The sequence below is a fragment of the Podarcis muralis genome, chromosome 10 (genome assembly GCF_964188315.1).
Source record: "Podarcis muralis chromosome 10, rPodMur119.hap1.1, whole genome shotgun sequence".
In the NCBI taxonomy this organism is placed as follows: Eukaryota; Metazoa; Chordata; class Lepidosauria; order Squamata; family Lacertidae; genus Podarcis; species Podarcis muralis.
This window is the reverse complement of record NC_135664.1, coordinates 52131116-52333955: the sequence shown is the minus strand read 5'-3', so window position 1 is coordinate 52333955 and position 202840 is coordinate 52131116. Positions and strand designations below refer to the sequence as shown.

Here is a 202840-nt window from a genome sequence, read left to right as displayed (position 1 = left end):
TCTTCAGCATCAAAAGGATGAATAAAATAACCTTGAAGGTCTTAGGGAGATTGCTGGGTATGGTTCATTTATCAGTGGTCTCTCTGATCTCATGTGATTATGTTGTATGCTATTCTGGGCACTTTTAGTATTAAGCGTCAGCCACACCCAGCATTCAGTACCAAATGAAAGACCTAATATCTCTAGCTAACAGCAATTGCAGATGAAACACGCTGCTTCTACTGCTTTCCTCAAGACATGCAGGGACCTTCAGACCACCGTTGCACACATCCCCATTCCTGTCCTACTCAGGTCCTCCTTTGGATATGTGGTCATAACTGGGAACAAGAATGAACCTATCAGTTGTCACACTAACTGAGCCAAGCTTGTGCGTTTGTGGAAGAGGTTAGTGGCAGAAAAGAAGTCCCAACCTTTGCATCTTATCCTTCTTCTGCAGGGCACCAGCAAGCTGTAAAATAACTATTAGAGAACTTTAGGGCTCTAATATAAAGGGAACTTTACAGTAAGTACAATATGGCCAAATCAAGTCCTTGCATGAGTCTTTTAAAAGGTATTCTTTGCATTAATGTTCTACCTGAAAACCCACCTCACACATAGTGGTACATTTAATGGCAGTGGTGGCCAAACTTTTTCCAAAGAGGGCCAGATATAATAATAATAATAATAATAATAATAATAATAATAATAATAATAATAATAATAATAATAATAATATATTATTATTTATACCCGGCCCATCTGGGCGGCTCACTTCATTTGATGAAGTGAAGGGCTGTGAGGGCCGACCAAAGTCGTTAACCTCTTTTTAGGATTGAAGTTTTTGAGCTTTTTTATGATTTTACCCCAAACTTGTTGAGCTTTTCTTTAGGATTGATGTTGTTGAGATATTTTTAGGAATTTACCGTACCTCGGGAAATAAACTGCCACAGGGGCCGGATTAAACCGACCAGCAGGCCGGATTAGGCCTCTGAAACGGACTTTGGAGACGGCTGGTTTAGAGGTTGCTGGTGCTGCCACACACACGTCCCCTGGCAATTACTGCTTACCTTCCCTTCTTTCCTTATATTTCAGGTTAAGTAGTACGACAGAATGTTATTCTGGTCTGGTATATTGAGTACATCTTAGGCACCGGCATATACAAATCTTGAGCCCTAAACAAATTAAAGTACCACACATACACTAAATGGATAGTGATATATTAAAAACAGAATAAATTTTATTTGTATTTTTCTCAGAAGCTATGTGGGTTTGGTTCCAAAAACTTTAAAATTCCATAGCCTCTTCAAACATTAAAATATTTTTCATCAGACCATAATTCCACATAAAGGTAGCTCAACCAGAATTAAGCTTAATTGCTTCTAGATCTATATCCCCAAATAAAAGGATTCTGAGTTATCTCCAACTGCTTTTTAAAACAAAATGAATAGGAGTGCTATCTACAGTACTACAGACAATGTACCATTCTGATTAATGCTAATACAGACTAAGGGGAACAAGGGAACCTAGAGGACAGTCCAATTTTCCTTCACAATTCTGAAATATTATTTTATGTGCTAGCCTTGCAATTCCAGCAGCAAAGCAGTCCGGTCATAATTATGCAAAAGCTTTTAATGCTTTTAATGTGTGGGGAAAGTTATTCATGTAAGGTTTCAATTAGAAAGTCAAACAGCTGCCAGCATCTTGAACTTCTTTGAAGATGAGGGTACTCAGCGAGCAACTAGGCCTATGAAGTTTTTTTTGGCTATATCAATAAAAGTCAGCATGTGAAAACTGGGGTCTCGTACATAACTTTCACTGCCTAATTTGCATATCCACATTTGAAATAAATCAACTGGATGTAACTTGGATATCTGAAAAGGGATCCACCTTGTGCAAATTCCATTGATACTAATGGGAAGTGCAAAATGCCCATTCATTACAATTAAACTTGTGTGGCCACATTTGTGGTTTGTGGAGGGGGGAGTGGTTGCATTGCCATGGTTTAAAAAGTTATTTGCTTCGTTTATAGAACACCCAAGGCAGCACACAAAGCTGCCTTTGTGGGTAATCTGGGTAATCTTCCCACCAAACCCCCACATTCCAATTACATAAATAGCGATAAGGCCTGTAAAGTTGGGGATATAACATATAATGCTGCAGAGCTGCATTACACAAATGAATTTCAGGACTGCAACCTGCCTGAAAGTTCCCGTACTACAATGGGGAAATGTGTTGTTGTTTTTTAACAGATATTTTGAAACACAAAACCTGAAATGGTGCAGACACGATGGGAGCTATTCATTTCTTTATCAGTGTGCCACAGGCACTAGTTAACAGGTACCTGTGATACTCACACAATCACATTCTACAAAGCACTAATTGTATCACACAACTGACATACCGGGCGTGGGCAATGACATTTCATTTTCTCAGACCAAACTATTCTGCTTTATTTCATTATCAGTTATGAAATTCCCCCAGTTTGAGTGCTGGGGAAATCTATTTCTTTAGAATAGCACTGTTCTGATTTGAAAGATGCCTGAATCCTCCAGAATGCAACCCCAATCATTTTCGCAGTAAGGCTACGAACCTATTATCCCTGCGAGGTTATTCCAGGAACTATAGGACATTGCAGACCTGAGCAGAGGAGGACCATCCTGAGAGGCTTCCTCGTTGCAGATGTAGAAACCTCCACAGCTAGTGCTCTGATAGGGGCAGGGAGGGATGGGAGATGTTAGGGATGGATCTGGGATCTCTGGGATCCAAATTCCTTCTATCTCCTGACATTACTCACCCTGCCAACAATGGAGTGAAAATACACCAGCTCTGGAACTGGCTTATTTTCTCTCTGACCTCCTGTCCTTGCTGGTATAAACCCAGTAGAAATTTCAGAGACCATATCTGCCAGAGATTCTTAAAGACTAGATCTCCTTAAAGGCTAGAAACTTCTTAAAGAATAGATCTGCCAGAGATTTTCCCTCCCCCGCCTCCATAGGATTGCTCTTTCCAGTGATAATTGGGGGAAAAGCCCTGAGCAATCTCACACATTTTTACTCAGAAGCAAGTCCAGTGGGGCTTCCCCCCAAAAGTAAGAGCATACAGGACTGCAGACTAAAATTCCAGCTGCCACTTGCTGGATGGAATTGTGTGGCAGAACTACTTGGCTGAATATGTCCACGGTTTCTTTCTCTTCGACTATTTCTTAAATTAAAAAACCCACACCCTTCCACCAATTCTCTCTCTTCAGGATCCATATTGCCGTTCCCCCATAATTACATATCAAAAGCCCCACTTTTTTCTTCTTAATTTCCAATACTTTACAATAAACCGCAAAAGACAAAACTGAACATTTTGAAACTGTGCCATTGAACCTTTTAAAATACAATCATTAATACAACATTAACGTCCATGCATGATAGTACTGAGTTATCTCTGTTAGAAACTTCTTTCCCACTTTCAGCTGATTAAACAAGTTTTTGGAATAGAAGCTGCTTTATTCTGTCTCACCTGCGACTAAAAAGGAGTGTCGAATACCCTGTAGAATGTCCTGCTCGAACTTTTCTTTATTACATGCACAAATCATCTGTTTTACTTATTTAGCAAATGGTGTCTGATTCCAGAAGATTTAACTATAACTGTGAACCCATTCTAAGTTGAAATGCCGTCAGGCTGTTCACTGAAAAGTAAATTTGTGATGAAGAGACACATCAGTGGTTAAGTCACATCTTTCTGCTACTAATTGCCCATAAACTACGTTTCTGGACTTTGTTTCTTGGTACAATACTGGCTGGCCTTTCTCTTTCTGTGGCCAGCAAGAAACAGCCACACTCCCCTGCAGTGTAAAAAATATTTAAAGCCTATTTTCACACTTCCACGTATCCCCCCCCCCTTTTAAAATTAAGGCGATTTGATATCAGTGCCACCTTTAAGTTACCATAATATCCGAATTCAACCACTGTTTTGAAGTCCTCTTCAGATGAAATGGTAAGCCAAGTGGTTGTCTCCTGTTTGTCATCTTCATCTAATGGGATCAGCTGTGTGCTTGTCTGCATTATTAGTCTCCTACATCTCCATCTCTATCACCAATGAGCCACAGAAAGTGAAAACTCATGGCAAGTAAGGCAGTTCCAAGAAGATCACCAAGAGCAGTAAGGTAAGGGATAGAAAAACTGTCCGGATCTTTCCCTTTTTTCCAGAAGTGGTGAACCATCCAGTCAGCGATCCATAGCAATGTAAACACCTATGGCAAAATGAAAAAATATACAAATCACATTGACATGATATCTATGGCAGCACCTGAAATCCACTATTTCTACTAACTTATTTGAATAGAAAGGTTGAGCTCATGGTTCTTTATGTATTTTGCAAAGATTGCCTGTAGGCTAAAAAATAGACAAGATTAAGATTTAAATCAATTTAGACCTTCAGGAAATAAAGACTTATAACCCTAGCTGTTCCTGTATCAAAACACACAAAAGATTTCCTGAGTCCAAAACAATTTAAAAAGCGGGCACGTACACTGTGATTTTTGGTATACAGACTCAATGTTTCAAATACCATTTTGAAAGCGTGCGTTTTCTTAAATATTATTTAAACAGCTAAAATGGAAAATTAGATGTTACAGTATTAGGCACACTGAAATAATTTAATACTTCTAAGAGAATCCCTACCTTTGATTTGTACTACAAAAGAATTTTTAAGATGTAACCATATGGTTTTCAAATTAGCAATTTTCTGTCCCTTTTTCCATTATGAAATATGTATAAGTTATTCAGATACATCTCCCTGCTGAAAAGGCGGCTCTGTGGCCTCAGCTAATTATGCATGTGCTAGGTGTGCTCCTCTCTGCAAACCAAACAAATATATTTGAAAGCACATGTTTTCTTTGGAAGAGACTGTCAGATTCTTTGAGGCAGCTCCTCTTTTACCAAAGCAGGCAGAAAGCGAGACTAGGGACAGTGAAGCCAGCCTTTCACATCCCCATCCCGCAGAAACTGTCCATCTCTGGGCTCCAAGACATAAACGTGACCAGTACCATGGAAGGTGACGTTACATGGGGAATTGTTATAATTTGGGTCTCTTATTTCAGTTGGCCAGCACCACAACATTAGCAAGGCGATCAAAGGCAAATCTGTCCCCCTCTGCCAAGACCGAAGTTGTGCAGGTTGTGGAGGACCAGAGTGGGTGGGAAAGAGTCTGGAAACAGATGTGACAAGTGGGAACATGCGGTGGCATTTGGGCAGAGATTGCATTACTTGAGGGGGGGGGATAATTATTAGAAATTCTGATAAAGAGGAGTCTAAGCTAACTAAAGCACATGCCATTGTGTCGTTTATCTAAAAATGCTTTCGAAACTGAAGTTTCACATTCAAATAAATTCCTGACTGCTCAGGACATTTGAGAAACAGCTATGTGGGGTATGAAAAGAGAAATACTGGAGGCAAGGTGATTGATATGTTGCTTGTCCTTGGGTAGAAAAGGAAAGCAAACTTGAAGGGAAGCAAATATTTATATCACAACAAAATGTAGGTTTTTCTACCTTCCTATTGTTGTAAAGAACCAAAAACCTTATAAGCCACATTTGAACATTATGTTAAACCATGGTTTAGCATAATACAAACCACAATGAGCAGTGCCCCTTCCTCTCCCCCTCCCTTGCATGGCTTCCACCTCTGATTAACAGTGCTTTGTTGTGCTGTCCAGACTAACAAATAATAATATTAATATTGCCTAGTTTAAAACAAGGCAACATCAAAGCATGGTTTCTGAAGCTGTCTGGTTTAAGTTAACCATAGTTAATGTTAACCACAGTTCTGGGTCCAGGCAACGCAGCAAACAGTGATGAATTAGAAGTAGAAGCAAAGTTTTGAACTCCTTTCAGCAACATGAGGGGAGGGGAGGTGGCGTGTGGGAGCCCGAGGTTTGCTGTGGCTTGTTCACACACACTACACTATGGTTTAGCACAATATGTAAGGAGACAGCACAAATATACTTCCTTATATTTTCCAACCCCAAAACCCAATGAAGTGAGTCTGTGTGTATACAACTCACACTTCTGCCTTGCCTTAAGCTTCCATTTATAATATATGCACCAATTTGGTACCAATATTAATAAGCAGTTCTAAATTTTTTGTTTTGACTGCAGTCACGCACAATTCTATTCCCTGGTGGGAAAAGAGAACTGGCACAATTACTAGCAGAAACCCACTGGAACTCTGCCCAGTTCTGGTCTCCCTTATGTTCCGTGCTTTTCTATTCCTGTTATGAATATCAGTTTGTTATCTCACGTAACATCTCCACTGCCTCTAAAACTAGTGATGCTGTGGTCTAATGTGGTTCATTCGTCCTTCACACTGAGTAACACTCTGGACCAATGGTCCGTTTATCTAGGTTTTCCCATTATTTCACTTTTCATCAAAAATATATCAGATCTGTACTTCTCTATTCTAAAAACATGAACAAGAACCAAACCTGGGTTGTTGAGTAACTAATGTAGTCCAGAACTGGAATTAGATTTAAACTGCAGCTCAGTCTTAAGATTGAGTCAGATAGTAGTTCATTAACATACAGTTAGTCTTCAGAAACTGAGTTTAAACAGTGGATTTCTACACATTAAATCGGCTTTGCAAATGGTAAAACTGGTTCTCACGACACAGTCAGTCAGACCATGCAGAGTTTGGGTTGCCATGTGGTCCAAACTGGGACTCATGGCTAAGTCCTCTTCTCCCTAACTAGGAATCCTAGGCAAGGTTTGCCAAATATCCTAGCTCAGCTGACTTGCAGAAAAATATTCAGGACATGAAGAGTTAGAGCTTATCCACACTTATCTTTTGCCCTGCTCTTTCCACGCACAGGTCCATGCTTAAAAGCTCTGTGTCCAAGCATTTCCTCCACAAAAACCTGCTCTTCGGTGCTCAATCTGTGCAAATGTCAATTCAGGTTTTCTGCAGACTGTCGTTTGCTCCAATCGAGCTTCAAAAAGTGGGTTTTCACAGGGAAAACTCTGGAGCAAAAAATAGGCTGCTTGGACACTGAGCTTTAATGTGCAGATGGTGCCTGGAAAATTGTGGAGGAAAAGTAAGTGTGGCCCTCACTTGTCAGGATACTAGAACAGTCTCATTAGGGCAATAAACATAGAGATAATAGGCTGTCTTTATAAAGCTGAAGCAACAACGGTCAACACAAATGTGCTCTTATTATGCTTTTGTTAATTTTTCTTCTCAAAATGTATCACCATCTGCTTTTCGAATTTTGCTTTAAGCCAATTTAAGGGATAAATGTTCCCAAATGATATTTAACTGCCAGGGGTCTAAACAGAGTGTTGTTTTTAACAGAGAAGGGCTGGCAACTAATCTAATGAATTCTCTGACATACAAGAGAAGAAATATTCAAAACGTGCTGTTTTGCAGGGCAACAACAATTTTGATTCTTAGTGGATACAATCAATTTTATTTTACCCTGCCAAATTTATTGGGCAATAATGTCTAGAGTTTCCCATTACTTGTTTATTCCCAGAGCCCTTAACACAACTGTGTTCTGAGATTTGCCTCGGAGGTGTGAAAATTCCAGAGCGCTCTTTACTGGCTCAGCAGGAACCCGAAGTACAGAGGCTGCCTTTGAAAGTCACAAACCCTGAATCACAAAACTGACGGCTTCCTTACTCCAGTCTGGCCTTCAGTCTGATGATGGCTGACAAGTCTGAAAACGAAGCCTTTTTCTTTATACCCAGCTGAATATAGTTCAAGCAGGCTGTATTTTATTATTATTTTCTCTAAAAAAAAGTATCGTTCAATCATATATACAGCTGTCTCAGAGAAGTTTGTCCTTTTTATAAAGAATACATCAATCACTTGAACGTATAACGTTTTTTGAGAATAGTTTGTATTCCACTCCAGCATTGCAGATGGATCCAAGTTAATTCAACAAATAGGGACTTCAGCAGAACATATTGTTTAACCATGCCAAGAATATATGCCATATGAAGTAATAGATATTTTATGCCACCTAAATTATAAAAATCTTCAGGGTACCTCTGAACTCATCTTGTGATGCAAACACATTTTGTGAGGGAATCGTGCATTGTACCTGGGGCCGCAGTGTTCCGTTACTAAAATTGGTACAGCTGTTTTTTTGATATCGTGCCAAGTATCTAATATTCTTCTAAAATAGTCAGGCTCTTAGCCAGGAAAAAAAAATAGTTGTACATAAGTTCCACTGAAATCCACAGAAAATTTATTTTTCTGTTCAGGAATGTAGGAAGTTGCTTTATATGTAGGAAGCTGAGGACCCAGAATGTAAAGGTAAAAGGCAAAGGACCCCTGGACGGTTAAGTCCAGTCAAAGGCGACTATGGGGTTGCGGTACTCATCCCACTTTCAGGCTGAGGGAGCAGGCATTTGTCCACAGACAGCTTTCCAGGTCATGTGGCCAGCATGACTAAAGCACTTCCGGTGCAATGGAACACTGTGACGGAAGCCAGAGCGCATGGAAACGCCATTTACCTTCTCGCCGCAGTGGAACCTATTCATCTACTTGCACTGGTGTGCTTTCCAACTGCTAGGTTGGCAGAAGCTGGGACAGAGCAACAGGAGCTCACTCTGTTGTGGGGATTCGATCCGCCATCCTTCTGATCAGCAAGCCCAAGAGGCTCAGTGGTTTAGCCCACAGCGCCACCCGCGTCCCAGACCTGGAATGTAGTACTCATTCCACAGTTTTACGAAATCCATGTTTTAGCATGGCAGCTTCTACACTTTGGAACTGCCTGCCTGTTTATATGAGGTAGGCATATAAACTGTACTCTTTGCTGTACTCTTTTGGGCAGGTACAAGACTAATGCCTGGAGGCTTCAATGGGCTAGATAAGGACCAGAAAATTGAGACTGAATCCTGATAACACATGAGTACTTTAAGAAGGCAGTTCTTTTGTCTGGAAACTGGGAAGATGATCTGTCCTTGACAGTCACACTTCCCTGAAGGAGCAGGTGTGTAGGCTGGGGGTACTCTGAGGTCCAGTTTCACCATTTGGGGCTCAGGTGGTTTCAGTGGTTAGGAAGCACCTATTTCTAAGCTTAGGTTGGTTTGCCGGTGACAACCTTCCTAGTCAGACATAGCCTGGACCATGAGTGACCACATTCTGCTAACCTCCTGCCTGGACTACTGCAATCTGCTCTACATGGAGCTATCCTTGGGAACATTTCAGAAGCTAGAGCTGCACATGTTGCGAGAGGTGTGGCAAGAAGGGATCACGTAACACAAGTCCTGTGCAACCTGCATGGGCTGCTGATTCGCAAACAAACCTCATTTGAGGTCTGGACTTTAACACACAAAACCCTAAGCTGATCAAGACTCATTGTCTTGATGCAATGCCTCTCTCTTCAATTTCCAGTGGAGGCCCATCTCATGGTCCCTTCAACAAACGTGGGTTCATTTGTGGCAATGGGGGAACAGAGCCTTCTCTGTGGTTTCCCCACATTGTGGAACTTCCTCCCTACAATCATAGGGCTGTCCCCCTCACTAGATGACAGCCGAAAACACATCTGTTCATGCAGGATTTAGGGGAGGACTGTGAGTGGTGTGAATGTTTTTGACACTGTTTTTTTTTAATTTTCACTGGGATTTTTTAATGATTGTAGTAATGTTTAAATTAAGCATTTAAGGATTTTATTATGTGTGTTCACCACCCTGGGATCCTATAGAATGTGGGCTAGTTTATAAATGTAAACAAAGAAACAAAGCGTTGGCCTTAACTGAGCCCTAATAGTGAACAGTGGTCTGGAGAAATGTCTGGCTGGCTGGAACCCTGAACAGGAGCACTTCTGTTAGACAGTGTGGATGTACGGAAACATTTGGTTGCAGGTTCCACTTGTTCCCTTTAATAGTAATGTGGGCAGTCCTGTGCCAACCAGTAGGATAGCAAACCAGGGTCAAACACTGATCAAAACAGTATTTTACTATATATAGAATAGAGAGTGGTAGGTTTGGCAGCTCTAAAACAGCTGCTTGGGGAAAGGACTTCTCTCAACAATTCTGCCCTCCAGTGTGATATCATAGGCCTTCAACTTGTTTACTATTTCAGAGTTACTTACAAAGATCAGAATGAGACAAGAGAAATTTATTGACTGCATTAATTCTACTGTTATTTTGTAACTGTGTCTGATAGGTTAGGTCAATTCACTAGGAAACACTTTTTTAAAAGAAAAATGAACATATTAATGCCTACTTTCAAGTCTAGAAAGTCACACGTTTTCCTTAATGAAGCAATTTTAACCTAACACAAAGAACAGGTTCAGAATGCTGCCATAATCATTACAACGGAAGGAAAATGCAAATACAGAACTGCAGAGGTTTGCCCTAAAATCAATTGAATGAATAATGAATTAGACAGGACAAAGCAATGCTATATCAAATCAACTTACATTGGGGGAAGTTCATAACTGATTGTTGCTTTGGGGCATATATTTATTCTGCCTTTCTGGAAAAATTAATTTCAATTTCAAACACAGAATGCTTTCAGCTTACTTGCTAAAATGCAGGTGGTGTAAGATACAGATTGTGGCCTCAATATGAAGATGAAAAAAACAAACAATAATGCTGTACTAATGGAGCTATGTTGGAAACCTTTATTGCTGAAGGTGTTGACATGCAACTCATTTGCTTGATAATTAAAATGAGAGTAATTTTCATAAGGTACTGAACAGGAGTAGGGTGGTGCTGCTGGTTAAACCACAGAGCCTAGGACTTGCCGATCAGAAGGTCGGCAGTTCGAATCCCCGTGACGGGATGAGCTCCCGTTGCTCGGTCCCTGCTCCTGCCAACCTAGCAGTTCGAAAGCACGTCAAAGTGCAAGTAGATAAATAGGTACCATTCCGGCGGGAAGGTAATCGGCGTTTCTGTGCGCCTACTCTTGTTCGCCAAAAGTGGCTTAGTCATGCTGGCCACATGACCCAGAAGCTGTACGCCGGCTCCCTTGGCCAATAAAGTGAGATGAGCGCCGCAATCCCAGAGTTGGCCACGACTGGACCTAATGGTCAGGGGTCCCTTTACCTTTTTACTGAACAGGAGTGATTGGTGAGGAAGGGTATTGCCACATACCTGACCTCCTAGCAGCAGCATTACTACTTAGCGAGAGGGGCAGGGGCAAGGAAGCAGAGTCAGCACTGTGCGAGAACCAGATTGGTTCTGCCCATGCGTCTGCACAGCACTGACCTCCCTGCCAACCTTCCCATCCTGGGAAGGGGCAGTGACTCTGCTGCCGGAAGGCCAGGTGTGCCCACTGCCCCTCCTCACTGACCACTCCTGTTAGTCACAAGTCTTACAAAAGTCATAGCACCTTCAAAAATGCTAGTCTTACAAGTGATTGCCAAAGCGCTTAGGAGTGGTAGCCCAATAATTCCCTGAGAACATACGTGGATAAACCAAGTAATATCTGTTGTTGAATTTCAAAATGATCCTCTCTGACTGGCCCTATAGGGGCTTAAGACTGGGAAGTGAGGGTTTTTTCCCCAGAGCCCACAACTTTCAAAAGATGTTTAAGCAACCAAATTGTTTGTACAATGATTTCACTCCGGACTCTTGGACTATAATTGCTTGTGAGATTTCCCAGTCATGCTAGATAAAGAAAAAGGGTGTGTGTGTATCAACGAGATTATATATGTGAGAAGAAGGTAGGGGGAAAAAACCTAATAATGAGGATATTGTATTAAGTGTGTGTTTGTGTTCTAAGCTGCAAGTAAGGAACCTAACTGAACCAAACAGGACTTAGGTCTGAGTAAACATGCATGAGATTGCCCTGCCAGACCTTGGAGAAAATCTAATTCAGTTAAATGGAACTTACTTCTGAGTAGACATGCTTCTGATGACTGCAAGACTTGCAGCCTAGTATATAACCTCAGCATGTTTCGGCAGACATACCACTCGGTTGTGCAGGCAGTTATTTAGGCACACACACAAAATTAGGATTGGGGTGCAAATTAACCCTGAACTATACATATCATCTTAATAAATGAGTAATGAATCAGAGGACTCAAATGCCAAGCTATCCTCATCATTGCTACCAAGGTCTGCTGGTGCAAGGGGCTGACACAGTTGCCGCAAAACAACATATATGAAAAGTGAAAGATGGAGAGTTAAAAGAGCCATTGTGTGCACAGCTTACAGTTTTTCAGTGCCTGACTGGCAATGCAATGAGGTTTGTGAATGCTAGTACAGCTAATAAAACAATAATGACAGAAATGTCATTTTAAAAGACAGAAGACTGCTCTGTTGATATCAGAAAAAGAATGAAAAATAAAAAGAACCTGATGGAATATTTTCATACAATATGATTCCTGCCATAATGCTACACAGATTCCTGATACAACCTAAGTAAAAAAGAATTGCAGTTCAGGTGCTAAATAATTGTAACAAAAAACATGTTTGTCTTGACCAAAAGATGCAAGTATCATAAAAAAGCAAAAGGAAGTAAGGCAGTTGGAGGTGTGGGGAGAAAACAATAGCTCAAGAATCCTTCAAACTAAAGATGTAAAAGTTGATGTGTGCCATAGCAACTTATTACACCCAAGATGGATTAATCATGAAAAAAGATATTGGCTTGTTCTTTCTCAAATGTTTTGAAACCAAACTTTAAATGTAACAGTCTTTGGACATTAATAATAATATTTTCAGATATTTTTATCCTTACCTGTAAAAGGGCTGTGAACAAATATACCACTATGAAGATTGGAGTCAAGGATGTGTGACCACTCTTCATTAAATGAATAGTATATAAGAAAATTAAATGCCCAGGAATCACCAAGAGTAGAAGAACCTGGGCTGATTTATTATTTACTCCTGAAAATAAGAATAAATAATAACATGGTCAGCTTAGTGCTTTAGAAAAAATCACTTTTTTGACAAGTACTAATATGCATACAATATGTTAACCTTTCTTTGGTAGTAATACCATTAGGATTAGATTTAACCAGGGGCCAGCAAACTTTTTCAGCAGGGGGCCAGTCCACTGTCCCTCAGACTTTGTGGGGGGCTATATTTTGAAAAATAATGAGAGAAATCCTATGCCCCACAAATAACCCCGAGATGCATTTTAAATAAAAGGACACATTCTAATCATGTAAAAACACCAGGCAGGCCCAGAGATACATTTTAAGTAAAAAGACACGTTCTATTCATGTAAAAAACATGCTGATTCCCAGATTGTCCACAGGCTGGATTTAGAAGGCGATTGAGCCAGATCCGGCCCCTGGGCCTTAGTTTGCCTACCTATGGTTTTAACCAATCAGCTCCTACAAGTTCCAGAAAGCTATTAAAAAATAATTATTAAAAAAATATGTAAGAAGCAGAATTTTAAAATTCTTACTCCTCTATAGTTAACTGCCTTCTAGCAAGCATCAGAATCTTACAATGCTTCTAAAAATACTAAGGGTGGCATTCAACCAAGCTTTACTGAGAATAAACATATTAAAACTAACTTGATCATGTTCATTAATTTCAATGAGTCTAAGGCTACAATCTTAACCCCATTTACCTGGGAATAAGCCCCGATAAATTCAACAGGACTTTCTTCTGAGAAGACATGGTTAGGACCATACTTTTAAGTCTCCACGTGGTCAGAAAATTTCAGAGTTGCTGCTCAAACACTAAGAATGACTACCTATGTATGTTATGGCTAACTTTTCAGTGATGGAATTATTAACCAGACCGGATTTGAAAAGGAGGAGGAGGAGGAGGAGGAAATTCTGACTTCCTTAGGAATGTTGGGTCCACTGATGGCAAGTAATTTCATCCCTATCAAATACTAAGGTCTGAAAAGGTTCCAGAAATTCCTAATAAATGCTTTCTAGACAAACTTCTGAGACTAATTGTCTCTTAAATCTCAAGCATTTCTTCATTTGGCAGCCATCTAATTATGGGATTATGCATTAAAGGGAGATGCGTAACACATACCTGTACCGCAATATGTCCGGCATGGATAATAGCAACCCTTGGCTTCTTCTGGTAATTCTCCAGGAACACTATGTAAATGTAAATATGTAGAAATTCTGCTTGCTTGAATTGCCACTAGATTACCACCAATACCTATATAATACAGAGGGGAAAAACAAATTTAACTGTTTATTAATAATTAGGTAACAATGACGCATAACAAATCTAGCATTAAAGATCCTCATATCTCTATCGGACTGCTTTATGCCTGACACACAGCAGGCAAGATATACATACAAACAGCAGCCTCTCATTTCATGATGGTCAACTCAGCTGAGGTCTTACTACTGCTGCTAATGCATTTATGATAGGAGCTACATGGAAAAAAGAGGGGTGCAATGCCAACTGAGGCAGTTTAAAATCTGATGAGACTTACAGAACAGGTCTTACACTAGTAAGTGTCAAAAGCCAGAGATCAAGAGCCTATGTAATGTGAACTTCAAATCATCTATGAAGCTTTTTAAGTCGTTTTAGGCATATTTCTCTCTTTCTCATCTAAGCACTTGGAAAAAGGACACCCTTACCAACCAGCTATACGTGCAATTAATGTATGTGTTGGCACATATTAACCGCTTCCTTCCAATCAAGTAACGAGGAGGCAATCATTACCTTTGTTTTTACTTTTTGTTCAATGGCTCTCCAACCATTCAATCCAAAGGAGTACTGAACTGTAAGTACTACCATTCCATAACACAAATGCAATCTATTTCAACATATCTTGTGAAAGCGATAAGGAGAGGCTTTGAAAAATGGCTCAAGACTCCTAAGTTCCATTTATGTAACACATTCTAGAATCGTGTTGTGCTTGTAGGAATGAGTCCTCTGCAACGGAGGGGCTGAGCAGGTGGTGGTTCAGACCACTCAGTTACTCTGGGGAATAAAGCCATTTGCATTCCAGATTCTGTCGGTGAAAGCCTCGCGGAGGGGATGGGGTGGCTAAGGGTTGAGGAGGAAGGGGAGCTGAGGAACATAGAGCCCTGAGGCAGGGGGACTGGAGAAAGGATGCAGAGCAGGCAATAATAATAATAATAATAATAATAATAATAATAATAATAATAATAATAATTTATTATTTATACCCCGCCCAAGGGGAAAACTAAGACAACACATAAGCCAAGAGAGAGGATGAGCTGTGCTGTGTCAGCTCAAGGTTTGGGAGGGTCCTTGGGCAAGACATCTCCATGGGCCCCTCTACCTTAGGACTTATCCACTTTTCCCTTTTGCCCTGTTCCTTCCAGGGACAGCTACTCACTTAAAAGATCTGTGTCTCAGTGTGGGGTTTGGTTGGTTGCCCCCCCCCAAGCTTACCCTGTGAAAACCTGTTCCTTAGCACTCAATCAGAGCAAATGCCAATTTGGGTTTTCCACAGACTGCTGTTTGCTCTGATTGAGCTTTAAAGAGCAGGTTTTCACGGGGGGGGGGGGCTCAGATGCAGAGCTTTGCAGTTTGGATCGTTCCTAGAAAGAGCATAAGAAAGGTAAGTGTGGATAGGCCCTTAGTGACTCTATCTCCTTGCAGGAGCAGGCCCAGGACCCTGGAGTGTGGACCCTTGGCAAATACTTGACCACGGTGACCCCTGACCCAGGCCTATGCACAGTTCACACAAAAGGAGTGGACAGGCCAAAGAGCCCATGAGAGCCCTGTCTAGCTCTCAACAGTGGATTTCTGCCCTTTGTGTCACTCCAGCCTTGTGATTTGGCAATGATCAAGAAGTGGTGAGTTTATACAGGAGCTGAATTTCGCTTTTTCTCTTGGTGCAGGCTTACAGAAACACCTTAAAGCCCTTAAAACCAGTCGTAGGGATTTCTTACAAGTTCTTGAATGGTGTGCAGCTCACTGTGATGTTAGAGACATGCCGTGTGCCTCCTATTTTCTTTACTGCAACCATCAGGGGCTCTGGAGTTGATTGGAATGGGGAGGCAGGAGGACAAGGTGCTTAACTCTTTTCTCTCAGGCCATTTCCCCCAACAAAATTGCCTCAGCCAACTGCTCTTCTTCCTATGAGGAAAATGATACATGGAGCTGGTGCCCCCCTTCCCCATACTACCAAGGGAGAAAAAGCAGTTTAAAAAAAGGCAATTTTGATCACAGAAGTAGCCTGAGAGGAAAGATTTAAGCCCCCGCAAACTACTGTTCTGATTAAATTTGAAGCCCCCATGAAGCTACAGTAAAGTTTAAAATATAAACAAAAACTGTGAGAATGCACATTAAAAAAAATTGAACTGTTCTTTGCCCAACAGATTCCTTGGTGGCATACCAGTTCTTAAAAAACAAAAACAAAAAAGCCCGTAATATCCTTAATACAACAACATAAGCACAAGGCAATGAACTACAAAACTATTAAGCAAAATGGGGTCATGTCTAGTCTGACCCTTATTAGTAAGTCAAAAAAGAGAAACCATTGCCTTTTGCCATTGGTGTACAGCATGCTGACTATTTGTTAATTGGTTCTCTCAAATCTTGTTATTAGTTCTTAAAGGACTTGTGTGTTACAAGTTTAAAACTATTCTATATTATTTTGAACTTTTAATTTGATCTTGTTTCCTTCAAGAAGAAGGGGGTTTCTTGGGGTTGTTTGTTTTGTTTTTACATAATGGACAATTTGTTTTAGCTTCTAATAGCTTCTCTGCTAACATGCCTGTTGAATTACCTGACTTGTTCAACAGACTAATTACCTCAAGAAGAGTAGTAGAAAGCTATTAAATAGGTACATGTGGTAGAGATTAGCTTGTGAACACAACAGCTTGTCCATATACCAAATTATTAGCACAAATCTTTCGCAACTGAATGACCTCTTTTAAACAGGTTTGGCTATAGAAACTCAAAAACTGACCATATGAAGGGGGGAGGGAGTTTCTGAATACAAGCATAAAGTCTTCCCACCGGGGTGGAGAACCTGTGGTCCTCCAGATGTTGTTGGCTGCCACCTCTCATCAGCCTCCACACAACATGGGTAGAGTCCAGCAGCATTCAGAGTTAGTTTCCCAGCCTTGCTTTGCACAGCCCTCAGTGCTCAAAGCACACATTATTCCTATTGAGGTGTATCCCAATATTATAAGGAATGATTTTGCAGGTCTATGGGACTGAGTAGACCTGTATACCATTGCACTGCTGGTTTCTAAACATTCACATGTAAAAACCATGCGCTGCAATTCCAGTTTAATGTCATTTTTCTCTTTAACCGAGCTCATCACAGCTGTGCCTGCAATGCGTAACAAGGTCAGCTTAAGGGTGGTTGGCAAAAACAAGTAAATGTTCATAAAGAACCAGTAGCCTAAATTCTGTCAAAATTCCCCACCTAATGTATTATTTCTTTAAAGACACACTTATTTATTCCTTTAATTCTTATTTCGATTTCTAACCCACCCTTCAACAATTCTTGATCCCAGGGCATTCTTATTATTATTACTGCTATTACAAGACAGGAAAAGGGATATGAAGACATTAAAACATCAGACAGGAGTCACACATTGCTGCACAAAAGCATGGCACCACAATTCTGGACACAGCAACTGGCAGCAAATAGTACATAATAATAGAACAGTTTAAGTATTCTGGGAAGCCAGAGGGTACCAGCCCTTTGACATCTCAAAGGCAAAAATAATTTGTTATGATACTTTTCTGCTTGAAACATGGTGTTCCTCTGCAAGCACACAGAACCACTTTCAGCTTAAGGTCCGGATTCAACCTGGCTAACCTTTCAGGGGCCACATTCTGATGGGAGGAAGGCAAGAGGAAGAAGGAGGCAGAGGTAACAGCGGGCAGGGACAAAACAACTGTGCATTTCTTAAAATGCGTTTTATATATGCATAAATGTTACATACATTTTGCATATTGTACATGCTATTCTTTCTTAATTTTAGTGAGACTTGTATGAAAGATATATATGTTAAAATTTTAATTCTAACCCTAGAAAGTTGCAGAAGGTAGAAGGGCATACTGAAATTATTGAATGGCGGTGTTAAATGATGTTACATGATTGGCATTTTGAGGGGCCTGGCAGGCCAAATTGGGGCCATGGGCTGAAGGTTCTCCACTGATGCCATATAGGCTGACCCTATGCATATTTTCTCAAAAGTAATGTGGTTGGAATGCACTTGAGAAGTGACATTCTGTGACATTGCTCTTATATCCTAGATCAGACTAGTAGGAGTCCTTAGTGAAAAGAAAAATAACTGTGTTTGTTTAAATTACTTTAGTTCTCCACCTCAAAATATGACATATCCCAACAATACTGTAGCTAGTTGTCTCTAAGTGAGGGGGGGGGGAGCTGTCACAGTAAGTCTTTTAAGATGTTTTAAAATTCTATAGCAGGAAAACTCAGTGATGCCAAACATGTGATTTTTGTGTGAGAGGCTTGAGATGGTTGGCATTTTTCTTAAAACCACAGTTCCTGTGCTATGCACATGGGCAAGAAATTCAAGTTTAAATGAAAGCTGCTACACTTGACACTGAAAAGGACAGCTTAGAAACACAAACCTTGAACACGCAAATAGAATGGCAGCAAAATGTGAAGTGCCCCTAAGGCAGCAAGTTTTAAAATCCAGATTTTTAAAGGCAAGCCTTTGGTGGGCTTACCTTGAGGAAAGAAAAAGAAAAACATAGAGTGTGCATGAAGTAATGAAAGGAAGGGAAACTTCTAAAAGGAGAGGGGCAAGAAATCACTCTTCAGACTGCCCAAGTGTGCTTTAATTAATCACATTAAGAAGAACCTGCCTGGCAAGACTGCACACGAAAACACTAAAGAGGAACAGGTAGAAAAATGGCAGCCTCTGACTAAGTTATTTCTTTCCCCTGCCCCAATAATGCAGTACAGTGGTACCTCGGGTTACATATGCTTCAGGTTACGTACGCTTCAGGTTACACACTCCACTAACCCAGAAATAGTGCTTCAGGTTAAGAACTTTGCTTCAGGATAAGAACAGAAATCGTGCAGCGGCGGCGCGGCAGCAGCAGGAGGCCCCATTAGCTAAAGTGGTGCTTCAGGTTAAGAACAGTTTCAGGTTAAGAACGAACCTCCGGAATGAATTAAGTACTTAACCCGAGGTACCACTGTACAGTGCATGTTATATAATGACTTGATATCACTGTGGTAAGTGTTTCCTTGCCCTCATAGGCCAGTTTTGCACAGTGGAGTGGGAAAATATGCAGACTAAGGATATCAGGGCACTAAGGTATATTGTGCTACACATTAGACAGTGGGGTGGAGGAGGACTCAACACAGAGCGGCCCCGATAATCTAGAAGGAAGTTGAAATCTAGTTGGAAAATGATGTGCTCTGTCACGCTAATATATTGCACAGGCTAATCCTGTGGGAAGAGGTCAGTGCAAACACACCGTCTTCAGTCTGAGGAAGTGGGCTTCCAGTAAGAGGCATGGCTAGTCTAATATATTTTATTGATGGCAATTCCCTTTCAAGTTGGAAGCCAAGAATGAACAAATGTCCGTTGGACAAAATGTTCTTTCGAACATTTTTACCTTCTGAAGCATTGACGCAATGCTGCTTGGAGGCCTGTGGAATTCATTAACTGCCAAGATTCCGAAGAAGATCTACATTTAAATAACTGGAAGGTTTCCAATATACTTCTCCATATGCTTTTAAAATGTATGTGCACACACACACAAAAATCAATACTATTTCATTCACTCAACACCACCACTTTGCAAAGCTATTCTAATACCCTGCTGTGCTTTTTCATGCTATTACATATTATCTAATAAACTGTACTTGAAAGGTGTGTGGTATATAATCTCATCTCTATGAACGATTCAGAATAATGGAACATAATTGCTTAGGTGTATTGATGGGGCACATGTAGCAATGTTACAATATTTTGAAGATACTAAAGGCACTTTCTACCTACACAAATGGATACAAGTGTACATTTCTAGGATAATATTTTAAAATCTGTTTTGGGGGTTCTAAATGTATAAACCATGACAGCTTTTTTTTTTAAAAAAAAAATTCATTCTCGCTCACAGTCTGAAGGTATATTTATCTTTTCCTGTGTCGCAACACAAAACCAGGAACTGTTTTTACTCTGAAATTATAGTGTGACCGTACAGTAGTAGATACCCACCCACTTATGTCTCAATTTAGTCTAGAATATTCTTTTATCTCGCCAGCATGCATTGAGCCACAGCAATTTTAAGAAACCCTGTGTCTGCCTTACCATTGATTACTGGAGTATAAACAACAATCCCAACCAAATTGGGATCAGATACAGTTGTGTCCAGAATAAGGCCACCAATACTGAAAAAGAAAGTTCAAGGTTTGAAACACAGTCAGACAGAATGCTAAAAATAATTCCAATTCTAGGAACAATGTTATTTTTTAAAAAAAACCTATTCTGGAAACTCTATATTACTCTACTGTCTGCCAGAGGTTAATTATATTTTTGCTCTACGAAATTATAGAAACAGATCTACCAAAAATATTACGGGTTCTTAGCATTCCTGGAAGAGAAACGATTCATTGATTTGTGGGAGAGCTGCATAAAGGATCACTTAAAACATTAACATAATTATAATTTATTGTAAATTCTTCCCCCCAGACCTGAAAATACAACAAAGTTTGGCCCACAAACCAGTTCCAGCATGCAAGTCAGCAGTTATAGACTTGTTGGTATGAAAAACACAAATAATACATTTAAGTTCCACGGATTTAAAGTGGACAAGATGAAATGCCTTCCCTTGTGAGGTGTGCCTGTCTCCACCATTATTAACTTTCAGGAATCTGAACACATTTTTGTTTACCTAGGTGTTTGGTCTCTGAAGAAAATTGAGCCTAGCAACCACAAAATCGTTGGATGCAAGAATGTTTTAAATTGTAACTACTGTATTTTTCCCATGTATAAGATGATGCTTTTTGCTAAAAAAAATTAGGCAAAAATTGGGTGTCGTCTTATACACAGATAGTGAATACAGAGGGGGGACGTGCGATTAATGGCAGCAGCAAGCAGGAGATTGGCAGCGGTGATTGGGCGGGTGATTGGTGGCTGCGGCAAGGCTTGCTGGCGATTGGCTGTGGCTGTGGCAATTAGGCAGGTGATAGGTGGCTGTGGCGAGGTGGGCAGGCGATTGATGGCTGCGGCAAGTGAGTGGGTGGGCTGTTGATGGCGGGAAGCGGGCAGACAATTGGCGGCTGTGGTGAGGTGTGTGATCAGCAGTGGCTGTGGCAAGTGATCGGCAGTGGCAGGTAGGTGGGTGAGCAACTGGCGGAAGTGACCTCCCCGACCCCCAAAGCTAAACAACTTAATTTCTTAATTTGGGGTTTAAAAAAAGGGGGGGCATCTTATACACGGAAAAATACGGTACTTTTAAATGTTTTTCATTGCAATTGTTTTTAGAATGCTTTAGCTGTTTCAGAATGTTGTTTGCTTTGTTTTTGCTTTGAAATTGTGTTATTTGGGGAGGAAGGGCAGGATATAAATTCAATGAATAATTAATAATAATAATAATAATAATAATAATAATAATAATAATAATAATACAATAAAGTGCAGCTTAATTTTCCCAATGAAATGTACATAAATGTACTTAACTTCAGTTAAGCTCTGCATATTGTTGGGTCCCTTAAAAAATATATCCTGAACTCAGCTATAATGCAATTTACTTACCTGCTTATGACCATAGCAGTTATAACGGGCTCCCACCCTGAATAGAGGACAGTTCTTGTAGCTGGGTGTTTAGCAGCAATTACAATCCACATAGGAGTCAGAGCCAAGAAAAAGGCACCAGCTAAAGGAGATATATAATAATATTTCTCTGCAATAAATAAAAAAACCAGCATGTTTATTTGTATTTTTATTACAGTTTTATATATTATTCTTATACCATATTAGAGAAAATAATACCCTACAATACCTGTCGATTGCAAACCTTTTACTCCTCACACCTAAACAAATTTATTGGGAACAATTCCTATTGTTATCAGTTAGGCCTCAACTCCAAGAAAGAAAGCTTAGGGCAGGCTTCTTCAACCTCAGCCCTCCATATGTTTTTTGGCCTACAACTCCCATGATCCCTAGCTAGCAGGACCAGTGGTTAGGGTTGATGGGAATTGTAGTCTCAAAACATCTGGAGGCCCAAGGTTGAGGAAGCCTGGCTTAGGGTGTCTGTCTCAGGAATCTCTTTTTCTGTTTGAATAATTACAATTTGTGCCACAAACAATTTGTTCTACAAATAGGCATTCTAGTCCTTTGTTGAGACCTAAAGATGGCAGCAGTTTGGGACCGTGCTTGATACATGCACCAGTGGCAAACCTAAAGCATTAATAAGTACTGCCTTTAATACAGAATGGTTAACTTTCAAAACCAATCATATTTTAAATACAGGGTTTTTTGTAAATTTAATTTAGAATTAAAAATGCAAGTGAATATGAAATATTCTGGGCGCAATTGTTCATGCAATTGTAATTTAGCTCTAGCAAAGCTAGAACGCAATTAGCTCTAGTAATAACAAGGATAAGTCTCAAAGCATTTCAGTATTAAAGAAGGCCAAGAGAATATCTGGTGTTAAGGACTGCCTGTTTACTTTGCACAAATCCATTCTCATCCGTTCACTGTGACAACTAAATTAATTGTTTCAGTAAGAGGTACTACAGAATTATTTTTGTATTTTTAGAAGTCTTAAAAGCAGTATGTGCTTGGTTCTTTATTTAATCTCCCAACCTTCTATCTGCGCCTCTTCTTTCTAACTATGCAAGAAGATGAGCTCACACATCACGATTGCCCTGTTTATTCCGGTCCAACACCATATGGCCTTTGAACCACAATCAAGCCCGTTTTCATAACTGTACATTATACTATAACAACAGTGCTGTCCTAGTGAATTATTTTACTCAGCTGGGCCTGTTCACAATTTAGCAAGAATAAAATAACAGCAATGAGATACAACACAGGGAAAAAATGATAGGGACTTGAATGAATGTTTTGACATCAGAGCCCGCAGTGATGCCCATGGCAATCTTCCTCTCCTTCCAGGCAACACAGTGCAGAGGCTGGGCACTGGAGCAAAGCAGTCCAGTAAGCTTAAAACCATTGTGGGAAGAAAAGAAGGTGCAATTGGTTCAAAAGGGTTCTTGAGCTGGGGAAGCAAGTGAATCCTATTGCAAATATTCCTTGTTCATGAACAAATGATCTAGAAGTATGATGCAGTATCAGCAACAACATGTGTAAGTAATCTTATTAATAGCTACAACAACCCAAGGACTAAGACACATCAAATGGCCATATTTGTAATTTAATCCCCTTCAATGAATACAATTACCTATCAGAATGTAAAGGTAGAAATGTTACTTTGCATTCATGGAAAAGTGTTGTTTCCCCCCAAAATACATTCTGCACAAGAATCTCTGCTTCTACTAAAATCAATGACAAAGTGAAAAATATGCACACTTGTCAGGTTTCCCTGTTTTGCTCTCATAGAATCAGACTTTCAGCACTGCTGGCTGATAGTCCCTGGACCTGGTGGGGCAGCCCGTGGCCAAGTAGGTCTTGTAGGCAGGAAGAGAGAGATCAAGGATTATAGCAAGCAAAGATACACACTCCTCACCTCTCCTGCTAGAAACAGATGAGATCTGATGGGAGTGATTATTTGCAAGACTAAGCAGAGGAGATGGGCAGAAACATCTAGGAAAGGTCTTAGTCACGGCAAAATGTATTAATAATGGGGAAAGACTGCAGCACTCATAATCTTGGAATCCCACTGCGCCCAGCAAAGGAACCTCAAGTGGACTTTAATCGAAGACACATTTAACTTGCTAGTTAATTCCATTGATTCTCAAACTAAAACTTCTGCAGCTATCGCTTCAAAAAGATGTCCAAATTATAGCCCAATAGAGCCCTCTAGTGTTCCAAGGGGATAATCACGCAGATTTATACTTTATTAACCAAAAAGAAAAAAAGGATTCTAACATTACTCCAGAATGCAATCAAACTTGTTATACAGAACAGAACGTTTTCAGAAAATTATCTTATCATCTTCAGAGCAGCAAGCCCAATAAAACATGCACTCGCTTCCCAAATGCCAGCCATGATAGATGGATGGAAAATATTTGTTCAAGGCACTGGGACTCAAAACAGAGGACCTCAGCTCTAGGACCAAGGCACTTAATGAAGCACTGTGGCATTTTGTCAGAGGAATGAACTGCTAGCCTGCGGGCTTCAGTACTGCTACTGCAGTGACAAGAAAATGGCTGTATAGCTAGTAGTAGAGGCTGGGAAAGGCAAGTCTCAAACGCATGTGGCTAACCTGTGTCTTTGGACTACAGCTTCCATCATCCCTGACCACAGGCCATTCTGGCTAGGGCTGTTGGGAATGGAGTCCAGCAACATTTGGAGGGCTTTGGTTAGTTACTCCTGGTCTAAAGGGTCCCCCCCTGTCCCAGGAATAAGTTTCCACCATAAACCTACCAAACCTTGACACCTTTGGAGGCTCATCTCTGAATTCCTCCTGTCAGTTGAGGTCTGGGGCATGGAAGGTGTTTTCAGCAGTGGTGGCCCACCAGTGACTCACCTGGCGCAATTGAAATGGTCTCATTCCCATTCCAGTGTCAAACAAAATCCACACATACACAGCCTTTTAAATCTGGTTCCTTTTTTGCTCTTTGTGACTTGTCTGTAAGCTGCATTTTATGCTATTGTTATCACACTTTCAGTTGTTTTATTTCTTGTTGTGAATTGCCCAGGGAATGCTGTTCTACAGTAGCCTATAAATATGGTAAACAAAGCTTCTGACTGTACTGTGGAACCTCTGGTTACGAACTTAATTCGTTCTGGAGGTCCGTTCTTAAGCTGAAACCATTATTGACATGAGGCGTGCTTTCACTAATGGGGGCCTCCCGCTGCTGCCTCGCCACCGGCACACGACTTCTGCTCGCATCCCGGGGCAAAGTTCGCAACCAGGGGCATCTACTTCCGGGTTAGCGGAGCATCTACTTCCGGGTTAGTGGAGCTCGTTACCTGAAGCATTCATAAGGAGAATGGTACATAACCCAAGGTTCCACTGTAGCCTAGTTCCTCAGTTTGAGCAACTCATACTTGGACACAGACTGTACTCCTCTCGTACTCTCTTGCTTACCTGCTTTGGTGCTCTGCCTGCTTCCCCACTGAACTATTTGCCTGTGTGGTACCTCCTTGTCTCCAAACTGCTAACCCTGACAACTGCAAAGAATATTTATTTTTCCAGTTTAGACAAATTCTTAATTGGCATAATAAAGCAAGTGGAGCATTATGGGGAGGTACAAATTAGGATCCAACAGAAAAATAATGTAGCGCACTAAATATATTTCGCTGCAGTGCTTACGCTGTCTGCATTTTGGTTTGTATTGCTTACAATCAATTTGCTTTGCTAGGCAGCCGCTCTTCCTAATCTACCATATCTAATGTGCATTTTCTTTTCTCCCGTATCTGCACGCATTAGGCCACGCTTGGGTAATGGGGATTACCCAATGCTAAATACTTTTCCTCTGCATCTTCCAATCAACACTGCAATATCGGACTCCAAGGAGTTGAGAGAGCTCCCAGTTTAAAAGGGTCTGGGCTAAAAGGGAGGGAGAACTGGTGGGGTGGCAAGGGGAGACAAAGGGGTGGGAAGAGGCCTATCATCTAGTTACAAAGAATGGTCAAGTTCCTTCATGGGATTATCTTCATACACATACTCTGCATGTGGGATGCTGCACAAATATCAATTATGGTAATAAAAACTGCATGTAAAGACTGTCTTACAGTTGTTGTTGTTGTTGCTGCTCCTGTTTTTCTGCAGATAGTTGTGTGCCCTGTACAATACTATGTATCAAATAATAACCCTTTCTGTTATGTACTGATGTTCTCACCCTGGGCCAGCAGGGGGATACTAGAGATAGTTCAGGTCCACATATGCAAATAAGGGATCGAAAGTGACGTTCAATGATTGGAAAGTTACAGAAAGTTGTTACAGTTACGTTGTACTGGAGCTCTATATAAGCAGGCTGGCTGAACCCTTCAGTTCAGTTCAGTTCTGACCTGTGAATAAACAAGAGCTCTTTGGAGAATCGATGTCGTCTGATATGTTCACCCACAACTTAACACTTTCTGTTCCCTTAATAAGATGAAGCATCGTGTGATAAGGATTAAGCGTAAACTGCAATCTTTAAACTTTAGAACAAAAGCTCTGAGCCCTGATGACAAAGCATCAAGCCAAAGTAACAGGTGAGTTAAGCAGCTGAGTTCAGCTGTAGAATGAAGAGGCCAAGGCGGACTACTCTGCACGCCTCCTTTGTGAGCTAACGAATTGCAAGCTCCCAACGAAACTAACTCAATAAACAACAACAAATATGCAGGTAGAAAGCCAGCGGGGGTGTGGGGGATGGATATTCAGCATATTGTTCACATATGCAAATATTTGCCTGTTGGGAGATATTTGCCTTTCAAAAGCACCACAATACTCACCAAGGCAATCATAAAGACCCTGACTTATCCAAGCAAGTATGGCAAGAGTGATAAGGTCTCCAAAGCTCGCTGCAATGGGTGTTGCAACATTGTCAGGATTTATGCCAGTCTTCTTTGACCCAACGATAACTCCAACCATTATTATTCCTAGAGCCAATAGAAGCAGAAAGTTTATCAGTCTCATGCTGCAATTGTAAGAGTGGAAAACGTTAAGAAGTGATCAATTAAAAAAATTGGGTGTTTTTCCAGCTAGAAATTAAACGGTGTAAATTCCAGAATGCATGTTTGAACAACTGGAGCTGAATTTGTAATTATTATTACCTCACATGCTATTCATTCAAATGTTTCCATCAACAATCCACAACTTAACAAACACATGAGATAATTTTGTAAAGACCAGACAAAAAACATTACTTGACTAACACTCAATAGATTTTTTTTTAAAATCCACTTATTAAATGCAAGTTAAGCAGTCTCTGGAAAATACCTTAATTTCTATTCTATTTTTGGCTGGCTAGAACACAGGTAGAATGAAACTGACTATTCATCTAAACGATATGCCTCGTTTACGCTGCAAAACTGTTGTTTATTAGAATTGTTTTTGTATTTAAGTACTTTTTATAACATAATGTTTCTTTTACCCTGTAAAAGCGATGCTATGAAGGCTGTTGCTACACTGCTAGAACACAAGAGGACTGAGTGATCAAGGCGGTATTTGCCTTCAGGAATCCAGCCCAATATCACGGCTGCCACAGCTGCCAAGAAGCCAACCACAGTTGCTTGCACCTAAAGAAGTGAAGATAAAAATGAAAATTGAATTTGCATCACAAGAATTGCCTTTGTATAAACATTCTGCTGCACAAAACATTTACAAATGATGAGGAAATCCAAGCAACTGCCAAGGTCACGGTAGAACACCCATGAGAGATGGGCTCTTTGTTCTAAAACCAATTTCCTCAGCATCAGCTTCCAAAATGGGCAAGGACAGAGCTGCCGTGTGTACAGCCAACTGCTTCATTATAGCATTCATTGATTTCTTTTCTTTCTTTTTACTAAGTTTTATAGACAAGAATAATGTTATACAAATAAGTATACCAAGTTTTCCCATGTCATTTGTATATCACAAAAATAGCATAATAAATGTGGAGATATCTACAACATACGGTTCATTATTAGTGGTCAGTGTATAAGTTCTTGGTTCATGAATTGGTTTAAACAATTAGGAAGGAAAGAGGGGGAAAGGGGGGATGGTATGTGGGGTGGGATCGGGTGGTTGTGCTTCTATTCTTCTACTTAGTGTATGTGTGGGGTTTTGTGTCAGCATTACTTGTATGGGTTTTCTTACTATTCGCTTGTTGTATTTCCTCGGTGGTGAGAGAGGTTGGGGTGGCTTAGGGTGTGGTTGGTAGTCTTTCGTTGGCTGTAGTGAGAATTGTTTTTGTGTGTGTGTGTGTTTTGATTTCTATAGCACATGGAAAACTGGAAGAATACTACAATGCTTCTATTTAGCTATTTACTTGTTTATTTATAGCCTGCCTTATTTCCACCACTGGAACTAAGGCTTCAACATGTCCCAGTTGAAGAAGGCTTGAGTTAATTACCGTTTTCTCTTTAGCAGACACAAAGCTTAAATGAACTGTTCTATTACAAAATTAAAAAAAAAAATCCATGCTTTGGATTCAAGAAGCCTGAAGAACTTCATCATGCTACTGAGTTGCTGAATGTAGGTTATGAAAGGGGAATGGGAGTTGCAAAGGTAAGTAAGATCACAGGGCTAAATTAAAAATAACTGGGGCTCACAGGCATGGAGAAATCTAGGTTGGCATCTATCTGTCTCAAGAGACAGTGGAGTGCGCCTCTGGGGCTGAAGTTAAGGCAATGGAGAATCACAGTGCCTGCTGTGGCTGCAGAGACCTGTAACTCATAACTGCTGCCTCCCACGTTGCTTTTGCAAACCTGGGCAGTGTATATGGAGGTCCTGGGCTGCCCAGACAACAATACTCTCCTCTCGGCCTCACTGATGTGGTCCAAAGGAAAGCAGAGCAATAAGTTTGGCACCAGCTTGGCTGCAGGAGTTGCTGGAAGGATGCGTACAAGGCGCCATCCACCGGTGTTAGGATTTCTCTTCCCCTTGTTTTATAGAGGGATCTGATTCTGATTTGAGTTACTACTGCTTTTCTCTTAATAGACACACAAATCAGCTTTAAAATTAAAAATGCGTGCAGTCCAATCGTAACCATATTCCCTCAGAAGTAAAGCTCACTGAGTTCAATTGGGCCTATTTCCTAACAAGTGTGGTTAAATTGCAGTCTAAACCATTAAAATACAGTGGTACCTCGGGTTACATACGCTTCAGGTTACATACGCTTCAGGTTACAGACTCCACTAACCCAGAAATAGTGCTTCAGGTTAAGAACTTTGCTTCAGGATGAGAACAGAAATTGTGCTCTGGTTCTGAGAATAATTACTCAAATCTGACTACAAGTCCTATTTGAATAGTATGCAAACTCTCAAAATCCTATGAACATTAATCTCATGGGAAACAATGCCCGAGTCATCTGACTGCAACAGCTTTGTACGTGTCAGCAAGTTGGAGTTAACACTTTATTAGCAAGAACACCATGTGTCAGGCCTAATGAGCACAACAGCTCATCCCCAATAGGTCTTGCCCCATGGATCAGTTGCTGACACTGAAAGTCCCTGTCTCCCCACAGCCGTCTAAGCACCCTCCTCTCCAGAGGTTTTTTCCCAAGCAATTGGAGACTGTGCTTGCTTGAAGCTAACATCTCCTCCGCCTTTTTCATGCCTCATCTGGTTCTGCGAGACCAGAGGGGAGAGGAGTTTGTCGCAGCAGAAGCGGGAGACACCTGTGACCCCTCACCTGCTGGACTCATCTATACCTCTTGGCCTCCCTCCTCCCCTGCTTCAGCTTCTGCCTCTGATTCTAGATTCCTCTCTGTCACAGACTCCCCCAGCTCACTAAGCCCTGTTACTTCTTCAGCTTCTGATAGCTCCTTCTCCCAGTCTTCTCCCTTTGACCACTCATTGTCCTCCAACCAGCACTCCCTGGGCTCTGCACCTTCTTCCCTTGGGTTTCCCCAGCTGGTTCCTCCCTCCATTCCTCTGCATCCAACCAGTCCATGACATCTTGTATCTATGACAATGTGCTAATCTGCAATGACTTTTTAAGGCTTTTATGAATCCTTACCTGTTTTAAGGCCAAATTACCAATTATTAAATTCCACTTCTCAATGGGTGAATCCATTTTTCCAACATTTACCTGTAAAAAAGCACAAAATGTGTTTTTAGCAAGTGAAAAATATTGCCTTGGTAGTAATTTGAAGAGTTCATCTATCACTTTCTACCACGAACATGTTGTGTGCCATAACATCATTTAATCTCAAAAGTATATGAGTCGTGTGCATGTTTCTTTAAAATGGAAGCAATGATCAGACTTTAACTGACTGTCAATCCAAAAGTGCTAAGGGAGTGGAGAGCTACATACAGTCTGTATACCATATCTTGTCAAAAACTGCTTTGTGTTTAAAGTAGCATTAATAGCATGGCCATTTATGAAACAGATATAAAAACTGGAATCTTTTTTGAACTGTAAAAATATTTATAATTGTAGGTTATAAAATGTTAATAGTACAGTCGTACCTCAGCTCCCAAACACCTTGGAAGTCAACCGTTCAATGGGGCTTACCTTCAGGTAAGTGAGTGTAGAATTGCAGTTTTTTTATTTGTTTGGCATCAGCTGGTTCATAGGAATTATATGAAAATTATGCTAATTATAAGATTGATGACAAAAGACATAAAGCATGGTTATTCTCCACCCCCCACCCCCCGTGACACTGTTCTGACTGTTGTTTGACTGTTCAGAACCTTCCCTTTAAGTCTCTCTCTCTATTCTTATTGTTTGAAATGTTTAAAGGCAGACTTATGCTTAAATGATGCAAGAGTACTTATTTTGCACAATTATAAAATCATTAAATTATTGCATAAAAGTAAGCAGATGACCCCAAAAATACTTTAATACCTTCCGAACTAAAGAACTGCAGAGTATTTTATTAATTAAATGCACATCAATGCACATTTTGAATAACTAGGTACATAGAGATATGTGAAGATAAGAAAAAGATTGACGCCACCTGACTTCCTCCAACCAACCTGACAAAAGACTGGGTGCAATGCACTATGAAGGGCACAGGACACAGGGGGTGGTTTGGGGAAATACGGTCAGCACACCAGTCTATTCACTTTTCAACTGTCACTTGCCTATGATAATTGATGGTGGATGCTGATCTCAACAAATGTTGCAGATGTCCCTGTGTAACAAGAAACCGCTAATATCAATACCCCAGCCTTATAATGCTTCATATACTTACAGCTGTTGACAGCCGGGATGCCAAAGTCATTTCCAAATTCCCTTTCAAACCAAGCAGTGCAGGAACCAAAATGAAAACTTCAGTAATGTTTTTGAACACTTCCCAATGCTATTTGACAAATGGAAAACATAAAATAGATATATTTTTAAAAAACCAATAAAATAAATGTTTTAAAAATAGTGACACAAAATTACATTTCTGGGAAAGAGTTTTCTATCTAGATATTACCAAGGGCAGAATATACTTGATATTCATGAATCTCAGTAACTAATAAAGCCAAAATCAGTTTGGTATCTAATATATTTCCCCCGGTATCAGTACTATCAACAGTACAGAAACATTCCAATAATGAGTCATGACATATCATAGCTGAATACATAGAGCTGTTGTTTTCCTTCCCAGTATTATGTAACTAGCATATCAAAAGCCCAAATACTGCAACTGAGTAGCTAATCTGCTTTGATATCTCAGTGGGACTTGCAAGAAAAAGAAGTATCATGGCCTTTCTCACTGCCATTAGTTTAGAGGCTCACACTGATATAGAAGAACAGCTCATTCTAGCAATAACATTGTCTAGCACACATTTTACAGGCATCAAAAAGAATATAATGGAGGGCCTTGTGGAAGCCTTGCAGAAATCAATATATACTACATCCATATAACCTTTTTTCCTACCTAGCTAGTAGCTATCCAGATAAAGGTAAACCTGTCATGGCTTGTTATTAAGATCATGCTAGTTCTTTCTAACGAATGTGTTTAATGACTGTGTTCTTTTCCAAATGCTTCCAAACTAACTCCTTAATTATTTGTCCTCAAAGCTTCCCAGTTCTGAACACCAGCTGACCAGCAATCTGTAATCTGGATCTTCTCCCCACACCCCTTTTATAGATCCAATGTACAGTGGTACCTCGGGTTACATACGCTTCAGGTTACATACGCTTCAGGTTACAGATTCCGCTAACCCAGAAATAGTGCTTCAGGTTAAGAACTTTGCTTCAGGATGAGAACAGAAATCGTGCTCCGGCGGCGCAGCGGCAGCAGGAGGCCCCATTAGCTAAAGTGGTGCTTCAGGTTAAGAACAGTTTCAGGTTAAGAACAGACCTCTGGAACGAATTAAGTACTTAACCCAAGGTACCACTGTATATGTGCTGAGTGTCCCAGCACATCCAGTCCCCTGGCACATCTCAAAAATTATAGCCAAAGACTCAGATTGCATCTTCAAGTTCCTTAGGTGTAATTCGTCTTGCCCTAAAGATTAATTCAATAGGACCAGAGTAGTTTAAATAACATACCTTAACTCGATTTCCAACCAGCAAACTGAGGAATTTGAAATATAAATGTGAATATTTTGTAAGATAGTGTTAGGAGTTTGTGGGTGCCAGACCCCTCTAATTAATCCCTGGATTCAGCAAGTGCTCAAATCTGGTCAAGCCAAGCTAGCTTCCCGTGAGGTGTTAACCTGGGTGATGAGCTTTTCAAGGGGACGGGGAACGGGGCCCTCAACAGATAAAAGCCAGAGTTTAGAGTAGAGAGTTTGCTGTGTGGATGTGAGAGCGATGTAAATAATAATAATAATAATAATTTATTATTTATACCCCGCCCATCTGGCTGGGCTTCCCCAGCCACTCTGGGAGGCTTCCAACCAAATATTAAAATACAGTAATACATCAAACATTAAAAGCTTCCCTAAACTTCTCTGTAAATGAGAAGTAAAGTGGCAAGATGGAGAGAAATAACATGATGTGTGATTTCTGTTCAAATCTACGGCCGTGTCCATGGGAGGAAGAAGACCCTTTTGGGGTGTTGATGCTGTCAGCCCCTCCATCGCAGGCTCTGGTTGTATATGTGTGCAAGTAAACCATATATCCTAAAGGCACCACAGTCTCTGCTGAGTCTCATTCCCAAAAAGAAACACAAGCCCTTGGAATCTTGCCCTGCATGGAGACTGGAGTGGCGTCCAGTTGATATTAAAGATCCTGCAAATATAATGGCGCTTGTGGTGTCCCTTTACACAATTTGCCTGGCTTTGAAAATTCTGCCTTTGTGCCAAATGACCTTATTTCCTCCCTACAAATTCTAAAGCAGCGAAAATTGATTTTAGAGGTGGGGGGGGCGGGGAATAAAGCTTCACTCATTGAAGTGGGTAGACTAAGAAAAGGAAACTAGAAGAATGGTGTGACTAATATCTTGTTCAACATGTGCTGAACATAACTTTATTAAAAGGACAATTAACCTCCTGAAACTCATATGAACCTAAGTAACATTTGAGAACTCAAATCACAAACAAAATCCTCATCTCCCTCTTGACTACAGAAGAACCCACTCAGAAGTTGTGTGTGTGTGTAAGTAGCCTTACATAACGAACAAACAACATTACAATAAAACAAAAACACATACTTCAGCCTTAATATAGAGGACCATACTAAATGTCATGATTGAGTGCATCAGAAAAAATCAGAATGTGTACATTTAAAGCCATACTTAGGAAATACCAACCTGGACAATATCCAGAACCATCCCAGCAGATACTGTTCCAAAGCCTGCTAGCAAAAATGGTACAAGTATCTGTAATGCCATAATGCTACTAGATTCCTTTGGCTGTTTTTTGCTGCCTTCCACAATGGTATCTTCTTCACCGTCACTAGATACGTTGTTGTCCTGCAGCATAATATCTGTTTCCGACATGTCCATTCTGTCTGAATAATTATATCCCGCGAAGTTATCATACTTTGGGCTACAGCTCGATGAATTATGTCCATTGCTACCATTATGAAAAGTTGATTCTGAGAAATGATGATAATCCATGTGCTGGTCAGTCCTAACACTGAAGCCATGCCCTGATGGCTGTAATCCATCTTGCCAGAGACCATTCACTTTCTTATGTCTTTCTTCCTGGTTTTTGTGATAAACAATTGGAACCATACTTAACAGCAGGTTCAAGAACTTGTCAGACTGAATTGTATTTAGATTTATAGTCCAATTTACAAAACTTTCTCCATGATAGGCTTTATCATTTGTTTTCTTGCTGACAGATCTTCCTTTACAGTTAGTCATGCTGTTTCAAAAATATTGTTCTGATGATTGCTTCAGATCCCAGAGAAGTTTAAATGATGCATCAAATGGTTATATAGAGATCTTTGATTTGATACAGCCGATCACGTTGTGAAGTTGTCTGTTATGTAGAAAGATTTCTTTTCACTAACTTTTGGTCTTGAGCAATTCCGCAACAAAGCTGGGATCTAAAAAGAACACAGTAAAAATGTTAACACATCTGCCTTTTTTGGCCTCTAAAACTTGATAGCATTTTTGTTCCATTTAAATTTTGTTTATAGATGAATAGTGCAAGTGTATCCTGCTACCAAATTCCCTGCACAGGCATCTACTCCAAGGAAGTTACTACGTTATAGCAATGCTATTATACTGTTTCTTTGTCTTTTTAAAATGTATTTTTATTAAAGATTTTCTGTTGTAATCTTAAATCACTCTCAGTCATATGGTGGCACAAACCCAGCAGCAAAATGGGTGGATTCAGGGGGTGGAATGGGAAAAACCCCAGCTTGGTTCATATATTTTCCTTCTGCAAGATAAAATCCTGATTCTCCTGCATTTTTCTCCCCTTCCCTGAAGCACAACATCAATATTTGTCTCTGACAAAGGGTTTGTCCACAAATGCTTGAGTTTGACCAGGCATAGGCAAACTCGGCCCTCCAGATGCTATGGGACTGCAACTCCCATCATCTCTAGCTAACAGGACCAGTGGTCAGGGATGGTGGGAGTTGTAGTCCCAAAACATCTGGAGGGCCGAGTTTGCCTATGCCTGAGTTTGACTTTGAATCTCTTGCTGTAGAAGTCCTTATGTCCCTCACTCTAAGTATTTGCTTCCTCCCTAACCTGGTGAGACACTTTAAATGCTTTCTGGTAGTTATGCTTGTACCTTCTGTGTGGAAGAAATTATGGAATTGTTGAAATGACTTTCTCATAGTGCTCCTGCTACCACTGCTTGCTTTCTGAGGCCTTCTAAGCATTGGTAAACACGGGGGCATCGTTAGAAGTGATGTGGTGATAAGTTACATGGTGATGATGTTGCCAGATACTCTGTGGAAGTGAACTTTTTCACTACTTTGATAGAGATTTCTTTTCTATTTCTATTACCGTGCTTTTGATGTTCTGTTGAGAAGCACAGGATGCCAATTAGCTACGCAAGTACGGTATAAGCTCTGGTGTAATGGTGGTCATGTTAAACTGGAGCATAAGATCATTCTGCCTAAAACACAACAACAAGGAAATGATGATGATATAACATAATCTGAGTGAGAGCCACAGCATTAGTACAGTACTAAGATACAGGAGTCGGTCAAATCTTCTAAAATGCCAGTTGACACCACAATTGCATATTATTGTCTGAGTCTTTGAAATTATTCATCATTCTGGAATTTAGTCAGAGTTTCTGGGAGTAACCATTTCTATTTTTCATAAGTATTAGTTTCTTGTAATGTGTATTTTTTTGAGAAAAAAATTGAATTAATATCCTCAATTACTACTCCATAAATGTTAGAAGTTAGCAGTACTCTCCTCAACAAATGTTAGAAGTTAGAAGTACTCTCCTCAACATCTACTTAGCTCTCCTTTTGTTTTGTTTTTTAAAGTATTTTTGGCAAATAATAGAAGTCATGAAAACTTGCAGAACCACTTTACAAACTTGTTCATTGGAATGTTCTGCAAATGCAACAATCTATTTTGCCTCTTTAAAACCTCCAACCTAGTAAATAAATACATGGACCTGTAGTTAAAAGATATTTTAAACAGAAATTTTAGCAGTTGGAGTAAGCAATACCAAAGAAATGTGATAATGGAGTCTGATGGCATTATAAAACTGCTCCATGCTAAAAAAAATTGTGCATAGCGTAGTTCAAATGATTTCACACCTACAATGTCTCTTGGCTTATACAGTATATGACTGATAGGTCTTTACTCTTCCTAACTGCCTAACTGGATTATCAATAATCACATTGTCTTCATTAAATATTACTCATAGCTTAGGACACTTAAAGTATTTTGCTTACTCAGAACCTAACAGGCTGCTTTCATACTTGCAAAGATCAGCAAATAGGTACTTAGGATGATGAGGCATAATGGTGTCTGCGTTGATACAGTGTTAGAAGGGTCCTACGGGAAAACCCATTATGCCAGTTTTTACGAAAGGTGTAATGTTTAAGAATGGTAGCTATGTCTACAATGCAGATGATCTTGTTTCACTTTGCTGTATTCCTTGTTCTTTGTTGCCTGCAATATATTTTCCTTCTATTTGCAAAAGTAAAAATAAAATGCAAAAATACAATATATTTTCCTTCAGTTGTTTACACTTTCCCAGCTCCCAAACACGATTCATTGTCCGAACAGCTCATTGCACAACACCTGTGTGTAGAATCAACACATGATGGTGTGGGGGTTGTGCCTTCTGGCTCTACCCATGACCTCTGTACATTGATCTGAGCTTTGCACAACCTGCATTCTTGTATTACAACTTTTCAGAGATGAATTTTGAAATGAAAGTTGGAAATGTTATTGTACTAGGAGCAGCAAAGGAGGGAGGAAAATAAAGGGAACATCTGGGGGAGTAAGAAGTCAGCTTTTAAATTTGTATTCATTTGCATTAATTTGGTGACAAGTTTGTTAAAAATTATGGAAAATCAATAAAAAATAAATGACAACTTTTCAGAGAAACCTAGATAGATTTGCTTAATTGCTTTTGCTCAATGGGTGAAATTCTTCCACGAGAGACAAAGGCTCAATTCAAATTACACCAAATCATAGTTTAGAACATGGGTTGGCAAACTAAGGCCCGTGGGCCGGATCCAGCCCAATCGCCTTCTAAATCCAGCCCGTGGACGGTCCGGGAATCAGTGTGTTCTTACCTGAGTAGAATGTCTCCTTTTATTTAAAATGCATCTCTGGGTTATTTGTGGGGCATAGGAATTTGTTCATTTCCCCCAAAAAAATATAGTCTGGCCCCCCACAAGGTGTGAGGGACAGTGGACCGGCCCCCTGCTGACAAAGTTTGCTGACCCCTGGTTTAGAACTTCCAAGTGTACAATCTATTTTCATTTCCTCTCTGCTGAGCTATCTCCCCCGCCCCCCAGCCATCTTCTTATTTGCAAATAACATCAATCTCTTGAGTGTAGAGCAGCAGGTGGAACTATGGTTTGCAAATTCAGACAGCACACCAAACCAAAGTTGGCATAACTAAAATCAGGCCTTTGGCTGATTAACACTCTATGGCCTTTTAAATGTGCTTGTGCAATGGGGGTTACTGGTTTGTTTTTGGTTTTCCGTGATGTATTTTGTGTTCTCATTTTGTATTTTTATGTTGTGAACTGCCCTGTGATCTTTGCATGAAGGGCAGTATACACATTTAATAATGATTAACAGATTTTGCCTAATGTCTGAATTCAGTCAGTTACTAAAAATCCTGTATCCATACTCCTAACTTGTATTGACTTCAAAGGGACTTGAGAAGCATAACTGTGTGGGAAGTTCAGTCAGAGGGTGTCCGCAGTAAATCATCATCAATGGAATAGCATTAACTATCATAACATTAGCGAAGGAGATCAGACCAAAGGTCTATCTGGTAGCATTCTGTTCTCACAAAGCCCATCCAGATACGTACAGGAAGTCCACAAGCAAGAAGTCCACAATGTGCTCCTGCTCTATACTAACTAGACATAGAGTATCCGCCTTGCTTGTATGCATGCATAAAGTCCCATGTTCAATCCTGGGCATCTCCAGCTGGGGCTGGGACTCTTGCCCCAAGTACTGTACAGTTGCGACCAGTCAATGTAGATGATATGGGGCTAGATGGACCAATGGTTTGACTCAGTGTAGGGCAGCTTCCTATAATAGAGGCGCTCATCACCTTGCCAACAGAGGTCCGTATAGTTAAAGCTATGGTTTTCCCAGTAGTGATATATGGAAGTGAGAGCTGGACCATAAAGAAGGCTGATCAACAAAGAATTGATGCTTTTGAATTATGGTGCTGGAGGAGACTCTTAAGAGTCCCATGGACTGCAAGAAGATCAAACCTATCAATTCTTAAGAAAATCAGCCCTGAGTGCTCACTGGAAGGACTGATCGTGAAGCTGAGGCTCCAGTACTTTGGCCACCTCATGAGAAGACTCCCTGGAAAAGACCCTGATGTTGGGAAAGATGGAGGGCACAAGGAGAAGGGGATGCCAGAGGACGAGATGGTTGGACAGTGTTCTCGAAGCTACCAGCATGAGTTTGACCAAACTGCGGGAGGCAGTGGAAGACAGGAGTGCCTGGCGTGCTCTGGTCCATGGGGTCACGAAGAGTCAGACACGACTAAACAACAACAACAACAAGTCCATTGATAATTTGGAATGCCCCATTCTGCACATTTACAAGCTCTGCAATTTCCTTTAGAGGTACTATAGGTTGTTGTTCTCCTCCCCCCCCCCCCAATTGTTTTGAAACAAAAATGAACTATGTCAACCCTGACCGAGTACAAGTCTGCACGTTTCCAATGTTAGTCCAAATGATATGACCTCAGATTGAGCTCAAAAATCTGAACACTGGTTGAGATGCATATGTAGATAGGAATCAAGCAGACCTTCTTGTCTGTATATACTTGTGGAAATTATGTGGAAATGAAACCGTGACATCTTGTTAGTAGAGAACTCATTCTCCAGGTGCCTATCATTATACAAGTCAAAACAGTACTATCATCTCATAAGAGGGAAGTTGTCAGCAGGCTTGGGGAACCACAATGCTTGCAGAAGTATAAATATCACTTTGCGGGGGGGGGGGGGGGCAAAGCAGGGAGATGGGGAGGCCCCAAAGTGGTTAATGATAAGTGAGTATACTCGGCCGACATGTAATGATAGCTGAGTGTTGAAAAGAAGAAAATGGAAACTGGGGAGGAATGCAAGAGGGAATGCCTGTCTGCCTGGAATCCTGAATAGGATCATGCCACACACACTGCAACCTTTTGTTGCAGGTACAAAGTTACTGATAAAAGGTAGATATGACAAATTGGCATAGCACAAGTAATTAATGCACGCTTGTAGTTTGCTCTTACTGTCTGATATCTCATAGTACATAAGTCACCTGTCACAACCAGAAGCCACCAAAAGCAAGGAACTCATGTGTGCAAGTTTGAAATACTGTCTTAAACATGTTATTATCCTTATTCATAATGAATGTTTGACTTTACAGCAAAGCAGGGACCAAATGTATATTACCTGTCCAAAACAATGAAAAGTAAATCTATTTTCGGATTTAGATAAACCAGGAAAAATATGTAAAGTTTTATTTTATTTTAAGTTTTTATTCATATCAAGTGCAACAATGAATGTTGTGGTGACAATGAATACAGTAGCATCCTGGTTTTGTAAGTTTGATTATCTGCCAAATAATAGTCATGCAGGGTAGTGCAAACATAGTTACAGGGCTAGCTTAACCACTATCTACAGAACTGAAAACTCAGTTAAATAATACTTTGTTAAGATTTAAGCATTTGTGAGCCCCTTCTGCTCAAAATAAATTGTGAACTTAGCAAGATTCCTAAGCATGCTGCTTAGCTTTGACAAAAAAAGCACTATTCCCAACTGCACGAAAATACAACATATTCTAAGGAACTTAACCATTCACAGTGTATGAGTTTCAAGGGTGCAGCAATTAAGGCGGAAGAGCAGCAGGTATATCCCCAAGCTGCCATTCTGTGTACCTGCCTTTGACCCATCATGAAAGTAAGTATTTGTATGTATGAGAGATAATCAGGGGGCACTTAGTATAAGATTTGGCATAAACCTATGTGAGATTTAGGCTGCAATCCTAGGAGGAAACTGCACTGAATTCAATAGGCTTACCTCTGAGTAGACACGTATAGGAATGCACTGTTAGTCAATCCTCCATTAGCTGTCTCTGTTGTGGCTGACATCCCTAAGATGACATGGAGGAGAGCTATCCACTATCTTGCTTCCTTTCCACCTAATTCTGTTGCCCTCACTGATGTGTATACACAACATAGCTCAGGATCTTGGGGCATTACTATTGCACTTCTGGGACTGTCATTACTCACACAGTGCACAATGATAAAATAAATAAAAATGACTGTTTGACAACTTGCTTTTCTGTGTTTGTCTTTTATGGCTGCAAGCTCTCTTGGGAACAATTTATGTGGGTGCTTAATTTAAACAGAAGCTCTTCAAAAATAAGCTCAGCTTGAAAGCTCCCCTGTTTTTCTCTGCCACCCATTATCTAATGATTAACAAAAGACAGCATACCAAAGCTGCTGAATGAGGTGAATTGTTTTTCCAAATTCCTATGTATATGGAGGAATTGGTTAGTTTGGTGTCAAATTCAGGTGAAATTTACCTGGCTAAAAAATTATAGGCATCTGCTTTCCAGTCTATTTGAGGCTGATATCCTGGATTCACATTTACTGACACATCAAACAGGTCCACACACACAAGGTGTACTACGAAGTTAGCTTGGCACAGATCTGGGGCACCAAGTAATAACTGCAAACAAATATTGATGGGATATTGTCGTAGTATTTATTTTGGCTGTTTTTAATGCTTACTCCATATGGCACTGTTTGCTCTATGGAACTCTTGGATATCTACTGTTTTATATTAACAACAGCCAACTATTTCTTCTCTGATTCTCATTTATTTTTTAAAGCATTGGTGTCTCTATAAATAGCCATGTTGTTGTTTGTTTAAATTCTATTTAAATATATAGGTTGAACTTTCTAGACAGTCCGGGATTGCAAGTAATACTTTCTGAATGACCCTAATTTTCACTTTGCATCCTTGAACTCTGCCTTCTGCAGCAACTTCTGGGTGAAATTACAAAGGCAGATCCTACATTTATAGTTATGCACAGCCATCCACTTTGCCTTAACGTCATTAGCATTCACAAACTGAAGCGGTACAACTGAACTGCAAATGACAGCAAAACCAAACACGAAACTAGAAAGGAGAAACGCCCAGCGCCTTGGTAACACCAGCAGATGCAATAATCTTAACATTTAGGTGGTGACCTATTTTTGTAGCACCCCGGGGGGGGGCACTTAGGAGACTTTGCCTTTTCTGCTCAGCTTATTCCACCCCAAACCCTGGGGCTGGAAACAGAAATAAAACCAGAGGACGCAATAGTATTAAAAAATTCTCAGGAGAGTGGAAAGGGGCGGAGGGGAGGGAGCTAGAGGGATGCTCGGGATGAGGAAATGCTATTCCAGTTTAGCCATAATGATTTAACAAGGTGGGGGAGAGAAAGTCAGGTTGGTGAGGAAGGAGCAGCCAGCCTGTCAGCCGGGCCCGGGGCTGCCTCGGAGGCAGATGCCGTTCTTCGTTCACTTCCCCGCGGGGATTCCCTTCCCTCCATCTCCGGGGGTGGAGGAGGAGGCGACGGTGGCGGCGCCTTTCCCGCCCTTCCTCCGCATCTCCTTCCCCACCCTCGGGCCACCCGCTCTCCTACCTGGGCAATGGCGAACCAGGGAGGGGAGCCAGCCACCCGCGGCAGCAGCAGCCGCCTGCTCCTCCGCCGCTCGCCTCCATCCTCGCCGCCGCCCGCTCCTCGCGCACAGGAAGGAACTTGTCAGCGGCCGCCGAGGAGGCAGAAGCAGCTCCTGCGGGCAGAAGAAGCAGCGCCGCCTCCGCCGCCCCACTGAGCACGCGCGGCAGCGGCCGGGGGAGAGCGGGGAGGGGGCGGGCGAGCGCGCAGGCAGGCGGGCGCTGATGTGGCCGGGCGTAGCCGGCGCTCGGGAAACTCCTCAGCGCCTCCACGGCGGGGGCCGCGGGAGCTCCAGGGAACCCCGCTCCGCGCAGGCCGGAGCAGCCGGCCTCGGAGCGCCAGGAAGCGCCGAGGGGCCCGGAATGGTCGCTTGCGGCTTGCACGGGGAGGGCCCACCCTGGAAAGACACGGGTTCCTTCGTTCACACGTTCCTGGTACGCGACGCGCGCCTTGGAGGAGAAGGAGCCGCCTCATATTATATAACTAGTTGGAGGGAAGAGTGCACGGGTGGGTGGGTGGGTGGGATTGCAAGCAGGCAGCATCTCTGAAAGCAGGGCTGGGGGCAGCCGGACGCCCTCCTCCAGCATGGCCAGTGGTCAGGGAGGATTGGGGATGTAGTTAGGCAAGTTCCCCTCAGACAAAAAATGGCACACGTGTCTATACAGTGGCGGACCTTGGTGTCTCAAATTTCAGCGGCGCCCCTCTGCAAAGCTAAAATCCAGCACGCACACACCTACACACCCTACCCCTCCACCTCTCGCCTTCCGTTGGATGTCACAGTTGTGGCGCCCCAGAAGCTCCATACCTTAATTCATTGAGGATTAATGCGTGGCTAATAGTCATGATGGCTTTATATTTGCTCTGGTATCCGAAGCGTTGACTCTCTGAATACCAGTTACTGAGGAGCATGAGAGTGGAAGTGCTGCTGTGCTCATGGGTACATTTTCCCCATTTTCAATCATACTCTGAAAAGGAGAGTACTGTACCGGTTATGAGAAAATCTGGATTGAGGGAGGGGAAGGCAGTGATTTGGAGGAGAACCGTCATATCGGAAGTGGAAAATTAAAGGTGGTTACAGGAAGCCTACTATCCACATTAAAGGACAGTATGAATGGGCCCTTAGATGAAAAGAAGGCAGTAAGCCTTATATATCTCTTAATCACTGGGAAATCATTGGGAAATTTTCACTGCACTCCTGCCAGACGTATGTTTCCTAAACCACTGAGCCTCTTTGGCTTACCAATCGGAAGGTCGGCGGTTTGAATCGCAGTGATGGGGTGAGCTCGCATTGTTATGTCCCAGCTCCTGCCAACCTAGCAGTTCGAAAGCATGTCAGTGCAAGTAGATAAATAGGTACCGCTGTGGCAAGAAGGTAAACAGCTTTTGTCACGGTGTCCCATTGCACCAGAAGCGGTTTAGTCATGCTGGCCACATGACCTGGAAAGCTGTCTTTGGACAAACACCGGCTCTCTCAGCCTGAAAGTGAGATGAGCACCGCAACCCCATAGTCGCCTTTGACTGGACTTAACCGTCCAGGGGTCCTTTACCTTTCTTTCTTTAAAAAGTTCAAGAGAAGTTGAAAGCGAAAAGCTTCATCCCTCTGTTTTGCATCACAACTGCAAAACAGAACAAAAAAGCTGGCACGCGAAGCCAGCAGCAAGTATATATGCTGTTGGCAAACTATAAAGATGCATTTGCTTGCACTCGTGAAAGCTTTATTGGCAACAAAAGACAACAGTCAACAATTTTTTACTTATTTTAGGTTTAGTGTAAAATACACTTCCCTTGGAAACATCAACTGGCATAGCTGAAAATAATAATCTTACAGTGTTTTTGGCTGTGTTAACTGGCCCTGATCCAGAGACTGAACAGCAGTACACCGCGCACCTGCTGCTACTTAGCAGCATTGGAAGAAAGCCTTGCCAGCACCAACAGTGAGATACATCCCCTTCTTAGTGATCAGGTTCACTGCCAGACCACTGGTATTCTATGGGTATGAGTATAATCCCATACCAGTAGAAAAGGTGGTGGAATTACAGTGGTTTTATCTGTATCTTCCACACTTCCATGCAGTTTTCTTGGTATTTTGTGATGTTTCTATAGTATAACATCCGCACTGGTGAATGATATCCTATTAATAGCTCTGACCATTTGTCTTATTCCTGCTATCTCTCGAGTTCCCCTTTTAATTAATTTATTTTTGGGGGTGCGTGTGGAAACTTACAGTGCCATCATGTCACCATGTTGCAATTCCATTTCAGCGTCTTGGGTGATGCATGAGAGCCCAGTGCAATTATTCAGATTGTGAGCTCCTATAACTTGCTAGTTATTGCTGTTTTCGTTTGCATAGTCATAGGGCTGTCGTATTTGCTTTACTATCAGGCGCTTACAAAATAAGACACAACATTTGTGGGTGTCGCTGCACTGTGGATCAGGGACAATGCTAAATGGATGGAACATTTTCACACATCCTGAGCCACCCTTTTTGAAATTGCTGAAATTCTCTCAGACTGTAGTGGTTGGTGCCAATTGTCTAACCGATAGTGAAACATTGTGCACATCCAGTTAGAGATCCAGTGGAATGATCTGTGCATTAAAAAACCAATTTCTATGCCTTTACTACCCCTTACTCTTTTAGAATACTAGACTAATTAAACTTAAAATCATGTCAACATTTCTCTTGTAAAGTTTGCCCCATTTGAAGAACATCCTCACCATTCCTGATTTAAAAAATAAAGCAAAACTCATAGCATATGCATATCAAAAAGTTCTTAGTTCTATAAACACTAAGGACCTTTCTACACAATAAGTCAAAACATAGCTTTCTTCCACCTCCAGTATTTATCTCTCAAGGACCATTCTGTAGAAAGATGCATAGATGTACATTTGCAAGATGGGAAATCTAAAAAACTCTTGTGAGCAGCACCAAATATTTATTTCACCGGGGGGGGGGGGGAATAAGAATGGTCCTAATCTGCTCCTTAAAACAATAGGCAAAACACCCCCCCAATGACACAAAGACCCCACCAAAGCAGGAAACATATTCCCAAATAGTCGATCCTTCAATAGAACAACAAAAAAGGCATACAAAACACCTCTAACAAAAAAGTTTTTTTAAAAAGGAGGGGGAGCAAGAGGGTTGGCAGGTATCAAGGGGGTTGTCTGTGGGTGTTGTGTGACTCATGGGCACCACACTGGGGATTCCAGAGCTCAGCACAGAAATATAGTCAGGTATTTGCACATACTGAGGAAGGAAATCTTGAGTTCACACTGTTGCTTGTTCCTGCCAATTCTAATACAGTGGTACCTTGGTTTACGAACTTAATCCGTTCCGGAAGTCTGTTCTTAAACCAAAGCGTTCTTAAACCAAGGCATGCTTTCCCATAGCAGCGGGGGACTCAATTTACAAATGGAACACAGGAAGCAGAACGTGTTCTGCTTCCAAGGCAAAGTTCACAAACCAAAACACCTACTTCCGGGTTTGCAGCGTTCTTAATCCAAGTTGTTCATAAACTAAGCTCTTCTTAAACCAAGGTACCACTGTAGGCTTTTCCCCCCTGCAATCCGAACATGTCAGAGTTAGAACATCCATGCTAGACATGGATGGATCCATAACTCATGATCTGTCAAATGACAAGTGCCAGGAGTGATGCCTGCTGGGAGCAAAGCTTCAACACCTTCCAAATGCACTGCATCTGGAAGATTTTGGGCATCACATGGCAGGACAGGGTTTCAAACTAAAGTGTGTTCTCCCAAGCCCATATTCCCAGCATGTTTGCACTCCTGTCTCAGTAACGTCTAGCTCATGTCCACAGTGTAGAAGATGGCATGATCCCCAAGGATGTGTTGTATGGGGAGCTGGCTTCGGGCACTAGGCATGTTGGCAGACCAGCTCTGTGTTACAGTTATTTCTGCAAATGTGGCATGAAGGCTGGCAACATTAACCCTGCCATATGGGAATCTCTTGCAGATGGTCACAGCGCCTGGAGACAGTCAGGTTGTGTGTCCACAGCAGTGACTAGAGTAGGAATGATCACTGGGAGGAGTGCAGAAAGAAGACCTGCATCAGCACAACTGGATGCCTTCATCTGCCCCAGCTGCAACAAAACATGTCTTTCCCATATCAGTGTCTACACTCACAGCAGGCGTTGTAACTCTCCAACTGTTTGACTTTGCCCCTAAAGGCACACTCTTCCATCATCTCCCAAGACAGACAGATGCCAACCAAAATGGCAATAAAAAGGTAAAGGAAAAGGATCCCTGACAGTTAAGTCCAGTCATGAATGACTCTGGGGTTGCGGCGCTCATCTCGCTTTACTGCCAAGGGAGCCGATGTTTGTCCACAGACAGTTTTTCCGGGTCATGTGGCCAGCATAACTAAGCCGCTTTTGGCAAAACTAGAGCAGTGCACGGAAACACCGTTTACCTTCCCGCCAGAGTGGTACCTATTTACAGTGGTACCTCGGGTTACAGACGCTTACGGTTACAGACGCTTCAGGTTATAGACTCCGCTAACTCAGAAATAGTACCTCGAGTTAAGAACTTTGCTTCAGGATGAGAACAGAAATCGCACAGTGGTGGTGCGAGGCCCCATTAGCTAAAGTGGTACCTCAGGTTAGGAACAGTTTCAGGTTAAGAACGGATCTCCAGAACAAATTAAGTTCTTAACCTGAGGTACCACTGTATCTACTTGCACTTCGACATGCTTTCGAATGGCTAGGTTGACAGGAGCTGGGACTGAGCAACAGGAGCTCACCCCATCGCAGGGATTCGAAGCGAGACCTTCCGATGATCGGCAAGCCCTAGGCTCAGTGGTTTAGACCACAGCGCCACCCACATCCCTTAAAATGGCAATAGAGAGTGGTAAATGTATTATATCTCAAGTGATATGGACTGGACCTTGTAATGTAGAAGATTCACTTCTTATCATTGCTTCAAATTACCCAATTGTTTTTACTGATTTCAAGGTGCAGTTCATGATAAGCATCTACAGCAATACGAGTAAAGAGCAAATTCTGTTTTGTCAGCTTGAGTCAGCTACACGGGTGTGAGTAATTCTATCAAAAGATAATTTGCATGCCTTAAGGGAAATGTTTTAATCTCAGGGGCACCTGCCAAGCTCTGACAATTAGCGCATTTCAAAAATAGCAGCTAGTCATCTGCTTGCCAGCATTCAAACTTATTACACGTTTGTTTAAATTAATTTAGCACCGCCACTATTTTAAACGCAATGTGTTTTCCATGCCAAAAACGCGGGGGGGGGGGGGAGATTTCTTTGTCTTTATAGGAGGCTTTTTGAATCAGAAGCAAGGGAACTGTGTGCAATTGGTTATGCAGAACTCTGAGAAAAGAACTAACATAGTCCTAGTCTCAAAATTTGGCCAAAATAATACTGTTACAGATTTGGTGTACCAGAATTCGGGGGAGCAAAAGCGCCTGTAATTCTAAGCAGTTAGCAAATGTTAGAAATTACTGAATGCTAGAAATTCGTAAGTGCTTGGAGTCTTCCCCTGGGGGAGAGACAGCTTAGCAGTGTAAAAATGCAGGCTAAGCTTGTTTTTCAGAGTCTCACTTGGGGTGGAAGTCATCAAGCATGGCAAAGGTGCTGATGGCCCATGGAAGGAGGATGCTTGGGTCTGTGAAATGGAGGTTGCCAGGGTAACATGGGTGTGATGTCACACGGGGAAAATGTTGTCATTTTAAAAAACAGGTCTGGAGAAGGGGGTGGTGAGCAGACAGAAGGGGAGGTGTTGCGTTTGGCAAAGTGTTCTGGGAGGAAGGAGAGGAACAAAGAGAGAACTCCATGCAGTGCTGGCTGGAGGAGGCTGCACCGAGAAGTCAGGGGCCATGACTGGCTGCTACTTTGAACCCAAACAAGACAAGCAACAAAAGACACTCTTGGGCTGTAATGTTCTGCACCCTCCTCCACCGAAGGCTTTCAAGGGTAAATAGGTGTAAAGTAAGCCATATTTCTTAAAGAAACTACCAAATTTTTCCGACGATAATTTCCCCTTAGAAATATAGTGGTACCTCGGGTTAAGTACTTAATTCGTTCCAGAGGTCCATTCCTAACCTGAAACTGTTCTTAACCTGAAGCACCACTTTAGCTAATGGGGCCTCCTGCTGCCACTGCGCCACCGCCGCGCGATTTCTGTTCTCATCCTGAAGCAAAGTTCTTAACCCGAGGTACTATTTCTGGGTTAACGGAGTCTGTAACCTGAAGCGTCTGTAACCCGAGGTACCACCATAATAGGCAAAAATTGCTTGTCGTCTTACAGAGGGATAGCAGGGGGTGGGGATGGGTGATTGTTGACAGCAGCCAGCAGGAGATTGGCAGCGGCGACTGGGCATGTGATTGGTTGCTGGGCCAAGGCCTGCTGACGATTTGCTGTGGCTGTGGCAGTTGGGAAGGCTATTTATGGCAGTGGTGAGGTGTGCGTGCAATTGGTGGTGGTTGTGTTGAGTGGCCACGGCGATGCGTGCGATTTTCATTGGAGGGCAGGCTGCAGAGTGATTAGCGGCGGTGACCCCCCAAAGAAAGCTCAACAATTCTTGGCAAATCCCCCAACGGAAAAAATATAGTAGTCTATGCTGTGCCTCAGTTCCCAACACAAACCTGGATGAGCAGCTGGAACCCCCTGGAATCTTGCTACCACTTGGCAGAGATTGGGGGTGGCACGTAACCTTTGTATCAATACTATTAAAGTGTCTGTGTTTTGGTAACTAGATTTAGGTGCCTTCAACTTGTCTCCCAGACAGCGCTTCCACTGCCTCACAGGCAGTAGAAGAATTAAAAGAAAGAAGGTTCCTACTAAACAATAGGAAGAACTTTCTGATGGCAAGAGCTGTTTGACAGTGGGATGGACCACCTCTTAAGGTGATGGACTCTCCTTATTTGGAGGTTTTAAAACAGGCTGTGTTATGTACTGAGCTGATTCCTAGAACAATAGGATCCAGAATGCAGCAGTCTGATTGGTCCGCAGGAGCCACCCAATCCAGCTCCAGGTGGAAGTGAATCAGTGACCTGATTGGCCTGCAGGAGCAGCCAATCAGGCTTCTGGAGGAGGTGAATCCACAAGTTGATTGGCCTACAGGAGCAGCCCGGAATTAGGCAATCACGGGGGGGGGGGCATTTTGTAAATAATGTATATATAGCTAGATGTTTTGGGGAAAGTTTCATTCATTGCTACTATGAGCTGAATAAAGAGCATGAAATTCACACTCGACTCTGAGTATATTTCAGGTTGGATGGCCATCTGTCAGGGATTTTTAGCTGTGCTTCCTGCGTTGCTGGGTGTTTGACTAGATGACCCTTGGGATCCATTCCATTTCTATGAGTCTCAGGTTGCAAGCCATCTACCGTACCCTTGTCACCCCCAGACTGTCAGTATTTTGCAAGAGGGATTCAAGCGCATTATAGAAATTAGGTTTGTGAATTAAAGCACTCTGGTGCCCTGGCAGAACAAATCCACTTTTTGCAATTAGAAAAATGACAGAGAAATTCACCAAAAAGCATGGCATGAGCGAATGACATAAAACTAGCATGAAATCAAGGGGCAAATGGAAGTGTGAGTGGACCCTTAGTTATGCAAGAACTAGTGTGCTGCAGTTACAGATTACAATCCTATAGCCACTAAATTTAGGAGAAAATCAGGTCAGATTGCATTGCTAGAATATCTATATCAGTAATGTTATTTGAACATCGGGGAGTGTTCACCATGTCCTGTTCAAATATTTTTATCTCTACAGTCAACCACAGGAAATACTGGTTCTGTGAGCTGGAAATAAAAGCCACCTGTCTGTCTCTATTGGTAAGGTGGCAACTGCAATATCATCAACTGTGGCACCACTCCAGATTCTGAAACAGCGCTGTATGTCATTTGTTTAAATCCCACTTTTCTATAAAAGCCAAACTTAAGGTGTCTTACACAAATAAAAACATAAAGCACAACAAAATTAAAAGCAAGTGCAAGAAAATGGACAGCAATAGAGAAAGATAATGGTGGCAATGTCCATAAAAATATAACGAACAGTTCTAACAACAGCCCACTGGAAAGTCAATGTAAAAGTGAGCAGTGGGGGGGGGGCTGCTTTTATACTGTAATTGACCTATCCTTCTCTTGTTTTAAAGGTGATGAATGAATGTTTAAATAAATAACTATATATGTAGGAGCCACAATACGTAAGCTAGGGTGAAGGTCATTTCATCCACTAGTCAGTGCTGGTCCTCAGCCCAGTCTAGATGTTACATGCCACCCCAAACTGAGAATTGAGAGACTCTGGGGGTTTGATTTCCTTAGAATGAAAGTCAGCAGAGACCATGGAATCAAGTGCTTTAAATATGCCATGAATGTACTTTAAATTTATTGTGTGGATCCGTCCTAAGCCCCCAGCTTCAATTCCTGGTGATTCTGATTGTGTCTCTGACACTGAATTGAGGATGCTGAAATTGGAATTGATTCCGAGAACATAAAAAGAGTCCATTGGATCAGGCCATTGGTCCATCTAGTCCAGCATCCTTGTTCTCACAGTGGCTGAGCCCAACAAGCAGGCTCTGAGCACAAAAGCACTGGAAGCGGTTGGAGGATGGATGGCGGCTAACAGATTGAGGTTGAAACCTGACAAGACAGAAGTACTGTTCTTGGGGGACAGCAGGCAGGCGGGTGTGGAGGACTCCCTGGTCCTGAATGGGGTAACTGTGCCCCTGAAGGACCAGGTGTGCAGCTTGGGAGTCATTCTGGACTCACAGCTGTCCATGGAGGCACAGGTCAATTCTGTGTCTGGGGCAGCTGTTTACCAGCTCCATCTGGTATGCAGGCTGAGACCCTACCTGCCCACAGACGGTCTCGCCAGAGTGGTGCATGCTCTGGTTATCTCTCGCTTGGACTACTGTAATGCGCTCTACATGGGGCTACCTTTGAAGGTGATCCAGAAACTACAATTAATCCAGAATGCGGCAGCTAGACTGGTGACTGAAGACATCTGAAGGCAGCCCTGTTTAGGGAAGCTTTTAATGTTTAATAGGTTATTGTATTTTAGTGTTTTGTTGGAAGCCGCCCAGAGTGGCTGGGGAAACCCAGCCAGATGGGTGGGGTATAAATAATAATAATAGTAATAATAATAGTAATAATAATAATAGTAATAATAATAATAGTAATAATAATAGTAATAATAATAATAATAATAATAATAATAATAATAATAATAATAATAATAATGTTGTTGTTGTTTTATTATTATTATTATTATTATTCCCTCCTGGGGTTTCCAGTAACTGCTATTCAGAAGCATTACTGCTTCCAGCCATGGAGGCAGAGCAAAGTCATCATGGCTAGCAGCCATCGATAGCCTTATCCTCCATTAATTTGCCTAATCCTTAAAGCCATCCAAGGTGATGCGACCATCCTGTGAGTTTGGCTCTGCGCTGAGTGAATAAGCGCTTGCTTTTCTCTTTCCCGGATCTTCCAACATTCCGCTTCGTTAAAGGAGGGAGAAAAGCTTTTCCTAGCCGCCCTCCGCGCTGTAGGTGGCGCCGTTGCGCTCGCGAGGCCGCTCTGGGCTTCGCCGCTTCCGGTCTTTCGCGCGTGTTCCGGTTTCCCCCGCGGAGGCTGCCGCGCGCGGAAGCAGCGGTTTGCAAAGAGGTGCATGGCGCTGAGCGGAGATGGCGCGGCTCCGGCTGTATCCCGGGAGCTGCTTTCCGCGGGGAGCGGAGGAGGTAATTGGCAAGGAGTTGCCGGAGCAGGCGCTGCCGATATAGGGGGACAACTTTCTGCGCTGCAGGAACAGGGGGAAGTGGGAACACCCGACCCTTTCCCGCTTCCCTGCAGCGGTTAGTTGTTCTTTCCTCGGACCCAGATTTTGCAAGTCTGCGGCCTGAACGCATTTTAGGGATAAGGTGAGGTGTCGTTGCAAACAAAGCGACCCACAAAAATAACCGTAGTATATAATACCTTTAGTAGGGGCGACTAAAAGAAGTGAGCAAGCTTTCAGGCTCAGCACATGTAGTAGGATTTTGCTGAGACCCAAAATCTGCATTTTGTAATAGTAGAACGGGGCCTTTCCCTTCCCTTTCGCTTTGTGTTGTTGTTTGGTTTTAGCATCCAGTTTGATTGAGAATTTGCAGAAACCCGGAAGGCTTGCTCACTTTTCCTTGCATTTATTGGTCCCCAAATGCTAGTTGCTTTGAGGAGGCTTTCTTCCATTCCTGCTGCTACGGATCAACAGTATATTGTTAAGCTAGCTGTTTGGGGAGTTGCCACCCCCCCTCCATTCTTCCGGATCAACAAAGATAACTATCAGTGCTTGTAGCCTGTACAAATATATACAGGAAGCTGTGGTCTGTCCCTCACACACAAATACGCTGCACAAGCACTGCCCTTCGTGCACATCATGAATTACAAGCTTGCATTATATAGATATGGGTTGCTTTTCACATTGCAGCTTCCTGTCATGTGTATCATCATGAGTAGAGTGTATTGTATTGGCTAATCTGTAATGAGTGAAATAGAAAAGGGTGTATTAAAATCAAAATTCTAGCAATGCATTTCTTGATTTAGTTTAAATGTGGCTTGATTTGGGTAACCTGAGATTGGGGTTCTGGGAGAGTGGAAAGGCATATGAAGAGGGCTTGTATATTTTTAAAAATGAGATACGGTTGGATAGGGTAGGTGAAAAATCACATTTGTTATGGACCAATTGTTTTGGAATGCAGTTTCCTCTACTGTACTGTTATATTTGAATAGTGTGAATATTCTATGTGAATAGAAAAGGTTGGTGTGTGACTGCTGAACTGATGTTGGAATTCTGGCTTGTAGGTATTCATGAGACACTATTGCTAAATTCAAAGCATGCTAAGAAGAAAGCCATGAGCTTACAGACGGTCAGGCTTCCAAGGAGCAACCGTAAGTGCTCATCATCTTTAAATATATTGTGTGAACTTCAGTAAGATACAAACTTAAAGAATTGTGTAGAAACATTCCTGACCTAGAATTAGCGTTCAAGCATAAACAGCTTGAGAATTTTCTGTTCCTCCCCTTAGACCTGAAAGTCCATGCAGTGCAATATGACAGAAGCAGAAGAGGGAGGCATTGAAAAGGTGTAGTGAGGGAAAACTGTAACATTCCAAAATAAAGTGTGTCTGTTGTGTTCATGGATTCTGTAAAGCATTTTTGTGTGGCCTGTAGCATCTAGTTATAAATTCAAGTACTAAACTGATAATACAGCGGTACCTCGGGTTACCTATGCTTCAGGTTACATACGCTTCAGGTTACAGACTCCGCTAACCCAGAAATAGTACCTCGGGTTAAGAACTTTGCTTCAGGATAAGAACAGAAATTGCGTGGCGGCAGCGGTAGGCCCCATTAGCTAAAGTGGTGCTCTGCCATACATAGGGTTAATGCTTTTTTCTGGGGGGACGCAGGAGTACCCTTAAACATTTTGTGAATCTAAGTTTGGCCTTATTGAGGGGCAGTATAATATGAGTAGGAAAATGAGAGTACCCCTAAACATTTTTTAAGAAAAAAAGCACTGCATAGGGTGCTGTTCTTACGCTGTATTATTTCTGTGGCAGATGGGAAAGTGCGATACTGCTAGTGACAGTGGAGTAAAGGTAAAGGTACCCCTGCCCGTACGGGCCAGTCTTGCCAGACTCTAGGGTTGTGCGCTCATCTCACTCTATAGGCCGGGAGCCAGTGCTGTCCGCAGACACTTCCGGGTCACGTGGCCAGCGTGACATCGCTGCTCTGGCAAGCCAGAGCCGCACACGGAACACCGTTTACCTTCCCGCTAGTAAGCGGTCCCTATTTATCTACTTGCACCCGAAGGTGCTTTCGAACTGCTAGGTTGGCAGGCGCTGGGACCGAACGACAGGAGCGCACCCCGCCGCAGGGATTCGAACCGCCGACCTTTCGATCGGCAAGTCCTAGGTGCTGAGGCTTTAACCCACAGCGCCACCTGCGTCCCTAGACAGTGGAGTAGCAGCACCCAATACATGCCTTATTGCCTCTCTAGTGTTGTGCAACTTATAAAGCGGCGTCTGTGACAAGCCTAACAGTTTTAAGACTATTTGCAGACAGGAGGGTTGCAGTATGCAGTAAGGGTTAAGATACTGGACATTACTAGGAGTAAAGCCATCCAATGTATTTTATCAAAGTCTTTCGTAGAAGTGCATTAACATCTTGCCTGTTTTCATGTACTAGTTTTGGACAGGGTGCAGAACTTTCTACCACAGATGGCCAACGCAAATGACGAGCTAAGAAGAGAAATGGAAAACACCCCTGTTCAAGAGTTTGATATTGAACATGTGGATGCTTCAGTTGAAAATGTCATTGAAATGGTGAATAATTTCTCTCTCTAAAATTAATGCCTTGGTTTCTAGCATCTTACTCATATTTACAGTGTGCAAAAAGGATGAATGTTCTCCTGGCTCTATTATATGGTTAAGGCCTGATAATTTATGGTCTAAACCAAGCATAGGCAACCTCAGCCCTCCAGATGTTTTTTGAGTACAACTCCCATCATCCCTAGCTAACAGGACCAGTGGTGAGGGATGATGGGAGTTGTAGTCTCAAAACATCTGGAGAGCTGAGGTTGCCTATGCCTGGTCTAAACAGTGTCTCATGCCTTTAGCTTCCTGGTTTATAGCTGAAACAGATTCCTAGGGTGTGGTTTAAAAAAATCATAGGAAATTAAGAATATTCTGGAGAACACCACACCAAAGTGGTCATCCAAATTATCACCATCAGTTAATTTGTATGATTTGTACAAATCATCAGATTATTTGTTATTTCCTGCCAAGATTGTACCCTAAATTACTTGCAGCATATCAGATGAACAGCAATAAATATAACCATTCAAAAAAGAAAAAAATGCTAATAGGAACAATGACAATAGCCATAGTACAGCCTAATGTATTACTTATTTATTATTACATTTCTAACCCACCTTTCCTCAATGAAGATCAAGGCATGCTGCTCTTTATCTTCACATCACTCCTGTAATGTAGGTTAGGCTGAGAGACGATGGCTGGCCCAAGCTGACCCACTGAGCTACATGACTGAGTGGGGATTTGAGCCCTGGTCTCCCAGATCCTATTCCAAGTTTCTAACCACTGCATCACACTGGTTCTTGTGCATAACTGGTTCTTGTGCACCACAAATAACAATGAACTGGTATTCAGAAACAGAACCTAGTTTTCTGCATTTCTATCCTGGCTGCTGAGGAAGTGGGTGGGTGGGTGGGTTTTTTTCCTTTTCTCTGCAGACAGTATGGAAACAAAGGCTACTGGCCTCTTAGCAGGGTGGTATTTTTTTCAGCCTGTTGGCTTTTGTGTGCTTATTTACAAGGTGGAAATTATTGCTAGTGTCAATATGGAAACACATCATTAAAAAAAATCAGTCCATAAACTTCAAATTAAGCAGTATAAATGACTTCAATGGCTTAAAACTAATCAGCAGAATGAATAAAGCATAACACAGAAATTAAAAAAGCAGTGTACAAGCCTGTTCCACAAAGGCAGCGTGATGTTCTCCCCAATTAACCTACACACTGATAGACCCATTCTCAATTTAATTTGTCCAGTCTTTTTTTAAAAGCCATTCGGCCGGTCATCCCCTACATATTATGACAGTGAATTTTATAAAAATCATTTTATCGATATGGCTATTGAGATGTTTGTTCTAAGGCTGTGGTGTTGGCTGTTGAAGCCATGATTTGCCCTGTTCTGTACATCTTCATTTAGAGTTTGAATTGGCCTTCCTTTACAGCTTCAGCAGTGATGTTTTAAAAATAATATGTATTTCTTTTTATTGCAGAATGTGGCTTTGGTTGAACTGAACAGCTCTGATACAGAGGAAGAAGATTCAGGCTCGGAAGATGACTCCGAAAGCGAGGGCAGTTCTGTTTGTGAAGAAGTGACCGTCGACAACATTAAGTTTCCTAAACCGAAAGGAGAAGGCAGAATAGAAATTTTGGACCCTAGAAGTACTGAGTAGATGTTTGCCGTCTCAGATTTCGATTCATGTTACAAGCCATGTATCATAACTTGAAAAAAATTCTCTTGAAAAGCTAGTTTGCTTCCAGGTGTGCTACCTGCAGACTGCATCTCTCATTCCTAAGAGGCATGGAAGATCACTTCAGTCCAAGCCCCAAGATGAAAAAGATTAATAAGGATCGTCAGGAGCTTAATATGGGGGCGGGCAGGGTGGGGGGAGGAAGCACTGAATCAGGCAGACAGAAAATACCCGTCAGGCCAATTGGTGCTTTAAATTGTATTCCTATTTATTGATGGAAGCAATTATTAGGTTATGGTTGCTACATGGAAACTGGCAATGCTTCTGTCATGTGCTGGAAGCATGTAGATTCTTCTAGTTATTGGAGAGTCTTGTTTAGCTGCTACCCTGAATACCTTTCAAATTGGGGTGAGTTGTGATGAGTGACCCTTGCGTGTTACTTTGCAACAGCTTCAGCATGGCAGCTGTAACCTAAGAGCTGATTTTAGGTCTGCTATAAGGGGGAGAGAGAATTGCATTGGCCTCTTAAGGGGAGGTTCCAGCTGTGGATAGGTAGCAGCAGCAGGGCCGGTCAAAACATTTCTTGTACATAGAGGGGATCACAAGGGAAGCCGCTGAAAGTCCTGTAGCCTATTTTTCTGATCCCAAACATATATGTGTAAATGCTCAGATTAAGGACAAACTATCTAGCCTTATATCGGAAATGTTTTCCTCAAAATTCTGCAGGATGGTTGAGTGTTTGGGCAGCAGTCCTGTTACGCATTTGAAATTGGGATATTTCCTATGTTTTCATAAAGATGATGTGGGTTTGTTAAATAAATAACTACTATTTTCAAGGTGTTCTGTATTTGCTTAGATATTAATACACCAACTCACAAGTTTGTACTGTTTTGATCTTGAAAATCAGACATTACATTACAATTTTAATGGATGAACAGCTGTGCAAGCCTGTTAGCTGATGGCTTCCTGGGCACAGATCTTTCTCCTAGGATGCAATCTTTTGCACTTATTTGAGAGTGACCTTGGAATGATTTGCTTTTGAATATGAATGCATAGTATTTGAGCTGCCACTTCTTTGGCAGCAGATTTGGATACAAATTATGTATATCTAGCAAGTGAAGTCATTTAGGCTGAATATTCTGCAGGCAGCAAATGTTCACCAAAATAAAACTTGTCTATGCAGCTGGAAGATCATGTTCCAAACCCCTGCTCTAAAAGGCTTCAGGATGCAACCATTACAATTCTGCTGCTCCTTTGGATATGAAAAGTCGTAGCCAAAGATAAGTGTTTGTTTATATGCTTTTACAGACGTATTTCAGGATTGTAACACTGCATAACACATTCAGCACAAATATGATTTAATAGCATAATTGGAATTCACAACTATGTAGATTTCTCATTGGAGGAAATGTAAACACATTATAAAATAGTTGCTATAGCTTTCATATGCATAGTAGAACACAGACGTTAAGTTCTGCATATCATACGAAAAACACAGTAAGTGCACTTGGATTTATGTACAATATTTATGGCAAATTGGTTCTCTGTGCTGCTTAAAAACTTGCATTGCAGGAAGAAAAGAGGCATAATGCTGGTGTGATGCATTCTGTAGAAACTAAGTACTGTGTGGCTAATTTGGAGAAACAAGGGACATACAGCGCTGAAGAAGGCCATAGCTCAGTGGTAGAGCGTTCGATTTGTATGCATAAGGTCCCAGGTTCGACCCCAGGTCAAACTGGGAACACCTGTCCAAAACTCTTGAAAGCTGCTGCCAGTCAAGACACAATACTGAGCTAGATGAACTAATGCTGTGGCTCAGCATAAGGTAGTTTCCTACGTCCGTTGCTTCTCACTTGGGCAAGATCTCCATTGTAAAGTCCAGGGATCTGAGGTTTCGATCAATAACCACTGGATGGTTCAGTTGCTTTTATAGGTGATGACATTCAGGGTAGCGGAGACCACGGTACAAAAAAGCTGCAGAAGCCGATAATTTCACAGTGAAGTCTATGACTCAGAAGTGATTCCCTACAGAATGCATGCGGAACTCTCCACATCATAAAAGGGTTTGGTTCTGGCTCTGCGTTTTTAAGTGCCAGTGGAAGTTCACAGTTTTGCTGTTGTAATTTTGGAGTCCTGTCTTGTGCTTGGTTTTAAGAACACTCTGCCACCCCAGTCACGATGCTTAATATTCCACGGTTACAGCTTTCGTTCTGAGATACTCATGAAGCGCTTCCTCACCTGAAGAGAACAAGAGCATGGAAACAATTGTAGACTGCATATATTTTCTGAACCATCCACTCCATAAATTTCCAGCACATTTAACACACATTTAAAACTCATGGCTTTCCACAAAGAATCCAGTGAACTAGAGTTTACCCTTCACAGAGCTTCGATTCCGAACACTATTAGTAATTGAAATGTGAGGTAAATGTGTGCTGTCTCAAGTGCTGGGTTTGCCAGAAATAATTAGGCAATCAAACCTATGCTTGTAACATTTATCATGACTTTTTTTTTTTAAAGATGCCTTTCTGGTCACATCCACACAGTATGTTCAAAGTGCATGGCTTCCTCCAAAAAATCCTAGGAACTGCAGTTTATCCCTCATGGAGCTATGATTGCCAGAATGCATAAAGGTAAAGGGACCCCTGACCATCTGGTCCAGTCACGGACGACTCTGGGGTTGCGGCGCTCATCTCGCTTTATTGGCCGAGGGAGCTGGCGTACAACTTCCGGGTCATGTGGCCAGCATGACTAAGCCGCTTCTGGCGAACCAGAGCAGTGCACGGAAACGCCGTTTACCTTCCCGCCAGAGCGGTACCTATTTATCTACTTGCACTTTGATGTGTTTTCGAACTGCTAGGTTACAAACTAAAATTCCCAGGATTCTTTGGGGGAAACTATGCACTTTAAAGTGACAGATGGATAAAATAGATAATTGAAACAGTAAAAAGCCTCAGAGCTACTTGACCCTAAAACAAGTAGTTTTAGGGTTTAAAACAATATACAGTGGTGCCCCGCAAGACGAATGCCTCGCAAGACGAAAAACCCGCTAGACGAAAGGGTTTTCCATTTTTGAGTTGCTTCGCAAGACAAATTTCCCTATGGGCTTGCTTCGCAAGACGAAAACGTCTTGCGAGTCTTGCGATTTTTTCGCTCCTCCCCCCCTTTTTCTAAGCCGCTAAGGGGCTTGCTTCGCAAGACGAAAAAACCGCTAGACGAAGAGACTCGCGGAACGGATTATTTTCGTCTTGCAAGGCACTACTGTAAAACCAGAAAAAGTTAAAACAATTCAAAATGCATAAAATGCTCATCCAGTAAAATGCATAAAATGAGCATCCAGCAAAATGAAACAATTCAAAATGCATATCCAGCAACATTGATAAGGACCAGGTCCTACCCATCCCGCTGAAAGTTGGGCACCACTATAATATTATTATTTAAAGGTGCTTTAAACACATGGTGTGAGTGTGATCTGTTGCTGAAAAGCTGCTAGCAGTAACATATAATGAGATCATAGTATTAAATAACTAATAAACTTTAAAAGGTAAACATAGGTTTCAAACCTCTGACCCAAGGTAGAGACATGGTGACCTGCTGATGTTGTTGGACTTCCAAGTCCCATCAGCCCTAGCCAGCAGCCAGCAGGGATTATAGGGGCTGTAGTCTAGCACTGTCCGCAGGTGCACAGCTTGCCCACCACTGCACTGAGCTTTAGATTTCTGTGTGGATCTTAAGTAAAATGCAACTTACCTAAATCTTTTCCAAAGCCAGACTGCTTGAATCCTCCAAATGGGGCGGCCACATCAGTTTTGTTATAGGTGTTGATGAAAACTGTTCCAGCTTCCAGCCTATCGCTGACATAGAGAGCTTTGCTTATGTCTTTGGTGAAGACCCCTGAAGCCAAGCCATATTCGGTCTGGTTGGCTCGTTCCAACACCCCATCAACATCCCTGCAATATGAGAGAATAATCTGCCGTCAGTGCAGCAACATGGAATGTAGCAGAGACATTAATCCAAGTCATTTTAAGCTGCTTTTCATCAACAGATTTCTCCACGTGCTATTTCGTTCTGCTGCTTCTTTATTATGTGTTTAAAAAGCTTGACTAGAAAGCATCCTCTGCTAAAATAAGTTATCGATATGAAGGCATCCCATACAAGTAGGAATGAAGGTAAAAACGACGACACTTTCCAATCACAGATGCCTGGCTTTATATGCCCTGTTTGGGCACTGGACTCACATGATTAACTATTGCATGGAGAATAAAGAATAACATCATTAACCTATAGCAGGACCTACCCATCTAGGAACTTGGAAATGACCATTATAGGACCAAAAGACTCTTCTTGTGCAATGAACATATGGTCTTCAACATCCGTGAATATGGTAGGTTCCATGAAGAAGCCTGATCAAAGAGAAGATGGTGTGGCATGTGCAAAACTGAAATGATTCCAGACATTTTCTGTCTTGAGAATTATTTTTTAATGCTTTTATTTCATTTTACAGGCATTTTCTGCCTTGATATACCATTGAGGCTATGCTGGATGTGTCTTCTGTAGCACACTCCATAAGGTGGCATTAAAAGTGTTAATTCTTTAATATCTTATCCAGGGCTGCAGCATTTGATTGGTTAATCAGATAAACTGATTTAGAAATCTTCTGAGGAATGTAAAAAGGGTGTACTAATCCACTAAAATTCATATGAGGGGAGAGTGCTGTTGCGCTCATGGCTTCCCAGTGGTATATGGTTGGCCATGGTGAAAACAAGATGGTGGACAAGATGGGCCTTTGGTCTGATCCACAAGGCTATACCTGAGACAAATTCCCCAAATGAAAGCCAAGAATCCAACAATAGGCATGAACAGATTGGACTTACAAATTTGTAGCCCATGTTGCCTCATTAGGTAAGAACTGTGGTGAGGAATCTGTGGCCCGTAGGAGAATATAAATATATCACACACACACAACCCCCCCCCCCCACTAATCTGATTTATGGATTCTACTTAGATCATAGTTTACCTGGTCTACCAACTTGTCTTCCTCCATATACCAGAGTAGCCCCTTCTTTCACGCCAGTTTCACAATATTTCAGAAGCTTATCCAAATGTCCTTTATGGTTTTGTGGACCATGGTCTGTAGATCTGTCAAGTGGGTCACCAATTTTCATCTTTTTGGCTTCTTCCACCTACGGATTCCACCAAAGGAGAGGAAAAAGTATCTGGCAACTACTAAAACCCTTTTGGGCAATAATGTTGGCATCCCATCCGAAGAAGTAGTTTGTAATGAGGAGTTAAAGTTATCTGGAGAAGAAAGGGAAATTGTCCTTTGTCCTGCTTGCTAGAGGACTCTCACAAAATGGAACAGAAGCTCATATTCTTGGCTCCCATGCCAATCAATAAGTAGCCCTTTAGATGGGAGAGCTGTGTGTTCTGCCCCCTGCCCCGGCAAACTTAAATACTGCATGGGCCCCTCAGACATATGATTTGTGCCAGCAATTTATACTAATACACTCATGCCCATAGAATTTGACATACCAGTTTTCCCTTGCACTGGCACCAGGCAGACAGACGAGTCGCTTGGCAAAACTTCCTGGGGTTTCAAACAAAGCAAAAACACTGTGAAACTATTGGGTTTTTAACCAGTGGTCCTCCAGATGTTGCTGAACTACAGTTCCCAGCATCCCTGACTGTTGGTTGTGCTGCCTGGGAGTTGAAGTCCAGCAACATTTAGAAGGCCATAGGTTAGCCACACCGGGCTTAGCCCCATTTCAGCCTTCCCTGACCAGGTGCTCTTCAGATGTTGTGGACTACAACTCCCATCATCCCTGATCACTGGGCCAGGTAGTCTGGGAGTCCAACTACCTCTGGAAGGCACCATGTTGGCTACATATGGTGTGTAGTGGAAAGGCTCCTAAGGAAAAAATCATGTTTAATCTCACGTTTTAAATTTCTTACCACTCTCCTAACAAATTCGTCGTGGACTGATTCTTCCACAAAAAGTCTGCCAGCTGCAATGCAGTTTTCTCCTTTGTTGAAGAAAACAGCTCCCATGCCCTGCATTGGAAGAAAAAACACACGCCTTGAACATGCTTTTTTTGTTATCTTAATCTATTTTTTCCCTCCATTTTCATTTTCTATATGGAAGCCTGTGAACATATAGAACATACAGTGAATATGAGCATTCTTATTTTCTACTAACTATTAATTTAAAATGTTCTTTATCTTACCAGGTAAAGGGCTCGGGTTGTCTATGTTTTTATTTTATGATGGATTTTGTGTTCTTTATATTGTGATTTTACGTTGTGAACCACCCTGAGATCTACGGGTATAGGGCGGTAAGCAAATTTAATAAATAATTCTAATTTCAGAGCAGTGTCACAACCACTGAAGCACAATGTACAATACACTATGGAGCAAGTTCACCAGAGCCTTTTCGAAGCCGGCTTACCATTCTCACAGCTTTGTCAAGTTCACAGTCGTTGAATATGATCAGCGGGGATTTCCCTCCCAGTTCCAAAGAAACCTTCTTCAGATTGCTGACAGCGCAGCTGTAAAAATGATGATGAAAGCATTCAGAATTCAGTCTCATTCCTCCTGATAGCCAGTGAAGGGAAGTTATATAAACTTATATAAGTAAGCATATTCTGTGAAGGGAATAGGGGCCTCTTAACCCAACCCTAACCCTGTGGAAAGCCATCTAATTAGACTTTAATTTGATTTTGACCTGTTTTTAGGAGGTAATTTAATTATTTTTTGATTTTATACTAATGTTATATATCTGATGTTAGCCGTCCTGAGCCCGACTTTGGCCGGGGAGGGCGGGATATACGGTAAATAAAAGTTTATTATTATTATTATTATTATTATTATTATTAGCCTAGCAGTTCAAAAGCATGCCAGTGCAAGTAGATAAATAGGTACAGCTGCAGCGGGGAGGTAAACAGTGTTTTCGTGCACTCTGGTTTCCGTTGCACCAGAAGCGGTTTAGTCATGCTGGCCACATGACCCAGAAAGCTGTTTGTGGACAAACGCCGGCTCTCTCGGCCTGAAAGTGAGATGAGCGCCGCAACCCCATAGTCGCCTTTGACTGGACTTAACTGTCCAGGGGTCCTTTACCTTTACCTTTACAAGTGCTCTGGCAGGGTCCTAGAGCCCTCTCACCTCCTCCCCAAATCTGGCTTTGAGGAGGGAGGGCCTCACACCTCCTTCCCCAAAACACTGCTTTGAGACAGTGCCCAGTGCATGCGCATCAGTTGCACAGCCCTAAATCCACCCCTGCTAACAACATCACCACCCTTAACAGACCACAGAATTCTTGGCAGGAAGCCATGACTGGTACCAAAATAAACCTACTTCTAATTACAGATTGAACATTTACTATGGCTCAGGTCCGAAGTTCCTCCTCCATTCACCTAATGGAGAGAACCATATCCACCAACTCCCTGATCTGCCTGCAGCCCTTGCCCAGCACCATAGCCCATGCTATTTCCAAAGGTCACCCGACTTGCAGCAGCAGAATTTTGTGGGGAGAAAGGAAGGTGGAGGACCTCTTTTCTAGTTATGAAAGGAAAAGTAGCATCCAAATCAATCTCTACATACAGATTCCTCTTTACACCTGAGGCAGGGAAACTGTGGCATGCCAGGTGTTGTTGGACTCCAATTCCTATCAGCCTATTGCCAATGTGGTCAATGGTCAGAGTGATGGGAGTTGTAGTCTAGCGGGATCTTGAAAGCTACAGGTTCTTCCACCCCTACAGTGGTAACTTGGTTCTCGAACGTCTCTGTTGATGAACATTTCGGAACCTAAACTCAGACGTGCCTCAGAAGTCAAACGGCTTCTGCTGTGTGTTTTTCAGTTTTCTCATTTGAATTTGCAGACAGCCCTTTGCGTCTCGGTTTTCTAATGTTTTGGAACTCGAATGATCTTCCAGAATGGATTATGTTTGAGAACCAAGGTACCCCTGTACTTTACATTGTCAGTGTAGGGAGACACATGGCAAAAGCCACGCAGCTCATGGCTGTACGAAAACATCTCCATGTGAAGGCCATGCTCTAAAAATGTACAGCATGCAAAAATGGGGGTGGGGTGGGGAATGAATACCTTACCTCTTCATGATTTGTTTCCCAGTTGGTGTTGAGCCAGTGAACCCAAGTTTACGAATGTCTGGGTGATCGGACAAGCGTTGCCCTGTTGAACCTGTGACATAAGTATAATTAAATGTTGAGCTTTAGTGTCATCGCGGACTTTGTTTATTTCAGTGATTTAGTTGTGCTGCACCCCATTCCCTCCATCCTCTTTGAACAGAAAAGAGAAACCATTGCATCACTGCTTTACCTGAACCAGGTACAATATTGATAACGCCTTTGGGAAATCCTGCTTTCACAGAGAGCTCTGCAAACTTTAAGGCAGTCAGTGGAGTTACCTACATAAAAGCACACACCATGATTTTACCAGACTGCCTGCCTTGGTATGCAGACATACAGGCAAAGAAGGTTCTAACAGAAGACAGTTTAAGCCAATTATAATATTGTGATAACATAAAACCAACACAGATTATCTATGTGTCGTATGGTATAAGGAAAATTGCAATGTTTACAAAATCCTGTAGCATGGTTTAGGGTTTTTTAAAAAAAGGAATTGTATTATTCCCCTGCCCCTTTCTCTCTTTATTGTTCTTGTTTTTATTTAGTTGAGTTATAACACCTTCCTTTGTATTTTTGATGTTGGAGGACAGAATTGTGTGTGACTATGCTGTGGAATACACTGCCCCATCATCACCAGCCATCTTGAAGTAAGAGTCAGTTGCCTGTCTAGTCAGCTTTTGTGCAGGGAAAAGGAGAGAGCACTGCCTTGACTCAGGCGGCAAAGTGTTTTGAGATGGCCCTGGTAGGATTTCCCCCCTCAGAGTGTGAAATGTGATTTCCATTGTTAACCCTCTTCAACAATGGCACATTCTTCCTTTATCTGTGCACTTTCTATCAAGGTCAATCAGTGGATGACTGTGACGTTAACATATGAGAGTGCTGGAGGTGAAATAATTAAACAAGTTACCCAATCAGGACAAGTTACCAAGGGGGGTGGAGTCAGAGGGACTATAAAACCAGCTCTGGGAGGGGCAAAGGGAGGAGTTTGTTGAGAGTTGGGTGGTCGGTTGGAGTGGGAGTGAATAGGGATAGAGTTTGTGGGTAGGTTGAGTTAGTGTAGAGAAATAAGCTAAGTCAGGAACAGTTAGGGGCTAGGAAGACAAGTAAATATCTGAGAGGTGGTTTAGTGAGTGAGAGCAGGTAGCGGAAGTTATAGATCTGGATAGGCACCCCATGATTGTAATTGACCAATACCGTTTATGAAACCACACGCTTGTTAAACTGCAATAAATAAACAGAAGTTTATGTTCCAGTTTAACCCTGACTGGACTCAGTATTGTACCAGGTAGGGCCTGGGTGGTGGCAGCGAGAAATAAAGTGGTGGCACAGGGATCAATAGACGGTGAAACGTCCGGGGACCCTGTATGATCACCACAATGACATCGGTAAAAACTGTCTGGGGCAGGTGGGGGGAAACCTTTAGCCTGAAGCCACATGTCGGTGGTGGGTGGGGTCAGAGGCAAAAGTGGGCAGGGCAATGAACATGAATTTCCTTTAGTACAGCAGGCTTGTTTCTGGATACACATCCCCGACTTGCACATCCCTTTCTTGACTCCCTCCAAGCCTTGTTGGCGTAAACTCCAGTTAGGCAAAAGTGCAAGGTAGGTGGAAAGGAGGGCTGATAAAGGGTGTGGTTTGGGGAGAGAGGTGTGGCTGGGAAGCAGGTGCGGCCTGCAGAGTATCCCAGAATCTCAACAGAGAGACCCGGAAGCCTGCATTTTGCCCCTGGACATGAGGTTCCCTACCCCTACTGTAGACTGGAGGAATGCCATATATCAATACATTATCAGCCTGCTTGATGTTTACCTGTGCTGGTTTCAGAACTAAAGTGTTGCCAGCAGCCAAACACACCGCACTCTTCCACGCGAGCATCATCAATGGGTAGTTCCAGGGAATGACAATTCCACAGACACTTTAAATTGGAAGCAGGGGGGAAAATACAGATATAATACTGGTTTTTCAAAGAAATCTGCTATTAGTAAAACACTGAATCTTATCTAATTCCTTTAGCAGCAGCAGAAGAAAAATTTGTCTTACCCTAATGGTTCCTTCTTGGTGAAAGTTAAGTTATGGTTTGGCCGTGCATGGTTAATTGGAATGGTAGACCCCTAAATGAGAAAGCAATCATTATTATTTTTAAATTAAGGTGGTAAAAGTTGCTCTGTAACTTTGCTTCTCGCAGTGAGGGAACCTCCAGAAGGCCCTTGGCACTGGACCTCAGTGTCCGGGCAGAACGATGGGGGTGGAGACGCTCCTTCAGGTATACTGGACTGAGGCTGTTTAGGGGTTTAAAGGTCAGCACTAACACTTTGAATTGTGCTCGGAAACATACTGGGAGCCAATTTAGGTCTTTCAAGACCGTTGTTATGTGGTGTCGACGGCCGCTCTCAGTCACCAGTCTAGTTGCCACATTCTGGATTAGTTGTAGTTTCCGGGTCACCTTCAAAGGTAGCCCCACATATAGCGCATTGCAGTAGTCCAAGCGAGAGATAACTAGAGCATGCACCACTCTGGCGACACAGTCCGTGGGCAGATAGGCCCACGTACCAGATGGAGCTGGTAAACAGCTGCCCCGGACACAGAATTGACCTGCACCTCCCAGGCTGCACACCTGCTCCTTCAGGGGCACAGTTACCCCATTTAGGACCAGGGAGTCCTCCACACCTGCCCGCCTCCTGTCCCCCTAGAACAGTACTTCTGTCTTGTCAGGATTCAACTTCAATCTGTTAGCCGCCATCCATCCTCCAGCCTAAATCTACACACTTCAGTCCTTCCTGCAAAATACTGACAGTCTGGAGGAATATCAGGTGATGTCCCTCTGGCCTAAAGAGGGAATTCCAGGGTGAACAGTCACATTAATGCTGTTTAGGTGGGACTCCTTAGGTGATAATCTGTGTTGCAAGGAGCCTCTCTTTTTTTCTTCAGCTCATTCCTGGCCATGGATTGCCGCCACCTTCTATAGCAGGGATGGGGGACAATTTACTGCCAGAGAGCAGGCAGAGAGACTTACTGTATGTCTGATCTTAGTACTAACAACCACAGTGCTAACACTGGAGGTACGTTTATCTCCAATCTTAGGGCTGAGAATGGCGATAAGAGATCTCTGCGCCGGACATATGACATCAGGTAACAAAAAGCAGTGTACAGCTTGCTTAAAACGGCCTCGCGGTCTAGCAGGCTTAATAAGCGCCTGTACCGCCACCCCAATTTCCCCCCCCCCCATACATCAAATGAATAGGAAAAATATATCGATGGAATCCCATGCTATTTCTCTGAAAAGGACCAAAGTCTGCAAGAGCATGAATCCCCTTGTTGTTTTCCCAAGGATCAAGGCCAACTCAAATGTTAGCTTGCCTGTATTTTGTCACACCATCCAGCAAAGTATCGGAATGTTTGCACTGACATTCCAATGTGGGTCTTCAAAGCCAGTGTGTAAACAGCTCCCGAATCAATAGCTTCAATGGTTGCCAATTCCTCTTGGTGTTCTTCCATCAAATCTGCAAGTCTTTAAAATGAAAGAATGGCATACAATGTAAAACACTCTTCCCCGTTTCAGGGACAAGGCTGGCGGGTCCCAGGGTAGTGATGGGATGGGGAACCTGTGGACCCCCAGGTGCTGCTTTTTTTTTAAGACTCCAACTCCCATCTTCCCTGCCCGTTTGCCATGCAGGGTGGGCTGATGGGAGTTGGAGTCCAATAGCCTTTGGATGGTCACATGGTCCATATCCCTTGTGTATCTGTGCATCAGATGAACTGGAGTTTCCCCATTCAATGGTGTGTCCGTAATGCCCTATATCCGAATAGCAGAATTTATGCTGCAGATTCGTTAATATTTTGAGTAGAACCAATGGTTTTAGTGAAATGACCAAAGTGTGTGATTTGAGAATCGTGACTTTTATGCTGCAAAAGCACTGAAGATGGGATGGAAAAGCATTCTACATCTCTATGCACACATATAGGAAACCAGAGGGGCAGGAAAGAGAGCCAGGTAAAACTGTGTCAGATTAGGACCGTGAAGCTCACTGGCTGACTTTGAGTCGGGCACTACAGTGGTACCTCTGGATGCGAACGGGAGCCGTTCCGGAGCTCCGTTCGCATCCTGAAGCGAATGCAACCCACGTCTGTGCGTCTGTATGTGCGTGGTTTGCGATTCCCCTCTTCCGCGCATGCATGTGATGCCATTTTCAGCGTCTGCGCATGCGCGAGCGGCGAAACCCGGAAGTAATGCGCTCCGTTACTTCCGAGTCGCTGTGGAGTGTAACCTGAAAACGCTCAACCTGAAGCACATTTAACCCAAGGTATGACTGTATTTCTCAGCTTAACCTACATTGCAGGGTTGTTGTAAGGATAAAATGAGGGAAATATATGTATGTCAGCTTCAGCACCTTGGAGGAAAGACAGAAATCCCCCCCCCCCCAATCCGGATTCTTCTCTGGGTCTTGAAGTTCTGAATTACCAGGTCTTTCTATGAATCAGACAGATATGTAAGAAATCTACATTTCTTCACTTTTTGATTTCTGTGTGCCGTTCAGATTAGTGCACATAGACAAACTTGGTGCAGTTTTTAGTTCACATATATTTTCCTTACAATGTGCTGTTCTGCAAATACACACTGATTAAAACATCCACAAAAATGGAATCTTGATGTAAATGAAACAATCATTTAAAGATTCCCTTTTGAGGGTGATTTGATCAATGCACATAGGAGCATGTGTGCTTATTTGCATTGGTAGCTTGCTGGGGGGTGTGTGGGGGTGTGTGAAAATGGTGGCAAACTGCATGCAAATAAAAGAAAAGAGGGATCTGCCGGAAAAATGCAGCACAGAAAGCCGATTGTCAAGGGCGTTTCCCAGCCAAAGGAATGCACACGGCAGATAGTCATCTATTGTCAAAGCTGACACAATCATTTCTATGGCTCTGAATACGCACACACCCCAGTCTAGCATCTAGGCAGCTATTCTCAGGTCTGCGCTCTATGGAGCAGCTGCAGCAACAGGGAGCCACTCCACCAGTTTATGTACTTCCTCCCAAAGGGATGCACACACGTATCCAGAGACTACATCTGTGTGGAAGCTGCTTTCGCTCTTCCCTCTTCAATCCCCTCCTGGTTCTGGGAAACAGTGGTTCAGGAGAGGGTGGGGAAAGCACTTGGCTCTTCACTTGCCTGAACTGCCTCTTCCTCCTCTTCTTCTGACTCATCCTTTGCTCTACCCTCCAGCTCTGAAGATTCCCCTGCCTCTGACTCTTGCCACCTGACTGGTACAGTTCCCCACAAATCACTGCCCCCCTCTCCCAAGTCAGACTGCAGCCCCCCTTCCCCCAGTGCACACTCATCCATGTCCCGCCAATCCCCAACACCGATTTCGATGCAATAACAAGTCAATGAATAATTATGTGCTCCTAGGGCAGGTGCTGTCGGGACACGGGTGGTGCTGTGGGTTAAACCACAGAGCCTAGGACTTGCCGATCAGTAGGTCGATGGTTCGAATCCCCGCGACGGGGTGAGCTCCTGTTGCTCAGTCCCTGCTCCTGCCAACCTAGCAGTTCGAAAGCACGTCAAAGTGCAAGTAGATAAATAGGTACCACTCCGGAGGGAAGGTAAACGGCGTTTCCATGTGCTGCTCTGGTTCGCCAGAAGTGGCTTAGTCATGCTGGCCACATGACCCGGAAGCTGTACGCTGGCTCCCTTGGCCAATAAAACAAGATGAGCCCTGCAACCCCAGAGTCGGCCACGACTGGACCTAACGGTCAGGGGTCCCTTTGCCTTTAGGGCAGATGCTCATAATCAGAACTCTGCTCCTTTACCAACTCCAGAACCATATATGTGCAAAATTCTTTGCAGAATATCCACAGAATCTGACCTTCTAACATAGGATTATTCATTGCGAATATATATATATATATATATATATATATATATATATATATATGATTACTGCTTTATTCAAATAGGGCATAGCATGATTTTACACAGGCAACAAAGGAGACCTATGAGACATGGAACATACAGAGCTGCAACTGGTTTCTTAGACATGCCATACCTGTACAATATTCTCCCTCTGTCTCTTGCATTCATCTTTCCCCATTCACCATGCTCAAAGGCATTCTTCGCTGCCGCAACTGCTTTGTCAACATCGGCAGCTGTAGCCAGTGACACTTTGGCAATCACCTGCCATAAATATAGAGAGAGGCTTGGTCAGAATTAACCTTGCTGCTGAGCTTCCTTCCTCCAACGCAAATATGCCAGCAGGCAGAGCAATCCCAGGCCTCCCTTTTGGTGGACTGTGCTGGTGGCAGGTGTTTGGACTGAGTGGAGGCATCCTTCCCCTTGGCTGCCCTGGCTGTGCTGGCTTCCCATTGGGCACTGCTATACAAGCTATACACTCTTGAGAGTCCCATGGACTGCAAGAAGATCAAGCCTATCCATTCTGAAGGAAATCAGACCTGAGTGCTCACTGGAAGGACAGATCCTGAAGCTGAGGCTCCAATACTTTGGCCACCTCGTGAGAAGAGAAGACTCTCTGGAAAAGAGCCTGATGTTGGGAAAGATTGAGGGCACAAAGAGAAGGAGACGCCGGAGGACAAGATGGTTGGACAGTGTTCTTGAAGCTACTAACATGAGTTTGACCAAACTGTGGGAGGCAGTGGAAGACAGGAGTGCCCACACCGCCCTAAATCCACAGCATAATCCTCCTGCTCTTGAGAGTGGGACTCAGACCAATGGCTTTAAGATATAAGAAAGGAGATTCCGACTAAACATCAGGAAGAACTTTCTGATGGTAAGAGCTGTTTGACAGTGGAATGGACTCCCTTGGAAGGTGGTGGAATCTCCTTCCTTGGGGGGTTTTAAGCAGAGGTTGGGTGGCCATCTGTCTTGGATGCTTTGGTTGAGATTCCTGCATTGCAGGGGGTTGGACTAGATGACACTTGGGGACCCTTCCAACTCTACAATTCTATGATTCCATCACTCTGTGAAGCCCCACTGGCAAGGAGATGGGAGTTTGCCTTGCACTCTAACACACTACACTACAACAGGGAAGAGAAGGGGTGGAGAATCACTCCACCAGTGTGGCTGAGAGATGAACAACTTTTGGCACCTCCTAATTTAGAACTTTTCCATCCCAGCTGGCCGTACAACTTGTAGACATTGTGACCAGTGGCAGTGTGTTATTGCCTTTTCAACTCAGATTCTCAAACAGGTTGCTTTGGCACAACGGAGGGGATTCCTTGTATAGTATTTACTACATTTTGTAAGAGTTCTGCATAACCCAGATACAAAGAACTCAGAGAAAGACAATGTGGACACTAAGAGTTAACTCACAGATCCATCGGTTGGATTTATAGAGTCGTATGTTCCCCCATCTTCAGCATTCACAAACTTCCCATTAATAAAACACTGATATGGCATCTTCACAGTCATACGGTTGACATCTTTTGAAACCTAATGGCAAAACAAAAATCACAAGCTTCAGTTTGTCCTCTGAACTAGCATGTGTGGACTATAACCAATGAACTTCCTGCATAAAACATTAAGCAGAACAAACATATATTTTGAACGGTTACAATTCATTTGTAGCCCATATTAGGATCCAAATGTAATTTTGAGATCCCATCGATGAGTGTGTGGGATTTAATCTTCAGTTTACTTTCAGACAAGTTATCTATATGTCAGGTGATTTGATTCTAACAGCTACAGTTGTACCTTGGATCCTGAACGCCTTGCGAGTCAAACGTTTTGGCTCCTGAATGCTGCAAACCTGGAAGCGATTGTTCCAGTTTGCGAACCTTCTTTGGAATCTGAACATCCGATGTGGCTTCTGCAGCTTCCAGGAGCTTCCTGAAGCCAATCGGAAGCCATGCCTTGGTTTCGAACGTTTTGGAAGTCGAATGGATTCCATTCGACTTCCAAGGTATGACTGTACTAGAATCAGTATTACTATCCTGGTGCCTTCCAATTGGGACTGATGGGAATTATAGTCCAAAAGCACAGCACACTATGTCAAACTATGGTACACCTCACAGCAGCAGCAGCAGCCGGACTCAACAAAGAGCAGAGTGGCTGCAATTTCCTCTCTGAGAGCCTACATAGTTCTACATTTGTTTGGCTTAGTGTTACATGCAAAATGGGCCAATGTATGCCCAGGGATGCACTATGTTCTACAGAGGGTCCTTGCAATGTAAAATGTCTCCCTTACTACACACATTGTCAATTTACCATACTAGTGTAATGAAAGAAAATGGGGAAAAAAATTAAGCCACTAACATAATCAATTACTAATTCTTTCTCCTTGTCTTCTCCCCTGTGCTTTCTGACAACCATTTGGATGAACTCTCCAAACTTGGGCGCCATATAGACATCTTCATTCTGTAGCTCAAGTTCACCACATTTTTGCTTAATCTCTTCAATCATCCTTGGGAGACAAAGAAGTCAAATAAGTGAAAGTTGACCAAAACAGTGAAATCAATAGAAAACTGAATGGGACGATCGCATGTGGCTGCTTTCATTTCTCTCCCTCTGCCCCTTTTGCACTGACTACATCATGAGTCATTTGAGTCTTCATCTTTCAAATGGCATTTTGGAGCCACACTGTTTTAAATGGGAGACATCAGAGCTGACAGCCTGGAGGTGTACCTCAGCAGAGGTGCAAGAGTGGATTCAGGCTATGTTCAAGCAACTTAGCTTACACTGAGTGACAAATTGCTCAAAGTGAGGAGTTAGGCTAGAGGTAGTAGTAATATAAGGCTAGATGGGACCCTATTGGCTCCCAAGATCACTTGATCCCTTCCTGGGCTTCAAGCTGGGACTGGTGTTATGGTGGTTCTACAGTGCAGCAAAGATCAAGCCGAAATGTCTGTCTGCTTGCAATCTGACCAGAGCTAGCCCAGGACATTTTGTTGCCTGAGGTGAAAAATGAAACAGTGCCCTTTCCGCCACAATTCCATGCACAGAAGCTGACCAGACTGGCAGCTGCATCTTACTTTCAACACTGCTAACACCTGAGGGAAGCAACAGACTAGCTTTAGAAGGTTAGGCTCTTCTTCCAACATCTCTGAGTTGAGACCTTACAGGAGGTTGGCTTACCTAACAACATCCATAGAAGAAGCTCCAGATTTAAAGAAGTCCGTGGTATCCTCAATTACATTCACGTTGCTCAAAATTCCCTTCCAAATGGACTGCAAGATATGGAAAATGTGTGAGACAACGATACAAACAAATCCATCTGCCAATGAAGCAAGTTGGTCTACATATCATGCATTGTAGAAACTAACATCTTTGAACTGGGCCCCACTATGGACTTCCCAACTAGCCTGCAATGTTAAGCCAAAGCCCTGAGGTCCAGCTCTGAGGACCTTCTGGCAGTTCCCTCCCTGTGAGGTTACAGGGAACCAGGCAGAGGGCCTTCTCGGTAGTGGCGCCCACCCTGTGGAATGCCTTCCCATCAGATGTCAAGGAAATAAACAACTATTTGACTTTTGAAAAACATCTGTTTAGGGAAATTTTTTAATGTTTGATGTTTTATTGTGTTTTTAATATTCTGTTGGAAGCCGCCCAGAAGGTATAAGTAAGAAATTATTATTACCCGCTTATTATTATTGGCTATTGCAAATAATTTCATTGGATCTCATGTTGTCAGCTGCCCTACGATCCTTCCGAGATGAAGGCCTAGATATACATTTGATGAATGAATGATATGCATCCTCATGGCCACCTCTCTCTAGTTTTTGAAGTTCCCACACCACTTGTGGTTCTGCTTGGAATAGCCTGGACATGGAACCTGTCAGGGGCTGGCAGGGCTTTGAGGAATGTGTGGCAGGGGCAGGGCCCCCCTCAAGGCTGATGCAGAGGAAGGAGCCAGTGATTTATGGAGTTTTGTGCCACCTCCGACTCTACAATTCTGTGATTCTATGATTATTGTCCACTGAGTTCAAAGAGACTTACTCCCAGGTAAGTGTGTGGAACCTTATTTATTACTTATAGCGCACCAAAAATGTTCTAGGCTTTGTAGAAAGGTTAAAAAACACAGTGTGTGCCTCCAGGCTTTAAAAGCCCACTGCACACGTCCATCGATTTTCTCTCTCAAAACACAGAAATGGTTTACCTTGATATTTTCTGCCATCTCTTTCTCTTCTTCAGTAAGTTCTATGGCAGACAGCTCATCAGCGGAGAAGTATTTAGATGCTGGTATCATTCTTCCATCTTCAAACTGTAGATTTCTTACCAGCAACTACAGAAAAAGAAACAAATATAAAAAGAAGCTAGCAGTGTAAAAAAAAATTGTAATAAACAAAAACCCCATTCTAAGCTTTTATAATTATGAACAACAGCAATACACTTTTTTTTTAACCCACCCTCAACCAGCAGGTTCCATTTAAAAATCCAATACTAAGAATAGTTAAAACAAATCAAATCCACAGAAATAGGGTGGCACATATCTCATGTGTCACAGGGCAGGGTAAAGATGTGAATCTTCAGAATCCTAGAATCACAGTGCCATCACAAAGTCAGTCCTTGTTTTGAATGGCATAATATTCATATTGGAATCATTGGGGTTTTTTCCTTGATGTTATCTTATTCTGATCCAAACTCTATGATTCTATGATCACTTATAATTGCAGTTCATTCTTATGTCCAAACCCCAAGACTGCTTCTGAAATGCTTACCATCTTTCCATCATTGCCAAACAGAACCAGCCCATTCTCCGTTACAAGACCAGGTTTTGCAGCACCTTTTATAGCCAGTTCTTCACCCAGAGGTGGTGAACCATGAAGTAATGATGACCCATAGAAAGTAACCATCTGTATTTAATACATATAAAAAAGATTATTATTTTTTACAAAAAGGAAAAAATTCAGCAAACAGTGGGCAGCAATGCCTGGATTTTACACAACTGGCCAAGTTAGATAGAACCAATCTATTTGGTCTTGCCTTTCAGTGGTAGTTTATGGGGAAATTCCTGTTGTAAACTATATCGTGCTAGAGGAATATTTCGGCACCCATTATAAGTGCATCTAAATCATGGATGAGGAACTTGTGGTCCTCCAGATGTTGTTGGATTGCAACTCCAGCAGCCTCAGCAATAATGGACAATGGCCAGCAGTGTTGAGAGGTGTGTTCCAACAACATCTGGAGGGCCACAGGTTCCCCTCCCTGATCTAAATGAAAGTCCTTGGCAAAAGTATGATTCAAGAGATAAAAGCAAAAGACTATCATTTCTTTGTCATCAATATATTTTACATTAGAAGCACCTACTGGCTATGTTACCAAGGCTGGATCTAGACACATCAAAGAAGTGTTTCAGTTGAAAGCATTGTAAATTTAAACAGGGAAAACAGAGAAAACGGGACTCCACATTGCCACAATGTTCTGTTGCACATACAACGCATATAAATGACTTTTATATAACCACTCTAGCTGAGTCCTAAATCATTATTCTTTCAGCAGTCATGTACTGATCCTCATTCTTGATAAGACCTTGATCTATACTCATTTGGTTATCAAAAGGCAACAGAATATGCTTGTTGTAATGTACATTGTTTACCTTGTCATCAATCATTGCCCAAGCTCCAGGTACTTTATCATGCCCTCGGATCCAGTTGTGCAAAGCTGCAGCTGATTGATCCCAAGAAATCTAGGAAACCAAAATGCACAAGTTACTTGTTCCTACTTCCATACCATATCATACGGTTAAGCCATTCCAAATAAAAAAATTCCTTCCAGTAGCACCTTAGTGACCAGCTAAGTTTGTTATTGGTATGAGCTTTCGTGTGCATGCACACTTCTTCAGATACACACGAAATGTATCTTCAGATACACACAAAAGCTCATACCAATAACAAACTTAGTTGGTCTCTAAGGTGCTACTGGAAGGAATTTTTTAATTTTGTTTTGACTACGGCAGACCAACATGGCTACCTACCTATATCTAAGCCATTCCAAATAATGGTTAATTGGTCAAGGGCTGTGTTTGGACTTCATGATAAACTATGGCTTACTGTGACAGAAGCCCCTACCTCTCTTCCTCCAGTATCTCCACAAGCAGATTGAAAGCTTTCACTTCTTTTTTTTATATATAAAAGTGTTTTTTGGTTTTGTTTTTCAAAAAGAACGTAAGAACAAAACCCCCTTTATCAAACATTTTCTCTCCCCACTCACCCCCATCCCCTGATCACAGAACCCTATGGGGAAATGTTTTTCCAAAGTTTCAAATGTGAGTCTAGAGATGTTCTGTTGAGTATGTGATGAAAGGATACGACGTTTCTATAAAATTGTCCTTCTCTCCTTTTCCAACTAAAGCTTTAACTTCCTTGGTCAGTTGTTTCCCCCCCTGAAAGTGCTATGGTCCAAACTTTTGGTTTCCATTGTGACATTTGCCAAATGTTCAAAGGATTTCCAGTTTGGGGCAACAAGTTATTCATAGAATCATAGAATCATAGAGTTGGAAGAGACCACAAGGGCCATCGAGTCCAACCCCCTGCCAAGCAGGAAACACCATCAGAGCACTCCTGACATATGGCTGTCAAGCCTCTGCTTAAAGACCTCCAAAGAAGGAGACTCCACCACACTCCTTGGCAGCAAATTCCACTGTCGAACAGCTCTTACTGTCAGGAAGTTCTTCCTAATGTTTAGGTGGAATCTTCTTTCTTGTAGTTTGGATCCATTGCTCCGTGTCCGCTTCTCTGGAGCAGCAGAAAACAACCTTTCTCCCTCCTCTATGTGACATCCTTTTATATATTTGAACATGGCTATCATATCACCCCTTAACCCCTTAACCTCCTCTTCTCTTCTCCTCTATTGAGCTGCTACTAACAGAAGAGGAATCAATTCTTTGTATCTCAGATTGACATTTTCATTTTTAACAATTGCTAACAATACTAAAGTTGGGGTACAAGTAACACTTTGTTTGGGGATCAAACTTATTTCCTCCACAGCATTCTTCCAAAATGGTTGTAATTTGTAATGCCCGCCACATATGTATAGTGATTCCAACCTCTTTACACCCTCTCCAGCAAAGAGGAGAGATAGCTTTGTTAATATGACTACACCTCAAAGGTGTTAAATGCCACTTGTGTGAGAGCTTTTTCACTTCTGCTTTTGATTGACTACAGTTCAGTCTAAAATGACCCTAAAATGAGGAACATCTGTTGAAACACACCAACTTCATAGCTCCTGGTTTTAAGTTGACTTGTGTCAAACAAATCATAGTTAAAGTTAACCACAGTTTATTGGGTTTGGACCATATGAGAAGCTGCAGTTAATAAAAAAAATAGAAACAAGAGCTTCTGATTTATTCCTTGCAGTCGCACTGCAGGAAGAAAGAGAAAAGGGAAGCAAATGAGCTCAAGGTTCATCTAGGCTCTTTCCCCTCATGATAAATCATGTTTGATCATGACAATGGCTACAGAGCTGGGAATAATGACAAGCAACATGATATGATGCAGAGAAAGTGAATGCAGCAGAATGTTCATTTAATCCTTGTGCAATGAGGCAAAATACTAATGCTATTAATGTCAGATGTTACTAAGAGTGCTATTTTGTGAGACAGATTGCAACAGTTGTAAAAAAACAGGTAAAGAGAGAATCCTCTGTCTCAGTGTACTGACAAAGTCCTTATGTAGATGGCATTGCAATATGTTTAGGGAAGCTTTTAATGTTTGATGTATTATGGTATTTTAATATTTTTTTGGAAGCCGCCCAGAGTGGCTGGGGGAGCCCAGCCAGATGGGCGGGGTATAAATAATAAATAATAAATAATAAATAATTATTATTATTAGGAATGAACCTTAGCCTAAAATCCTGTAGGATTGCACTGTTAGTCAAGAGGTCTACTTCTGTACAGTTAAAATTGCTTGTCTTTTTCTTCTGTTACCTAGTCCATTACTTGGTATAAACAAGTAAAGGAAACCAGAAGTGGCTGATCTGTGGCACTCTAGATGTTGCTGAACTACGGTATAACTTTTGCCATTCTTGACTGCTGGTCATGGTTCCTGGGGCTGATACAAGTTGTAGCTCAACAACATCTGGAGGGCCACATGTTAACCTGTTCTAAGGAACTGACATGAATTTAGTTTTGTGTGTGTGGTGGTTTTCAATAGTTCATCTGTAACCGCTTATATTCTTCCAAGCAGTGCGTTATGATCCTTGCATTAATAATGACACAGAAACCTTTTTTTCCAGAACAGGTATTCCATAAAAAAGAAAAACTGTTGATTTTTTAAATTTTTTTTTAATAGGCTGAGTTAAAGGGAAGAACAGCTGTTCCATATAAATTGATCTCTCACTGGAGATGCCAGGCAGGTCAGGATGTTTCTAATTATAAATGTCTTCTGTGGAGGCATGTTGCACTTTCTTGGAATTCATTCACGAAAGAGGGTGAGGAGGTTAGCTGTCTTATGACTGTCATAACATAGGCCTACTACAATTAAAAATCAAATCTGGATCGAAAAAGATAAATCATGGATTAATGGACATTTCCTGTTAAAAGCAATTGGGACTGAATTCAAAGAGCAGTAAGGTTCCTTGTTGACATTAATCTGGGGGATTTGGGATGAAGTCACAGTCAGCACAGCAATAAACGTGTGGGTGGAATAAAGTTATAGTCCAGTTATAATGTTGTTGGACTCCAACTCCCATCAGCCCTAGCCTGCATGGCCAATGGTCAGGGATGATGGGAATTGTAGTCTACCTACAGATGTTGGCTACTACCATTTAATAGTTATTTCAATGAATAAATTAGTTATGGAAAGAGGAACATTCTGAGTGTTTCTGAAATGTATGTAGAATGTGCCAAATTTAGCACAGAGGAAGATCCAGAACATTCTTCTAGTTTTTCAAGTAATAGCTTTATAGATTTCTTACATACCATGGTGTTTTAGTCTAAATTGCACATTGATTTGTGCTCACCAGTACGTGAGGTGTTCCAATTCATTTCGTAAATAAATACATTCTACAGGGATGAACATTAGTGGCAAACTTACAACTGACACTTTTGTCTTTTATCATTGGCTGCATTTGAATGTAATGGCAAACCATGGTTTAGTGTGAAGTGAATAGGCCTGACCTCCACCAGGGCTTGTGCAATCCCTGCTATCTCCTTCTCCTGCGTGTCTGAGAAGGAGGAGTTTGGAAGCTTTACCTTTTGCTTTTAGTTAAACACAGTTTGTCATTTTGTCTGAATGGGGAACTTTATTTTACACTAACTATGTTCAGTTTAAATGAACCAGCTTTACAAACCACCGTTTCAAGTTATCTTGTTTTGAAACTAATCATAGTTAATGATTCCCAGTTTGGACAAAGCTAACAAACTAAAGCAAAAGCTCCCAACTCCTTGCTTTAAGAGGAGAGGGAGATTGCAGAATCCCATTCATGTTATGCAAAGCTAAACCATGGTTTAGCATCATGCTCAAATACAGCCATTATATCGTAAACCACAGCCACACCTTGGGCCACAAGCACACTGTTGCCAACACTACCTCTGCATTTTCTTTCTTCTGAATGCCTTCATACGTTGCCCCTTCTTCAGGCTGAGTTATATGAGGAGCTTTACCGTCAGCAATTAACTGTACAGCTTCTACCTAAACAAAAAACAACAACACAGTTTTGATTGCTCTAGGAATCATTTTTACAGCTATTTAAAGGACCAATTCAAGCATGTGTGATAGCTGCTTGAAAATCCTATCGAGGGATCAGCATATCAGTAGCATTTTATTGGTAGTATTTGTTGCCATGTATTGCCTCAGTACATCTGAACTATAGGCACTTCCACACTGTTCTCAGACAGGATTTAATTACATACCAGCAAATTCAGGTTGTGTAGTTATAGTTTATTAGGAAGTCTTCCACAAAAACATGCTTCCTGAGGATTTTTTTTTTTTTTTTGTGATAAAGAAAGTGAATGGGAAGTGTGCGGTAGCACTTTCTTTGACACAGCATCTAACGTCCGCACAAATAAATTGGAATGAAAGCTCATTAAGCAGCCAACACTGCCTAATTTCCATGCAAAAACGAAACCAAACCAGGATGAATTCGCGGTAAATAGGTCTGGAAGTGCCCTATGAAGTTCTAAATTCAACCCTAAAATAACCTTCATTTTATTATATTCAGTTAAATATTCAGTAACTTCCTGGATAGGCCTCAGCCCCATGACCATAACAGAAATACAATAATATTGGTCTGCTTCACTAGATTATTCTGGTAATGTGTAGTGGTTAGAGTGTCAGAAGAGGACCTGTGAGACGAGGGTTCAAATCCCCACACTGGTTGTTTTTATTGTTTATGTAAAGAATCATGCAGAAATTCTGGTTTTAGTATGCTGGCTGTTTGCCGTAATAATAAACATTGACATTGACACTTACCGGGTGACCTCAGGCCAGTCACTGCCTCTCAGCCTAATCTACCTCACAGGGTTGTTATGGGGATTGAATGAGGAGCGGGGAGAACCATGTACACCACATGGAGCTCCTTGGAGAAAAAGGTGGGATATAAATGCAACAAATAATAATATATGTGAAGATTTTTGAGCTGTTAGAAAACTGCTAACTAAACACCAAGTAGTATTATTACCAAATATCTGTCTGACAGTTTGTGCCATATTCTTCTCCTGACCGAAACTCTGATTTTTGAAGCGCCCAGCGACATGGCTTTTTAGCTCAGATTGTCTTACCATAGCTTTTATTCCTTCTGGGAAAAGAAACCGATTGTACAGGTCATCAACAGTATCATTTGGGGCAACATCACATTCCCTCTGTAGGAGAATCGGCCCTGTGTCCAGACCATCATCGGCCCAGAAAATGGTGAAGCCAGCCTTCTTATCCCCTTGGATTAAAGTCCTGAATGTAAGCAAAAAGTGAGGTATGAATGAGATCAAAATGTCTTGATAAAGCAATATCATTTCATTCTTTGCAGCTATGAGACAGGTACATAGATTGCCTTGCAAACTTTGGAAGAGTCTTTTAAAAAACCCTCCCATCTTTCCTGATCTTAAGCCAGTCTGGCTGAAACTGATGGGCACTGGAGTCCAAGCACATCTGGAAGGCCACCAGTTGCCCTTCCCTGTTCTATAGTGGGTAGATGGCCACTCCTTGCCTGCTCCCTCTTCATCCTTCAGCCTCCCACCCTTGCCACCTCCCATGCAAATGGATGCTCAGCTAGGCTTTCATCAAGCCTACTCACCAGTTGATTGCAGAAGCACCTCTATGACGGGGAAGGATCGATGGATGGTAAATAATGGAACCATGCTTCGGACTGTCAATAACATCCATGGGAATGAACTGTGTGCAGTACGGAAGGACGTTCAGCTCTGCTCCAACTGATTTGTAGGCTTCGATAACTTCCTCGATTGGCTTGCCCTTAACTCTCCACCTTGGGAACTTAAAGACAGGGGTTCCATCCTTTTCTGCAGCTGATGCTGGCAAATAAGGGGAAAAGACCACTTGCAAATATTCTTGGTGACTGAAAAACTGACATAGATAGGTAAAATATGTAAGGACAAATCAAGCCCCCTTCTCACCCTGCTTTAGCAGTTGGAGCCAGCCAGGTGTAAACCAGGTATGCAGAACTTCCTGGAAGAGCTTCTAATTTGGCCCACAAAGCAGTTTCCCCCAAGCCACCTGACCCATCCCACCTGACTTCAAGTCCCGCTGGGATTGGCTACACCCCAAAGTTTCCAATTGGGAATTTTATCCACTGACTACCAGTGACTTCAGCCCCAAGGTGATGGGCTAGGAACTTTCTTTGCAGCGCAGCTTGAAGTCAAGGCATGATGGAAAAGAAAAATCGGTTTCCTGACACCATGCTGCGGCTAGGTGCTCGATAGGTGGGAAGCCCCACCCACTTATCAAAGTGGGGAAAATTAAGGATCCAGGCCACTGGGCTGAAAAGGTTCCTCACTCCTGATCTAGACCATGTATGATTTAGGCCTGTGTGTCCTATTTTATGGACAACAGTTCTCGGTTTAACAGACTTTCTTGAAGTTGCCTATCCAGAGTTAGCACTTGGACAGCAAGCTGGGTAGGCACCATCTCAAGATGGTGAGATGGACTGTATTTTTTATTTAATCATAGGCATTATTTCTAAATGTGCATCTATAAGTATAAATTAGCAGGTGTACATATTGTGCAAATTTACATCCACTTTCAGTGATGTGTTTTCTCTTTACTTGAGCAATCCTTGTGGGAGAAGACAAGACATTGTAGGCTGTTGGAGGATGGGTGGCGGCTAGCAGATTGAGGTTGAATCCTGACAAGATAGAAGCACTATTTTTGGGGACAGGGGCAGGCAGGTGTGGAGGACTCCCTGGTCCTGAATGGGGCAACTGCGCCCCTGAAGGAGAAGGTGCGCAGCCTGGGAGTCATTTTGGACTCACAGCTGTCCATGGAGGCACAGGTCAATTCTTTGTCCAGGGCAGCTGTCTGGTATGCAGGCTGAGACCCTACCTGGCAATGGACTGTCTCACCAGAGTGGTGCATGCTCTGGTTATCTCTTGCTTGGGCTTCTGCAATGCGCTCTACGTGGGGCTACCTTTGAAGGTGACCCAGAAAATGCAACTAATCCAGAATGTGGCAGTTAGACTGGTGACTGGGAGTGGCTGCTGAGACCATATAATACCGGTCCTGAAAGACCTACATTGGCTCCCAGTACGTTTCCAAGCACAATTCAAAGTGTTGGTGCTCATCTTTAAAGCCCTAAACAGCCTTGGCCCAGTATACCTGAAGGAGCATCTCCACCCCCATTGTTCAGTCCGGACACTGAGGTCCAGCTCTGAGGGCCTTCTGGTGGTTCCCTCCCTGAGAGAAGTGAGGTTATAGGGAACCAGGCAGAGGGCCCAGCGGCAGAGTGAACTGATCGGGCACCTGGGGCGGGGCCAGCTGGGGCAGGACACTCCGCGGGGCCTCTGAGTAGTCTGCCTGTCTGCCTCCTTCCACTCAGCCACCCTACGGCTGGGGGGAGGCAGTGGGCGGACCATTTGGGCAGCGCGGAGCCTGCATGTGCCAAAGCCACTACATCTCTCCCCGGAGAGATGCATGGCTCAGGTGCGCTGCAGGCCCCGTGGTGAGCGCCGCCCGGCATTTTGTCACACACCCCCTCAGTGGTGACACCTGGGGCGGCCTGCCCCACTCCACCCTGCTTCCTCTGCCCCTGAGAGGGCCTTCTCAGTAGTGGCACCTACACTGTGGAATGCCCTCCCATCAGATGTCAAGGAAATAAATAACTATCTGACTTTTTGAAGATATCTGAAGGCAGCCCTGTTAAGGGAATTTTTTAATGTTTGATGTTTTATTGTGCTTTTAATATTCTGTTGGGAGCTGCTCAGAGTGGCTGGGAAAACCCAGCCAGATGGGTAGAGTATAAATAAATTATGATTATGATTATGATTATTATTATGTCTTCCTACGAATGCTTCAGATCTTACAACAATATTGGAGTGGTGCGGGAAGTGCTTGAATAGTGCTATATTTTGGCGTCTAATGATACAGCCTGTGATTGAATTTGTTCAGCTCAGCACAGGGCAAAACAGCTGTGTGTTTGGTGAAGAAATTGAATGGCTGCTTCACAACAAACCCAGCAGCAACACATCTCAGCACACAGAAAGCAAAATGAGCATGGGTCACTGCATTGTTCCTGTTATAAAAAATGATAGTCACACAAAAAAGGTGGAGTACTTACCCAAAGGGTCGGCCTTTCCATTTTTGTCTGGTACTGTGAACACTCCCACAACTTTGTGGCCTTCCTTTTGCAAGTGCTTGTAGACCTCTTGCCCAAAAAGGCTCTGGCCTATCAAAGCTAGCTTTAGTTTATTTTGGTAATAAGCCTGTCAACAAAAGACCTGAAGAGTTAGCTTGTTCTTCTGTAAATCTTGTATTGCTTCTTGCTCAGTTAAGTTGTCCGACGGACAAGGATAGCAATTCATCATAAGAGGAAATGTGCACATCATGTGTGCTTGGTCACCTTGTCCAGGGGTAGGATAAGTTTGATGGATAAGTTTGCACATGACAGCCCCACATCCTATCTAGCAGCTCTTTGGGGGAACATAGGAACATAGGAAGCTGCCTTCTACAGAATCAGACCATAGAGGCAGATTTAGGGCACCATGACTGGTGCTGCTGCCCTGGGCGCCAAGCAGGGGTGTGGGGTGGGCGGGTGCACTGCAACTCTGACATAGTGAATTGAGCACAACAGAAGGTAAGAGGTGGCAGTGGGGGTGATTTTTGACCTTGCACAGGGTGCTGCTGAAATTTGGAAGACCGAAGCCCACCCCTGCAGACCACGGCATTCATCTAGCTCAGTATTATCTAAAGTGAATGGCAGTTGCTCTCCAGGTTTCAGGCAGGAGTCTCTCCCAGACCTCCTGGTAAGGATGGAAGCAGGGGCCCTGGGAAAGCAGATGCTCTACTTCTGAGCTATGGCATTTTCCTTGGATGATTTTCAGTTCCTAGCAATGCATAGCTGGGCACTAAAATAGCTGCTCCAGGAGGTATCTCTGTAGCTAATTCGTCATATAAAAAAAGCAACAGGATTCCTTTCTGTTTCTATGGTGGGCTCCTTTTCCAGCAAAGAAACTTCTTGTGGCAACCTAAAGCAAAGCCCCTCCCCATCCATATGCAATGTGCTGTCGTCAGCCATTCGTTCTCATATTTAGCATTGCTGATGCAATCCAAGCTGCTCGGCTTAAGCCTTCTTCCTATAGCAATCCCTTGACACAGTTCCCCCTCTCCATTCAAACTACTGCTGACGCTGCACCAGACAGTGTTGTCAAACACAGTGTACCATCCAGGTTTCTGAAAAGCAGCAGTTAGCTGGCAGAGCCTGCGAATTTCACTGTCGAGACTGGAATGCCTCCCTTACATTCACACACATTTTTAAGGAGGAACTAAAGGGCCCCTTTGAGGGACTTGGGTGGCACTGTGGGTTAAACCACAGAGCCTAGGACTTGCCAATCAGAAGGTCAAATCCGCACGACGGGGTGAGCTCCCGTTGCTCGGTCCCAGCTCCTGCCCACCTAGCAGTTCAAAAGCACTTAAAATTGCAAGCAGATAAATAGGTACCACTCCGGCAGGAAGGTAAACGGCGTTTCCGTGCACTGCTCTGGTTCGCCAGAAGCGGCTTAGTCATGCTGGCCACATGACCCGGAAGCTGTACGCCGGCTCCCTTGGCCAATAAAGCGAGATGAGCGCCGCAACCCCAGAGTCGGTCACGACTGGACCTAATGGTCAGGGGTCCCTTTACCTTTAAAGGGCCCCTTTGCCCCCTCTACCTGAAATCCTACCACAAGTGCATTTCAACCATATTTCTAAAATGGACCTTTCAGTGACAACAGCAGATCTCCTGCCTCCAGAAAACAGATGTTGCTATAATGGTGCAGGTGCAGGTATAATTTGGGGTGCTCCATCTGCCCCCCCCCCACTTCCAGCACGTGCAGAAACCGCATACTTGACCGTTGGACCTACTATTGGTCTTGTCCACTCAATCCGCCAGAGAATATCGCAGTGGTCCACAAATATCCATGGCACTCTTGTAATCACGTTCAAACCCAGAAATCACCAAAGCAGCCGCCTTGTCTCTAGGTTTGCAGAAATAGCATACCTGGCTAAGAAATGCATGCCTGGAGTGCCTGGGGTTCCATGCAGGTGAGCAAGCATAGGAGGGATGGAGTGCCTAGAAACCATGGAGATTGCTAGAGGAAGGAAATCCCCTCATCCATGCCCAGAAGAATGACAGCTCTTCTGCCAATCCTGAAGAAGCTAATTCATTATTAAGGAAGGGCCATAGCTCAACTGCTTTGCATGCATAAGGTCTCAGGTTCAGTCCCCAACATTTCCAGGTAAGGCTAGGAATGTCCTCTGTCTGGAATCCCAGAGCGCGCCTGCCTGTCAGTGTAGCTAGATGGACCAACAATCTGAACTGGTATAAGGCAGCTTCTTGTGTCTCTAGTTACAGGCTGGCAACTTGGGGGAGCTTATCTACAATTCTGGTATAATGTTGGAGACCTGGTTCCTGGAAGACTTGGGTTCCAATCCCTGCTTGGCTGTGAAGCCTGGTGGGTGACCTTGACCTATATCTCAGTCCAGTTTACTATGCAGGGTTGTTTTTAAAAATTATCCTGTTATAGCTCTGTGAAAGCTGCCTTTAGGTTTTTGGTTTTTTTTTTTGGAAGAAGACAGCAGGCGTGACACAATTATAGTCTTTGATGACATAAACGTGCCACCCTTGAGTGAGAACGTTGTATTTCCCTGGGGTTTGGGGGCATAAGATGCAACAAGTGCAGCCAAATGCAATCTTGGGAATGAAGATGGGCCCATAAGAAAGGGAAGGGAGCAAGTGCATGCGCGCACGCGCGCACACACACACACACACACACACACGAAAGACTCAAAGCACAACCTTTCCACAAGCAGGGTAACACAACACCAAACTTGTACTGACGATCCCGTTGTGGGGGAGAGGTTTCCCCCCGCCCCCACAGGTGAATATCTTTACCATCCATGGTGCTGTGATTATTATTTTTTAGGGAATAAAAACCTTACCTTTAAGAGCATTCCACACAATATGTCACTTTTCACTACTATCACCAGTGCCCAAATTCCTCTGACAAGTTTGGTTTTTTTTGGTGTGTGTTTTCAAATTGTCCGTTCACATTATGAAAGGCCCAGTGGCCTCCCTCCCCTCCCCTCCAACCCTTTCCCATCTCATTTGCTGCCTCCTGAACCAAAACGCGCCCAAATCCTTGCAAGAACCATCAAAGCGCAAGGGACACCTCTTGGGAAAAAAGCCTCTTTCCCTTCCCGGGGGGGTGGAAGGAGGCAGCGACGACAGCATCCTTCCTATCTGGTCCTGCAGTTCAGTTTTTCTATACTCACCGTGGCGGTGGAGGAAAATTTCCTGAGCAAGTGGTTGGCTTTGGAGAGCATCGCTGCGCCTGAGAGAGCCGGTCCAGAATAATTATAATGGGAGCAGCTTCAAGAGCGAACCATTTCTTGGCCAGCGGAGAGAGAGAGAAATGAAATTCTAGGAGATCGCTTGTCCAGCTTTTGGTACCCAGCAAGCAGCGGCGGCAGCGTCTAGTCTGATGCAACCCAAGCAAGCCGCCTTTGGCCGCCGGCCAGCCAGAAGCGAGCTCCGCGGGGGCGCGCAAATGGGAGGCGCGCCAGCAGCTCCGCCGCGCCAGCAGTGGAGAGGCGGGGGCCCGCCTGGCTGCTTGGCTTCCCCTCGCCCTCAAATTTGAAACAAAACGCCCCCCCACCCAACAAAACAAAAAGAGGCCTCCCTGGTGGGAGATGTACCTTCAAAGCAGGAGGGACCATGCGCTTAGGTTTGGGGGAGAAGTCCCCCTTTTTCTTCCTCCCGCACCCTGTATTTTTCGCCTGGGAACAGGCAGAAATTCAACAGGTAGATGGTTTTCCAGCAGCCACGAGAAGGGAGGGGCCGTAGCTGAGCGGCAGAGCACCTGCTTTGCATGCAGAAGGTCTCAGGTTCAAACCCAAGCATCTCCAGGGAGGGCTGGGAATGTTCCCTGTCTGGCACCCTGGAAAGCTGCTGCCGGTAGACAGTACTGAGCTAAGGGGACCAGTGGGCTGACTAGGTCTAAGGTAGCTTCCTATGTGTCGTAAGAATAGTGAAGATACACTGGTGGGTCCAGCGGTTGGCTTTGGGGTCTCACATTTCAGCAGCACCTTATGCAATTCTAACATTTGGCGCCTCCAGCCTCTCATCTTCCATTCTCCATCATAGTTGCTGTGGCCCTGAGTGCAACCAGACTGGTTGTGCTCCCCTCAATCCCTAAATCTGGTGGGTGAGAGACTGAACCTGAATCCAGATCTACCTGGTTCAAATCCTTGCCTTTGGTGTGCATTCACTAGGTGATCTTGTTAGCTTATTTTGAAGATCTTAAGCCGCCTTTCAGGGTGCACTGCCTTCACAGGTGTTGAATCAGTTGCCAATGGAAATCATTGTATTTCCCCATCCTTCTCTCTCAGGGTGGGCTACAACATTCAAAAAGAGGCAGTGTGGTGTAATGGTTAGAGTGTTGGACCAGGACTTGGGCCAGCACCATCTTTTAGCCTAACCCACCTCACCAGTTGCTCACTGGAAGGACAGATCCTGAAGCTGAGGCTCCAATACTTTGGCCACCTCATGAGAAGAGAAGACTCCCTGGAAAAGACCCTGATGTTGGGAAAGATGGAGGGCACAAGGAGAAGGGGACAACAGAGGATGAGATGGTTGGATAGTGTTCTCGAAGCTACCAGCATGAGTTTGACCAAACTGCGGGAGGAAGTGGAAGACAGGAGTGCCTGGCGTGCTCTGGTCCATGGGGTCACGAAGAGTCGGACACAACTAAAGGACTAAACAACAACACCTCACAAGTTTGTAGTGAGGATGAAATGGGAAGGAGGAGAACCAGGTACACCACCTTGAGCTCCTTGGAATAAAAAAGTGGTATATAAGTTTGATTAAATAAATAAATAAATAAATAAATAAATAAATAAATAAATATACAGTATTAAAAACAGTTCAGAACAACTTAACAATCCCAGAAATTAGAGAAGTGCCCTGCATTTTTATATTTAGGTGGTTATCGGAATTTTTCTTTAATAAGGCTTTCCCTGATGTGTGCGACCCGGTCATTTTATGGAAGAATCATTGTACCATTGTAAAAATGGTTCTGCTTCGTTTTGCCCACCGAGTTCCTCATCTTTTGCATTTTATTTCATTGAATTTCTTCCATAAAATGTATATACTGCTTGATTGTTATTTATTTTCCCACTGAAAAATCTCTTAAAGAGCTTCCAAGGAATTGCAGTCGTAAGAAACCTGTTGCGTTGGGCTGTGATATCCTAAAATCTGACAGGAAGTACCTATTTCCAAATACTGTAAGGGCCATCTAACAGCTCCAGTACAGAATATATACTAAGGAAAAATTCTCTCACAGCAGGACATCTCAGCACCACAAGATGTCAAATAGGGGTATTTTATTTCAAAGAACTCTCTCAGCAGCATTAACACATAAACGGCACACCTCTTTCGTTCCTCTGATTTATAAAATGTTTCTGCCTTGCATGATCAGGTAGGAGGCAAGTGGTTTCATGAAAGACTGAACCCTGCAGGGATTCTTTATGTGGGAAAGTCACAGTGTTCTTTTTACTGGGCACGTATTTCATGCTTTCTTCTCAGCAGGTGTAACTGTGTGTCAAAAGTGGCCATTAATTGCTATATTTTTTTCCCCTTTGCCCCAAAAGGAAGGAGAAACTGGCTGGTAGTCAACCACATTTTTCTTCAGAATAGACCCACTGATATTAATGAACATGATTAAGTTAGGTCCATTAATTATCTGTTTTTATTTTAAATCCCACTATCTATTTTCCAACGACAATCAGGTGGCCTAACCAGCATGGCCGATCAATTTCATAATACTGTGTGGAATTTGAAACTGCTGATACTAGTCCTCCTTATCCGTTGAGTCTTTTCTCGTATTGGCTTTGACCCTTTCCTGCTCGCATGAAGCCATTTCTGAGACTCTGCCTGTACAACATTTATAATTCAGATGGAGTTCTGTTTAAGACATTTCTGCTTTATTGTTCTTATCTCTTTTTATCTTCTTACAAACCAGTGAAGTAGTACTTGTTCCTCTGTAGCCGTTTTTCAAGTTTTACTGTGCTCTGATGCAAGTTTTCACAAGAAAGAAGCCTTTCATGTTTTAGTTTTGATTTTTTGGGGGGGGGGCGGGGGCTTCTGCTTGACTGCTTAGGATACCTTAAAAAGATAATAACTATGGTTGGATTGAATTACTGCCAAAGGGTGTGTCTCCACACACCCCATGCTCTCTGCAAAAAGCAATGGTGAGTCTTTTATTACTGATTTTGCTGCCATCCGTATTGCTGCATGAATTAGAAGGGGTATATTAAGCTCTCTCTTACGCTTCAGGCAAGCTTCTATGACCTGAGCTTTAGTATAGAATTGAAGTTACAGCACCCTTTTCTATGCTGAATTGTATTAGCCCGCTATAGGTTTTATTGTATGAATTGAATTTTAGAAACTTGGACCCCGCCGTCTTTTATTTATTTCAAGGATGGGTAACCTCCTGCAGTGTTCCAGATGTTGTTGGACTAGGTAAAGGTACCCCTGCCCGTACGGGCCAGTCTTGACAGACTCTAGGGTTGTGCGCCCATCTCACTCAAGAGGCCAGGGGCCAGCGCTGTCTGCAGACACTTCCGGGTCACGTGGCCAGCGTGACAAGCTGCATCTGGCGAGCCAGCGCAGCACACGGAACGCCGTTTACCTTCCCGCCGGTAAGCGGTCCCTATTTATCTACTTGCACCTGGTGGTGCTTTCGAACTGCTAGGTTGGCAGGCGCTGGGACCGAACAACGGGAGCGCACCCCGCCGCGGGGATTCGAACCGCCGACCTTTCGATCGGCAAGTCCTAGGCGCTGAGGTTTTACCCACAGCGCCACCCGCGTCCCGTTGTTGGACTAAAATCTGCATTATTCCGGACCATGCTGGCTGGGACTGAGGGCCATATGTTCCCCTATGGCTTCCTCCCCAAAACATTCTGGAAACTATTGTTTGTTACTGGGAATTGTAGTGACAAGTCTCCTATGAACTCTCAGCACCCTTGGCAAACTACAGATCCTAGGATTATTTGGGAGAAGCCATGATTGTTTTTTTTAAAAAGGTGCTGTAAGTGTGCTTTAAGTGGATGGTGCTGATTTGACCTAGGTTCATCAGAAATAAGGAGGAAATGCATCTCCCAAAAAGGATAAAAGAATATACAAGCTTGCATAAAATGTGCATATGCTGAGTTATAGATACATATTTAGAAATCATTACTGGATATTAAATAGAAATGCATTGCATGGTAGTGGCCCAAGTGACCTGGACCTGCTCACTCCAGGCGGTAACTGTTGATGAGCAGTTTCAAGGACCCTATTCTCCCTTCAAATAGTAAAGGTAAAGGTAAAGGGACCCCTGACCATTAGGTCCAGTCGTGACTGACTCTGGGGTTGTGGCACTCATCTCGATTTATTGGCCGAGGGAGCCGGCGTACAGCTTCCAGGTCATGTGGCCAGCATGACTAAGCCGCTTCTGGTAAACCAGAGCAGCACATGGAAACACCGTTTACCTTCCTGCCGGAGCGGTACCTATTTATCTACTTGCAGTTTGACGTGCTTTCGAACTGCTAGGTTGGCAGGAGCTGGGACCGAGCAAAGGGAGCTCACCTCGTCGCGGGGATTTGAACCGCCGACCTTCTGATTGGCAAGTCCTAGGCCCTGTGGTTTAACCCACAGCGCCACCCGCATCCCCCCTTCAGATAGAGGACTCCTTTAAACAGAGAACTCTCCTCTGCAGATTAAGCCACATGGCCAGCATCAATGAGATGCAGGCAGAAGCGGAGAAGCTGTGACTCTTCAACTCCAACTCCCAACGGCCCCAGTCAGCATGACCTATGGTCAGGGATGATGGGAGTTACAGCCCAGCCACCTCTAGAGTAGGCACCCCCAAACTCGGCCCTCCAGCTGTTTTGGGACTACAACTCCCATCATCCCTGACCACTGGTCCTGTTGGCTAGGGATGATGGGAGTTGTAGTCCCAAAACAGCTGGAGGGCTGAGTTTGGGGATGCCTGTTCTAGAGGGCCACAGGTTCCCAGATCCTGACCTAAAGCATTTTAAGAGGAAAACAAAAGTAGTAGAAATGAAGGGCAGAATCCTGGTAGCTGAGGATATAGTGCCACCTTGTGAGAGTACTGGAAAAAGGATTGATTTTAAAATTGTAACCAACACCAGCAGAATTCAAGAGTTACTTAGTACGAACCATCTGCCCAACGAGTGCAAAACAGGGCAATGCAATGGTCCAGCAGAGGCCTTATGATCTAAGGGGTGAAGCCCCGTTGAAATCAATCAGATCTGCTGCTTCATCCTATGCATGTTTGCTCAGAAATAAATGCAGCTGTGTTCAATGAGGATTAAGTCCAGGGTGGAATCTAGACACATATAAAAAAAATTGTGAAAATGTTGTGTTTTTTTTAAAAAGGTTTTGAAAAAATGTATATTGAATTTGCCATAGCTTAGCATCGCCATCTAGTGTCACATTTGTATAATGCACTTTACAACATGCTTAAAGTGTTTCATTTGCAGCTGAGCCCCAGGTATGTTTAAATAGCACTGGAACTTTACAATGGAATCCTATAATGTACTTTTAAAAACCGGGTATAGGATTGTAGCCTTTTTAAAAAAAATAAAAATTAATTGATTTTTACAAATACAATTTTACAGCAAATTATATAATCCTTTTGTGAGATTCTCTGAATCTCTTGACTTCCCCATCCCTTACATGGATCCCAATAACTATTTTTTCCAAATCTACATATCAATGCAGTTTCCATAATTTTCATTTTTCTTAATTATCCATAATGTTCATTACTTTACAAGTGGTTTTTAAAGTCCAGCTAACATTTTAATTTGTTTACAATAGTCTCCTAAATAAGTTATAATTTTTTTCCATTCTTTTTGAAAAATCTTTATCTTCTTGACTCCTGAGTCTTCCAGTTAGTTTTAGCCATTTCGGCATAATCCAGCAATTTGGTTTGCCATTCTTCCTAGTTGGGGTCGTTGCTTCTTTCCACCTTTGAGCTAATAACATCTGCGCAGCTGTTGCCGCATACATAAAAAGTCATTTCTGGTCTTTTGGCATCTCGGCACATATAATTTCTAATAAAAAAACTTCTGTTTGCTAAAATAAATGTTACCTTAAACATTTTTTTCAATTTGTTATATAATATCTCCCAAAATGATTTTGTTGTGTTACATGACCACCACATATGGTAAAAGGTACCATCATTTTCTTTACATTTCCAGCAGGTATTTGAACTGGTTCTATACATTTTAGATAACTTAGTAGGAGTCAAATACCACTGGTACAACATTTCCACATAATTTTCTTTCAGTGTACAACATGCTGTAAATTTTGGATCTGTTTCAACTGTAGCCTTAAAACTGGAGTAGGAATCCTTTTGTCAGCCACATTCTTTTGCCAGACACATAAGTGGGTGGAGCAAGGGATGTGACTCTTGTATTTGTACAAAGACTATGTTTCAGTTATGCAAAAAACAAGGGGTTCTGCACATACACATTCATCTCTCCATCGTCCATCCAGGTAAGGAAGAAGCATCACCACCCTCTCTGAAGACACATTCTAGTCAGACGAAAACACCCAAGGGTGCAGATTAGGGTGAGTGAATGGTGTGACCTGTGGAGTAGGCCTGTGGGGAGTTCTGAGGGCCAAACAGAGAGACCTGGATGCCTGCAATTGGTTCCTGGAGTGCCGGTTTGGTGTAGTGGTTACAGTGTTGGGCTAGGACCTGACACACTAGATCCAAATCCCCATTAAGCCATGAAGCTCCATGGGTCACCTTGGGTCAGTCACTGCCTCTCAACTTGACCTACCTCACAGGGTTGTTGTGGGGATTAAATAAGGAGAGGGAGAGCCATGTACGCCATCTTGAGCTGATTAGAGGAAAAGCGGGGGATATAAATGCAATAAATAAATAATCTATTCTTCTCCCATTGATTTAAATCAAACCAATACAATTTTCTATGGATTATGCCAGACTGAAACACCTGCTCTGGTGCTTCATATACATAGGAGATCACCACAGATCAGAGTTTCCAACTAGCATTTTGCTTCAGATCCAAAGCAGAGCCTCCTTTTGGTTTGTCTTCTGATACTTCAGGTGCCTTTCCTGCCAGTTGTAATGTTTAACCTCATTCGTTGGCAAAAATGGATGAAACTGGTAAGCATCCCTTTCCTGGGGGATGGAACTTTCAGACAATTAGGTGTAGACTTGGACTAAAAGAATCTCCCTCTGCCCCAACATAGGGTTGTCCAGTGCAAACACCACCCCACCTCCGTTGAACGAGAATAAGTTGCCACTGCTCCCTTCTTCTCTCCGGTGGAGTCAAAGATCTCAAAGTGGAAGAGACCAGAACTAAGGCTGGAGAGAGCACATCTCCTTACGGGAGCGAAAGTCCTTTAAGTTAAATTTTTTCCTTAGTATGAACGACTAAAGGAATGAGCATGCATGAGAGAGTAGAAATGTACGGAACTTTCTTATTTCTTCTTTGTCCTGATTTGTCTCTTACCAGCACTGGCAAACAGTAATATGAGAGCAGTTCTCGTACGAAGCAGGAGGAATCCTGCATGTATTAGACATCAATACCCACATGATGTTGCTTCTGGCGAGTCAAAGCCAACAGGCAGTTGGTGTTTATTTTCAAGTTGTCCGAGTTCACATGAGAAGCATCAAGTGAAGCTGTGGATTGACACTTATGGCTTCATGGACAGATTGGCATCCAGTTATGTGGCTGCCAGTAACTAAGACAGAACTTAATATAGTTGCTGCCACTAAGAGGAAAATTAAAAAGACTGCAGTACTCAGTACAGTGTGCAAAGTACTGGTATTCTGCCTCACTTGTTGCCTGAACACATGGAAGTTTGAGGAAAATGTTTCCTGAACTTGATTGTGGACCCACAAGGTCACATCCACACGATACATTTAAAGCACTACTTTAACAGACATGACTTGCCTGGGGTGCCTGCCATCCTCTTGCCACACTGGAGTTATTCACTGCAGTTCATGGGGCTGGCCATAGGCAACCATAACAACTCCAGACCTTGTGGGTCCACAATCAAGTTCAGGAAACATGAAACTGCCTTTTCATTCATACTAAGGAAAAAAATGTAACTTAATCTTAAAGGACTTTTGCTCCCGTAAGGAGATGTGCTCTCTCCAGCCTTAGTTCTATTCTCTTCCACGTCAAGATCTGTGACTCCACCGGGGAAGAGAAGGGAGCAGTGGCAACTTATTCTTGTTCAGCAGACTGGAGTGGTGTTTGCATTGGACAACCCTATGTTGGGGCAGAGGGAGCTTCTTTTAGTCCAAGTCTGCACCTAATCGTCTGAAAGTTTCATCCCCAAGGAAAGGGATGCTTGCCAATTTCATCCATTTTTGCCCATGAATGAGGTTAAACATTACAACTGGCAGGAAAGGCATCTGAGGTATCAAAAGACAAACCAAAAGGAGGCTCTGCTTTGGATCTGAAGCAAAATGCCATGTCAGTCGGAAACTGATCTGTGGTGATCTGCTACTTATATGAAACACCAGAGCAGGTGTTTCAGTCCTGCATAATGCATAGAGTATTGTATTGGTTTTATTTAAATCAATGGGAGAAGAGTAGATTCTTAATTTATTGCATTTATATCCCCCACTTTTCCTCTAATCAGCTCAAGATGGCATACATGGCTCTCCCTCTCCTTATTTAATCCCCACAACAACCCTGTGAGGTAGGTGAAGCTGAGAGGCAGTGATTGACCCCAGGTGACCCATGGAGCTTCATGGCTTAATGGGGATTTGGACCCTAGTGTGTCAGGACCTAGCCCAACACTGTGAACACTACAGCAAACCGGCTCTCCAGGAACCAATTGCAGGCGTCCAGGTCTCTGGAGGCAGAATCTGCTGTCTCTATGGTTCCTGCCACCTGAGGCAGTCGCCTTAACTCGCCTAGCAAGTGCGTCGTCCCTGTCTAACCAGAACCTATTCAGAAGTAAGCACTATTAGGTTGAACTCTCAGCTGAATGGGTCCGGGATTGCAAGGGCTTGATTCTGAGTAGACATTCCTAAGATTGCCCTGCAAATCGGAATATATTTGCTTTCAGTTTTCAGTGCGGGCGTGTCCTTAAACGCTGCCTGTCACGAGCTTCCCTCCCCGGTTGCCAGGCCCGCTTCACCCGGCAGGGGCCGCTGTTTGGGCGCCCCTCTAACCGCCCAAGCGCCGCGGCCATCGGCCCTCCCGCCCCGAGCTCCGGAGACTCCATTTCCCAGCATGCCGCGCGGGCGTGACAGGAAGTCCCGTGTCTTTGGAGTCGGGTGGGAAGGGGCAGGTCTGCTGCTGCTCTTGCTCTTGCTGGCGCCGCCGCTGGGCGCGGGTCCGTCATGGCGCTGGAGACCCTCTCGCCGGACTGGGAGTTCGACCGCCTCGACGACGGTTCTCAGAGTAAGCGCGAGGGAGGCGGGAAGCGTGTCTCATTCTCTGAGGGGACCCAACTGCGGGGTTGGCCGCCCCCCCCCATTTTGGAGGGCGGGGGGGGGTTTGAGTCCTTCTGCTCATGAGGACATCCCGCTCCCCCCTCACCCTCCCGCAGTCAAAACTGCCTCCCCCATGAAAAGCCCCCCCCCTCCCCGCAGCTCCCTTCCCTCTCTGCCCCGCCCCGACTGACCCCTGAGGGAGGCCTTTTGCCTGCCATGCCCCGTCCAGAGCCTGCCTGCCTGCCTGCCTGTCAGCAACCTTGTGCATCTTTTTTGGGGTGTGTGGGGTGGTTTTGGGGGGTGGGGTGGAGAGATGACCAGAGTCAGGCTCCCCCTTTGGGAAGCTGGCACCTTTGGCAGCCACGCTCTTCAGCCACCCATTTGCTCGCGGTCAAGGTGGCTGAAGGGTACAAGGGTGTCATCATCAATACCTGTACAAAAATCACGTCCTTTCTTCCCAGAGGCCAAAAATCAATAGCACACGAATTCCTGCCAGGTTGAGAGGAAGGAGTCTCTATCCCGAAAAGGCAAAGGTCTTCTGGATCTTAACTTCTGAGCAAGCATGCGTGGGATTGTACTGTTAAAAACTTGTTTCTTGTTAAAAGTCTGGTTCCAGTAATTAACAAAGATGACACTCCCCTTTTCTTTCTTTTCTTTTTTCTTTGCATGCTGTCAGTTTTACCATTTCGGCCATGTTACAGATGGGTAGCCGTGTTGGTCTGCCATAGTCAAAACAAAAAAAATTCCTTGCAGTAGCACCTTAAAGACCAACTAAGTTAGTTCTTGGTATGAGCTTTCGTGTGCATGCACACTTCTTCAGATACACTGAAACAGAAGTTGCCAGATCCTTCTATATAGTGAGAAGGTGGGGAGGGGTATTACTCAGAGGGGGGTGGGAATGGGTGATTGGCAGATAGCTGTGATGAGCCTGTTGACGACTATTAACGACTGCAGTAGGTCTTACAGGAAAAAGCAAGGGGTGAGAAGGTGAAAAATGGCTTTGTCATGTATAGTGAGATAAGAATCCAATGTCTTTATTCAGTCCAGGTGTCTCCATGGTTTTAAGTTTGGTAATGATTTGCAATTCAGCAGCTTCTCTTTCCAGTCTATTTCTGAAATTCCTTTGTAGTAAAACAGCTACTTTGAGATCTTGTATAGAATGTCCTGGGAGATTGAAGTGTTCTCCTACTGGTTTCTCTGTCTTGTGATTCTTGATGTCAGATTTATGTCCGTTTATTCTTTGGCGTAAGGTTTGGCCTGTTTGTCCAATATAGAGAGCTGAAGGACACTGTTGGCATTTGATGGCATACACAATGTTAGACGATGAGCAATTAAATAGTCCAGAGATGGTGTGTGTGATGTTGTTGGGGCCAGTAATGGTGTTGTCCGGGTGTATGTGGCAGCAAAGTTGGCATCTGGGTTTATTGCAGGCTCTGGTGCCAGTGTCCGTGTTAAGTCTGGTTGTAGTATTATTGTGGCCATGTTCCATTACCACCTCCCACTTGACTTAATGGTCTAAATTAGAAACTCAGTCCAGATGAGAGTTTGATACAGTATGAGTAACAGTTAACATGTTTGTAATTATTTTATAGTTGCCTTTTTTCTACTATAAACAATTATGCTTTCCTCCCCCTGAATTCATTTGTTGGGGATTACAATGCTACCCTCTGGTTCTATAATGCAGATTAAAGTCCTTCTCCTGCCAATAAACATGCATTGGGAAAGGGGACTAGAATTCAGCTCCTTTTTATAACTCTTTAACCACCCTTCTTGCAAGTTGCGCTGTGCTTCAAAAGTTTCCAAACGTACGTGATTAAGCAATCTCATGTTTGAAGTAAGAGGGAATTCTTTCTGTGCATCATGGTTGTCAATATAAATCTGGAGTGTGGTGGTAGTTCTGGTTTACTCTGGAGCAGTAATGTATAATAAACTCTTCCACATTAGCAGACACCTGTATTCGAGATTCGTTGTGTGGCGGAGATACATACAATCACCAACATTTATCTGCTTTGTTTTTCAACTGACAAGAGTTTGATAGATTTCCCCTGAGTTTTATTGCATCTCTGTGGGTAAAACAGGGAATCTATCTTTTTGTAAGTGATTGTCAATATGGAAGCTTGGGGTAAGGAGATTATTTCAAATGAATACTGAACAAATGATTGTGTACATACCACAGGTTCAACAATGTTGGGTCTAATATAGAACATAACAATAGTCCTGCTGGATTAGACCAAAAGCCTTCCTAGACCAGCAAAGTATTCTCATACTTTATGCCTATGGGAAGCCCACAAATGGGACTGAAGTGAAATAGCACTTTCCCACTTGTGATTTCCAGTGTAGGCAGAACATAGGCATTCTGGCAAGCAGCCATTGATAGGTCCCATATGGAAAGCTATTGGTTATTGTAATGTAACATGCTGTAGGTCAGCTGGCAGTAAGAAACCTCTGTGTTCTGAGTGTTGGGCTGCAGCTTGATTTCTGGGAAGTCCCCTTCCCGCCTTTCAGTTGAGGCTTTGCACTCTTTCTGACAAGCAGCTTCCTTGTTAATATGGTAATAACACTTTCCATTCTCTTTGCCTGTGTCTTTGGGGTTCTGTTTCGCTTTTTTCTTCTAAAATAGCCACTTTATTCCAAATCTTCCCCAAATTTGTGGTTGCCTATTCTTTGCTTTCTCATTAAGTACGTACTTCCTTCTTAAATACAGTTAGGCTTTATTCTTGCAGCTACACTATTCTTTAGCCAGAAAAATTAAGTCATGCTGAAATAATTTAGTTGGGTGGTGTGTGGCTTTCACTCTCTTCACTTTAGTTTGAAGAAACTGGACACTCTTTTCCACTTAGTTTTCACAACCTTCATTTAAAAAACACCATAATAATTGCATGTGGCAATGATTTCATGCTGTTGAAATTTAAACCTTATGTAAATTGTTCTTCCACACGCTTGCATGTACACGTCATATTAGTATGCTGTGCATAATTTGAAATGAATTATCATGCTTTATATATTACACAACCATTACTTGGAGAACGTCGTGAACTGATACATTTTTGTCACAGTGATCTATAGCATATCGATGCCCATTTTTTTGAAGGAAAAACTAAATTTCCCATCTTGACATTCTGTCTACCTGCTCATTCCAGCATATGCAACAGAAATTTATAAAGTAATGTTTTTCACACAGCATTCCGGGTTTGAATATTGAAGTAATTAGATGAAACAAAAAACAGGAAAACTTTGACATTTAACATGTGCCTTTCAAATCACCTTGCAGGTGGGTCAGGAAAGCAAGCTGATGAGGAAAGCAAGATGAAAGTAATCTTATAAAGCTGGTTAAAAATATTTATTCTCTAAATCATTTCATTTAAAACTTCCTGTGTTGCATTTGTGGGATGATGCCTTTGATTGTCTTAAATTATAGCTTCTGAACAGTATATTTGACTCATGTGTGAATTCTTGTATAATTGACTATGTAATGCTGGAATCCGTTATTTTATAGAAATCCAAAGGTGAATATAGTTTAAAATGTAACTTGGATTTTAGGAAAGCTGATTTGAGTAAGCTCAGAGAAATGCTAGGTAGGATTCCATGACTAGATATTACTAAAGAACAATCACAAATGAGAGAAAGAAATAGAAGACCTATAAAAAGTCAGTGTAGCTACACAAAAAAAGCTTAGTAATCAGCTGAAAATAAAAAGGACATGCCTAAGACATGGAAGGGGAGTATGTCACGAAGAATGTGTAGCTCAGTGTCATGAGATCAATCCCATGTCTTGGGATTGTAGTCTATTGCAAGCTGAACATGAGTCAGCACTGTGATGTGTAAGAAAGACTAATGCAATTTTTGGCTGTATTAGTAGAACTGTGGTTTCCAAGTTGCAATAGGCAATGGCTCTGCTTTATTCTGCACTAGTCTAATGTCACCTGGAGTACCGTGTCTTGCTCTGGGTGTCTTACTTTTTGAACAAGTTCAAATGAGGGTGGTCAGGGGTTTGGAAAACAAGCGTTATGAGAAAAAAGTTGAAGAAACTGCGAAAGAGGACTTCTGGCCCTCTTCTGTGTCGTCCAGGTATTTGCAGAGACCTTAGGTTTGTGTTTTGCTTCCTCAGAGAGGACTAGATCTAATGGGCTTAAGTTAGATGAAGGTGGCAACGTTAGATCAGTCCTACTGGATCAGCTCCATGATCCACCTAGTCTTTGAAATCTACAACCAGAGAGCATGAAGGCAACAGCACCACTGTCCCAGAGACACACTGCCTCTGAACATGAAATATGTTTAGCTGGTTCATCACTTTTGAAACCATTTAAGCCAGTAGCCATCACCATGTCTTTGTGGCAGCAAATTCAATAATCTTACCATACACTGTGTGAAGAAGTCTTTTCTTTCTTTTGAATCTGCTCCTAATCAGATTTATTGGTGACCCTGAATTCTAATGTTATGAGAAAGATTTCTCTATCCGCCTAGCATAGAATTTACTTTCCTCACTGCTGTTGCATATTGAGCTGATGTTTTCCTGGAGCTGTCCTTCACAACCATTTCCTGGACAGTTATGAAGTTGAGATATCCCCCCCCCCCATTCCTTTGTACTTACAGTAAATCTCATTTACGTATTTGCTGCTCATTCATCCAGTTTGAGGGGAGCTTCTTGGAGTTCTTCACTGTTTGTTTGACTTACCATATTCTTAATCAGTTTGTGTCATCTACAAACCTGGCTAGCACTGCTACAGTTGACACTCACTACAGTTAATTATAAATTAATTAATAGTAGTTTAAAAACAGTGGACCCTAATGGTTACTTCCCTCAATTGTGAAAACTGACTGTTTCTCCATATCCTCTGCTTCCTGTTCTTCAGTTGGTGTCTAAGAGAATCTGTTCGCCTTAGCTCATGACCTCTAAGATTACTTAGAAACCTTTGGGGGCTTGGTCAAATATTTTTTTGGAAATCTAAGTTTATAATGTGTGCCAGATTACTCCTATCTAAGTGTTTGCTGACACTCATAATTTTTAGAAGGTTGATGAAACATGAGTTCTGGTTGCAGAACCCACAGTGCTTCTTCTTCAACAAGTCTTGTTTTCAATAGTTTAAAAAATTCTAGCTTGAGTAATAACTTCCTACTCATTTAGCTGTACTCCTAGCTTAACAGACCTTTAATATCCTGGTCACGCTATTGATTCCTTTTAAAAAGTTGGAGTTAACATTGATTAAATTCCAAGGCTTCTAATATTAGTGATGTTGCATATTGTTGTTAGTATAGTACTGAAAATATTCATGGAAAAATAGGTGTGACTAGTTGCAGTGGTCTACACTGAGCCTCTTGGGCTTGCCGATCAGAAGGTTGGTGGTTTGAATCCCCATGATGGGGTGAGCTCCTGTTGTTTGCTCCCAGCTCCTGCCAACCTAGCAGTTCGAAAGCACGCCAAAAAGTGCAAGTAGATAAATAGGTACCACTCAGGTGGGAAGGTAACCGGTGTTTCTGTGCACTGCTCTGGTTCGCCAGAAGCGGCTTAGTCATGTTGGCCACATGACCTGGAAAAACTGTCTGCGGACAAATGCTGGCCCCCTCAGCCTGTAAAGCGAGATGAGCGCCGCAACCCCAGAGTCATCTGCGACTGGACTTAACTGTCAGGGGTCCTTTACCTTTTTACATAAATACATGATTCAAACATTCAGAAGTTTGTGTAACGTGATGTAGACTTTGTCTCGTTTAAAATCTTTCTGTTTTGGACAAATAGGTCCCTTGTATGAGGTTAAATTTGCACAGACAGATTGTAAGCAAAACGCCGATAAAATCGCTTATTGTGGAAATAGATCTTTTAAAACAAAAAACAAAAAAGGCACACACAGGACATTCACTTGAACAACAGGTTATTTATCTAGGTCGGGGGGGGGGGGCAACGTTTGGTCTACCAGGTGCTATTGCACTTAACTCTTGTCTGCCCCAGCCAGCATGGCTAATGATGAGGAATTGTGGGAGCTGTAGTTCCGCAACCTTTGGAGGGCTGCAAGTTGGCCACCTGTGATCTAGAGGTTTAGGAAATTTTAGTTTAATGACTATGATAACAAATAACCTGTCCTAACGGAATAAAATTTATTTTTAGAAATTCATGTTGGAGTACAGTTGAAGAATTATGGGAAATTTCTAGAGGCATACACTTCCCAGCTGAAGCGAATTGAAGATGCGTTGGATGACTCTGTAGGAGATGTTTGGGATTTCAATCTTGATCCCATTGCATTAAATGTAAGCTTTTCTTTACTACACACTTGTCTCTGTTCACTTAATTCTGTTGTGTAATCGATATCGGTGAGCTAAAGCTCATTGGAATAGGACTGTAGTGCTTTGCATAGCTATGCACATGTAAATCCCGTGTTAGCAATGACCTGCGTGTGTGACTGGGTACAGGACTGTAGCCTAAATGTCTAGCATTCAGCTGCTTTCAGAAGAGAAGTATTCCGTTTTAAACATTGACCTGCTTTTCATGTCACAATAAACCAAACCATAGCTTAGCACGAATGCGCAAGCATGTGGGCTCTAGGAGAAGAAATCATGGGTACTTTGCTCCTCCTTAGTCATTCTGTTGCAATATTGAGCCATTGCTTGGCTTAATGGGATCCCTTCCAGTCGGGATTCAGGCCTCATCATGGGACTGAAACTGCCTTGGTCGCACTGGTTGATGATCTCCGGCGGGCTAGGGACAAAGGTGAGAGCTGTTTCCTAGTTCTGCTGGATCTCTCAGCGGCGTTTGATACCATCGACCATAGCATCCTTCTGGACCGTCTTGAGGGGCTGGGAGCTGGGGGCACTGTTATACAGTGGTTCCGCTCCTTCCTCCTGGGCCGTGTTCAGAAAGTGGTGGTGGGGGATGAGTGTTCAGACCCCTGGGCTCTCACTTGTGGGGTGCCTCAGGGTTCTGTCCTCTCCCCCATGCTTTTCAACATTTACATGCAGCCGCTGGGAGAGATCATCAGGAGGTTTGGGCTGGGTGTTCATCAGTATGCGGATGATACCCAGCTCTACCTCTCTTTTAAATCAGAACCAGTGAAGGCGGTGAAGGTCCTGTGTGAGTGTCTGGAGGCGGTTGGAGGATGGATGGCGGCTAACAGATTGAGGTTGAATCCTGACAAGACAGAAGTACTGTTTTTGGGGGACAGGAGGCGGGCAGGTGTGGAGGATTCCCTGGTCCTGAATGGGGTAACTGTGCCCCTGAAGGACCAGGTGCGCAGCCTGGGAGTCATTTTGGACTCACAGCTGTCCATGGAGGCACAGGTCAAATCCGTGTCCAGGGCAGCTGTTTACCAGCTCCATCTGGTACGTAGGCTGAGACCCTATCTGCCTGCGGACTGTCTCGCCAGAGTGGTACATGCTCTGGTTATCTCCCGCTTGGACTACTGCAATGCACTCTACGTGGGGCTACCTTTGAAGGTGACTCGGAAACTACAACTAATCCAGAATGCGGCAGCTAGACTGGTGACTGGGAGCGGCCGCCGAGACCATATAACAGCGGTCTTGAAAGACTTGCATTGGCTCCCAGTACGTTTCCGAGCACAATTCAAAGTGTTGGTGCTGACCTTTAAAGCCCTAAACGGCCTCGGTCCAGTATACCTGAAGGAGCGTCTCCACCCCCATCATTCTGCCCGGACGCTGAGGTCCAGCGCCGAGGGCCTTCTGGCGGTTCCCTCATTGCGAGAAGCAAAGCTACAGGGAACCAGGCAGAGGGCCTTCTCGGTAGTGGCGCCCACCCTGTGGAACGCCCTTCCAGCAGATGTCAAAGTGATAAATAACTACCTGACATTCAAGAGACATCTTAAGGCAACCCTGTTCAGGGAAGTTTTTAACATGTGATATTTTATTGTATTTTTGGTTTTTATGGAAGCCGCCCAGAGTGGCTGGGGAGGCCCAGCCAGATGGGCGGGGTATAAATAATAAATTATTATTATTATTATTATTATTATTATTAATGTGTTCTGCAAACCTGGTCTTATGGTTTAGCTCTCTCCAGACTAACCACACACTGTAACCAAGGCTTACCCTATGGGTTATGCCTCGTGGGTTGTTCTGGTCTTGCCCACCACTGGCATGTGGTTCCTGGAATGTTGCCACAAAAGGTTCCCCACCCCTGCAGTAGACCATCCCACTCTCATCCCAGTCAGTGCTGCCCTGCGATGTCTTTGGCACAGAGGAAAGGCAGGAATGGTCCCCTGCTAGAAGCCTTGGAAATTGCCTTATACCTTTGGTCCATCTAGCTCACTGGTGTCTATGCTGTTGGCTTTTGAAGACTTCAGACAGAGGTTTATGTCCCAGCTCTACCTAGAGATGCCAGAATTGAACCTGGTACCTTCTTTGTGTTTTTGTTCAATAGAGCCTTGCACTTGTTTGTCCCGTCCCCCCGAACATATATTGTGTTTCCTAAGCTAAAAGTGGTTTAAAGAAAAATGCAACAAAATTTAAAATTGAAGAAAATATAAAAACACAGGAATTATTGTTGTTGTTAATATTTATATCTTGCCTTTTCTCTTGATAAGGGACTCTAGGCAGCTTACAACTAACACACAAACAGCAAAAAACAGGGGTGGGGAGAAGCAAACATAAAAAACCCAATTAGATATGTGCGTGTGTATCCCATTGAGTTCCACTCCAGGCTCAAAGCTTTTTAAATTTGCTGAGGGGAAGTGGAGGAGCAGGTGCCCCTGTTGAATCCTCTCATCTGTTGGTGGTCTCTTCAGGAGAAGTTTTTATGAGCTGTGTGACTTTAAAAAACAAAACCCTATGCGGTCGTAAGAAATCATTATGGAAAACCTATAGAGTTAAAGCTGATAGATGGGAACATGGACTAGAAATCATGGTTAATTTAGACTGGGAGCCAAAGTTTTCATGATCTTCTGGTGGCAGCTCCTTGTGCATTCCAAAGTCCCTCAAATTTCTGGAACCCTGAAGTAAAAAAACACCTAGGGCTACCATATGCTCTGTGTGTGTTCCTGCACACATGTGCAGAAGTGCTTTGCAAATTGGCTAGTCATATCTAGGGTAAAGTAAGTATTTTAGTAATTATTTACAGTTTGTCCCAGTAGGTGTGGCTCCTTAGTTGATACGAAAAGTACAAATGGGACTTAAGCCTTCCAGGAAACCATATGTTCCTGTTACACTAAAAAACAAAATTATTGTTATTAAAGAAAGTTGCTCTTGAAAATCTCTTGATTTCATTTCTGGCAGAGTACATGAGTCTCTGAAGGCGAGTAAAAGTGCCTAGTGGTATCTAGCTATGGGCCTGTTTAGAAATCATACAAGTCATTGTATGCTAGATCTTTTCCATGCGATAGCTGTTGTTTAGTTAATATGTTTCTAAAAATAACATTTGAAAAAGATCTTGTAGTTCTGCTCTGTGTGGTTCCTCCCCCTCCCCCAGAGGAGTTGAACAGGGTTTGTTTGTTTGTTTGTTCTTTTCTTTTTAAGCAAACAATCTCTGTTACTGCCAGTATCATAATTTAATATATATATAATCCACCTCTATATTTGCACTTAAGATTTTGTTTGAAACAGCTGTGTCAACTGTAATTGGATATTTTAGCCTATTCAGTTATGTGGCAGGTCTCTGGCTTCCTAAAATCACCAGTTATTTTGTTCTATTTTAGCTTTTGCCTTATGAACAGTCTTCCTTACTCGAACTCATAAATACGGAAAACAAGGTAAAGTTCTTAATTTTAAATATGTATTACAAAAACCTTTTTACTCCATTCTTCAGCTGAAAAGGCTTCTAGAGCAGTTTACATAATATCAGCAACAAACAGTAAAGTTCCTGTCTCCAGACTTACAACCAACCTAAAACACACCAAAAAGGAAAACAATTGGAAAGGGAGGAGGAAAAATCAACAATCAGCTTGAATGGAAATATTTTAGGGAGAGAATGTGCTAAATGTAGCTAGCCCTGGCCTGACCCCCTTTGCTGCAGATATAGATAGATAGATGATAGATAGACAGATAGATATTGCTGTACATGTACTAATATTTAGCTTTTCTATTTCATTTATCCAGGTTCTAAACAAAGTAATCACTGTGTATGCTGCCCTTTGCTGTGAAATAAAAAAGTTAAGATATGAGGTAAATATCTCTTCATTTTGCCAACTACAAACTGCTTTCTAGAAACTAGTTTATTCACCTTCTATATAAGGAAGGTATGACTATAGACTTCTTATTCAAGAGAAAAAAATCTTTTCTTTGTTCCTAGGCAGAAACAAAATTTTATAATGGCCTCTTGTTTTATGGAGAAGGAGGTAAGTACTTTACAGTTAAGTCTGCTGTTGGTTGGATTTCTTGCACATCATTTGCCATGAGGTCCCAGGATAGGTTAGAATAGGGTGGATTCTCTCAGGGTTCAGTGGTGCATCTTCAGCCTATGGTGAAAGCTATACAATGGCAATACGAGATTTATCTCTGTGAGTAGGGTGTTCCGCAAGCTAGGAGCTGTTACTAGGTAGGGTGATGGTAGGGCCACATCACCCGCCACTTCCAAACACCTGTTTATTTGTAACGGCCAAGCCAGGAAGTATATGAGAGAGGAGGAATTTCCTCTTCTGCTCCCTATAGCATGGATCATCTTTCTTTCTTCCCCTCCACTGGTTCCATTGCAAAGTGGAATTACTACCCCAAAATCCAAGCTAGCATGATTTTTTTTGAGTGGTGATGAAGCAAACACAGAACCTCATGATCTGACAAAAGAGCCTTGGATCCAGTGTCCTTTGCTCCCCCAGTAATGCCTTATTCAGGGCCTAAAATGTGCTGCTGACGGTGGTAGCTCTATTCAGGAGCATAGCCCTTGCAGTGGATGTGCCCATCTTCTATCAAAACACTTCTCTGCTGGCCAGGGGCTCTGCATGTGAAGGTTGCTGTGCCCATCTTGCTAATACGTGAAAATTCTTCTTTGGTTAGTTTTGAAACCAAATTTGAAGCCACAGAGAACAACTCACCTTACCTTTAACCTGTTTGAGCATTTGGCAGAGTTGCTTAAACAGTTGCAAAAGATAAATGTTTGGCTTCTGTTGATACAGCTCAATGGCAGCGTGATGTGCAAGGTCAGCAGAATTGGTATGTCCTTGGCCAGGATTCAGACAGGTGTGGGCGGCTTTGCCACTCATACACAGAGACTTTTAAGCTGCACTCTTGAAGTAGCTGCTCTCACACAAAAAGCCCATCTCAAGTTAAGGAACCCCCTTTGGATTGGAACTCAGTGAAGTATGAGGGGTTTCTGTCAGATTTTTTCTTTCTCCTGGGTAAACTGCTTCTGCATGGGGATGGTCTGGCAGTAATGAACTGATATATCTAATTGATAAAAGTGCTCAATTCTGAGTAGTTCTATTTGAAGTAAAGCTTAAAGTTAGAGGTGTTCAATGTGTGGTCTGTTAGCTATATGAACGATCACAGGCCATAGGTAAGATAGATTTTGAATACGGTCCGCCAGAATCAAATTGTAATTCTTTAGTGGAAGCTTTAATACCAAGATAGAAATGCTGCTAACCCATAAGAATGGTTTTTGCTAAAATACTGAGGGTGCTTTGAAGAGGAAGTCATGAGGGACCTTGATCCATGCTGCCTTTGTGTTCAAAGAATGTTACTGCCAAAATGGAGAGGATGTTGAGCACAGAAATGGCAGTCACCCGATCACATCCTTTTGGGCAGTTTTGCATAGTTTCTTCTGCTTAGGGAAAAGCCGCTGTCTCCTTTCTTGCATCAGAATGATGAATGAGATCACATTGCTATGAGAATCCTTTGAAGATTGGCTCGTTCATGCTTTGAAGGAGGAAGTGGCCTTCTGAGGTTGTAGGATACAAGTTCCTATAGAACTAGAGTCTAGTAACTGTTTCTAAATTAGATAGCAAAAGGAAAACTTCTAGTATTCATTAGCAGTAATATTCACAAAGCATGAAAACTCTTAATGACCTTTCAGGAAATAAACTTTACCTTAAAACTGAATTCCTGGAAGATGCTGCTTCTCATATGCTGTGCTTGTATTTAAATCCTTTTTGAAAGATACAGTGATGCGCTGCCAAAACTAAAACAAGGCACTTCTGATTTTCTTCCTCACTGGCAGGAAGCAAAGAGTGCTGTAGCAGCTGCGAGACTCACATTTTTATCAGTAATTCCCTGCCCCCTTGACTCTTTGCAGACTAAGCCATTTAGATAGAGCTGGGAAATTTAGTATCAGGCAGAGTACCTCTGAAACTTGTGCTCAGGGAGAATCTGTGTTAGGTGTGTTTCCTTCCACCAGGGGGATGCAGTGGTGGGAAAAGTCAACGTGTGACAAGCTCCCACATGTACTTTGCCATATGAGCATATAACAGCAAGCCCTGATTGGCTCCCCATAACACACAAACAATATGTACAGGGCAGTGAATCTGATATGACATACGCAAAATCCAGTGAAGGTACTCGCAGCACCTGCTGTTGTATACATAAGATGCTTGGGTTTTTCTACACAGAAATAATCTCCACTAAAAAATTTGTCATTTGCTAAATGATTCTTAGGGATTTGGGCCATAAAAAGTATATGATCATTTGGCAAACATCTAGTCAAATAGACCCAGCTCATGCCTGTTTACATGAAATACCTTCTGAAGATTTTTTTGAAAAATTTTCTGCTGTTTCTTCTTTTTTGATAGATAATATTGGTAATTTTTACATGGGGTGATAAAGTAGCATTTAAATATGAAGTGAGCATTTTCTGATGAATCATTCACTTGGAATCCATTGGTGATGCATAGTTTTGTTGTAGTATATTTTTAATTATGACTAAAAAAAACACCCTTTGCCATCTTAAGTGTCATTAATAGGTAAACAATGTGTTTTCTAATATTCCTGTAACTTTCATTTTACCTTTCAAGCTATGGATTCCAGTAAGGTGGAAGGTGATGGCCAAATACAAATGGGAAGATTTATTTCATTTTTACAGGTAACGTCTGGGACATAGTTCTGCAACTTCTATGGTATTTTTTGTGCTTAGCAAAAAATTGTTGTCTACAAGAGAATCATTTGCTTCTAAAATGTTTGCTCTACCACAGGCTTTTAGTGGATTAGAGTCAGTGCTATACAGTTGCCACCAGTTGTGTTGCTTATACTGTCACATGCACTCAAGTCTTTTTGCCCCTGTGTAGTCTTTGGTCATCTCATTTTTTAAAGTTTCAGTAGCAATTCAAGCTGCTGTTAGGAAAAGTCCAGCAGTGCGAGTATAAGTACTTGAGTCCAGCAATGGCACCACCACTTTTTTTTAACATTTTGATGTGACTGTGGACATTCTGTTAAAGAGTGCCCCAAATGACTAAAATGCTCTACTAGCACAAGTTTTGAAGTTGTTATTTTAAAACCATTGAGATGGATCTAGACTACCCATGCCCAGAACTCTGCCCAAAGTACATTCTGCTGAAGGAAGCAGGATGTATTTTCACCATGCCTTTCCCAAAAGCTGTTCCACAGGATTGTGGGACCCACCCAAGTAGTGTGGATGAGAGCAAAGGGAGAATTAGTGAAGATTGGCCCCTTTCACCTGTCAGGAGCCCTTCTGTTCACAAAATAGCAAGTCTGAATAGAATGATGTGAATGCTTGCTTATCTGTGGCCCTTTCATAACCGGGGGGGGGGGGGGGGGATGAAAAGAAAGGGAGTGGATTTTGAGTGGACATACGTATGCCAGGGAAAGAGTTCAGCCGCTGCTCATTTTCAACCCCCTTTCTGCTGGTTCCCTGCTCAAGAATTTAATTTCTTGTGTTTTTGTCCTTAGTGATGGTGGAAGGAAATTGCACAGCCACACACAGTTTGCTTGACCTTCAGATACAGAATAAGACTAGCTGTGTTTCCTGCTAGAAGTATATTGTTTGATATACTGAATTTCAAGAGAAACATTCTTTAAAATAGCTATTCATAAAACTTTGGAAATATTGTTTCTGGTGGAAAGAAACCAACCACCACAGAATATTTTTTTAAAAAACTGAAAGCAGGATCTGAATTGCTCAACTTCCTATGTTTTTTACAAGTCATGTTGTTGTGCCTGGAATAATTTCAACAACTGGTGATTGCGATGGCTCAAACCTTGTCATTTTTCTGTACACAATGTACTTCTCTTAAAATAAGAGGGGAAGAATTGTTTTTGAAAAGTTATGATTCATGCTAAAACAGGCTAGTAGCAGTTTTTTCTGAAAACCCTTTTATACATCTGGTGTCTGTGTTTAGTACAGATACCGTATTTTTCTGCGTATAAGACTAGGTTTTTTTTAACTTAAGGTTAAAAACCTGGGGCATCTTATACATGAATAGTGCATATGCCCATTTTCTAAATTTGGGGTCCCCAAAAGTAGGGGGCGTCTTATACATGGGAAAATACGGTATATTGTGACCTTTTTGTATTGGATCAGATTGTTATTACATGTGTGAACTTTGCTGTCTGTTTTGTTGTTTTTTCAGCTTGTAAACTTTGTGTATAGGAAGGCGGTATATAAATTAAAAGTGAAATGAAACGAGATATCTTTTGTGTTTCGCCACCTTTGATTTTAGAGACACGTAGGTTTAGGTGCTCATTTTTTTGATAGCTCCCTACTGTTTCACCTGATATTGTCAGGAGAATTTCCAGAGAACTTAGATTTTTTTAAAAAAAATTCTCCTGCATACATGAGACTGTTAGTGGTTTCCAGTGGAGAGAAAATGCTGACATAGTAATTGTTAATGTTTCTCTAGTGGGAGTTCTGATTTACTGTTGGTCACTTTCCCGCTACAGAGCCAGTAAAAGTAAGAACTCTTTTGGTACAGCTGTTGCATAACTGATGAGGTCTTATTCACCATTCCAGACATTAATCTGTTTTGAAATTATACTGCCTATTAGTTCTTAATATTGTCTAGACTAATAAGAGCTACAATGGCAGTATTTAGGACCTAAAATACTTTGAATATTTTTTCTCATGTTTGTGATGGTGACAAGTTGGGTTGCTTTTTAATAGGGTGTTCAAGTGTTTCATTACAAGACTGTTTTGCTACATTATCTTCCCCAACTAATTTAGTGTGAAAGGGGTTTCTAATCTGTACAAAATTTGTCATTTCAGGAGTTGTCTTGTTTCGTGACACGCTGCTACGAGGTCGTGATGAATGTAGTTCATCAGTTGGCTGCCCTTTATACCAGTAACAAGTAATTACTGCCAAAAATACTATCCTTTAAATTTACTTGTTGAAAACGCAAATGAAAAAAATACAGCATGTTGATGTGCTTCTTAAATTTTGCAGAGTTGGGGAGGAAATATGGGATGTGTGCCTGAAGTGTCCCTTGCATTGTTAAAAGGACACCTGTCTGTTTTGGGATGTAAACCATGGTTGTTTTGGATTAACGAGTATTTCCATTTGATGTTCCATTTGAAGTCACTAGCCACTTCAGGTGTTCACTTCTGAATAATTAGCTCTTTTACTATCACAGACCTGTACAACTTGTGACCTACCAAACTGAATGCCAGTTTTTAGTGATTGCAGCCTGTAGGGCACTAAATAAATTCATGTTGCTGATGATAGCCTGGCAGAGTGAAAACCCGTGTGTGTAGGACTTGGCATATATGACCGCTGGACTGTGTTCAGGTTTCTAGGCCAAAACTTGGACAGGCCTATTTAGTAATACTTAAAGTGATTTATCGGGGACGCGGGTGGCGCTGTGGGTAAAAGCCTCAGCGCCTAGGGCTTGCTGATCAAAAGGTCGGCGGTTCGAATCCCCGCGGCGGGGTGCGCTCCCGTTGCTCGGTCCCAGCGCCTGCCAACCTAGCAGTTCGAAAGCACCCCCAGGTGCAAGTAGATAAATAGGGACCGCTTACTGGCGGGAAGGTAAACGGCGTTTCCGTGTGCGGCTCTGGCTCGCCAGAGCAGCAATGTCACGCTGGCCACGTGACCCGGAAGTGTCTGCGGACAGCGCTGGCCCCCGGCCTCTTGAGTGAGATGGGCGCACAACCCCAGAGTCTGGCAAGACTGGCCCGTATGGGCAGGGGTACCTTTACCTTTAATGTGATTTATCACTTTGATTCCAGTATTTCGGGTTCTCAAATGATCTTTTTATTTTAAACCTCTTGCATGTTCAAAACTAACTACTGTGTTGGGCTTATTTAAAAGGTCTGGGGACCTTAGGGTAAGGGGAGGGTAATAAATACATTAATAATAAATAAATAATAAAAGCATGAGGCTCTAAAATGTTTTTGTTAAATGGTGTGAAATACAGTATTTTGTGTTTCAGGAATGCACCTAAAGTTATAGAAACATCAGGAGTTCATTTTCAGGTGAGAATTCTGTTGGGATTTTGACTTGTGTTGCTTAACTTTGCAGGTTCTTTACCTGGGAGTTTGATATCTGGATATCTGCCTTACTTGGAAGCATTTTTTAAAAATGAAATAAATCTACAAATATTATAATAAAAATAAATTGTGCTAGGTTCTTTAATAGGCTAAGGACACCTGATTCTTTCAGGGATCTCTTCTTGCTAGCTAGGCCTACAGTACAGCATAGTGCAGTGGTTTTCAACCAGTGTGCCATGTCACCCTGGGGTGCCCTGAATGATGTTCACGGGTGCCGTGGGCAACACTGTTCCTCTTTCCTTCCCTCCCTTCTTGGATGCCCTCTCTCGTCTCTGTCTCCCCAAGGCTTGCACAGCTGTTTGCTGCAGCAGCCCTGGCTACAAGCTCCCCAGGCGAGTGGTGCTTCTGGGGCTGGTCAGGGGGCGCTGGTTGCCAGGAGCTGAGGCAGCCTGGGAGTAAGTAAGCAAGCGGGCAAGGGAGCCCCTGCTGTTAGGAAAGGACAAACAAGTCCCAGGCCCCTGTGAGGAGCCACCTGTCTTTGGGACGGGGTGGGCAGCTCAGAGACCAGGGGCAGCAGCAGTGGCTGCCCAGAGGCCTCTCAAGGAGAGGAGGCTGAGGGAACACTCCACAAGGGAGGGCGTTGGAAAAGGGTGAGGGGCTGCCAGCTCTGCAGGCAAGGGGTGACATAACTGGGCTCCTGAGCCCCACAGGGGTGCCGCAGAAAGAATGGAGTTGGTCAAGGGAGCTGTGGATTGAAAAAAGTTGAAAACCTCTGGCATAGAGAATAAAATATGTAATAAAAACTATTGTTATGGTCCTGTACATCTCAAGCACATCAACTCTATATAATAATTTTCTATCCTATTCTATCCTAATCATATATACTCAGTGGTACGTCACGTTGAGTTCAGTGGGACTTACTTCCAGAAAAGTGGGTATAGGATTTCACTCTAAATCCAGGGTATATACCTTTTCAAACAGGCTATGTATGAGCATCTGGGAGAACTGCTGGCAGTTTTACTTACCCTGGATGAGATAATAGACAACCATGCTACCCTGAAAGAGCACTGGACTATGTACAAAAGGTATGTGGATAAATTCTTACATTTATTTCTACTGGTACTGTAGAAAAATAAAAATAGCATCAATACAGTGGTCACTTAAACAGATGTTGATGCTGCACTGCCCCTTTTCACTGGGCTTGAATAGGTGTGTGTTTTGCAACTCTGGTATTCAGGCCTTAATTTCCTGTATTTTGCCACCAACTGGAGCAACATTAAGCTTTTATTGCATGTTTCTAATTATTCCTACAGTGACCAGCTGGTGTGAACTGTGGTTAAAATGCTCAAGCATGTGATGGTTCAATCAATCAATCAATCAATCAATCAATCAAGGTTAACACCCTTCACCATAATTAGGAAAGCATTTTTCTTCTTCATTAATCCCCTGGGAATAATGGTGATCATGTCATAGTGCAGTCCCAAATGCCTTGTGCGCAGTTAAGGCCACTGATTGAAGTTGTGCCAGGGCTTTTTTGTAAACGAAACAAGCAAAAATCTTAGGTCAGCTCATATTATTCAAATATGAGATTATCCCCCACATCATTCATAAGTGTGTGAATACAAAGTTTGCCCCTCCAGATTATTCCTCCTGAATAATTCCTTCCATCCCGTACACATTTAGGAATGTTGAGTTTCTTTTAAGTAGATTTATTATTTTTTATTGCTTTATTAGGTTACTAAAATCTGTCCATCATAATCCTTCTAAATTTGGAGTGCAGGAAGATAAGCTGAAGCCATTTGAAAAGTTGCTATTAAAACTAGAAAACCAATTACTGGATGGGACGATATTCCAGGTAACATAATAAATAATAGAGCTTATTTCTGAATAGAGTTGAGATGTGGTTTGTAAGATCTATGGAGTAAAATGTTCCTTTTCTGAAAATGTTATCGTTTAATTGGTGTGTTTAAATTTTAAATGGTATGCTGTTGGTATACTCTTCTCAGTTATTCATCTAATATATTCTGACTGGGAGCCAAAGAGCTACTTTAGGTGCACCCAAGAGCTTGCATATACCAAGTGCAATTTTTGATCAGTTTTTTTTAAAAAGCATTCCATATTGCAAATCGCTTGTGAAAGTTCCCTCAGTTTAGAAGCAGCTTGCTAAGTGGGGGTAGAGAGCTACAGTTTGGAAAAAGGAAAAAGTAAAAAGTCAAGGCACACAGAATTAATTGGGAGACATCCATTTATGGACTTTCTCCTGTCCTCTCTTCTCCTTTCTTCTGCAGCCCTCACAAATCTCCTCTAGTGGGTTGGAGGACCCTCCAGACCATATATGAGGGGCTTGTAGGGAGCTATGAAGGTTGAGAGCAGGAGATGTCCATTGCATGAGCAAATGCCCTGTACAGTGGAACCTCGGGTTGTGAACGTGATCCATGCGAGAGGCACATTTGCCATCTGCAGCATTCGCAACCCACAGCGCTGCTTCTACGCACACATGGGTTGCAATTTGGCGCTTCTGCGCATGCGCAAAGCACCGAAACCTGGAAGTATCCTGTTCCGGTACTTCCGGGTTTGACACGGTGCTCAACCCGAAAACGCGTAACCTGAAGGGTGTGTAACCCGAGGTACCACTGTACTATATTTCTAGAATCAGTCAAGTTGCAGCTGAGTCTTTTTTGTGATCCGTAGTAAAAGTATCAAAAGTTTTAGGTGGCTCCTTTGTTGTTACCTTATATATAATTAACAGTAACGTTTCTTATTGCAGAAATAAGCTTTTAATATTTTTCTTATAATAGTATTTACTATGTTAGAAAAGTGTTTGGGTTTTATTTTATTGTACTTTGAAATTAACTGGTACTTGTATTGAAATTAATGGTTACTTGTATTGGTACTTGTACTGGGCTCAGCTGACAATTAACAGTCAATGAATCAATCTTAATCGCCTTTTGATTAGATTTTCAGTATGGTTTCATTTGAACTGAACACTCCCCAAATAAAGCACAACTTGCCAGCTGAATTGTCTCCATCATGGAATTCTGATTGATTTGCAACCATCTATGAATATGTTGTGCTCGTATTCTTCATGGCACTAATATTGTAAATCACTCTTGTTTTTCTTGTCCTCATTCAGGCCTGTATAGAGCAACAATTTGATTGCCTAAATGGTGGAGTGTCAGTGTCGAAGAACAGCACTTTTGCTGAGGAGTTCGCACATAGTATTCGCACAATTTTTGCAAATGTTGAAGCTAAGCTTGGTAATGCAAGATGGATTTTTTTCTTTGCATTGACATTATTGTTTGTAAAAGTTGTTATATTGTTTGTCTAGTGGCAGACTTCAAAACTATTCTTTTCTGTGTGTATTTGTACAAGGTGAACCCTCAGAAATTGACCAGAGAGATAAGTACGTAGGAATTTGTGGGCTGTTTGTACTGCATTTTCAGATTTTTCGGACAGTAGACAAGAAATTTTACAAATCGTTACTGGACATTTGCAAAAAGGTGAAGATTTTGTAATTTTCCTCTAATAATTAAATTTCACAAACAACATAAAAATAAAAACCTCTTATAAAAATATAGTAACAGTATCTAGTTACAAGCTCTCACTAGTAACTCCAGCTTTAAAATAATTTAGCTAGGGTTTTTTTTCTGTTTTCATAGTTTCAATTTGTTGTCCTTTCTGAATAACAATTATGTTTTGTGTATAGCAAAGGAACCGACAACATGTTCTCTTTATAGTACTCAAGTTGCCTTGTCAATGAATGTTGCATTAATTATTTTGTGATCAAAAGCTGCTATTTTTGCCATTAATTGCAAGTGTGTGATTTGGGCAGCTATTGCCTTTGATAATGGTCCTATTCATGTGTTATTCACATGTAGGATATTGCTGTGATTACTTGGAGCAGGGCTGCTTTTAGTTCCACCTCTTAATGCTGAGTCTCCTTCCTCAAACAGCCACACATTTTGTGCAATTGTGTGAAGAAAACCCCTAGCATGTGAACGCCTGCTCACATTTAGGGCCTAGTCACAATTAGGACCCCTGGTTGCACATGTTGGGGGTTTATCTTTGGTCAGCTGCATGGTGGTTTGAGGAAGAAGATGAGGAACTGGAAGTATGGCCTTGCTCTCATTAGTTACTGCAATGTCCTACATGTGAGTAATGCATGGGCTAATAACCACCATAAACAGTCCAATCTTAACCATGTTTACTCAGAAATAAGTGGTGCTTCCTTAAGTGCTTCAAAATAAATTTGCCCAGAATTTCAGCTTAAATGAAACATTGAGAGGTACACCTGTTTCTTTTCATCCTTGCTCTGACATGGGCATAGATGCTGTAAGCCATCTTTTTAAAAAAAGCAACACTGTTCTATCCAGGGATTTAGCAGTGATTGCACTAATCTCTTTTTATGCCCGTTCACTGTTGAAGTAGCATGCACTGAATTGGTGCAGAGTTGTCATACCTGTTCTAGTTGCTCTGGTACTCAAGGAATGAATCCTAAGATGCTATGGACTGTGTGTAGCTTAGTTCAGTCCCGCTACACCTCCTCCTCCTTAATCTCCAAAACATGTTCTGATAATTCTGTTCCCTGTTGGTGCTGCAGAGTGTAGACTCGGCAGCAGAGCCTAAAATCCTACGCAAACATTCATGCGAAATGAAGTGAGATTATTTAAACTGGGCTTAGAACTGGCCTGCTATGTATGTATATCTTGAAATACCTATAGGACAATCCTACATATGTGAATGTGGTGTAGCGGTTTTCAATATCAAGTCTAATATGATATCTTTCTCTCCCCACCCCCTCCATCCTCCATCCAAATGTTACTGTTGCTGCTCCAGGTGCCAGCTATTACACTTACAGCTAATATCATTTGGTTTGCTGACAACTTTCTCATTCAGAAGGTGCCAGCTGCTGCCAAGCTTCTGGACAGGAAGAATTTTCATTCCATTAAAATACACAGAGAAACTTTTCTACAGCAGAAGGCTCAGTCACTTACCAAGTAAGGTTTGAAGAGTAGGGAGCTCTTTCCCCCCCTACCTGTATGGTTCTTACTCTGTAAATCAAAAATATTTGTAAACTGAAAAAATAGGAGCTAATTGACATTCCTGTTCTTTTCCAGTTATGAAAACAGCCAAGCACCCCTCTTTTGGTGGGGATTTTATGTTCCATGGCCGTTGTGTCCAGATAAAAGTATTCAGGAATAGGGTATTAAATTCAAATTCTGAAGACATGTGCATATGTGTGTGTTTAGGAGGCACTTTATTCTCTTGAGTATTCTAACCTATTTTAATATTACATATTTAAATGGTTTTAAGCTGCCCTGTGAAGGGTAGGTAAGAAATCTAAATAATACAAATAATAATAAATTGTTACACTGGCTCAGTTTTGTGTTTTATTTAAAGCCTGATATATTCACCTTGGATTAGGCAAGCTCACCAAGCAGTTAATTTTCAGAATAATTTACACTGGCAGAAATTTGGCATGTCAAATTGTGATTTGCATTAACCATAATTCAAAACCCAAATCATTGTTTGGCTCCTACTTTTCATACAAGCACTCAGCTTCGTAACTTGTCTCCATGGCCCAACAATCCCTTAAAGAAGAGTGATGGCTGAAATTATGTTGGTTGGACATTGTGCCAAATCATAGCATAAACCTGTAACAAACTATGGCATGTCAATTCAGATGTTTCAAACCACAGCTCAGCTTCTTTAACATTGGTTAAAGATGTATCTGACTGAACCATTACATAACCATTCCTTGTTTTCTCTCCAGAGAGATGCAGTCATATTACGTTTTTGTGAGCTCATGGATGATGAAAATGGAATCTATTTTGTCAAAGGAACAACAAATGGATAAGTTTGCAGAAGATCTCACTAATAGGTGCAACGTTTTTATACAGGTATGTGCTAGGTTCCAAAGCAACATGGCTGGAAAATGCTGCTCTCTCTCTCTCTCTATATATATATAGAGTTAACTTTTTATTTCTTGAGTACCATTTACTGAAGAAGAAACTGCTGAATATAGGTCTATTACTACAATTGCTAGGACGCAGGTGGCGCTGTGGGTTAAAGCCTCAGCGTCTAGGACTTGCCAATCGAAAGGTCGGCGGTTCGAATCCCCGCGGCGGGGTGTGCTCCTGTCGTTCGGTCCCAGCACCTGCCAACCTAGCAGTTCGAAAGCACCTTCGGGTGCAAGTAGATAAATAGGGACCGCTTACCAGCGGGAAGGTAAACGGCGTTCCGCGTGCTGCGCTGGCTCGCCAGATGCAGCTTGTCACGCTGGCCACGTGACCCGGAAGTGTCTCCGGACAGCGCTGGCTCCCGGCCTATAGAGTGAGATGAGCGCACAACCCTAGAGTCTGGCAAGACTGGCCCGTACGGGCAGGGGTACCTTTACCTTTACCTTTACTACAATTGCTTACTAATGAATGTAAGGTTAATACATATAGTAATTTCTTTATACAGCCTAAGTGAATATATTTATTTATGCCTGGCATTATCAAATTAAATTTTGCTAGCTCACTCTGCAATTTTCAAACTTTTGTTTCACAGATTAATAGGCTTGGTTCAGATATGATTCCTATCGTTGGCTTGATGTTGTATGGAAAAAGTACTCTTTGTCACCCCACACTGATCACTGCACACACTCACTCATGTGACAAACCATAGTTTGCTGTTATATCTGAACTGGTAAACTATGATATACTTTCCTTGGTTGTAGAATAAGCACAAACCAGAGTTTCCCTTGTTTGGATGTAACAGACAACCATGGTTTCCTACAAGTTAAAGGAGAGAAGCCCTAGGCTCATTCCAGACTCATGCATTTAATCCCAAACAATTCTTCATTGCGATGTCTCAACCAAGCCATCTTCTCAAACAGGGAAATAGGGGTTCTGTTTTGTTTCCCTGTATCAGTAATTATTATTTAACGTATTTATACCCCACTTTCCCCCCAAGTTGAGATTCACTAGCAAAAGCTCAGAGCTTTCCACATTAACTTGTGTGAGAAGCTTTGTCAGGCTTCCCTGCTTGCTGTGTAACAATGGGGAGTGAAGGTTGGTGGAGCCAGCCTTGTGGTATTCTAGAAAAGGGACTACCAAGGAAGGAATAAAATCACTTGCATTGTAGAAATCGGGAAATCGATTACTAGTTCATGTTTCAGTAGGTTGCTGCTTGTTTACTTCTAATTCCATAATGTTTAATTCAATTGTATATTGAACTGCTGTATTTGTGTGTGATAGAACCAATTTTGGACACACAAAAATATTTATCATGCAATAGAGATGTAATGATGATTCACGTTCCCCTCCCAATTTATCTCTAGGGGTTTCTGTATGCTTACAGCCTTAGTAACATCATTAAAACTACAATGAATCTGCACATGTCAATGCAGAAGCCAATGACTAAAACCTCAGTGAAAGCATTGTGCAGGCTTGTGGAACTTCTCAAAGTAAGTTGCAATATTCATCTCCTTGGTGACCCTAACATTTGCAGTAGTCCTTTTGCAGGTGTGTTAAGACCTGCATGCTTTAATTTATGAGCTGGAAAGATGGTATACAAAATTTGTAAACAAAAATTCAGGCAAAGTATACTTATCTAAATGGTTTACATATCTCCAGAGCCATACGTTTTGTGTCTCTAAGTTGTCTTTATTTGCATCTTTTCTGGGTAAAATATATTTACTGTAATTCTGAAACCACTATTGGTCAGGTTCTCAAAATAGGGTGCCTAAGCTGAAGTTCTGTGCTAGTACAATTGATACTCCATTTGTGGAACTCCTGGAGATATGACCACCCCCCTCAGTATTGTCATTTTGGCACCTTTTGAAGACACTTCAGAGATAGTTTAGGTATTAGGACTGAATATGTTTCTCTTACTCCTGTTGTTACTCTTCCTACATAATGCAGTTATCTTTCTGCCTTTGCCTATCCAGTCACAATGGTTGTTTGTTTTGCTATCTGCTGTAAATGGTCCCATGTTCTTTTAGAGGAAGCATGTTTTAGAAATTGATAGATACAATCAGCAGCAATTATGCCTAATTTTAGTTGCACCAGCGGTCTGTTGCCACTAATGGTCTCTTTTAAAATGTCCATTTGACTGTGGTCTAAACCTTCATTATAGCTATCAGTGATGCCAGCATGATTTGTACTTGCTGACATAGCAGCAAATATAGTATACTGCTTTTGACCGGAATATTAACATATAGCTGAAAGTTGATTTTGATGGAACATCCAAGTATAGCTACCTTGTTAAAAATTCAAATTGTATTTCATATCGAATTGAGCTGTTGAAGTTTTGGATAAAGTAGTTCTTTGTATGGAAGAATAGGATAATGTGATTCAAATAACAGAATTGTGATGTTAACTCGTGTTTGGTCAACTGCAGGCAATACAACATACATTTTACAGAAGAAGTATGATTGTCGCTGATTCAGTAACGCACATAATTCAGCATCTACAGCATCAGGCTCTTAATGCTATTGCTATAGCCAAGGTATGCAAAAAGTTTCAGTAAGTCATTTACTGTTCGGTATAGTTAAAATGAGTAGCTTTATAACAGTTGGGGTGCTTCGTTTATGCATTTTTAGTGATAGAAACCAGCTAAAGAGGTCAAATAGTTGGGAGGTAAGCAGTGATGATATCAAAAGGTAAACAATGATGATAGCAGTCATATGTCATTATGTGAACAAGCTCCGGGTTCCTAGTGTGCAACTGTGAGGAGGAGATTTGAAGCTTTCTGTTTTTCAATGGAATTCTGTTTGTCAATGTTATATATCTGAACCTGGACAACCTGGTTAGTCTTAATGATGCTTTACTGAAACAAGCCAGTTGACTAATATAGTAATCATTAACCGCTGTTTAGGAGTCAAACACAACACTACATTGCGGTTAATTGAAAGTGAAAGCAAATGTTTTTGATTGCCCTTCTTATAATTAGTGCCAGAAGAGCCTTGGTGATGGGGCAGACTGGGGATTATTTATATAATATTAAGCCATAGATTATTGCATCTGAATGCAGTCAATGTATGTTTTACATTGCTCAGAAAATATGTATGGAATTTCATACTTACTCACATACTGAACACTTTGGTGAGTTGCCTCAACTGCAAAGTTGATGTTAATATGTGAAGCAGAACATGGGTGAATGATCACCAAAGGAGAGAATGATCACACAGATGATAATAATATGTAGCACTAGGGATGTTTCCAGCTTAAACTCCATTGAGGTTAAAATGAATCTGTGCTCCAGCGGAAGTCCTGCATGTTTCAAAAGGGCTTGTGCTGAAGAGTCTCAGATAGACTAGCATTTTGAAAGCAAAAAGGATATTCCCTAGAGTCTAAGCTAATCCTGAGTAACTTCAGGGTTGCATTAATGTGCCGACTATACAGTACTTAATTTGGGCTAAAGGGGGAGGAGCTACTTTGGGGATAGCTTTTCTTGCCAAGATTTGTGTAAGATTATGGTACATATATTAAATGTGGTTACAGATAGGTAGCCGTGTTGGTCTGCCAGTCAAAACAAAAAAATTCCTTCCAGTAGCACCTTAAAGACCAACTAAGTTAGTTCTTGGTATGAGCTTTCGTGTGCATGCACACTTCTTCAGATACACACGAAAAGTGCATGCACACGAAAGCTCATACCAAGAACTAACTTAGTTGGTCTTTAAGGTGCTACTGGAAGGAATTTTTTTATATTAAATGTGGCTTAGCTCGACCTTGAGACCAAAAATGCAAATAATGTGGTAGGCTCATAAATGCAATACAGAATTTGCTGTTGAATTTTCCATAAATACTAAACCCCAAATGCTCTCTTCTATGCTTTTTTAAATGAAGAAAAGAGTTATTTCAGACAAGAAGTACAGCGAACAGCGCCTTGACGTACTCTCTGCTCTTGTATTGGCTGAGAACACCCTCAACGGTCCTAGCACAAAACAGAGACGACTAATTATTTCCCTCGCTCTCAGTGTGGGCACACAAATGGTAAGCACAACAATTCCTTCCATAATTGCAATATTTATCATTTCTGTTAGCAGCAATCGCATAGGGAATTGCATAGTCAGTGACTAAGGCACAGCCATAAAATTAACTTTTGTTATTATTATTGGATTGATGCTCTTGCATGTCTATCTCCTCCTTTCCTTTCTCCCTTTCAGAAAACATTTAAAGACGAAGAGCTCCTTCCTCTCCAAGTAGTTATGAAGAAGCTGGCCTTAATCAGTGAACTTAAAGAACGGTAGGTAATGCCACAGAACAAAATTCTGTAGACTTTTAGCGCAATACACCACCTTCTTGACTCCTGTAGAGTGCTGTTCATCATCATATGTGATAGACAGGATTTTGTATACTTTGTATGAAACTTGGTTTTAAGCAGAGTTCAGCATCCTGAAGAACGATATTCCATTCTTGTTTCTTAAAAACCATTTTTTCCACCCCTGTTACTTGTGAACATCAGCTTGAAAGTTCTCAGTAGTAACTTTGCTCCTTTTCCCTTCTAGAGTCCAAGCACAATGTGACTGTTGCTTCTTGTATTGGCACAGAACTGTATTTCCAATTTATCTCGATGATGTCTATGAAAATGCAGTGGATGCTGCTAGGTTACATGTAAGTAAAAGAAATATACGAAATGGGAAGGTGGGTTAAACAAAACCATGGTTTGAGATTATGGCTTGCTAATTAACTTTGGTTAGAAGAAAGCACAGTTCCCAAAGGTCTTGCATAATGTGGAGTTGTGGAAGCCTGCAAAGAGGAGAAGGGTGAGCACACAAACCTCTGGTTAATTGTGATCATGAGATTCTGTGAAGCAGTCCAGCGAGTTCTGTGACAACAAAAGTTGTAATGGCAGTCAAGTGCACCCAATGTATTATTTCTACTGAGCAGCAGCCATGGGGATTAAATGCACCTTTCAAGCAGTTGTCTTGAGGATCCCTTCCCCTTCATTCCTTCTCTTGCTGCACTTTCCACGGTTTCAATCAGTAGCAGGGTGGTGCAGGCAGAGCACCGTTGTTTACCTGGCTTCATATATGCTTCTCTTCTAATGTTGACTGAGAGATAAGAGACAAAGCCTTAAGGATGACAAGCAAAGCAAAGCCTTCTCCCATCAGAGGAGATCAGGAGATGGACAGCAAAGTTTTTCAAAATCTCATAGTTCCTTTTAAAAAGTTCAATTCTGACTGTCTCTCACTTGCTCTCCCAATAATCAGCTCCCCTTTAAAAAAAAAGTTTAAAAAAGAATTTACTGTGAGGGTTCTGCCAAAGGTTTTTTTTTTAAGTGAAGGGTTCTACTACTGCAAAAAGTGTGAGAACCACTGACCTAAAGTTTAACTTTATTTTTAATTTTGTTTATTTAACAAAATGTATACACCCCTGTGGTGAAACCTCTAAGCAGTTTACAAGAGTTTGAATGGTTTGTTATTAAGCTTGCTTGTTTCAACTAACCTTAGTTAAGCTTAACCTCAGTTTAGGATTCTGTTGGCATTCTAAACTGTGATTAATCTAGAACTGAAGTGGAAGCTTCCAATTTCTTAGTGCTGTGCTGGAGTTGGGTGGGCAATGAATGCTCAGTGTCCAGGCTCACTGAGTCTTGTTCTGATAAACCATGATTTAGCATTCTATCTGTAGTTTTAGAGATTAATTGATGTTCAGGATCCTGAGTTCTAATTGCTCAGATTCCCTTTTAGCGCACGATGTTGCTTGGGTTCTTTATCAATTTGCAACTTTTTTTTACAGTACATGTTTAGTGCATTGCGCGATTGTGTACCAGCTATGATGCATTCAAGGCACTTGGAGTCCCATGAAATACTTTTGGAAAGCTATGACAAAGAAATCATGGATGTTTTAAACAAGGTGATAGTGCAAGCATTTTATTTACTTTGAATGAAAGCAGTACAGAGCAATCTGAGAATATTTAAATCTGCCACTGTTGAGGATTTCTGTTGGAATTCTCAAAATTCTTAAAGTTAATAGAAACTCACATTCTTTATTGCTCTAGTCTCATTTTTCCTCAATTATTCCTCTGCTTTAGGTTTATGCTAACGTTTGTTGAGTTGTGGTTATGTACTTGTATCACAATGTAGTGTTTATATAACACTGCATATTCTAATTTCCTATTCAGTTGTCTCTTCTCTTTCCCTTTGCATTTTGTGTAGATTTAGCTTCAAAGGCAGGGCTTTAAAACAAACAAACAAATTAACATACATAATTTACTGTTTATATTTTAAGTGACCAACAGTCACCAAACTTTTGGGGAGAATGCCACTATTTAGAGAGAGTGGGTTGTATCCAGTACTGTCATTCTGTTTGTTAAACAGAACTTCCTCCTTCTCTCATCTGCAACCCCTTGTGCACCCTCAAAATCTGCTCCAGAGGGTTAGGGGACACTACTTTGTCTGTGTATCTATACAAGCACAGAGTATATGCAAGAACTCACTTTTTCAGCCTAATGTTGAATTTAAAATAATCCAATTTAGTCCCCCATTGGAGAAGGAAAACCATCTTTTTGGATCTCCCATTTCTTTGTAAAACTACTTTATTGGGGAATAAATGTCTTGTGAATATTAGTTTTTCACCCCATGAAAATAGTGTTTGTTGTGACTTTTATTTGAGCAGCACCTCCTGGACAAACTATGCAAAGAAATAGAAAAGGACCTTCGCCTTTCTGTGCACACACACTTGAAACTAGATGACAGAAATCCCTTCAGAGTCGGAATGAAAGACCTTGCCCACTTCTTCACCTTGAACCCAATTCGTTTTTTCAATCGGTTCATAGATATCAAAGGTAGGCTTTACTTAATGTTCACTTACAAAGCTTAATACTTTTTCTGTGAAGTAAAATTCATCCCTCCTGTCTCTCTATCTCTGTACTTTTTTGAGGAAATCTGTCCTCAATATGCTGATATGATCAGTGTAGCTCCAGCAGGTACTTTTACGCGAAGCATTTCTAATGTTACTTTATTTCTGGAGTTCTAAATAACCTTAGAGTTGGGATGAATATGTTTTCCTTCTCTTTTCCTCTGCCCTTTTCTCCAAGTATTCATTGTGAAAATGACTGTTCCTCCCCCCCCCCCCCTCTTTTTGCAGCCTATGTGACACATTACCTAGACAAGACTTTCTACAACCTTACTACAGTAGCTCTGCATGACTGGGCCACCTATAGCGAGATGAGGAATTTAGCAATGCAGCGCTATGGTTTAACTATGACAGAAGCACATCTTCCTAGTCAGACTTTAGAACAGGTACATCATATTTATGCTAGTGTCTCTGCATTTTAAAAAAAACAGGATTTTGTGACTTGCTGAAGTACGGTACTTAATGCTTCTGGTGTTTTTGCTTTTTAAAAGTTTCAAATAACAGCACTTATTTGGATTATTTCCAGATGTGATGTAGTTAAATTGCCTACTTTTTTTTCAGGGTCTTGATGTTCTGGAAATTATGAGGAATATTCATGTATTTGTATCCCGTTACCTCTACAATCTCAATAATCAGGTGAGGGCAGGGGGTATGTCTACACTTTAAAAAGCAAATCTTATTGCTGCTGATTTCCATTTAGTAGCTATTATAATTATATAGCAATTTTTTAATTGCAGATCTTCATTGAGAGAATCAGCAATAACAAGCATCTGAACACCATAAATATCAGGCACATTGCTAATTCAATTCGAACACATGGCACAGGAATCATGAACACAACTGTGAGTATTTTGTGTTATTCCCAGAACAGCTGCTGAGCTGGCATTTACTGACCTTTTATTTAAAACTGTATTGTGAACGGCACAAGCAATTGGAGGAAAGTGGTTTCACATGCTGTGTTAATTTGAGCACAAAGAGGACATCTGTGTATGTAAGAGGGGCAAATTTTAAAATACTCTGAGAAAAAAGATGAGATTAAACTATGAAACAAGCATTTTCATTTTTCCAAATTATGATAGTTCATAAATTTGTGTGTGCAAGATGCCACTTAACAGTATTTTGCAATGGAGATATAAGTATGCCAACCCAGCTCCTTTCCATCTCACCCTAGTGTGGCAATTTCCAGACAGTAAGCTGAGATGCAGTAGTATGCAGTGAGCGGATAGGAGTAGATTTACATTATCCTTGTTGTCTTCTTCTGCACAATTTTAAGGGGATAGTTATGATGTGTAAGCCCCAATTCCTGATGAGACTTTTCTCTCCCATGTCCTATTTAGGATTCTTTGTCCAGCTAAGAATGCCTTCTGCGGTTCACTTATTCACACAATTAACAAATTCTCAGAGTACCAAAACATATTGACTTGGGTAGGACTGTGACATTATAAGTGAGCTATAACTGGTCTTGGGACCAGTGTCACAAATCACTGGGGAAATGTCTTCTAACGGGGGGCATCAGTCTTCTTCATACTATACTTTTTCCTACTTTTCTTCAGGTAAATTTCACATACCAGTTTCTGAGAAAGAAATTTTATATCTTCAGCCAGTTCATGTATGACGAGCACATCAAATCCAGATTGATCAAAGATATCAGATTCTTTAGGGAAGTTAAAGATCAAAATGACCACAAGGTATGCTGTTTGTGAAACCATTGCTAAGAACTACAAGATTGATAGTTGATTTCAGTCTCTCTTGAGATAAACAATACCCATGTAAATATAATTATAAAAGCCTGGTTTCTATTTTCCTTCAATGCTACTCCTTCTGATAGTGAGTTTGGCAGTGAATTCTGTCAGGATTGTATCAAAAATTGGGCCACTGGGAAACAAGGAGGAATCTTGGGGCTTGGAAAACCCTCAAATAGCCTAATGAATTCATTGAGTAACCACAGAATTACTCAATGATTGGAAAAGAAAAATGGAACATGGGGATAGAATCTGTGCTTGGAGGGAGGATCCAACTATTCACACAAACCTGCTCATGTTAGGAGGGAGGATAAATTGTAGCATTTTGTTGCAGGTTCCATTTAGTGGCCTAAATGCACAGAAACAATGTATCTCTAAAATATAGTTGTGCATCTCTCTTTAGCTGCAAAACTCACATTTTGAATGTTCTAAAATGTTTTGCAAGGTAACAGATCTTACTAAAATGTGGTTCCAAGAGAGATGGATATTTGCTTTCGAACTGTACATTATTTTGGTTTATATAGCATGCTAGGGGTTACTATTTTAGAAGAACAAAAGTGTTCGGGTGTTTGGAAAAATACAATAGGGCTGACAAAGGTATTTCAAGTTACTTACTGCATTTCTTCAATCTTAAAATAATTTTTCTAGTACCCCTTTGAGAGAGCAGAGAAATTCAACCGAGGGATCAGAAAACTTGGAATTACACCTGATGGACAAAGTTACCTTGACCAGTTCAGGCAACTAATAAGTCAGATAGGTATGAAAATATATTGTAAACACTATTTTGAGATATATTGCTAGAATCCAAAAAGCTATCAGGTGGGACTGGGCATACCTAATGGGCTTGTTTACATTTCCCCCCCTTGGAACAGCAGTTCCAATATTCTATCACTTGGGAAGTTCCCTCAGTTTGAAAAGTAGCTGGTCAAAAGTTGGGGCAGGGTAGGTGACCAAAAAACACAAGCTTCCTTTGGCCCAAGAGACAGCAATCAAAGTTGCTGAGCTTTTTTTAGGGAAGAGGAAAGCCCCAATTTTAGGGAGGGTTTTGGGGGAAAGAAGAAGAGCAAACAGCCTCACTCAGTAAGCTCTGTCGTCTGTTCTGCACATCGTGCAACAATGGAGGGTGGAGTGAGGGAGCTAATGAAAGGGACCCAGTGATTGACCACGACCTACCAAAACCTCCCGGGGATCTACCAGTAGATTGTGATCAACCTGTTGGACATCCCTGGTGTAGTTCTTTCAACCCTGAAACCTAACGTTCTGTTCACTTTATTAAATTATAAAAGACAGTGAGCACAACCTGGCTAAAACCAAGTATGTACTTTGAAGTCTAACAAATTGCAATGGACTAAATTAACTACACACATTGGCTATACAGTCCCAATATGCACATTAGTCTTCACTATAACACATTCTGTAAAGGGCACTACTTATGGTTGCCAGTGTATTCTCCCAATATGACTTGTTTATTTACAGATGAAATAGTATTGTGTGGGGGTGGAGAGGAGATGCAGCTTTATCAGATGTCTCCAACAGGTTTTAACTTTCTAAATGGACTTAGTGTCATTAAATTCTGAATGCTCGGTTACTTAATTTCAGGTGCTTACGTTTCTTGTTGCCTATATATTTTATTTTTAAAGGGAATGCCATGGGCTACGTCCGAATGATAAGATCTGGTGGACTTCATTGCTGTAGTAGTGCAATTAGGTATGCAACCAAAGATTTCAGCTTGCTTGTCTATGCTTCTGTAAAGCAAAGTGGGGGGCCTGTATCCCACAGACCACATGCACCTCTAACCTATTTTCATGCCAATCAGAAGCTGCAATTTGGTTTTTGAATGTTTTGGAAGTCGAGCGGGCTTCCGAAACAGATTCCGTTCGACTTCCAAGGTACAACTGTATGTCTTCTCAGATTTGGATAAGAATACAGTTTTATTTCGATCAAATCTGTGTGGGGTTATATATAGATTCAATGTAAAGTATTATGCAAGGCTATCCTCTCTGTAACGGAGCAATCTTGATAGTTTGCATACGCTGTGTAATACTCCCCTCTCCCCCCAAATCATGCTCATCCTTTCCATATTCTTTTTTCCTCTTGGTTAGACTAGAAAGCCATTCCATGGGATTTGTGAGTGAGAGAATCAAGCAGTGTGGAGGTCAGGGTTCTTTTTTAGAAAGCAAACCTTTGGTCATAGTGTAAAAATAAAAGCAAGCTTGTGATAAAGACCTGAACAGAAGTAATGTAAGAAATACGAAGCTTAAGTTAGTGTTTTTATACATGTCATGATATATAATTGTGAATGAATGAATCGCATATGAAACTTGTAGGTTTGTTCCCGATATTGAAGATATCATTAATTTTGAAGAACTTGTGAAAGAGGAAGGTCTTGCTGAAGAAACACAAAAAGCAGCCAGGTAACCTTACTTGATGTATCAACAAAATTATTGCACGAACTGTTCCTTTAAAAACCGCCTCAAAGCATTTTCAAGTGTATCTCTCTTTTATAGGCAACTGGATTCCGTACTTAGTGATCTCACACGCAATTCTGCAGAAGGCACAGAGTATTTCAAAATGCTTGTGGATGTGTTTGCTCCTGAGTTTCGCAGTTCAAAGAACATGCACCTACGCAACTTTTACATAATTGTTCCACCATTGGTTAGTTTTGATCTTTCTCGGTTGGTTTAAACAATAAGCCATTTAGTTACATGTGCAGGATGTGCTTGTGTTGAAACTGGTAATTTTTTGTAAGGTTGTACTAAGTTTAACAAATCACCATATGAACTGCCCCCCTTCACTAGGGTATGGGGGAGGCGTGTTATAAGCCATTGTTGTACTGATATCCATAAAAAGCATGTCCTTTTCATGTAGAAAGTTACAGGCTGAACTGTTACCTGAGAGCCTTTAACAAGGAATACTAACACGGCTGGGAAATACTTGTGTCTGAATGAGCAGATGGACACCAAGTGACTGGCTAGATGAATTGTTAATCAGACTCTGATATTGATATAAATAATCTTGAATAACAAATATTTTTTAAAAAATACTTCTGCTCCCACCCCCCAAAAAAATGCTTGAGGGGATTTGTAATATATATATATATATTTGGAGAATGTTTAAATACTGCTCTAGAAGGGGCTGTAAATCTCCAGACAGCTACCAATTATTGTATGAGAACACCACATTCTGTCATGGGCAACCTTTGCTCTCCCAAACTCCCCATCTGGAAAATCTGGTGAGAAAAGCGGGCTATCAATCTGGCCTGTGGGGGGAAAAAATCATATTTGACTAACGGGTAGGATGTGCTCTGAATTTGAATGAATTCATGAAGACCTCTCCTCAAGTAATGGGATGACAGAAGAGCTGTGTCACCCAATAACACCTGATAACTTACTGCCTTTTGGAGCAACTCCTTGTGTCTTGTTTTTAGGCTCTCAACTTCATAGAGCATTCAATCAGCTGTAAGGAGAAGCTGAATAAGAAGAACAAAGCTGGTGCAGCTTTCACCGATGATGGTTTTGCCATGGGTGAGTTCAGGAACCATATTGAGTCTTCTTGCATGGGTAACTATCATAAATTGCAGGTTTTGAGGTTTTATATGGAAGGGGCCATAGTTCAGTGGTAGAGCACAAGCTGTGCATGCAGAAAGTCCATGTTTAATCCCTGGTTTCTCCAGTCAAAAGGATCTGGGCTAGTGGAATTGTGAAAAGGATATATCTGCTTGAGATCTTGGAGAGTTACTGACAGTCAGAGAACTGTTCCAGGTGGTTCAAAAATCTGACATGTATGAAGTATCTTCATAGGTTATCATATATAGCTCTCAGCTAAGTGTATTCAATGTGCGTCCGACAAGACAGTTATACAGAAAAGATGCATTCTTAGCTAGGTGGTCAGTGTGCAGTGTTGAAGTGGGGGGGGGGGTAGAGAATCGAGTTTTTCCCCATCGAGTTACCTCAGCGGATGATGATTGAGTAGGCTTTGCTTTCTTCAATCTGTAATGGATTTCACAAACATGCAAGTGCTTCTGGCAAATGTTTCACAGGTGAAGTTTCTTCTCTCACAAACAACTGCACTCATTTAAGTGGACCCAAAGCAGATTGGAGAGAGGATTTTGAAAAATTGGCCCCTTGCTACCCTTTTCAAATTTTTACCGTACTCTCTTCCCCTATGAGCAGAGATGCAAGCTTGATTGTGAGCCTTCTGTGGGCAGAAAACCAGCTTTTTAAAAAAATGTAAATGAATAAATATTGACACGTACCACTATGTAAGCCTTGTATAACAAGCATACAACTCTGAAGACTTGTAGAGAGGGGAAAAATAGAGATGGTGAGAAAATGATTCTAATATTAATGATCAAAGGCCAGTTTGAGGTACATGCGCAAAATACGTTTGTAAATTTTTACTGCTTTGAAGAATGGGGTGCTTAACTTGAATAACTTGTTTTGGCTCCCAGTACGTTTCCGAGCACAATTCAAAGTGTTGGTGCTGACCTTTAAAGCCCTAAACGGCCAGGGTCCAGTATATCTGAATGAGCGTCTCCACCCCCATTGTTCTACCTGGACACTGAGGTCCAGCACCGAGGGCCTTCTGGCGGTTCCTTCACTGCGAGAAGCCAAGTTACAGGGAACCAGGCAGAGGGCCTTCTCGGTAGTGGCACCTTCCCTGTGGAACGCCCTCCCACCAGATGTCAAAGAGAACAACTACCAAACTTTTAGAAGACATCTGAAGGCAGCCCTGTTTAGGGAAGCTTTTAATGTTTGATGTATTATAGTATTTTAATATTTTTTTGGAAGCCGCCCAGAGTGGCTGGGGAAGCCCAGCCAGATGGGCGGGGTATAAATAATAAATTATTACTATTATTATTATTGTTTTTTAATCTGCAGGTGTAGCTTACATTCTGAAGCTTTTGGACCAGTACCAAGAATTTGACTCTCTCCATTGGTTCCAGTCAGTTCGAGAGAAATACGTGAGAGAGATCAGAGCATTAGCAAAACAACAGAACGTGCAATCAGCTGTCCAAGATGAAAAGCTGCTACAGACTATGAACCTTACTCACAAGCGACTGGAAGTTTGTTTGCAGGTATCAGTCTCTGTCAGAACACTGGTCAGGGTAAGGTGTGGGAGGCTTAAATATATATATGTGTGTGTGTGAACATATAAAGCTGCCTTGTACATCACATCATCCATGTTGCTTGGAATTATCCAACGTGACCAGCAGTGGCCCTACAGAGATTCAGGCAGGAGTCTTCCCCAGCCCTACTTAGAAATGCCACTCTTTTTGGATAACAAAGCTACAGCTCTCCCCCTAACATTTAATTAGTGGGCATCACACCTGAATCTACCCTTCAATGAAACCCTGTAAGTGTGAAGAATAGGCTGCAGTTAGGCAGAGAGAGCGGCAATTTGTACATGCACCTTTACAACATCCAACCAAATGCATGATTTATTACTAGCCGATGATAAACTTAAAAATTTAGATTTCGAGTTGGGGGTCCTCAAGAAGTAAAGTGTGGGGATTCCAAAGGAAAGAAGTCTTGAGAACTACTGATTTTTGAGTAGAATTGAGGGGGGGGGGGGGACGGGAAATGGATCTTTACTGGCGTACTGCTTTTTAGGACAGTGACATTTGTAGCAGACGTTATGTTAATAGTTATTGTGGAAGGAAAGGTCTGCAACAACCTGCAGAGACAAAGTGGAAACGACCAAATTACTAGTAGTGTGTCAGGTATGAAGCAAACTTTGATTTGAAAGTGTAGTTCTGCCTTTCCCTATATTTGAGCAATAAAAAACCAGTGCAATTGATAGCGCAGATAAAAATCAGGAAGCACTGTAATTGTTTTTTAGGGGGTTTCTGGTATCAGTGCACTTTAATCAGGTACTGTGAAGATTCTCGTTCTGCGGCATGCTAAGACTTGCTGAGAATTTCTTTAATTTTTCATAGGAGTTTGAACTGCTTTATTTCTCACTAAGCAGCGCAAGGATCTTTTTTAGAGCCGATAAAACTGCAGCAGAAGAAAATCAAGAGAAAAAAGACAGAGGTTAGTAAAAAAATAAATCTTCTTGTCTCTGGGAAAGTCATGTTTGTGGTTAAAAACAAAAGCATTGTAAAAGCAGTGCCGAGAATATAAAATTCTTGTGACGTTCTACCTCTTTTGTATTTCAGAAGAACCTGGAAAAACAAGCAATGGGGACCTGTCCAACTCTAGTTCTGCAGATCCTGTTGTGAAATGAGAGCCTTGGTATGCCTTTTGGTTCTGTACGATGTAATTATGCAGCCCCAAATTTGTAAAAGTGTACTGGTGATCACTGAGAATAACAATCACGCTTAAGCTGAAATAACTCCCTGTGTTCTGCAGATCTTTTGGCGGTCTTGGAAAAATGTTCATTTCTTTAAACTGCTCCCACGTTGCCAGGGATAATATCACGCTGGTATTTAGCACTGTGGTATTGGTCCCTCCACAATGTGATTCCCGATTGCTAATCTGAGGAAGTGGTGTTAGCCTGGGCCGAGCAGATGCCGGGGTGGGGAATGGTGCAGAACAGGAAGAAAATGGTGGATATTGGCATGATATTTTAATGGTTATTCCATTAATATTCCATTGCTTTTTAATCAATTCTGTCTGTATCTACCTTGAGTCACCTCAGGGAATAAGGTGGTATATTCATAAGTATATCATCATCATCAGAGTGGCTTTTAAGATAAACTTCTGCTCTAGTTTGAGCAAAAAGGAAAGAAGCAAAACTAGCAGGTAATTGGTGCAGCCCTGGTTAGACAGAATGAAGTGTTTACCTGCTATAGCTTCCTTCCTGGTTTGTAAGGAATCCCCATTGTATTTGCCATCTCTTATTGCAAAGGAAGTTAATATGAATTGTTGGAGCTGCTTAACATGTTAAAATACGAACAGAATATGCAATACATCTTCAACTCTTTCTTTGCTTTGTTTTATAGACATATAGAGCAATGGTGATTTGTTGAAACAGAAGGGACCAAACTGGCATGGAACTTTTCACCTTCTGAATCTGATAGTGACCCAGAAGTGCCATGAACTGTAGAGTAACCCATACTCTCACAACTAAAAAAATAATAATTGCAATTCATCCTTTCTGTTGACATTTCACTGAAGTCTGTTCTTTAGCCTAATATATGATTTTTGTCAGGGAGATTTGGTGTCTTATTTTGATTCAGTTCAATAACTTAAAAAAAATTCTTTTGCATTTGATTTAATCACAACCTTGACATTGCAGTTGCTGCTTAATTTTGTTTGTATTCACTTCAGCACTAATGCCCCCATTTAAAAATCTGTCATAGTTCATAGACCTTTGGAATCCAAAGAACATGCCAACTTAGAGGGCCAGTCTCTGTCTTTCAGAGACTGACACTGTACAAACATGTAAATTTAAGGCACTTCTCTGTTATAATAAACATTCATTGCCATTTCTGCTTTTTTGGCCTCTAATTTGGGAATCCTTAGTTTAGGGCATCCCATGTGCCTGAATTGTGCAGTGCTAACCAAACTAACATGGTCTTGGTGACTCATAAAAACAAACATCTGTAGCCTTCATTGGGGTCTAAACTCATGTACATGCTCTGCTTCTGTGAATATATACATATGTACAGTCCTATGGCTTTCTTTGTGAATATAGAATGGTAGTTAACTGCACTCTGAACATTTTTCATCATGTAAACCAATTTAATAGATGAACAGTTTTAAGTCTTTAATGTGACTTCCAGTTTACAGTTTATTTTTTTTTTAGCAAGTAATACATTCCTTCTGGTGCCATGGCATAGGATGCCGCAAAAACAGCGGCACAAAAAAGATACCGAGGTACTATTTTTCCTTTACCCTTCCCACCTTTAAATGCTGTTTTCAAACATGAAAGCAACACCTCTGGCCACTTTTTCATAGGCTCAGTTTGCAAAAGCCAGAAATAAAGGGAAGTCTTCTTTTCAAATTCTTACGCATGGTTGAATTGTCAGGATCTTCCTCTTCATGAATTAACAGGATGTCGACCTATAAGCCTCTTCCTCTAACAAAAGTCTAAGTGAAGAACAAACCCCGGGAGCAAACATTTCGTAGGCTTAAAATGACTGTTAATAAGCTTATCTAGCCTAGCAGGAGTGGTAAAATGGGTCAATACAGCAATGCTATCATAATACTTTTTGACTGTGCACTTGTATGTTTGAGTCCTGCTACGTGTTGTCATTGAAGTAAATTTGATGAGTCCCATCTGATTCAGTTAGTTCAAATTCTCAGGAAGGAAGGGGACCAAATATTAACATGTCTTGCTCTAATTCATTTTGCAAAACCATTTTGTTTCATTATCTCAGGTTTCTTTTGTTCTGTTTGATATTCTGTACATACTGTTAATAAATGTAACTTTGGAAAGTGGATTTATTTTACTTTGTGTGTACTTAGTCTGAGACTGGTTTTAGTTTTCATAAAGCAGCTAAAAAGTTGCATCTTTCAGATGGCATATTGACACCAGAAGAAGAGCCTGAGATTTTATAGTGCAAATGCTATAGTTTCATGCTTAGGAAGAGTTGTTAGAATGTTTGTCTTTTCTGAAGCCAGGACAAGTTAAGCAACCACAGTTCCAAACATTCACACCATTCAGTTTAGTTCAAATAAGACTTTACTCTAGCATTATTGCTAAATAGTTGCATTGCAAAATGTGGACCCTGTTTGTTAACATTAAAACATATTTTAACATTAAAAATATCCACCAGGGTTGGGGAATCAGGTGAACTTCATTAGATCTGGCTCTGTTCTTGAATGTTACTTGAATTTAAGATAGTAAACCCAGAACTTCTCCCACTACAGTACTGCTCACCCCAGAAGCATCAATGTCACACTGGTAAGATGATACAGACAATATTAGGCTTAGATTGGTCCTTGTATGGAGAGCCACGCAGCCTTGATATCTGCTTTCATTTCTAAGTCGCACAAGTGCATCTCAGGCTGCCTCCATCTAGGTTATAAACAACCACCCCCACACTGAACTGAGCTTACTCTTGAGCAAGCCTCCTTTGTGTTAGGGCACTAACTCAACCTTGTAGATCAGTATGAAAAAGAAAATGTTTAGTTGGCTCATGTGAGAGGCTGAGACGTATGAGGAGGTTAATGCAAGTAGCTGCTAGTCTACCTGCCACCTCATTCTAGGGCAGAGTGCCTGCTTTATTGAATCTACAAGTATGGTCCCTGCAAAAATGGTAGGCACTTAAGAGAAATATTATCTAGAGTAAGCTTTCAGTATTAAAGTATAAAAATAGATAATAGGAAAGTGATTTATCAAAGAGATCTGTAAGCAGCCTAGCTCAAAATAGTGTTCCTGTTATCCCTCTCAGAAGTACAACAGAGCCTAAAAACTTCACACAGAAGCAAACACATTTAACTATCACTGGTAGCAATCAGTAAGTGACCATGTTGGGAAAGAATTTCAAAGATTGTCAGTTACCACACCATAAATCCAGACCAAGCTCTCCACGTGCTATCTCTTAAGTACTCACATTGGATAGTTGAGAGAGTGTGGGCTATTATGTGCAACACCACTGCTACTTTTAAAAAAATACAGCTTATGCTTCTGACTCCTCCTGCCCATCTCCCTGTACTGTGTTGTCCTCTTCTGACTGCTCATTCAAGAGCACAAACTTCCCATCATTGGTTAGTGGCACAGATGACATTAACTGAGCTAGTGCTTCCGGATCCTATAATGAAAACACAATGAGAGTCAGTGGAATAGTTATCCAATTATCTGTCATTGGGGGCCTCAGTTGTTCTCAGCAACCTAATTCGTTGCCTGCTTTTAAAACAACACTAGATCACACTGCTTAAATGAGTTCTAAGTCAAGATGATAAAAACAGTGAATTGACAAGGCTAGATTAAAGCAAGTGTCATTCCACAATGAGGATCCTTGTGCGCTTTGGATTGGCTATATAGTATGCTGCAAAAACAAAGTTGAAATTGCAGCTCATTTTCAATGTGCCGACACCCAGGCACACCATCTATGTGGGGCTGTGCCCCCCCCCCAATTCTGTGGCAGCTGCGCAGCACAGGTGCACATGGCATGGTATATCGCACAGCTCTGGGCCCCTTCAATTGCAGGGGCAAGGTGACGTACCTGCCAACACCTAAGGTAAAGGTAAAGGTACCCCTGCCCGTACAGGCCAGTCGTGTCCGACTCTAGGGTTGCACGCTCATCTCGCTTAAGAGGCCGAGAGCCGGCGCTGTCCGAAGACACTTCCGGGTCACGTGGCCAGCGTGACTAAGCTGCACTGGCGAGCCAGCACCAGTGCCGCACACGGAATCGCCGTTTACCTTCCCGCTAGAAAGCGGTACCTATTTATCTACTTGCACTTAGGGGTGCTTTCAAACTGCTAGGTGGGCAGGAGCTGGGACCGAACGACGGGAGCTCACCCCGCCGCGGGGATTCGAACCGCCGACCTTACGATCAGCAAGTCCTAGGCACTGAGGTTTTACCCACAGCGCCACCCGCGTCCCACCTGCCAACACCTATTTATAGCTAAAATGGTATTTGTAAACTCTTTACCCTACTGGGTTGATATTGTGAGCTTTATGGGTACAACATGCTCTGCTAGTTAACGTGTACTTGAAAAATGCAGAGAAACTATTAGTTAAGTCCTTTGTCGTTCAATTTATGTTTAAATGCATTTTATTTAATGTTGGTGCAGAAACTTGCATTTCTCAATATGTACAGGAAGACCTGAAATGGATCCAAACAAGTAACAGTAGAAGAAAAACCCCAGATGGTTAAGGTTTCTGTTTGGGTGGCAGGTGAACACACAACTTGAGACCCAGACTTAATTTACCTGTGTTGCCTCTGTCATGATTTTTTTCATCGTCCACGATCGCTTCCTGCATCTGTCCCATTCATTGTATTGTTCTGGGATCCCCAACATAGCACCACCTATGGGCCTCCTGCCCCTTACAATTTTTTACTTCCCCTCTTTCTTTTTAAGCACAGGTGGGACTGAACTGACTGGAAAGCAAAGTGCTGGCATCCAGGCACACATCAGAGGCCAGAGTTCAGGCTTAAAAGCAAGATTCAGTACTGTATAGATAGGAAGAGTGAAATATTACCTTGCGAGCTTCAATGATTTCTTTCCCGAGGTTTATTGCATAACAAATCTGCAGAAGAAGCAGAGATCAGCCTTAGGAAATTTTTCTGTTATCCTAGGACCCTAGGTTAAAGGTAAAGGTACCCCTGCCCGTATGGGCCAATCTTGCCAAACTCTGGGGTTGTGCGCCCATCTCACTCAAGAAGCCGGGGGCCAGCGCTGTCCGGAGACACTTCCGGGTCACGTGGCCAGTGTGACATCGCTGCTCTGGCGAGCCAGCGCAGCACACGGAACGCCGTTTACCTTCCCGCTGTTAAGCGGTCCCTATTTATCTACTTGCACTTGACGTGCTTTCGAGCTGCTAGGTTGGCAGGCGCTGGGACCGAGCAACGGGAGCGCACCCCGCAGCGGGGATTCGAACTGCCGACCTTTCGATCGGCAAGCCCTAGGCGCTGAGGCTTTTACCCACAGCGCCACCCGCGTCCAGGACCCTAGGTTAGAGCACCAGAAAAGCAGAAGCATGTGGTAGCAGTTCTAGACAATAAGCTGAGACCAGGGGATAGGCTTTGTGGAAGTTTAGCCAGTTGCTTGCCAAACATGTATGGCGAAGCAGTGCAGCACGAGGTAATAGCAAATAAACTCTGATGTTTCTCTTTCAGAATCTTATTTGTCTATAAATGTGGTCACAACAGGATTAAGCAAGTGGGGAATGGATCAAGGGAATTGCTAAGGAATATTTGGGGAGTGTGTGTGTGTGTGTGTGTGTGTGTTTGCAAACTAAGCAAAGCAAATGGACTCAACACACTAAACGCCCACTTATAACTTATTACGGATGACTAGAATTAGAACAAAATGTATTCTAAAAACCATGCAACGAAACGCATCTCCAGACCTTTTCGCCTTCGGTGTTACTCTCAAATACGTAAGCGCTCATGGACTCTTCGCCTGGGGACTCGGAGATGGGAACCACAAACCCAATCAGTCTCTTGTTTTCTTGATGAGCAGCAAATTGTGTCACACTGGCAAGTTCAAACTGGAAAAACGGGTTTCACAATTTTAAAGACTTAAAGCAGGTAAACATTTAACAACTTCCCCAGCTGGCAACCTGGCATTTAAAGCCCTGACTGCCTTTTCTGTACTGTGAGAAATGGAAAAAATATACTTACACTTATCCTCGTAACTTGGGTTTGCGGATCTATTAATCTGTTGATGGTGTAAAGGGGAGGGGAAAAAAGTAGATTAGGTCCCCTTCACAAGATTTAACAGCAGAGAAAGTACCGGATCCCTAATCTGGCTCAAGAAAGTTGGGCCTAAAGCTGACACATCTTCACATGCTACTTGTGAGAAAAGGAAAAGTGAGTAGAGATTACTAGATGCCCTTAACCAGCCATGCCCCTTTCCAGATTACTCCATTCCCACAACTGGCGTGGGGAGGGTAGCAAGTGTCCCTCTTCCATTTTTCCTCTCCAACAAGCATTCATCTTTCTGTGGCTGCTAAACATTCTCAGTCTTCATTGATCTATTTCGTTTTTAAGGCTGCCCCCTTAAGGTCCCCCCTCCAATCCTTAATTATTGTAATCCTTCAGCACGTTAATTTAGGCTGATGATAGCCATTATCCTCTTCTCTGTATTTATTCCCAGCCACTCCCTGGACTGTATATGCAAAACCACACACGCCAGACCTTAAAAGTGCAATATGAAAAAGCAACCTGATGGTTTTCTATTATGTCATGTACTATTATGCCATGCCACTAAGCCTCATCCTACAACAAAAAGCTTTCCTTCCCTGTGGTTCTTAGCCCTCCACATGCTGGATGGCAGCTCGTTATTCCTGACCACTAGCCACGGCTGATAGCTCTCCAACAGCACTTGAAAGGTTACCAGTTCACTATCACTGTTGAGAGATTCTCTGATTGACCCTTCCAGCCTAGATATGCTTCCTTGGAAGCAAGTATTTCAGAAACTAGTGTTATCGGTAACACTTGAAGCAGGATTCAGTGAGAGTTACTTCCAAAAGAGGTAGGGATTAATGGTGCTGTAGCTAGTGAGAACTAGGAGTTGAATCCTAATGAACAGAAGGTCCTTGGATCCAGCAAAGGTTCCTAATAACCAGGGAAGAGGAGCTATCCCCTCTCACATCAGTCAGGGACACCTAGGTCTCTGGAGGGACACAGGGGAGCAGAACATCAGCAAAGGGTATCTCCTCCTGCTGCCCTTAGCAAGTACCAAGAGTACCCTTTTCATGAGTTCCAGCCCGCTCACAGGATCAGCTCACAGATTCATCAGACCTCACATCAACAAAGATCATGCAGAAGAAGAAAGCAAGCGAGGAAGTTTGGCTTACTTCAGGTCGTTGCTGGTGACCAAGAGGTGGGATTCCGTTGTGCGGAAAATGTTGTGGATGGCCCGAGCCGCCAGCACCTGCCTCATGGCTTCATAGATCACCTCAACCGTGTGGTCGGATTTGACTGCCATCGATCCTAGAAAGCGGACTACAAACATCTGCTGCAAGAGCGAATCTGGGGGAAAGGAAATAAAAAAAGAGGAACTTTCTCCTTGTTTATCCTGCCTCTCGAGTTAATAGGACATCTGATCCCCCCCCCCCCCTTGTATGCTGCTTTCTCTTCTTCAACATAAATGTTCTCATGGCAGGTTCCCATTTATGGATGCTCACTTCTTGATTTCAAGCAGTGATGGGAAAGTGTGAATGGGTCGCAGATCTAATCTTGTAGGGCAGAGATGGAAGAACTTCTGGTCTTCTGTATATTATTGGACTCCAGCTCCCATCATCCCTAACTACTGGCCAAGCTAGAGGGCACTGATGGGAGTTGGAGTCCAACAACAACAAAGAGTGCTACAGTTTTCCGTTATCACCTTGCCCCCTGCTTGTGAGCACTCAGAAGCATTTGGACATCTGCGGGAATGGGGGATGGTGGGTGTTCTTCACAAAAACCAGGGATGGGGAAACCTGTGGCCTTCCAGATGTTGTTGCCCCAGCCAGCATAGTCAAGGATGGTGGAAGCTGTAGGCTAGCAGTATCTGGCCACAGGGTCTCCCCTCTTTGACACAGACCATGGTCCGACCTAAAAAGTGGAGCTTGGGGCACCATTTGTGACTGAAGAGAGTTTACCCCATGGATCAAATTTACAATAGACCTTGTAATTTTGGACAGCTTTGGGGCTCAACAAGAGTGAAGTTTGTGAACAGCAATCCCCAGTCAGTTCTCACCTGCCTCATCCTCTTTCTTGCCATCTTCTGACTCTCCAAATGGGTTTGTGCGCCTGTTAAAATACACACAGGGCAGGAGTTACGGCTACATGGCCAACCTGAGAGACGGAGGCAAATGCGAAAGGCAGCACTTTGTCAAACTCTCACTGGCTATACCTGCCACCCCTGTTCTGATCCAGGAACTCCGTTGCGGGAAGCACAATGTCAAACTGAATGGGCGTTCCGGGTGCAATTAACTCAGTGGGTTCTGGAATGCTGGCCGGCTCGTTTGGGGCTGCCCAGTCATTCTGCATCTCCACATTCTTCACATCCTGGCTAAAGCAAAAGGAGAGAGACAGAGAAGATGGCCCCATATGAGAAAGACAGCGCTGTGAGAGCTGGAAGGGAGGGAGGATTCCTAGAAGTGAGCATTCAGTCAGGGTCTGAGCTGACATTTAAACATCCTCACCAACAACATCCAATTTTGGATAGTTAAAATGTGTTTTAAACAAGGAACTAAGACATCATAACCAGGAACTAAATCATAATGCAAGGGTGGTGGGGTCAGCTTTTACAAGACCTGTCAATCACATGACATCTCTTGATGGGTTGTACTGCCCACCTGTCAAAATCCCTTGTGCGGGGTTCTCAAGCACTGAGAGCCCCCTAGCCACCTAATGCATTTATGTTGGCTACCACCATCCGTCTCGATGCAATGCACAACAAAATAAACAACATCAATCTTATAATCACCATACAAGAAAGGAAAAGATGAGAATCCGAACGATAACTCTGCCTGGGCTAAGATAAAATGAAGGAACACAACCCACTGAAAAAAGGCAGCGGCAATGCATCTTTAATAGGTGCTGGATGTTGTTACAGTCGGCACTCGTCTAAGATCTGCAATAAGGGTTGGGACTGCTTCAGATCCAATTTGCACATGAAACTGCATGATGCAGGTAGCAGTTATCTACCACGTGTAGATTAGAATGTAACAGCTGAGCTATCCATTCAGGAAACTTGTGGAAGAGGCTTTCATGTAATGGACCACTTCAGAACACAGTGGGGGAACACTTGCTCCCTCTGTCAAAACCGCGATGCTTGCAGAATGCCAACACATCAAAAGTTAGACTGGCCTTCTTCCTGAGGTGCTCATTTTCTTTGCGGAAGGAGCATCCAAACATCTCCAGACTAAGATGGCTAAAATGTTACCTGGGGGATTGGTTTTCCTGCTTCTTCCCAAAGCTGGTGATTGGCGTCACGGCTTGCAGCGCTGTCTGATTCAGCCTGATGGCCACGGCCTGAAGCAAAGCAGAGGCACGGCCTTAAAGGAAGTTGTGCAACCCAAGCAAACATTGAATCAGAGATCTTACTGTATTTGGGGTGAGGAGCTTGTTTTGAGTTAACAAAGCATTTCATTTCAAAACCTACTCACTTCGGGATTGTCAGTAAGATAGATCTGCCGAGAGATGTTGTTGATTGCACATATCCACTGGAAGAGGAAAACAAGAAAGAGAAACGCCAGAGATTTCAATTTCGTTCTGGAATTTTAATTTAGTGCGTAGAAACAAAGCAAAATGTGTTTACCTCCTCATATTCTTTCTTGCTTTCTGCCTGAAGGGTTATCCCTCTGTAAAATAAAACAAAAACCACCCCATCATTTTCTTTCCTTGCCCCATTAGAAGATTTGAAGCAGAGACTACATAGCCAACTAACAGGCTATGTATTCAGCTATCTTGATGGAGCTAGCAGAAGGCAGTGCAAGGACTCCCATAAACTCTTCCTCCACCTCACAAAAAAAATTCTTTAGGTGACTAGAGACCTCGCTAAAGGTGAGGCTTACTGCATGTTCAAGGCAACTCAGTTAATGCAGCCAGACTGAAAGACGCAAGCCCTTGTTTTGGGTAGAGTAGTTGTTCCCTAGCAGAAGACCCAAGACACATACGGTTTCCCTGTAGGAGTGGTGATCTGAAAGCAGTAACGTCGGTCTTCGCAGTCGACTGCCATCACAGAGCAGTTGTCCAGATCCTGGATCAGTCCCCCGGCGACGGCTCCCCTGGGCTGGCACATCAGGTTCCCACCTTGAGTGAAGAAGTACAGCCTGTCCCAAGTTGTAGTCACCAGGCCTGTTTTGCTGTAGGAAAAGACCAGAACTTCAATGTCACCAGCAGCAAAGCAGCAGGATTCATTCCCTCCTCACGGCCAAAAAACAATCCTTTCGGGAAAGGGAACTGAGCAGCGTGTGTTTTCTAAGGTCAAATCCCACCCATCCCCTTCACCGCACACATTTTAAGACTCCCGCTATCTTTTTGTAATGTCAACAAGGCATCTTGAGGGACTTGAATTTTGTATTGCGGCAGAAGCACGTGCAGGGACTTTTCATGATCCCACAGTACAAGGGACATCATGACAGCTACTAGTCGCTGCTTTTACTCCCTTTTAGCTCTTTGGTTTTCTGGCACTGCTGCATCGAACATTTTGCGGGGAGAGGACATGTGATTTGCATATGCAGAAGATAGGTTCAATCCTTCAACATCTCCAGGGTAACAGGAAAGATCTCAGGCATCAGCACTTGAGAAAGACATGGAGAGGGCTAGCAAGAGTTCTGAGGTCCAGAAAAGGAGGCATGGAGGGCCACATAACCTCTCCCGCCCCCAGAGCTGAGGTACTAGATGTAGCATTTTACTTTTAGGAACCTTAGGTCCCAATTTTGAAAACCCACCGAACTAGCTAGAGTACTAGCCCGTCTACCATGCTAAGACACGACTCCCTCCCAGGAATCTTCCTTACTTTCTAAGGTTAAGGTAGCCAGCCTTCTGAATCAGGTTTCTGTTGATGAGAGGCGACGCTGCGTCAAAGTCAGGCGTGTACACCGATTCGCCAACCGAAAGCAGATCTTGCTGAGATACCCGCATAGCTTCTGCCTCAGTGTCCAGTTCTCCCTGTACACTACAGGAGAGAATAAACGTCAAAGCACTTCATGGCCATAGCTTGCTTGCTTAGGCTGTCCTACAAATGCAGAGCATACAATTCCTTTCTCTTCTTTAGAATATTTGATTGGTTTTATAATAAAATAGCATGGGTGAACTGCAACAAAATTTGCAGAGCATTACATGCAGACACCTATAAGGAACTGAGCAGGAACATGGTCAAATAACGGGTTCATTGAATGAACCACCCCCAAGGCTTCAACTATGTGTGACACATCTTCTCCATACGTAAGCATGAGTGGCGGGAGGCCTGAGATAAACAACCCTTCTATTTACCTATCTGATATATGGGAACCATACCTTGTCGAAATGTGTTTGGTTTCTCAACACTTCTTCTGCATTTCAATAGTTCAGAAAGAGTCAGATCCCAAGCTTTCCCTTGCCATCTCATCGGAGATGCACAATATATTACTAATACTTTGTTAAAAAGTAGTAACAATTTATTAAAAATTTATTAAAATTTACATGTTTATTAAACAATGTAAACAAACAATTTATTAAAAATTTATTAAAATTTTACATGTTTCTCCAGGCACTTAAAATGAGACAAGCAGAAATATAAGAGCGCACTTTCATGTGTGTTTTTTAATCCTAGAAGCAGCAACATGGTTTTCTAGACACACTTGCATCATCTGGCTGCCAGGCTGGTGCCAGACTTGGAAGGGGGGGTGTCACTTGGCATGGTGACAATGTTAAGGCTCCTACTCCCTAACCAGGACTGAGAGCAGCCCTGCCTAGGCCAGTCATGGGCACCACAGGCTCTCTCTGCCATTGTTCTGACAGTCACAGCATCACTCACTGTCTTCCACTGGGCACCAGGCAACACTTCAGTCATATATGGGTAGCAGTACTTTTGAACCGGAGCGAAGCTGGACTCCCATTCAAAAGCAGCCCTGCTGCCAAATGAAGGCTGTGGAGGGCATAACATCTGGGTCAGGCAGGTGAGGGGTCCTTCCAAGCCATGGGGCCCCCTGGCCAGTGCCCCACCTGGCTACCACTGCTGGTGTCAGACCTCATGCTTGCTGCCAGTCATAGCACACTCATTCTCAGAAACAGCAAAAAAGAGCAAACAGGCAAAAGCAAGCTGGAACGATCCATTACCTTTCAACCATGCTTGAGACTGAAGTTAGAAAGCTGTCCATTTTTTTGGTGAACATCTCAGCTCCCTTCTTAAAAAATTTAATCTGAAGAATATAAAAAGAGGGAGAGCACACACAACTTCTGAACATTTTTGTTGGAAAACTCCTTGCAGTAGCATGCGAGGGGAGGAGGAGGGACACTGGGGTTTATATGATCCAACAAAATGGTCTTTCATACTGGGAGTCAAGGAGTTGTTGGCTAGGGAGCAGGGTATATCAGGGGCAGGGAGAACTTTGGCCCTCCAGATGTTGCTGAACTCCCAACTCTCATCATCACAAGCCATATTTGCTGAGACTGGTGGGAGTTCAACAGTACTTGGAAGAGGAAAGGTTCCCCATTCCTGGTCTACATCTTAGAAAGAGAACAAGACATGTGAACCTGTAACAAAACATTGCTTAGTATGGGACACTCTGTCTAGGGTCATTTCCGGTCAACCATGCCCTCTTCCAGGATTATTATTGGCACCTGTCTGTCTCGGGAGACAATGGAGGAGTGCGCCTTCGGGGGTAAAGTCAAACCGTTGGAGAGTTACAGAGCCTGCTGTGGCTGTAGGGACCAACACAGGAGAGTCATGGAAGAAGCAGAAGCAGAAGCAGAAGCAGAAGCAGAAGCAGAAGCAGAAGCAGAAGCAGAAGAAGAAGAAGAGAAAGAGGAGGAGGAGGAGGAGGAGGAGGAGGAGGAGTTTGGATTTGATATCCACTTTTTCATTACCCTAAGGAGTCTCAAAGCAGCTAACATTCTCCTTTCCCTTCCTCCCCCACAACAAACACTCTGTGAGGTGAGAGAGGCTGAGAGACTTCATAGAAGTGTGACTAGCCCAAGGTCACCCAGCAGCTGCATGAGGAGGAGCAGGGAATAGAACCTGGTTCTCCAGATTACGAGTCCACCGCTCTTAACCACTACACCACACTGGCGGCATGTAATGTCGCAACTGTGGCAGATGAAGGCGTCTGGTTTTGTTGCTACAGGTGCACCAGAGTGTTTCTTCTCTCTGAGCTCCTCTCAGTGTTTATTTCTCCTCTGATTACTGCTGTGGACACACAACCTGACTGTCTGTCTTCAGACACTGCAGTTGTCTGCAAGGGATTGATTCCCAGGCAGCACAGTTGATGTGGCCAGCCTTCATGTCATGTTTGAAGACAGCTTTGTGCCAGGTACTGGACTGAGGGGGACAAGACTGAGGAGGAATGGTAGAGACTGTTCCCCACCCTCCACCTGAACTTCCCAGAGAAGAGGAAGGCAGTATTGAATTACAGCAGTGGTTTGAAGAAGGTCACAACTCAGAGACAGCTGAACAAGGGTTGGGGGGTGTTGGGAGAAGAGAAGGGGGAGACAGAGACAGAGCAGACAGCTGACACGTTATCACTGGAGAACATAGCTGACACCCCTTCTCCCAGAACTCAGCGTGCGCTGAAAGTTGAAGAGCGAAGGACTCAGAGACAATTAGCCCCTGGCAGCCACCATAAGGGGAAGTGCTGTTGCTAGGAAGGGAAGGGGAGCTCAGTTGGAGCAACATCATTTTTGGGAAGGCTGCATTCCCTCGTCATTCTCTGTGAATTATTGAATAAATAGCTTGGTAAGAACTCTTATTTTGGGCTGCCCCGTGGGAGGGAGCTGATTTTCCCTGAAGCCTGACACTTTGTGAGACGGAACTGGTCTGCCAACGGGCCTGGTGCCTGAAGCCAGCTCCCCATAATAGCAAATCCTTGGGGATCCTGCCATCGTCCATTCTGTGGACACGGCATCAGAGTGCTTTAAATGTATGGTATGGATGCAGCCTTGGTCTGATGTGTCAGGGAGCACTGGGTTTCTCCTGCCAGCAGTTTTTAACTTAATCATACAATGCTCAGTGGTTTCCAAACAAGCTCAGCTGCAGTGAAGAAGGGTTTGCTGCCCAAGATGCTACAGCTAGGATATGTACCTGGGAGCGCGTATATCCCAGCATGGGCTCCAGCATGGCGATTCTCTTGCGGTACTGTAAAGCATTAAGGGCACAGTAATACTGTAGCGACGAGAGATGCTGCTTCCTCCGGGCGCTGGCTACCTCTTTGGCAACTTCCGCCTTTAGCTGAATGATAAAGGAAAGGAACAGCCAAGTGTCAGCAGATGAGCCACTGCAAGACGGGGTCCCCAGTGCATTGAGCAGGCAGTTAAATGACACCCAAGTGCCACTGAAATCACTGTGACTATAGTACTACTACTACTAATTTATTATTTATACCCCGCCCATCTGGCTGGGTTTCCCCAGCCATTCTGGGCAGCTCTCAACAGAATATTAAAAACACGATAAAACATCAAACATTAAAAACTTCCCTAAACAGGGCTGCCTTCAGATGTTTTCTACAAGTCAGATAGTTGTTTATTTCCTTGACATCTGAAGGGAGGGCATTCCACAGGGCGGGTGCCACCACCAAGAAGGCCCTTTGCTTGGTTCCCTCACTTCTTGCCATGAGGGAACTGACAGAAGGCCCTCGGCGCTGGACCTCAAGTGTCTGGACTGAACGATGGGGGTGTAGATGCTCCTTCAGGTATACTGGGCCAAGGCCGTTTAGGGCTTCAGCAACAACACTCTGAATTGTGCTCGGAAATGTAATGTACTGGGAGCCAATGTAGGTCTTTCAGGATAATGTTATAGTGATTCATTATGAAGAGACTTGGGTGTCAATAACAGCCTGTGCATCACACCCTTCTCAGAATTGTGCTTATCACGTGGAAGATGTATATACAACATTCACCACATTGGGGTTATTTGCATATGCATAAAAAAGCTTTAGCTTTCTCTCTCTCCCCCCCCCCCCCAGCTCCAAAAACCATCTGAAACATCCTATATTAGCATTTAGGAAAGGGCAGTGGTGAAGTATCTGCTTTACACACAAAATACTCCAGGCTGAGCCCTTCCAGGGAAGGCTAAGAGTTTGTCTGAAATCTTGGAGAGCTGCTGCCAGTCCAAGTAAACAATATGGAGCTAGATAAGGCAGCTTCTTATGTTCACAGAACTGTACCCTGTTGAGGACTTTTCATTACATAAAATTCTTCTTATCAAATGTGTCAGGATATTGGAGTATCTTACCTTTTCATTCTCTCTCTTTTTGGGTAGCCTGCTGTACTTTGCCATGGAGACGTCGTGTTCTGCAAGCATCGAAGGCACAGTTTAGCATCATCACTCATGCACACCGTCAGCAAAATTTCAGTCAAATGAAAGACCAATGTGAAAACATACCATTGCTGGCAAGGCTGAAGAGATCCTTCAAAGTGCTTACTTCTAGGAAAAAGCAGAAGGCAACAACAAAGGGTTTGCGCATTAGTGCAAAGTTTCCATGAGATGACCAGAGATGTGCCAATTAAAACTTTGAACAATCGCAGTGACCTTCTTCTCAAATTCCACTGCAACTACTTGACTTCATGAAAAGAAATGTGCCACGTATTTATTTCCTTAATCGGCCCAGAACTGCTTCAGTCAATTGTCCCATGTTGAGATTATGCAGCAGAACAGTGGCAGAAATGTTCTTTTTGCAGATGTTTAACTGGACTAGCAATCCTCCTTGAACAGTAGAAACACCACAATGAATAGGGATGGAGAAGCCTATGGTCTCCAGCTGTTGTTGGACTACAACTCCCATCATCTCTGACCACCAGCTGTGCTGACTGGGGCTACTGGGGGCTGGAGCCCAACACTAGCAGGAAGGCCACCGGTTCCCCACTCCTGGGTCTAGAAGCTGTTGCTGTCGCTCAGGTTTTAGCCCTAAGAACAGGGCACTGTCCCATCTAGGTCAGCATGCTGTTCTCAAGGTGGACATTCAGATGCCCACAGGAAGCCCAGAAGCAGGACGTGAGCATAGAAGTCATTTGCAATTTGCCATGTCCACCAAGCTTACCCAACCTATTTCCAAATAAACATGCATATGCTAGCACTTGCAAGCCCCACGGTGTTCAGTGTGTGGGGTTTTTAAACTCCCACGGAAGTCTACATAGGGGCGTAACCTTAACTAATTTTCTTTAAGATATGAAAAGCTGTCTGGAGTGCAAGAAGAAAAAGTGTCCCTCTCTTCCTTTGTTTCCTACTAGGAGCTCCCAGTCACACCTAGAAGATTTACCTGTAAGGTCTTTTTCACGGAACTGGATGATGGGGAGAACCATGGTGTCTGCGAGCTGCTTGGCCAGTTCGGTGTGCAGAATGTTAAGCTGAAAGACAGGAGGGCAGCCCATTCGTTTAGAAGGCAGCAATAACATCCCCGGTACCCTAAATTCACCGTCAAGTGCTTGAATGGAAAACCCAATGTGGCTCAGTAGGGCGGACAGGAAAGTTCAGATCTGTGCTTGACTGTGGGAACTTTAAAGCCAGAATGGGGAACTTGTTGCCTTCCAAATGTTGTGGGATTCGAATTACCATTGTGCCTGACCACCATTCATGGTGGCTAAGGGCTGATGGGAGTTGGGGTCCAACAACAGCTGGAAGGCCAAAGGTTGCCCACCCCTACTCTGAAGTACATTTTAGATGCTTGGATGTTACCCGCTGCTTCAGTTCCCCATCTCTGTGTAGTTAGTAATCATGATAGCAAAGTGAGTTGCCCAAATAGCTTTCTCTGACGTGAGGACCAGTACAGTGCTCTATTACAACAGTAGGCCAAATCAATACCATCTGCTTATTAAGCTGGAGCCAATGTATTTAATTGTTTTTCTTTAAATCCACACACATTCATATATATTTAAACAGTGTTTTATTAAATTGCTTGAAGCCATTTGCTTTCAAAGCCAATCTTTTTTTGAGAATATGTTGGTTCGTCAGTAGGGTTTTCCATAATAAATAATCTCATGTCACTCTCAAAAAAAACAACTCAAATAAGAAGATATCAAAAACATTTTATTTCTATGAAACATTCTTATGGGGAACTGAAATATCCACCACTGAATGGCTTTGCCAGATTACATATTAAAAATCCAGAGCAGTCCAGAAAAAAAAATCAATAGGTGAAAACAAGTTTGTTTACATGGATATTAGTAATAATATTAGTATCTGTCCATGCACCAGTGAGCTTTGAGTCTTGCTAAAATTAGTTGTGGGCTGCCAAATACACACGGCTTCAGCTGAGAAGAAATGTCTCCATTTCTCAAGATTAAAGAGTTTACTTAAGGGGAGGCTTTGAAACAAGACTTTATATTTACTCTGCAGCCTTTTCCTGCAGGTTGGACTGCTTCGCTTATGCCCTGGCAAAAGACATGACTCAAACAAAACAGCTGTTGTCACAGTTTTCAATTTTCACAGTGGAGGGTATCAATTCTTCTTCTTCATCATCATCATTATTATTATTACTATTATTATTATTGGTATTGGCTTTCTTAACTGCGTGGCTGGAACTGCAGACCAACAAGGAGATCAAAAGACAAGATTCCTAGAAAGTAGTCGCTTATGAAGACGAATCTCCAAACGGGAAGAAGGAGACTTGATCAGAAAACCTGAGGCATGTTAGCAAATACCAGGCATGAAGAACCTTCTTCAGCCTGAGGGCCACAGTCCCTCTTGGTGGGCAGTGCCAAAGTCCAAAGTGGGCAGAGCCACTGAGGTGACTCTCACCTATGGGCAGTCAGCCACAATATAGCCACACAGGAGCCAGAGGTTTCCGCACTGTCTCCCCACCACACCTCTCTCCTTCCAGGCAAACAAAAGTCATTCTAATCATCATTGTACAAGGGCACATTCCAACCAGGCAAAGCCCTCAAGGAAGGTGTGGGCCAGGGAAGGGTGTCACCTGAGAAAGGCCCCAAGGGTCATTGAAACTCTGGCCAATGTAATTAGAGAAGATGGAAACATAAAAGGGATAAGCAATAATAAAAAGGAGAAAATAATATTTGCAGATGACACCTTGCTAACAATCAAAAATCCGTTAGAAAATATGCAGGTAACAGAGGCACATTTGGGGGGAAATTGGAGAAATGACAGGGTTGCAAATTAATTGGTCTTGTTTCAACACTACAAGATGGTGCTATTTTATTAAAAAACCTAAGACTAAATAAGTACAGTGGTACCTCGGGTTACATACGCTTCAGGTTACAGATGCTTCAGGTTACAGACTCCGCTAACCCAGAAATAGTACCTCGGGTTAAGAACTTTGCTTCAGGATGAGAACAGAAATCGTGCTCCAGTGGCGCGGCGGCAGCGGGAGGCCCCATTAGCTAAAGTGGTGCTTCAGGTTAAGAACAGTTTCAGGTTAAGAACGGACCTCCAGAACGAATTAAGTACGTAACCCGAGGTACCACTGTACTTCAGTGGGATTGTATGCTAGAAATCATAGAATGGCAGAGCTGGAAGGGACCCTGAGCAACACAGGACTAGGCAGCTGTCCCATAACGGGGATCGAACTTGCAACCTTGGCGTTATCAGCACCATGCTCTAACCAACTGAACTATAAGTATGCCACAGACTTAAACTAATTTAATGGTCACGCCCTCTCCTCAGAAACTTCAATTTCTGTGAGGGGCTGTGGGAGTATGGCTATCTCTGCACTCTCGCCAAACTGCAAATTCAAGGATTCTTTGGGCGAAACCAAGTCAGTTAGCACTGGTATAAGCAATGATATACCGTATGCTTATAGTGTAGATATGCTCCAACATCCCTTGAATTGTGCATCTTGGCTGAGTGTGGTTAAGCAATGGAAACCAGCTGGAAAAGGGTGTGGAACCCCAGGAAGAAATAAGACACTGTACCCTGGCCTAATGGGGACTAGAATTCCCAGGGTTCAAGCCAAGAGAAGAGATGTTCTGTGTCTCTAGACAATGGGTGGAGAAATGGAAAGGAAGACCCCCCCCAACTGTCTCTGCAGAGCTGGAAATATTGCATTATAAATTTAAGAGAGGCGCCAGAAATGCCTCCTGAAGGCAAATCTAGGCCAAGAACTTTGAACTATCTTTTCACTGCGTTTGTGCACAGACCAAAATGTCATTTTGAAGTACAAATGTGCATTTGAGCCAAAAAAGGAGGGAAAAACTCCCCTCCTCCTTAAAGCCAATTCTAAATACTGGAAATGTTGAACAACATTTGTTGTGCACTCGGGAGCTGTTATTTTAAGTCTGCCTAGAAACAACAGAACTTCAGCAAGCTAACATGGGTTGGCACGTTACGTCTGCTGCAGCAAACACACAGAAGAGAAGTTGAATTTATTAAGGCAACAGTCAGTTGGCTAGCACATACAGGTTTACAGTGGTACCTCGGGTTAAGAACTTAATTCGTTCTGGAGGTTCGTTCTTAACCTGAGGTACCATCTTTAGCTAATGGGGCCTCCCGCTGCTGCCGCACGATTTCTGTTCTCATCCTGAAGCAAAATTCTTAACCCGAGGTACTATTTCTGGGTTAGCTGAGTCTGTAACCTGAAGTGTCTGTAACCTGAGGTACCACTGTACACACACACACACACACGTGCGTAGAACAGAGGTGGGAAACCTGTGGCCCTACAAACGTTGCTGGGACTACAACTCCCATCATTCCTGATTGCTAGCCATGAAGACTGGGCTCCGTGAAGACTCCAACACTAACTGGAGGGCATCTCCTGCTCCCCACCCCTGGTGTGTAAGAGAGAAAAAGTTGCAAAGGTTGGGTCAAAAGGCAAAAAGATGCTTCCAATAACAATGACTAGCCAGAGTAAGTTGGTCCATCTTTAGGGCACCACAACACTTTGCATAAATATAGCAAGAACTGCTAAATAAGGTAAAGGGAACTTCAGGATTCTTCTCTCTCTCTCTCTCTCTCTCTCTCTCTCTCTCTCTCTCTCTCTCTGCTTCTCCTTCGCCCCATGATTTTACGAGCAGAGTAAGATGAGGCCTTTTCTACAGACTATATACAAAGCACAAACAGGCCACCTTTCGCCACGCTCCCCTTTGTAAATCTCAAGGTCATCACAGCTTCAACGAGATAAACGAACACCATAAAAAACCTAAGAAAAAACTTGCTGGCCATTTGGATTACCTCGTCCACAACTTTTGAGAAGTACTGAAGGGTGGATATCACTTCTTCATCTCCTTTACCCAGGGCAAAGTTCTGCAAAGGAAATGAAAATAAGACGTTAGATTTCCAGTGCCTCCCATGGAGTTCTATGGGATAAACCAAAAGCAACCTGCGGTATTGGACACAGGTGTGCCTATGTGGCGTTTGCCCTCCTAGGTGTGTGACATCATACTGGGTTCATAGGGAAAGGGTTAACTAATTGTAAAATGACTAACCAATGGGAACCCAGGGGGCAGAGTTAACTGTGTATAAGGTTTTAAGCACAGAGGTGTGTGTTTTTTTAGGAGAGAGTTAGAGTTAGGGTGGTTGAGAAGACAGTCTGGAGTTAGAAGAGACAGATAAGGTAAGTCTGTGGGTTGGGCTAGTCTGATGTGAGAGAGTGAGAGAATTTGTTAAGAGGAGTCAGTCAAGCAGTTGAGATAATCAGTCAGAAGGTATTAGGAAGGTATAGGCCGGTAAAGAAACTAAAGTTAAGGTACTGACAGGAATATTATCGGAGAAACCATGAACTTGTTAATGTTTGTAAAATAAACTTGGGGGTTTTTTTGGTTCACATTTAACAACTGTCTGGACTCAGTGTTTTACCAGAGAGTAACTGGTTGGTGGCAGCGGGAAAGCGAGCACAGTGGTGGCACAGGGATCAATAGACAGTTAAACTTTCGGGGACCCTGTGTGATCGCCACAGCATCCTTCTTCCCTGTGTCATTGGAAAGATGCTTCTGCGCACCAGCTGCTGGAAACCTCAGGAGGGGAGAGTGCTCTTGTGCTCAGGTCCTGCTTACAGGCTTCCCACAGGCTTCTGGTCAGCCACTGTGAGAACAGGATGCTGGACTAGAAGGACCACTGACCTGGTCCAACAGGTTCTTCTTATGCTCTCCCCTTGCCCCACCCCCATGCTTGCTCCAAGATGTTGAGGCGAGTTTGACATCTCCAGCAATATAACTAAGCAAACCCCTTAGAATCTTTTCATCTCTACCATCTAATCTGCTGAACATGGAGGTCGCGCAGGGTAAATCAGGCGTACCTGTTTCTCATACGCAAGAAGCTGCTTGGAGAGCTGCTGGGTTGCCAAGCACATTTCATTCTGCAAGGAGAAAAGGTATTTCATTACTAATGATCACACACCAACTTAAAAGACTCCTCTTGAATATTAGGCAGGCACTGTCTCTGTTGTCTTCAGCACCTACTGAAGACCTTCCTCTTTCAACCAGGCGCTTTAAGCTGAGATCTCTCCAAGCCTGAATCTGTACTGGAATTGTTTTTAAAGGTGTCTTTGTTTGTTTGTTTGTTTGTTTGTTTGTTTGTTTGTTTTATCATTTGCTGTCTGCCACCCTGGGCTCCTTTGAGAGGCAGATCAGGAGATAAATTTAATAAACAAACGAATGAATTACCAGTGCAATCTTATACTTGTTCATTCAGATGTAAGCCACACCGAGTTCAGTAGGACTTACTGCAAGGTGAACTATGCGTCATACTGCAGCATAAGCCTCATCTGTCATCATAATGGGCACTACAGTTGCTACCCTCTGCGTTTCAGATCATATTATTCAGCAGGAGCACCAATATTTATGGACCAGCCTGCAAATTCCACACACCAGGTGGCTGTAGGGTCATGTGACAGACAAATATTTCACCATGAAGTAGAGTAATACATAAATCAATACCTTGCTGCAATTCAAACTTGCATATATCTCAGAGTAGTACTCTACAGACATTTCTAGAGTTCCCTTCTTTCTAAATATACATAACCCCCAAGCCATATTTACTGCTTTTTAATGTTTTACTTCTCAACTGATGTTTGTATCGTAGAGGTGTGGAAAGACCACAGACTTTAGGAAAATAAAATTCTACTGTAAGGATCCCCAAACCAGTTTTCTCTCTCTCTTCCTTCACTGTCTACCAGTGGCGTCGTTCACGTCGTTCACCCATCATAGTAAACCATAGTTAACGGTTAACTGTGAATGCAGAAATCGTCCCCACTTCACTGCATCCCGAAGGGAGTAATAGTTCACAATCACTAGCTTAGTGCTATATCCAGCTTGAGGACTGTGGTTTGTTTCACTCAAACAAAAAATAATTGGAAAGCCAAGAATAAATCCTGACTACAATGTGGCTTCTTTGGAACAAAAGAAATAAACCGTGATCCCCAATCAAGGAGGATCAAACCACGATACACCAGCACATTCACAGTCAAACATTAACAATGGTTTACCATAATCTTGGAACGCAGCCACTATAATAGCACAATTCTTTCACCACCTAAACAGATTACAAAGTAGATTTCACAACAAACACAGAAAAGAAACAATCGTATGCATTGCTTATACAGTGGTACCTCAGGTTAAGTACTTAATTCGTTCCGGAGGTCCGTACTTAACCTGAAACTGTTCTTAACCTGAAGCACCACTTTAGCTAATGGGGCCTCCCGCTGCCTCCACACCGCCGCCACACAATTTCTGTTCTCATCCTGAAGCAAAGTTCTTAACCTGAAGCACTATTTCTGGGTTAGCAGAGTCTGTAACCTGAAGTGTATGTAACCTGAAGCGTATGTAACCTGAAGCGTATGTAACCCAAGGTACCACTGTAGCTCAAATTGGGGCAAATAAATATTGACCGCATTTGGACATCACAAACTTTACAACTTATGTAGCTCTCTACTACACACACACAATGCACTTCAATGCAGAGGACACCTTGATATAAAGCAAGGGCAATATTAAGGGACTGAATCTCAATATTCAACACAATTCAGTCTGATTTTTAGATTGACTTCAAATTCTACAGAATAAACACAGTCAAAATGTCATGTTCAGTGTTCAAATTCAGACTTATGCAGCATAATCTGAGTATAATGCATAACCACCCTGTTAATTTCTTAAAAGAGGCTTTTGCTGCCAGCAGCTCAGTTATTTGTTCCGTTTTCTATCGTATCCCACCATCTCTCAACACCACTTTGATTGAATCAACTCCATTTCCAAAAGGATCAAACACATTAGTGTGGGCACCAAGCCTAGTGACCGCAGGTCTTTAAACTGAAGCCTTTGATGTAGTATACAAGATTTCTGATAAGAGAAAGTTCACCTTAGTTATAGAAAGCCATGCTGTCATTTCATTGCCTATTTTTTTCCAATGTCTATTTCAACATAGCTCTATATTTATTCTGCATGCACACAAAGTTGACCAGAAAGGCAAATTAAATTCCCTCCGCACTGAAATTCTGATAATCGGCAAAGCTATCAGGCCATCTGATCGTACGCAAATAGCAGGTTGTCTGCCTTCTCCGCTTTTCTGTGTTACCCATTAAAGCAAACCGTGCTGAATTGAAATAAGTCACCAAACCACACCTATAATTTCTGGCATGTAAATAGGCAGCACTTCCGATGGCTGGGCCACACCCAGAATTTTGGGGAAAGCATGCAAACAAACAAGAATGCCAGGGAGGTGCACCCCAGGAACTTCTGAGTTCCAGACATTTCATCCAGGACTTACAGGAGGTGATGCCACATTGAGTTACAAGTTAAGCAGCCCAAACATTTGGATGGGCTGGGACTTAGTGCATTGACAGTTCTGTGTGCATAATGCCAAAGACATGAGGGGTTGTGTTCATTTAAAACAGGGAATGAGGATCTCTAGGGACCTACAGATAATGCTGGACTATCCCTCACATCACCCGATGTCCAAAAACATCAGGAGGGCCGCAGGGCAACCTTGATTTAAAAGGTTCTCCTGAAGATGTGGCTACAAATTCCTACTGTAGCAACTCCTTCAAGACTGCCTGTGTTCATGGGCACATAAATATCCATCTATAACATGCATGCATACGTTTCCGAGCACAATTCAAAGTGTTGGTGCTGACCTTTAAAGCCCTAAACGGCCTTTGTCCTGTATACCTGAAGGAGCGTCTCCACCCCCATCGTCCAGCCCGGACACTGAAGTCCAGCGCTGAGGGCCTTCTGGCGGTCCCTCGCTGCGAGAAGTGAGGTTACAAGGAACCAGGCAGAGGGCCTTCTTGGTAGTGGCGCCTGCCCTGTGGAACGCCCTCCCAGCAGATGTCAAGGCAATAAGCAACTATTTTACTTTTAAAAGACAACTGAAAGTGGCCTTGTTTAGGGAGGTTTTTAATGGTTGATGCTGTATTGTTTTTAATATTCAGTTGGAAGCCTCCCAGATGGGCAGGGTATAAATAAATTATTATTATTATTATTATTATTATTATGCATATGACCCCACCGGTCTTCTCAATAATCTCCTGAATGCACAGAGATGCTCCCACAAGGTAATCTACAACTGTGAAGAAAGGGGTGGGGCAAGAAAAGGTATAGAATTGATGTGAATTGGATATACAGCGCTTTTTCACATCTTAATATTTGTTGTGCTGGGGATGGTGTGTATGCATGCACAGAACAGACTGGCATCACAACCCTGGAAGAGCGGGGGTTAAACCTTCCAAACCTCCTCCCCCAAACAGTTTTTCCATGTTACAAACCAACCAACTTGTGTCCAATGATTAAAAGCTTTGCCTGCCAATTTGTGGTTTATTAATACAGGACAAATTACCATAGCAAATTAAGACGGAAAGTGGAAGACAGAACCCCAATTGTTTTGTGGAAGACCAGTGGCCAGTAAGCAAAAATGACCTGTGAACTGGGATGCAAAACTGTGGCCTTGTTCCAATGATCACAGCTTGGCTTCTTAAGCGGAGAGATGGACAAGCCTTTTGCCACGTACATGGTTTCTTTGAGGTGAGCTGCAATTAAACCAGGAAATCTCTAATCAGCCATAGTTTCCCATTTTATCAGAACCAGGAAACTATGGGTATCAAGTTCAGAGCAGATCAGGATCTTAACCCATGGTGTGGAATTAGTTTAAGATCCTGATTTGTTCCGGTAACCATAGTTCCCCAGTTTGGACAAAACAAGAAACTATGATTAATTAGAGGTTCCCTGTTGCAACAACAGTTTGCTAACAAAAGGAGGAGTGAGCAGGCTGCAAATCTGGTCAAAAGATTTGTACATATCAAAGCTAAGAAGCCAATATATGACTATCTGAATAAGGTCAGGGTGTTTGCAGTAATTGCCTCAAGTATATATTGCTTTCTATGCTTATCCCCCTATTTTAAAGAGAACAGAAATAAAATATAATCAATGGGGGGGTGTAAACATGACTATTTGTGTTTCCTTCAGGGAAGTGGCAGGTTTATTTTTATGGTTTTCTGTATTACCCATTATGAAAGCTCAATATGTTATTGAAATAAAACAATACATTATTTTTAGTAGAGTTGAGGGGCAGAAAGGGAACCGAAAACATTTGAAGTGATTTACCTGAGCCCCATAAACTCGCTGCATTGCTTGAAGCAACTGGTTGGTGTATTCTGTGAGTGTCCCCGCATCTTCTTCAAACACACTCAGCAAAGAACGCGTCTGGTAAAAGAGAAAGGGTAGCAGTTTATTCACCAATGGAAATTTACAGTTTTCAAACAAACAGGTAGCATAAATGGAGACAGACATTAGTAATCTCTCTGTTGCTAAGACACTAAACACACACATGTAATAGATCCTCTGCTACAGAGGTGGGGAACCTGTGGCCCTTCAGATAGTCAAAAGTCACGGATAATGGCAATTGGAATCCAACAACATATGGAGGGTCACAGGTTCCCCAGCCTTGCCCTATTATGAACAGAAGCATTCAGCAGTGAAGACATCTGTATTTATACCCTGGCTTTCATCTAACCAGACCACAGGGAGGTTACAATGACCAATTCATAAAACACAACACTTCATAAATCACGACAACTCTAAAATCATTATTAAATTATATCCAGAAAGACAAAACATTAGCTCCACGTGATTTTGATGTCCAGCACGGCTCCCGTTATTACTCCCCCACCAAAGCATGAATGAATAAGCTGGGATCAAAAGGTCACCAATGAGATGGGTGGTAACACTGCCAAAAGGAAAGCGTTCCACAGTTGGGGTGCCACTGCAGAGAAAGCCCCGTCCTGAGTTGCTGCAAAATGTACCTCCCTGATAGGGAGGATCTCCAACTGGGCCTCCCCCACTGAGCACAAGCTGGTATGTATTTCTAGAGGTTTACATGGTGATAAGTGAAAATCCCGCAAACAGGGGAATTCCACTCAAATTCAAGAAGGAATAGCAGCAATCCTTCCTCATGTTCAGTTTCAACAGAACTTTGAAGCATCAGACCCATATAACTGACTAGGGCTATGGTGCATTTTGGTCTTATGTTTTCTTTGCTTATTATAATTATTGTTGTCAATTTGTATATTGTCCTTCATACAAAGGTCCCAAAACAGTTCACAACAGAACCCTCAGACATATTTAAAAAATGAAGGGATGCTTTCATTGAATAATATCCTCCACCACCCCATTCCAGAAGCATACCAGGAGAACGGGAAGGCTTTAGATCCAGTGGATTCAAAGTATCTGCTGATGTGCCCCCCCCCCCCACACACCTTCATTTTCGCCCTCTCTGCTGGAGAAGGGGCAGCCAAGAGGTTTCCACAGCTACAAGACATCCATTTGTGGTCATATCTTCTGTATCACCCATGGAATTAAAGAGCCACAAAATATTACGGCTCTTGCCCCACCAACCCAGCTACCACAGGACTGCACCCAATGTACTTTTTTAAGACAGCAGCCTAAACTGCTTAGATCTGAATGGATCACACCACAAAGATTTCAACCCTAACCATACTTGCTAGGGCAGAGCTTTCCAAACTGTGTGCGAAACATTAGTGTGTTGGCTGCAGTGTGTAGGTGTGTCATGCAAACGCTCCCCATGGTCCTCCTGGGGCTGGAAAGGGGTTAATTGAACCTCCGGTTTGCTAGTAAAACTGAATTACAGCTGTACCTCAGCTCCCAAATGCCTTGGGAGTCAAATGGTCCGGCTCCTGAACAATCAAAAAACAGAAGTGAGGGTTCTGGTTTTCAAACGTTCTTTTGGAAGCCGAACATCTGGCGGGGCTTCCGATTCAGAATCAGAAGCCACACTCTGGAAGTCGAACATTTCAGAAGTTGAACGGACTTCCAGAACGGATTCTGTTCGACTTCCGATGTATGACTGTACTGTGTCGCGATATTATGCATGCATAGAGTGTGTCACCAACATGAAAGGTTTGGAAAGCTCAGTGTTAGGGAGTACAGTGAGCCTTATATCCAAATAAACATGCATTCAATTGCATACTTTTAAACTGTGGGTGGGATATTCTTTTGTAATATGTTACATTTTTTCGTGTTTTTATATTGTAAACTGCCCTCTGATCCTCGTATGAAGGATGGTATAGAAATTATATATATATATATATATATATATATATATATATATATACACACACACACACACACACACACACACTCATTTTCTACCCCTCTTTTTCAGCTACTGCTAAAATACTGTTGACATTTTAATACTCTAAGTGAGATGGCAGAAGCAGAAAAACCAGTGTTATGTTTCAGGTATACAAAGTTAACAATTTACATTGGGATATTTTTATATATATCTAGTGTGGTAAGATCTGCCTTGTGTAAACTGTGGTTTAGCTCCTGGGCAGAAAAAGGAGGATGTGGTTTTATTCACTAACCAGGCCTGATCTCCTTCTAGCAGCAATGGAAGGCGAAAGGAACATAGGAAACAAGCATATACAGAGTCAGGCCATTGATCCATCTGGCTCAGTGTTGTCACTTTGACTGGGAGCAGTTATGCGGGGTTTCAAGCAAGGGATATTTTGAGCTAAACCCAGAGAAGCTAGGGATTGACCCTGGTAGATACTCCATTCACAGAATCAGAGTTGCAAGGGACCCCCTCCAACGGTCATCAAGTCTAACCCCCTGCAATGCAGGAATTTCAACACAGTCCCCCCTCCAATTTGAAACCATACGAGACCCTGCTTAGCTTTGCAAAGGTGCCAGTGGTTTTTACTGCTGCACCACTAGGAGGGTACACCACTTTCCTAAATGAGTATAGAGAATCTGATCCGAGCCCTTTTGGTGGAATAGGTCATATTAAAGTTTTATAATCGAACATTCACGCCCCAAATTACAGCTCTGACCATGCAATTCAGCAACATCCGCATGTTCTTTCTGGTTCTACATACATATTTGACTCACCTAGCTAACAAGCATCACACCTGCCAGGATAATGGAAGAAAAGCAGATATTTGGGGTCCTTCAAAGACTCTGAAGAACAGAAATTTGACGCGGATCTGATGGAATGAAATTTCATTGCTGTGGGGTCAGCACAGAGAGGGACCTGTTCCTTGGGACCCAGGTAGGGCTGGGAGAAAACCCTATCTGAAAGCCTGGAGAGCCACTGTTTGACACATACAAATTCAATTTGTGCAATTAAAGTCACTTTGCAGCTCTTGCACAGCAAACACATTTCCCTCAAAGATTAGATTTTTTGCAATAAAGATTAGATTTTTTGCAATAATACGCTTGTGGCGTAAAACTTGCTTTACTGCAACATCATCTATGCTCCCCTCAAAAAAAAAATCAGTAGGAGGGAAACAGAGCCCTGGATGGAGGGGTGTGTAGCATTGGTGTCAGTCAGGAGGACTGACAGTAAATTTGTACTGGTGTGTTTAACTGCCAGAGAACTCAGTGGAAAAAAGTGTACACACAAGTTAGCACAAGTAAGAATGCTTTGAATGTGAGCAGTTACACCTATGATGCTGTGGCTTTTGTAAAGAAACAGAAAAACTACAGCCCTTTAAAAAAACAAAAGGATTTGCACTGCCTCAGCACTCTTCTGTGTACTACGCAAATCAGCATCCGGCCTGTTCACTTTCAGGCCTTTAAAGCACCAGCATCCATTTAGATGAGTCACATGATGCCTGCATGTTCTCCACAAACTTGAAAGGGCTCTCGCTCGCTCACTCACTCTTTGATCCAAAAAGATCAGGAAGGAAGAAACAAACTGTCTCTAACTCATAATTTATTCTACCTTAATTCACATATTATAACTGCTTTAGAACAGTGTTTTTGATTGTATTGCTACCCACATGGAACTTAGGGAGACCAGGAACATACATCAAATAAATCCAATTATTAACTTTCCCTTCCTCCGGATTTCAAAACATCCCTCCTAATGCACCTATTAAAAGTGACCTAGATTGGTCACAATGAAGCTCCATACATTTACAATGATAAAGCTACTTCCGGTCTCCTCCTCCCTCCACAGCTCATTAATATTTCCAAAGTGCTTTATTGTTAGAACATTTCCATGCTCCCTTCACTTCTTAACCTGGAAAAATAAGATAGCATCCTGCCGATGTACAGAATGTGTATTTACACAAGATAGTAGATGATGGGCAGAGAAGAGTTTTTTTTTATTTCTCCATGGGGATTCTTCCTCTCTGTCATAGAGCCAGATTCCTATGCACTGGAGTTTCTCCCTCTCTCACACACCTGGGCAAAACACCACCTGTTTTAATATCTAGCCCAGTCTTGCCTAGCCATATCACCTCCAGGTGTTTTGGACTACAATTCCCATCAGACCCAGCCAGGATGGATGTGCTCTGAGGCTGATGGGAGTTGTAGTCCAAAATATCTGGGCACGGGCACCAGGTTGGCAAAGGCTGATCTAACCGGACTAGGAGTTCTGACCTCCCTCATTTCTTCTGGGTCCTAATAATGTCACCTTTTTCTTTAAAAGAAAGATCCGCCTCCTACTTAAACCTCCGACCACAATGGCTACTTTTCCATTCCGACTCCTCCATTCTCCGGCAGCAGGGGCTTCTTTCTCCAGCTTTTAAATTATCCCTGGTTTAAAAATTACATGTCACCCTCCAACTTGCTGAAAACTCCTGTGTCTGTTGAGCACCATTATGAAAACAAACGCACCTCCACCACCAAAACCCTGCCTGGCTCATAGGTTTGCTTTGATGCAGACCCACAACAGAAAGATCAGCAGACACCCGGGAATCGCTCTCGGCTCGCCTAAATGCCATATTCTGGATTACGGACAATCCTGCTCGCCCCCTCCCCTCCCCTCCCGGTCCGCAGGTAGCTTTCGCGTTTGCGCGCAGCTTGCAACGACTGCGACATCCTCTCCCTCCCTCGCCGGCCTGACGCGGAGATCCACTCAGACGTGCCGCGGTGATACCTGCGGGCTATCCTGCAAAGCCTCTTCCAGGCGAAGCCTGTCGACGGCGGGCATTGTCTGGCGCTGGAGAGGCGAGCGTGAATTATTCAGGCTGGGCGGACGATCCTGCTTGCAAGAGGATCTCTTGTGACGCGTCAGCTTCGGATGCTGCGCCCAGCCGAGGGATCTGGCGAGCTTCCCTTTCCCCACCGCAGCCGGGAAGGAGATAAAAGAAGCGAGTTCCGCAGCCGCGCAGCGCCCAGGTGCGTGAAGCAGGTAATTGCCGCCTGTTGCGCACCAAGCCAGCCAGCACAATCCGCAGGCAGCCAGCCCAGGACCACTCCTCCCAGTTCCTGTTTCTGGGAGGAAGTGGGACGACTAGTGGAGAGCATCAGGAAGTGGGGCGGCGCTGCGGCCTGGCCTCCTGCAACAAAAATCCACACGGGCGGTTTCTTGTTTAACGCGCGGGTTAAAGGCAGAAGAAGAGAGCCCTGCAGGATCAGGCCAAGCGTCCATCTCACTCAGCACTGGCCAACCAGATGCCCGGGGGGGGGGGGAGTCCAGCAGAACCTTCACAGCCCAATTTAGAGCTACAGGTTGTCACACTGCAAGACTGAAATATTTAAGGCTCCCAGAGAAATAAAATGAAATATAGCTGGCATCAAGGCCTGAGAGGGGTTATTTCAGGAAGAGCAGCGTTTGATTCTGTTGTTAATATTGTTTAAGGCTTATCTGGCTTTGTAAAATCGTATTTGATCATGCTGATAACAGCCAAAGAGCTTGTAAAAAATTTAGGGCTGGCAGAAACAGGTACCGATGAAACATAGACCGATGAGAGAAATAGCACAATATGAACTAGATCTGGTAGATAAAGCATGTCATGAATTAAAGCAATTTGCACTATGTATATGAAAGCAGAGGTTGGTTTTTTAAATGGTATTGATCATTTTGCTGATCAGTTCTAAAAGAAACTAGAATTCTCATGGCTGCTACGAAAACGGTTTGCTAAACACCCAACAGGAGGTGGTTCAAAAGCTTGCAACCCTAAATCCATTCAGAAGGTACAAATAAAATATTCAGATTAAAATATTGGGACGTTTAGGTGGAACAGAATGATCTAGGATGCAAGGATTGTAAGTTAGTTAGAGCACCTGTCTTGCATGCAGAAGGGCCAGGTCTCCAGCATCCTGTCTGAAATCCTGGAGAGCTGCTGCCGTTCAGTGTGGCCAGCGCTGGGCTACATGGACTGGCTCAGCTTCCTTTGTTGCTATGATAAATGAGGGACCACCTCCTCCCATACTCTTAACCACTACATCACACTGACTCTATCCCCCCCCCCTTTTTTTTTTTTAATTCCAGGACACATGAAGTAGCAATAAAGTCAAATGGACAGGTTTAGAAAGCCTTGCTCACATTACTGAGTAAATACAGCAACTCTCACATGGATTTAGATATCTGGGCATCCAGATCAGAGGCAGGCTAGTGTCCCAGAGCCTCTCAATAGGTACTGAGTGATGTCTTAACCTCTTTGAACAGCCATGTTGTGACTGGCACACTCAAAGCTGGCAGCTTCCTCATACAGCAACAGAAACTCAAAGCCTTCAGCAGCTGCTTGATGGACAGCTTTCTTGACAGACAGCTGCTTGATGGCAGCTTCTTCACTACAGAAACACAACAATGATTAAAACACCGGATGAATTTCGGCTTTCTGCGCAGCTCTTAAAGGTGCAGTGTTGGGGGGGCAGTGGATGATGACAGGTGACAATCTTCTTTACCAAGGTGTTTTTAAATTGATTTTTGTCTCTCTTCATTGAAGACTATGGTAATATTCTAATCATTAATGATTACTGGGTGTGAAGAGTAATTGAAAATTCGAACTAATTAAAGTGGTATGATACTGATCCAGGCAAGGATTCTGTATATTTTTATTGAGTATAATACGTCTTCCAAACTTACCTTCTTTCTTGCTGTTTTCATGATGGCTACTGCTTTGTTGCTGTTGCTAAAATCATGTATAGAATTTATAATAACAATAATCAGCAGCAGATTACCAGAGAAGAGAAAGACAGAAAAATGCAACGAGAAAGGATCAACATACCGTAAATGAGTTTGCCATTGAAAGGTAAAGAGTAAATTAAAGTGGAAGAGGAGGGAAGTATTGCAGCTGCTCTTAAGCAAAAAAAAATCTGCAGGTATTCTGGAGAATTAGATTTCTCCCACCAGTGTAGGCAGATTTGCTGCATCTAGTACAGTACTTTATTATTCCATAATCAAATGTGTGCCATTACTCTATAAATGTGTTGTTTTCCCTCTCTGACTCTTACCGTATTTGTCAGCTTCATAATGTATGCTTTTGTACTGAAAGCATACTGAGTGTGTGCCTGTAATTATTATTATTATTATTGTTATTATTATTATTATTATTGTTATTATTATTATTATTATTATTATTATTATTATTATTATTAATACCCCGCCCATCTGGCTGGGTTTCCCCAGCCACTCTGGGCGACTCCCAACAGCATAATAAATATCACAGGGTGTGTCTGCCAGTTGCACTTACCTGCTGCTACAAATCTAGCTTTTCTATTCTAGTGCAAAGTATAACAGCTCAGGTAGCCAGATGCAAAGGGAAGACAAGCATACCTTCTGAAATTCCCCTTTCTGCATAACTAAGGTGCCCCCCTTTTAATCTGGCCACTCTAACAGCAATGTTGCTGTTAAACTCTGAATTGTGAAATAATGAAAATTCTGTTTCCTTTTAAGTAGGCTCTAAAGCCTTTAAGAAATCAAATTGCTTTTAGCTAAAAAAGGTAAGTAAATGTTTGGATTTTTTTGAATTTTGCGATCAGCTGCTTTTAGAACTTGTGTTAGGATGCTGCTCTGAAATGCTTTAGTCTGTGGTTTTTATACTTTCAATTTTTTTATTGCAGAATTGTTTTTATAAAGATTTTATGTTGCCTTGGGAAATTGATCATTTGTAACAATTTATAGTCGGAAGGCAGCACATGAATCTTTGAAATGTGTTTTGAGCTGTTTCCCCCCTGAAATAAACAGGGAACACAAGTTTAGAAGTGGAAGCTCTTTTTTTCATAAGCAGAGATGTGTGTGAGCTCAAGACTTACACACGTTATGCAAAACCATAGTTTAGTGTTATGTCAAAAAAGACCTGTCATTCGCCAGAACAACCCTGTGACTAATATGACGATCCTTTGCATACGTACTTTAAAGTATGATATTATTGAACTCCATGAGCCATTTCTAAGGAAATATGCAAAGGATGGGTGGATGAGTGAGGTGTGTTGCTATTACTATTATGGTTTAGCAGCTGAGGCTGGCAGGAGGTAAGATAATTACTTAAAGACTTCTCAAATTCAAATCTGTTTCCCAGCAGACTGGCATAAACTGCAGCATGTCATATTAAAATAAATAGGAACAAAGCTATTACAAAGAATATTCAGTAAAATTCATGGGAAATAAAGTATAAAATATAGTGATATACAATACATCTAAAAATTAAAACTCAGTTAAAAATAAAAACATATCACCACTAGACATGTATTACTGTACTATTAGCATTATCAGACATTAGAGTGGATATATTTGGAACAATTTTGCAACTGCTCCAGCCTAAATAGCAACTCCTAATGTAATTCTGCTGGATTTTGCCTTCCCAGAAGTAGAAAATATTTTGTCCAAAGCTGCTCACACAGAAGCTTTTATCTGCCCCTAAGGTACAACCCATGCAAATGTATCATGCTTAAAAAGGCTGAGGGATCACAAACTCCATTCCATGGACCCAAGGTTGTCTCTCAACTGGGATTTGAAGCTGGCCAGCAAACCTCAGTTGAAAGGAACTCTTGGTTCAAATCAACCATGGTTAACATCTGTGTTCATACACTGTAATGTGATGAAGGAGACTCTTGAGAGTCCCATGGACTGCAAGAAGATCAAACCTCTCCATTCTTAAGGAAACCAGCCCTGAGTGCTCACTGGAAGGACAGATCGTGAAGCTGAGGCTCCAATACTTTGGCCACCTCATGAGAAGAGAAGACTCCCTGGAAAAGACCCTGATGTTGGGAAAGATGGAGGGCACAAGGAGAAGGGGATGACAGAGGACAAGATGGTTGGACAGTGTCCTCAAAGCTACCAGCATGAGTTTGACCAAACTGCGGGAGGAAGTGGAAGACAGGAGTGCCTGGCGTGCTCTGGTCCATGGGGTCATGAAGAGTCGGACACGACTAAACGACTAAACAACAACAACAATGTTTAACTGTGGCTGAGGCCAACAGGGGAGGAATGAGAGTGGGGAGTGCATGGTAGGGGAGAGGCCATGGAGAGAAAGAATGCATGTACAGATGCATTTAAGGAGCTAGGGGACCATAAATGATGAGACAGATCTTCAACACTTGAGCCATAGAGCTGGGAAAGCTAGTCAGGGATTGCTTGTTTGAAGTGAAGGTCACTAATTATAGCCAGTCCTTGGGGTTTACATAGCTTTGACATTGATTAATATTGCATATACAGTTTGGGATGTGACCCTTTAACCCAGTGTCCTAAGCCTGGCTTGGCATGAATCCTCTCTGCCAGTGTGGTTCCTGTCCCTTGATTAAGACCCATAAACAAGATTATTGCCCTCTCTTTGCTTTGCCGGTCTGAACGAAAGAAAGTCGGCTAGTCTCCCACCAGACATCAGCTCTGACACTCAGTTTCAGTCGGTTGAAAACGACAACACTAAAATGGATTTTTAATGTTAGCAATTGCATTTTCCGAGCTGGGTTAGGAAAAGGCAAGGTTTCTGAGAAAGGAACGACTGAATCAACACTACATTTCTTTCTGAATATTGCCACCGTTGTGGTTGGTAGCAGTGGTGCAATGTGGTAATCGCACCCTAATTCATTAACAATCGTGGCTTCCCCCAAAGAATTCTGGGAACTGTAGTTTATCCCTCGCAGAGGTACAATTCCCACACCCTGCAGCTAACGGACTACAGTTCCCAGGATTCTTTGGAGGGAAGCCATGACTATGACATAAAAGACTTTAGACTTATGATGTGGATGCGAGGTTACATACTATGTTGAATGGTCTTATAGCTTGCTTGCTTGCTTGCTTGCTTGCTTGCTTGCTTGCTTGCTTGCATACACACACTAACCATAGATGGTAATGTTTATTACCTCACTTACATCAAAATGTGGTGAAGTGGCTCAGCTGCCTTTGGCCACTTCTGCTGAGTGGGGCCCTGGGCTTCTGCCTCAAAGTCCTGCCCTGATGGTACCACTTGCTGGTGGTGTCTGTGTTACAAAGTGAGTTTTTTTGGATCAAAGCCACGACCGCAGGAGGAGCCCACCTGAACTGACAGATTAGAGGCATGTGTACTCAGTGACCCTGTATTCACAACATGCACAGTGGTACATGTGCACAGCTGTTCACATGTCACAATAATTCTGCCTTACTAATTTGTGCACTGCTTATATGCAGAAATGGCTTCTAGACATTTTACAACTGTAAAATCAATGCACAAAATATACAATAACAGTTACATCGGGGCATTGAAACCACCTTAATTAAAATAGACAACAAAGCGACCAGTTGAAAAGCAAAAGAATTAAATTATTATTATTATTATTATTATTATTATTATTATTATTATTATTATTATACCCCGCCCATCTGGCTGAGTTTCCCCAGTCACTCTGGGCGGCTTCCAATCGTTAAAAACAATACAGCATTAAATATTAAAAACTACCCAAACACGTGAAACAATGAAATCAGAAATTCAATTCAGGGGAAAGCTAGCTATTATTATTGTAGTGTGGTGGGTAGAGTCTGTGTCCCTGAATACACAATAGTTGTACAAACCAGCAAGTGTGCACTCCTTCACACAGACACTTTGGCTTCATGCGCACCATGCATTTAAAGCACATGACTTCCTTCAAAGAACTCTGGGAACTGTAGTTAGTTAAGAGTACTAGGAATTGTAGTTCAGTCGGTGAGCAGTCAGCTACAGTCTCCAGGATCCTTTGGGGGAAATCATGTGCTTTAAATCTGTGGTGTGTACGCAGCCTAGCACACATGTAGCGACAGCCTGTGTTCAGTGCCAACATGTGAACAAGGTTTTTAACTCCTATGATAGGGAGACTTCTAAGTTAACTCCCTTTTCTGGCCCCAGGATGAGTCTCTTAAGCTGAAAGATGCCCACTGCCAAGCAGGAAGGGGCAGTAGTTGGTGGAGTACATCAGAGGCAGTATTGCAGGGCATAATGCCTTCACTCATCCTTTTCAGCGGCAGTTTCAGAATTTGCATGCGCTGAAAGCGACAGGTACAATGAGCAGTTGCCACAGGCCCCACCCTCACACACACAGCTGTCCCTGAAGCCAATCATCTCATAAGTAGTTGACTAGCTCAGCAATCCAGTTGCCTGCTGCTGTTCCTCACAACAAAGAGGATTTCGATTCCACAGCGCTTTGCAAACTAAGCCAACACCCATGAATTTCCTTTCTCGGCTTAAGAACTCCGCACGTGAGCTGCCTGAAAGGTCCTTGGAGAGAGAGGAAGGGAGGGAAAAAGAGAGAGGCATTGTTTAGTCTATGATTCAAGCCTGGGAGCCTATTATGCCAACTATAATCTATCCCGTGATTTTATTTGATCTGACTGGTTCTACTAGTTTTGGAGGAACTGCATTCAACACACTTTACCATTCCAATGGGAACTTAAAGGGAAATCAGGGTTGTTTCCTAGTCAGGCACAAAATCTATATTTTTAGCATGAAGACCAGTGAAGGAGGGAATGAGCTGTTTAACAATTAAAAGAGGCAAATGTTTCATAGCTGGTATAGTATACAGTGGTACCTCAGGTTACATACACTTCAGGTTACAGACTCCGCTAACTCAGAAATAGTACCTCGGGTTAAGAACTTTGCTTCAGGATGAGGACAGAAATCATGCTCTGGGGGCGTGGCAGCAGCGGGAGGCCCCATTAGCTAAAGTGGTGCTTCAGGTTAAGAACAGTTTCAGGTTAAGAACGGACCTCCGGAATGAATTAAGTACTTAGCCCGAGGTACCACTGTAGTAGCTACGGACTGGCTCAGATTATGATCTAAACTAAATACACCTCAAAGCGGTCCACAAAAATAATAAAACAATAAAAGTATTGGTAAAAGCAGTTTTAAAAGCTGCTTGAAACATTTAAAAAAATTAAAATCAGCAATGAACTAAAAGCAGATTAAACCACATACCAACATTCTACATAACTGGGTAGGTTGGTTTAAACAAAACTGTTTTTAACCAGCACTGAAAACAGCTTAGTGCAGGCACCTGCCTGATGTTAATAAGCAGGGAGCTCCAAAGTTGACTTTTTACAAATGTGGAAGATATACTGTGTGGCTCCTTGCCCACAGTGCTTAGAATGTAACGTTTCTGAGGAGGAGATGGAAGCACCTTAACTCTAGCACATATGCCAAGAAATAAATGTGCATGAACACTAAGGTATCATGTAGTGCACAGCTTATTAATCTACGTTTTCCCCTTATTGTTTACTTTGCTCTGGCTAGAAAATGCTCACACTTAACAATGATCAGTCAAACATTTACTCCTTTGCAGATGCTGAGATATACTTTATGGGGCACAGATTCACATATGCTAATTTATATGTATAGATGCAATTTTTGAAGCAATTGCAGTAATTTAAATAGAAATACAATGCACGTCACCATAATGGAAAAACAATGCCCTTGTGACTTGTGTGCTTGCTTGGTCTGCTGTTCAGGTGCTGATGTGCAACTTCAAGGCCTCTGCTTCTGTCCCTCCTTACTGATTTTCTTTTACCCTTTAAACCAGATTTGGACCTGTTAGCTAGCCTTCAAACAGAGGACTGTCCTCTGCAAAGTAGGACATCCAGGCAAAAGACGGGGCTGCCCATTGTGGGTTTAGGCCAGTGATAGCAGAGACTGCATACTGTGAAAAGGTACATATTACCATTCATTGCTCCACCATTCATTTTGCCTCTGGCCTTGCCCATCTCTGGCATGTGGCCCCCTAAGAAGGGACTGTGGTCCTCAGGCTGAAGGAGTTTCCTCACTTCCACCAACACCCTTCCTGCACTTAGTGATGCCCTGAAATAATCACAGACACTCCCTGCTCCCTCTCTCAGGTGGCAGCACATCCTCATTCAAATGTCAGCTCTGCTCTTAAGTCACCTGGGTATCTTAAGCTGCTGCTGAGGTACAGTCTCAGGTGGTTATTGTCTCCATCAGTCAACTCAGCTGAACAATCTGAGTGGCTCACCAGAAGCACAGATCACTGGGCAGCCACTTTTGAGGAGAATATTTGAAGGAGTCTCTTGGCTACTTAGACGTGTTTTGATTTTGGGGCAAGTTTCCCAACTTGTCTTTTATCTGCATTGGACCAAAACATGACACCGTCTCCCAGCTTAGAAGTGCAAATTTAAGCAAACAAGTACTGTGATTTGGTAAAATACATTAAAAAACCCATATTCATAAATATTAAAAAAAAACACATATCCGTCCTTATGCCATAAGATTAGACTGTGATGAACATGTCTTCTCAGATTAGCTGAATATGTAAACAAACCACTCACTCTTTTGGGGGTGCCGCATTATGTTTTTGAATATCGTATTTTTATTTTTTTAAATTATGGCTAGGGGCCTCAAAAGCTGGAAGCGGCCCAGGTCTCTCTGGGCCATTGGGAGGGCCTGATGGGAGTGGTCCATACCTAGAGGGATGACTACCTGGGAATGACACATCTGCTGTTTTGGGTTCCATCATGATGAAAGAAATGTGGGATACAAATATATATATAAAAATGAACAAATTCTCCCAATGCTGTTTTAAAAACAAATAATAACAACAGACTTGACTCTGGAAGCTGTGTGACAAAGTGATCGGAAGGTCAGACTAGGACCAGGGAGACCAGGTTTCAAAGCCTCACTTAGCTGTGAAATTTCCTGGGCGGCCTTGGGCTAATCACTGTCCCTCAGCTTTGACCTACCTCACAGGGTTGTGGTGAGGATAACATGGGGGAGGGGGAAGTAAATAAACTTGCTAATTGTCAAATTGCATCACCTTGGGGGCTGGCGGTTTTAGCTGAGAGACTGTTCAGTTCAGACTCAAACAGCTGACACCCACCAGAAAAGGGGCTCCTTAAAAAATAAAAAAGCCTTAGAAATAGGAGTAAGCGGATTAAACAGAGGTAGGAATAAATTTATGGATCTTCTGGAGTACCAAGAAACTTTGATGTCTTCAAATGTAAACATCATCATATGGCACTTAGGAACGCACTTGCTTTGCGGGGGGGGGGGGGGAGGGAAACATAACATTAGATAAATAGCAATTTTCTTCAAGTGGTTTTTCTAAGAAACTTCTATTATGCAATAATGTGAACAGCACAACATTCTGTAAAAGAGCAAAATGACAGGCTTTTTGCTGTTCTGCCATTCCACAGTACAGCGCGCACTCTCTCTCTATATATATATGAGATGTCATTTAAAAATTTAAAAATTCCAGGAAATGATTCTGAGTCAATAGATATGGGATGAACTTTGGCTTAGCATGCCTATGCATAGTTTCAATAAATCAAAGTAATTAGCTTTCTCCCCCCACCCTTTTTTTTTTTAAGTCAGGAAATACACATAGATTCATAGAATTACAGAGTTGGAAGTGATCTCAAGGATCATCTAGTCCAATCCCACTGCAATGCAGGAAGTTAGATGCCATTGCACCAAGCAAATGTTTCCCAGTGCATTTTACCATCTTTCCTTATTGCAAAATGGCTGGGGTGGTGTGTTTTTTGGTTTTTTTTTGTAAGGTTGGAGCTCCAAATCTTTCATTGTGCAACCTGAATTTGCTGGTATGTGATTGAATCCCTCTGAAAAATAGCAACAGATTGGAGGCAACCTTAGTTTAATGGGACTTATTCCCAGGTAAATGGGTATAGAATTGCAGCCTAATCCATTCACTTTGAGTATAATTTAGTTGCATGCTGAAATGCTGGTCCCCTTTATCATATCATTCTATGTCTCTTCGTACACAAAGAGAGATTTTCCTGTAATGGCTTAAACATGCTAATATGATGGTAAATAAATTGATCTCTGGGCACCAGCTCAATAAAGCAGTTAAAGCTGTGTAAATCAAAATCAATAGGGCTGAAATACCTGCCCGTGATTAAGAAAGTGATTAAGTAAAAGTAAAAGGTAAAGGTAAAAGGATCCCTAACCGTTAAGTCCAGTCGCGGACAACTCTGGGGTTGCAGTGCTCATCTCGCTTTACTGGCCGAGGGAGCCGGTGTTTGTCTGCTGACAGCTTCTAGGTCATGTGGCCAGCATGACTAAGCCGCTTCTGGCAAACCAGAGCAGCACACGGAAACACCATTTACCTTCCCACTGGAGCGGTACATATTTATCTACTTGCACTTTGACATGCTTTCGAACTGCTAGGTGGGCAGGAGCAGGGACTGAGCAATGGGAGCTCACCCCGTTGCGGGGATTCAAACCGTGACCTTCTGATTGGCAAGCCCTAGGCTCAGTGGTTTAGACCACAGCACCACCTGCGTCCCGCAATTAAGTACCTTCCCCAATAGAAAAAGACTGCTGACAGGATCAAGGGTCTTGATAACATGCCAGTCTATTAACCTTGCTGCTGTTTGTTAAGAGAAAGTGGCAGAAGGTAGGGTTGTGGGGTTTTTTGTCTTTTCGTTTGCAGTATATAATTAAGTCAAAGAGAATCTTATCCTAACCAGAGGTTGTTAAATTCCAAGAGATTCCCAAGAAACCATAACAGCTGGCTGATGCCACTTCGAGCATCTTTGGAAGCCTGTGACCAGAGCAGGGACGGGGAACCTATGTTTCCCCCCCAGGTGTTATTGGACTACAGTTCCCATCATTCCTCACCATTTACCATACTGGCTAGTGCTGATAGGAGTTGGAAGTACAACATCTGGAGAGCCTCAGGTTCCCTAAAACAGAGGGACAGAGAAAGCAAGTAGACTGTGTTTCCTGTTATTGCTGCATGCAATAACAGGAGGCTTAGGTTTAATAGGGGCAGTTTCAACAGAGATAAAGAAATCAGCACAATAGCCCCTTTCCCACTCAGGATCACCAGCAACTGGTGTTCAAGACATACTGGCGGTAGTATGTAGCCATCACATTGCTAGTGGCCATGAAAGTCCTCCTTCGCACCTCGACACGCAATAGCTATGGAATCTGCAGCTATAGTGGTGAGTGATGATGCAGCTACACCTGGCTGAAAGGGGTATTAGGTAAATTCATGGAGGAAAGGACCATTCATGGCTATTTGCCATTACAGTCACCATACATTCAAAGCACATTTCTTCCCTCCAAAGAACCCGTGGACACTGTAGTTTTATCCCACCCCCACAAACGCACAGTTTGCTGAATCATTAGCAATGACCATTCCCAGGATTCTTTGGGAGAAGTCGGTCATGTGCTTTAAAAGTGTGTTTTGCCAAGGAATACTAGATGGGGTGGGGCTTGGGTAAGAATAACAGGGGATGTGGGAAGTTCATGGCCTGTTTCCCCCCAGGCATCTAGTTGCAAACAAGACCTTGGGTGGACTCTGGTGGGCCATTGGTCTGAGCCAACAGCAGGACCCTCCTGTGGTGGAATAGGTCAGTGTGCCTGGCTGTTAACCAGAAGGTTGGTGGTCCGAGGCCACTCAGGGATGTCTGTGGGCTATATATATTGTCTACCAACTTAAAAAAAGCACCTCTCACTTTAGAGCAGTTCCTTGAGAATTTGCTGGAGTACCTACAGGTAAATGACTGTAGGTCAAAGGCTTTACTGCATTTTCATTTGCTACATGCAAAGATACAATAGAATTACTGTTTTATAAACTGTTCTTTCCATTACAATGTTGTATTTCATATTAGACTAAAGCAGTAATCAGGAGATTCCATCATCTAAAGCAGGGTAAACATTAATAAAGAGAAGGTCAGTTCCCACGTCCTAAAGAAGCAGAAATAATAATAATAAGAAGAGTTTGGATTTGATATCCCGCTTTATCACTACCAGAAGGAGTCTCAAAGCGGCTAACATTCTCCTTTCCCTTCCTCCCCCACAACAAACACTCTGTGAGGTGAAGTTTGACTAGCCCAAGGTCACCCAACAGCTGCATGTGGAGGAGCGGGGAATCGAACCCGGTTCACCAGATTACGAGTCTACCGCTCTTAACCACTACACCACACTGGGTTTGGGTTTGAGGGAAACATGGATTTGTGTTTCCATTTCCATGCTTGATTGAACCTGGACTGTGGGGTTTAAGCTTCACACAGGCATTCATAATTTAAGTTATTTATTTACAATGTTATATAGAGCTCCCAGGCCTGGGCAGAGATTCTCTTAAGATGGGACACAGAGAAAGGCTAGACTCTAGGGAGCAGGCAGGTCAGCATGGAAGATGACAGCCTTTTAGATGGTAGGAGAAGAAGTGTTTGTTACTCATGCATCTTCTGTCACTCCTTCAGACTATCTGAAGTGGCCAAGAAAAGCAAGAAAGCAAATGACAGCAAAAGAGACAATGGGTTGTACCCAATGTTGTCATTCCACTCTTGCAAGAGACTTCTGCTTCTCCAATGACACTTCGCCCTCCTCTCCTCTCCTGGCTGTGGGCAGGATTCCTACATTGCAGGGGGTTGGGTTGGATGACCCTTGGGGTTCCTTCCAACTCTACACTTCTATGATTCTGTGCAATTCTTCGGATGTTCACGCACAGCCTTGAGGTGATGCTCAGCATCCTCATCCCTTCTCCGTTCGAAACACCGCTCGCCTCCGCTCAGGCCAATAGGAGGCGGCCGCTGGAGATGCAGGCGGCCGCGATTGGCTGCCGCTGTTGCCCGGGCGACGAAGGAGGAGGAGGAGGAGGAGGCGGGTCCCCTCGGCGTTGCTTTCGGTCCTCCTCCTGCTTCTCGTCCGCTGGCAGCAAGGAGGGCGCCCTGGGAGGCGGCATCCTTTCCGGAGGCGGAGCGGCGAGACGGAGGGAGGCAGGGGCTTGCCTCTCGGCTGCGCGACCCCCGCTCACTCCAGAGAGCCCCCAGCGCTGCAGGGAGATGGGCTGCGGCAACTCCACCGCCACCAGCGCCGGCAGCAGAGGTGAGGGGCAAAGCGAGAGGCTGGTGGGGCTGGAGGTGGGGGGCTTGGCAGCAGCGCCAGGGAGGATGCCCCGAAGGGTCTTGCGGGGAAGGAGCCCGGAGGCAGGTAATGGGAGGGCTGGAGGGCAGCAAGGGAAAGAGGGTTGAGTTGTTGCAAGAGGAAGGTGTCTGGGAAAGGACAGAGCAGCGAGGAGGCAGAGGAGAAGGCACGGTCTGTTCTAGAAGAAAAAGAAGATTCCCTTTGTGTGACTGTGTCTGTCCGGCAGGCGTCGAGGAGAGGCAGCCGCACACTTCTAGAAGTGGCTAGAAACTTCATGCCACGCTCAAGCAACGCTGCTCTCAGGCAAGGGATGCAATGCTTGATAGGGGCGTGCAGGCACAATTCACTCCTGCCTGCCTCTACCCCCTACTACTACTACTACTACTACTTATTATTAGTAGTAATTGACGGAAATGAACAAAAAATGTGTGAGGTTCCCCCCACCCACTCCCTCACTGGAAACAGCTGAAGCTGGGAAGGAAAAGGGGGACACACACACCAAGTCCGCTGCTGGAATGCCATTCCTGAAGCTGCTTTGCAAAAGCAGGCGAAGAAAAGGTGTCCTGCAAAGCGATGCAGCCTGATTTTTTGGCGTGTGGGATCATACATCTCTTGGCTGACAAGTGCAGGGCTGGACTGCTGCGTGTCTATTTACTAGGCGTGTGAATAATGTTAGGAGTGCAAAGAAGCTGGCTGGAAAGAGTTATGGTCGCTCTCTGCAGCTGACCTTTCAGCATGACTTATCCTTTATTTCAAGCTCTTTTTTGTACTTGGCGGCTGATATTCCCTTCCTGAAAGGATTTGTCCTCTCCCCCCCCCCCCAGTAATACAAAAGGCCTTTTCTTTTCATCCACTTAAAATGCACATAACTCAGGGCGGGAACAATTGACTTTGCATTCATGCATTTGTTTTGGCACCACATCCTTGCCTCTCTGATGATGATGCTTCGGATTTTCTGTCTGTGAATGGTTCTGCTTTAAATCCGTAGATGTTAAATCATGGGAAAGTTTTTTTCTGTGTCAACATTTGACAAAAATGTGACCAGCATTCCCCCCTTAGACGTTTTTGCAGCCCAGTGTCACTTGGAGTGGTTTCCAAGAGTTGTCATCCCGTTGCAGCTTGCTGGATTACCAGTGACAAACTTCTTTTATGTTTCATGGCTGTAGAGCATTTTGCATCTATGCAGCCCTATAATCAGTCCAGGAAGCACAACATGAATGCAGAAAGTTATGCTGCTCTATGGACCCTAAGATTAGGGTACTGTTTCTTAGCCACTGGAGACAGATGCTCATACCGCTTCTTCTCTGCATATAATTTTCATTAAGTTTTCTGTTTTACAATTTAAGATACTCATTTTACATCCCTAATATATCAATGACTTCCCTTCTTATCTTTCTGTGGTTCATTTTACATATCATAAATCCCTGCATATTTTACAAAAACAATACCATTCAGTATTCCATTATTGCATCCATCAAAACTTGTTTACACTGTTGAATTTATCTCAACCCTGCCAGCATTTTCAGCTGTATACAATTATTTCCCATATATTCAACGTTTTCCAATCATCTTTAAACGTATGTTCTTCTTGTTCTCTTAGCTCATACAACTTCTTAGTGGTCCCGAAAAACAATGCATTCAGATGCAATTACATCATTACTACTTTTATTACATTATTATGTTTATTTCCATTGCTTTGCAAATGCTTGCAGCTGTCCAATGTTATGGATGTTTGCTAGTATCTAAGTTCCACTGAGGTCAGTGGAACTAGCTCCTAAATGCACTTCCAGTGTTGTAACACTAAGGCTGCAACCCTGCACATGTTTCCTAGGTGTCTGCCACATTGAACTCAATGACGATTAACTTTTGTGTAGACACATTTAGGACTGTGCTCCTGGGGAAGTTGGGATGTGCCTTTGATAGTCTCTAGCCCTTAGCTTCTTGGATATACGATGTTTTCCAGTGGATAGCAATGCACATCCTAAGCATGAGTTCCCAGTGACTTCTGCCACTGTAAGATGGCCCTGGACCATAAGCATTAATAGCAAGCTGTTCTTATAAGAAGGGTTTTGCTTTGCATTCCTCAACAGTTTGAGGTGCATCCAAGAAATGTAGTGTTGCAGGGTTATGAGTGAACTTATTTAAAGTTACTGCTCCCAGCACACAGACTGGTAGAGGGCCATTGGTCCAGGTCAGCTTTTCCCAACCTGATGTCCTCCAGATGTTTTGGGCTCCAACTTCCATTGCCACAGCCAGTATTGACCATGGAGCTGACAAGTGTATACACTCAGACGTAGGCCCCAGTGGTGCTGACTCCCATGCATAGAATTGTAGCCTTGGAAACAGGAAATCTCTAGTCCTATTCATACAGTAGGGTTTACTTTCAAGTCATTATGCTGAATGACTATATTCTCATGAGCAAAGGTGAAGATTCTTGGGTACTCCTGTAGGAAAACATATTTAGAATTATGCTTCATGCCTGCCATATATACTCAACTTCCTTTATCCAAAAGAAAATGATTTTGTCTATTGAAAATATGTGAGAAGAAATTCTGAGAGTTCTCTCTTGCTTAGACTGCATATAGCTTGTTGCTGTCAAAGCAAATATTTTTCCATATCCTCAGTGGAAAAAGTATTAAAAATTGGTTTGTTTTTCAAAAGGTATTTGCACCAGATGCCTAAGATTCACGCTACAGTTAGCTACTTGCACCTGAACACTGAACTATTCTGGGCTCATTTTGTGATATCAGGTAGCATGGGATTTGTGGTAAATAAAAACTAAAACTGAAATTCAAACTAACTGGTGCTGGGGGTGGGCGCATTGTAATTCCATATTTCTCTCCTTGTCATCCCATTCAAGATTGCTTGTTCAGAGTAAATCCACAACAATTCCATGGCAGCGCTTTTCATTTCAAATCCTTTCTTGAGAAGAGGCATGGAGTTGTGCCTCTTGAAGGATCAAATGGTGCAAGTCTTATCTCCAGCAAAGAGTCTTGTGGCATCTTTATGACTTAACAAATTTGCTAGGGCTGTATGATTCAGGGCCTGGTCTGATACTTTGTAGCAGCCCCAATCTGACCCCAGGTAATCCAGAGCTGATCCAAACTGGATCCAGGTAGACCCAGAGAAATCCAGGGCAGCTTCAACCTGCTGTGGCCGCATGCACACTGGGCTGACCTGAATCATCCCGAGTTGGTTTGGGATTTGGCCAAAGCTAGTGCACAGCCCTAGGACTTGCTATGGCATAGTGACTCAAAGTCTACATCCTGAGATGCATAAAGTGCAATGGGCATGGTGGGACTGGGGGGTGTCGAGGAAGTGTGCCATTTGAGAGGCATTTTTCCAAAAGTCATATGACCTTCCCCTTCCAACAGGACAACTATGGGAAGGAGTAAAGTGGTGGTAAGCTCCATTGGCATGATCTTTTGCATATTTTCATCTTGAAGTGATATACTTCAGCTTTGTAAAGAGGGTTGCCAAGAGCTGGAGGGCAGTAAAGGGGGAGGGAAATAAGGAAGCCCAATTTCACTTTCAGACAAAATCCTGTCCTAATGCAAGCCCAAATACTTCCGAGGCTGACTGAGCCAAACACCTCCATATCCCAATCCAGATCTTAGATGACTCAAACTCTGGTTCTGGGTCAATTGATCCTATGAAGGACAGGCTGGAGTGTAAGCACCTGAGTTTTGATAAGTGTCTCCCCTACAATGACCTGGATGGTACATTGTTGATGGAACAATGTGACTCAGATCATCATCTACTTGGCTGAGTTTGAATTATGATCCTCATTTGGAGAGAAGAATTATGATCCTCATCTGGAGAGAAGGCAAGGAGGACCATTATAACATGGACTCTGACCCCATTAGAAGAGTGACTGAAGCAGACGGAAGTACTTTTTGCAAATATAAACTTGCAGTTCATTGATGTTAAAGAGAGATTTAAAAAAAAAAAATAAATACTTAGGTAAATTAAACACTGGCTGTTAAATGAGCCGCAGTTCCAGGGAACATAAAGCATTATTAACCTTAGGAAAATGCTCATGAAGCTTGCAGGTTTGCATTTGCAAACATGTTATACAATTTGCACTAATTAGCTAACAGTTAGCAGCAAGATTGAAAATTCTCATCTGGCCCAAACACAAGAGGGTGGTGATTTTTGCTACTGTGATTTGTTTATTAAATCTCAGCTGGTTTATGTATATATCAGACAAAGTAAATCACTGTTAAATTAGTGGTGCAATGGAGAACATACTGAAATTCTCATGTAATTTGCTAGGTCCCCCCCCCCCCGCCTTTCTCTCCCACAATCATATTTAGCTAGCTAGTAGCCTGAAGAACAGGGATGCGGGTGGCACTGTGGTCTAAACCCCAGAGCCTAGGGCTTGCTGATCAGAAGGTTGGTGGTTCAAATCCCCGCAACAGGGTGAGCTCCCGTTGCTCGGTCCCTGCTCCTGCCAACCTAACAGTTCGAAAGCACGTCAAAGTGCAAGTAGATAAATATATACTGCTCTGGTAGGAAGGTAAACAGTGTTTCCGTGCGCTGCTCTGGTTCACCAGAAGCGGCTTAGTCATGCTGGCCACATGACCTGGAAGCTGTCTGTGGACAAACGCAGGCTCCCTCGGCCTATAGAGCGAGATGAGCGCGCAACCCCAGAGTCGTACACGACTGGACCTAACAGTCAGGGGTACCTTTACCTTTACTAGTGGCCTGAAGGCCAGATCTGACACCTGAAGCAAATTAGCCTTATCCCCTGGCAGACTTACAAAATTTTAATTAAGGTGTGTTAAAAGTTTGCCCAAGTTTCCTAAAGAAACATTTCTTTTCAAGCTGTAAAAAATTAGAGATTTACCACACTTTCCTATTACACTTCTGCTTAGATCCTTCATGTGTAATGTCCCACCTCTGCCTGAATGCTTGTGGTCCATATCACTGAAAGTTGTATTTCTAGAGATGGAGTCATTCTTTGATGAAAGCCCAACCATTTGTGAAGTAAGGGGCAAAGTCAGTTCATTTAACTCATAGGATAAGTTGACTCCCCGGGAAATAGAAGTTGGCTACCCCTGCTTAAAAATCAGCTTGTGCATTTTATTTTAAATGTGGTGAATGGTGCAAATTCTCCAGAAGGTAATCATTCTGATTGCTTAAACTGGAATATTATAGGAAGCTTATATGATAAGTTCAACCATACTCATCTGTGGCTGTCACTTGCAATTTTTCAGCTGCTTTAGATATGCTGCCCACATACAGAGAACCATGTGCCCATATACAAAGTGAATGGTTGAGATCATGCTGGAGAGTTTGGAATCCCTTGTCATTCCCCTCCTTTCTTTTTGATAGAAGGAGAAAGACAAAGAGGAGGGCTGAAATCCCCGTTCCTGGGGACCTGACAAGATGAAGCTGTTCCTCTTCCAGCTCCTGCTTTCTTCTGCAGGATTTGGTAGGAAAATGGAGATGTTTGCATCTGACTCTGCTTTGGAACTTTCTGCTTTTGGTACTGTAAACAAACAGTGGTGCAACTGAGTGCAATTCTCTGGTAATGGATGGAACATGTTGGAGCCTACATAGTGTGTGGTATTCAACTGAGTTTTACGCAGAGTGGACCTCTGGACAGTAATGGTTGTAACTGAATCATGCTCATTAATTTCAATGTCTCTACTCTGAGCAAAACTTAGTTAAACCCACCCACCGATTCCTTCTTCAGGGTGGCCATCTCTGCTTTGCCCACCCCACACGTGAAAAAAGAGGACAAAGGTTTGCATAAAATTGCATATGGTAATTTAAATGTATTGTTTGGGAATTGTTAGCAAGGTTGCAGGTTCAATCCTAGACAGATGCATATTTCTGCACTGTAGGGGGTTGGACTAGATGATCCTCAGGATCCCTTCCAATTCTATGATAAGATAAAGGGACCCCTGACCATTAGGTCCAGTCGTGGCCGCCTCAGGGGTTGCAGCGCTCATCTCGCTTTATTGGCCGAGGGAGCCGGTGTACAGCTTCTGGGTCATGTGGCCAGCATGACTAAGCCACTTCTAGTGAACCAGAGCAGCGCACGGAAACACTGTTTACCTTCCCGCTGGAGTGGTACCTATTTATCTACTTGCACTTTGATGTGCTTTCGAACTGCTAGGTTGGCAGGAGCAGGGACTGAGCAACAGGAGCTCACCCCTTTGCGGGGATTCGAACTGCCAACCTTCTGATCGGCAAGTCCTAGGCTCTGTCATTTAACCCACAGCACCACCTGCCTCCTAACAACTCTCAGCATCCTTAACAAAAAACAGCTTCCAGAATTATTTGGGGAAAGCTTTGGCTGCTTAAAGTGGCATCATAGTGCTTTAAATGTATGGTGTGAATGTGACCTTAGAAGAGGGATTAAAATAAAGGGCTTTCCTACTCATGACCACATCAATCCTTTTTAAAACAAGCTTCTTAAGGATTGCCACTTTTTTCCCCCTTTTTCTTTGCTGGCTCATGTATCTTCCTAGAATGCATCTTGAGCTCTAAACATTAGCAAGTGATAATGGTTATCTCCATAGAGGTATAAAGCTTCACCTGCTGATTTTTGCAGATAAAGTGCTGTTAAAGGCAGATGATTAGCTCTTTCTGTGAGTGCTTGCCTGCCTGATGTCATCATGAATTTTGCTTAGGAAAGAACTATCTGCAATTTAAAGCATCTGCTTAGTAAGTGTAATAATAGCTCCTGCAGGTACTCTAGGTAAAATTGTGCTGCAAAGTGTTATCGATCTTCATGGATCAAGGGATAAACTATTACGCTTCCATCCCCACTAAAGCTTTGAGCAATATCCCAACTTTCAGCCTTGGTCTTCTGCTAGAAAAAGCAAACTGAACCTTGAAGATTAGGAGGACACACAGACAGGGGAGGGAATTGGGTGTTTACACTCTGAGCTGAAGGTTACATGCTGGCACTATAAGAAACCCTTTTAGTTCCAAGAAAAATTGCATTATGTATTTCCTTATTCCTGAAAACCTAAGCAGAGGAAGTTATCTATCGAATAAAGTATGCCAATACAGTTGCATTACCCTGTTATGCTTACCTCGCCTTGTAAATAAACAAGAACCACTATAACGAATAAACTAATTGAAACAAAACTAAATTCCACCAACAGGCCCTTTGGTTTCAAATGTCATAAGCAGTGCTTTTTTCCACAAAAAATGTTTGGGGTGCTCTCATTTTGATTCAAGAAAATCACCATTTTATAGTTCAAATCGGGGAAAATAAATACAGAAAATGGACAAAAGTACAAAGATTCACAAAATGTTTAGGGGTATGCGTACCCCTGAGTTCCCCCAGAAGAAAAGCACAGGTCATAAGAATGTCCCGTTATTTATTTATTTATTTTATTTATATTTATTACATTGATTACATTTGTATATCACATTTACCTTCCAAGGATCTCAAGGGGGGTGTACATGGTTCTCCACCTCCCCATTTCATCATCACAACAACCTTGTGGGTTAGGCTAAGACAGGGGTCTGCAACCTTTAAGACAAAAAGAGCCACTTGGACCCGTTTCCGAAAGAAAAAAAACTGGGAGCCGCAAAACTCGTCATTATAAAAATAACTTTTTTGTCACTTTTTTATTATTTCTTTGTTTGACCCCTCAGAATTACTCCTCCTCATAGAAATAAATGTTAAATTAACAAGTTACCTTTTTTGTGTGTGTGTGTTCTTCACTCCCCTTCAAAACAGTGACCAGCGTACATGCCCCCTTTCAATGCAGTGACCAGCGTACATGCCCCTTACAATGTAGCGGACGGGAAGGTGACGTTGGGACGGTGCGTGACTAACGCATGCACCGCCCCCATGCGACGTCACAGCCAGTACAGCGCCCGCCACAGTGGGGACTGTCGGGGCGCACAATGCGCCTCCTCCCCTCGCTAGTATCTGCCCCGGAGCCGCGGCAAAGGTGTAAAAGAGCCACATGCGGCTCCGGAGCCGCGGGTTGCAGACCCCTGGGCTAAGAGATGGTCTGCAGGTATGTAGAGCAAAGAAATAGCAATTCACATGGAAAATCATAACCCCCCCCCAAAAAAAACACCACATATTAAATAGAAATTTAAAATTCTAAATTATGCAAGTTGACTACATCTGCATATATTTACTGGAGATGTCATTCGGTTTGCAGCATTTATGGAGAAGGGATTGAAGGCAAGAAATGAGAAGAGTGAAACTCAAGGGTGGTGCAAGGACCAAGAGGAAGTTGGCAGTAGTTGTCATTACAAAATATGAGGCACATAGGGCTTATTTTGAGCTGAGTTGTGCTTCAGAAACCTGTTTTTAATGACAGGCTTTAGTTCTGGAACATAGGGGCATATGCAGAGCTCATCCCTACTGAATAACTCTTCCCAGATCCCACATACAGTAGTGTAGTGGCAAATTCGGAAGTGCAGGGTCACAATGAGGGGCAAACTGCTGGCTGCGGAGCCTTGGGTGTAGATAGCTTGTGAGAAAGTCTCCAGCTTGACGCTTCAAGCAGAGCATATAAGAGCAAGAATTGCAACCTTTCCCCAGAACAGCCTGTCTCCGCCTTTCTGCATGAGTCACTGAGAGACGCCTCCTAAGAAGGCAGGTAATTCTGCTGTACCAGGAGCAATGGGATGGAGTGGACTACAGGAGGCAGAGTAGAAGAAGACAGGGGCAGAATGGTGAATCATGATGCAGAGAAGCAGCTAGCGGGTACTCCAGTTGGTACAAACTTCCCCAGCCTGGTCCCCTCCAGATGTTCTGGACTACAACTCCTATCAGCCTTAGCCAGCATGGCACGGGTAACAGTGAAGCAGCTATTTAGGTTGCAGTCAAGCAAGGCAGTGGAAGCTGCTGAGCTCACATTTTTCATGGGAACCATTTTTGAGGAGGCTTGGGCGGGGTAGGCAATGCTATGTATTTTAGATGTTTCTGGACTTCAGCTCCCATCAGCTTCAGGGAGCATGGGCAATGATCAGGGATGATGGGAACTGCACTCCAGTAATAACTGGAGGGCGCCTTGTTGTCTACCCTGGTCTTGGAGGACTCCCTATCCCAGCTGATCAGCAGGTCTTATACTCTCATTCCTCTTTCATCTCTGAGTGTTTTTTCACCTGGCTAGAATATCTTTTCTTGGCTGGAAGATAGAGAGGGCTTTGTGTGCAGTAAGTTGCCTACTGCAGTATGGTAGAATTCACATTTGTTGCTCTGTCCACTTTGGCCTCTGTTTTGACCCATTACTGACATGTGGCCCCTAGAAAGTTGCCCAAAGGGGGATGTGGCCCTGAGGCTGAAAAATGTACTAGAATGTTGGTGTCAGTACACAAGGTCCCATAGCTCAGCAAACAAAGTTCAATTTCAATTGCAGATACCGTTTGCTTTCTCCTGGCTGGAGGTGGGGCAGTTATTTGTTGAAAAACCTGGCCTATCTCCTGGCATACCACCGGACACAGAAATCTCTTCTGATAAGGATTCATTAGGAGTGAGGCGGGGAGATGCTTCTCAACTTTTGAACTCAGTTTTAATTTGGAAGTTATTTGGACAACATGGGATGTGCCTGTTTCTTGCTCAGGAGTGTGCCAATCAATCAAGAGATTTTGCTAGAAATTGTTCTTAGAGCTGATACGGTAGTTTCCTGCGAGCTGATGAAACCTACAGCTGACTCATATACTCCAAACTAAGATATAATCTGGTGTCGGAATCATGGAAAATCATTCACTATTTTCCTGTGCAATTAGTCACTTCGATTTAAGCTGACCAAGCTTTATCTGAACCATCCAGAGTCTCTGTCTGCATGTTAGAATGGCTGTGTGTGTCCTATTTCTCCATAGGACAGGCCTCTCTTTAAAGGGCTGTCTGGTTCAGAACTGGTTCAGAGATAAACGGCTATATTGAGGGAGTGCAGAGACCTTGGGGTTGCCCATCAATGCAGTTAGCACCTGGAGAGTAGACTGAACAGGCAGGGACACAGGTCACTTGGTTTTCCTTGCTGTTTTGACATGTATTGCGTTTCTCTGTAAGTTACAGTAATTATTTCTAATTCTGCACCAATACATATAAATTACTGTGTGGAAATCTTAGGCAAATCTGTGAACTTTTTGTCCTGTTTTGGTAATGTGTTTCCTGTGTGATGTGTGCCTTTCGTGGAGGGGGTGGTGATGGTGATGTAAGATGGGCAATCCAAAGACCCTAGACTACAAGAAAATGGTGACAGACCCCTTATATTGCCTCCCCCTCTTCTTATTTCCCCTCTGTCCGCTTCTTCTGTACAATGAAGTGGTTGTTTCTAGCATCTGATGCCAGTCAGGATGAGGAAACTGACCGAGAGCCCATCAAGGGGGGGCAGATTTGTCTTCCTTTGCTTTTCAGAACCAGCCCTATCATTTGGAAGGGTGATAGAGCTGCTTCAGGTGCGGGGTTCAGTGTGGGTGGAAAGTGGCAGCTAGGTGTTGGCACACAAAGCTGTGCGTGCCATGCAGCACGCCCCCCTGCCCCTCAGCTAACCTATTGCCCTCTGGTGTAGCAGGAAATGCTGCCCCATTGACAATGCTGGAGTAAATTTGACCTGCTAGTCAGCTTCTGTGCATGGAATGCAAGGAGGTCCCATTGTATCTTTTTGTCATCTAAGTAACCGAAGCCCAGGTCACAAATTCAAACCTAACTTCTTAAAGATGAACTCAGTGCTGGTTATCTGGGGTTTTCCACTGTTTGGATTTGACCTGCTCTTGCTATCTTCTCCTTATTTATTTAATATATTTTCCTGTTTCCCTCTGATATATTTTAAATCTGATGCCGCTTAGCTGCTGAATTCATTTCAGCTCAAAGTGGGAACACTTTAATGAGCAGTGCAGGACAAATCTCTGGTTAAGTCCACTTTAGAGTGGAATGCTTTTTTGTCTCTGTAGAATAGCTACCAACAATCCACAGGCAGCTTACCCTGCACAAAGCTGATTCATTTCAATGGAGCTAATGCAGGACTTGTCATAGTCCAGGTCAGACTCTTTGTCTATCTAATCTGTTTTTTAAAAAACAACAAAACACAACTCAAACAATTTAGTATCATCAGCAAACTTGCCTGTTCACTCCTAGCTCTACATTGTTTACAAACAAGTTAAAAAGCACAGGTCCTGATACAGATCCCCAAATGACCCTGTACTCTACTTTCTACATCTCCCCATTTGGAGAAGTGTCCATTTGTCCTTACTGCCTGCTTCCTGCTACTTAACCAAGTCCTAATCCGTCAGAGGACCTCTCCTCTTATTCCATGACTGCTAAGCTTACTCAGGAGTCTTTGCCGAGGTGCCTTGTCAATAGTTTTTTGAAACTCCCAAGTATACTATGTCAATCGGATCACTTCTCTCTATTGTTGTTTATACTCTCAAAGAACTCAGACATGCTGTCTCTGCTTCAGCAAGGCTTGCATTTCTTAGGATGCTTCATATTTAAGAATATTTTCCACCAGTTTTCCCAGGAGAGATGTGAAGCTAGCTGGCTTGTAATTTCCATTATCCACCCTAGATTCCTTTTTATAAATTGGTGACTACTTTCCAGTCTTCAGGGAATCCCCAGGCATAAAATATGCCCACTTCCCTCAACTTTGTGCGCTCCAGATAATTTTGAACTACAACTCCCATCATCCCTCAGCACTGGCCATTTTGACTGGGGCTGATGGGAGTTGTGGTCTAAAATATCTGGAGGGCACCAGGCTGGGAACACATTATACGTAGGGCTGCCTCTGAAGAAAGTTCAGAAACTTCAGCTGGTGCAAAATTCGGTGACTGGGTTACTCACTGGGGAAGAAGGTTTGAGCATATTACATCAATCTGGATCCGATTCCACTGGCTGCCAATTAGTTTCTGTGCCCAGTTCGAAGTGCTGGTTTTGACCTATAAAGCCTTAAATGGATCAGGACCACAATACCTCAAGGACTGCCTTTTCCCATATAAACTGACCCAGACTTCATTCATCATCTGAGGCCCTTCTTCGTGCGCCTCCCCCGTGAGAGGTCTGGACGGTGGGAACACGAGAACGGGCCTTCTCTGCAGTGGCTCCCCATTTGTGTGGAATGCTCTCCACAGGGAGGCTTGCCTGGCACCTTCATTATACACCTTTAGGTGCCAGACGAAGACATTTCTCTTCAAACAGGCCTTTGGCTGATTGGCATCCGATGCCCTTTTAAATGTGATGTGGGAGGGGGAAAGATTATTGGTTTGTTTTTTTCTTATTTTTCTTATGTATTTTGCATTTTTTATTCTGTAATTTTATGTTGTGAACCACCTACAGATGAAGGGTGATATGCAACTTAAATGATAGATAGATGATAGATTAGATAGATTAGATAGATTAGATAGATTAGATAGATAGATAGATGATAGATAGATAGATAGATAGATAGATAGATAGATGATAGATAGATAGCTACCAAAACATTCAAGTTCACATTAAGCCTTAAATTTAAGGTTTAACTTTTTTTTTTAAAAAAAGTGTCCAATGTCTAGCAGCACCATTCTACCCACGTCTACTCAGAAGTAAGCCCTACTGAAGTCAGTGGAGCTTACTGTCAAGTGAACAGGGTTAGGACTGCAGCAGAAGCTGTCTGTGGGCTGCTTCCCTGCAGGCTTCATTGAATGACATTTCAGCAGCAATAAAACAGCCTTTCATAACAGGGGAGGAAGAAGGAGGTCATCCTTAATTGATTCCTGCCTTCTGTGCATTTAGTGGCTGAGTGAGTCATGAACAGGGAGCTGCTGATATGATGGGGAATAAAGTGTGGTGTTTGTTGTTGCCTTCCATTCTGCTTTTTTTGGATTCTTCGTATATTTTTTATATGCCTGCCATTCGAAGGGTGTATTAATAACAGATGTTTTCTAACTAATTGGCAATAAAAAATGTTACAATATTTAAAATGGTTCCAAGTTCAATCCTGGGAGGGGATTGATGTCACTATGATAATCAACCTGATCTTTAAATTCAGTGGCTAAGAAAGATACGTCTTAGTGGAATAAGCTTGGAGATCCACGTTTGGGTTAGGGCCTGCTATTGCTGGCACCAGTTTAACAGCCCTGCTGTCACCCAGCTCTTTAGCACGCCTGACACCAATATCTTAGAAACGATGGAAGTGGAAATATAAGGGGTGCATTTCTGCACATTAGTGGTCTCTTCGTGATTTATGTGGATTTCCCTCCCATTTGGTTGTGTACTTTTTGATGATTTGTTTATGATTTATGACTAGTCTTGTTACATTTGTAGTTATGTAATTTTTTATGTGTTGTAAGCCACTTTGCACGTGGTTTGACCTTTGGAAAAGTGGCATACAAATAAATGACGGATTGAACAAGTGGTACCAAATTTCTACACCCAACCTTCATTTTGCTCTTTCCATTCTAGATACTGCAGGAACAGCAATAGATGTGTAAGTATATATCTTTTGCATTGTCTATAAAATAGTTTGAATTATTATCAAATGATTACCAGAGCCAGTAACCATCTCATGATAGCTTCTAACCAGGGTTAGCAGGTTTTAAGTAAAGCTTCCGTTGTAACCTTCTTACTTGGGAGCAGGCTCCATTGAATTCAAGAAATCTTGAGGTCTCTGGGCAGATGGGGATATGATAGGGCACAGCATTTGAACCAGGCTCTCATCAACTGTGGATTGTTGTGCAGCTGGTGAAAAAATTGTCCATGCTTGAAGGTCCACAGGGCCCCTCCCCACACAGGCTCACCACGATGCACTCCGTAAGGCAGACATGACTGGCCCCCTTCCTGCACTGACCAAACAAGGATGCAACTATGGCATGCATCAGTTGTGGGGGTGGGGCTAGCCTCGGTGTGTGCCCCCCACCACAATTATTTCAGCATGTGGAAGGTGTGCGTTGAATGAACCTGCCTTCCGTTTTTTCTGCACCTGAAGAAAAACCCAGCTTGCGCTATTTTATTAATGCAAGAATTAAATCATCGAAGCAAATTCGTTAGTATGTGTTTGAAAGGTTTTTCTGTCTTGCTGGGCATGAGTAGAGTGCTTGCAAAAGAAATCACATTGCATTGGGCTGTGTTTCTGCTTTCACCTGCCTGCTGCCTGGACCTCAGTATTCCTAGCTGGTGATTCAGGATTATTTGTTTGTTTGCTGCATTTATGTCCCTTTTTTTCTGCAAAGAGCTTAAGGCGGCATGTATTTTTCGCGCCTCTCTTGTTTCATCCGCACAACGACCCTGCGAGGTAGGTTAGGCTGAGAGTGAGTGGCAGGCCCAAGGTCACTCAGTGAGTTTCATAGCTGGGGGGGGGGGGAGGGAATCTGAACCCTCCCAGTTTGACACCCTACACCACACTGGCTGTATCATTTTCATCACCTCTATCACCACAGATGCAACCACTTCGGAAGCTGGAAATTATTCTCTGTGTGGGTGGCCAAGTGAGAAAGCAGAAGGGATCCTTGCGCCTTTCACAGTTGTCCACATAAGGGAATTTCAGTGGCTTGCATGTCCAGATACACCTGTTGAAATCTCATTTTCTACACAACCGTGAAATGTTCAGGTGCCAAGTGCATAAACAACTCCTGCTGAAATTCCCTCTCTGCCTGCTGTGCTTTCTCTTGGGGCTCCTTAATTAATAGAGCAGATGTTAAGTGGATGATGAAAGCAGTGGGGTGGTTAAGGAGGAGCAGCTGGACTGCAATAAAACCACAAGTCCCGGGTAGCTAATTATAGCAGTAATGAACGTCCTAGATCCATCATTCTAGGAGCTTTTTCTAAGAGTCAGTCACCAGGCAGGAAGGAACGATGAAATATGTAGATGTATAAAATACTAGTTTGCCACCTTTTTGTAGACGGGAGCTTTCCATAGCTGCACAACAATAGGTGAAGCCTTTGCTGATGTGGAAATGCAGTGAAGGGAAGATGGCCTGCACCTGTTGAATTCTACCTGTTGTGTTAAAGGTACAGAGCCTCTTTTCTTTTTTCTTTTGAAGAAACAAAGCATCAACACCATTTTTAAAAATGCATTACAGAAATTGTGTCAATAGTAGCTTTCCAGGCCCATCAACTTACTTACAAATACACTTACATTTAAGCATCATGGTAGCTGACAACCTTATAGATTTGGATGAGATCATTCAGATTTGCAACTTTGCGGGGGGGGGTTGAATGTATTGAGTTGTATCCTATGTTGGCCTTACTTAGAATAGACCTGTTGAAATCAATGGACATGATTAACTTTTGTCTTTTGCATATGTAAGTACTTTAATATAAGACTTAATTTTAAAGTGTTTTAATAGACGATTGATTGATTGATTGATTGATTGATTGAGTACCCCACTCATCTCATTCTGTTGCTTCAACTACTTGGGATGGCTTCCAGCATGAAAACACAATAAAACATTAAACATTATAAACCTCCCTACACAGGAGTGCATTTAGGTGTCTTCTGAAGGTTGCATAGTTACTTATCTCCTTGACATCTGATGGGAGGGCGTTCCACAGGGCAGGTGCCACTACTGAGAAGGCCCTTTGCCTGGTTCTCTCTAACCTCACCTCTTGCAGTGAGGGAACCACCAGGAGATCCTCGGAGTTGAACTCTCAGTGTCTGGGCTGAACCATGTGGGTAGAGATGCTCCTTCAGGTTTACAGGGCCGTGGCCGTTTAGGGTTTTAAAGGTCAGCAATAACACTTTGAACTGTGCTTGGAAACGTACTGGGAACCAATGTAGGTCTTTCAGCACTGGTGTTATATGGTCCCAACAGAAGCATAGCTCTCTTTCTGTGCTGTGCTGTGAATACTAGATTATTAATGCTTGATGTTTAGCTGTGTTTTTATATTATGTTGGAAGACACCCAGATTGGAGCAAACCTGTCAGATGGATGGGGTATAAATAAATTAGTATTATTAATATTATTATTATTCAACTTCCGAAAATGTTTGACAACCAAGGCGCGGCTTCCGATTGGCTGCAGAAGCTTCCTGTACTCAATCGGAATCCGCGTCGGACGTTCGGCTTCCAAAGAACATTTGCAAACTGGAACACTCATTTCTGGCTTTGCGGTGTTTGGAAGCCAAAACGTTCAAGTTGCAAGGCGTTCAGGATCCAAGGCACGACTGTATTTGAAACTAAAAACAAGAAGCTTTAACACCACCATTGAATTGTTTCTATTTCTGAAGGGGTCTGGACTGAGAATTTTTGGACTGAATAAAAGAAAGGCACATTTGTGGAATGCACCAAGGGATATTTAATGACCTCATAAAGTGGATGGGACCTCAAAGCTTGCCAGAGACAATAGAGCTTGAAATATTAGAGGGAAAACAGAAAAGCCGAAAAGCCCTGAAACTTCTTCCTTCTCAGTGGAGACTGGCAGGGTGGAAGGCAGAGATGCCAACAGGTAGTGGAGCCAGAGCAGATGGCTGGTTGAACTAAAGCCAGCATGTCCAGTGGTTAGGGGTGATGGGTATTTTAGTCTAGCAACATTTTGAGAGCCAGAAGTCCCCTCCTCCTGCCCTAAAACTTTCAAATTCCAGAAATAGCCTATGGCCAGAAATGGCAGTTGTTAAGTTGTGGGTGAACATATCAGACAACACAGCGATTCTTCAAATAGCTCTTGTTTATTCAGAGGCCAGAACTGAACTGAACTGAAGGGTTCAGTCAGCCTGCTTATATAGAGTTCCAGCACAACGTTAATGTAACAATTTTCTAAAACTATCCAATCACTGAACGTCACTTTCGATCCCTTATTTGCATAACGATCTACAGTATCCCCCTGCTGGCCCAGGGTGAGAACTTCAGTACATAACACCAGTAATAATTTTTGAGGAGGGTTGTCATTCCCGAGATAGAGATAGCAATGTGGGTGGCAGTTCTGCTTCCAGAAATGTTGCACACGGATATTGCATGTAAGCTAATGGAACTTTGAAAGTTAATAGCAGCCAACTTGTTTTTTGTATTTTTCATTTGCTTTAAGGTAAAGGTAAAGGTACCCCTGCCCGTACGGGCCAGTCTTGCCAGACTCTAGGGTTGTGCGCCCATCTCACTCAAGAGGCCGGGGGCCAGCGCTGTCCGGAGACACTTCCGGGTCACGTGGCCAGCGTGACATCGCTGCTCTGGCGAGCCAGAGCCGCACACGGAAACACCGTTTACCTTCCCGCCAGTAAGCGGTCCCTATTTATCTACTTGCACTCGAAGGTGCTTTCGAACTGCTAGGTTGGCAGGCGCTGGGACCGAGCAACGGGAGCGCACCCCGCCGCGGGGATTCGAACCGCCGACCTTTCGATCGGCAAGCCCTAGGCGCTGAGGCTTTTACCCACAGCGCCACCCGCGTCCCTCATTTGCTTTAAGCTTCTTTAAATATTGTGTTTAATATTACTGTGTTTTAATTGCTGTAACACACCCTGGGACCTTAGGGTGAAAGGCAGGTAATAAATTGTAGTAGTAGCAATTATTAATGTGTGTGGTGATGACAATAACAATAACAATAACTTTATTATTTGTACCCCACCCATCTGACTGGGTTGCCCCTCCAGCCACTCCAGGCAGCTTCCAACAAATATAACAGCATAACAAAACGTCAAACATTAAAAACTTCCCCATACATTGCTGCCTTCAGATGTCTTCTAAAAGTTGTATAGTTATTTATCTCTTTTACATCTGATGTGAGGGTGCTCCAATAGCCGCACATCATAGCAACCAGAGTTGTGATTTTGTTAAAGTAGTCTTTACAGTCGAGAGCTTTCAACTTTGCATTTAGGAATTCATGAGAATGCTTTGCCTCCTGCTGGGAACAAATAGATCAGCCCTGCCAGATGTTTTGGAGGGCAACTCCCATTACCCCCAGCCCACACAAGCTATCAGTATTCGCTAAGGTATTTCTTGAGTGTTTAGACATTCACAAAATCTGACTGGAATTGTTGACGGACGCATGTGAATACTGACCTTCCCCAAAGTTTGGAGATTGGCTGTAATATATAAACTGCCACAGTAATAATTCCTACATTAGTTATCTCTGGAGAGGAGAACGCTATGCAGAAATGTTCCCCAAGGACTCATGTTCACAAACCTCCCCTTTTTGTCCTTCATTCAGTGCTTCTCTGCAGGCCTTGAGGCCCCTGGCAAAGTTATGGTGGTGTTCATGTGTCCTGTTTCATCATGGACAGTCCTCTATTTCAGTGTTTCCCAACCTTTTTTGGGCAAAGGCACACTTGTTTCATGAAAAAAATCTCGAGGCACACCACCATTACAGCCCCGTGACGTCAGCGCGCAGCGTCACGCCGGGAGGGATGCACGAAAGTGTAAGTTTCAATTTTTTCCCCTCCCCCTTGCCTTCCTTCTGTGCCAACCGCCAAAAAGCCAAGAAAAAAGCCAAGACTTTAGGGCAGCAGGTCGACACGGAAGAAGCTCCTACCTAAGGACAGGTGCGACGGCCGTGTCCTCTTCTGCCACACTTGGCAGCCCTGCCTCACGGTCGTGACTCCCACCCTGATTTCTCCCCGCAGGTCGAGCGGCACAGGCAGCCCAATGTGTCCAGCCCAGACACAAGCCCCGCTTCCCCACTCTAGATCCTGAATGCGACCAAGTGCTCTGGACTCCCAAGCAGGGTGGGAAAGAGGACTCGCATCTGGTAGCCTCCGGGCTCCTCGCCTGCTCGAGGGATGGCATTGCAGGCAAGCTGCCGGCCGTCGCCATCGCCGCCCCCTCATGCGAGTGGACCTGCCCGGAGTGGTGGGCCGGGGGAGGCTCGCTCTCTGTGGGGATGTGGCCTGCACGCGCGGCCCCGCTTCCTCCTGCCCAGGGCTGAGCTCCTTACCCGCGATCTCGGTCTCGCGCACGCGGATCCCACTTATTCCGAAGCTCGCGCCACTAGCCGGGGCTCTCACACCGTGCCAGGGCGAGGCGGCGCGGCCCACTGACGTCATCGCGGCTCGCCGCCGCCCTCGACTTCCCTGTTCCCTCCCCTCCCTCGGGTCGCCGTGGTTACCGAGGACTGCAAGCTGCTCGGGCGAGCGTGGGGCATTAAGTGGGAGAAGGAAAATTAAAATTCATCCTCGCCTGAAGGCCGCCTCTCCGGATATCTTTCAATTTTTTAAATTTTCCCCGCGGCACACCAGGCAACGTCTCACGGCACACTAGTGTGCCGCGGAACACCGGTTGGGAAACACTGCTCTATTTGAAGGGCTGCCTGAGAAAGGAAGGCAGGGGCACTGAAGTTACCCATCAAAAGTATGACCTCCACTGTAGTGAAAAGTACTACATTTCTGTTTAAATTACAGTGGTACCTCTAGTTACATACTTAATTTGTTCCAGAGGTCCGTTCTTAACCTGAAACTGTTCTTAACCTGAAGCACCACTTTAGCTAATGGAGCGTCCCACTGCTGCCGCACCGCCGGAGCACAATTTCTGTTCTCATCCTGAAGCAAAGTTCTTAACCTGAGGTACTATTTCTGGGTTAGCGGAGTCTGTAACCTGAACCGTATGTAACCTGAAGCGTATGTAACCTGAGGTACCATTGTATAGTCATCATTTCTGGGGTAAGAGCCTGGGCAGTGTGTGGAGGTTCTGGGCTGCCCAAACGACAAAACCCCCTTCTCGGTCTCACTGATGTGGTCCAAAGGAAAACAGAGCAGTACGTTTGATGTCCTCTTGGCTGCAGGAGTTGTTGGAAGGAGATTACAGTTCCTCTTTTTTGGTGATGCATATGCGACATCCCCCTCATAAGTGCCCTCTAGTGAGCTCCTTCCTCTGCTGGTAAGCCTACTTGGCTTGCTTTGTTGCAGCTGCACTCTGAGCAACACACTGAGCAACATGTTTGAGAGCCTCACTATGTTTCAATGTCCACAATAGTCCAGAGTCATACTGCATCAGGGGCCTTGTGGGAAATGCCTGGAGCTGTTTGGGGCAGCTATGACTTTCTCCTATTTCTGTCAGCAGAAGGCTCAATGAAGTAAGAGAATGAGTCATTGGCAAATACAGTCAAACTTTGGTTGTCGAACGTAATCCGTTCCGGAAGACCGTTCAACTTCCGAAACGTTTGACAACAGAGGCGTAGCTTCCGACTGGTTGGAAGAACTTGTTGCACACAAGCAAAAACACCTGCGTCAGACATTCAGGTTTCGAGAAATGTTCAAAAACCAGAGCATTTACTTCCGGGTTTTCAGCATTTGGGAGCTGAAACGTACAATAATGGAGGTGCTCAGGAACCGAGGTTTGACTGTAGAAGTTTAGCTATCAACAGAAAGGGTTGGGTGGGGAATCTAAAACCGAGTTTCGACAATCTATTTTGTCATTTATGTCATTGCAGAACAGAAGAGTCAGTGTCAGAAGATGACAAGAGGAGGTATGTTGCTGTGGATTGAGGTGAAGTTGTACAATCCAAAATGGATTTCCATTTCATGAGGAAAGAACACAGGGAAAGGGATGGTTTTTAGGTTATTATCCCAAACCAACAACTGTATTTTGGTTTAGTTGCATGAGCAGAGATTCCTAGGGAGTTTAGCTGCATGTGCCCCCCCCCCAATATATTGTTGTCATCTCAACCTCTACTTTACCCCCTGATGCTGGGAAACAGTCATAGCACAGAAGCAAATTAAGGACCTTTCTTAGAGTAAACAATGATGCATAGAAGGCCTGTGAGAGGCCACATTCTTTAAACAGAATGTTTGATGGAAAACTGCTGTAGGTTATTCAAAGAGGCTCTTAAGAGGGGAGGCTACAGGGTTAGAGCCCTTCCTCCAATTAGCTGAGCCTCCCTCCGCAGGTTTATCAGGCAAACAAGATGGCTGCGGTAGTGAACCGTCAATTGGTAATAGTCAATTGATTGGTTGGTGCAGTCCGTTTTTTATGACCAACTGCACAGTCTGGCTTGCTATGCCTTGAATGCTGAAGTCTGCTGTGGATGGAGTGATAAACAACTACCTGACATTCAGAAGACATCTTAAGGCAGCCCTGTTCAGGGAAGTTTTTAACGTGTGATATTTTAGTGTATTTTTGGTTTCTATGGAAGCCGCCCAGAGTGGCTGGGGAGGCCCAGCCAGATGGGCGGGGTATAAATAATAATTTATTATTATTATTATTATTATTATTATTATTATTATTATTAAGAAACTGAGCTACTTTGTTGAGAGAGGGAGAGTTGAGGCTGAGAAGAAAGAGGCTGAGCCTTAAATAGTGAGCTGCTTCTGCCATTCTGTATAACATTCAAGAACTGTGTCTTATCTGTATTGTTGGGATCCATTTTGAATTTATATAAAAATAATAATAATTTATTATTCCTACCCTGCCCATTTGGCTTGGTTTCCCCAGCCACTCTGGGCGGCTTCCAACCGAATAGTAAAAACAATACAGTGTCAGACATTAAAAACTTCCCTAAACAGGGCCACCTTCAGTTGTCTTTTAAAAGAAAAATAGTTGTTTATTTTTTAATTTAATTTAATTTTTAATGCAAGACTGGATCAGCTTGAGCAAGGGGTTGATCCCAAACAGGCAAAACGGAGACTGGAGCAAGCAGATTGCTTAGAATCATAGAATTGTGGAAACTGGAAGGGACCCCAGATATCAGCTAGTCCAACCCTCAGCTAAAGAATCCTTGACAGATGGCCACCCAACCTCTGCTTAAAAACCTCCAATGAAGGAGAGTCCACCACTTTCTGAGGGAGTCTCTTCCACTTTCAAACAGCTCTTACCACCAGAAAGTTCCTCCTAATGTTTAGTTGGAATCTTTTTCTTGTAATTTGAATCCATTGGTTTGGGTCCTACCCTCCAGAGCAGGAGAAAACAAGCTTGCTCTGTCTTCCATGTTGCAGCCCTTCAGATACTTGAAGACTGCTATCATATCTCTTCCAAAAAGCTGCATGATCTAGCATATTGAATTTTACCTCTGCAATGAACACGCAAGGTCACCTAAAGCAAGCTACTCCCTTCCACTCTCTGTCTCCCCCCTCTTACATGATGGATGGTAATAATGCTAACTTGGATTGGGTTGTTGTGCCGATTACAACCAGCTAACACGTGTGAAATGCTTTCAACACTTGAAAAGTCCTATACAAACGTTAAAGTAGTTAATTTTGCTGCTATTAGTATTAGGTATACTCTCAGTTTAAGTTATGGTTTTCATGTCGGTGTTTTTCCATTCCATTAAGGAACTATGGAGGTGTTTATGTTGGTCTCCCAGCTGATGCGGCTACCAAGATTTCCACGCAGTCAAAGACGGCGTCTCAAGGTACTTCTTAAAAAGGTGTGTGCTTTTAGTGTTTCCAGTGTGCTATCATCTCTAATTTATGATAGCGCTAAGATAGTTGTTTTGGTGTTTGAAACTGTTAACCAATTAGAAGCCATTTGGTATATAACCAACCAACCAACCAACCAACCAACAAACAAATAAGGCAGCTATGTTCACTGCTTAGATTGTATTAGATCAGTCTGGTGAAGGCTGTATTAGATGATCACTTCTGTTCAATGACTACCAAGCACTGTAGCATCTGCGAGGGTCCTTTCCAAAGCCTAGTTAGTGCTCTCCCAGCTTTCGGAAGGAGGGCTCTAGGACCGTGCCAGAGCCTCACACCTCCTTCCCAAAGCCCAGTGCCCACTTAGCCAGCTTTGAGAAAGCAGTGTGAGGGCTGGGGGAGGGCATCAAATTTTGGCCTCACTCCTCCCATCCCACATGACAAGGGTTCCACGTCAAAGTATTCTCTGAAAAGTTGGGCCACGCTAATATAGTTTTGACACCATTTGAGATGCTGGAGCGAGGGTGAGGAACCTCTTTCAGCCTGAGGGCTGCATTCCAACATGGACAACCTTTGGGGGGCCACAGTGGGCAGGGCCAGAGGCAAGAGTGAGCAGAGAACAGATGTGCCTTTTATCTTTGTGCAGTAGTCCACATTTGTTCTATGCAAAATTCAGAGATTTCTAAAAACACACACACACATTCATTCTCCATCAACGTCAGCAGGAGCCATTAATCACAGTTCAAGGACATATTCCAGCCAGGCAAAAACACTTGTGGACTAGCACAGAGTAGGGCTGGTGAGGTGTGTAGCCTGAGGAAAGTCCTGAGGGCTGGACAGAGATGCTTGAAGGGCCTGGGCCTGAGGTTTCCCATCTCTGCTCTTGAATGCCTATGACCTCATTGTAATTGCCCCATGTACAGTATATGCATGCTTCCTACATCACCACTGTGAGTCTTCAATCTGCTTCCTTTAATTTGTATCTGGTTTAAGTTTTACATATGGGTGACGGTGACAAATGAGGGTTGCCAAATTTCTCCCTAGCAGAGTTTGCCGGCTGGAAAAGCATGATGTAAATAAATAAAAAAAACTACTAAATAGATTAGGGCTGTACAGTGGTACCTCGGTTTTCGAATGTCCTGGAAGCCAAACGTTTTGGTTTTTGAATGCCGAACACCTGGAAGTAAATGCTTTCATTTTCGAATGTTCCTCAGAAGTCGAATGGCTTCCACTGCGTGGACATGTTATTTCCCCCGTTTTCTGTAGACCACCTTTTGCGCTTCAGTTTTCAAATGTTTCAGAAGTTGTGCGGTCTTCTGGAACGGATTACGTTCGAAAACCAAGGTACCATTGTAACTGTATCAAATGTGAATCTTCAGGGCATTGCTAGTTCAATCACTGGCCCGCTTGCAATAGAAAGTTTTTTCACCCCTTGGATTATGGTCCTTATTACTCATGCAACATTTCCCTCCCAATCAGTTATCTGCGTAGACCATTCTTCGCAATGGAATTCAGAGCTGCCTTTCGGCTGAAGATTTGCATAGCCAGAAGCATGAAGCCACCAAAAAGCTTCTTGGCAGTGAAAGTTACAACGGCAGATCAAGAAGCTGGATGCTCAAAATGGAACCGAAGCATAGGACTGTGATTTATGGATCTTTTTGATGTCCTCCGGTCAGCGTTAACAGATATATGATGGGTATTTCTGCACAAAAAGCTGACGCTGTTGATCGCCAGCACTTTGGCCGTACTACAGAGTCTACTGATGACAATAGGTCTGTTTTTTCATTTGGCTACTTTTGATAGCTTTTATATAACAAGACCATTACTGCTGTTCACGCAAGTGTTCCTAGGCTAAGGTTAGTGCAAATGAACTATTGATTTACTCCAGAGTAATATATTTGAGTAATATATGCAGGCTACTGCTGTGGGAAATAGGAGTTAGGTACCAATAGGCATTGTCAGCTATTTCTAATTACAACCTACTTTTATACTGTTAACCTGCCACTGATGTTGACATGTCACTTTTTAGAAGTGTAGGAATTGTTCAGGAAAAATTATTTTGCCAGAAATCTATTCAATGAGTTTCCAGCCTACTTACTACCTACTAACGAACTGTCATTTATTTCAGTGAGATGCTAACTTGCCTGCCTCCCTTTCTTTATTTTGTTTTAGTGGCTGAAAATAACCTCTACTTTTACCAAACAATCATGTGTTGTGTCTTTCATTTTGCATACAGATAATAATGATATATGTAAATTAATTATTAAAAAAATGAACAGAAGACAATGGCAGGAAGGAGCTTGCAAGTGCTGCAGCCAGGCAAATGCTACTCATTTCTTGCAATGAATTTCCATGTAAGTCCCATTGAACTAAATGGCACCTGTTCAGCCACAGTCCTTGATGGGCCGTAATCAGCGCAAAGCTTTATAGAGATGATCAAACCTCGAGTTCTGCACACCTCTTAAATTTGGAGGTGTTCTGATCAGCATCAGAGTTGGTATCTTAATCTTGTTAATGGCAACATTTCATTATGTGAAACTTCATCCCAACATTTCATTCCAACCTCTACCTTTTATATACCATCCCATTAAATGTTTTCAAACGCAGTTAACTTCATACTGGTGATCTTTCAGTGTAGCACCACTCAGTGTTTCTGCATGGCTGAATATGATGTATTAAATTATTGAAGCATTTTTGCATAACTCTTGTGCTGTCCTTTCTGTTTTGAAGATGGCACCTGCCCCACCAGCTCACTCCCATCGTACTCATGATGATTCTGAAATGATCTGATGGACTGCAGTGCTGTGGACCACTTAGTGAATCATGAGCACATACACAGGGCAGGAGTCTAAAGAGATTTAGCTGTAGGGCCACTGTATGACTCTAATAGGTGTTGCACATTATAGGCAACTGCCTTAAACCAAGCCATCTATTCCAGTGTTGTCTATTCTGACTGGCAACAGCTTTCCAGGCTCTCAGGGAATTATGTCTTCCATGTGGCAGTTTATTGTGGACTCAGTTCTGCTCATGCATACAATTTTCCCCCATAGCATCCACATGACATCCTCATGAAAATGCCACCCCATATCCCTCTCCACTCAGGAGCGAGCGTGTCAACAGCCTGAGCCATCTGGATGTTCCAGAGGTCGACCAGGGCTTTGACAGGAGCGCCAGTCATATCAGCACCCTTAGCAAACCACAATTCCCAGGGTTATTTTGAGGAAGCCATGACTGTTTAAAGTGGCATGACAGTGTTTTAAATGTATTATACAGATGGGGCCTTATTAATTGTGAGTGCAGTCTGGTCATAAATTGCCAGGATGAAATAACTTTTGCTGTTTTGTGAAAAAGGCTGCTGTGGAATGTCAGGCGAAAGGAAGCCTTTAACCAGGGGCTTTTCTTTTAAAGGGAGATTCTCTCACACCAGGGAGCAGAACATGCCAGTCATAAATCCTGCATTTCCAGTGTTGTGGAGAATTTGTCTTCTGCACTTTCCCATACATTTTTACTATCTAGATAACACTTGCTTTTAGGGAGACACCAAAGAAGATCTCAGTGTACAAAGAATATATGATTTACAGAAATACAGAAGCAATGTCATATTTTAAGTAGTAAAGTGCTTTACAAGGGAGGCCAAACTCTCTAAGGCAGACAGTCCTTTGTCTCCCAGTCATACTTTCTGTGGTGCAAAGAGGAAGTTTAATCCTAGTTATAGGTTCTGGAACAAGGATTATGTTAGAAATGCCAGAATATGCAATGTTCTTTGAAGGCTTATGGTCTAAAATGCCACCCCTAATGCAACTCTCTGTCTCTTGTTAACTACTGTTCACTTTCAATGTTGTCTTTGAATTTCTGTCAAATAAGGAATCCATTTTTTCCTGCTCTTGAAGTCTCCATTACTGGTTTTCCTAATCTTGAAGATATGGATATTTTGAAGTTCAATTCTGGGGAAGAAGGGGGGCAGAGATGAGGGGAAATCATATTGCATGTAGAAATGGGTACTGTCTACATTCTCTGGATCAGTCTCAAACCCATCATGTCTCTAATTGCAGCCTCTTTCTGCTCCAGGCTCTGCTTCCTAGTCCTTGTGACAAACAGACCCTAGTAATGATAATGGTAAACATCAACAATTCTGGAAATGGAGGGTAGTGCCACATGTGCAGTCTCTTCCTGTCACGCCCACTTGCCCAGGAAGGATGCACACATCATGCACTCATGCACAAAACCAATGGACATTAGATTTTTTATTTTTGGAACCACGCTCAACAGGGCAGCTGGAGATTCACACACACAAAGCCAGTCATACCTGTTAAACACTATTAAATTAGCAAGCCTAAATATGAAGCTACTAAAGAAGAAACAATCATAAGAAGGGACCATTGGGTGACAGATTTTAGCAGCCTGAATATATTAATTCAAATTTGGTGTGAACAACCCACCTTGCTTTGGAGGAGGGGTCCACCAGCTATGGTCTGCACACCTGATTCAGGTGGTCCATAGCATTTCCGCATTGCATATTCCTATTGATTGTATTTTTATTGCTTCTTTTCTTTCTTATGCTGCATTTTATTGTAT

The 202840-nt window shown here is 42.8% G+C and overlaps 6 protein-coding genes across 10 annotated transcripts; 3 read left to right on the top strand and 3 right to left on the bottom strand.

The window, feature by feature from the left end:
• Nucleotides 1–1188: 1188 nt before the first annotated feature.
• Nucleotides 1189–41474, bottom strand: SLC41A2 (solute carrier family 41 member 2). Of its 4 annotated transcripts, XM_077935022.1 has the most exons (13): nucleotides 41277–41474; nucleotides 35476–35535; nucleotides 34929–35040; nucleotides 33273–34015; nucleotides 30777–30884; nucleotides 29597–29668; nucleotides 27030–27174; nucleotides 26389–26535; nucleotides 21577–21724; nucleotides 20131–20210; nucleotides 13919–14050; nucleotides 12657–12805; nucleotides 1189–4219 (listed from the first exon to the last, which is right to left on the bottom strand). In XM_077935022.1, exons 4-13 carry the CDS (start codon nucleotides 33828–33830, stop codon nucleotides 4034–4036), a joined length of 1725 nt encoding a protein of 574 aa, XP_077791148.1. In that variant the 5' UTR covers nucleotides 33831–34015; nucleotides 34929–35040; nucleotides 35476–35535; nucleotides 41277–41474; the 3' UTR covers nucleotides 1189–4033. The 4 variants fall into 4 exon arrangements, with proteins under 4 accessions (XP_077791148.1, XP_077791149.1, XP_028602015.2 ...); XM_077935023.1 differs by lacking the exon at nucleotides 34929–35040; XM_028746182.2 differs by lacking the exon at nucleotides 35476–35535.
• A 9412-nt stretch (nucleotides 41475–50886) lies between these two features.
• Nucleotides 50887–56157, top strand: NOPCHAP1 (NOP protein chaperone 1). Its single transcript, XM_028746672.2, has 4 exons — nucleotides 50887–51027; nucleotides 52127–52213; nucleotides 53510–53646; nucleotides 55124–56157. The coding sequence occupies exons 1-4, from the start codon at nucleotides 50958–50960 to the stop codon at nucleotides 55301–55303; spliced, it is 474 nt and encodes a 157-aa protein (XP_028602505.2). The 5' UTR covers nucleotides 50887–50957; the 3' UTR covers nucleotides 55304–56157.
• Nucleotides 56158–56662: 505 nt separating this feature from the next.
• On the bottom strand, nucleotides 56663–86574 carry ALDH1L2 (aldehyde dehydrogenase 1 family member L2). The gene is made up of 23 exons (XM_028746671.2): nucleotides 86318–86574; nucleotides 83127–83271; nucleotides 80634–80868; nucleotides 80125–80290; nucleotides 78935–79036; nucleotides 75004–75093; nucleotides 74126–74260; nucleotides 73564–73689; nucleotides 72546–72637; nucleotides 71727–71874; nucleotides 70785–70904; nucleotides 69505–69632; nucleotides 66818–66968; nucleotides 65501–65571; nucleotides 65270–65375; nucleotides 63654–63741; nucleotides 63425–63515; nucleotides 61767–61866; nucleotides 61274–61372; nucleotides 60339–60504; nucleotides 59619–59724; nucleotides 59072–59271; nucleotides 56663–57559 (listed from the first exon to the last, which is right to left on the bottom strand). Exons 1-23 carry the CDS (start codon nucleotides 86366–86368, stop codon nucleotides 57504–57506), a joined length of 2772 nt encoding a protein of 923 aa, XP_028602504.2. The 5' UTR covers nucleotides 86369–86574; the 3' UTR covers nucleotides 56663–57503.
• Nucleotides 86575–95374: 8800 nt separating this feature from the next.
• On the top strand, nucleotides 95375–134809 carry WASHC4 (WASH complex subunit 4). Its single transcript, XM_028747749.2, has 34 exons — nucleotides 95375–95504; nucleotides 101637–101776; nucleotides 105166–105219; nucleotides 105566–105631; nucleotides 105759–105804; nucleotides 108409–108476; nucleotides 110613–110695; nucleotides 111776–111818; nucleotides 112815–112918; nucleotides 113568–113688; nucleotides 114967–115090; nucleotides 115206–115333; nucleotides 116670–116830; nucleotides 117607–117733; nucleotides 119158–119283; nucleotides 120219–120326; nucleotides 121667–121813; nucleotides 121987–122066; nucleotides 122329–122434; nucleotides 123560–123676; nucleotides 124439–124607; nucleotides 124910–125064; nucleotides 125240–125314; nucleotides 125416–125520; nucleotides 126232–126366; nucleotides 127069–127177; nucleotides 128061–128127; nucleotides 128748–128834; nucleotides 128928–129075; nucleotides 129848–129944; nucleotides 131301–131497; nucleotides 132359–132455; nucleotides 132581–132656; nucleotides 133367–134809. The coding sequence occupies exons 1-33, from the start codon at nucleotides 95444–95446 to the stop codon at nucleotides 132646–132648; spliced, it is 3519 nt and encodes a 1172-aa protein (XP_028603582.2). The 5' UTR covers nucleotides 95375–95443; the 3' UTR covers nucleotides 132649–132656; nucleotides 133367–134809.
• Nucleotides 134810–135033: 224 nt separating this feature from the next.
• APPL2 (adaptor protein, phosphotyrosine interacting with PH domain and leucine zipper 2) lies at nucleotides 135034–163293 on the bottom strand. Of its 2 annotated transcripts, none has more exons than XM_028747751.2 (21): nucleotides 162951–163293; nucleotides 158150–158248; nucleotides 153853–153912; nucleotides 152790–152861; nucleotides 148927–149014; nucleotides 148053–148091; nucleotides 147903–147961; nucleotides 146754–146900; nucleotides 144794–144876; nucleotides 143493–143651; nucleotides 142648–142836; nucleotides 142290–142332; nucleotides 142138–142194; nucleotides 141915–142003; nucleotides 140880–141038; nucleotides 140724–140776; nucleotides 139840–140014; nucleotides 138662–138698; nucleotides 138388–138528; nucleotides 137518–137565; nucleotides 135034–136123 (listed from the first exon to the last, which is right to left on the bottom strand). In XM_028747751.2, exons 1-21 carry the CDS (start codon nucleotides 163002–163004, stop codon nucleotides 135992–135994), a joined length of 1983 nt encoding a protein of 660 aa, XP_028603584.1. In that variant the 5' UTR covers nucleotides 163005–163293; the 3' UTR covers nucleotides 135034–135991. The 2 variants fall into 2 exon arrangements, with proteins under 2 accessions (XP_028603584.1, XP_028603583.1); XM_028747750.2 differs by having other exon boundaries at nucleotides 148053–148094; nucleotides 162951–163292.
• A 12365-nt stretch (nucleotides 163294–175658) lies between these two features.
• On the top strand, nucleotides 175659–202149 carry C10H12orf75 (chromosome 10 C12orf75 homolog). The gene is made up of 5 exons (XM_028746688.2): nucleotides 175659–176049; nucleotides 189458–189482; nucleotides 196345–196380; nucleotides 198182–198261; nucleotides 199745–202149. Exons 1-5 carry the CDS (start codon nucleotides 175659–175661, stop codon nucleotides 199795–199797), a joined length of 585 nt encoding a protein of 194 aa, XP_028602521.2. The 3' UTR covers nucleotides 199798–202149.
• Nucleotides 202150–202840: the final 691 nt, after the last annotated feature.

Excerpts from the sequence above, each read along its gene's own strand:
- SLC41A2 (XM_077935022.1), bottom strand. The coding sequence starts at position 33,830 with ATGACTAACTGTAAAGGAAGATCTGTCAGCAAGAAAACAAATGATAAA. Across the intron at positions 30,885-33,272 it reads TGGTTCTGGATATTGTCCAG|CATTGGGAAGTGTTCAAAAA; the intron begins GTTGGTATTTCC and ends TTTGTCAAATAG. Across the intron at positions 26,536-27,029 it reads CATAGCATCGCTTTTACAGG|GAATAATAATGGTTGGAGTT; the intron begins GTAAAAGAAACA and ends TATTGGCTCTAG.
- NOPCHAP1 (XM_028746672.2), top strand. The coding sequence starts at position 50,958 with ATGGCGCTGAGCGGAGATGGCGCGGCTCCGGCTGTATCCCGGGAGCTG. Across the intron at positions 52,214-53,509 it reads CAGGCTTCCAAGGAGCAACC|TTTTGGACAGGGTGCAGAAC; the intron begins GTAAGTGCTCAT and ends TTCATGTACTAG. Across the intron at positions 53,647-55,123 it reads TTGAAAATGTCATTGAAATG|AATGTGGCTTTGGTTGAACT; the intron begins GTGAATAATTTC and ends TTTTTATTGCAG.
- ALDH1L2 (XM_028746671.2), bottom strand. The coding sequence starts at position 86,368 with ATGCTCTCCAAAGCCAACCACTTGCTCAGGAAATTTTCCTCCACCGCC. Across the intron at positions 66,969-69,504 it reads AGAGGGAGAATATTGTACAG|ACTTGCAGATTTGATGGAAG; the intron begins GTATGGCATGTC and ends TTCATTTTAAAG. Across the intron at positions 60,505-61,273 it reads ACGAATTTGTTAGGAGAGTG|GTGGAAGAAGCCAAAAAGAT; the intron begins GTAAGAAATTTA and ends TGGAATCCGTAG.
- WASHC4 (XM_028747749.2), top strand. The coding sequence starts at position 95,444 with ATGGCGCTGGAGACCCTCTCGCCGGACTGGGAGTTCGACCGCCTCGAC. Across the intron at positions 122,435-123,559 it reads TGGATGCTGCTAGGTTACAT|TACATGTTTAGTGCATTGCG; the intron begins GTAAGTAAAAGA and ends TTTTTTTTACAG. Across the intron at positions 132,456-132,580 it reads TCAAGAGAAAAAAGACAGAG|AAGAACCTGGAAAAACAAGC; the intron begins GTTAGTAAAAAA and ends TTTGTATTTCAG.
- APPL2 (XM_028747750.2), bottom strand. The coding sequence starts at position 163,004 with ATGCCCGCCGTCGACAGGCTTCGCCTGGAAGAGGCTTTGCAGGATAGC. Across the intron at positions 147,962-148,052 it reads CTTCAGCCTTGCCAGCAATG|AACACGACGTCTCCATGGCA; the intron begins GTATGTTTTCAC and ends CGATGCTTGCAG. Across the intron at positions 143,652-144,793 it reads GTCTCAAGCATGGTTGAAAG|TGTACAGGGAGAACTGGACA; the intron begins GTAATGGATCGT and ends TCTCTCCTGTAG.
- C10H12orf75 (XM_028746688.2), top strand. The coding sequence starts at position 175,659 with ATGTTCACGCACAGCCTTGAGGTGATGCTCAGCATCCTCATCCCTTCT. Across the intron at positions 176,050-189,457 it reads CACCAGCGCCGGCAGCAGAG|ATACTGCAGGAACAGCAATA; the intron begins GTGAGGGGCAAA and ends TTTCCATTCTAG. Across the intron at positions 189,483-196,344 it reads GCAGGAACAGCAATAGATGT|AACAGAAGAGTCAGTGTCAG; the intron begins GTAAGTATATAT and ends ATGTCATTGCAG.